Here is a 288,358-nt window from a genome sequence, read left to right on the forward strand (position 1 = left end):
ATTCATGGATTTTTTTTTCACATTCTGTCTCTCACAGTTGAAGTGTACCTCTGGTGCAAATTACTGACCTCTGTCATCATTTTAAGTGGGGGAACTTGCACAATCGGTGGCTGACTAAATACATTTTTGCCCCACTGTATGCTACATGTTGCATGCAAATAGAAAACATTGCCTGAAAAACTCTTAATTTGTCTGCTCCGAATCGCTCTGTTGTGACAGACCAGGTACACAAAGACAGAGCAACAGAAACAATAGGCCCAAAGGTCAGTGATAGCAGTTCTCCAAGAAACCAGTAAAGATTTGGGAATCTGACTTGTAGTGGTGGACAAGTCAGGACTACCAGGTCCCTATACTATGAAGCTCATGCAACACATCCAGGTTATCTTTCTGTTATCTGAATTTATTTCCCCTAACATTGCTGATTGGAATAAACGGTCACATGAAGCTGATTATCAAGTTGGTAAGTTAACCAAGGATTTTCCTGGCAAGTTCCCCAAACAAGGGTGGTGTTGGCAGCATCGGACCAATCTACAAGAGAGATATTTTATGAATTGTATGACTCTTCTTCCACAGGAAAGGACTGCTGCTACCTGTACGAGTGTGACTATTTAGACTTGAGTTTGTTTTAGAATTTAGATTTTATTATATTTATCCCCATTTATTGTTGTGATTTATTATTGCCTTTTTACTGCTCTTTTTAAACGTTTTCATTTGTACTGACTATTGCACTGTAGAGGCTGGTGAGAAACAGTATTTCATTTCAGTCTGTCATTTCGTATGGTATTACCCAAACTTCTTGAAGTTGAAGGAAATGGTTTCAGTGACACCTACAACAGAAACATTATCTAGACTGCATGAAAAGAAACACACCTACCTGTTCCTTAAGTTAGGGCAATGAGGGTCCTGGCAGTCCCTGCATCTGTCCTGGTCCCTAGGGTATCTAAGCCTGCACCTGTAGCCACTGACAGAGGGAGGGCAGATAGGGTCCCTATTCTCATGCCATTTCACTGGGAGGGGGTGACCAAGGTCTTTCTAGCTACTTGCATTCTAACATCATAGCTTTTTCCAAGATGAGGATGGCTAGGACCCAGCTTAGCCCCACTCCTGTACCTATTCCAAGGGCAAGGGTGGTTGAGTTCCAGCTCACTTTTGCCTTTTCCTAGAGTGAGGAGGGTTAAGACCCAGCTTAATCCCAAGCCCATACCAACTCCAAAGGTGGGCCAAGTAAGATCTGGCTTAAAGTTACCTGATTCCAGAGTGAGGACAGCTAAGATCCAGTCTTCCTCAGCACCCACATCTATTCAGTGAGGAAGACTAGCCCCTAACAACAGCCCCAACTGACAGAGGAAATGGATGGATATTCCCACAGTCCTAACCCAGCCTCTAGAGTCAGCTATGAGCCCAGCAGAGCTCCAGCCTCCCCCAGATCTTCCTGAGTCTTCTCCAGAAGACTACTTCTTCCAGAGAATCCTCCAAAGTGCCCTCCAGCTCCTCCAGTGTCTCCAAAGAACCTCAAGCCAAAGCCTAAACTGGAATCCAAGGGTTCTGAGCCTCTGGCCAAAGCCCTTGTTTTTCTTTCCCTCCTTTCCGGCCCCTTTCACCCTCCTGGATCAATGGGACTGTCCTGCTCCTTGTTTTGTATATCTCTGTCTCAGTGTTTGTTTTCTGTGTTATTTTGATGGTTAGGTTTAGGATTGGAGGTGAGGGAGAACCCAACTATGCTCCACCATCTCTGGCTTTATAACAGTGTGGTGAGGCTTCTGCAGCCAATCAGCACTAAAAATAAATCAGAAAAGGAGAGAGCACATTAATAAGAAAGATTAAGAACTTTTGTTTGACTAGAATTTAATAATAATGGATTGGATTTATATAGCGCTTTTCAAGGCACCCAAAGCGCTTAACAATGCCATTATTCATTCACTCTCACATTCACACACTGGTGGAGGCAGCTACAGTTGTAGCCACAGCTGCCCTGGGGCAGACTGACAGAAGCGAGGCTGCCATATCGCGCCATCGGCCCCTCTGGCCAACACCAGTAGGCAGTAAGGTAAAGTGTCTTGCCCAAGAACACAACGACCAGGACAGAGAGCCCGGGGATCGAACCGGCTACCTTCCGGTTACAGATACACTTCCCAACCCCCTGAGCCACGGTCGCCCGGGGGATGACACAATAACAAGGACTGACATGACGTGGCATGAGATAACTTGGTGTGGGGATGTGGCAACCAAGGCGTGGACCAAGAGGGGGATAATTGAACCAGAGGTGGGGGACTGGAGCGTGGCAGGTAATGTCTAGTGATCACACTGAGGAGAGAGAAGAAGGAAGAAAGGGGTTAGAGTGGCAATGGCTACTGAGTGCAGGAGATGGTGACTATAACTAAACTGACTGCTTACTTGCAGGTGGAGAGAGATGAGCTTTGAGGGGATGTGATATTAGTTCGGGTGAGCTGAATGGTACGAGAGGGCTGACCTCAGTTCCAAAGGTTCTGATAAGTGGTGGTGGCAGGAGGGCAGGCAGGTGAAGCACTGAGAGATTTCCAAGCGAGGCAGTCAATTATCTAGGAGTGCGGGAGGTGGGCTAGAGCCAGAGAAACAAGTCGAGTGAATTTCCAGGGAGCTACAGCACAAGAGAAGAAGGTTAGTAAACTTCATAACGACAAAAGCATAGGTCATAAGAGCCGGATACCAACATTGGATAGTTGACAAACTAGCCGTGAGGGGATGTCAACGTGGTATTTAAGTCTCCCGACCTGATTGTCTCAAAACCAACTCCATTTGTGGAGAACAGGTGAGGGGATGGTGGCCCTGCCCAGGAGCGGATACCAGGTGACTCAGGAGAAAAGTGGAATTTTCCAGCTACTCACCCAGACTGTGACACATAGAGGGTTTGTTTAACAGAGGAAGATTAGATGGACAGTTAAACATACGTGGTAAATAAAACTCGACATAATCTGTATAGCAATGAAAATGAAAGCCTTGCTTTCAAGAATTTTAACATAGTAGGAGCAGTTTTAGAGAGAAATTAACCCAGTGTTTTATGTCCTCATGAAATGAAGAAGGCAATATAAACCAATTCTATAGGAGGCAGCTCTGCTTATTGGTCCCCATTAAAACAGCAAAGCAGATGCCTCTAATCCAGGGGTCGGCAACCCTAGGCACAAAGGGTTAACTAATGGCACAGCCATAGCTGGACTGGCCATCGGGCATACATGGCCCGATGATTTTTTTTTTTTTTTGTAACGGTTTAGACAATGAAAAGTGGTGGATTGGCCAGATGCTGGCTGGTGTGTAAAAATAACTCAGTTGTTTGGTGGTGGCATCGCGGAGCTTCCACAGATTCAGTAACATTAACAAGTGGTGGAGGCCAGCAGGTGGATGAGGGAGATCGGAGGAAGGACGAGGAGAGAGCCGAGGGGGCCGCCGGTCAGAGCGTCAGGTGAACTGAACTTCAGGTAAGAAGTTATGACCTGCAGTCTATCTGGGTCAGATATAAACCAAGTTTAGGTGGAGTTTATTTTCGTTGTGCTGACCTTTTACAGTCAGTTACATTAACTCTACTGCGTACTAGCTAGCATGACCGAGTTTCTATACAGCTGGGTGGGTGCTATGATGTTACTAATGTTGAACTTTATTTAATTCATAAGGTTAGTTAGTAGAGTTGCCAACCGTCCAGTAAAAAGATGGAATCCTCCTGCATTCAGAGAAATTATTACGCGTTTCGTGTTGAGCTGAGAGGGGACGCAGTTGGTCCCGGACTTTAGCTAGAATGAAAAAGGCACAAAGGTTGAGTTATTCTTTGTCTTTGCTGCACAGCTGCCTCTTCTTCTCTCATCCTCTCACCCGCTCCCTCTCCTGTTGCTACTTTAATCATGAAACTGATCAATGATCAGCTGATCGGCTTTTCTCTCTTGTTCGTTTATCGCCCACTTTGCGCCAGAAAGAGGAAACCAGCGGATGTCGCGGTAAACAACAGCAGCACGTTTAAGCTTGATCAGCTGTTGTTAGAATTTATTTAATATTAATTTCTAGTACAGCTGATGTTTGCTGGAGCCACAGCTGTAAACCTGCTGGTCATGATATCGGTTTGGTTATGTGATGAGAGGGAAACATGAAGATGAAACCAGGAGATGTCCTTACTGAATCATCAGAGCTGAACAGGTGATGGAGAAACGGGTTTACCTTTTAGGTGACATGAATGAGTTGAAGGGAAGTTATGAACTGTTTCTGAGAGACAAATAACACCAGGATCCTTTTCTAAGTAGCTGACAGCTGGTAACTGTGCAGGGGCGGGTCTAGCAAAGTTTTGCCAGGTGGGCAGGTAGGGCATTAACAGGGAAAGGGGGGCACAAAGAAATACTTTCTTATTTTCATTTAAAAATGTCTGGCTGTTATTAAATAATTATCTGAAGCTTACAACCAAAGTTTTTATCTGATGTAAAATGTATAGAAATCATACATATACCAACAACATTGTACATCACTGTCACAAAATCGTTTGTTTTCATTCAAAGGCTTTATGGCTTTAATGCCTGGTGGGCCGGTCTCTAGTCAAAATGCCCGGGCTGTTTTTTTGTCCCAGTCCAGCCCTGGGCACGACACACAGTGAATTAATCTGAGAAGGTGCATCAAAAGATAAATGGCCGCGCCAGCGGTGCACATCGCAAATCAGCTCGCATAGACACATTAGTTGTGCCGCTTCTTAATGACAGTATCTTAACTAACAACCCCAAGTACCAGATTCAACTTGTAATTGGCTAAAAATAACTTAGCCTACTGGTGAGAGGGACGTTGTTAGCTTTCGACATTCCGACACTTCAAAAGCTTGAGGAGCTTTCCGCTCAGCGCAGCATCAGCACCACGGAAATACACGGATACATCCGTAGACTCGAGACACAATGCATTTTCGGAACTTTCCGGTGTTTGGACCAATGTTTTATTTTTTGATCAAACCAGAAATCTTTAATGAGTAGCTGGATTTGTCTCGCATTAACTGGCTGAGTTAATGCCAGTTAATGCAACATCGAAGCAGCTGTAATCCATAGCTGTGCGTGTTCATGCAGCTTGCATTTTCACCTGCTGGACATCACTACCTGACAAGTTTAACTGTCCTCAGAACATTGCAGAGGCCTTATTGACAGTATTTGGCTCTACATATCTGTGTGAGCAGATTTTCTCTCACATGAGTGTCCTCAGGTAGCCGTCTGAATGCTGGACACTCGGAGACCTGTGTCTCTGAGTGGGAGACCAGAGATCATATTAACATGTGTGTCTCTGTATTAACAGACATGCCATATTGGCTTAGTTCATTTTTCTTATCATCCTTGTGAGGAGAACTTAAATAGCATTTGTATTTTCTGTTGTACAGTTCATTTGCTGTTATGGAGTTTTTGTTATGGATAAAAAGTGTCTTTTTTTTTGTTTCAAAATAGCTGATAACTATTCGCTGATAGCTGCCAACATCTGCAAACAAATATAATTCTAGAAAGTTGTTCTATACAGTGTGTAACTGTTAATATAGAGCGTTATTAAATTTATTGTTAATGCAATCATATGGCACACTGACCTCTGAGGAAATTTTAAATGGCACTCGCCATCAGAAAGGTTGCCTACCCCTACTCTAATCTTATTGGGTGTGCACTCGTTCAAACACACACACAAACACATACACACACTCGAGTCACATGTAATAGTCAATACTTAGATCATCTGTACATTCATTTACAGTCTGGTTGGGTGTAGTTGCAGCATTTTCCTTGACAGGCTCTATAGAGAATAGGACTGAAAAATTTTGGCATCTTGTAGTTTGTTACTCTTCCTTACAAAAGGCAATATAAATTTCTCTTCACGGGCAATCTCAGATTCAGCTTCTGTCACATCAGGTAAGAGAACATTAAAACACCATCTTTATCTAGATGGTTTTCATATTTGTCAGTGTATTTTGCTATTAAATTGATATTTTGATATTTACCTCTTTAGAATAATAAAACATTTTATATTCCATCTTAAGTAGCTTGAACATAAATTACAAATCATTTAGGGTTTAGTAGACAGCTGTCAGTTTTAAGAAGAAAGCGAAAGAATTATTGTGAATGCTTATTTGTTTTTTCTACTGCTTAGCCTTTTTTTTTAGATGATTACTTAGTTAAACTTTAAAGAAATTCAACAGAAAAAAGGAGTTAAACGGGTTGTAGAGCTTTTCTCTGTAACCTTTAAAGCTCAGTGAACATTTTAGCTATTAGCTCTAGGCTATACAGAAGTGTTTTGCTTTTGGCTCTAAGCTACCAGTAGCAAATTTCTCCTGCATCTATACAGCTGAATAAATGGATTGCATTGAAAAACAATGCATGCCAGGTTTTTGAGCATTGAAATGATAGCTCTGGTTCTGCTACATCTGCAGCAAAAGAACAAAAAAACAAATAAATCTATATGTGTTAAATCTAACGCTACAAATGCAGATTCTGTGGAAAACTGTTTTAAATTAACTCAGTCCCATATAAATCCTGTGACAAGTTGCATGTTGTCTCTGTCTATAGAATCATAAGTTTGTTATTGTACTACATAATTTGTTAAGTTAAGACTTGTAATGAGTAACTGGAAAACTCGTAAAAATCATAAAATTTGGTACTTTATTTTGCACAGCAAAAAAACATTTATTTACCTTTTACCAGTTGCTTCCCAATGGAAATTACAGTGTGAGGGTACAAACTAAAAGATTGATGGTAAGTGCAGGTTGCTTAGGATAAGTTCAACCATTGGCAACCACTGGCATGGTTGAGCTTATCTCAACCCAATGGTTCTCTCAACCATGAGCTTATCTCAAGAAAATAATGCACAGTTTTGCATTTTCAATTCATAACTGTACCCATGACTAGACAAAAGCATCAGTGAAATTAATTTGATGTAATACTGTGCAAAATAAAAAGCCTGTGTAAGAAAAATGGAATTAGAGGCTGCATGTATGAGCTGTACATGACGTCAAGGATGCAGCAGTAGAACTTGGGGTGCCTACTTTAAATCTGGCAGAAAATATCTTAATCGGTGGCTTAACTGGAATTTCTGTGGTTATTGGTGTTCATGTATATTAAGAGTATGTGGAAACACATTTTCATTGAAATAGCCTAAATGTGTTAACATACGATCTTACCCCCAGCCGGTCACAGCAGATGGTTGCCCGTCCCTGAGCCTGGTTTTGCCAGAAATGTCTTCTTTTTAAAAGGGAGTTTCTCCTTCCCAAGTTTGCTAAAGTGCTTGCTTATAGGGGGTTGTCTGTTTGTTGGGGTTTCTCAGTATTATTGTGGGTCCTTTACCTTATAATATTAAGCACCTTGAGGCAACTGTTGTTGTGACACTATATAAATAAAATTAATTTGAACTGAATAGAGTACATGTAATTTTTGAAGACAAGCCTCTTTGAACCACACCCTAGCATTGCTATTTTCAGGGATTCTAGTCTAATCAAACCTTCAAATGTCTCTAATCAAAGCATCCCAACATGAACACAAAGTGATATTACCTTTATGAAGTAATAAAGTCAAAGTTTTTTACAACTGTTTCGTTTTTCCCAAACATGTAATCTGCTAAACAGATTCATAGTTTGGTTTAAAATTGATTCAAGGAGTAAACTCTGGCAACCATTAGCTGCTTTAAAATAATTTTGAAAGGTAGGCAAATTTGAAGCGGCAAGAACATTTCAACTCATGTTTGGCTAACGGGTGAGTGGCTTCACTACAGGAACATAACCAGGATCTCTGACAGGGAAGTGAGATAGTGTTGACAGAGGTCAAGATGAGGTTATTGTAGATCAAGTCTTGGTGTCACAAAGTAAGCTCAGGAGGAGCACTTGGTCCTCCTGGCAAACACTCAACAAAAACATATGGGTGGAGAATGGGCGAAAAGGTTGTGAACAGATAAGTCCTTTCATCTGCAAGTAACAGGGAAGATAGACTGGAGCTCAAAAGTGGCTGAAGGAGTTCACAGTCACCTAGTAAACTGAGCTCCAGAGAAAATGGTTTCTAGAACTCTGAAGAAATAACTGGAGAGATGACCAAGAATCTGGGTTAAACAAAGAAGAGCACAAATTCAAACAGGTAACAAAGAAGGCCTGGCAATCACAATGTTGGCACAATCTGGCAGAGAACTGTGACTCAGCCCAGCCTTAAAATATGCAACACTTGACTCTTCAAATCAGGACAGATGCCAAAAGGACAGCTCAAGTAGGATGACTCCAACCTGACATTTGTGTTTTAATTTGATTATGTGACAGTGATAATGCACAGATAACACAATTCAGCTATTTACTGTAACCTAATTGCGGTGTTCACCGTATGCACATATTACTAACAAGCTTGTGTGTGTGTGCATGAATCCACTCATGTGACTGTCCTTCACAGTCAGTGGTCAGGCTTCAGTAAGTAGTAAGTAATCACAAATGACATGTATTGATCAGCCTAGAAAACAGCCTAAAGCAATAGCTTTAGAAAGACAAACTTATGTCATCAGTGGAAAGAGACACCCAGTGATAGCTTCACCATGTACTAAAAGCAATGATATGTCTGGGCATCTAGGATTTTTATTTTTTATGTTTTTGTATTTTTTGCAATAATAAACTGACAGAACATTGTCAATGCACATAATGCTGAAATAATGATTAATACTTGTATGGGTTAAGTGTTTTTATATATGTAATAGGAAATGTTTTTATTAAACATTGTAATATTGTACATTGTAAATATTTTAATATGTAAGCACTTCATAGAAAACTCAATTTTGTAACATTGCAACCAAAATAGCTCATATAAATAGTTTATAAAGCTGGTAAACCAAATGTTTATTTGCCACTGATATCTGTTGTCCCACCTTTAGAGGGTAGGTGACTTATGATGATATTGTAAATAACTTGCAATCGAGAATTATTTGCAAAAAAAGTTGGGATCTTTTGCAGAGGAAATGATGAAGAGATTCATTCATAAGTTCCTACCGATCATAGCACAGAAAAGGCAATGAAGTTCAGACAATGGACTCATCTGCTAGATCTCAGTACAGAATTTGTTACTGCCTTTTACAAGATCTTACTGCAGTGACAAGTGTAGTCTGGACTGGTAGGGCTGCAGTTCTGATCCTGTGGTGTCCTCGGGATTCCCATATGCTTGTTTGCCATTCACCTTGGGACCATTTTTGATCCGAGGACACCACAAGGGTTACGCAAGGTTGGCTTTTAACCTGAAGAGCTTTGAATGGTGCGCAAAACTAGCAGCCATCTGGCATTGATGGCCTGATTCTACTGGGAATTTTTCCTTCCTACTGTCGCAAAGTGCTCATAGGGGTTCACTTGTCATTTCCTCTCTAACGTTTTGCCAACAGCACCTTGAGTCCTGTGTGACCAAGCCCATTACATCTTAAAGACCTCATAGTACCACAGCATCCCAATAGAGCACTTCTCTGTAAGAGTGCAAGATTGTTGTGATTCTTGGACGTTCCAAAAGGACCATGGAAGCAGAACTTACAGGTACCAGGCCCCTCCCCACTGGATCCAGTTTCAAGTTTGGCTTTGGGAAGCAGACATGTTCTTTATAACTTCAAACTTTCAGTTTGAATAAAACGTTGATGGAAAAAAAAAACCACATAGGGAATTGCCACCTGGTGCTTTTTCTCGTGCTTCAGTATTCGTATTTCCAAGGTAATCTTCTGTCATCTTGTTTCTGTTCCAGGATGGATCACCATGAATGGCAACAGGGAAGAAGTAGGGGTCATAGGCACTATGATGATGATGATGGTGAGTAAGAAAAAACACTAACTGAAAAAAAGTTTTGCCATGCGAGAGAAAACTGAGGAAGTGCCCTGATTTTTTTTAAACTCTGAGGTCTAAGTCATCTTCAGTGATGATCCCAACCCTTGCCCTGAACTATAAACCTTTGCTTTGGAGAAACACAAAAGGTACATGCTTCCTCACCCTCTTCCTGCCACTATCCCCTGTTTCTTCTGTCACTCCAGTTACTGCTAAATGTTTCTCCAGTGTCTTCAGAAATTTGTCAAGCATAGGTGACATCCTTACCTTCTACAATTACGTTGAACATTTTATTACTTTCTAACAGATTTTGCTCTATTATCCTTGACAACATAGCTCCACTTAATTAAAAAACCCAGAAAAAACTAATTTAGGTGGTATTCCCAGACTAAATACATCTACTTGTGAACTGTGTTTCTAGGAGGGCAGAGCACAAATTGAAAAACATATACATTTCATGTATGACATCTGATTTTTAAAACCTGTTAGATGCTGCATAATGCTGAAACCAGTCAGAAGTTTTTAGAATACGTTCCCATTTTCAGAGCACCCCTCAAGCTCTGACTGCATTGATCAGATCCAAATGAAATGTTTCTCTCTCCATCTCAGAGGCCCAGCCATTCTACATCGGTGTTCCAGTTTCCCACCGGCGGAAAAGGCGCAGACATCACTCCTATGCCAGCGATGCCAACCGTGATTCAAGACATACACACTATGATCACCATAACCAGCGAGAACACTCACATCGCGGATATTATAACAAAGACGAGCACTATAATAATGAAGAGGATGGCGAAGAGTGTCGTGAGCATGCCGATCCTACAGGTTAGAAATCAAAAGTTTTTCATAAAAGTATCCATAAGTGTTAAATAAAAGTGACTGTTTGCCTTTTTACCTTGTGATTTTTTAAGATTGACATACTTAATTTACTCTGTCATCCAGTAATTATATAATAATTACAATTATTGTATAACTAATAATAACAGTAATTAAACTGCAACATATAACCACTATGCACAAAAGATCAGAAAACAAGTTCATGCAAAAGTATCACTAGGCAAGATACTGAACCCTGAGTTGCTCCACTGCATTCATCAGAGTGTGAGTGTGTGTGACTGTTGGACAGAAATTACTTTGACATAGAAATAAGTGAATGGGTGAAAGAGTCTTGTGTTTCACAGTCTGTTCATCATATCCACCAGTGTGTGAATGCGAGAGTGAATGAATAGTGGCATTGTAAAGCGCTTTGGGTGCCTTGAAAAGCGCTATATAAATCCAATCCATCATTATTATTATTATTATTATACATTCATCATATATACAGTGTGTAAAACTGAACATGTCACCATGTCTCCATTCCTGAAGAAAAACTATATTGAAGCATTTAGACAAGCCTGTGAAATACTAGGAAAATCAAACTCTTTGGATGCCAAAATACACACCAAGTTTGAAGGTCAAAACGCACTGAACATCACCCCGGAAATATTATAGTGTTCTCCTGTGAAGTCTGGAGGTTGGAAAATCATGGTAGGTATAGGGGATAACATCTCTTTCATTTGGTAAGTTTTCCTGAAGTATTTGTTAACCACTGTGTTTATTGGATGGTACAACATCATTTTCACAAATGTAATGAGATTGATTGTTTTTCTGCCTATCAAGCTGGATGGATATGCTGGCTTGCTGTAAAGGCTGAAATTCATTAGCTGTGAGCTGATACTGGGCGATCGTGGCTCAAGAGTTGGGAGTTCGCCTTGTAATCGGAAGGTTGCCGGTTCGAGCCCCAGCTTGGACAGTCTCGGTCGTTGTGTCCTTGGGCAAGACACTTCACCCGTTGCCTACTGGTGGTGGTCAGAGGGCCTGGTGGCGCCAGTGTCCGGCAGCCTCGCCTCTGTCAGTGCGCCCCAGGGTGGCTGTGGCTACAATGTAGCTTACCATCACCAGTGTGTGAATGTGTGCGTGAATGGGTGGATGACTGGATATGTAAAGCGCTTTGGGGTCCTTAGGGACTAGAAAAGCGCTATATAAATACAGGCCATTTACCATTAACATTAGAAATCATTGCACTTGGCGTTCATACATTCATTATACTGCAGTTTGTGATGTCTTTTCAACCAGTTGAGTAAGTTAGTGTAGCTTTCCGGTGCAGACAACTCTTCAGCATGCATATGATTTATTTTGGTTATTATTAATGCTAAATATGAAGTATTTTGAAGTATGGTGATCTGCTTTAAGGGGCAGGCTCTTCACCTTCGGCTATGCCAGACTTTGATTTGTCACTAATCCAGACCAGAGATGAAAAGATCAACAGGTAATGAAATCACCACCTCTTGATCAATCAGTTCTCCAGAAAATAGACCCATCTTCTGTACTACAAGAACAATGGGGCTACATGGACACTGTGTGACTCTAACTCCCATGTTCAGCATTTCTACTAATTCCTTCTGAACAAATTTTCTTTTGTGTTTAGTTTATGCCAGGATGTGTTACAAAATGTTGCTCTCTGACATTGGTATAAGGGGGAGAACACATCTGCAAAACGCTGCAGCAACATCCGCTCTCTAGGCCTGTGTGAGATTGCCATTACAATGGAGGGAGGCAAGAATGGTTTCCTCTGTGGATAGTAGAAACTGGTTTGAACAGATTTATTACAGAGTAATTTACACAGTTCTTTTAGTGTGTGAGACATGAATAATGAGCTCTGGTCAGTCAGTATCTCTTTCAAGATGCCGACTCGGGAGATTTCCTGAAACAGTGCCTGTGCCACACTCTTTACAGAAATGGTGTGCAGCGGCACTGTTTCGGGATAGCCTTCATAATATTGTTGTGATTTGGCGCTACATAAATAAAACTGAATTGAACTGAATTGATATTGCATTCCATAATCTACCAGAAAGAAGATATATCCCTATGCACCTCGGTTAAATGACATATGAGGTCCAAGCTGATGCCCTCAAACAGAACCTCAATTAATAGTTAAGCACAAAGACACTTTTAGAATTCCCCAAATGGCTGGCCAATAAAATTGGACCATTATTTGCTCCAAAGTTTTGTCATAACCCATATGACCTCTTATCCCATATTCATAGAATAACGTCAGTGTACTTTTGATCCGTGTGTGATCAGTTTTTATCACTTAGTCAAATGATAACTATAGAAGTGTCGTCACCAAACTACTTTAGTGGGAATCTCCTGTGGACAAGATAGCTGGAGCTGACAGAGCTTCCAGAGAAGGCCCTTCTGTCTCCTCCTCCTCGGAGAACTGGGCGGCTTCCAGCCGATGTTGTGACTCCCACCACCTCCCTCAGCTGTGCTGAAAGGTGATCCTTGGGCAGGGTCACAACAACATCTAGCCTGCCCAGTCAGTGGCAGTGGACCCACTATCAGTATCTGCGAGGAGCCCCACTCGCTGATTTGGTGGTGCGAGGCCTAATTGGTCCACTACCAGCCAACGGCCATCTTCTCTAAGTTGAGAGTCACCGCCTGGGCACCGGGAGTAGTCTCAGCCTTTACTTTTTCTCAGGTCTTTCTGCTGTGGCCTGAAAGAAATCTGAGAAAGCCTGAAGATCATCTCCTTTCCCCATCAACTCTAGTGGTGTCATTGAGGAACAAGCAGAGCAACCACTCTCCAACTCCTTTATGTGGCTCTTTGACTGGACTTGTAGCTGTTCTAATTGCCAATGATGCACCACCACCTGCTCCCAATGCATGGCCACCAGCTCAACCACCATCAGGGCCAGCACCTCAATTGGCTGGGCCAGTCACAGGTCCACCATACCACAGCCCAGGTTTTGGCACCACTGTTATAAAAAGACCCACTATACACAGTTTTGAAAGGTAAGTATGTGTTTATTCATGATGCTTTTCACTTTTGTGACCTCTCTGCAGCTTCCAGCCACTTCCTTCACCTCCAAACACCAGCTCTCCCACAGGGCCCTGGCAGCTGCTGAAATAGGGAAGGCATGGTTAAAGTGATGGCTATCAGCAGTCCTGGCCAGCATTCCCTGGCACTGTCCCCTGAACCCACCGCTCCACCCCTCCACTGCAGCTGAGCCTAGTTGCTTTTACTTTGCATTTTAAAGAGAGTGTATTTTCATTTATTTTACATATCGCTCACTCATTTAATTTTGGGAAGGCTAAATTTTATTAATTTAATTAATTGGGTCGCCCTACAGCCTAGTGTGGTTGTTTTTCCACATAGTTTTCTCTCATAGTCTGTTAGTAGCAATAGGAAAAGGGTGCTTTTTCTGCATTGCGTTGTGGATTACTGCCTCAAGTGAAGGGCTTCACGGATCTCAAGGGGCTGGACAGACTGGATGCTTTAGTAGTTTTTAGCGGTAAAGAAAGTGAAGCTTGAAGCATGAAGCTTTAAATTAAATGTCAATCTAGATGATCTTCACACATCACTCTAAAGTTAGGATAATTACTGAAAAACATTGATTTGTGTCCTGGTTACCTCCTGGTGGAGATATGTACATGCATGTTTATTATCTGATTATCAGGCTTGGATAATTTGTAGAAAGTAGATGGAACTTATATGAATGCATTGAAAAAAATCATTTTGCCCTTCAAACTGTGCTGGTTTTTTTCTTTCCCCTTTTCGGCAACAAGGTATGGGGCGATCGTGGCTCAAGAGTTAGGAGTTCGCCTTGTAATCGGAAGGTTGCCGGTTCGAGCCCCGGCTCGGACAGTCTCGGTCGTTGTGTCCTTGGGCAAGACACTTCACCCGTTGCCTACTGGTGGTGGTCAGAGGGCCCGGTGGCGCCAGTGTTCGGCAGCCTCGCCTCTGTCAGTGCGCCCCAGGGTGGCTGTGGCTACAATGTAGCTTGCCATCACCTGTGTGTGAATGGGTGGATGACTGGATATGTAAAGCGCTTTGGGGTCCTTACAGACTAGTAAAAGCGCTATATAAATACAGGCCATTTACCATTTAAGGTATTTTTTCTGCTGCAGTACCATTAGTGGCCACTGTGTGCCACAAATTAACAACAAGACTCACTGGCAAACATCCACAACTTTTTTTTTTTTTGATTTTTTTACTTTTTTTGCATGTCCACATAAACAACAGAAAAACCTCAAGACCAAATTGCATGTATGAAATTGAATTTGAAAAATAACTTCTAATTTGACATTTTCACATTCATACAAACACTTTTTTCTATGCCTAATTGCTTTCTTAGTGTGTTGTTACAGTCTGCAGATAATGCAGACTAAGTTTATTGTAAAGCTGAGGACCCAAAAAAAAGCAGATGGAGTTCATCAAATGGCAAAGCATTCTGCAGCCTAACATAGCATAAAAGGTTATGTTAATTCAGGGTCACCTGATCAGCCCTAACTAAGTTTTGTCAAAAAAGAAAGTCTTAAGACAGGCTGTTTCTATTTTAAGAGTATGCGAATATGGAAGAAAGCCACCCTACATATATTTTTAACAGGCACATTGAAGGACATATCTTGGTCAAAAAATGGCTTCAAGATTCCCCACAGTGTTACTGGAGGCCTAGGTAATCCCATCCAGATCAAGCATCTGGTTAGACACCATATTTCTAAGATTTTTAGGGCCCAATACAATAAACTTAGTTTTATCTGAACTTAGAAGCAGAAAATTAGATGTCATCCACGTCTACAGGAACCCTGTAGAACTCCATAATTAATTTTAGTGTGTGAAAAGGACACTTCATTTACATGAAGAAATTGGAGTCTATTGGAAGTACATATGATTCAAACCACTGCAGCGCAGTAGCTTTAATATCTACAACAAGCTCTAATTGTTGCAATAAAATATCATGGTCAACAATGAGGTATATCAGCTCAAGCACAGAGATGAGTCCACTGTCAGAGGCCTTAATCATTTGTAACCTTATATCATATTTACGATTGAAGCATTAATTAAATTACATAGAGCTATTTTGCTTTACCTAGGCACTCAAATACATTCCATACAACGTGTCTCATTGAAACCATTCACACCCATTCAAAAAAAAACACTTTTTCTATGCTTAAGTGCTTTCTGTCTAAAATTCACACTCTGATAAACACATTGGAGAGCAACTTGGGGTTGGTATCTTGCCCGGGGAAACACAGCACTATAAATACACACAGAAGAGCAATTAGTCACAGAATCAGATGACAGAACCAATCAGCAGCTGCCAGCTCTCCAATCAGGAAGGACCTGCAGAGACTCCAAAAGGCAGAGGACACACACAGAACAAAATCTAGCCACCGTGATCCAAAATATGGCCAGGGCTGTACCATCAAGTAAAACCTTATTCTCCCACAGCGGCGCAGCAATAGCACGCAGTGGCCACTCCGGACCAAAATGGTGTTGTTTTAGTGCTTTCTATGGCTTTTTCATTGGGACTTCTGAGCCACATGGACACCATAACAAGTGGTCTTCATGTTTACTAACGGCAAATACTCCTAAATTACAAGCATCATATTCAGTTACATGGACTCACCTTATTTCGTGCCAATAGAAATGCAGCTCTGTTCAGTAAGAATCCCTGTGGTGGCTTCTGTGTCTACATCAACATGAAATGGCGCAAGAACTCTGTACTAGTTTCCAATTACTGCTCATCGCTGGTAGAGTTTATCACTGTTAGATGCAGGCCTTTTTATTTACCTTGGGAATTCACTACTGTGCTCATTACAGCAGTATACATCCCACCCAGCGCTAACACTAAAGAGGCGCTCTGCGAGCTGTATAGGGTGATCAGCAAGCTGCAGAACTCCAGCCCCAATGGACCGCTTATTATCGCTGGAGATTTCAACCATGCAAATCTCAAGTCAGTGCTTCCGAAATTTCATCATTATGTAGACTTTGTGACGAGAAAGGCAAACGCACTGGATCATGTTTACACAAATATTCCCAGTGCGTACCAAGCGAAGCCCTGCCCCCACATTGGTTACTCAGACCCCTTGTCTGTCATGCTAATTCTGGCTTACAGATTGCCCATCAAACGCTGCAAACCGGTTCTGAGACAAGTGAGAACCTGGCCTGCAGGAGCTCTCTCTGCTCTTCAGGACTGTTTTGAACACACTGACTGTGACATGTTCAGGGAGGCTGCAACACCACATCAACACATCTGTGACCAGCTACATCAGTAAGTGCATTGATGATGTCACTGTCTCCAAGACTATCCTAATATTCTCCAACCAGAAACTGTGGATGACTTCAGAGGTGCGTGAACTGCTAAATTCTTGAGACTCCGCCTTCAGAGCAGACGGCAAGGGGGTCCTAGAAACAGTGAGGGCCACACTGAGCACTGGAGCCCCTCAGGGATGTGTGCTCAGCCCACTCCTGTTCACTCTGCAGACTCACGACTGTGCAGCAAAGCACAGCTCGAACCACATCATCAAGTTCGACAAGACTGTTTTGGGTCTCATCAACAAGAATGGTGAGTCAGCATACAGAGAGGAGGTACAACAGCTAAAGGACTGATGCAGAGTCAACAACCTGTGTCTGAACATGGACAAAACAAAACAGATGATTGCTAACTTCAGTAGAGCACGGAGAGATCACTGACCACTTAACATTAATGGATCCTCTGTGGAGGTCGCAAGAGCACCAAATTCCTTGGTGTTCACCTGACGGAGAACCTCTCCTGGTCCCTAAACACCAGCTCCATAACTAAGAAGGGCCAACAGCGTTTCTACTTCCTGTGGAAGCTGAGAAAAGACTATCGAGAGTTTCCTAAGCAGCTTCATCACTGTGTGGTATGGTAACTCCACCGTATTGGATCACAAGACGGATGGTGAAAGTGAGAACAGCTGAGAAGATCATTGGAACCACTCTTCCCTCCATCACAGACACCTATTGCATCCACTGCATCTGCAAAGCCACCAGCGATGTGGAGGACCCCACACATCCCTCACACACTTTTTTACCTTGCTGCCTTCTCGCAAGTGGTACCGGAGCATTCGGGCCCTCACTGCCAGACTGCGAAACAGTTTCTTCCCCCAAGCCGCCAGACTACATCAGTGACTGGTCTGACACACACACACACACACACACACACGCAAACACAAACACACACACACACACACCTCACTACCTCAAGCACTTATCTGGACATTTTCATGCACACACGCACGCACGCAAACCTTCAAACATCACGTTATGTGTTGCACAATGCTCAGTCTTTTGCACAACACACTGTAATTGTTGCACTTCTCTAATTCACTGTTGTGTCTGCAGTGTCTTATGTCTGCACTGTCTTGTGTCTGTATCATTCTGTTCTGTCTGGTGTTGCCGTGTATTTGTTTAGGTTTTTTTTAAATTTAATTTAATTTAATTTTTTTTTACAATTTTTGCACACGTGCACTTTATGTAGCCCTGTGTTGATTGTCTGTTATATGTAATATGTAGCACTATGGTCTTTAAGGAATGTTGTCTCGCTTCACTGTGTACTGTACCACTGCACATGGTTGAAATGACAGTAAAGCCACATGACTTGACTTGTCTAAAGCAAGGCACAAGGGATGAAACTAGCAGAAAATACAGAAAAAGAAAATACATAAATACATGAAAGAAACATACACACCAAATACAGACTAAACAAACCAAGAAACAACATAAGATATTTAAATTAACAAAACCTGAGAGTACATTAACTTAAAGACCCAGGAGCATGACATGTGTAGTTGAAAAAAAATGCCCTAAAATAAAAAAATCCTCAGTTCCAACCTTAAGTGGGTTATAGCAATCTGGCTAGTATTTAGAAAATAAGTAACACAGAAACATATTAGACTTTGCTGGTATTTTAACAACACAGCTAAATATATACACAGCAGTGGTGGAGGCACAAGATCTGGCCTTATCTATGCTATTAGCTAGATAATCCAAAGTTTCACCTGCATGAACAGAATTTAATTACGTAGTTGGAGTATATATGCCACAGTATGTGATGAATGTTTTTGCAGCATGGTCCTGATCCCAAGCGGCCATGAAGTCTGAAGCCTGTAAGCTGATTAGAGCTGAGGAACTTAAAACTGTGTGCGCATGCATGCATGCGTGTATTATTTGGTGTGACTGTAAGTGTGTGTGGTATGCAGATCACCTGCTCCTATCAGGATTCATAATAATGTAGAGCAAACGCAAGGTCTGAGATAGATAGGTTAAGGCACTGATGCAGTAATCGGAGACAAAAAGAAGAAGTTACGTTGGGGGCAATGTCCTTGTTTTTCTTGCATCTGAGTGTGTTTGTATTTGTGTTCAGGAGCAGAGTACTAGAAGGCTCTCTGGTGTGTATCAGCCCTCTTAAAGCCTCTGGCTCTTTGCTGATTTGGGGATTTTAGTGGAATTCTATCACAGCTTACAGAAACCTTTTTGTAGCTGCTTGACTGGTGCAGGTCTGCTCACCAAAACATTTGCAGCTAACTGAAATACCAAAAGACAAGCTGAAAAGACATATGAAAAAAGTGTGAATGTATGTCACTTGTCTCCACTCAAACAGTGTTGAGCCAAGGACAGTCAACTTAAACAAGAATAAGTTGGAGGGCTACATTTTTTTTCTGAGCGCAAAGTTTAAGGATATCTTACCCGTTACTTTTGGGATTTTGGCGTCTCTGGATTTAGTGAGCATGGAAAACTCTGGGCTCTTTTCCCCATCAATTACAACCTCCCAGTGGACATTGCCAGGCTCCCAAATAGGTAAAGTTGAATAAATGAATAAAAAAGTAATACTAAAAAAAATACCGTATTAACCTGAAATAAATAAGCACAAGCTGCAAGCTAACTACTTTTATCTTTAGTATAATAGCATTCCCTTACATTTTATATTGCTTAGATAGTGTGCACTTTCTTAGCTTTGGAGATAATACAAAGATTTTGATTATTCTGAAAGGGCATTAATGGCTGATAACATCATTGAATCAATAAAGTAGCCCATCACAACCACAAGTATGCCCCATTATTTTAAATTAAGCACAAATCATGGCAACTGAAGGAACAAGATTCTATTTTAAGATTTTAACAAATTCAGAATTCTGAGTAGATTTATTACAACCTCATTATGTAGTATTTAGAACTAAAAGAAAACATTTACACCTATTCAACTATGTTCATGAAGACTATGATACAAAGAGCTAATGTTTATCTAAAGTTTTAGTTATTTGTTTTGTGATTTATGAATCGAAATTTTCTTTATCTATGATTTTTGTCTGTTAAGTCAGCTTCTGGCTTGAGGGTATTTGTCCTTTTGTCCAGTGGTCCAAATTGATCTTTAACATTGCAATCATAATTCACCATGACCAACCTCTGTGGAGTTATACTGGCTGTTAGAGATTAACATAATCAAATCTCTAATGTGGCCCGACCAATAGTGATAGAACTCAGTAATGGAAACTTCTGTTGGTTGCACCGTGGAACATTTTATTGTATTTTCATTATACACCACACTGTAACACAGATTACATAATTTTAATAAAAAGATAACTGAAATGATCAACATCACTGTCGCAAAAGATCTGTGAAACTTGTGCTTATAATAGGAACTTCTCAGATTTATCACTTTGTATGAGTTATTGATTTTTGACTATTTTTTTACTTCTTTGTAAGGAGGAATAAACGAAGACCAGTGCCCCCACCCCCACCACGCACCGCCCACACACCCACACACCCACACACAAACGGTGGGATGCAAATGAGTAGTGCCTCTAGGCTAAGGATGTTAATAGAGATTGATCTGTTCAGGGTAAAATTAGAAAATAGTGCACATTACTCTCAAATAGTCATTAGAGAACTGACTCATGTGTTTTGCTTTTTGAGATAACTGATGGGGATTGTTTATATAACATATAATTATTTACAGTTAAAAGAAAAGAAAAAAGGAAGTGCTATAAGAATCTAAAGTCCTCATCAGAATCTAGCAAACCTACAGCCAATTCAGATTGAATACCAGCCCTAGTATGTTTATTTTATATTATATATATATATATATATATATATATATATATTCTATTCTCTGTGGCAGTGAACCAACACCTGAAGCAAGATATTTAACCCCTGGATGGTGTTGTAATCAATTGGGAGCTTCCAATACTCAGGAAAATACTGGATTTAAATCCTCCAGAAGCAGAAAAAAACTCCCTTAAAACTCCTTTAAAAACATGATGACAACAGAAAAAAATGAGAATTTAATGAAAATATTGTTCCCAATTCTGTTCATCTGGATGTAGCGTTTTCAGTGGGAGAAATGTTTCATCACTCATCCAAGTGACTTCTTCACTCCCTGAAGTCGCATGAAAATATTGTTGTTATGTATTTATGTAATGTTATGTAATTTGCCTAGACACACCCTTCAATGGAAATTTTATATAATTTCTGTATATGATGAACATAAATCCATCTTAAACTGGCTGACTGGGATATACTGGATATCTGAAGCTAACTTTGTCTCTTGTTTGACCTCTGTTTGTAGTGTCCCCTGCTGCTGAAAGGCTGCGCCACATACTGGGAGAGGATGATAGCACTCCAACACCAACAATATTCACTGAGATGGATACATTACAGCAGGAGGGTGGTGAATTAGAGTGGAAAGAGTCTGCAAGGTACACACACACACAGTAAGGTAACAATTTCTTGAATTCGGGAATTAAAACTTAATTTTCCCTCCTTGTTTTAGATGGGTGAAGTTTGAGGAGAAGGTGGAGGAGGGAGGAGAAAGATGGAGCAAGCCTCATGTTTCCACACTCACCCTCCATAGTCTGTTTGAGCTGAGAACCTGCCTGCAGACAGGAAGTATTCTGCTCGACCTAGAAGGCTACTCACTGCCACAGATCGTGGGTGAGTCATACAGAATATAAAAATCTATATAGATATATAGATTTAATTTGTTGATATTCTAAAAATATTCTTATTTTATTCTTGATAATCCCATATTGTTTAACTAATCTGTCAGAAAACTCTTTTCCTTCGATTATATGTTCCAAGTATTTCATTCGTTTCTCAGAATCAGCACCAGAATACTTGATTAATCCCTAAGGAAATTTACAACTCCAAACTGGGAAGTTTATCATATTATTGTTCTGTAGTATATCAGGATTGTTCCAAATATGTGTACGTTCCCATGGTATTAGTGAAGACTCATTTAATTTAATTCACTCTAGAAAGATTGGCACCTAGTTCAGTCTTTTATTCCGTGATTGCAGATGCCGTGCAGCGCGTCAGCCTCCGCTGCAGCAGCTCTGCAGACCTTGCCCCGACACATACCCCTATGCCCGACTGAGGCCGGGTAGCCATCTGCCCAAACGCGCAGAACCCCACCACAAGCTGGCGTCTGGTGGAGATGGGTGACATTCTCAGAGATTTGACCGACTGAGTCCCATAGCGAGGCTTTTACTGCAGCAAGTGATTCCACTTCCTGATGGCTGAATTTCAGAGATTCCCTCAGGGATTTAAATTCTCGGTGTAAAATCTCCATTAAGGACAACCTTGCGTTGAAGCGGGACAATCGCTTATCGATTTAATTCAGGATGTTGGCAAAGTCTTTGCCGGCCAGCGATGTTGTACCAGGGGGTCAGCTGGGTGACTTGGAGGATGGCATCTCATTCTTGGTTAGGGAAGATGTGCTCTGGGCCTTGGAGATCTTGGAGAGTGTTCAAATTCTCATTGACGTCCTCCAGCGTATTGGAAATAATTAAGCAGATATGGATAGTTATTTGTCAAAGGTTTGGTATACTTTGGTATAAATGAAGGTTAAAAAATGCTTGTTTAATTCTGAGCTACCACTCAGTTCTGACCTACCATTCTATTTTTTCTGCCAAGTCTCTGGAAGTCTCACTTACAGTATTTCCTTTCTGTCACTTACTTTTACGTCACTTCTGTCACTTACCTCTCCTTCCGTCACTCCATTTTTTGTCTTCATCCATTTGATGGACAAGGATGTTTTTCTTATATGTTTTCTTTCTTATCTTATCCTGGCTTAATTCCAGTTTCTTCAAGGCTCTGCCTGTTCAGAGCCTAACCACAGTTCAGAAGTCTGGTGTATTCCTTGGCCATTTGGGCTCCTGGTAGCTAAAATTAGAAGGGACGCAACTTCTTGATTCCCCTTTTCATTTTCATGAAAATGCCCTATACTGCTGGGGCACTGACAATACAAAATACCAGTCGGCTGTACTGATATAGGCCTTGGTGAGTGTTTATCACCAGATATTTCCTGGATGTCTCTTCTATTTCCATCTGAAGGTAAGTCTGGGTGAGATCAATTTTTTGTGTTTGCCACCTGCCACCGCTGTGAATATGACTTCTATCCGCTGAAGTGGGTACTTACAGCACAAGGTACAGGACATGCCTTGTGAAATCTTGGTTATGCGTTGTCCTCCAGTATATAATATTTTTCAGAGTGCCAATTCCTTCTTTGAACATCTGAGCGTGTTTTATTAAGTATCTGTTTCAGTCTTTGAGCCACAGAATGTACACTGCCAATCTCATTGACTTAATTTATTTCAAGTTGAGTTGGATGTGTTTCAACCAGTCACGCCCAAATAATGGCACACCTCATTGCCAGTTTGTTATGTTCTCTTATATAACTTAACAATGTAGTTTGCCATCACCAGTGTGTGAATGTGTGTGTGAATGGGTGGATGACTGAACGTGTAAAGCGCTTTGGGGTCCTTAGGGACTAAATAAAGCGCTATACAAATACAGGCCATTTACCATTTTACCATTTAACTACTTAGACACATTGCAAACCTTTTAGGCAAATGTGACTTACTTTATTAAACATGTTGTGGAATTGCATAAGCAGATCATCTGCACATGCACCACATTTGGTATTGTTCTGCGAAGAACAATGTGTTGCTATTGCTAAATACATAACACACTGTATTCCTCCTTTTGAAGGCTGATGTGCAGATATCCTCTCTGACCCACAGACATCATGACCCATGCCTCTGAAGCCATTATTTCACAACCCCTGAGGTGGCAGCCTGGCGGGCCTCTAGGATGACCTTCTGCTGCTCCTACATCAGTTTCCGATGCACCCCCGTGTTTATATATCCCAATTTCTTGGCTGGTGCCTCCCTTGATGTGGGTTTGGAAGGCTTTGCTTCTTTATCTCGAGGTTTTGTCTCTGTAGCAGTGATTTCCCCAGCTGGATTTTTGGGTTGACATCCGGTTGGCTGCATACCTTCTCTTGGCTGTAGCTGTTGTCTACCACATTTCTGGGACATAATGTTGAAGGGTCTCTGATCTGGATCTGGGTAATGGCACCAAATGTTGAATTTTTGACCAGGCACCCCGAATACAGGGAAGTCTGGAACTGACTCCCTGTTTAAAGAGTCTCTGATTCTTTGAGTATTACCCACTAGGCAAACAGTGCTTAGATGGAGCCAGGGATGAGACTTGCCAAGCTCTAACTGCTTCTCAGCCTTTAAGATATTGATATTGATCCCATGTTTGGCCGGGTGGCCTTGTGGTCAAACCCGAGCCCCCTCAGTCACACTAGTTATCAGATTTATCTTCTCTATTTATGTACATTTGATAACTAAGTAAGTTAGAATTCAGTGGTCTTGAAAAATACTGTCTTACAAGGGGTTAAAAGGGAATGTCCACAATCGCCACGCTTCATGTATTTGTATATACATTTCACCTCTTAACATTCACCAGGTAACTGGCAGACAGTTAAATGGTTTCAATTTGTCACACACTAAAAAGTATGGATTCAGAAAGTGGATTATGTTGAATTTTAAATAAGTTATAAGAGTGATAAGCAGTGATAAGGCTTCCATTTGGATATACCAAATTGATGAGAAGATGTGAGTATAATGTTAACATATTAACTGGGCTGGAATCTTTCTGTTTCAGAGGAGATTGTGGAACAACAGATAACTGATGGTCTCATTCCTCCTGATCTTAAGGAGAAGATTATATTTGTGTTGCTCAGGAAGCATCGTCATCAGACCAAGAAGCCAATCCACCGCTCTCTGGCAGACATGGGAAAATCATCCAATACTGCGTCTAGTAAGCATGTGTATTCTGTGTGTATGCCTTTTTATGTACCAATTAGTAGTTATGAAAGAAAGTAATCTAACCTTCTAATCAACTCCTGACAACCTTTGTTTTCTCCACCATGTTGCTCACTACCTGTTTCACCTTCCCTCACAAAATCACTGCTGTTGCTGCTGCTCTGTCAGGCCGTAGTCCTCAGGTTAATCTGAGTCGTAGCACTAGTTCAGCTTCTGGGATCCACCACTCCACAGAAGACCTACGTTCTCGGCAGTCAAGCAGCCTTGGCCGCCTGCGTGAGTCACACAAACACACACATGTAATACATGCACCACTACACAAGGATACATGAGTTTACAAGATTGACTTTTACTTCTAAATAGGTTCTCATTGGTGTATTAGTACACCATGACATTCAAGTACTGAGAACTTGTTAGTATTTCCAGTTGGTGGCCAGATTTTAAATTCTTAGCTCTTCCTTTCTTAATATCTATGCTTTTAATCTTTTTTTTGATGAGAAAAATTATCCCAGCCAACTCCCAGCTGTTGCATGATTTCAACACCTGTGATGGCTTTGTGTGTGTGTACATATGTGAAATGTGTTAAGCATAAAGTGTGTTTACTTGAGAGATTATTGGTCCTATTGTGTGCACCTTTGCTGATTTCTTATGTGCAGCCATCTGCGTGAAAGGGATTAGTAAAGGATTTGTGTAGTATGTTCTTATTATTTTGCTTTGATTGTATTTGTTCCCAAATCTCCTTCGGGAAAAAAGAGAAGCAAATAATTAAAATATAATCCCCAACAGAAAAGGCTGTTCATGATTAAGTTCATGCTCTTTCTGTTGCTCAAAGGACCATTTATTGGGGTTTATTTACAATTTTCACTAAATGAAACAAAATGTTCTTGATGGGAACATCACTCAAGCATTAAAACCTATTTTCCTTTTATTTTTATCTAATCCAAAAGGTCTCATTTGCTCCATTTACAGATCATGCTCAGAGTAGAAGCATGAATGATATTTCAGACACACCAAGCACTGATCAGGTAACTTATTTTTCAATATTTTACATGTGTGCTACTCTCTATTTTTTATCTACATGTGTCTCTTACATCAGCGGTCCCCAACCCCCGGGCCTCGCACCGGTACCGGTCCGTGAGTCGTTTGGTACCGGGCCGCGAGAGTTGAGGCTCAGATGTGAAATGTATGGTTTTCAGGGTTTTTATCGGTTTTCAGCGTTATTTTGTTATCGTTTTTATCGTTAACTCGGTTCTCCTGGGTCTTTTCAGTGTGTTATGAATAAATCTTCTTTTTTTCAGTACCGGTACTAGTTTTATTTTGTTGTATTTATCTGCGACACCTTAAAGGCCGGTCCATGAAAATATTGTTGGGCATGAACCGGTCCGTGGCGCAAAAAAAGGTTGGGGACTGCTGTCTTACATGTTTGTTCATGCTATACATCAGGGTCATTCTATATAAAATCATTCAAATACGGAAACAATCTGAAAAAGCTTTTTGACCCACTGTTGTACTTTAAGGAGCCTATAACTCCAAGTTTTGGATACTTTCGTTAAATAAAGCCATTGCATAATAAATGACTGTTTTTAAGGAGGTCAGGTGGGAGGAGCGGATTATATGCAAAGTATGGCAGAACAGAGAAGGCATTGGTGATAAGAATACGATATTAAATCTGAAATAGGAGAGCTAAGGAGGAGGTGCTTGCAAGGGTACAGCAATTGTAGGCATGCTACAGCCAAATGGATGCCAGCCGGGATTGTGGAAACTTGGCATTATGTCCTTCTGAACTAACACTAAGCTCATATAATTTGCTCATTTACAAATTCAAAATTCGTGAACCTGCATGAGGTTTATAAAGAGTTGTAGAGTGCCATTTAGCTTTAACCCATCCTTGGTGTGTTGTTGAGTTACAGCAGGCAACTTTTTTTCTTTTCAATTGAAAAGCTTGAAAACAAAGGCTATTTTACACTCTGCTTAGCTGAAACCAACATTACCCAGAGCAGCTGGTGATCATAGGCATTTAAATCTAATGAGTTCCAACATGATAGGTGTTATATTGAGAAATAAGGCTGCCATAGAGCTAAGAAAGAGAGGTAGCATTTTTATTAGCAAAGAAAAGTATTAAACTAGGAGGACTGGAGTTGGAGATACCTGATCTACACAGACAGGAACCCAACACAAAGCTACTCAAGAACCCAAATCAACAAGTAACAAACTGATGGACATTTAGGCTTGAAACCTGTTGTCACGGGTGGGGTGCCAAGAGTGAGAGGACCCTAATGCAGAGATAGTTTAACAAAAAGTGAGCTGTTAATTTGGCCGACAACATGGTATAAAATACAAAACACGAAGAACAGAAGAAATATATAACGTCAAATTACAAAACTGGGTGTGAACCAGGAGACACCAGGGAAAAAGTGAGCTGACACTCTGATCAGGGACAATTAGAGACTCAGACAACAGATACACATAGCAGGGTGATTAGGAAAGTGGAGACGGCAGGGGAAAATTAGGAGTAACAAGTGAGGCATAACTGCATATAATGGACAGGACACACTGGCCCCCAAAATAAAACAGAAGCGTAACCACTGAAACAGAGACAAAAACACACAAACTTGACATAGACGAAAGGTAAAGAGAGACACCACTGGCTGCACAAGGAGACATAAAAAGCCGAAAGACAGGAAATAGTCAAAGGAAGTGGAAAGGGAAATAAAAGAGAACATATTAACATGAATAGACTAAACAGAAGGGAACTCGCAAAGGAGGAAGGGAACATAGAAAGTAACAGATTTTAACCGAACACAAGGTACACAAAACAAGGCACTGGCAAAATAAGACTGGAAGTATAGAATGCAGAGAGGCAACCTTGACACACAGAAAGGGAAACAACCACAGAGACAAGACTGACTACACAAGAAGGCACAGGCAACACAGGGGAGCATGATAGAAAAAAATTAAAGAACAAAACCAATCTGAAAACTATATAACCAAACTAAGAGCCTAAAATATAAATACTAAGTGTGAATGCAAGACCCATACACAACAATATTTTATTTACTGCTTCAGTCCATGCATGTTATCTAGGGGTAGCTTTTCAGCTGCTCAGAAGCCGTGATGCCTCACTTGTGCTCTGTACTCTGTATCCTCCACACATGCCTCCTCAGTACCTGACATATTACTGAAATAGGGAGAAAAAATAGAAACAGCTGTGGCGTCCAGCCTCCTGTAATCACTTATCACTCATGACCGGGTTCAGAGACAAACAGGAAGACTCCGCTCAGGTGGGTCTGCTGGCCCAGACAGGATGAGTCCCCACAATAGCGGTCATTAGTGAGGGTGGTGAGATGGAATACCGAGCTGTGATTGACTGCTAAGTGACAAAGACCAAAGAATTGATTGTGGACTTTAGGAGGACAAGGAAACCCTTGACCTCTGTTTCAATCTAGGGGGTCGATGTGGACATTGTACACGACTATAAATACCTCGGAGTACACATAGAAAATAAAATGGACTGGGGTAAAAACACATATGCACTCTACAGGAAGGGCCAAAGGCATCAACATCTGTCGGACAATGCTCAGGATTGTTTAAGAGTCTGTTGTGGACAGTGCCATCCTCTATGCTATTGCATGATGGAGCAGCAAGTTACGGGTCGCAGATGGCAACACACTCAATAAACTGATTCGCAAGGCCAGTAATGTTGTGGGGACAGAGCTGTACTCCCTTAGGGTGGTGTTGGAGAGGCGGCTGTTGTCCAATCCATGATGTTGTTCAATAAGGACAATGCTGGATAATACCTCCCACCTACTCCATGACGTGCTGGCCAGTCACAGGAGCACATTCGGTGAGAAACTGAGATTACCCAAATGCACCACTGAATGACACAGGAAGTCATTCCTGCCTGTGGCTATCTCCCTGCACATCTCCGCCATCTAATGCACAGCACGCACTGCAGTAGTTACACCCTTTTGCAGATGCGCTACAGTAAAATGAAACAGGTTAGAGTTAAATGTCAATAATATATATTTCACCTCTGTAATATTCTTGATATTTAAATTGAGCTGCTTGTATATACAGGGAGTGCAGAATTATTAGGCAAGTTGTATTTTTGAGGAATAATTTTATTATTGAACAACAACCATGTTCTCAATGAACCCAAAAAACTCATTAATATCAAAGCTGAATGTTTTTGGAAGTAGTTTTTAGTTTGTTTTTAGTTTCAGCTATTTTAGGGGGATATCTGTGTGTGCAGGTGACTATTACTGTGCATAATTATTAGGCAGCTTAACAAAAAACAAATATATACCCATTTCAATTATTTATTTTTACCAGTGAAACCAATATAACATCTCCACATTCACAAATATACATTTCTGACATTCAAAAACAAAACAAAAACAAATCAGCGACCAATATAGCCACCTTTCTTTGCAAGGACACTCAAAAGCCTGCCATCCATGGATTCTGTCAGTGTTTTGATCTGTTCACCATCAACATTGCGTGCAGCAGCAACCACAGCCTCCCAGACACTGTTCAGAGAGGTGTACTGTTTTCCCTCCTTGTAAATCTCACATTTGATGATGGACCACAGGTTCTCAATGGGGTTCAGATCAGGTGAACAAGGAGGCCATGTCATTAGTTTTTCTTCTTTTATACCCTTTCTTGCCAGCCACACTGTGGAGTACTTGGACGCGTGTGATGGAGCATTGTCCTGCATGAAAATCATGTTTTTCTTGAAGTGTGCACTTCTTCCTGTACCACTGCTTGAAGAAGGTGTCTTCCAGAAACTGGCAGTAGGACTGGGAGTTGAGCTTGACTCCATCCTCAACCCGAAAAGGCCCCACAAGCTCATCTTTGATGATACCAGCCCAAACCAGTACTCCACCTCCACCTTGCTGGCGTCTGAGTCGGACTGGAGCTCTCTGCCCTTTACCAATCCAGCCACGGGCCCATCCATCTGGCCCATCAAGACTCACTCTCATTTCATCAGTCCATAAAACCTTAGAAAAACCAGTCTTGAGATATTTCTTGGCCCAGTCTTGACATTTCAGCTTGTGTGTCTTGTTCAGTGGTGGTCGTCTTTCAGCCTTTCTTACCTTGGCCATGTCTCTGAGTATTGCACACCTTGTGCTTTTGGGCACTCCAGTGATGTTGCAGCTCTGAAATATGGCCAAACTGGTGGCAAGTGGCATCTTGGCAGCTGCACGCTTGACTTTTCTCAGTTCATGGGCAGTTATTTGGCGCCTTGGTTTTTCCACACGCTTCTTGCAACCCTGTTGACTATTTTGAATGAAACGCTTGATTGTTTGATGATCACGCTTCAGAAGCTTTGCAATTTTGAGACTGCTGCATCCCTCTGCAAGATATCTCACTATTTTTGACTTTTCTGAGCCTGTCAAGTCCTTCTTTTTACCCATTTTGCCAAAGGAAAGGACGTTGCCTAATAATTATGCACACCTGATATAGGGTGTGATGTCATTAGACCACACCCCTTCTCATTACAGAGATGCACATCACCTAATATGCTTAATTGGTAGTAGGCTTTCGACCCTATACAGCTTGGAGTAAGACAACATGCATGAAGAGGATGATGTGGACAAAATACTCATTTGCCTAATAATTCTGCACTCCCTGTATATTAGAGCTATCTCTTATATTTTGTAAACTTTGTAATATATTGTATTATTTAATCAATTTAGTCTGTTACTGTTATTGTCTTGGAGCAACTGTAACCCACATAATTCATGATTCATGATTTTGATTCTGAACCCTGACAAGGCAACCCTGTAAAATGAAAACCATTTCAGGTGACTACATCATGAAGCTCATTGAGAGAAGGCAAAGGGTTTGTAGCACTGTCAACAAAGCAAAGTGTGGCTACTTAATATAAGAGATATTTCCACATGTCAGCACTGGTACAGATGTGTCTGCTGGGCATGCTTTCTGTTTAGGACAAAGCAGAGTGTACTCAAGAATTGTCAGAGATAACATAGTTATTGAAACAACAAGAAAATAAGGCAGGCTATGCAAGTTTTAAGACACCCAGCCTGTAGAAGCTCAGGTAAAGTAACTACAAGTTTAACTTGGCTGTTTTGCTCAGATGAAGAAGACAAGTCATGTTTTTGCTACCTTTCTGTGTGTCTTTCTTAAGGCTGTGCATTCCAGTACACTACTGCACAATTAGAGCGTGATTAGGCCAGACAAACCACATGTACTAACTAGACTCCCTTTCTCTGACCTTTTCCCTGAATGACTCAAACTAATATTACCTCCTGCAGCTGAGCTTAACCAAACCCCTCTACAACACCATAACAACTGAAAGAAGGAGAATAATAAGTGAACTGTGTACAGTATGACTGCCAAAGGCAACTAAAACTCTGGAATGTGTGACGTGGCTTTGAAATGTGTCGTTTATAGTTTCTTAGTGTCAAGAAGTTAGGAGCAGCATTAGCAGATTATGAAGAGATTTTAGTTTAAGCAACATCATTCCAAGACCAAGTGTTTCTGCTTTAGAATAAACTACTGTAATCACAGAGAAAGAAGAGTAAACAACAGGGTTTCAGTGCTTGAGCTGTTCCAGCGATCATCATAGGGAATGTGAGGCACTCGAACAGTAATACGCTAATTAGGACCACGGTGAGTTTAATTTTATGCGCTTGCTATAGAAATGTGAAGGGGTTATACCAATCTAAATCTGGTCTAGTTCAGGACACGTTACTCTGAAGGAAAACTTCTCTTAATTTTAACTATTAGCCATGGCAATGCATCTATGTTACTTCCCAAGAAACTTTTCAATGCTGCTGCTGGTGGAATTTAGTTTAAGCCAACACACAGTTTAGAATTCCTTCATCAGCTGATGCAGAAGTAATCCAAATGAGTGTGGCTGTGGTGAATGGCTGTGGATGATTTTATCAGTGGATTCTGACTATCCTCTGTATCCATATAAAGTCCAAATTTTATGTATCCACAATGCTGTCACAAGGCCAGATAGAAAAGGTTTTACAATCTCATACCAAAATTTCTGCATTTATTTTAAGCTCCTTATTGTATTATATTTAGATTTTGATTTAATGCTTCACTTTTTTGTATTTTGTTCAGTTGAGCTCCTTCTGTAGTGTTTTTTCTACCTCCCTGAGCTATTTTTATTTTGTGATATTATTAATTTTTTTGAGCTAAGTTGTTTTTTGATATTTTTTTTTGGTGCTGTAACATTGTTATTTTCCAACATTTGGGACAGATAAAGTACTTTTCATTCTCCATCATCATCTTCTTATTGGTGTTGTCTCAAGTGAAAATGGTAAATGCTCAAGGGGATAGAGGAAACTCTAGGACTCAGCCTCTATAGATCCTGAATGTTTACATCTGTGTACCATATTATCATATTACTTGTTCAAATCTGTCCCAAGAAATATCATTGCAGGAGGACCACAGGACACTATCTGCCAAAATGTTTTACTGAGGAGTTCCCTCAATAAAAAAGAAGTCAATAAGAACGTTTTTTGAGCTTTGTTGTTGTCCAGCTGCTGTTGCATTTTGTTTAACTTAGCTCATGCGACCTGATTAGCTACTGACAGACATGATTAAGCAAGCTGATTATGATATGCATAAGCAACTATAAAATGTCAGCTATGTTGAAACACAAATTACACTCCTGCATTTATCCCAAAGGTTTCATTTCTTTGCATTAATCTTTTGTTTGACAGCTTAAGAATAAGTTCATGAAGAAGATACCTCGTGATGCTGAAGCATCCAATGTCCTGATTGGTGAAGTTGATTTTCTGGATAAACCCTTTGTCTCCTTTGTACGCTTGGCTCAAGCTACAACTCTGGGGGGGCTTACTGAAGTTCCTGTACCAACCAGGTAGGTCCTTTCAGCTTCACTGTCAGCTGGGTGTGTCTTTGAATTGATCAATTTATCAACATTTCCCCCCTCTGTTCCCCCTCTGGCAGATTTCTCTTCATTCTTCTGGGTCCTCATGGCAAAACCAAATCCTACAACGAGATTGGCAGAGCTATTGCTACACTCATGGTGGATGATGTAAGTGACTAGCACTAACCCAACAGGATATGCATGCATCAAATATATTTTATGAGTTATCTCTTTTTCTTTTTTTCAGTTGTTTAGCGATGTTGCCTATAAGGCAAGGGACCGTGAAGACTTGATTGCAGGTGTTGATGAGTTTCTGGATGAAGTGATTGTCCTTCCTCCAGGAGAATGGGACCCCAAGATCCGTATTGAACCACCCAAAAAGGTTCCATCTGCAGAAACGAGGCATGTGCTTTTAATAACGTTTTAATTTTGATCTCAGATATATTACTGTTGGGTTATATTTTAGCTAAATGCCAAATAGGACGGTTGCTAACCAGTCCAAACAATACCCCTAATCCTAGATTGGGTGCCAGTGATCTGGTGCATGTTAGGAATGTCCACTTCTTCATGTTCTCTCAAAGCTCTTTATTTAGATAAAGCAGCTTTATTATTTGTACATTAAAAACCATAATGGACTTTAAAAAAATAATATGTATAATGACAGTATGTCAAAACTGGAGATTTAACATTCCAGAGTTGAATTAAAACCTGCTTCCTCTATCGCATTTATCCCAGAAAGTCAGTGCTGAACTTGAATGAGCTGGGTCAGGTGAATGGTTTAGCTGGCGGAGCAGCTGGAGGTGAAGATGAGGAGCTTCCAGCCCCACATGAGTTGGGAGAGGAGCTGAAATTCACTGGGAGGTATATAACTGAAAAGGATTATACCACTCCAGTTACAGTATGTTTAATTCTGCATTTCTAAATGAGCACCCTACTCTGTTTAAACAGGATTGGTGGTGGATTATGGCTGGATATCAAAAGGAAGATCCCATGGTATTGCAGTGATATTTATGATGGTTTCCATATCCAGTCCATCTCTGCTGTGCTATTCATCTACCTAGGCTGCATTACCAATGCTATCACCTTTGGAGGACTACTAGGGGATGCTACTGACAATTACCAGGTCAGAGAGGTCCAAAGTAATACATAGCACATAGCACAAAACATGACATATTATTATCTGTTCCCTATTTTTCTCATAGGGAGTGATGGAGAGTTTTCTTGGCACTGCTTTAGCAGGAAGTGTCTTTTGCTTATTTGGAGGACAGCCTCTCATCATTTTGAGTTCAACTGGGCCCATTCTCATCTTTGAAAAACTGCTTTATGAGTTCAGCAAGTAAGATGCACTAGAACACAGTTGAATTCTATATTAAAAAAAACAAACGTAAACATAAACATCTCTACCTTATATCATTGTCAATACAGAAACAATGATGTGGACTATATGGAGCTTCGTCTGTGGATTGGCCTTCACTCGTGTCTGCAGTGTTTTTTACTGGTTTTTTCAGATGCTAGCTACATCATCAAATATATGACCCGATTCACAGAGGAGGGTTTCTCCAGCCTCATTTCTTTTATATTCATTTCTGATGCAATCAAGAAGATGGTAGGTAATATTTTTTAATCTAATATGGTTAAGCATCCAATGTTTTTTGCTTTTATCCTTACATCTCCTTTTATCGTACACTCTGCAAACATTTCACACAACAGAGACACAACACTTATGATGCACCATAGTACACTGCCCATAAAGTCCAGTAAGCTGACATTGAAAAAAAAAAATCTGGCACACACTAGATAATTATCTTGTAGGAAAAAAAAATCTCACAAGATAAGTTTCTTACAGGAAAACAGATGATCTTGTGCATAAAAATTATTATTTTATGCATACAAGTTATAATCCAATCTTCTGTGTAGAAGAATATACATTTGTGCAAAAATATCTTGTGCAAGGAAAAAAATGGCGATGGGAATTTAGGTGTTACACAAAGAGAAAAATGGTTTGTTCTTCGCAGGTCGGAGCCTTTAAATATTACCCAATCAACCGTGGCTTCAAACCTGATTACATTACAGCTTATAAGTGTGAATGCATCGCTCCAGACCAGGGTGAGTCTTCAAACTATTTTTTTTTAATTATTTTATGTTAATATTTTATTTAATTTTATTTTCTGTTATTGTTGGGGTGGGGTGGACATGGCAATGACCAGGTTCAGATTACAGAAATGAGCTTGTTAATACATGAGCATCAGCGGATTTGATTGGTGTGTCTTTGAACTCCGGAAATATAGAGGGTTACCTGTTTCTTCCTGCTTCCACTCCATTTGCAATTCTGAGCTCCTTTTATTGTATGTTGATATATCTAATTATATCATAAATCCCCAGGAGATTGATATTGGTCTTTCCATGTCAGTATGGAAAAGGGGCGAGCAATGAGATGATGTCGTACAAAACATAGAAGATGATGTCTTCTATGCTTTGTATGGTGGCCCACAAATAAAATTTATTATTATTACTATGTGACACACACTTAATGGCCACAAGTATCAGATCACATCCCTTAGTTTTTGAATCCAGTTGTTTTTGGTCCCATTGCCACAGGTGTATAAAATCAGGGACCTAGCCATGCAGTCTGCCTGGCTCTGGGTTGTTCTAATGAGTTCACTGAATTTGGGGATAGTACCAGAGGTGGGACCAAGTCATTGTTTTGCAAGTCTCAAGTAAGTCTCAAGTCTTTATCCTCAAGTCTCAAGTCAAGTCTCAAGTAATGTCAGGCAAGTCAGAGTCGAGTCTCAAGTCACTGGTGTAAAAGTCCGAGTCAAGTCACAAGTCTGAAATTTTGAATTTCAAGTCCTTTCGAGTCTTTAAAAAAAAAACGAAAAAAAGCATGTTGCAGTTATGCTAAATGTAAATATTAGACCATGTAATTTTTAAATCTGTGTTTTTCTCAACACATGACAAAATAGTGAACGTAGAAAATATACACAAATTGTGAAATTGCACCTCTTTAAAATGCAGCTCAATTAAACCTAGCTCCAAGAATAATTTTCACCGACAGTTCTGAGATAAGCTGCATGTTATTCTTGGATGCGGTTGTAGGACCGGCTTTAAAATCGCATGACAAAAATATCATACATAAATAAATGATATTTTTTTTAAAATATCATTTAAAAAAAAAAACTGCATCACCAACGTAGCCTGGAAAACATTTGCTAGTTAGATGAAGTCAGCTATCTCATATTTATATGCATATTTATAAGCATACGGCTCTTGGAGTGAGTGCATACACTCATGAAGTTTAGTAACTTCCGGTCACTGCAACAAGCCCAGGTACAGTTTACCGACGGATGGGTGCAGGACCTTGAAATGCACCGTGTAGAAAGTAAAGACCATCGTACGTATCATAAGTTTACCAGTCTCACAAATCGTCGTCATAAATACACATTCGTTAACCGTTTATTAATAGGACCTTTGAGCTCAACGGTAATTAATTAGTAGTGGAAATCATTTCTGGTAGCATCACAGAAATGTAGCAGTGACAATAATACTGTATGCTGTAATCGTACTGGGCAATTAGTGATACAAAACAACTGTTTTATCCTGTGAATAAAAGTATATGTTTTTGTTAATGTACCATAATAACAGAAGCGAAACGCAATATTGTGTCAGGACAATTTACTATTTATGCACAATAAACAAAGGAGCATAGCGCGACAATTTCTGTTCAGCGCCAGACTTGCTTGTAACCTATATCACCAATTATGTTAAGAAAAATGACGCATTAACTACAACAGCAGACTGACCTTCGTGTAAATGCTTGGAGCAGACTAACCTGTGAGCTGGAGTGTTCTGGGACGTTATATTTGATCTTTGAATGGCTGCAATCCAGGCCACCCGTCGCGTCTTTGTCACTTCGGAAACATGGCTCGAACAATTTCTCTTCAACGACGTAATCCGATAACAACCGATCTCTTTACCCGTCGGCTTCCCGTGGCTGTCATGCGACCGGCTATTGCAGTTAATAATACAACAGCTTCTTGACATTTTTGTGTTTCTTTTTATCGCTGTATAACTGATTTCAATTGAAAGCCTGCATGCGCTAGTACCGCTTGCCACGAGTTCCCAGAATCCTTTGCGGTTCTACCCGTGAATGACATCACATTTTCAATCTCTATATAATATGCATGTTAAATTTTATATTTGGGGTAAAATATCAAGTCTTTTCAAGTAAACCGGTTCAAGTCCAAGTCAAGTCCCAAGTCATTGGTGTAAAAGTCCAAGTCAAGTCACAAGTCTTAGAACATTTTTTCAAGTCAAGTCTAAAGTCATAAAATTAATGACTCGAGTCTGACTCGAGTCCAAGTCATGTGACTCGAGTCCACACCTCTGGATAGTACTATAACAGGATGCCACTGGCACAACAATTCAGCCTGTGAAATTTCATCCTTTCCAAGAATAAATTTCATAATCATTTATAGATGATCGTGAAATATCCAATATCATCTATAAATTATATTTATTGCAAAGTGGAAGCATTTAGAAACCACAGCAAATCTGACATAAAGTGACAAACCATGTACATTTACAGAGTGTGGTCATAGGTGCAGTTCACATTAAATAATAGTTCCCAGCACTGACTGCAGCGTCCTAAACTCCTTCCTTCTCCTTCAGTTAACATCAGCACAGTGCACCAAGAGCTTTGTTGTATGGGTTTTCGAGCAGCCCCTGTAGGCAATGTGTATTTTTGTCCATGTATTTATACAGTGTGTATGTAAGGTGTTTGGAATCAATTTTGGATACATTTAATTAAGTTACTTTTTAGCATCATTAATAGACTTAGTCCCTCTACCTTTTTAAATACATTGCAAAGAAAATATTAGGATACTGTGAAAAACTATTTGCTCCCTTCCTGATTTCATTTGTACTTTTTTCCCCTATTTGTCACTGTTGCATGTTTCAGATCATCAAACAAATTTTAACATTAGACAAAGATAACCTGAGTAAATGCAGTTCTTAAATGATTATTTCACATGCTAAGGCAAAAAAGATTAATCAATATCATCCGTGAAAAAGTAATTGCCCCCTCATAACTGGTTGTGCTACCTTGGCAGCAAGAAGTGCCATCAAGCATTTGCAATAACTGCCAGAGAATCTTTCTTATGGCTCTGGATCTGAATCCAAAGCATCTAAATCAGATTTAAGTTCACATTGTATCAGGTAGGTTTGGATATTTTTTTCCTTAAGGAATGAAATCATCATTTTAAAAACTGTATTTGTATTTATTTATTTTATCTTTGTCTAATATTAAAACATGTTTGGTTGTCTGTGTTCCTGATGGACATATTTGATTGCATAAGAAGCATGTGTTTAGTTTGTACTCTGTCATGATTTTGTGTACTTTTGTTTCTGCTTCATATTTGAATGCTCACTAAAAAAGTGAGTACACATCTAAATATCTCTTGTAAACATTCCAATATAATGAAAAAATTGTGATTGAACTGGGATATAGAAAGTTATATTGCATTATTAACACTATTACGTAAAGCTTTACATTTTATATTATCCATCATTCATTCTTTTTTTCTTTCTCTTCTTCAACTTGTGCCTTTTCCTCTTCAGCACCTGCACTGGGCTTGAATGCTTCAGCTCCACTTGCAGATGATAATATGACTCTGCTGGTAAGTGACAGAAGACCACAAAGAGTTACATTAGCGTCACTTTCATGAATTTTCATTATTCCCATTGGTGAAAATAATTTGTATCTCAGTTTATTTGGCTGTTTTGATCTGCACATGGTATGATATGAACAAATTTGAACTAAAGACTAAGTGAAGTAATTGAGGCCCCTATTTATCAAGCATTTTAGTGAAGGAAGTTAGCCTGGGACAATAATTCTTTAGCTGCGCCAACTTTAAACACTTTTTCAGCTTTCTTAAATTATGTAATGAATCCTAATTTAATTTAATTTTAATCATAATTAATTTTCATTTATCTTTTCTTGTCATTTACTAAACAAAACTGAACCCTTTTGATTTAGAAAAAATGGCTGTCATCCATTTTTAACAAATTGCTTTGGCTTTTTTTCAGACAAAATGGTTTATATTTAATGCATTTAGAATTATGATGTTGTGTGCATAAACTCTATGTTGTTACTAAAATATCTCACATTGATTTGCAAAGCCAAGTTTTAATTAAATGTTGTTTGTGTTGCAATCTTTGCTCTTCACTGGAGTGAGGGGAGGCTCTGGACAGTGCATGCTCAATCAGTAGCAACCTGTCACTAACTGTCAAGGAAGGCCCACCCATTTCACCATCCTTCTGGACACTCCTAAGGATCATAATTTTAAAAATGAATATCACATTGTATTCAAAACAACTTGAAATGGAGTCCATTAACTCACTCTAAAGTGTTTACTGACATTAGAGAATTAAGGAAACCAAAATCTGTTTTTTTCATTGACTCCTCACCTGGCTATTAGAAAGAACTGCTGAGGCTTAAGACACTTCAACTTTGGCTTTAATTTTTAGACTTTAGAAGCTACACCTACATGTCTCTTTTTTTTCCAGCCACAAAATGCTATGCTGGCCAGTATAACTCTATTTTACCAGATCTAAAATTGTACCTCCTTTTATACTACATGTCATAGTCATACAGGAATTTTATGGCTGAGACTAAACAACTTTTCATCATAAGTATATTACACAGAGAGATTGCGATGTAGACAGGAACAGCCACAGTTTTAATGACAATCTTAGATAGTGGACAACCTCCTGAATGACACTCATAGCATTCATTAGTGTTAAAAGGCAAAAACATGAACTGTTATATTTTGCTCTATATTCACAAGAGAAAAAAAATATGACCAGTAAAGTTCCCCTACAGATGGCAGATACTACTACTAAAGAGTTTTGGGGTTGTTACTGTAAGAGTGATACATACATATATACAGACTGATGAATTTTGATTGATCAGTCCATAATACCTTCTTCCAGTCTTCAGTAGTCCAATGGCGATGTTTCATGTCCCAGGAAAGCCTCTTTGTCTTATTCTGACTTTTTACCAATGGCTTTCTTGCTGCAGCTCATCCTGTCAAACCTGAGCTCGAAGTCTACTCTTCACAGTTGAAACTGAGGCTTGCTTGATGACCACTGTTAAGCTGTGCTTCAAGCTGTTGTCCTGCAAGCTGCCTATCACGCAAGCTGTTAACTCCCAGAAACTTGTCCTCTGATTCGGTTTTGGCTCGCATCAACATCTCCAGCATGGTCAGTGGCATGGTCAGAGACAACATGAAATAGAGCCGGTTTGCAGATTTGCAATCCTCTGAGTGAAGAGATTGCTGCACTTCACAGGATTATATATGGCTGTTAGCACACGCCATGTAGCGTACGCACTCTCCCCCTGGGCCCAGCTACTCATAAACTTGTGCAGAGAGCTGGACATCCTGTATTGAACAATGATAGTGTGTGATTAGATCCTCAAAGCTTCACAATTCTTGGATGAATGATGATGAAATTTTGCTCTGTTATTAACCTACATCAAATGAATAGCTTTAGCTGACTTGTGTTTAAAGATGGTTATTTTAGAGTGTTTAAATACTCAGATTCAGTGTACTGATACTGACTGCAGGTGACCTCGGCTGGCTGGAAGTCAAGCATTGTTTTTCAAGCAGATTTTTCTGATGGCTACTCTGATTATTATACAGCTTTTAAAAAACTGTATAATGCCATTAAGCGTTATTTAAAAGTGTTAGTCTATTCCTCAGAAAGCAGCAGGAAAAGCATACAAATTCCATCCTGATTTTTAATTTGCAACTCTAAATTTCATAAAGCTGGGATACAATGCTTTCTCCTATGTGGAAACATTTTAAAAAAATAATGTAAAGGTCCAAAATGAAGTTCAGTGTGATTCCTATAATTGAGTCCACTTGCTTGATAAATATGGGCCAAGACAGCGGCGTTAATCCAGCCATCAGAAAGCACTGTGGCTTTCAGTTATATGTGTTGTGTTTTTTTCTTTTGTTATTGCTTGGTTTTTTTTCTCTTTCTTGTGTCTGCTTTTTCTCCACTCCGCTACCTATCCATCAATTTTCCCTTCTCTGCTATGCTTCTTCCTTCCTCATCCCTTCGATTCTCTACTTTTGCTTCTCCTTCTGCCGTTGTCGTTTTTAGTTTAACTTAACAGATCTGGACTGGAGTCAGCTGAGTAAGAAAGAATGTGTCAAGTATGGTGGTATGCTGGTGGGGAACTCCTGTAAGTATGTTCCTGACCTGGCCCTCATGTCCTTCATCCTCTTCTTTGGCACCTACTCCATGACAGTGTCTCTTAAGAAGTTCAAGTTTAGCCGCTACTTCCCAACAAAGGTAAGCAAATCCTTATACTCAATAACTGCAGGAAGAAAACTCTCCCAGGCTGCCTTTAATTCCTGCATGTGAAATGCTGGTTTCCTTTAATTTGATGTTATGCCTATAATTACAGCATCAAAGTAGTGGCATTTAAAGAACAACGCTGGTGATGTTCCTTTTAAGGTCAAAAAGATCTACCAAGTAGGCTATTGTAAAACTCATTTTTACAATAATAGTCACTTAGACTAAAAGGCTAGTTTTAGAGCCTCTTTAAGTGGGATGATCTGCTTGTTTAGCTATTTTAGCATCTGAATGGTTCAGTTTTCATGCAAGCACTTAGGCTTCACAGAGGACTGAAAACATCCAAACTTGTATACTTCTGTAATGTTGCATGATGAAAATGAAGAGCAACACCTAAATACCAATGAGACTATGGAACAGATGAGAAATAATGATTTGAACACATAAAGCTAGCTTTAAGGTATTGTTTGGCTACTATAAACAGAAGCACTTTCAATTTCTCACAAGATTTAGAGTGAGTGTTAAATTGTTCTCAATAAAATGACACATCAAGGGAAGTGCCTAATAGGCAAAGACAAATGCCATCATAGAAGAAGACATCCAAACGTCTGCCAAGAGATTTCTGGCATGGCATAATTATATGTACTTTGTCTACTTACTTACGTAGTCCATCTAAATATACTCATTAGAAATGTAGAATATTGCCAGTGTTTTACTTTAAAACTTCACCTACACAGTATGTGCTCGTTATCCAGACAACCAACCTTACACTTCCATATGTTTACCAGAATGTTCTCTCCATGTTGTTCCCCCCCCCCCTCCACTGCTTTCCACGTATGTGCTCCAGCTTCGCACACTGATCAGTGATTTTGCCATCATCATTTCTATCCTGGTCTTCTGTGGGTTGGATTGTCTGTTGGCGCTGGACACACCCAAACTGCACGTACCCACTGAACTCAAGGTCCACCCTTTCCTAAATACCTCTCTCATCTTGTCAGACCTTGTTCTTAGGACACTGCTGGCCACTCAATTCTTTCCTCAGCAATGTAGTTGTTTACGCATCTAAACAGGATTTGGAGTGTGTGGATTGATCAATTTTACACTTTAACTGAGTAAATAATCTCTTTTCTCTTTTCACTGTCTTGCTTTCCTCATGTATCTACCACTTTCTTATACTTAAACGTATGTCTCCCGTCATCACTTTTACTGTGCACATTTGTCTTTGCCCTTCTTTTGTCCTGTGTAATTGTATATGGGCTGACCTATAGCTGAGGAAGCTAATCAGTGACTTTGCCATCTTCATGTCAATCATGTCCTTTGTGGGTCTCGATATGCTGATGGGGTTAGACACACCCAAACTTATCGTGCCAACAGAGTTCAAGGTATTTGATTTTTCACAAAATTTTTAAAAAATATATATATATATTCTGTCACTTCAAAGAATAATTATACTTCTAACAAGAGCACTCAATGAGCCCAACTCTCCCCAAGCAGCAAGAGCTATACTAAAACTTATATTGATGTCAGCATTGGTAATGTGGAAATCCCCAATTATGACATTGCTTTCGTAGATCATTTTTGCTGATGTCAGAACAATATGGAAATCTTTTGCAGTATATTCATCTCTTTGTGTCATTATGAAGTCATAATGTTGTATTGGAAAAGAAAAAAGTTTTTGAAGAGCTCAAAAAGAAAATGTTTATGTTTATCTTTAAAGTTTGGAAGTGATTCAATGGAAACTTAGGCTTTTCCCCTAATTTGTGGGACCCTGACTTTATATTTTGTTATCTTTACCTATATGTTTGGACCAGAATTGGCTAAAATCGTTGGCTTCTACAAGCTGTAAAAAATTGATATTTTAATATATACTGAAAGCAGTCTAAAGTACATTGTTGTATAAAGCACTTTGAATGCTCAGGTAGAGTAAAAAAGTACAAGATAAGAACCAGTCTATTTACCATTTACCATGCAGTGTGTGATTTTTGCAAAACTTCATGGCATTATTCTGATGTCATAGGTCATCGCATAGAAAAAATAGAAATACATCGCTCTCCATGCCGTTTCATATAAAAAATTACTCAGTGTTTCCTTGAATTTTTTTTCTCCCAGTATCAACTTCGATCTTGAGCCTTAACTGTGAAGATCAAATAGTGCTCTGCATCAAATGGTACTCATGTCCACTGAGGCCTAGTATATTAATGTGAATTTTAAAAACCAGAAAATAGAGGTTTATATAACATTTTTACTGATTTCCACATGTGCTGTGTCCTTGACCCAATTTTCACCTAAGTTAAATCAGCTCAAACTGTTACTGGTATTGACCATTACACAAAGTCTGAAAATGATATCTTGAATACTGTCCCTAAGACATATATATGTGTTTAATTTCAGGTTTTTTCCCTCCTTAATTCTGGGTGCATGCTAGCAATGGTTAGAAAATAACTTTTAATGTAGTTGCTGTTATATTGTTGTTATCATATTGGAAGTTTTTATACTTCTAACATGATATGAATTATGCTTCCAATATCGCCACCTATGTATAGCTCTTTAAAGGGAACTATTTCAGGTTTACATTCACTGGACACTTTATTAGATATGCCTTGCAATGTAAACCCCATTTTAGCTTTAGTCTTAATGCTTTGTAGGATAGATTGAACAAGTTGGTGGAAAATATGTTTATGTAGGTTCTCATTCATCCAACTCATGGTAGGCTAAGAAAATTGGACTTTAAGCTTTTGGAATATGTTTCAACTCACAGGCTTCTTCAGTTTTAAAACTGAAAGGTGACGAGTTCCAGGTATTTAAGCCATACTGGAGGCTGTCTCTTAGAAGGTAGTCATTGGCCCACTATTAATGATGTGCAGACACACTTTCTGCTTTTAAGTTTAGGCTTAAAACTTTTCTTTTTGACAAAGCTTATTATTAGCAGGGGATCAGGTGACCCCGAATCCTTCCTTTGTTATGCTGCAATTAGGTTAAGCTGCTGGGGGCTTCACATAATGCGCTGAACGTTTCTCCTTCTCTCACCTCTTTTCACTCACTGTTATACACCACTCTGCATTTACTCATGAGTTATTAATCTCTGGCTCTCATCCACAGTGCGTCTTTTGCCCTGTCTTCTTCCCATCAACCAGTCGTGGCAGATGGCTGTCCCTCCTTGAGCCTTGTTTTGCCGGAGGTTTCTTCCTGTTAAAAGGGAGTTTTTCCTTCCCACTCTTACTAAGTCGTTGCTCAAACGAGATCATTTAATTGTGGGATTTTTTCTGTATTGTTGTAGAGTCCTTGCAATATAAAGCGTCTTGAGGTGATTATATAAATAAAATTGAATTGAAGATGTCTGACATTTTGTGTCGTAAGCCAATAAGTGATGAATGATGGTCATTTGAAGTGGATATAGATTGCTTCTTTTATTCCTGTTTCAAACCATCCATTTTTTTAGTCCAAAATGTGGACATTAGCCATGTAGACCAACCTACAACCACCACCTTTACCCCGGGGGATGCTATACCCTGTATATGTGCCCTCAAAAGATCTACAAAGGAGTCCCAGTTAGACCTATTATTATCAGTATGAAATCAGCCACCTACAGAATTTACAAGCACCTAAGCGGCAGTAGCACCTAGCTACTGGATGGCATCAGGTAGAGCGGGTAACCTACTAATCGGAAGGCTGGTAGTTTGATCCCTGGCTCCTCCAGTCTGCATGTCAAGTATGCAAGTTATGCATCCATCAGAGTGTGAATGTGTGTGAATGTAGTTAGAAAGCACTCAGTTTAGAGAAAGTGCTTGTGAGAATGGGTGTGATTGGGTGAATGTGGCATATTGTATAGAACCCTTTGAGTACTCCAGGAGAGTAGAAAAGTGCTACAGTGGCTTGCAAAAGTATTCGGCCCCCTTGAACTTTTCCACATTTTGTCACATTACAGCAACAAACATGAATCAATTTTATTGGAATTCCACGTGAAAGACCAACACAAAGTGGTGCACACGTGAGAAGTGGAACGAAAATCATACATGATTCCAAATATTTTTTACAAATAAATAACTGAAAAGTGAGGAGTGCATAATTATTCGGCCCCCGGAGTCAATACTTTGTAGAACCACCTTTTGCTGCAATTACAGCTGCCAGTCTTTTAGGGTCAGTCTCTACCAGCTTTGCACATCTAGAGACTGAAATCTTTGCCCATTCTTCTTTGCAAAACAGCTCCAGCTCAGTCAGATCAGATGGGCAGCGTTTGTGAACAGCAGTTTCAGATCTTGCCACAGATTCTCGATTGGACTTAGATCTGGACTTTGACTGGGCCATTCTAACACATGGATATGTTTTCTTTTAAACCATAATATTCCCTTTCCCAGGAGGAAAGATCAATAATGGGTCAACAGCCACCTTTAAAGGGAACAACCCCTAAAAGGGTTTAAATACCTGGGACTTTACATATTTTGGTTTTAGAACTAAAGAAGGCATTTGGATGAAAACTGAAACATCTTAAGAAAATTAAAAATGGCCAGTAGCCTTCTTTTTAGACAAGGTGTTAGAAGCATTCAGAGATTTTAATCCATATTAACATGATGGCATCACACAGTTGTTGAAGATTTATAGACTACACATTGGAATATCCCATCCCATTTCAGCACATCTGAAAGGTGCTCTATTGGATTGACATGCGATGCTGGAGGCCATTTGAGTCCAGTGAACACACTGTCACAAAGAAACTAGTTTGACATGAGCTGGGTTTTATGACATGGAGAGTTATCATGCTGGTAGCAGGTGCTACCAGCTCATACTACTAGGATACAGTACACTGTAGTCCTAAAGGGATGGACAAGGTCAGCAATAATACTCAGGTAGGCTGTCAGGTAGTGCCCAAAATGTGCCAGGAAGCGATCACCAGCAGCAACCTGAACCACTGATGCAAGGCAAGAGTGAATCATGCTTTCATGTTGTTTGGGCCAAATTCTGATCAAAGGAGAATAATCACTCATCATACCAGGGAACATTTTCCAATCTCACTTTGAACATCAGCAGGTCTTTTTGACTAAGTCTATAATCTTAACTCAACTGAGTTATGGCATAGTCAGAAGTAATTTGTGCTTGTATCTGTCACATTTTCACACAAATTGCATTTTCAAATGCTTATACTATAGAGCTTGTTCTACACTCAAATCATTTGTTATTTTCTGGAAGAAAATTTGATTAGATATTTGTGCTAGATATGTGTGCATTTTAACAGGTATACCTAAACAACCAATGAGTGTGTATGGCAACTGTAGTTACTTTTTAAAATAATTTAATATCAAAAAGAAAAGACTTAAATAGTCCAGTTCAATTAAGGCAGGGGTGTCAAACTCAAATACACAGTGGGCCAAAATTCAAAACTGGAACAAAGTCGCGGGCTAACGTTAATATTTATTGAAATATTCCTCCAGATATAAGAATGAATCTTTTCTTATGGACTCAAACACATTTTGCTGAAAAACTGAATATAGAACAAGCAAAGCTTAATACTAAACAATATATATATTAGCTGTATAATACCAGTAGGCCAGCTCCAATAGTAATTTGGTATGGCTTCGCGGGCCAAATGTAATTAGGCTGCGGGCCAAATTTGGCCCGCGGGCCAGAGTTTGACACCTATACACCTATGAATTAAGGTAAGGCACTCGCCCACTTAGAATGGAATTTTACAAACCCATAGAAATTATCCAAGCTATATAAATATGCTATCGTTGTGCAGCTCAACATGTACATGTTTATAAAACGTTCAGAGATAAAATGTGCAATTCTTTTTTAGTGTCTAAAATAACAATTTGGCCGATAGCCAATTTTGTTGCTTTTTTTTTTCCCATGTTCCCCTTTTTGTGTCCAGAAAACATATCTCTTTATTATTAAAAACTGATTATTTAAAAATCTCTGTTCTTTAATGCAAAAGTAATATGGCATACTAGACAAATATCATTCATTCAGTAAATGGCATCTTAATTGCTATCATCAGGTCAACATCTGATAAAAGGTGAATCCTCACTGTTCTACCCCTGAAAAAGTAAAATGGCCAAATGGCAGATTAATGGGTTTAAAATGGTAGTGTAGAAAGAAATGGACATAATCACAGTGGCTGAGACGAGCGTTTTCTAGCATATGCATTACTTTTACTTAATAAATGATCTGCACAATTTTTATTTTGCCATTGCAACCTAACACAATTCTCTGATTTCCTCTTTCACTATTTTCTGCTAGTATGGTAGTTTCACTGTATTTATATAGGTTTGAAATATAAAATATTTAACAGATGATTACCTAATGCTTAATAGTGTGCACTTATTATAAAGTGTTACCAATATTTCTTCTTTGTTGTTATACAGCCTACACGTAGTGACCGCGGCTGGCTGGTGATGCCCTTTGGTAAGAACCCCTGGTGGTGGTGTGTGGCCAGTTTCGTTCCTGCTCTTCTGGTCACCATCCTCATCTTCATGGACCAGCAGATTAGTGCTGTCATTGTCAACCGCAAGGAAAACAAATTAAAGGTCTGCAAACACCGAAGATGAAATGGTCACAGAACAGATAAATATATAGAGTATATTAGAAAGTATTCTGCCTAAATGTTAACAGTTATACAGGGAGTGCAGAATTATTAGGCAAGTTGTATTTTTGAGGAATAATTTTATTATTGAACAACAACCATGAACCCAAAAAACTCATTAATATCAAAGCTGAATGTTTTTGGAAGTAGTTTTTAGTTTGTTTTTAGTTTTAGCTATTTTAGGGGGATATCTGTGTGTGCAGGTGACTATTACTGTGCATAATTATTAGGCAACTTAACAAAAAACAAATATATACCCATTTCAATTATTTATTTTCACCAGTGAAACATCTCCACATTCACAAATATACGTTTCTGACATTCAAAAACAAAACAAAAACAAATCAGCGACCAATATAGCCACCTTTCTTTGCAAGGACACTCAAAAGCCTGCCATCCATGGATTCTGTCAGTGTTTTGATCTGTTCACCATCAACATTGCGTGCAGCAGCAACCACAGCCTCCCAGACACTGTTCAGAGAGGTGTACTGTTTTCCCTCCTTGTAAATCTCACATTTGATGATGGACCACAGGTTCTCAATGGGGTTCAGATCAGGTGAACAAGGTGGCCATGTCATTAGTTTTTCTTCTTTTATACCCTTTCTTGCCAGCCACGCTGTGGAGTACTTGGACGCGTGTGATGGAGCATTGTCCTGCATGAAAATCATGTTTTTCTTGAAGGATGCAGACTTCTTCCTGTACCACTGCTTGAAGAAGGTGTCTTCCAGAAACTGGCAGTAGGACTGGGAGTTGAGCTTGACTCCATCCTCAACCCGAAAAGGCCCCACAAGCTCATCTTTGATGATACCAGCCCAAACCAGTACTCCACCTCCACCTTGCTGGCGTCTGAGTCGGACTGGAGCTCTCTGCCCTTTACCAATCCAGCCACGGGCCCATCCATCTGGCCCATCAAGACTCACTCTCATTTCATCAGTCCATAAAACCTTAGAAAAACCAGTCTTGAGATATTTCTTGGCCCAGTCTTGACGTTTCAGCTTGTGTGTCTTGTTCAGTGGTGGTCGTCTTTCAGCCTTTCTTACCTTGGCCATGTCTCTGAGTATTGCACACCTTGTGCTTTTGGGCACTCCAGTGATGTTGCAGCTCTGAAATATGGCCAAACTGGTGGCAAGTGGCATCTTGGCAGCTGCACGCTTGACTTTTCTCAGTTCATGGGCAGTTATTTTGCACCTTGGTTTTTCCACACGCTTCTTGCGACCCTGTTGACTATTTTGAATGAAACGCTTGATTGTTTGATGATCACGCTTCAGAAGCTTTGCAATTTTGAGACTGCTGCATCCCTCTGCAAGATATCTCACTATTTTTGACTTTTCTGAGCCTGTCAAGTCCTTCTTTTGACCCATTTTGCCAAAGGAAAGGACGTTGCCTAATAATTATGCACACTTGATATAGGGTGTTGATGTCATTAGACCACACCCCTTCTCATTACAGAGATGCACATCACCTAATATGCTTAATTGATAGTAGGCTTTCGACCCTATACAGCTTGGAGTAAGACAACATGCATGAAGAGGATGATGTGGACAAAATACTCATTTGCCTAATACTTCTGCACTCCCTGTAGTTATAGATATTATCTGGGAAAGGTAATGAGAAGAAAAAATACCATGTTTACAACTTGAACAATTGTAGCTTGAATTGTAACAGTACTGCACTACTGCTTCAATACATTACTATACTAAAGCAATGAAAGTGCCATGATGCTTTGTGATACTCAAATTTAAAGCAAATGTATTTTTTGTGTTTTTGGTAATTTTTGAACTGTTTACACAGTTCAGGATTACATGGGGAGTGGATCTTCTGGGTAATTTCCCGTTATTGCACCCAATTTCAGAAAAGCTGTGGCTACCACTTGGACCTGTTCTGGGTAGGTGTGCTGATGGCTGTGTGTTCTTTCATGGGCATGCCATGGTATGTAGCAGCCACTGTCATCTCCATTGCTCATATCGACTCACTGAAGATGGAGAGTGAATCTAGTGCCCCTGGAGAGCAACCACAGTTCCTTGGAGTCAGGTGGGACCCCCCCCCCCAGAAAAAAAAAGCTAACCATCATACCATCATCAGCTTGGTGTTCTGAACCGTTGCATGCTCATAGGCTGGTAATATATCAATTGGGGGACAAAGTGGGGGGAATAAATTCTATAAAACGTATTTTTGGAACCAGAGGAGTGTCCCCTGCTGGCGTAAGGAAGGCTTAAGATGGTGAAAAGTGAAAATGCTTACTTCACTTTTGAGATCTTAAAGATAGACTGCATAGAAAAGAGAGTCCTTATTTCAGATTAAGGTCTGTTTGTTTTCTGATTGCCTAAATCATCTTTTTGTGTGGACCTAGAATAAAGTTTTATGCTATGCTTTTGATTCTTCACTTCCAGAGAGCAGAGGTTGACAGGCATTTTGGTGTTTGTCCTAACAGGACTCTCAGTCTTTCTTGCCCCTATACTTCAGGTAAGTTCGTAGATGAGACTGATGTGGTGTCAGTAGAAAGTTTATATTGGTTTTATTTTAAAATGTATGTTCTGTTCAATTCAGTACATCCCCATGCCTGTCCTTTATGGAGTCTTCCTCTACATGGGAGTGGCTTCACTGAGTGGCATCCAGGTATACTACAAAAAAATACATATATATTTTTTTTTCTCCATATTTTTCTTCATGGAAACTATAATCTATATGCCAATATATATGAAAAGAAAATGGTGCATAGATGAAAAATCAGACACAAGCAGAAAACAGGAATAACAAAAATCCAGTCTTTTTCAGTGTAAACATATTCATTTTCAAACACCATGTGTTTTTTCTCAGAGGGCCAGATTGTACAAGCTTAAGGAAATGAATGAGTTTATAATAACATATAATATAATATAATTGACAGATCAATTAAAGCACTTAAACTCAATTCAGTTTTATTTATATAGCACCAAATCACAACAAGAGTTGCTTCAAGGTTCTTTATATTATAAGGTAAAGACCCTACAATATTAGAGAGAAAACAGAAAGAATGGATAGGATTGGATCCATCAAGACTAAGTATCTGGTTATACAGTATGTTTCTAAGATTTTTAGGGCTGAGTAAAATTACCTCAGTTTTATCTGAATTTTGAAGTAAAAAATTAGATCATCATCAATGAGTCTTTATATTTTTAAGATATTTCTGCAGGTTAACCATTTGGTGTGTTTCATCTGGCTTTATGTATAGACAATGCTATGGTATCATCTGTGTAGCAGTGAAATTGTATGTTATGCCTTCTAATGATACTGCCTAGGGGAAGCATATATAATGTGCACATGATATGCAGTCCTTGCACTGAACCCTGTGGAACATATGGCATAGAAATAGAATATTTAACAGTATTCTCTGAAATTCCTCATTTCTCTTATCACTTCCTAATAACATTTAAATTTACTCTATTAGTTCTCTGTTCTCTATTAATCAGCTATGTGCGACAGGCCTTCAAAGACGGCAGTAATTAAACCGTTACTTGAAAGGCCATTATCACTTGACACAGATGTCTAAGCTAATTAAAGGTCAATCTCAAATCTCTGAAAAAATCTTCAACTGCAGAGTAATGGTTTATTTAAAGAGTTTCAGTCAAGTTTAGGAGTTCATCAAATTAAATTAACAGTGTTAGTGAAGGTTAGAAGTGATCTGATGGCCTTTGATGGTGGAATCATCTCTACTTGTCCTGCCACACCTCAGCACAGTGTTCGATGCAGTTGACCTTAATATTTTATTAAAGCAATTAGAGCATGTTGTAGGCATTAAAGATAGCGGTTTGAATCATATCAAATTAGAATCTGCAAATTGAAATGTAATAGATTCCAATGTGTTCATGTAAATGGAGAGTCCTCTTTACACACTGAGGTTAATTGTGGAGTTCCACAGGGTTCCTTGCTAGGACCAATTCTGTTTACATTATACAAGTTTAACTTAGGCAGCAACATTAGAAGATATAGGAATGGAATATATGGAATAATTGGAATTTTTCATTTCTGGTAATTTCCTGGATGACACAATGTTCTGCTTCATCTCTAAAACACTAAATAAAAGAATACCTTAAAATATTTTCTCGATTTCTTTGTTCCAGTTCTGGGAGCGCATCAAGCTGTATCTAATGCCGCCCAAACACCAGCCAGACTTCTCCTTCCTGCGTCATGTCCCTATGAGACGCGTCCACCTTTTCACCCTAGTCCAGATTGTGTGTCTGGCTGTTCTCTGGATCCTTAAGTCTACATTTCTGGCCATCATCTTCCCAGTAATGGTGAGGGTGTTCTGTGTTCTTCTGTTTAGGTAAATGAACTGATTCTTACATAGCATCATTCTATGCTCCCAGAACATTCAAAGCACTGTATACAACTCCTCATTCACCCATTCACACAAGCACTTCTTCTATGCTTACATGCTTTCCATCTACTAATCACGCACATTCATACTCTGATGGAATCGTCAAAGAGCAACTTGGGGTTTGTATCTTGTCCGAGGATATGTGGGATTCAGACTGGAACAGCCACGGATGGAACCATCAGCCTTCCGATCAGTAGATGATCTGCTATACTTACTGAGCTACAGGAACAATTTATCAAACTAAACTACCAAGAAGGGTCATTGTATAGCTATTAAACTAAAAATTATTCCGGCTAAATGTAAAACTACACGGATTAAACTGTCTGGCACGTCGTCTGACGTGAACGAAAAAATATGTCAAAACAGATGCTTTTCTATCATCATTTACTCAAAAAGCAGAAAGCAGGAATTACAGTTGTACTGAAAAAAGGTTACATTCCGGTTATGATGCAGCTAATAACTTTAGCTTGATTTAAATAATATTCAATGACCTTTAAGAATGTCCTATTGACTTATTTTATTGGTCCTGTTTGGAACCTTTTGTAAATTTCCATGTTTTACCCTCCAAAATAACTAAAGTTATCAACAGGTTACAAAGAAGCAAAAGCTTTGACATTTTCCTATAAAGTATCTATGCAGAAGTGAGAAAAGTGCATGCTTTTGTCACATAAGTACAAATAAAGCTTTATGAACACTCATTAGTCACCTTTTTTCACTCACTACGTGTTTTATTCACCACTCTCCATCTTTAGCTAGACTGGTTGCCATAGTGTTTCTTTTTGTACTGGCTTCCTCCCCTCACCCCTGGAAATGTGACAAGCATATTTGTTATGTGCTTGTTCAAACAGTATCACACATTCAAAAACATTAAAATGCTGCTTCTAGTGATGAAACTTTTTGTTAAATTTTGAAGAGGACAGCTAGAAAAACTGCCTTATTTTCTACTCTAAAGCTTTGTAGTTTTTTCTTTTCATTTCTTTTTTCAGATTTTCTGTCTACTCTGATATGGCAAAGAGTAGACAGGAAACCTGACAGAGATATTGATTTGATTTTAAAACACATTTATTCACTTAATAGTGATCCATATAAACATTCAGCTCAAATCGACACATTCCTAAATAAAAGTTCAGAATTATTTAATGTAAACAGACTACCTTTATAGTCCCAAAAATTTTGAAAAACCTCCAGCTCATCCATTTTGAAATAATACTTATATTCCAACATCACTCTTGAAAAGCTGCACACAGTCAGAATTTCTGTTAAGTCTAATTGTTGAATGTTGCCATTGTGTTTCTTAAATTTGTAAAGTCGTAGTTTAAGCAGTAGGATCAAAGCCATTCCTTTGATCCTGACCACCTCTCCAACCACTCTGTGCTGGGGAGGTTTTATTGTAGATACATCCTATCTGAAAGATCTGTTTCTTTTGATGTAAGCTTCCTGGGTTTACGACCCTTTGGTCATCAGGAGGTCTGACACACACACACACACACACACACACACACACACACACACACACACACACACACACACACACACACACACACTCTCTTACAGAAGTTAGGACCAAGGGGGCGTGGCTTTGTTCTGACGTGTTTTGTGTGAACTGTCCCTCAATAAAAGGTAGCAGGAGGAGGTCAGATCTGGGGGTCATTTTCATGGTGGACACAGACGAGGCCTCCCTTGCGCAAATAATCGATCGATTGACTGTCTTGTTTTCTTCATGATGAATAAGTCTCTAGAATTAGCGGGGCTTGTGGAAACACAGACCCAACAATTTCGTCCATTATCAATCTAATATTTTCTACTCAAGTAAATTGCCAAATTGTATTGACCCTGGAAAAAATTAATCAGTCGTCCTTTTTTTCTTCTTTCTTTTGTCATATGAAAGCCTGAAGATAAAACACTGTTTTGTAAAATATTCTCCAAATGATTCCCAAATACAACTAAGCACTGAAAATAAATCCATTAAACATTGTACAAAACAATGAAAAATGTAATGTTGCTTGTAGAAGTTGGTTTTTGTCACATCAAAACCAACTTTAAAAGGATCTCTCCAAGGCGTATCATTTTTACTTGTTAACTTGCTTTATTAAGAAATGTTCTAGAGCAGACTCGAACCCAGGCCCCTCTATTTCAGAAAGTCTGCTACTGAGCCACTGGGCCTCATTCACTGATATGGTAATAATAATTGTATTAGTAGTAGTACAACTCTCTTCAATTATGTATTATTTATATAGCGGCGATTTACAACAATGACAAGATAATGTTAATCTACCTGGTTTTGTAGATTCTCGGTCTCATGGTTGTACGGAAGCTGCTGGATTTGATGTTCTCGCAACATGATTTGGCCTGGCTGGATGACATCCTGCCAGACAAAGACAAGAAGAAGAAGGAAGATGAGAAGAAGAAGAAGAAAGACAAGAAAGCACCAGAGCCTGAGAGTGATGAGGAGGTGAGGAAATGCACTATTTGTCAAGTGTGGATCTGTCTTTCTTAGTATTAACTGTGTATTTAAGTGTGTGTCACTCCATTGCTGTGGTTGTGTCGATCCTGGGTTTATTTTCTCTAACTAATACTGTATGTTTCTCCTCTCCCACAGTGTTGCTGAAAGGCACTTCATTCCCTCTTACTACAGTCTTCCTGTCTGTCCATCATCTTCTCAGTACATCTTTCACCTCTCCCACTTTGTTCCAACCTTTAGAAACAGCGTGTGTGCTTATGTGTACCCTTTGTATTTATGCTTCATCCAAGTCTTTGTCCATACTAAAAGGGTTGCTTGACAGCTGTGTAGAAGCACAAGTGATGCCCACTGATGGCTTTAAAGGATAAGCTTGGTGTTATTGATCAAATTTTTATTAGTAATTATAGCTTGGTCACTATCAGCAGTATTAACTTTGCCCAGTTCACTGAAACACTGACATTCTTGTCTCATAAGCCTCTGCTATTCACGCGTGGGGGAGATGTTTTCCTGAATTGTGCAACACAGTTAATAAATTACACTCTTCAGTTCAGTCAGAAACCCAGCACAGACCAAAGTGATCATCCATGAAAATAGACATGAAAGGAAGTGGAGGAGCAGGAGTGGATGTGGGTTGCAAAGCAGCTTGTTGCGGCTGAAGGAACTGAAATGGCCCCATCTGAGATTTGAAAATCTGTGGAAGGGTATATGCTCAACCATCAGCTGATGTGGGCTGGAGTTGAGATCCAATTATGGCCGAGTTAGAATACAAATAGAATAGAAATATCCTTTATTGTCGCTCATTAGGGAAATTCAGGTGTTCAGCAGCAAAGTAACAGGCAGATGGAGCATGCAGATTCAAAAAGAATTTACAACATGAAAACATGAATTTAAAAAATGTAATCTCTAGCGATGAGAGCCGTTCCTTCTTCTGAATGTTGGAACACTGTGCCTCTGTAAGTTCACCATATATATATGCATATATATACATATACATATATATTTCTCATCAGTGTGTCCTGGTTTTCCAACACCTAACACCTTGGCGCCTCTGCTGGAATCTCCAACAATTAACTTATGGAATCCAACCTTTCGAACTACTCATCTTGCAGAGTGCTGGAGACTGACCCAGATTGCCTCCAGGCATCCCAATTAAGTGCCCACTCCCCACCTCTCTCTCTCTCCCACTCTCTCTCTCTTAATATCTAGTCAACTAAGTGCATGTTTACATGAGATTCACTGATCTTCAACCCCACCTTATTCCCTCTTTCTATTTCTCTCTTTTAACATGGAAAATTTCATTACATTTGAACATTCAGTCACATGTGAATAGGCTTCAGTTAAGATTTCATTAGCACATTCACTTTAGCATAGTCCCTTTTAATTCAAATATGTTTCTCTTTAAAACTCTGTGTTTGTCAGTCACAGTTTACTCTATAGAATAAATACAATCCCCTTTCTCACTAAATAGAACACTTTATAAGTCAGGCATTAAGAGTGTTGTGTCTTGTGTGTGCTCTCATTTACTCACACACGGACTCACTCTCATATTTCTCAAGGCCATTTCTATACAGGCTTTCAGCTAAGCCCCAAGTTGCGCCTGTCTCTAAACTCATTATTTTCCTTTTTTTTTTTTTTTTTTAACTTTCTATTCCTATTAATCATCTTTAGGCAAACTCAATTGTCTTTATATTTACTGATTGTGTTCTGATCATTATTGTGCATAATTAACTATCAGCAAATTCACATACGAATCATAATTCTGTGTTTACCCCTCACAACATTTAAAACTATGTTCTTGATGAAAAATATAATGATGGGTTGATGACATAGTGGTTATCTTCTCAAACTCAAACTTGAATAAAAAAGTTGATGATGGATCATGTCTACACACACAAAATCTAGACACCAGATTCAGTTCAATAATTAGACATCTCTCTACTAAGATACTGATCAGACTTATTGCTTTGATTTAGCTTTGATTAACAATAAAACTGATCTATTTACTAGCAGATAAGGAAAAGTTCTGTTTTAGGAGTTTGGCCATTTTCAACACCGTTTTAACACATAAGGCTGGGTGTCAAATCCTTTTATCCCCGGCTACTACTCCACATTATGTGGATTGTGCGTGCGTGCAAAAGAACCCCCCCCCCCCCCCCCCCCGTCCCTGCGGGCAGTCTATCCTTCAAGCTCGGCAATACCTCCTACGACCATATTGAGACTAACCAGCTGATCTGCTCCACAGCAGCAGTGATCAGTGAGGTGCTTGGCTGCAAGATAAACAGCCACAAAGAGCAGTAGAAGGAGACCAAAGGCCATGGAGGGAAGTTAGCTAACTATCAGAGTAGCAGAAAGGTGCCTAAGAAGTACAGCAAGCTCGCCATACCTCAGGCCTTGGAAACTTCAATCCCATAGCACAAGTTACCATCAAGTGCGGGATCTACCAAGGACATACTCTGTCCCCACTGCTGTTCTGCATAGGCCGGAACCCCCTCAGTGAGATCACTGACAAGACTGGCTACAGGTACCAACTACGGAATGGAGCAGTGATCTACATGGAAGACAAAACGCTATATGCCCAGAGTGAATGTGACTTCGATTCACTGATCCACACCACCAGGATGCAAAGAGGTCAGAAAGTCAGTCAGACTGGAGAAGTGAAATCAGATGGTAAAGAAGAGAGGGAAGGTAGTCAGAACTGAGGCGACTGTACTACCAGAAGGCAACATTGCAGACATCGAGGACAGCTACAACTACCTGGGTCTCCCACAGGCAAATTGGAACCACGAAGAGGCTGCTAGGAAAGCTGCAACCACTAAGTACCTGCAGATGGTCAGGCAAGATCTGAGGAGTCAGCTGAATGGTAAGAATAAGATCTGGGCTATCAACACCTACGACCTGATCAGGTACCCTGCTGGGAAGGAGGAGATGGAAGCCACTGACATCAAGACCAGGAAGGTCCTGACCATGCATTGAGGGTTTCAAGTCCAGCATACTGAGATTGTACACTAAGTGGAAGCAAGGAGGCCAGGGACTAGTGAGTATCAGAACCACAGTCCAGGATGAGACAATGAACATTCACAAGTATTTCAGGAAGATGGCCTTGACTAACCATGTTCTCAGTCTGCCGCCTCAGACAGCAGAAACCCAAGAAAGAGGAGCAAGAGAGGAAACCATCATGGAAGGAGAGGCCCCTTCGCAGTGTGTACCACCGACAGATAGAGGAACTGGCTGACATCCAGAAAACCTACCAGTGGTTGGACAAAGCTGGACAAAAGACAGCATAGACACACCGATCATGATAGCACAAGCTCTAAGTACAAGCTCCATAGAGTCTGGGGTCTATCACGCAAGGCAAGACCTTAGGTGCAGGTTCTGTAAAGACGGACAAAATGGTGATGGCTAACCAACCGGACATAGCAGTGGTGGACAGCAGAGGAAGATGGCCATAGTGATAGACTTAGTGATACCAAATGACAGCAACAGCAGGGAGAAGGAACATGAGGCTGGAGAGGTACCAAGGGCTCAGAGAAGAGCTCAAGAAGATGTGGAGGGTGAAAGTAACAGTGGTCCCAGTGGTAATCGGAGAACTCGGGGGAGTGACCCTCAGGCTAGGTGAGTCGCTCCATCAGATCCCAGGAACAACATCCTGTCCAGAAGATCGCAGTCCCAGGGACATCAAAGATACTGCACAGGACCCTCAAGCTCCTAGGCTGCTCCTAAGCTGCTAGAGTACCTAATCTTGAAGGATATAACATCCAATTTTTCCTGTTTTTTACAGAATATTATGTACTTTAATATCTCACTGCACTCAGAAATGAAAGCTTAATACAAATAAGCAATTGCGATTTAAAAAAGAAATGATGGAATAAATTATCAGACCAAAATGTATTCTAAACTTTGGACTCAGTAGTAGTAGCCACCTTTGCCAGATATAACAGCTGAACACATCTGTGGCATTCTTCCTACAATAGAAATCAAATATTCTTCAGAAAGTTCTACACATATCTGTTGCACAAGTTCCTTTTGCAACCTTCATGTGTGGCACATGAAGGTTGCTTTGCTTTCACTCTACTGTCCAGTTCATCCCAAACCAACTCAATGGGGTTTACGTATGGAGTCTGTGCTGTTCACTCCATGTTTGTGAACTTACAATCTTCTTCTTTTTTTGCGGTTCTGTTCAGTTCTGGCATAGCTTAGACTTGTGTTTTGGGTCATTATCTTGTTGTCCAACTAGGCGTATACCAGAGGGTATTGCATTACGCTGCAGAATGCTGTGGTAGCTGTTTTGGTTCAGGGTGCCCCTCAACAACCCTAGATCCAGTAAAACAGCTCCAGACCATCACACTTCCTCCTCCATGTTTTAAAGTTGAGTTCGCACACTGTGGAACCATCCTTTTGGCTACTTAATGGATGTATCGGAGAGCAGCTTGGGGTTAGTACCTTGCCCAAGGATACTTGGCATGCAGACTGGAGCAGCCATGTCCCAGCCTGATGACAGTCTTGGGTGGAGAGTCCCTCATTCAGGCACAGGTGGAGGGAGGTAAACTGATGTTAATCAGGTTGTCAACCAGGATTCCAAGAATAATAACGGTAGTAACCACTGAACTGTATTCTATCAACAGAATTCTGACATAGTTTCCTGGTTGCTCTAGGTGGCAGATTTCTGTGTGTCGAGGGCTGTGGCAATGGCGTTCTCTGTCGATCTGTTTGTGCTGTAGGCAAACTGATGACAGTCTAGGTTTTGTGGGAGGGAGGCCTTTATTTGTTGCAGGATCAGCCTCTCGAAGCATTTAGTGACTGCAGACATTAAGGTGATAGGTCTGAGACACTTTAAGGTAGATGACTTGTTAACAGGAGTGATGGTTGCTGCTTGCTGCTGTATGCTGGTGTACCTGGGTTTTAAGGTCTCTAATAAAAACATCAAGTCTTATCCTTTAAGATTCTAATTTCTCCTGCATGCCAACTGCTTCCTCTTTTTGTCACTTAGCCTGACAGCTCTGCAAACCCTCCAGTGAAGATTCACATGGAGACCACAAAGCCCCACTCAAAGTCAGACCTTTCCCAAAATAACTCTCCCACCCAAAGCCTATCCTCAGATTGTGAGTACACTAATCATTTCTATTACCTATGTGTCAGCATAATTTATGTTGTAAATATTCAGTGTTATTAACTAACACAGATGAGGTGCAAACAGCATTCGATCTTGTTTGTGACATTGGATCTTTTGTAGATTTCACTTTGACTGTTGAAGTAATGCACAGTATCTGCCAGTTTTCAGTGAATGTACTTAATAATTTCTCGTGTTTCTGTGTTTGTATTTATGTTATGTGTTTACATGCCTGTGTATGCTTGTTTGGTGTTGTTTTGTGCATATGTTCTCTGTCCATATGTGTGCATGTGGCTTCTTACAGGAGACGAACCCTTACTCAACAGTCACATCTGATCAAAATGAGCTAGACCACAGGTACTGTGTGCTGAAATTGCACGTGCCCTACAGTGATCTGATATATTCACCTGACAGGAACATTGGGGACAAAACTGTTATTTCCAGACCACAAAACACAGTTATAAATAAGAAACACACATTTCATTGAATTATCAGCTTCTGTATTGTATTTCTATCCCTAGTATGTAGGGTGATGATTTAGATGATCATAGACTTAGACATTTTTATTTGTAGAGCTTATGTTTGAAAGCTTGTGATGTCTCTGTATTGGAAAGATATAGAGTATACAGACAATGGAGTATATAGATAATGGAGATGTAATCCAGTGCACTTTCATAGAAACTGTATAGTGCAGTGTATGAAACTGTTATGTTAATTGTTATTATTATTATTTTTATTTCTATGTAGATCTGTATGTTTGGTATTTGACAGCTATCTCCATTACTGTAAGTTTGTCATTTTGTTAACAGCAAGAAGTTATAAGCAAAACGTGTGTTGTCAACTGTGACATTTTGATACCAATAGGAGTGAAATCGGAGCCATTGGTACTATGTGACAATTGTTTTATAGCTTTGTTCTGATTCCTGCTATAAATACTGTTCGTAACTTTGTGACTGCAAAAATTATTATTATTTTTTATTTTACTATTTTCATTGAATTTTAGCCCAGTTTTCCCAAAGTTGTATAACACTTAAAAGAAATCAGTCTTCAAAAACAAAATAAGTTAAAGTTACTTGTTGTACAATGGTGCATTGAAATTATTTTAAACTCTTCAAAACTAATTAAGACCAGAAGATGAAGAAATGACCATTATGACTTTATTCCCCCCCCCCAAAAAAAATCTATCTACTGTAATGTGAAAAATCTCGAGCCACCCCTCATTTCTTTACATTTTGTTAGAAAACTGGGAAAGGGGTGCAGTGCTTTATTCAAACTTGTGCAAACATGAATGGAAATTAAAGCCACCGAGGCAGCTTTCAGTTATTTAGTTAAGTGTCATAGAGAAAACTTCTAAAGGCATCTTGAAGGACATTCAAAGGTCTTCTTTGGACCTTTCTGCCTTTTGTTCTATTCTCAAGACTATCCCACGCTGCTTCAATCATGTTACACAGATTTTATGCCAGATACACCTTCTGGTACAATCCTGCCATTTATCGGGGATTGTGACCCCCAGAGACTGTGTTTGTGTCTCTTTCCAAAATCACTCCAAGGATCCTGTAAGGCCACAAAAACTATTTCAAGATACCATGTAGTAAACTGATAATCCTTGGTGGTGAGATTTCTTCTTTAATCCTGCAAACCATAGCTATAAAAATTCAATTTAGTATGTTTTAATCTGAATCCGTAAATACCCCAAACATTTGAAGCCAATTTGAGAATGGACCTCCATCTTAACATGTTTTTCCTTTAAGTATGATCTTAACAGGTGTATCTGAATCATGTTGAAGTCTGGGATAAAAAAATGTAACTTAAAAAAAAACAACACACACTTCACCTTCACTAATGCAAAACCGATTACATTTTTAAATAGATGCAACTCAAAGGTTCAGTTATACATCTTGTTTATGTGCACATGACACTCCGTTTAGCTCAAACTAGTAGTCTGATACAACAGTCCTGCAATCTTTTCTCAGAGTTTTGTGATGAAGTGAAGCTTTTGACTGAATATGCATCCACACAGCTCAGTCCACTTGGCCTGATGTCATTAGCCATTTCAAATATGTTAAAAACGGTCCACTTTAGCTCCAATAACATGATCCCCCAGCTGTCACAATAAACATTTAGGAAGCATTTAGGAATCTGTGAGGATTTACGAGATCCAGCTGATTAGAAGTTAGCAGAAAATTAGTTATACAGTTGGTATTTATATATATAATTTTGCGACTGAAATCTTTTTTGAAAAAAGTATGTGCAACATGCTGTACTGTAACTTTGGATTCAAATGTAAGAAATAAACAACAAAAACTAAACTAAAAAACAGCAGTGATGTTTTGAGGGTTAGTGACATTTAGACTATTAGACTTTAGAAACCAATGGAGGATGTCACAATAGCTATATCCATCTTTTATAATGAAAGAACAGAAAGACAGACAAGCTTTTTTTCCCTGTTTTTAAAAAAATAAAATTATTATCATCATTCATGCCTTAGCAATGGCTTTCTTGCTGCAACTCATTGTTATGTGTGGCTGTGTGCAGACAGGAATAGGACCCAAGGTGCAGACTCCGGAGACAGTCGTGAACTCAAAACAGCTTTAATGTAAAACTCAAAATATAACATAACTGGAAAAAATCAAAATAAACTTAAACCAGAGGACTGACAGAACACACAGCTAGGTAAACGGTAGATCACGACACAGACACAAAGAAACACAGGGCTCAAATACACAGAGGGAGCAATCAGGGAATGGGTAACAGGAGGGAAACACAGCTGGGGCAAATCAGGCCTAACGAGACAAGGGGAAGCAAAACCAGACACATTAACATCAGACATGAACTTTCAAAGTAAAACAGGAAACATAACACAGACTCACAGGCAGGCACTATAACAAAGGGAACAGAGACATGGGACCAGGGCAGACACAGACACTGACTGGACGTGGGAATACAGCAGACAGGGGAGACAGCAACTAAGGAACACAGACAGAAAACCAGAACACTAAAACTCTAATCAAACCCCACCCAGAGAACCTTAACTAAGAATAATCCTAAAACCCGTAAAGCAAAGCTAGAATATAATGAAATAACAAAATCAAAGAACCAAAAAACACAAAACACTGGGTCAACGACCCAGGGACCCTAACACTCATCCTGTCAAATCTGCAGCTCAAAGTCTTCTCTTCACAGTTGAAACAGACTTGCTTAATACAACCAATACTAAGCTGTGCTTTGAAGCTGTTGTCATGTGAGCTGCCTATCAGGCAAGCCGTTAACTCTCAGAAACTTGTCCTCTGATTCAGTTATGTCTTCGGGTCTGCAAGACCTCTTCCTGTTTGAGTTTGCCCCAGTTCCTGAGTGCCTTTTGATGGTGAAGGAAACTGTACTCACTGACACCTTAACTTTCTTTGCAATTTCTCTGTAGGAAAGACCTACATTTTTAACTGTTAGTGTTTAAGTGATGGTCTGTCTCGCTTCCATTGTTTATGGCCTTTTTCTCGCAATTTTTGTAGCAACACACTACTTTCTGAAGTAGAATACTGTTCTACTGATGCTCATGAGGGTACGGTACCACAGTGTGTTTCAACACTGCTTTTATGCAGACAGAGAGAGTTGTAAGTATTCCAGAAAAGTGGAACACCAAATTTCAAAGTTTGATCAACCTCCATTGCTGCAGAACAGCTTTAAATTGTTAACCCATTTTGCGTTCCCTGAACACATATGGAATTATGCAGTAAACAAAAAAATGTAAAATAACTCAAAACATGTTTAATATTTTAGATTCTTCAAAATAGCCACCATTTCCTGGGGCTGGTGACTTGGATGAATTCATCCTCAAAAGCAAAGAGGACTCTTAGATTTCCTTTCCTGGAGCAGTCCGCATGTGAGCCAGTTTCATCATAGTGCTTGATGGTTTTCACCACTCTTTAAAATAACTAGGGCTGTCAAATGATTAAAATTTTTAATCAGATTAATCACAGCCTAAAAATTTATTAATCATGATTAATCGCACTCGAAATATGACCAAAATGCGTGCAAACATACGGACAGATAGCGGATTTTTACACACTTGTTAGTGTTATTTAATGCTAAGACCACGCTGAGTGGCCTGCGTTCACTCAGCGTGGTCTGACGTAGGCTGGGTGTTGTGCTGGAAGCGAATTAATCACAGCCTAAAAATTTATTAATCGCAACTCGAAATATATGTGTATATGTGTATATATATATGTAAAAATCGGGACAGATAGTGGTTTTTAACACACTTGTTTGTTTTATTTATTATTAATTGTGAGTACAAGCAGTACAAGCAGAACAGGGCTTCAAATAATTGTGAGGGATTTTTACTGAATGTTTTCCACCCGTTTAAATCTAGCACATTGTTTTATCCATATACATCTTCAAGTTCACAGAACATAGGCCTAATTCAACAGGCAAAATAGAAAAAAATCTCCAATCATCCTTTTGGGTAAGGTAGATTAGTGCAAAAAAATATGAACAACAGTGAAAAGTATTGTTTAAATCACATTCAACCATAGAACAAGCTCTAAACACACGGTCCTCTGGTCTACTCATCCTTCAGCCAGTTGCTGAGACAAACCAACTTGTCCACGTTCTCTGAGTGCAGAGCAGACCTCTTCTTGTTCACAATGTGCCCTGCTACAGAGAACAGCCTCTCACAGGGCACTGTGGAGGCAGGAGTGGCCAGGTATCTGCGAGCAAGGCGGGCCAGCTGGCTGTGGGCTCCTGCATGAGCTGCCCACCACTGTAAGGGACAGTCCTCTAAGGCAGTGCAGGGCTCTGCTCTGTAGCGCTGTATGGCTCTGTCCTGCTGTACCTCCTCCTCTGACTCAGAGTCAGAGTCCATCTGCAGCAGGCTCAGCCTCTTCTTGGCTGGACCTTCTTCTGCAGTGTGTGATCTTCTAGGAGAGTCTTCATGCAGCATGCCTGCCAGTGTGGTCCACACTGCTTCTCTGTCAGTCTTGGGCACACTGCGTAGGTCTTTAAAACGTGGGTCCAGTGCAGTTGCGATCTGGAGCCATGCATAGTTGGTATGTTCCTGGCGGGAAGCAAGGTCTTCCTTAAACTTCTCTTTAAACCTCACCACATATGCAGGGTCCTCATCAGTTACTTCCATGACACGGCGCAGGTGGCAGAAGGCTGGTAGAACTACAGAGCAGGAGACGTAGGCCTCTCCTCCCAGCAGTTCAGTCACATATCTGCAGTGGAATACACACACACACACACACACACACACACACACACACACACACACACACACACACACACAGATAAGACAGCAAATTAAAAAAAGCTTTTTAATACTAGGTAATATTAATAAAATATTTGATTTCATTTATTTTTTAAATAAGACATTTTCATAATAACAAAACTGATTTAAGATGTATGTTTGATACATTTAATCTAAACCTACAATTATGGTCACAATGACAGGCTCACCTGCAGGGCTCTAGAAGTGTCTCCAGTCTCTGGAGTTTGTCCCACTCTGGAGGCGTCAGGAGGACAAGTTTATGCTTTTGTTTATCCAGAGTCGCGGTTACTGCAGTTTGGTTGTGGATCAAGCGCTTCACCATCTCCAGCGTGGAGTTCCAGCGCATAGGCACGTCCTGGGCCAACGGCTCCTGCTTGCGCCCCAGTGACACCTGCTCTGCGTTCAGCTCTGCTGTGTTTGCTGGGCTGTGCTTAAAATGGCCAACAATTTTGCGGCATTTGGCCAGCGCAGTGACAAAGCCACTGTCTGCGAGACTCACTGTGATGCATCTCTGTAGAATGTGCGCGGTACACGGCATGTGATTGAATGGCATGATGCGAGCCGCGGCGATCATATTGCGCGCACTGTCCGTGCCTACTGTTGTCACCTTCTCCTCAATTCTCCACCTGCGAGCAACAGTCTGGAACTGCTCTGCACAAGCCTCCGCAAAGTGCCGCTCTTCCGTTTTCATTATAGTCAGCGCAAAGGATGTCAGACCCCAGGCTTCAGTGATTAAATGCGCAGTAACTCCCAGGTAATTGTCATTACTCAATGATGTCCAGTGGTCTCCTGTCAGAGCCACGCATTCTGTGTGAACTAAAGCCTCTTCTTTTTTCTTTTTCTCCGTTTCATACAGTTCGTGGATTCGAATTGTTATTGTGCTTCTCGCTGGGGGTTTGTAGGGGTTTGTAGGGGGGTTTGATCAGTTTCAAGTTGACAGCTAATGAGCCTGAGTCCTGAGTTTCACTGTCAGATCTACCCATTGCTCTTTGTTTCCAGCTTCAAAACACCAGATGGTTATGCCAAAAACACTCACATTCAAGTTTTCTGGCAGGATGTAGCCGCTGTGGCACAGAGTAATCACCAGTTGTTGACACAGTGGCTATGACCTGTGGAAAGCAAAGCCTCTTGAGGACATGGAGCAAAACAGAAATATCAAAAGTGAAAAGAGCAACAGCACATGAAAACCCTCAACACTCCAACTTATTAAACACTGCCTCTCAGTGGTTAAACCTTTGGTTACATTTTGCAGAGGGTAACTGCCAACCACTGTAGAGAAATATATTTAAAGCTTTGTTTTCTGGTACTAATAAAAATATGTTTTAGCCAGAAATTATAAAATGAATGATACCCTTAAAGACAATATAATGAAATACATAACAGAAGGATGATTTGTTGCAGGACTGCTGGTTCAGTTTGAGGTCTGATTTCCTAATAAATTGAAAAATTGGAAACTGTGAAAGTCATGGAGAGTAAAAGTGTTCCATCACCACTGTTCCTCAGCATCACTCTGCACCTGAAGATCTCCTGTCCCCCCTCACGTGCCGACTCTGAACTCAGCCTCAGCCCTCCTCTGCAACACCCACAACACCAGCCTGTGCCCAGGGTCAGCATCCGTGTGGAGTCCGATTGCGAGGAGTCTGGCTTCCACTTCAGACAGCAGCAGCACAACTTCTACCCGTCTGATGACTGGCCACTGCCTAAAATGGAGAAAGAATCTTGCAAGAAAAAGCAAGATCACTTTCACAACTCCTGTGCTGAAACCATTTTGTAAAAACAAACAATGTTGAAAGGTGCAAAGTGTTGCTTACTGATCACAGATCATGTCTAACATCGTTTAAGTGGGTTTTTTTGTAATTATCAGCTCTCAGGTCTGCTTTGGAAACCAGCTTCTTGTAGTTCCAACGAGAAAAACCAAAGCATATTAATGAATGCACAATCCCTCTCTGAAGCAATTAGATAACTGATAAATGAGGCAGTTTAATAGGTCAGTGTATTTGATGAGTGGTCATGATCTACATGTTTATGCGCATTTCTGATGTAAAACCCTGATCTAAAAAATTAAAAAAGAAACATCCATTTAAAAGCTTTTGGTTTGTTTTTGTCATAACAGCGTTCATGCAATTCATTTTCTTGTCAGGAAATGCTTTCCCCGGAGTTTCCCTACTTGTATTTAGAATAAATGATACTTAATGTACTGTATTAATGCTTTCTGTAATATAAATATGAAATCTCAATTTTTAAAGCAAATGATAGCATACGGCGGAGTGTTCATTAAATTTGAAAATACATCTTGGCCTTCTAATCACAGCTAATGAAAGAGTCAGTTCAATGCAATGGCATGCTATCTACAACACCAGTAGATGCCTTATTTGACCCATTACATTTTCTGAAGCAGTTTTAGCTCATGTATGAATCTGATGTACCTTCCTGAACCTTCCAGTTCAGTGGTACAAAAAAAAATCCCAGTGGAAGGTTCAGAAGTGACAGAATCTAAATTTTAGACAACCAAACCTGTGAACTTTCAGTTTTAGTTAACGTAAAATTTACAAATGGTAAACTTTATTGGAATTTTATTTTTAATGAATTGAGACATAGAATGAGGAGTACTTTGGACTAGAGATGGCACGATACCACTTTTTTAATGTCTGATGCCGATACCGATATCATAAATTTGGATATCTGCCGATACTGATATGAATCCGATATAGTGTGTTTTTTAATCAATAAAACAGTTTTTTAATATCTTGCAGCATTTTGTATAAGTTCATACTCAAGTTTAAATAAACAACAACACTAAAGCTATTCTGTTATACCTGTGTGTAAAAAGTACACTGCACCCAAAATACTTCATAGTTCAGCAATACTGATCAATCTAATAAACTTAAACCTACACCATCCTTCCTATTCTGGTATTTTAAAAAGTACTTAGCAGAAATATTAAGCAACCTAACTAATAGGGTTGCAAACTCCCAGCAAAGAAAAATAGGGAACCACCCCCCACCCTCCACCTCATGATGCTTAATCGACATAGTCAACTTTAATTTGATGCAGTGTGGGAAAAAAATGCACAGAATTAAATTATTTTTCAAGAATAATTTAATAGATTCAACATCTTTCTTCAACAGAATTGCAGACTGCACAGATGGTACCTTCCCAAAGGAAAAAGTACTATAGCTTATTAGGGTATATTAGACTTAACCCTTTAAGACCTACCATAGAACCGTCCGCCAGAGCTTACTTTATATTTTTACATGCTGTAGTGCCATTTTTGGGAGCATTTCAAGTTGCTATACATCAATACAACTGTTATAGCCCATATTTTAATAATATGTATGCATTAAGTCCATTGTAAATACATTAATTGCAAAACAGTGCAATAAACTACAAAAAAAAAATCGTTTTTGGTTTTTTTTGCATATATTTCTACTTGGAGAAATTTAAGAGGTTTATCCCTCAAAACTTAAAATACAAAAAAGTTGCAAAAAATAGTTTACAACAACAGGAAATTTATTTTGAGTGTCTTCATAGTTTTATTTTTGAGATACACCATTTTTTTATATACTGCAGGAAAAACGAAAAACAATCCTATGATTGAAAACAGCATGTGCATCAAAATAAACCATTTTAAGCAGTGCAATTTGAGTTCTAAGCATCCCAGCAACTATTCAGAAAAACATAAAGTCAAACATATAACTTATAAAAACACCAGTATAGGCTTTTAAGGCCTACAAATAAAAAACTACATTTTCCGCGAAAATGACGTCACTTCCGGTTTCGGGCAGGAAATGGCGGACATGCTATCGTTCATGCTGACGTCTGTTTCAATGTGAGAAGTGTTACGAACAGTTGATCGGATCGGCAAAGCCTGTTTCTATCTAATTAATTAATTAATTAATTAAGTTAATGCCCTGGCTAAACTTTGCTAGATCCGCCCCTGCACAGTTACCAGCCGTCAGCTACGTAGAAAAAGATCCTGGTGTAGAGAGTAATATTAATATAAATTCTAACAACAGCTTATCAAGCTTAAACGTGCTGCTGTTATTCAGCAGTTGGTTTCCTCTTTCTGAGGTGCTTTTTTGATATTTAATGGATCGGATTACATGTTTTATTTCTCTCCGATATCCGATCCAGTAATTTACGTCAGTATCAGACCGATACCAATACGTAATATCGGATCGGTCCATTTCTACTTTGGACACTGGAATAGGCACACATCTCTTTCTCTAGGTAGAGGCTGGACTCCTTCTGCATGTTGTAGTCAGAAAGGGTTCAGGAATGCAAAGATGATGCTGTGCTGGTCAGGATCTTAGCCTTCAAGTTCTCAACATTCCAGGGTGACTGTTTTGCCAGTCTTTACAAAGATCTGCATCTTTTTCACTGATAACACTCAAACTTGCTCTCAGTCTGTCCTTTCTACACTGATTATTTTACATTTTATCAAAATCACTTTAACCAAAACCATTAAAACCACAAAACTGCAATTTTGAGTGCATTTACACGGTTTGCAGTTTTTAATGCAGTTTTGGAAAAAGAAATACAGTTTCGTGAAAGAAATTAGTCGGTGAGGAAACTGCCAGACAGTTTTCAGGAAAGATAAAAAAAATATTATCAAGAATGTAGTCAATGATGAAACCGAAATCTGCATTATTAATTTGAAATGCAAGCTTGTCTTGACCCGTAAAAAACAAATACACATTTCTACTCAGAAATTATTTTACTAGCATTTTATAATGTGACTGCAAGAGGCCCTGCAAAAAGTAAGACCTGCATTAACTTCAGTCACATTGCCTACCTGCCTTGCATTATTTGGTAAAGTGGTTTAGTAGAAGTTAAGGGCATGACTAAAGTAATGTTCAATTACTGTATATTTGAACATTAGATGGGTTTAGCTCTGGTGAATAAAAAGTTTTGCTGTTTACTCTTGCAGGGTCATGTCCTATGTTCCCAGCCGTCTTTAGCGGCACATATAGTCATTTTTTTTATTCATTTTCAACAAGTTAGGTAGAAATCGACCTGATTTGTTACCATGTTCAAAATATTGCAAGCAGGTCTTTGTAATAAGAATTGAAGATTTTTTATTAATAATTTCATTTATTTCTAGTTTTGCTTTACATATTTTGTTCAGCATTTTCTGTTCCAGGGAGGACACATTCATCTAAAGATTTGATTGATTGATTGATTTCTTCTAACTCCTGAATATATTTATTTTCTCTTTTGTTTTTATGTGATGAGAATTAAAAATTTTTTTTACCTCTTATCACAGCTTTCCCTGCTTCTCAAAGAACAGATGCTAATGTTCCAGACAGGTCATTGTAGTCTAAATATAAAACTCACTCTTTTTTAAATTTTTAATAAATATCTTTAAGCAATGGTGTATTAAATCTCCAATTTTTACTTGGCAGAATGTTCTTCTTACATATTAGAATTAAAGATACAGGAGCATGATCGCTGACAGCTGTAGGGTGTATCTCAGTGTATAAAATATCTCTCAACAGTGAGCTGCTGACTAGGAAATAATCCAGATGAGAGTAAGAGTGATGCACATGTGAGTAGAAAGTATATTCCCAACGAATGGGGTGAAGAGAGCGCCATGCATTGCAAAGTCCGAAATGGCTCATGTACTGTTTAACTATATTTGTGTACTGCCAATTGCGCTGTACTAAGCCTGTCTATTTCTTCATTTATTCCAAAGAGTGTAGGTCACCCCCAAGAACAAGTGAGCAATGTAGGTGTTAACAGAGTGCAGTAACAAAAAAAAAGTGTGGAACATTGAGGGGTTATGTTTTTGATAACAATTTATGGGTGCTGAAATATGAAAACTCTGCTACACAAGTAGGTATTTGTAATTTAAATTCACTGAGATAAAATTTCTTGTGTGTTATGGATTATAGCTGTTGATATTCCAGACACCTATTGCTGTTGATTCCATATTTTTGATATGAGTTCCTGAAATGAAATAAAGTTTCCATCTTGAATAACATTTTCATGATTTTTTCATTCCCTTTTGTTGCCATGATGGAAAATATAGTAATTGTTTTTTTCTTGGCAGATATCTGGATTGTTCCAAATATGCATTAGTTTACACTGAGCAAATTGAGATTTAGTTATTTGAGTCTCCCACAAGACTGTCAGGAAAGTATTTATGTTAAGGTTTTTAAAGCAGTTATGATGCTGAACGTTGAAGCTTATGAAAGGCAGATTCAAGATTTTTACTTTATCACAGAATGCTTGGTCTACCCTTGGGCTCTATAGTGAGCTTGGTTTGATGCATTTTGAAACATATAGCAATCTATTGGAGAAGAAATAATAATAACATTTTGGTAGTTCTAGACCACCATTGTGTTCATGATGATTTGTTTTTCCATAAAAAAAATTCAAGATGCATGAGACTTTTTAGTTTATTTTAGATGGAAACATCATTTTAATTGTGGTGACTCAACCCTTGAGTGATACAGGTAAAGTATTCCAATGTGTGAGATCATCTTCTACCATTGATAGTAGAGGAATATGATTGAATTGAGCCAAGTCTGAGAGCTTGGTGGAAAAATGTATACCCTAAGCTATCTAGCTAATGCTACCAGACTGCAGTGGAGTGGTGGAAGTTTTTTGAAATTTACAATTCAGGGCCAGAGCTGTTGATTTACTCCAGTTCGCAGAGTAGTTCGGATGGATGAGAACTTATCTATATATCTACGTAAGAGAGGTTTATGTGTTCCAAAGGAAAAGTAATACATTGTCAGCATATAGTCTTATCTTACAACCTTTTGTCGGAATTCTGTTGCTAGTGGCTCAATAAAAATAACAAAAAGCAAAAGGGAAAGCAGGTAGCCGTGTCTGGTTCCCTCTTTAGATTTAAGCCTTGGGGAGTAAGGTCATTTGTCCTAAGACATGTATTTGGAAAGATGTATAGTGTTTTGATCCAATTTATGAGGAATACCCCAAATCCAATTTTGTGCAGAACTGCTAATAAGAATTTCCAGTTTACCAGGTCAAATGCTTTTTCTGTATCTAAAGAGACAACTGTGGTTTCAAAATTTTTGATGGAGCAATAATATATTACATTAATTAGTCTGCACATTTTATTATTTGAGTGTCTGCCTTTGATAAAACCTGTCTGATCAGGATGTATCTTGAATGAGTGATTTTTTTTTCTAAATTTCTGGTAAGGGCTTTGCAGGTCTACGTTTAAGAGTGTGATTGGGTAGTAAGTGGATTGGAGTGTGGGATCTTTGGCTGGTATAAGAAGTAGGTTAATGATAGCAGAGTTCATGTTTGGAGGTAAGGACATAATGAATTAATAGTTAGCAAACTCCCCCGAGTTATTAGTCATGCCCTGACTCAGTGTTTATGCATTTTGTTCCCTACAGGAGGGACACTTTTTATTTTAGGTTACTCTTCATTACTACTCAGCTATTAGGGAATATAGCACCTTTTGAAAGACTACTGACTAACTACATATGATTAGGCTCTGGGAGAAGGGTACATTGTATTACATGCACAATGGCTTCTAATTACATTCTGATTTCAGACAATCACTAACACAAGATTTTGTCTCAAGTTCATCTTGTCATGCAGGCCGGCAGGATGAGGACCCAAACGCAAGCTCGCAGAGGCAGGATTGAACTCAAAACACAGCTTTATTGCTGGACAGAAAAACCATACAAACTAAACTGGAAACTATAACATATTGCACGGAGAAACACACAGCAATGAATGAGGGAGAACGCGACACAGAACTGAGGGAGACGCAGACATAAATACACAGAGAGTTAATGAGGGAAGTGGGAGCACACGGGGAACACATGTGACACTGATAATCATGACAAGACACGGCAGGAGTAACACAACACTGACGAGAGACTGTCAAAGTAAAACAGGAAGTACACAGAGGTTCAGACAGGAGGAGAGAGCGCACGGGGAGAACACAGACATAACGGACTGGGGAAAACATGGAATAAAACACAAGGAGGGGAAACGAGGGCTCACAGATACACAGAGGGTAATCAAATAAGGAACATCTTAACAGAACCTAGGAACCACGGCATAATTAAAGAACAAAATACAAAACACACGAAAACTAAGAATACTGGGCCAACATGGCCCAGGACCATGACACATCTACTGCCTCGAGCTCAGGATTTGTGAAAATAAGCTGCCAAAGAAAAAAACCTAATTGCGAGCTTTAAGTTGAGCCCTAAAGAGTCACATTTTGTATTCATATTATACACAACAACAGATACACATCGAAAACTTCATGGTAAATGGACAGGCTCTTATATAGCTCTTTTCTACTCTATCTGAGCACTCAAAGCGCTTTATACAACTAATTCATTCACCCAATCACACAAGCACATTTTTTTTCTTACTATCTAACATTCATACACATTCACACTCCGATGGATGCATCGGAGAGCAACATGGGTTTAGTATCGTGCCCAAGGATATTTGGATCGAACCACCAACATTCCGGTTAGTAGCTGACCTGCTTTACTACCTGAGCTACAGCCACCCCATTCATAAGAGTAGTTAAACAATGGGACTACATGGGAGACAGGGGGTCATTTGGAAATGACCCTCTGCATTTGGAACCTTCTTATCTAGAGCTTCAGTTTGACATAACTGTTTTCTAACTGCTTGCTTATTGGAAAGTCAAGCAAACAGTAACAAAACAGTGACTAAAAAATGGATGGAACACAACCACATAAATGAATGTAACACCAAGCATGTGGCAAAATTACTCCAAAGAAATTTAAATAGGATTGTAAAGAGAATAAAAAGAAATGCTACTAGATTTAATATGGTGCAGAGAGAAACAACACTAATGGTAATCAAAAGAGATGCAAATTATTCAGTTCAATTTTATTTATTTATTTATTTTTTCCCTTCTTTCACCCCCAACCAGTTTCCTCCCTGGTTCTTCCAGAGGTTTCTTTCTGTTAAAAGGGAAGCTTTTTTCTAACTGTCACCAAGCGTTTGATCAAAGAGATTTGTTTGATTATTGGGGTTTTTTATATACTATTGTAGGGTCTACCCTACAATATAAAGCACCTTGGGGCAACTGTTTGAGTTATATAAATGAAACTGAATTGGATTAAACTGAATTAGATTTCTATAGTCAGTTCACAACAACAGCTGACTTTCACCACTTCTTCCAGTTGGTCAGGAAGGGCTGGTCATCTGCCATAACCAGGTTGGTGAGGAGGGGGAAGAGGAACATAGAAAGACCAAAAATAACAAGCAGGACAAAAAACTAACTATAGAAAAAGGTTAAGGACTTGCAATTCTCACATATAAACACACATATATTTAAATGTATCTCAAGTATTCTATATATTTGATGGAATTCACAAGTTTTACTTGAACACAGTGTTTGTTCCATTTTCTGCCTCGGTGAACTGACCCATGCTGTTAGCTGGTTGTAATAATAATCATTTCATTCTATTACTGGTCTCATTATGAGTTTCTCTGCATAATGAGGCCAACTAAATCCCTTAAAATTGCACATTAAAGTAATTTACTTCACTCTCTGTGAATGTCTTTTGCATCATTAAACTTGTGTTCCTAGCACTTGGTTTATTCAGAGCATCTGCAGTTGTCAAGCATCTGGTTAAAACCTTCTCATCAGTAGAATTACACTCAGCAGGAAGGCCTGTGGAAATTGTTATTATGCCAAGAATTATCCTCTTATTTTACCATTCATAGATAAAATCGATGAAATAATTGAGACATAAAACTGTGTTGGAGGCTGGGAAAATGCTGCAAGGCAGGATTTGTCTCCAACCCTTTGGTGTATATTTGCAGGACAACAGCTATCTGTTCAAAGAAATGTTCCTTGTCAAATAGAAAGCTAGTCAAAACTGTATGGAGTAGGGGAAGTGAGTTTATATCTCACTTTCCCACCAGGTTATAACATCCACCAGGTTACTACTGTGTGTTAGCAGATGTGTAAGAGTTAGGTTCACATCCACACTTTTTATGGATTTGTTTTCTGTTTCTGACACCCAAATAGAAATCTTAGAAGAACTGTGATGCCAACATGCATGTAATGAGATTGCATTTTCATTTCATTCTTCTGAAGCTATTTTTTTAAGCAAATCTGACCTAACCCTCATCATACTTCTCAGAAGTGACCTGTTACATGCAAATGGTTAAGTTCGCAAGGTTAGAATTTCGCTTTGCTCTAAAACAGTCTGTGTCTTTGGGAATTTCGTTCCAAATTCAGTTCAGTTCAGTTCAGCTGTATTTATATAGCACCAATTCACAACAACAGTTGCCTCAAGGTTAACCTTAAAAGAGATGGCTGTCTCCCAAATTCAAACTGGAAGCTGGTTCCACAGAAGAGGGGTTTGAAAGCTGAAGGTGTCGTGAGCGGTGCAAGAATAGACCCAAAAGCAGACACAAAAGTCAAATTTTCAAAGTCCTTAACTGATTTTTTTGTCAGACAGGCAAAACCAGACACTAGGAGAGTTTGCCAGGGGAAGGTTATTCTGTAACGGAAGAGAACAGAGATAGTCGCTGTACTTATCTTATGATAAGGTATGTGTATTCGTAGATAGAGGTTTGTGTTACTTGGGTTCCAGGTGTGTGAAGCAGTGGAGGTGAGGGAAAGCTCTGTGGGAGTCGGTGGGCAGGCAGTCAGCGGAGAGGAGTAATCTGGTGAGTCTTCCAGAGGTGCAGCAGACAGCAGCAGTCAACTGGAGGGCAGGCAGGTGAGTTCCATTCTTTTCCTTAGAAAGAGTCACGGGTGTGAAGTCCAAGAGTTAGGGCAGCAGCACATGAAAAGGGGCCGGTAACAGAGATGGTCCAGGTAGGTATGGAGATGGAGTGAAGAGTGACCCAAAGGTGCTGATCACTGAATAGATGAGATTACAAGATTACACAAAGAAATCACTGGAGAAAATAAAGTTAGGAAGTTATGAAGCCAATTTACCGGGGTTGATCAGCAGACGATCTGGCGAAGAATGATGATCCGCTGCTGCACTTGATTAACAGATATAAACTTGCAGGCTGACAGAAGGCTCTGCCCCCCGTTCTACTTTCAAATGACCTAGGAACCACAAGTAACCCAACAGTCTGTGAGTGGCGTGCTCTACTGGGGTGATATGGTACTGTGAGGTCTGTAAAATAACATGGGTCTGAATATTCAAGAATTTGTATGGGTGGGAGAAGGACTTTGAATTCAAGGGTTCAATGAAGAGTAGTCATTAAAGTATGGACAAAATGCTCTCTCTTTCTAGTCCCTTTGAGTACTTTTGCTTCAGCCTTTTGGATGAACTGAAGGTTTTTCAGGGGGGTTTCAGAATATCCTGATATAATGAATTCTAGCAGTCCAGTCTAGAAGAGATAAATGCATGAACTAGTATTTCAGCATCACTGTGGGACAGGATATTTGTAATTTTAAGCTATTGCACAAATTGTAGAAATATCTTAAAATTACAAACAGCCAAGTGCAAAAACCTCAGCAGGAAATTAGAGGTCATTCGGTCCTGTAGTTAAACTACTTGGTGTGTGCTACCTGGCTTCATGGATAGATAAAGTTATCTATCCATGATATCATCTGCATAGCAATAAAATTGCCTGCTATGCCTTCATACTGCCTTGGTGAAACAAGACCATACAATAATACAAAGAAAACAGAGAAACCCCCAACAATCATATGACACACTCTGAGCAAGTACTTTGGTGAGAGTGAGAAGGAAAAACTTCCTTTTAACAGGAGGGTGTCTTTCTCAAGCTTAGAGCACGTGGTATTCCCAGGCAGTCTCCAATCCAAGTGCTAATCAGGCCAGTGTTGCCAACTCCTCAGTAAGGAAAATCGCTATTGGCTGTCCTAAAAGTCGCTAGAAGTCGCTAAATGACGTCATCGCCTAATTTGCATAATTGGTCATGCTAATCTAATTGTAACCTACGTTGTTGGAGAGAGAAATAACATCGTGGAAGAGACATAAAGTGAGTAAAAAACGTCCTAAATGCATGTAGAGTTCATTTAGAACTACAAATTAAATTTCTTTTAGCAATTATTGTTTTTTTTAATGTCACAATTCCAACCCTGCTCCTTTACCCGGGCTTGGACTGGCAAAAGTGACCCGAAATAAGCACTCTGGTGGAGTTACTTTGTGTGTGTGTTTATAAGTAGTTTTAAACCTTGTGATCCACAAAACAGCATAAGAGTAAAAGAAGAACTGACTGCGTTACAGCACCCGCTGCTTGTTGAGAGTAAAAGCGATACGCGCTTTCACGTCGCTAAGGGGTCTGAAAACTCGCTAAATATAGTGGCAAAGTTGCTAAGTTGGCAACACTGAATCAGGCCGACGATGCTTAGCTTCCCCATTTTCATGAATAAATGAGAGTTTATTAGATAGACATGATGCAATCTATTGTAGCGCAGTACCTTTAAGACCTACAAGATGCTCTAGTCATTGTAATAAAATATTATGGTTAGCAGTATTGAATGCTGCTCTAAGGTCCAGCAAGACAAGCTGACAAGACGACAGTCCACCGTCAGACGCCATAAGAAGATCATTTTAAACCCTCACTGAAGGAGTTTCTGTACTGTGAACAGCTCTGAAACCTGACTGAAACTCTTCAAATAATAACAATTGCTTGTTACAATTGTTACAAAATAAATGAGAAGTAGGGGAGACCGGGGATAGTTGTAACGTGGGTCAGTTGTAACACTTCCAATTTCTCCAATCAGGGCTAAGTTTCAAATGATGTGACTCATCCTGTGCATGCCCAATTCAGTTCTGCTATCACATGTGAAAAATCAGCACATTTTGTCAAACACAGACAATTTAACACGAAAAAAAGTAATTTGTATGCCAAAAAGTAAGTTTTTCTACTTTATTTCAATTTGTAATAGCATTATCTGCTTTGCAGTTAAACTCATCAAACTTAAATTATGTTATTTGTATGTCTATGGGGATATATTCTGTGTAGGTCTTTAGTGCTAATGTTTTAGCCGTTGGCTATAATGTTAGCTAGTTCATGGCTATAGGAGTCTGGGTCAGTTGTAACAGCAACAGTCTGGGTTAGTTGTAACAATAATGCAGATGTTACAACTTACCGCACTATTACTTTAACTTATATTAAACAAGTTGGGGCAACGACATCAGCAGAGAGAGGTTCACTGGTCGCTTTTGTATATGCGGTTAATGCCATTGGCAACACAATTCCTCCACTGTTTGTGTTCCCACACATACATTATGCAGACCTCTGTGTCAGAGATGGACCAGTAGGAAGTACTGGTAGTGGAAATAAATCAGGATGGATGCAAGAAACAGATTCCCTCATCTTTCTGAAGCACTTTGCAAACCACACCAAGGTAAGCCATGATAAAAAGTAATGGAATTGCGATGCTGGTGAACAACTACATTTTTTCAGCTTCATTGTTATGTTCAAAATTGGTGCAAGAGTTGTAGGTTCTAATGCCCACTGAGCCAATGAGGCCAAACTCAAGGAAGACCAACCAAAATTAATGAAATATTCAGTTGCAGAAATTTCCATAATTTGTCTTTTTTGGGGGGTTGGAATATGTTCAAAAGCTAGATTTCTGCATTCTGTCACACACACACACAGCTACATAAATGGCTCTAAGTGCATTCATGTGTTGAATAAACAAAGATTACATGTTAATGTTTTGTTAGTACCCTTATTTCATTGTGTTACATTTTACCCCAGGATATGTTACAACTAACCCAGACTATGGGGTTAATTGTAACATTTCACTCTTTGTGTTTGAGGCCATACCATGCAATGGGTAATTGTGCTGCAGAGAAAATAGCTGCACTATTTAATAGCAGAGACATGAAAATACTTTGCATTACATTTTGAATCCACTACCTTAAAAGAGCTCCAATTTACAGACAGAAATGTCAAAAATGTTACAACTATCCCCGGTCTCCCCTAATTAATGGAAAACTCTTGTGTGGTGTGTGTTTTATAATATATTAAGCATAATTTACCTACATTTAATTGAGGTTGTTAATGTTAATACACTTAGAGCAGGGTTAGGGAACTCCAGGCCTCGAGAGCCGGTGTCCTGCAGGTTTTAGATCTCACCCTGGATCAACACACCTGAATCAAATGATTAGTTCATTACCAGGCCTCTAGGGAACTTTAAATCAGAACCATATAAATCAGCTGTGTTGGATCAAGGACACCTCTAAAACCTGCAGGACACCGGCTCTCGAGGCCTGGAGTTCCTTACCCCTGACTTAGAGGTAGGTAGTCATACCTCACCTCTAATGGGTGCCCTGGGGGACACCCATTAGAGGTGGGACATCATAAGGTGTATACCGTATACCGCTGCTTCGTTTATGGGTGTCAGGCATATTTATGTGTTTTTGCGATGCACTCGCACAGTCCTCCTCAATGCTGTCTACTGTCTCACTCACTTACAGAGAGGACAGACGCATGCTCCACTTGACTGTCGCGTCTCTCACCCTCTCTGTTTTTTACATAATGATATTATCCTATATCCTCGCATGTGATTGACCACAATATGGAGCGATTGGAGCATAGCTGAGCCACTGTGTGAGAGCTGAGCAGCAAAAGGAAATTAAGTGAGGAGCCGGCTCTCGCTCAATGGGAGTCGACTCTTCTGATTCACTACAAAGCACTCTCTAAGCACGGCTCTTAGAGCTGATGCTTTTGCGCATGACACATCATCGAACGTTACGTTGTGTGTCATGGATACTGTTGACTCCAGAGGCGGAGCTAGACATTTTATACACCCAGGGCTTAGCCCTAAAGGGTAGTATGCATGTACTACCCAGGGGGGCTGAAAGATTTATTAGGCTGTGTTTTGAGTTTTGTAAAAAAAAGAATGACTTCATATAGGAAAAAAATATATATCACATATGCAGAATACCTTAAACTACTTTTTTAATGCAGAACAAAATGAGGGCTGTATCAAGACACAGGGACTAAACCCCAATTCAACCAGACCCAGAACTGATCCAGAATTAAAACAGGACTACAACAGTTCAAAATCAGGACTACTTGGGATTTAACCAAGAGAGAACCAGAATCAGAACTAGATGATAGTAGCACTAAAAATCATCATAGACCTGCACTACACTTATTTTTTAATTCTACCAAAGTAGACTATTTAGATTCAGAAAAGTTTATATAATTATTTAGCCTTGTTGTGCAAACAAGCCTGCATAACTTAACAAATATAGAATTTGAAAAGTAACAAATGGTATCTAAAAAGATACACTAGGTACTAGATACATGTTCTGATGAGTTTTGGCAAACAACCATTTGACTAACATGTCTATCTCACCTGGCTCCTGTTCCATCTCTGTTCTGTCCTCATTCTCCATCTCCCTCTCTGTGCTGACAATCAATCCAAACACCAACATCATCATATATACAGTTGAAACCAGATATTTACATACTCTTCAGATAAAAACACTTTTTTAATTGTAACATCAAATCAGACTAAATGTTTATTTTTTTAGATTGCTAAATATTAAAAACGTATTTGTTAAATTTAAGAGTAAAGAGAGAAATTTTATGTATTTCTTAATTGCAAATGGCACCAAATTGTATTCAAAATTGAGCCACAATTATGGAGGTCCACAATTCTTTTCCTGGTGTTTTGGTTGATATCTCTTGATTTTCCCATTTCAAAGAAACAGGCTCTGTGTTTTGCCTTATATGCATCCACAGCTGTGCCACCAGTTTACTCAAATGGACTCTACTAACCTATCAGAAGCTTCTTCAGCTGGAATGGAATCGTCTGGAGTTTTCTTATTAATTAACAGTAAACTTAGTGTATATGTACTCCTAAATTTGATGAAAGTGATAAAAAAATAGACAGCTCTGTCTCTCTTTATTCTGACATTTAACTAATTCAAAAGATATTTGAATATTTATTTATCTAAAACAAAAAAAAAATTTACTCTAAATTGATGTTTAACAGTAAAAAAAATTTTTTTTATGTTTTTTCCCTAAAGTGTATGTAAATATCTGGTTTCAACTGTACTGCTGTGTATTGAAATTCCTGTTGTTTTGCATAGAAATATACTGAACAACATACAAAGCATAATATATAAAATAACATCTACCTGAGTTATTTCTTTGAAAGAAGCCCCTTATGTCCATTGTTGTGTTCATCACTACATAACTGAAACTGATTTAGAGTGCTTTATTTAGCCGTGGAGGGTAACAACTGAAAATATGAAATAAACACACATGTAAGTCCGTCGACACCAAGACAAGACCAAGATCACGTAAAAGTGGCCTCGAGAAGACCGGTCTCGAGACATCCAACTCTAAAAGAGGGTAGAACACCATTCCCACAGAAACAGCTGCCAGGGAAGCAGAAGAACATCACATCAAGAAGGCCCTAAGTGAATATGGTTATCCAAGCCGGACATTTGTCAAACCTGCACCTAAAGAATGCCCCAGACAATCCAGGAGAGAAGAAGGACAACTGCTGCCTAAGCAAAAACCCTCAGTGATCCCTTATGTGTCAGGATTATTGGAACAGCTGAGATACATTTTCTCCCAAAATGGTAAATGGACTGGTTCTTGTATAGCACTTTTCTACTCTGAGCATTCAAAGGGCTTCACACAACTTGTGCATTCACAAAGCATTTTTTAATGCTGTTTCTAAGTGCTTCCTATCTAACATTCACACTCTGATGGATGCATCAGAGAGTAACATGGGGTTAGTATCTTGCCCAAGGATACTTGACATGCAGACTGGAGCACACTGAGACCGCACCACCAACCTTCCGGGTTAGTAGGTGACCTGCGGTACCACCTGAGCAACAGCCAGCCGACTGTGTCTCTGTGGCTTTCAAGCTCTAAAATACACTGCGCCAAAAATTGGTCCACTCCAAGGATCCATTCCCTGGCACAAACAGAGTAAGAGTCAATACTTATACAATGAGAGTCAATACATATGTGTTGATTTACAGTATACCTCTTAAATGTCCCCCCTAACTGGCACAAACTGAGTAATGGTAAATGGTCTGTATTTGTATAGCGCTTTACTTGGTCGTAAGGACCCTAAAGCGCTTTACACTATACACAATCATCCACACATTCACACACTGGTGATGGCAAGCTACATTGTAGCCACAGCCGCCCTGGGGCGCACTGACAGAGGTGAGGCTGCCTGACACTGGCGCCACTGGGCCCTCTGACCACCACCAGTAGGCAACGGGTGAAGTGTCTTGCCCAAGGACACAACGACTGAGACTGTCGGAGCCGGGGCTTGAACCGGCAACCTTCCGATTACAAGAGGAATGCCCAACTCTTGAGCCACGATTGCCCACACTAATGTGGTGTATGCTGTTAAGTGCCAGGAGGATAGCCATGATTTATACATCAGGAAAACCAAGCAACCTCCGGCTAAGTGGATAGCACAAAAGAGCTAACTCGTCAGGCCAGGACTCCGCAGTCTATTCACACCTACAGGCCAGTAACCACTCTTTCAATGATAAGGAAGTCACATCCTGTACAAGGAGGGACGCTGACTTATGAAGTAACTTGGATGAGTGATGAAATGTTTCTTCCACTGAAATCGCTACGTCCAGATGAACAAAATCAACTTTTTGGGAGTATCAGATGTCTTGTCTGGCTAGACATTGGATTAAAAAAAAAGGTGTAATCATTTTTCCATTGGTTTCCTTTAGCAAAATAAGACAAAACAAAATACCTCAGTGTTTGAAAAGAATCCTTTGAAGTTTTTAAGGTTTTACCATTTATTTAGGGAAACTGTTAACATTTGTATTCTCATAATGAAAATGTACATTTATCTATCTGCATAAAACATCACATGTACAGTACATCAAAATAAATACATCATCTGGTTGGTTTGCTGAGCTTGTACCAGAAGACCAATAAGTTAACTACAGCTACACTATTTACGCTGCTAGTCCAGACCCAGCAATACTGAGGCCAGTCTGTTACAGTCCATCAATTGAACTACATGTGAGAGAAATATAACAACAGTACTGCAAATCCTGTGTCAGACTGGGTAACAAATAAAAGAAAGCACTGACCTTTACTTTTTTCTAAATATTGATTTCCAGTTTACGAAAAGACAGGACTTTTCATGACTCATGAATGTGAATATGAAATGGATATGTGAAATAAACCCACCTTTAGCATTCTATATGACATTTTAGAAGTTGTAATCCTTAAGATTTCAGTCCTGGGTAAGAACACTTGTGTTTACCATAGTAATAACAAATGGCGCTTTTACCAGACCATAGATGTATTAAGTAAGATCAGTGTTGCCATAAAATAATTTTTAATGCTAGTGAGCATCCTTAGCATGTTGTTTTCCTAAAGTGTATATGTACAACACAAAGACACAAATATCAGCTAACTAGCGTTAAGTAATAGACTGATTATATAGTATAACCTTACTGAAAATATCCACACTTATCAGATGAGCTGTACCATACAGCTCCATTGGGCACTGGGCACCAACATCTGAGGTACATCTGAAACAGGTTGTCACTATAAATTCTGTTTGAAAATGTTCATATTATTGTTTCTTATTCTGCAGAAGTTCTGTATCCATTAAGCTGGTGTGCTAGCATGATGTGATAAAAATGGATGCTAAAGTAAAGTGAAATTTTACCGTACTGTTAGCATACTTTTGGAGACCACTGTATACGAAGTCCTGAATCATAAACATACAAAGATGAAAAGAAAAAAGCAGAGAGACTTTATGGAAATAACATAAAAAATGCTTCTTGGAGTTTCTGCAGAATTCAGTCAAAGGCTGAATTTAACAGGAACTTACTAGAAAGCTAGCTTACAACTACACAACAGGTAAAAAAAAAAAGTTTTTTGAAATGCTGTTTTTATCCAGTTTCTGAAACGGCCCGTGTCTATACAAACAAACCTGCATATCACAATGACCATTCATGTACACTGATCATACGTGCGCTGAGGTAAATTTTTACTGAAAATAGCACACAAGTGCTAATCAGTCAAAGTTGCTTAAACACAGATAGGAATTAATCGTAAAGTAAATGCAATGGTAATGTTAGAATTATCCATATCCTGAGGAAGCATGGCAATGGGAAAAGAGTACCAACAGAAGAAGAATGAAAGACATACTTGTGTGATTTCAAATATATAAGTAGTCTCTAGGTGGCAGCCATATGTGCTTCATTGTTTCACAGTCACAAGTCTCAGTTTTTAAAACTGGAGTCTTCAAACTGAAACTAGCTCAACAGTGTTTCAGAGTATAAACATTAAGCTTAATCTGGTACAGAAAAGGAACTTATAAATACATTAGAGATGTTTTTCACATTAACTGTTCTTCTGCAGTGAGAGGAACACAGAACAAAACTGCTAACCTCTATAAACCAGCTCTTTATATTTACATAACAAGGTGGATCCTTTGCAGATTTTCTGGAAATTTCTCAACATTTAAGTGGATATTTGATTAATGATACAGCACTCTGCTGTGCATACTTGTGAATCTTGATTTCTGTGAATATCTTCTTTGTGTAAAGACAATTTGAGTGCTGCCTGGAACTGGTAATTAATTTATAGAGATTACAGAATTTGAGACTATTCAAAGACTACTGCAGAAAAGAAAATCATGATAAATAGTTTCAAAAATCTGTTAAATCTTAAGGATTATAACTTCACCTCTTAAGACTTTTACAGTCAAGAAAAATATACTAAAAAGTGCTTTGATACCCACATTTCTCTCATTTCCTATCCCTCCCTCCTTCATTTCCCACAATAGCCATTTTCTCACATGAACTTCAGACAATTTCACAAGAACCTAACTGGAATATTTTCCATATTTTCCTTATATGTAATACACAACAAGAAATACTTCAGAGGAATTTGTTTTTCTGGAAAATGATTCATGTGTTTTAGGTGAGAAAGTTGCTTGTATAGAGTGTGCATTAGGCAGCACATATGACACACACTCATGCAATTACTTGCACTAGTGGGTGCACTAGCCCTGCTATCACACAGACTAGGCAGCTGGCAAGTTAATGGCTGCCTAATGTTCAATCCAATTCTCGGACCTCAGTTAGATATTATCTAGAAAAGTTAGGAACTGCAGTACATGTGTGAAAATGACCCATGTTTGATGTTCTCAGATGTTATTTGGGCCTTTTCCCCATTTCCTCTATCATTCAACCTCTCCCAGACTGGTAGACTGGTCAGTTGCTGACTATCAATTGTCTTTCTTCTTTTTGGTTCAAGTAACCTCTCATAATTCCCATAATGTCTACAAAAGCTGTCACATCAGAGAAGGAGAGAACAGGATCCATCAATGCAGAAGGGGCTGGACATCATTATTTGTATTTACATCGCCTCCTCCTGGGTGGAGAAGCGAGAGAGGAGAGTGTGAAGAGTTAGGTCAGGGCGGTCAGTCTTGTCACGCTTCACAAATATCTTTTGAGAAGATTCTCATATCGATACTTCATACTCTCGAGTGTCCTGCTGTAATTGAAATGAGAATTATTAAATTAAAGGAATGGACACATTGAATGTACTCCTGCAGCTTTTACCCCACACTTGAGGTATTTGTTGTTGCAATTTTGGCAGTATCTAACTAAAATTCAATTAAATTCATTTGAACTTAACTGAATAGAACTTACTCCTCCTGTTTCATAGAGCGGGTTGTCAAACTCTGTCTCCACAGTGATTTGTCGGTAAGGGTGAGGGTAGATAAGAGGCAGCCTTAAGTTGGAGTTATATCTGCACCTAATATACATAATGAGGAAAAAACAGACACAAAAAAACACAAATTCAGAGTTTTAGTACCTGTTCCTTCACAATGGCTCAGCGCCAGTGTGCGACTGCCAAAGACTTTGCTTCTAGTTTTCTAAGAAACAAATATGTTGCATTACTTTTGAGGTCTAGATTATGTGAAAGACCCCTAACTTTTTGCTACAGTTATAGCAGTAAGTGAGTTAAAAGGTGACACCAATGGGGTTCTGACCAAGAGCCTGCATAGTATGAGCTGTGGCCCAGACTGTGCTAATCAAACAAATGTTATCAAGACAATAACAGTCAGAAACAATTAAGGTCTCACCCTTGTATATAAATCTCATGGTCTAGGATCTTACCGAGTGACATAGACGTACACTCCTCCCAGCAGCACAGACAGCAACAGAATGAGGATGAAAATGGCCAGTGCTATGTTTCCTCCATCCAAAGGGGAACCTGCAGTCGCTTCTGCAACTGACAGACAAAACATGAATAAAACAAGGTTTATTTAACCGCAGATCATTATCCAGAGAATACATAAATCTTCTAAAGGTTTCATTAGAGGTGGTTTAGCAAACATAGGTGGATGCTCTGTGAAATCACATGGATAAACACAGCTGGAGGTAGAAACAAAACATGGGAATGAAGTTGATGCAAATGCAGGGAGAGCACACAGACAGGTAAAGCTTTGTTGCCTGTGAGGTGGTTTGTTTTAGGGTTTTTTTTTGTAATTCTATAAAACAGACTGTGTAGGGTTTTAGCCCACAGCACATACTGTACACAGACACTCACCTTCCAAAGCATGGTTGCCAAAGCAGTCTTGGTTGGCTGCAAGACATCATTCTGTCAGTCAGTGCATATGAAAATTGACATAACTTTTTATGTTGAATTTGTTTACATAACGTTCTCTTGAATTGTATGTTTGCTAATGCCCACTCTTCCTATTGTTAAAATCGGTCAAGCTTTCTTTTCTTATGTATTCCAATTCAACCCTGTCTCACAGCAATTTGTGAAATAGGAGACTATGTAATATTTAATTGATCAGTTTTATTTAATCCATCAAAATTAATTCCATGGGATTATTTTTGTTTCAGTTTAGCAAAAGATTGAGGTTTGGGTTAAACAGAGCTATTAAGCAAGTAAGAGATGCTTGTTTTGTTTTTTTCAGAAAAGGTGACTCATGGAGCCTCAGTAATTTCCAGAATTTAGCAATACGCCCCAGCCAAACCATAATGCTGGTCCATTGTGAATATGGTATAACAAAATGATACTTGCACAATATTCAGTGACACAGCCAGCTATTTTTGTCATAAATGTCTATAAATAAAAATTCACAGAGCATATTAAAGATTTGTTTTTAGGCTTTGCAATTTTATGGAATGTTACCATTTATATTATGTGGCAGCTCAGGTGATGGTAAAAGCAGAGGGAAGGTGAAAGACCCAAAAGACGTTTTAAATATGCCTCCAGCTTTGAAAAATTGACCATATACAGTAAAAGAATCAAAAATAAATTATGAATTAAACTAAATATCACACTAATCAAATTAATCACTGTATTAGTACATATTAACTGCACAAATTCATAGTGACTAGTGACACTTTGTTTAACATGGACAACTAATTCATTACTCTAAAATAATCTGGGTAATAAAAAAAACACACACACACATTATCTCCTGCATTTACCTGTCCAAGCCTTTTTCTCTCTCCTAACTCTCTCTCTGAGCTTGGGAACCTTCAGGAGGATTCAGCCTGAAAATTCCCTGCAGTGAGACAGCACCCTGACCCTGACACTCATCTCCTTGAGTTTTCAGCACAACAGCAAAAACTATACAAGGATAACAGCATGGAAAAGACACGCAAAAACTTTGACATGGCCTTCATTTTCCTAGATTATTGGAGATTTACATAATGAATTAATAATAGTATATAGGCTATACACATAGATACCCTAAGAGTCTTCATCAAGAACGGGGATGGGAATGTGGGGTACAACACTAGATGCCAACTTCAAGCCCATAGCACAAGTCACCATCAAGTGCAGGATCTACCAAGGACATACTGGCCCCACTGCTGTTCTGCATAGGCCTGAACCCCCTCAGTGAGATCTTTAACAAGACTGGCTATGAATACTGACTACAGAATGGAGCAATTGTCAGCCGCCTCCTCCACATGGATGACATCAAGCTGTATGCCAAGAGTGAAGAAGACATAAATTCACTGATCCATACCACCAGGAAATAAAGCAATGACATCGGAATGACGTCCGGACTGGAGAAGTGTAGTTGGATGGTAACAAAGAGAAGGAAGGTAGTCAGAACTGAGGGGATCGAACTACCAGAAGGCAACATTGCAGACATAGAGGACAGCTACAAGTACCTTGGGATCCCACAGGCAAATGGGAACCATGAAGAGGCCGCTAGGAAAGCTGCAACCACCAAGTACCTGCAGAGGATCAGGGAAGTCCTGAGGAGTCAGCTGAAAGGTAAGAACAAGATCTGGGCTATCAACACCTACGCCCTGCCCATGATCAGGTACTCTGTTGGGATAATAAGCTGGCCAGAGGAGGAGATAGAAGCCACTGACATCAAGACCAGGAAGCTCCTGACCATGGATTGAGGGTTTCACCCCAAGTCCAGCACCCTTAACCTGTATGCTAAGCGGAAGGAAGGAGCCAGGGGAAATCAGGAATACATCAGGAAGATAGCCCCAATCGACCACGTGCTGAGTGAATACCTCAGGCAGCAATAAACCCGAGGAAGTGGAGGAACCATCATGGCAGGACAGGCCCCTGTATGGTATGTACCACCAGCAGATAGAGGAGGTAGCTGACAGAAATCCTACCAGTGGCTGAACAAAGCCGGACTGAAAGACAGCACAGAGGCACTACTCATGGTAGCACAGGAACAAGCTTTGAGTACAAGATCCATAGAGGCTGCAGTCTATCATACCAGACAACACCCCATGTGCAGGCTGTTTAAAGATGCCCTTGAGACAATCCAGATCATAACAGTAGGCTGCAAGATGCTAGCTGGCAGGGCATACGTGGAATGCTATGCAGGACAACACCATAACCAAGTGGCCAGCATAATATACAGAAACAGGTTCCGACGTTAAAATAGGAGACTTCCAGAAACAGACGGATAAAATGGTGATGGCTAACCAACCAGACATACTGGTGGTAGACAAGCAGAGAAAGATGGCCGCAGTGATAGATGTAGCGATTCTGAATGACATGAGAAGCTGGAGAAGTACCAAGGGCTCAGAGAAGAGCTCAAGAAGATGTGGAGGGTGAAGGTGAAGGTGGTCCCAGTGGTAATCGGAACACTAGGTGTGGTGACTCCCAAGCTAGGCGAGTGGCTCCATCAGAACCCAGGAACAACATCAGAGATCTCGGTCCAGAAGAGCGCAGTCCTTGGAACAGCTAAGATACTGCGCAGGACCCTCAAGCTCCCAGGCCTCTGGTAAAGGACCCGAACTTGAAGGATAGACCGCCCACAGGGGCGAGAGGGGAATTATTTATTATATATATCCAGAGTGGATGTGTATATACATATATATATATATATATATATATATATATATATATATATATATATTTTTTTTTTTTTTTTTTTTTTTTATTTAAGCTTGTATGTATACTTCTGACTTCTGACAGTTCAAAGACATCATTAGAAACCCCATATTTCCATTACATTCATGTGCATGATGGGTGGATATAAACGTCTGATTGCAACTTTACAGGAGTTAGTGTTCTTGTGAATCAGAATAATCCAAAGCCTCTAAAAAATTTCTATAATAACGTATATTAAAATAAAATGTCCTTCAAAAATCTCACCCCTGCAGAGTGGAAGTGGGCCGCTCCAAAAAGAAGGATTTCCAAGGATGCATTTAATTGCAACCTCTCCTATGAGCTCGTAACCTTGGTAACAGACAAAGGTTAGGGACTCGCCAGGCAGGTAAAGTCTCTTGGACAGGATCTGGTAGCCGTTGTCAGGGAGACCGGGGTTTTCACAGGAAACAGAATCCTCAGCTAGATAAAAAGAAGAAAGAAAAAGAAACTGCATGGAACTCATTGAGTTTCTCAGCACAAATCAGAGGTTTCTGCGTCATAGCTCGACTGACAGGTTTTGACAAACCCTGGCTGAGGTGACATGACTCACGGATAATCTCCGCCTCCACCTCCAGGTGGCTGAGGGTTGATTGCTATGGTGCATTAGCATCACATTTACATATCAAACACTTCACCCAAACATTAATAACCCTGAAAACACACACACACACACGCAAATATCATGACTGCTGAGATAAAATGTGAGTGATGAAGCATCGTCTCTGGCATGCAGAGACGCTGTGATCTTTGTCAGCAGAGAAAAGAGAGAGCCAGGCCTTTTTTGCAAGAAATCACACAAACCCACTCATTTTGGACTAAAAAAAAAAAGGAAAAGAGCCTCTTATCTTCAGTTAAGTGTCATATGTGACTCCCTATCCAGATGATAGGCTTGTGAAATTCTGATGCTAACATACTACTAGTAAACTACGGGACCCTTCAGCTCACCAGTTTGCTAAAATACATATCAGCAATTGCCAGTTGAGAACTGACTAACCTCCCATGTCTTCTTTTATGTCTGGAAACATTCTTTCAAATACCCACAGACACAGTGAGGCAGATGAGACGTCCACACAGGCGTTCCTGGCTCACGTCCATAGCATGTGATAGTGGCGCCGCCCTGTAGGATGAAGCCTGTGTTGCAGCTATACTGAATGGTTGTCCCCACTAGGAGTTTCGGGTCAGACAGGGTTCTGGTAGCATGCTCAACATGGCCAGGATCTGAACAGTACATGACTGAGAAAAAAGACAGCAGAGACTGTGATGAATGATAAGAGATATAATTTTATAAAAACAATAATACATTTTGATAAAAAATAAAATAAGCCCAGAGATGGACACTATTATATGCCCAAGAGCAGGTACAATCTACATGAATGTACTTGCTTTTTTTAATTCAAGGTAACTTGTTTGAGATCCAAAATGCACAAATATAGTTCCAAGCAGTAAAAGTTACATATTTAAAGTGGGGTTTTATCACTCTTAGGGTGTATATGTTCAAGCCTGAATCAAAAACAAATTCGTAAAGAATGGAAAATATTAATTTTACTCTTAAAATCTCAGGTTTTGCTGAAAGGATGGCAAAAATTCTGATAAGTCTATCCGTCTTGTATATCAGCACAGCAATGCAGAGGTCACCATAGTTGCAGCACAACAAGAAGTGTGTGAAGCTTGTTCTTACTGTGTGAGCTACATAAAGCTTTGATGGTCAGTAAAATTAAAAAGGTCCTTTACAAATACCAGCTCATTTGTAAGATTAAGAATGAACTAAGGGTATCCAGTAAATGTCCCCCCCCCCCCAAATTCCATACTGTGTCACTGAATTCCAAATTCCCCAAATTTTATACTGTTTAAAATGTCCTGTTAGAGCTAGAGCTCCTGGTATAGGCAAAAGCTGAAAAACAGAAGGGCCAATGTCATAGATGTTTGACACTACTGGGCCCTTTATTTGTATGGTCAGTTGATTCAAACACAGGACGTTCTTGCTGTGAGGCAGCAGTGCCAAGAAACGCATCACATTGTGCTAGTGCATCAGGTCCTGTGTCGCAATTGCAGAGCCTTCCACTATAGATGTTGCGGAGAGGGTGAATCATGTTGATTAAACCTTGGGTTCTTTGCAGAAATTAGTACTATAACAACTTCTGGTCCCATCCCACCACAAGACAATTTGACTTATAAAATCAGTCTGGCAAATTCCATCCATCCATCCATCTTCATCCGCTTTATCCGAGGCCGGGTCGCGGGGGCAGCAGCCTAAGCAAAGAGGCCCAGACCTCCCTCTCCCCAGCCACCTCCTCCAGCTTATCCGGGGGAATACCAAGGCGTTCCCAGGCCAGCCGAAAGATATAATCTCTCCAGTGTGTCCTGGGTCTGCCCCTGGGCCTCCTCCCGGTGGGACATGCCTGGAACACCTCACCCAGGAGGCGCCCAGGGGGCATCCTTGTCATATGCCCGAACCACCACAGCTGGCTCCTTTCGATGTGGAGCAGCAGCTGCTCTACTCTGAGCCCCTCCCGGATGGCCGAACTTCTCACCCTATCTCTAAGGGAGAGGCCAGCCACCCTTCGGAGGAAGCTCATTTCTGCCGCTTGTATCCGCGATCTCGTTCTTTCGGTCACTACCCACAGCTCGTGGCCATAGGTGAGGGTAGGGACGTAGATCGACCGGTAAATTGAGAGCTTCGCTTTTACACTCAGCTCCCTCTTCACCACGACGGACCGGTGCAGCGTCCGCATTACTGCAGCTGCAGCCCCAATCCGTCTGTCGATCTCCGGCTCCCTTCTCCGATCACTCGCGAACAAAACCCCGAGATACTTGAACTCCTCCACTTGGGGCAGGAACTCATCCCCGACCCGGAGTGGGCACTCCACCCTCTTCCGGCTGAGAACCATGGCCTTAGATTTGGAGGTGCTGATCCTCATTCCCGCTGCTTCACACTCGGCTGCGAACCGTTCCAGTGCGAGCTGGAGGCCCGTCTGGCAAATTATAGTACAAATTTATTTGTACTATAATACACACTATGTTACCAAATGTATTCACTCAGCCCTCCAAATCATTGAACACAGGTCTTCCAGTAACTTCCATTGCCACAGGTGTATAAAATGAGGCATCTAGACAAACAGACTGCTTCGACAAACATTTGTGAAAGACTGGGTCCCTCTCATGAGCTCAGTGAATTCCAGTGTGGTACCATGACAGGATTTCAGCTGTGAAATGAGTGCGGTCGTGAAATTTAATGCTACTAAATATTCCACAGTCAATTGTACCCATTCACAGAAGCACTTTTTCTAACTGTTAAGTGCTTACTGTCTAACATTCAAGCACATTCACACTCCGATGGATGCAACAGAGAGCAACAAGGTTAGTTAGTAGCTGACCTGCTCTACCACCTGAGCTACAGCCACCCCAATGGTGTTGGCGGTATTATAGCAAAGTGTAAGCAGTTAGGAATTACAACAACTCAACCATGAAGTGGTAGGTCACATAAAATTACAGTGCGGTAAGTGGATGCTGAAGTGCATAGTGTGCAGAGGTAACCAATTTTCTGCAGATTCAACATCTACAGACCTCCAAACTTCATGTGGTCTTCAGATAAGGTCAAGAACAGTGCTCAGAGAGCGTCACTGAATGGTCATGGTCAAGCAGCTGCATCCAAGCCTTACATCAAGTGGATTCAAGATTCAAGATTCTTTATTTGTCACATGCATAGTCATATGAGTACAACACACAGTGAAATGTGTCCTGAACTCCTCATTTGACTGTGCAAGACATTATAGACAATAAGTAAATTAAATAAATAAAAATATCTGGAAATTTTAAATTAAAAATCTTAAAATGTACATGCAACGGAATGTGCATGTACAAAGTGTTTTGTGCCATATTAGCACAGCAATGTATTGATAGCACGTAGAGTAAACAAGTGGCCGAAGTAATATAAACAGAGTAATTCAACAGAGTGACGAGCATGATCAGTGTAGAAGCCTGTGATGTAATAATGAATCAGATGTGATATGAAATATGACCGTGAAAATTCTGGCATGGGACAAGAACATGATGTATGGTCCTGTTTCATTCACTTAGGGATGCCATAAGGGTAGTGGGGGCATGTTCAGATTTAGGACTTGGACGACCTGAGGATAGAAGCTCCTCTTGAGTCTCTCTGTTGCCCCGATTGTGCGGAAACTTCTGCCTGATTGCAGAAGTTGAAACAGTTTGTTACTGGGATGGGACGAGTCCTTTAATATCTGCTGCTCTGGACCAACATCTCCTGGTGTAAATGTCCTGTAGGGAGGGAGAATAGACCTGCAGCAGTGTTCTGCTGCACCAATCACTCTCTGAAGAGCTTTTCAGTCCTGAACACAGCTATTCCTATACCAGGATGTGATGTTCTATGTGAGGATGCTCTCCACAGTGCCTGAATAGAAAGTCCTGAGGATCACTGGAGAGACCCCGACTTCCTCAGTTGTTGGAAATGGTACAGGCGCTGCCTAGCCTTTTTGGACTGGACCTTAACGTGAGCAGACCATGTCGGGTCTGAGGAGATGTGGACATTGAGATACTTGAAGGACAACACCCTCTCCACTAGAGCACCGTTAATGATAAGGGGCCTGTAGACTCGGTGTTTACTCCTTCCTAAGTCCACCACCAGCTCCTTGGTTTGCAAGACAAGAAGGTGGCTGTCCTGACACCACAATGCCAGGTTCGTCACCTTGTCCATGTAGGCCACCTCATCGTTGTTGGAGATGAGGCACAACACCACTGCGTCATCAGCGAACTTCACAATGGTATTGGAGCCATGAGTGGCCACACAGTCAGAAGTATAGAGGGAATACAGCAGCGGCGAGATGGTGGTGATGCTGTCAGAGACACACCTACCCTGTCTCACCGCATGAGATCTCATTGAGGAAGTCCAACACCCATGCAGATAGACGATTGTTGAGTTCTACATGCAAATGGAATGCAAAGTGTCAGTTGCAGTGGTGTAAGGCACACCGCTACTGGACCCTAGAGCAGTGGAAAGGCCTTCTCTGGAGCAACAACTTACACTTCTTCATCTGGCAATCTGATGGATGAGTATGGGTTTGGCAGTTGCCAGGAGAGGGGTACTTCTCTGGCTACACTGTGCAAAGTGTATAGTTTGGTAGAGGGGGACCATAGTGTGGAGTTGTTTTTAAGTAGTTGGGCTCAGCCCTTTAGTTCCAGCTTACCAAGACATTTTGGACAATTTCATGCGCATGCACATGATAATATTGATGAATCACACTGATAAATGAGGCCCATGGCAGTAGATGAATGGCCAATTTGTCAACAACTATATTAAAAATTCCTCCTGTAGGGACCAAGGAAATACCTAAAATTAATTAATTCCATGAAGAACAGATAAAGGTTATTGTACAAACAAATAAAACAAGCAGAACTCACTTTTTTCACAGAATGGGGGTTGTGAGCTCCAGGAAAGATCCAGAAGACAGGTGAGAGTCTCTCGCCCCACCAGGTCATAACCAGGATCGCACTGGTAGGTTATACAAGCCCCTCGCACAAGTGCAACATGGGATGTTGTCTTCCAGCCATTATGGATCTCAGGCAGATCTGGACAAGAGTCGTTTCGAGACACCTCTGACAAGAGTATGAAAGAAAAGACATTCTGATTAATGGCTTCATTATTACGATGCCAATATATATTGTTCAGGCTTAGTTCAGGTAGCTGCAAGTCAAAAAAAACAAGTCAAGACAACAGCACAGCTGATTTCCATGTAAATAGTGAATATTTTTGTATTACTATCTAAAATAATACACATTCGTACTCTGATGGATGCATTGGAGAGCGACTAATATCTTGCCCAAGGATATTTGGCATGCAGACTAGAGGGAGCCAGAGATCAAACCACCAACCTTCCGATCAGTAGATGATCTGCTCTACCTCCTGAGCTACAGCCACCCCAATATGATAGAATGTGATGGAAGTATGGATTTCCTCAGTGATGGACTGTCTTCAAATATCAACTCTCCAGTACATTCACTCTGGCACAGACACCTTGCTACTAAAGCTGCTGATGAAAAGACAGAGTTTAAATTCAGATTTCCACTGAAGGGGTCCTCAACAAAATTATTAAAAGCTCTCAGGTAATTGTCTTGGCTGTGTTGATGTACCATCAGTCATAATTTTGGGGGGCTGCTTCAAAGTAACAGAATGCATTTAAATTAACACATTCTCATGTGAATCTCTGCTGCTGGCTTACTCCAGCAGATTCTGGACACTTAAAGTCATACCTTTGAGTTAAAACAATACAAATGGCTGACTTTGTGCTCCCTCAAAGAGCTCTAATGAAACAAAAAACAAATACAACACTGTGCATAAAAGACGAACATAGCCAGCTTAGACAACACATCGTGAAGCCTCAATGTTTGCACTTTGCATTAGCATCGTGCAGCCCCGCGCACGGGGCGATCCGCGCTTACTCACTAATGGAGATTTGCTGCATTAATGCAGTTATTGTGTTAACATCATTTTAACGAGATTAACACTGACAGCACAAAGTTTAAGTAAAGTTTATTCCCGGACCACTTTGCCTGCCCCCCCCCCCCCAAAAAAAAGCTGTTCAAACTATTTTGCAATGACTCTCACTTTTGTTTTTTTTGGTGAAGAAGCAAACACATTTAGGGTATTTAGGTATTTGTTATGTTGTTATCTGATGCTAGCAAGATTGATTACCAAGTTGCGTTCAAAAACAGTGCAGATACAACATATCATCAAAGTAATAAAATGCAAGAACTTCTATCAATTGGCACTTCTCATTGATGTTGTTTTTTTGGTCTCAGGGTATGCCACTGTTTTGCTGTCTCACAATATTTCACTGCTTTCAAATTCATACATTACAGTAACTAATTTTCTCCTAATATTTTTACTTTCCTATATAAGATTTTTACTTTAATCAATCAAAAAATACTAAAATTCTTAACAAAATCGTTAATAATTAAATACTATCACACTATGTTAAGAAAATCCAAACATATGTGTTACGTATAGACATCTAATGAAGTTACTCAGGTGGGCCTTCACCCTTTTTTTCCACCTGAAGGTAGGGTAATGAGCCAAAGTAGTACTTAGTCTTCCCTCATTGAAGGACATGAAGAAGAAGAAGAAGAAAAATCCATAGAAATATCATATTTTTGATTTATTAGGTCAGTGAGCTTGTGACAGCGGTGTTAAAGGATAGTTGCTGACCAAGTGCAAACCATGAAGCCCTTGGGAAGTATTGAGTGTGTGTAGGATTAACACTAGAACAAGGGTTTAGTTTTAGCCTAGCACCTCTTCCTGCTTATAAAAATTAAATTCCTTTATTATAATAATAATGATAATAATGGATTGGATTTATATAGCGCTTTTCAAGGCACCCAAAGCACTTTACAATGCCACTATTCATTCACTCTCGCATTCACACACATATTATCACTATATTAGGCATTGTACAGCGAAATTGGAGCAGAGCTAGCATGCATACATTCTTACATGCTTTCACTCAGCATTCCACAGAATAAAATAACAATATAATAAAATTGAGAGTATAATAAAATAAAATAGTAAATGTAAAAGTATAAATACACACAAATACAGTTCTACGAAACACAATGAAAGGATATTGCACTTGTCAAAGAAGGATATTGCACTTATGTCTTTTTACGCATTGCATGTTCCCTATGACAACACCACCAAACACTTTTTTTGAAGTACTTTTTCAACACTATACTGAAAATTAAATATATTTATTAATATCTGTTAATATAATCTTATATGTGGAAAAGAAATGAATATACCTTAAACTTGGATTATGTCTAGACTATGTCTATGACTGATTCTATAGAAGTCTATGATCTGACTGACGATCTGTGTTTTGTGAGTTCACGTTCTTAGCCGATGTTTCACATCATCCCATAAAGAATGTGATGTTCATTTAATAAATTTTACCTTCATTTGGAATAAGAAAGACAATACACTAGAACCTTTTCTAGGCATTTTTTTTAAATGTTTACAATTTTTTAAAATTATTTTAGTATTAGAGTATTTTCCAGGTCATTGCTGATTGTTGACAGTATATAGCACTGATACCAACTGTTACTCCTACTTATTACCACTTAATATACTATCATTGTTCTGGATCGTCATACCAGTATTTTGAGTTTCCTGTGTTTTGTTGATTGTTTTTATTTTGACGATGATATTCAAGTCTCACTAGTCAATCGTGAGTTTATTCTTTCCAAGTTCTTGAGTTCCCTTGTATTCACAGTTTAGTTTCTTGTTAGGTTACTCTTGTGTCTTGGTCTCTCCCCTGTGTTGCCTGTATGTGACTGTCAAGTCATTGGTGTTTAAATCTTTTTCCGTCCATGTCCCTCGCACTCCTCCATGTTTCTCGTTCCCTCCTTCTGTGTTTCTCTCTTTCCCTGAGTCCCTCGCCCTCTCAATCCATGCCTTAGTCGTGTCTGCTTTCATCTCCCTTACTTGTTCCATGTTCCCCTCCTCGTGGTTCATCCATTGTCTCTCCAGTGTGTCATATGTTTTCCTGTCTGTCTTTCCTCTGTTCTTTTGTCAACTGTAAGTGTCCTTGTCTGGATCTCAGTCTGTGTGCCAGTTCCTGTTTTATTTTGATGGTCACTTGTATCATGTCCTTTGTGCTCAGTTTGCTTTCCCTGTTTTGTTATTTTTAATTTGTTCCTGCTGTGCTCCCATTTTCCTTGTCACCACTCTTTGTATATATTGTCTCAGTCATCCCTTGCCCCATTTGCAAGTCTCTGCTCAACTCAATAAATCAAAAACAATCAATAAAACATAATTGATTTGAATTGTTTAAGTCATTTGAAAAACTGCTCATATAAAAAATAGTGATTAGTGTAGCTTTAAAGAGGCTGCATTGAAAATTTGGCTATGGCACATCTGTAACATGGTGAGAAGCCCTCAGACATCATGAATTAATTACACAGAATGAGATTCAGCAAGATCAATGCATTCATCATCATTGAGTAGTTTTTGTTTTTTTTAAACAAATTGATTTGATCTTGGATTGGATCATCTGATCTTTCCAGCATTAAAGTGTGCAGTTCAAACCTTCCTGCTATGTTAAGTCTTGGGCAGATCTGCCTTAAGTAAAAAAAAAACAAGTAAAGATGAGAGGACAGAAAATAGAAGATGAAAAATAAAGTGGGCAGCTTGAGAATGGACAGAACGGAAATTAATTAGAAAAGTAAATTAAAGTTAAAAACTATTTAAATGATAATTCCAGTGTCTTTTTATTTTGTGTTCTGATTGTCAGTGATAACCAAAATTTAAAACAAGTATGCCTTAGCGCTTAATGCTTCTGACTTCCCTTCTGTGGGCTTAAGCTGACAACCCAGTGTTTTCTGCCACAACCTTTAAACTTTTAAAAGAATAACAGACAATAAATTATGCACAGTGTAAACTCTACAAATTCAATCCCTGCAGATCAGAAAACCAGTCCATATCAGCTGTTCCGTCAACTGATACCCTTCAGTGCACCTTGTTGACAGATATAATATCGGATACATGTTTGTTATCATTCATGCCTAGTTTATTCTCTGCCCAGAGCCATAATAACAAACCCTGACAAATAAAATTATCAATATCTTTATAATCTCCAAGCGGCAAATTGTTGGTGATTGATAGAGATATCTTGATGTATCCTCGATCATCCAGGTGAGGAAATCCAAAAAAGTTGATTCCATTCATCTGGACGTAGCATTTTCAGTGGGAGAAACGTTTCATCACTCATCCAAGTGACTTCTTCCGTCTCAGCTAACTGCAGGTTTCCCCGACCTTTTAAACAGTAAATTTGCACAATGACTGAAAGTTGCACAATGACTGAAAGTAGCACTGCTGGCGAATAATGGGCTGTGAGGTCAGTTTCTTCATTAATATGCAAATTGTCATGAACAATGATCAACAGCCAGTGATCAGTGATCAGAGATCATTGATCAATGACCATTGATCGGGCCTCTGGGCAGCAAAAATTCTCCAGAAGGCACAGAACCAGATCCTCAATGAATAGCTGAGACAAATACATTTTTACCATCGATGTGAAATCTAAAGAGAAGCGGATCTGATAGTGTCTTACAATGCTTCTAGAGAGTATTCTTCGAAAGGTGTTTAAATTAACTGAAAAGGCTCGTCTAGCACAGCATGAAAAGTCTAAGACCATGAAAAAAAACTGAGTTTGACTTATTTTTTGTGCGTCAGAAACCAAACAAAAACATGGAGAGTGCCCTCAGTAGCTAGAAGAAATGCCACTCCGAGGATGAGGACAAGTGGGTGTAAAATTTGTCTGACAGGCAATTCACCCAAACAGAGAAAAAGAAAAACATTATCATCCTTCCAGCAGACAAGGGTAGTTGTTTTGCTAAACCAGAAAGACTATCGTGAGACAATTTCACACAGCTCTGTGACAAAAATACTTAAAATGAAACCCAGGGGAAGCTACACCAAGTCTGTATGGTTTACCTAAGATACATAAACAGGGTGTACATTTAAGACCAATTGTCTGTATGATCAGCTCAGTCACCTATAATATCTCAAAGTTTCTGGCTTTGATCCTCAACCCATTGATAGGCAGCTCTGAACACCACATCCAGAACACCTTGGATTTTGTTGAGAAGGTGAGAGATGTCATTATGGAGGCAGATGAAAGTTCGTAAGAGATTGCAGGATGAACCCCAATCTCAGCAACACAACAAAACTTCCATACTTCCAAACTTCCATGTGTGTGTATATATACATATATACATATGTATATATATATAATTATATATATATATATATATTAAAAAAAAAACACCCAGCACGCCCCTGCGGGCGGTTTATCCTTCAAGCTCGGGTCCTCTACCAGAGGCCTGGGAGCTTGAGGGTCCTGCGCAGTATCTTAGCTGTTCCCAGGACTGCGCTCTTCTGGACAGAGATCTCCGATGTTATTCCCGGGATCTGCTGGAGCCACTCGCCTAGCTTGGGAGTCACCGCACCTAGTGCTCCGATTACCACGGGGACCACCGTTACCTTCACCCTCCACATCCTCTCGAGCTCTTCTCTGAGCCCTTGGTATTTCTCCAGCTTCTCGTGTTCCTTCTTCCTTCGAATGTTGGAACACTGAGCTACTAGTTGTTTCGCCGTCATTGTGGATGTTGGGTATCGAAGAATCCATAGGTCCCTCATCCTATTCATGTAGCCCCTTCCACCGGGGTTACTTGCGTAGTAGCATTCCAACAACGCCCTGTTTTCGTCCCTTGCCCACCGATGCCTTCTTGTTCCAGTAGCCCACTTTTCGTCAGGGTGCCCTGGTTCCTCAACACCTGACGCGGACCTTGTTGATCCGGGCGACGTCCGAGCCGGCATGCCTTCATATTTATCTGTCTCGCTCATGTCTGCGGTAGGCTTGCTTAGCATAGGGGGTCTAGCCTTAGGACCCTTACTGGATACAGACGCCCCAGGCAGGAATCGAACTTGCGATCCTCTGTTCCAAAGGCGTGTAGTTTAACCACTACGCTATCCAGCTGCTTATATATATATATATATATATATATATATATATATATAATTAGACTCTTGGGAATATACTTCCACCCCTCTTGTAAAGGGGGTATAATTTAGAATTTAAAATTAATATTAGCATTGTATTGTCTTGTTTATTTTTCTAACATGCTCACTATGACTAAGAGACCTCTGCACAAGAATTCCAATCTGCCTTGACTGCTGGTTTTATGGACAAATGGCAAATAAAGAACCTTGAACTCTCAGCACTGACCAAAGGTGTTTGCTCTTTAAACTGTTTTCATTCCCCATATTTCACATCCAAGAGTCAGTACTACAGGCAAAAACATAGGTATGCCATGCGTTTCCCAGTTTTACCCATTGTGGCCAACTTGTACATGGAAGAAGTGGAAAAGAAGGCTCTGTTATCCTTGCCGTGGAACACCACCAAGTCATTGGCTCAGGTATGTGGATGACACATGGGTAAGAATCAACTCTCCGGACATACCACAATTCACTGATCACATTAACTGAGTGGACCAACACATCAAGTTCACCAGGGAGGATATGAAAAACGACAACACATATGAATCACTATTTAAGGTTTAACTCTCATCATCCAGTGGAACACAAACTGGGTGTCATCAGGACACTACAGCAGAGAGCGAACACGATCCCCACAGATACAGCGGCCAGGGAAGCAGAAGAACATCATATTAAGAAGGCCCTGAGTAAATGTGGTTATTCAAACTGGGCATTAATCAAAGCTGAGAAGGTGCCTAAAGAAAGCTCCAGGCAATCCAGCAGAGAAGAAGGACAATTGCTACCTATGTGGTGAACTGTGTGGTAAGCTGTGTGGCAGGCTAAGTTAGGACCCAAACGCAGGACTCTCAGATGGAAAACTTAACTCAAAGCAGCAGCTTTATTTGCTAGGAAAAATTAACTAAAAAACAAAAAACATGAATACTAAAGAAAAAAAACAAACATAAACTAGAACTAAGACACTCCTGACTGGCCACTAATGACTGGACATACCACTAACGTGGAAAATGCGACAACAAATAGAGGTAGACTGAGGGATTAAATACACAGACAATGGGGAAGCAAAACTGAATACGTTTTACGCAGAACAAGGACCGTCAAAATAAAACTGGAAGCACGACAAATATGAAAAAGCAGACAAAGACACACAAGCTTAACTCCAAGAATGGGGTGTTGTGGAAGTTTTCCATTAAATAGAGCATGCAGACAAGTGGTGAGCGGTAGCTAACATTCTTTAATCACAAACAAAGAACAGAAAACCAAGCTTGGTGGAGAGCCTGCATGATCCTCCCACATCATGAAGACCCTGGAAAGGCTCATCCTGGACCAGCTGCGACCCATAGTAAGACCACATCTGGATCCCCTTCAGTTCGCTTATCAGCCTCGTCTCGGAACAGAGGACGCCATCATCTACCTGCTCAATCGTGTCTACACCCATCTGGACCAGCCGGCGAGCACTGTGAGGGTCATGTTTTTTGACTTTTCCAGTGCTTTCAACACCATCAGGCCGACCCTCCTGGGTGATAAGTTAGCAGCGATGCAGGTGGATGCTTCTCTGGTGTCCTGGATTGTTGATTACCTGACAGGAAGACCACAATATGTACGTCTCCCACAGTGTGTGTCTGACAAGGTGATCAGCAACACAGGGGCACCACAGGGGACTGTCCTCTCCCCCTTCCTCTTCACCCTCTACACCACAGACTTCAGCCACTGCACAGAGACCTGCCATCTTCAGAAGTTTTCTGATGACTCTGCGGTGGTTGGATGCATCAGCAGGGATGATGAGACAGAGTACCGGGCTGTGGTCGACTCCTTTGTCACGTGGTGTGAGCAGAATCATCTGCAGCTCAACGTGGCAAAGACCAAGGAACTGATCGTGGACTTCAGGAAGACCAGGAAACACTTGACCCCTGTTTCAATTCAGGGGGTCAGTGTTGACATTGTGGAGGACTATAAATACCTTGGAGTACACATTGACAATAAACTGGACTGGGCTAAAAACACCACAGCACTTTACAGGAAGGGCCAGAGTCGTCTCTATTTTTTGAGGCGACTGAGGTCCTTCAACATCTGCCAGAAAATGCTGAGGATTTTCTATGAGTCTGTGGTGGCCAGTGCGATCCTCTATGCTGTTGCATGCTGGGGGAGCAGGCTGAGGGTCGCAGATGCCAACAGACTTAATAAACTGATCCGTAAGGCCAGCAATGTTGTGGGGATGGAGCTGGACTCCCTCAAGGTGGTGTCGGAGAGGCGGATGCTGTCCAAGATAAAGACAATGTTGGATAACACCTCCCACCCACTCCATGACATGTTGGTCAGTCACAGGAGCTCGTTCAGTGAGAGACTGAGATTACCGAAAAGCACCACTGAACGACACAGGAAATCATTCCTGCCTGTGGCCATCTCCCTGTACAACGCATCCACTTAACACACTGTTTGCTGCTACAACTACACATGTTTCTTTTCCAAATATTTATTTATAAGTGACTTATGTATGTATATATGTATATATATGTATATATTGTACTATTCTTAGTTAGCGTATTGTCTGTCTTGTCTTAATGTTGGTTTAAAATGGAGCACTGTAACAAAAAATAATTTCCCCCAGGGATCAATAAAGTATTCTGATTCTGATTCTGATCATGGGGCAGACGGTCAGCAGAGTCTCACCCTGAGCCTAGCATGGCTCTCAGTTAAATATCTTCTTCAGGAACAAAAGGCAGTACACAGCTGTTTCACACCTTAAGGTTCACGCTCCCTTGCTACCTCCCAGAGTCCTCAAAGAGACAAAAGATTCTTCCTGTGGAGTTGTCTGCATCCCCCAACTTCCTTACCAGACCTCCACCATCTGTCTAACTGTATGAGTGTGAGACATGCTAAAATCCAGTGGCACCAAGGCATTATACAATAAAATAATGTCATTAATACATAAATAAAAGAAATTCCTATACAGGGGAGAGAAACAAACAGGGGGACATTCTAACTGGAGAGACGAGAGGGAACATGAAACACGGAGACACAGGGAAGACATCGAGACAGAACCCTAAAGACTATAAACTATAGATAAGCACAAAACCCATAAAGAGAACAAAAACCATGAATGACATTGAATATTAACAAAAACTCAAATACACATGAACTCTGGGTCACCAGACCCAGGACCATGACAGCCTAAGCGAAAACCCTTACTGATCCTGGACCTCTGGTATTCATGGCCATTGATCATTGTCATTGATTAATGATATTTGAGTACTGGTTGTTGATCAGTGGCCATAACAATTTGCATATTAATGAAGGAACTGACCTCACAGCCCATTGTTCACCGGAAGTACTAGTTCAAGTCATTGTGCAAATGTACTGTTTTAAAGGTTGGAGAAACCTGCAGTCAGCTGAGACTGAACCCACATAGCAAAATTGGTATGGCCCAGATCTGGCCCACACAGTGTGCTTACACATGGCCCACATACCAGAAAGAATGACGGCCCCTTGGTGGCCCAGATCTGGTTTGCCAAAGGTGGCCCACACATTGGCCAGCACAAGGCCAGTTGCAGACACACTGGTGGTCCTTTGCTGGCCCATGTGTGGATTACCTCTGGCAAACCTGGTCTGGGCCATCAAAGGGCCGTCATTCTTTCCGGTATGTGGGCCATGTATAAGTCGTGTGCAGCCACGGGCCAGTTGCAGACACAATGCTGGCCCAGAACAGTTTCAGCTCTGGCCCCAGATGTCAGCCTAATGTGTACCTTAATTAAACCATGTAATAATAACATGTGCATAGTAGTACAAAAGGAACATGACCAAACTCTGTTCAGCCAGTGAATGGACTGATTCTTACTGTATATAGCGTTTTTCAACTCTCCCAGATTACTCAAAGTGCTTCATACCAGCGGTCCCCAACCTTTTTTGTGCCACGGACCGGTTTATGCCCGACAATATTTTCACGGACCGGCCTTTAAGGTGTTGCGGATAAATACAACAAAATAAAACTCGTACCGGTACCGAAAAAAGGAAGATGTATTCATAACGCACGTGAAAAGACCCAGGAAAACAGAGTTAACGATCAAACTATAACAAAATAACACTGAAAACCAATAAAAACCATACATTTTACACCTGAACCTCAACTCGTGCGGCCCGGTACTGGTCCGAGGCCCGGGGGACCGCTGCTTTATACATCATGCCACATTCAACAAATCACACACTTTCTCTTAGCTGAGTGCTTCCTAACTACATTCATACACATTCTGCTCTACCGCCTGAGCTACAGCCACCCACTGGCAAAGGTGAGTAAACCCTCACTAGATTTGGATAAAGTGTACACTCACAAACCTGTCAAAATCTGCATTTGAAACGTTGGCTACCATAGCAGTATAGTATTGCAACATGGCATTTGGGTCTTCTAACTAAAATAGAAGACCCAAATGCAGAAGAGAATGGATGGATGGATGGATGGATGGATAAGTAGATTTTAAGATTCTTTTTCACTGCTTATACTCTTTTTTTAACACTTAAAGCAAAAATAGACCTTTAACGGTTATTGTCACCTATATAGTTGATAATAAAGCCTTCCCCCTTGCCGAAGACAAGCCCCGCCGGGTCAGAATGGAAGGTCACAGTCAGATCAGGGGTCGTTGAGGAAAGCTTGAAGGGGCTGCTGCCTCCAACATAGCGTCCCAGAATACGAGTTGTGACCTCATCTCCATCGGTGATCGTCAGCATGTCACTGTCACTGATGTTGAGTCTGCAGACAAGGAGGAAGGGAAAGAAATACTGCAGTACAGCTAATGATATCAGTTCAAGATGAGTTATAATGATTCAGAACACATTTGTATAAACAGCTGACTGTGTGGGAGACAAAATGACATCAAAGTCTAAATGCTGCATTCATTCACAGGAGTATGTAAGCATGACTGCAATGTTTTTGCCCAAGACACGTTTGATTGATCACACCACAGTGGCTTTGAAAAGATGTAGTTTGCAAGATTTTGAATACTGAAATATCTGAAAATATTATATGGCATACCAAAACAAGTGTAGCTGGAACAAAGCTGCCAGAGAGTTTAATTAAACTTGTCCATTCCCTTTTTATATAATTGAAAATTGTATAATAACTTAATTTAAATAAAACAATAGTAAAGCCTTACTTAAGGTGAGTTATTTACTTTAAAATTAATTTCACAATAGTGCTTTTGGACTGTTGGTGAGTTACAGATATTCCTTTTATTCGAGCAGGTATCAACTCATTGTTAATATCAATACTTATATACAAATTAAAAGGAGTAGTTTCTGGTTTTTGAGTGGATGTTTTTTTGTCAACAGTTACATGACCAAACTGAAACCGCTCACATTTCTGTGTGTTAGAACATGAAGTGAAAACTAAACATTGATTATCTTAAGCTGCATCCACCCTGGAAACAGTTCACTCACTGCACAGCACTTTGATGTTGATGGCTGCTCACTTGCATCCAGGCTTTAGTTGCCTAGGTGATTCACTAGTGTATTTACTACTAGGTCATATGTCAATCAACATTATTCTTCCCTCTCATAGAGGGAATCTTCGAAGTTGAGAAAAGTTAGCTTGGGTCTCTCCCACCTCATGTTGCCAGCAGTTATTTTGCCTGTAGTCGCTTGAAATCACTGAATGCTACTTTGTGCGGCCTGTGGTTAACACATCGCTGCAAATCACTTCCAATGTGCACACAGTTTCACCTTACACTGTAAAATCATGTACAATATATACTTTTTTACTTGTTTTTCCCAAGTTATTGTTAGCTGTAGGAAAAATCTTAATTTGGCCAAGCTTGTGCACACAAACAACGAATTTGTTTTGGTTCACTTTGCTGACTTCATGAAAAAAAAAGAAATGCTTTGTTGAATAGGCAGTATAAATAACAGTTTACTCTCTGTTTTAAGTGAAGTTAACTTAAAGCAATCAAGTAACAACAAAGAAAACATTTACATTAATTCACGAGTAGGAGGAAGCAGTACACTAAACTGTGATTGGTCTGCCAAAAAGAAGAGTTTCCACTTGGGTACAAGTATGCCCAGTAGCTCACTTCAAATCTAAACCACTGGCTTAACAGCATCAGAGAGCAGGATTATTACCATTTTGGAGGATCATGTTCTCTTTTGAAACAGTTAAAAAAAAAAACTTGTAATCAGTGTGTTTAAATTTGTTTCTCAGTGAAGCTGACAGTATTTAATGTTTGTTAAAGTTAACTTGCTGTTACTAAATTACTTAGTTAACAGTTGCTGCACAGTTAGACTGTTAACAGATTACTTTTCTGGGTAGATGTCATGGGGCTGGATTTGGCAGAAAAGACTAGCTGTTCTTACCACTGTCCATATTTGACCTATTTTTGCAGAAAATAGAAAGTCAGAAAGTTTAAAGCTTGCTTTCTGCTTCCCTGAAGTTGACAGAATTCGGTGTGGCAGAGGGTCTATACTACGAAGCAGGATTTTGGATTTAAAATGTTTTTTCTTTATTTTCATGACTAGTTACATTGTAGATTCTTACTGAAGGCATTGAAACTTTAATGAACATATGAAACTTTGTAGTGAACAAAAAACTGTGAAATAATTCCGCCTCCCTGGGAAGTCTATGCCAGGGTGCTGGAAAAAAGAGTTCGTCCGCTAGCCGAACCTCGGATACAGGAGGAACAATGCGGTTTTCGTCCTGGTCGCGGAACACTGGACCAGCTCTTTATCCTCTCCAGGATACTTGAGGGTGCATGGGAGTTTGCCCAACCAGTCTACATGTGTTTTGTGGACTTGGAGAAGGCATTCGACCGTGTCCCTCGGGGTGTCCTGTGGGAGGTGCTGCGGGAGTATGGGGTGTCTGGCCCATTTCTACAGGCCATTCGATCCCTATACAACCGTTGCAAGAGCTTGGTTCGCATTGCGGGAATAAGTCGGACTCGTTCCCGGTGGGTGATGGGCTCCGCCAGGGCTGCCCTTTGCCACCGATTCTGTTCATAAGGGCTTTCACTTCAGTGGCCTCAGAATCTCATCTCTGATTTTTGCAGATGATGTGGTTCTGTTGGCTTCATCGGGTGAGGGCCTCCAGCTCGCACTGGAACAGTTCGCAGCCGAGTGTGAAGCAGCGGGAATGAGGATCAGCACCTCCAAATCTGAGGCCATGGTTCTCAGCCGGAAAAGGGTGGAGTGCCCACTCCGGGTCGGGGATGAGTTCCTGCCCCAAGTGGAGGAGTTCAAGTACCTCGGGGTTTTGTTAGTGAGTGATGGGAGAAGGGAGCCGGAGATCGACAGACAGTTTGGTGCTGCGGCCGCAGTGATGCGGACGCTGCACTGGTCCGTCGTGGTGAAGAGGGAGCTGAGTGTAAAAGCGAAGCTCTCAATTTACCGGTCGATCTACGTCCCTACCCTCACCTATGGCCACGAGCTGTGGGTAGTGACCGAAAGAACGAGATCGCGGATACAAGCGGCAGAAATGAGCTTCCTCCGAAGGGTGGCTGGCCTCTCCCTTAGAGATAGGCTAAGGGCTCAGAGTAGAGCCGCTGCTCCTCCACATCGAAAGGAGCCAGCTGAGGTGGTTCGGGCATCTGACAAGGATGCCTCCTGGGCGCCTCCTGGGGTTGGTGTTCCAGGCATGTCCCACCGGGAGGAGGCCCCGGGGCAGACCCAGGACACGCTGGAGAGATTATATCTCTCGGCTGGCCTGGGAATGCCTTGGTGTTCCCCCGGATAAGCTGGAGGAGGTGGCTGGGGAGAGGGAGGCCTGGGCTTCTCTGCTTAGGCTGCTGCCCCCGCGACCAGGGGGGATGAAGATGGATGGATAATTCAAAACCTGTTTTATATTTTAGATTCTTCAAAATAGCCACCCTTTGCTTTGATTGCTGCTTTGTACACTCTTGGCATTCTCTCGATGGCCCGCATGAGGTATTCACCTGAAATCATTTTTCAAAAGTCAACAGTCTTGAAATAGTGCTGAGCACTTACTGGCCCCTTTGCCTTCACTCTGTGGTCCATCTCGTCCTAAACCATCTCGATTGGGTTTAGGTCAGGTGACTGTGGAGGCCAGGCCATCTGACGCAATCACTGTCCTTCTTGGTCAGTTAGCCCTTACACTGCCTGGAGGTGTATTTTGGGTCACTGTCTTGTTAAAATTAAATGACATTCCAACTAAATGCAAACCAGATGGGATGGCATGTTGCTGCAGGATGCTGTGGTAGACATCCTGTTTCAGTGTGCCTTCAATTTTGAATAAATCCTTCTCCATGCTTCACAGTGGGAACCATGCACATAGAGACAATCCATTCACCTTTTCTGCACTGCACAAAGACATCACGGGTGGAACCAAAGATCTCAAATCTGGACTCATTAGACTCTTCTAATGTCCATTCTTTGTGTTTCTATGAGCACATATATCTCTTCTGCTTTTTGCTTTTCCTTAGTAGTAGTTTCTTAGCAGCTGTTTGACCAAAAAGGCTGTTTTACACAGTCTCCTCTGAACAGTTGATGTAGAGATCTGTCTGCTGCTGGAACTCCCTGTTGCATTTATCTGGGCTCTAATCTGAGGTGCTGTTAACTTGCCTTTTCTGGGGTGATGACGCAGATAAATTTATGCTCAGCAGCAGAGGTGACCTCTCTTCACCATACCGTACCTGGCTTCCCACTGTGACAATTTCCTACTGATGTATACAGCTGGACAGTTGACACCCCTTTACCTGCTGGGACAAAATGGCCCCCGGCCCTCTGTTCAAAGTGTCCGTCTGCAGAATAAAAGGTAGGGAGAAGTTAGGAGTGTAGAGCAGGGGTTCCCCACAGACAGCTTTCTTTACCTGCACCCTTTCAGGTGAGATCAGTCAAGGGTTGGTCAGGCCCGCCAAGCCTGGCATGAACTGGAGGTAGTAACCAGCCAGCCCCAAGGATCCCCTCACCCCTTTTATGGTCTTGGGACAGAAATCGACAGCTGCTGTTTCATCCATCTGTGGATGCACCTGCCTTCATCCAAAGAAAACCTCAAATACTGTACCTCCCTTTGTCCAACCACACACTTCTTCGTGTTGGCCATGAGCCCTGCCCTGGAATGTGGCTGGGAACAAGCCAAACAGAAGTGGTAAAAACCATACAGAGTGGAGAAGGCCATTTTTTCTTTGAACTCTGCAGACAAGGGTATCTGCCAGAAGCCCTTGGTTAAACCTAGTGCTCACTCCACTGTTCATGGTCGAGGAGCTCATCGACCTGGGGCATTGGTTAGGCATCATCCTGTGACACCTCATTTACCTTTCAGTAGTCGGCACAGAACTGTACAGAGTAGTCCTGTATTGATTGTCTGTTATATGTAGCACCATGGTCTTGGAGGAACGCTGTCTTGTTTCACTGTGTACTCTACCACTGCACATGTTTAAAATGACAATAAAGCCACTTGACTTGACTTGAGAACCAATTTTTCTTCTCCACAAGAAGTAATTAACTTTGATATAGAAGAAGGAAGCAATACAAGTACTTTATCTCCTGGTGAAAGATGCCTGAGTTTGTCCCCTCTGTTGTACAGATGCTCCTAACATTCCTGGGCCTGGAGAAAATTTCCCCTGTATTTAACTTGCAGCAGATGTTCGTGGAGGTCCCCATGCACACACCTAACCTCCACCCTCTCTGCCTCCAAAAAAGTTAAAGAAAAAAGTTGGGTTTGGTTGCGTCAAACTTTGGAAGAGAGCAGAACTCCAAAAGTTGATTCTGTTCATCTGGACGTAGCGTTTTGTGGGAGTAACATTTCGTCACTCATCCAAGTGACTTCTTCAGTCTCAGCTGACTGCAGGTTTCCCCATCCTTATAAACAGTACATTTGCATTATTAAGATTAAGGAACTGACCTCCCAGCCCATTGTTCCTTCAGTGGGCTGGTTTCAGTCATTATGCACATGTACTGTATGCACAAAACGCTACGTCCAGATGAACAGAATCAACTTTTGGGGATTTACTTACCTGGATGATTGAGCATGTATCAAGACGAAGAGAGCAGAAGTTGTAATGTGCATGAGTGTGTATGTATGTGTGTTGGTGTTTTTCCTCACAGTTGTACATCAAGCAGCACCCGCTTGTCCTCGCCAACATGTATCCTCCAGCTGCAGTCCTCTCCTTCTCCATACCATTCTGGCCAGTTTGGAGACAAAATTAACCCTCCTGGACCCGACAAATCACCTCCACACTGTGCTGCAGAGGATAGGTGGAGGACATATGGCAGAAGAAAATGTGAGAGTTCCTGTTTTGAGAACTAGAATTACTAAACAACTGTCTTTTCTGTCTATGTATTTTTTAGTCATATATAATTCACGTCCAGGAATGAACACACACACACACACACACACACACACACACACACACACACACACACACACACACACACACACACACACACACAATTAAAATTGCTTAAAATCTAAAGATTACATTTTATAAGTTTTTCATGATCTGCTCCGAGACTAAGCTCATTATTTTAATGTTTTCTTTTGTAATTAGGTTCAGTGCAGTAAGTGGTCAAAGCAGATTTTGATTCAAGAATTGAAATCATATGTGGCAGAAAACAAAGTGTGTTAGCCTGGGTTACAAGTCAAATGGATAAAAAATACCACCTCTAGTTATTGTAATAATATCCGAATAACAAATTTATTATTTTTACACCTACTCATGAATAGGTGGATAAAACAGGTCGAAATAAGGTTATGTAGTTAAGGAATTCTGTTGAATCTGACGTGAAAGGTATTTTGACAGAACCCTCAAAAATAGAACATTTATGGTCTTATCCTAATCTGTCATGAAGCCTCCTCTCTTCACTTTCTGCCTTCATTTTTACCTTTGCACAGAGGCTCAGTGTCATTCCAGTATGGATCTCTGGCACTGATGCATTCAATCACAGGGGGACCTTGCTCTAAGGAGTGGCCTGGATCACAAGTAAACTGAACCACTGTTCCAACTCCATACAGAGGGTCGGAGGTGGTGAAGTTTCCATTCTGAAGATATGGCTCGTAACAGTGGCCGCGTTCAAAAGCTGAAAGAGAAAATAGAAAGCTCTGTAAAATGAATACCAAAATGTTTATGCTTTTTTGAATGTGATTTTTCCTAACACATCGCCTCCAATTTACAATAACTAAATGTCAAATGATGTATAGTTTTTGCATTTATTATCTGTTAAACCACACATTTATAATAAATTGTATAGAGATTATTCTTTGGTTGTTTTCTTCTCTTCATTGATACTGACAAACATTTTGAAGGGTATTTTTTCCATCCTCTGGCTATTTGAGACTGCCAAAAACAACTAACATGCTGGCTAATATAATGATTAAGAACCTGCTTGCTTCCTGGCAATCTATTAAAAATCTGATTAACAGTCCATCTGCAAAAATAAACACTGGTCTTTTTACCAGTGGTCTTCTGTTTGCTTACATAATTATGCATTAATTACAAATATAATTGTTTGAACTGCTCTCCAAGAATGTAGTTCATGTTTAATTTTTGTGCCCAACTAGATCTACAGTGGCTTCTGCACCTTCATAGCGGATATTGAATCCTGTGTTGTGGTTGGGCTGATCCGTGATGAATTGGATTCTTACAGCTGGACCTTCGCTGATCACTCCTTCAAAGGGTATCTGACCCCCCCGACCTGAATCAAACAGCACCACAGAGCCAGCGTCCAGCCCACTCCACAACACCAACCTAAGGCGACACAGAGATGGTGTTAATGAATGGATTAGTGGTGTGTGATAATACAAAATTTAGTACCAATTGAATACAGTGCCAGTACTGCTGATATCAAGAACAGGTATCTGATCATTTTTATTGTTGTACATCTCTTTAAAGTAATTCCCTGTGTGTCTCTTTGTATCTTTTGTGGTAATTACTGATAATTACCAGCGGTAATTGTTTAGTTTGAGATCTTTCTGCAACTCTGTGCGGTCTTTTCTGGTTTTAGTCATTTTGCATCTGACCCTTAGGGCCTTTGGAGCTGTACCTGATATGCCTATTCAGATATTCATCCATACAATATGGTTGCTTTTACCTGTCAGTTGGTCCCAAGGCCAGTCTCTCCAGGTGGAGATGCAGCCTCTGGTCTTTGGGTGCTTCAAGGGACCAGGAGCAGGAGCGATCCAAGGTGGCATTAGGGCCATGGTGGGGAGATGGGGAGAGCACTCGTCCCACTGTAGCATTCTTCACTGTTCCCCCACAAAGAGCTGAAGAGCAGAACACTCAATTTGAATTTGTTAGTGGAGTATCTTTCACAAAAAGTGAAATGAAGTATCCTTTTTGCTACAGAATTTTAAGAAAAACTGTAAAGAAACCGTTCTATACACACTCACCCCTGCACACAGGTTCCTTATCACTCCAAACTGGCAAGGAGGCATTAAGGCAGGTAAGCACTGGTTCCCCACGCAAGTGGTAACCCATGTGGCAGTGAAAGCGCGCATTCCCTCCAGGGAGCAGGTCCAGTACAGATACATCTCCGAAATGAGGTCTCTTTGGCAGGGAGCAACTCAGCCTGAAGACTACACAAGGATAGAGGAATGTGAAGTAAGTGAGTACTATTACAATAACATTAGGTTAGTTTAGACCAGTACACAGCAAAATCTCCAGTGTTAAATTAACACTAGAGTGTCTATATGGGTCCACTCCTCTGAGTGTTAAATACAACACTGTTGAGTGTTAAATTAACACTTTTGACAGTGTTATATGTTTAAAAGTAACCTAGTCAGTTTTGAAGATTAACAATGGCTAACACTGAGCAGTGCTGATTTTGTAACGCTGGAAAATAACTCAAAATGTTAGAAATATTCCAGTGTTAGAAAATCAGCACTGCTCAGTGTTAGTCTTTGTTAGCGAGTCACAGCTTGAGGGCAGCAAAAAAAATTTTGTTTTGTACCTGCGGGCCGTGGGGCATCATAAGTTATTAATTGAAGACACCAGGGACTACTGTTATCCATGAAAATCTCAGTTACAATACAGCTTCCCATCGCTTGATGGGAGTTGTTTAATCAGCCTAAATAAGCAAGCAGAAGAAGACCCCGTTTGCAGTTAGCAAAAGATATGGAGAAGCTCTTAAAATGCAAAAATGAAGATGAAAGTGGCAAGCCCACCTCCCAAAAGGCAAAATGTTTGTACAAGTATAACTCTGACTTCCTGAAGTATGGGTTTGTGAATGGAGGAAACGAGGCAGACCCAATGTGTGGAGTGTGGACTAATGCTATCCAACGAAGCACTGAAGCCTTTGAAATTAAAATGCAATCTCGAAACCAAACATCCCACACTCGCAAGAAATATTAAAAGGAGCTGCTAATGCAGAAACGGTGTGTTGTGTCACTGACTGGTAACTCTAATTGTGTTTTAAAAGCTACCTCGTATCCAGACTTGTGGCACAGAGTAAAAATTCTTTCACTATAGCGGAGGAGTTGATTTTGCCTGCCGCTGTACATATGTGCCATGACATGATCAGAGAGGCTGCTGCAAAGAAGCTACTGACCCTCCTACTCTCAAACGACACTATGAGCCACCGTATCACAGACATAGACTTAGATACGGCATCAGCTTCTGGAAAGAATAAAAAGTAGTCCATTTTTCTCTTTGCAACTAGACGAGTCCACTGATGTCACGAATGGTGCATTGCTGCAGATTTTTGTTCGTTATCGCTGGGACAGCAGTTTGCATGAAGACATGCGGTTTTGTGGAGAGCTACCAGCACGAGCCATGGCTCAGGAATGTTTCCACTGCATTGACAACTATTTCACTGAGAACGACCTGGACTGGCAGAAATGTGTTGGGGTGTGCATTGATGGTGCAGCTTCAATGACTGGCAGGCATCATTAGGCAGATCTTTGATAGTGCACCAGAAGCTAAATGGACCCACTGTTTTCTCCACAGTGAAAGCCTTGCAGCAAAAAAGATGTCACCAGAGTTCCACGAGGTGATGGATGTAAGTCTAAAAACTATCGATTTCATTAAAAATAACTCCAGATGTTTTGCCAAGCTTTGTGAGGACATGGAAGCAGATCATGTCCATCTGCTGCTACCACAGTGAGGAGAGATGGCTTTCAAGAGGAAGTGTTTGTTTGAACTGAGGAATAAGGTCTCTTCTTTTCTCATGGGGAAAAAAATCTCCTCTTGCACATCATTAAGCTAAACTTGCTTATCTCTGTCACATTTTTTTCACTGCTGAACGAGTTGAACATCTCACTTGAAGAGAGAAACAGCAACATGTTTTTTGTTGCAGACAAAGTTGAAGCTTTACAAGAGGAAACAGGAAAAGAGAAGGACATGTTTCCACTTTTGTGACCCTGTCTGTCAGCACCTTTCACAACTGACAGAGATATTCGATGAATATTTCCCTGAGGATCCCAGAGAAGGACACATGTGGATTTTGGACCCATTTTCTGCGGATCCCGCTGAAAATGATGTTGCATTGCCCTCACATCTGCAGTCCCAGCTTCTGGAAGTTTCCACCGACAGCACTTTAAAGTTGGGGCAAACTGGACCTGGGCTTCTTCTGAATTGCTGTCTCAAAAGGAGTACCCATGTCTGGCACTGAGAGCTCTGAAACTCTTTCTCCCATTCACAACAACATATCTGTGTGAATCAGGATTTTCCATCGTGGCCTCAACCAAGACCATAGCCCGACTCTGAGAATGAGCCTTTCCCCCATTCCACCCAGACTGGACCTGGATTTGTGTCTCAGAGGCTCAAGTGTCTCATTAAGAGGTGAACATAAAAGGGGAGTTGCAGTTTACCAAAAAAATGTTGTGACTGTTGTTGTTCATTTGTCTCAAATATAAAGACTAACTTCTGGTTCTGCCAATGAAAAAAAGTTTACTGCTGAAGCAACTTTCATATTCACTCACAGATTATAAGGCTATATTTTCATTTGTAGTTTATTTAAATTTTATAAGCTTATTCATTTATTATTTAGAAAATATTTTGAGTATATTTATTTTATCACCACATTATTTATCCAATTTTTCCTTTTTTTCTTGTCTCTTTTGCTGTAGTAAAATTGAATTATTAATCATTTTTGTGTTATTAAGCCTGACTTGAGCCTTTCAATTTCTACTTGCAGTTTGATTTGTTCCATGAATAGTTAACCTTTTTGGCATTTTGTTGTATCTGCAGGTTCAGATTTGATTTAGTTATTAAATATAAATCAAACAAAAAGAAACTTTAATCTTTTCAATACATTGTTAATATCTGAATGGGCCCTGGGTTTTTTTTGTAGCGGAAAAGTTGGGCCCAGAGGTAAAAAAGGTTAAGAACCCCTGGACTACACTATGCAATCACTTAAACACTGGAATCCAAAGTATAATCAAATAAACATAATATAGATATATAAATAATATATAAATATCTTATTTGAATTATTAATGGAGAAAAAGCAAGAAACAGAGACTGGTGGGTGAGCTCCAATCACTCCTATCAGCAGAGAGAGAGCAGGTCACTGTGCTGTAAAATCATTTAAATATCTCAATAAAACACCACCTCTGCTTTCAAGGAGAAAATAAAACAAGCAGGAGTTTTCAGTTCTGACATCGTCTGTTTTAAAAAAAAATTTTTTTTACTTTCAACAGAGAATGTAATTTGCAGCATTTCGTGACTTAATCCTCAATTCAATCCATTACTCGCATACTGGGTTGCCATAAAGAATACATTAATACCATGAAAACACATTCATTAATCACAGGCAATCTATTTCTTAACAATTTTAATGACAGATGTATTTTTCCTTTCCTATTTTTATTCCCACTGACACTCCTCTTGTGAATATCTAAACAACAACAGGAGTTATGCAGGTTCACTATGACCACATCACCACAGTAAAACGCCATGCCAGTGTTACAAGATAAAAATTCAGGAAAGTTTTGCCATAGTTCAGAGGCTCCTCAGCAGAGGATGATTTAAAGATGTGCACGTCAGGTCATCTACTGATTGGAAGGTTAGTGGTTCAATTCCTGGCTCCCCTAGTCTGCATGCCAAGTATCCTTGGGCAAGATACTAACCCCAAGTTGCTCTCTGATGCAGCCACCAGAGTGTGAATGTTAACTAGGAAGCAGTGAAAAGCATAGAACAAAGTGCTTGTGTGAATAGCCACGTGTGGCATGCTGTATAAAGCGCTTTGAGTGCTCTGGGGGAGTAGAAAAGTGTTATATAAGAATCTATTTAAATATATGTTTTTCAGTCAATTTAAAATCAAACCTAATACTATGCCAGCTTTTAGTATTTTCATGACATGAATGCCCAAAAAATTTAAAAGCCATCCAAACACATCCAGAGTTTCAAGGCTGCGAGCAAAAACAGCCAGAAAAACCCCAGCTGCAAATCAGTGTGGTTATTATAGTAAACCCTGCAATCTTTTCTTTGCATATATTTTACTTTAGAAATTGATTGATTGTGACCAACACAAATATTACCAGATGTAGAATTTTGTTGAAGCACACTCACTGATCACTACTGTCTTTTACAGTCTCATTATTTTTCTTTCCTTGTTTGTGAGAGGATTTCTTCAAAACATCTGCTGATTACAATTACTGACAGTCCGGTATAATAACTAGCTTTGTTTGGAACTGTGCATGGCTCTTCTGGATCATTGTTTCACAGAAGAGCATTATCAAGATGTGGTGATAGCCAAATTGGCCAGAAGATATCACTGTGGAGATGGATGTTAGATTGTTTCGAAGCCTTGAAAAGAAAACATTGCTAGAGAGGAAACAATGACGACATTAAAGAGAACACAGGGAGACACAGATAAGATATACACAGGAGATTAGGGTTGCTTAGAAACACTTCGGTGACACAGCTGAACACAGTCTGACTGAGGAGACAGTGGAAGCAAAATCAAACATAATACACATAACACAGGAGCCTATCAAAATAAAACGCTTGACACTTGTACTGGGGAGAAACAGACATAGAGACATGACAGACAAGGAAGACAAAGGAGATAGGAGATGAACATAGGAACATGAAGGGAGAAAACACAGGGACAGGACTACAAGCACAGACAGCCATGAAGACGGAACACAGAGAGAAAAGACAGGCATGGGAGTGAACAAACGTAACAAAGCAAGAACCAGAAACTAGGACAAGGAAGCTCAGATGCACTAGAAAATACAAAACGTAAGACTAATGAATACAGAAAACAAAACCAGTATATGAAAATCTCTTAAATTCAAAAGACACAGCAAGCAAACTCGTTGACTAGCTTAAGTGAACATTACTGTTTGCTAAAGGTACGCAGCCCATGGCCACAGTATTTTTTCAGCCTCTCATACATCCCAGACTGATAACATCTCAATTTTTACCAGGAAAAAGTAAAACGAATAAAATTAAATAAATATTTTCTTCATACATGCTGTCCTACACGGCTACTATCATGGTTGCTAGGCTACAGAAGCAGCGCTACAGACTCCACCATCCAATTTACCAGGTCCTCACTTCCAGTCATCGCAGCCTTCGACGGTCAATGCAATCCCATCAAATCAGCTGACCTCAATGCCAGCTTGAATCAGCATATGATCGGCTGATATCCTTCTAAACATCACATTGTCAAATCTCATACAAGAAGTGCCATTTAGGTGCCTTTATGCTCCTCCCAGTAGCTGCACATCTACAAAATACTTTGAAACCCACCTGACCCACAGCTCCTCCTTTTATGATGTTTCTGACTTCATCTGAACCAATCTGTTGTCACTTGTTCTATGCTGGGGTCTTGCTGGTGGTTTCCACCTCTAGCTTTCAATGAATGAACCTTAAAGATTAGGAAGGTCACAGAAGCCGGCAGTCTATGCCATAGAGAACATAGAGAAAGGGGCCCGTCAGCTTGAACAGTGGGAGGGATCGCTGAAGTCCCAGTGGTAGAGTATAGTCCACTTCAAGGTGACCAGCCACTAATACACTACATGTAGACTGGGAGTCCCGCCTGAAGGCCCACCACCCAAAGGAGGCACCCTAGGGATCAGGTGTATTATGTTTCTTGTGGCATATTATGGTGATCCAGGGTACGGGCCCTGGCAGTCAAATCCCCGGCTACTGAGGCTGACTTATTAGGATATAGACATCGCCTCTGGTGTGGAAGGAGCCTGAGGTAGTGTGTGAGGTTGAAAGACACTGACTTGATAACTGGGGGAATAAACAGCTGTTCTCTATAATTGAGGGACTGGTGAAAACATTTAAAACAATTTCTAGATATTTGTTTCCTGTATTTGCAGAGGTATCTCCAACATATACTACAAAACAGCTGCATACAGGGAACCACTCACTGATGTTCTGCAGGACACGACCTAACGGGTAAAGGCAGAAAAATAAATGGAACCATGGACAACTTTAATAATGCAGCTTATTTAAATAAAAGGTTTGAAGAACTAAGAAAAGTTATATATTCATAACGTGTGTAAAGTATTTTATAAGGATGTCATGTTTCTGTATCATTTCTTTCCTGTTAGACTCACTTAACCTAACATCAGCCCGTTTAGTCCTCTGATATCTTCAACATGTTAAGTAAATTATACTGCACAGTTTTCTCATTCAATAAAGGAATATTTACTGCATCAGTAAAATTTTTCCATTTTATCGGAAACATCCATCCATCCATTCGCTTCCGCTTATCCTTTTCAGGGTCGCGGAGCAGACCACAGCTGGGATAGGCTCCAGCGCCCCGCTGGAGCCTATCCCAGCTGTCATAGGGCGAAAGGCGGGGTACACCCTGGACAGGTCGCCAGTCTGTCGCAGGGCTAACACACAGGGACAGACAATCATTCACACTCACATTCACACCTAGTGGCAATTTGGATTATCCAATTAACCTATCCCCACAAGCTGCATGTCTTTGGACGGTGGGAGGAAGCCGGAGTACCCGGAGAGAACCCACGCAAACACGGGGAGAACATGCAAACTCCACACAGAAAGACCCCGGCCTGATGGTGGAATTGAACTCAGGACCTTCTTGCTGTGAGGCAACAGTGCTAACCACCGTGCCACCGTGTTGGTGGAAAGCATATATAGTAAAATATCAACTATGTAAATCCTGCTACGTTTGTGCCATCAAAATGAAATGAGATTAGTCTCATGAGCTACAGTAGCAAACTAGCTAGCAAAACTTAGCATCATTGTTGGCTAAAGGGACTCATGGCTGTGGTGTTTTCACAAATACATTGCACCCAAATGAAACAACGCATTTTTCTCTGATAAAAGTTAAATAACATTAAATACAAATTTTCTGTATTTCTGTCAAACATGCTGTCAAATCATAGCCGTAGCTGCTCATGGTGTGATTGCTAGGCAACAGAAACCGCATGTCGTAGGCTAGACCTTCCAATGTAGGCCAGTCTATAGGCCTATGGTCTGTAGTCCAATCCTTTGAAGGATGCAGCCATCATGTTCTCTGTATTTGTTGTTTAGTTATGTCCATGTCTCATCTCTAGTTCCCTATCACCATGTCAAGTCCATGTGTCTTAGTCTGCCTATTTCCTATTTTATTTTGACAGTCTTGTGGTCCATGTTCAGTGTGTTTAGTTTCACTTCCCCTGTGGCGTCATGTCATTGAACAAAGTGCACTTTAACATTGAAACATTGCCCCCATTAAAATAAATAAATAAAATAAAAAAAATTTCTGAGGCTTGAATTCTGAAAGACATCCTTCCCAGTCTCTATAGTTAGTTTTAAATAAACATAACACACTTGTCGGTCTTCTTTAAGATACCAGCTGGCTAGCACCTCACGTAATACATGGGCTATATTTTCACTAGTGTGAAAATACAGTCTCTAGACTGAAGACTTTCAGTTCAAAGTCTTCGGTGAGGAAGTGCAATGTGAAACTCATATATGGTTCCGTTGTACGACTTGACCATAGGTCTGTAGTGCTTGCGTAGTTTTCAGCTTGGCTCAGTTCAAACATGACGGTCTTGCGCCATGTTTCGTACATTTGTAGAATGGCGACATGAGAAAAGTAGTTTCGTGAGGGGATCTCCGGTCTGTCATGGTCCTGGGCCATGTGGGCCCAGTATTCTCAGTTCCTTGTATTTTTGTATTTCGTTCCTTATTTAGGTCATGTTTCCTGAGTTGTCCTGTTATGTTGTTCCTTATTTGACTTCCCCTTGTGACTCTTATCCCCTGTGTGCCCCTCTATGTATCTGTGAGCCCTCATCTCCCCTCGTGTTTCATTTCCATGTTTCCCCAGCCCACTATGCCCGTGCTCTCTCTCTCCTCCTGTTTGCACCTCTGTGTACTTCCTGTTTTACTTTGACAGTCTCCCGTCAGTGTTGTTTACTCCTGCCATGTCTTGTTATGTTTATCTGTGTCAGCTGTGTTCCCATGTGTGGCCACTTCCCCTGATCATCCCTCTTGTGTATTTAGTCTCTGTGTTTCATGTAGTCTGTGTCGCGTCGTCTGTGTTTCCACCCTCTATGTTTCCATGCCCGGTCTATTGCATTCTTAGTCATAGCTTTACCTTAGTTATTCCCAGTTTAGGTTTCTGTTTAGCCACGCTATCCCTGCTGTATTTGTATACCTTGTCATCAGCCACAATAAAAGGCTCGCTTTTGTTTAAAGTTCACTCCCGTCTGCTCACCTGTGTTCGCACCTGGGTCCACCATACACACCACCGCACGGTCTGTCACAGCGGACCGTGACAGTACGACGCGACCATGCCGGACCCAGCGACACAAAGACTGGAGATTGTCCGGACAGTGGAGTCGCTATGCGACAAGTGGCTGCACTGTTCCAGTGAGGAGGAACGGGAGGAGTTCGCCCGCCAGGTAGGGGTGTGCGTGTCTGTGTTCCCCTGGTTATGGGAGACGCTGCACCCCCTCGTCAGCGACCTTCTCGTCTCCGCTCTCCGACTCCGTCCGCAGCAGCAGCGGCCCGGTGGGCGTGCACCTTCACCAGAGCCGTGCCATTGCACCGTTGCCCCGCCGCCTCATGAGCCAGTGGCGGTCAGAGTCGGAACGGTGAGGCTCACCACGGACACACCATTGGCTCACACTTCATCAGCTTCCGCATCTTCGCCACCGCCTGCCTGCACGGAGATGCCCGAGGCTGTTGACTTCGGTGAGGAGGAGCGGCAGCAGGTGTTGCGAGCGTATCGGGAGGATGAGCTACGCTGGAAGCCCTGGCTTATCTCCGAGGAGGAGCTTCCGCCAGCCGCCCCGCCTCGGACCGGCCGCCCGTCCTCGCTGCCTCGATCGGACTACTCTTCTCCCGCTTCCTTTCTGGCGCGGATGTGGTCGGAAGACGAGGAGCCAGTCGCCACAGAAAACCAAGTTCCATCCGCGTCCACTTCAAGACGGAAGTGGCGTTCACGTCGCCGTCGCTCATCGCTACGGCATGTCTTGCCCTCCACTGAGCGACACGAGGAGGCTGTGGAGGTAATGGATTTCGACCTCGAGGAGCGGCAGAGCGCCGCATGCGCGCAACTGGAGGAGGAGCTACGGGGGAAGCCAGGGCTCGCTCCTCACTACGGTGAGATTTTCCGCGGGACACGCCTGGCCTTTGGGGGCCCCCGGAGTTGCCAGGAGCTCCCGCCTGACGCTCCGCCAACACTCGCCTCCTCAGCCTCTGCGTCACCGCAGGAGGCTCCACTTTCCACGTTAACGGGGCCCACGGCCAAGAAAAAACGGCGTTCGCGTCGTCACCGCATCACCCGATGCTCGGAGGTGAGTGAACCTGTTCTGTCAAGCCAAGTTTCCTCTGAGCGGGCGGCATGTGAAGTAACTACAGACTTAGCCGGTGATATGGCTAGCAATGAGCTATTCACCAAGCCACAGGCTAGGGACAGTCCTTCTCAGCCGATCATGACTGCTTCACTCAATCCTGCAGGGACCACAAAATCTACACATAGACTGAAAGAGACTTCCACTGATTCTCAGGGTAATAGTGTGAGTAGTGGGGTGAAGGTGTTTCCTTTTGTGTCTTTTACCATGTCTGAGGTTCCATCCAAGTCTGAGCTATCTGTTTCTGAGCCTGACCTCAAGAACTGTGTTTTCTCAACTCCGGGGCCCTCTGAAGCCACAGTAAGCAAGGATATTGCAGAGTTGGCAAATCATGGATTAAAGTGTAACATGACTAGTGATCCTGTTTTCCCTGCTACTCTTGTGTTTAATGAACTGAAAACGGTGAACGCCGATCATGAACTCACTCTAACCTGTCAAGATGAAAACATAAATGCTGATCATGGTAACCTGGACTGTGTAACGTCACAATATGAATTCTGTCTTCCTGAAGGTCATACACAGGGTGATTCTGAACTGTTTTGCTCCAGCACCAGTACCTCCACTCAGGAGATGGAGGCTGAGATCAGGGTTAATGTGACACCGTTTTCTCCTGTCTCTGTGAACTCATCACTGGATAAGATTTTAGCCTCGAACAATGTTGTAACCACTCACTCTCAGCCTGAAGTGTCACCTGCTTCAGTTAATGGTTTACGTACCGTTTTGCCTGTATCTGTCTCTCCACTCAATATAGTCATCACTCTGACGCCACAGATCACTGCGGGTGCAGGTTCCAACAAACACATCCATCCAACACACCACAGTCATGCTACCACGGTGACATTGGTTAGGTCCATACCTGTGTATTTACTGTTTTTTCAGGAGTTAGCTCCTGATGATCTAAGCCTTGTTTTTGTGGATCGAGTGGCAATTCTTGTTTTCCGTATGGTTGAACCAGCTCCTCTGAGCCGCACACTACCATCGGTTAAGTCCAACCAGCTTATGTTGGCCTCTCCTAGGATTACTGAGACTGGGCCAGTAACCTGCGAGCCACCTTGGACTGATGCAGACTCTGGGAACCTAATGATTGCTGGCTCTGAACTGGTGGTCCCTACCACTGTTCACTTCACGGTTTTTCATGCCAAGATGTTAAGCCCTATAGACTGTTTTCTACCTGTTTTCTCTCTCTCTGGGTTTGTGCCTCAGCAGCCTGTGTTTCCTCAGCTCCTAGTCCAGCCAGGGGCCTACATAACTGTTTGTCCTGCATCTGCTGTTGGACTCCCAGGTGTGCCTATCCGGCACCCTGCGGCGACACCACCGCTTCACGTCACGTTAGCTGGAGGGTCCGAGGGGCCCGTCCAGCCACCCGTCTCCGCTGGAGGGTCCGAGGGGCCCGTTCAGCCACCCGTCTCCGCTGGGGGGTCCGAGGGGCCCGTTCAGCCACCCGTATCCGCTGGAGGGTCCGAGGGGCCCGTTCAGCCTCCTGTCTCCGCTGGAGGGTCCGACGGGCCCGTTCAGCCTCATGCCTCGTCAGCTGGAGGGCCCGAGGAGCCCATCCAGCCTCCTGTCTCCGCTGGAGGGTCCGAGGGGCCCGTTCAGCCTCCTGTCTCCGCTGGAGGGTCCGAGGGGCCCGTTCAGCCTCCTGTCTCCGCTGGAGGGTCCGAGGGGCCCGTTCAGCCTCATGCCTCGTCAGCTGGAGGGCCCGAGGAGCCTGTCCAGCCGCCACCTGCGGCCGCCTCGTCGTCGCCTGGTCCTGCTTCAGCCTGTGCTTCGTCTGGTCCAGCTTCATCCGAGTCTTCGTCCTCGCCTGGTCCAGCCTCCGCCTGTGCTTCTGCTACGCCTGGTCCGGCCTGTGCTTCTGCTACGCCTGGGCCAGCCTCCGCTTCAGCGTCGCCTGGGCCAGCCTCTGCTTCAGCGTCGCCTGGTCCTGTGCCCTCCAAGCCTCGGCCGGTACGCCTGACACTTGGGAGCCGCCGCTGCCTTCCGCGCGGCCGGCCCCCTGAACTGCTCCGTCTCCTTCGTCGCCGCCGCTGCCTTCCGCGCGGTCGGCCCCCTGAACTGCTCCGTCGTCTCCTTCGCCGCCGCCGCTGCCTTCCGCACGGCCGGCCTCCGGACCGGCTCTGTCACCTGTGCCACCCGCCTGGTCGGCCCCCCGACCGTGTGACCCGTGAACTCTTGTGCCTGTGGGCTCTGGGTCGGCCCCCTGAACTGTATTTGGACTGTGGTCATGTGCTCCTGTGTTTTCTATTGTTTGTTTTGTTTCCCGTTCTGGTCCCTCCGTCCTGGTCCCCCGCCTCCCGCCCTGGGTGGGTTGTTTTCTGTTTTTGTTTTGTTTCTCGCGTTTGGGCTGTCGGGAGCCAGCCCTTTAGGGGGGGGGTGATGTCATGGTCCTGGGCCATGTGGGCCCAGTATTCTCAGTTCCTTGTATTTTTGTATTTCGTTCCTTATTTAGGTCATGTTTCCTGAGTTGTCCTGTTATGTTGTTCCTTATTTGACTTCCCCTTGTGACTCTTATCCCCTGTGTGCCCCTCTATGTATCTGTGAGCCCTCATCTCCCCTCGTGTTTCATTTCCATGTTTCCCCAGCCCACTATGCCCGTGCTCTCTCTCTCCTCCTGTTTGCACCTCTGTGTACTTCCTGTTTTACTTTGACAGTCTCCCGTCAGTGTTGTTTACTCCTGCCATGTCTTGTTATGTTTATCTGTGTCAGCTGTGTTCCCATGTGTGGCCACTTCCCCTGATCATCCCTCTTGTGTATTTAGTCTCTGTGTTTCATGTAGTCTGTGTCGCGTCGTCTGTGTTTCCACCCTCTATGTTTCCATGCCCGGTCTATTGCATTCTTAGTCATAGCTTTACCTTAGTTATTCCCAGTTTAGGTTTCTGTTTAGCCACGCTATCCCTGCTGTATTTGTATACCTTGTCATCAGCCACAATAAAAGGCTCGCTTTTGTTTAAAGTTCACTCCCGTCTGCTCACCTGTGTTCGCACCTGGGTCCACCATACACACCACCGCACGGTCTGTCACAGCGGACCGTGACACGGTCCACTTTATGTATCAAACTGGTGAAGCCCTCTCTGCTAACCGTATTTACAGGCATCATGTCTTTAGCCAAAAAATGTGTAATGGCCTCTGTTATTTCCTTGTACCGCTTCGACGTTTTCTCATAAGCAGTTCCACTTCAAAAACTCTGATACAGAGACAGCTATTGGACTGCTGTGCTCTTTGTCTTAACATTAGAAACCTTTGTTTGGCTAGCCCTATCTTTCTGAAACTCTTCAAACAGTTCTCTGTGGTTGTATTGAAGATGATGGTGGAGATTAGTCGTGTTTCCTCTGGTGGTTGCCACGAGTGTTCGGCAAGTTTTGCAGAGTACCTGTGTTTGGAGAACGTCGTCTTTATCAAATCCAAAGTACCTCCAAACAAGCGAGGTACTATTTTTTTTTTTTTTTAGCCACAAGTTCATAGTAGCATTCTCGTCATGCGTCTCGCTCTCAGCCGTTACAACTCTGACTCGTTGCTGCAGCGTTGTTCGCTCACCACCTACGTAGGAGGCGGGCCTCTAATCCATTTGATTGGTTAATGCCGTGAAGGGCTCTATTCGACTGGTCAAACGTGTAAAGGGGTTTCTTTGATTGGTAAATTCTTTAAAGCGCGTGTGTAAACATTTTAAGGTACCCAATTATCGCAGTTTACACCATCTTTTGCGATGGGCCCATCGCACAGGCTGATATCGTGATGACAATAAATTTTAGGTCAGATCTTGTTCTAATGGTCTTGCCTTAATCATTCATAACTCTGGTTTTGCGCATTATAGTAACATGACTGTCTAACTGATACTTGAAAACTATTACTGAACATCACTAACAGTTGCTATTGCAGTCTTGCTGAGAGAAAATTTAATGTTTAAAGAATCAAAAGGTACACTGTATGATTACTTTGCATATGACTATTTCCACAGGCACTATTCACTTCAAGGATTTTCATGTTAATTCTGAGAATAATTTTTCCCCTCTGCTCCTGCCAAAGGAGGGTAATTGCACATGTCTAATTCATATAATTAAATTAGAAATGTGCATTAGACGATAGTTTCTGGTGTCTTTAGCTTCATGTCTCAGAACAGAATCACTAGTAACCAGAGTTTGATCCCTGGTGGGTGTGTTGCAGAGTGGGGAAAAACTGCACCGGTTACAGTGGGCTGGCAAGCTACGAGTATTTATGAATGCAAAGCCGGGTCTCCAATTTAGTGATCCTAGCCTCCAAAGCTGCCAATAGGCTACATTTATTACCAGTAACATTATTGCTAAAGAAGGCTGAGGATTAATTAAACATCTGACACAATGAGCAGGAAAGTTCAGGAGGGACAGGTGAAGAATCCATGCTGGTAGCAAGTCAGCTATAAGCTAAGCTAGCGAATCCCTAAAGACACAGTGACGGAATACTGTAAATATAATTAGAGAGCGAATCAACAGAGTGTGCTTTTGATGAAGCACATATACATTAGGTTATAAAATAAGAGGTTATATATACGTTTTTAATTAAAGTGGCTATACCGACAAGCTACACATAAAAACCACTGTGTGCTGGAACAGAAACAGGAAATAATACTCTACTGCAGCGACAGCAAACACCAAATAACAGTACCACCCATGAATCTCAGGTTGTAGTTTATAATATAACTCATATCTCAGTGTTTCTCTACTGAATGAAGAGAAGGATTCTGCTGATGCAGAAAAATATCAGTGAGCAACATGATCTGGACTATAAACAAGGTAACAAACAAACTCAAACCTTAAGGTAACAAACACAGTGTGTGACACACTGAAAGGAACAGCTCAGCTGCATCTGTAAAAAGCAGCTGCATCAGTCAACTGGAACTGAAAACATTTAACTATGTGGATCAAAATACACAGGACTTGGAATATTAAATAAATCCAGACAACATCCTCTTCTCGTCTATCAATAACAACTGCTGCTACTATACAAATGAAGAGTATAATCCGAGGATTAAAACTGAGAATAAATTAACAATTATCCACATTAACTGTAGAAGTCTATATGCTAATTTTAATCATATCAAAGAATACCTTAACCAGTTTGCCCATGCATTCAGTGTCATTGCCTGATCGGAAACTTGGATTAACATGGAAAACGGAAAAGACTTTGAACTGGAAGGTTATGAAGTCACATTTATAACTCTGTGAAACAAAGGTGGGGGAGAAGAGGCCTTGTATGTGGGAAAATCCTTGAAATTTAATGTGGTGGATTGTATAACAGTTGAAATTTTTAAAGAAAAAAGAAAAAATGTAATCATTAGCTGTATATACAGAGCTCCAGGTAGTAGTATTGAGACCTTTAAAGACTTGATAGAAGAAACATCTACCGAAATAGCTCACAATAAACTTTTCATTTGTGGAGATCTCAATATTGATTTGCTAAACCCAAATAAACAAAATCACAGAGGAATTTATTAACACGATGTCCTATATGAACCTATTCCCCAAAATTACTAGACCTACCAGGATCACATCACATTATGCAACTCTGATAGGAAACATTTTAACAAATGACATTGAAAATAAGACGGTGATCATCTTCCAATTTTTACAGTCCACGATAGGAATTACAAGATTCATAAAGTGGACAGATAAAAAGAGTACAGACGAGTAAGAACAGAAGAAAGAATAAATGCATTTAAAAAAGCTTTAATGAAACAGGGTGAAATATATCAGAAACAAGACGTTAATGGTGCGTATGATGAATTCCTTAGAATATTTACATTATTGTATAATAATTGTTATTGTATAAAACTGTCCAATAAAGCAATATGGTAGGAAACATAAATTATATACTGTCCATGGATAACAAAAGGTCTGCAACATGCATGGAGAAAGAAGAATGCACTATACAGAGATTTCTTAAAAAAAGAGAAATGAAGATGCTGAAATTAGAAAGATAAGATAAAAGATATTAAAATAAGTTAATCAATATACTAGGGATGTAAGAAAATATCGATACAACGAAATATCGCGATATTTCACGCAATGATACTGAATCGATATTTAAAATCAGTGTTATCGATTTTTTTAATTGAAAAATGACATGCATTTACTGTTTATTTCTTTTGTATGTTGGAATTCAAACTCCGGCCACTGGTTTGCAGTTTTCACCGCCTTTACTATGACGTAAAAACGAGGTCTCGCGATAACTGTAGAAGCGTCTAGTTTGCCAAAAGAACGAAGTAGAACAGTCAGTGGACGTGTGTGATGCTAGCTAACTGATGACTGAAGAGGAGAGGATACAGCCGGCCCCCGCAGCTTTCAAAGCTGATGTGTGGACTCATTTTGGATTTAGGACAAAAGAAGGAAGTAAAGACTATGACAAGAGCTATGCAGTCTGTAAAATCTGCACCGCCAGAGTCAAATATTCGGGTAACACCACAAATTTACGAACACACGTGTCTAGACACCATAGCGACGTAGCGTCAAATGCTAATTTTAAAACGAAACGAGGCGATCCCTCTCAACGGACAATTGAAGAAGTTAACTTTTCGAAACTACCAGCAACTTCAACTCGTGCAACAAAAATAACGCAGTCAGTACTTGTTTTTATTTGCAAAGACATGCGCCCTCTGAGTGTTGTGGAGAATAAAGGATTTCGTAATATGATTAAAACGCTGGAGCCCCGTTACACCGTTCCTTCTCGACAACACATCACGGACATCGCTCTGCCAAAGCTGTACCAAGAAGTCAAAGCGACAGTGCTGGACTCTCTCAGCTCGGCTGAGACAGTTGCTCTGACATGCGACGCTTGGACTTCGAGAGCCACTGAATCGTACGTAACTGTTACAGCACATCACATAACGGACCAGTGGAACCTTCAGTCTCATGTACTACAAACCCGAGCCATGCATGACAGTCACACAGGTGAGCACATTGCAGCGTTACTAACTGACGCTGTGGCTGAATGGGGATTGAACGCAAAGGACCTTGTTGTTGTTACCGATAATGCACCAAACATGGCTCTCGCGGCTAGACTTGCAGGCATAACGCACATACAATGTTTTGCACACAGTCTGAATCTCGCCTCACAGAAAGCACTGAAAATACAATCCGTGGTGCGACTTCTCGGGAGGATCCGACGTGTAACAGCCTTTTTCAGGCGCAGCACCACAGCCAGCAACCAGTTGAAGCAGAAACAGCGCCTCCTTCAGCTACCAGCTCACAGATTGATCACGGACATAATTACGAGATGGAACAGCTCCTATGATATGATAGAACGATTTTTAGAACAGCAACCAGCCATCTGTGCAGCTCTGCTTTCTGCAGAAGTTAGGAAGAGTGAAAAAGAAATTTTCACATTAAGTGAGTCTGACATCACATGTGCAGAAGAAGTTGTCAGGGCACTCAAGCCTATGAAGGACGCCACCCTGGTGATGTCAGAGGAGAGTATGCCAACCCTGTCCATCATTGCTCCTCTTCATGCCAAGCTTGTGATGGGTGCACAAGAAAGTGTTGATGATACACCGACAGTAAGGGACATTAAGACTGCCATAGCAGAAGATCTGGGAAAGAGATATGTAAATGAGAGGGAGACACTATGGATGGCATCAACTGTTGATCCTCGGTTTAAGGACCTGCCCTTCCTGTCTGAAGCAGAGACCAGTGAGACCTATTCCAGACTGTTGGACACTGTGGTGACTGTGATAAAGAAGGAAGAAAATGTAAGTAAATAAATTAATTTATTTGGAAAAATTCAACTGAAGTTATAAGCAAGTGAATAAAGTAAAAAGCAAAAAAAAATGCATATTGATGACATTTGTCATCAAATATTAGTGAAAAACAGGGTGAATCTTGGATTTGAATTTTGACTTTCTGACATTAATACTATTTGAATTTAATGTTTTTCAGCAGCAAAAGAATGAGGAGACTGACAAACAGGTGGAGGAAGAGAATGCCACAGAGGAGGCTCATCACCCACATATCAAAGACAACTTTGACTCCATCCCTCGGCCACCCCTAAAAAGACAGAGGACCTCATGTGCATTGGTGGACTTGCTCGGAGCTACGTTTGCCTCTACTAGTGACAATACTGCACCAAAATCAGAACATGATGTTGCTGCAGCTGAGATCAAGAGGTATAGAGATGAGACCCCTTTGCCTCTCACAGGAAATCCTCTCAGTTGGTGGAAGGACCATGAACAGGAATACCCTCAGCTATCCAAAGTAGCAAGGAGTTTCCTATGCATTCCTGGAACAAGTGTCTCTGCAGAGAGAGTTTTCTCCTCTGCAGGAGACATAGTAAATGCACAGAGAAGTGTCCTGAGAGCTGACCATGTCGATCAGCTTGTATTCCTGCACAAAAATCTGGAAATTGAAAAATAAACACTGAGAAAACACTACACATGTAAAATCTCTGATATGAGAATGTTTGACATTTTGGTTGAGTCTCATAAGCACTTTTATTTAGATGAGTAAATTCCTTTTTTCAGGTTGTACTAAAAGTGTTCCATTGATGGACACTGCAGAGCTGTACTTTATTTTATTAACACTTAATTGTAATAGCACTTTACATTTTTTGTTAATGTTTACTTGGATGGATTCTTCAAGCAATTTCATTTTTGATTTATATTTGTTTATGTTAAGGACACATAAAAAGTACTTTGTTTTGATGCTCCATAGAGCAGTTTTTGGATAAGTATTTTACAATCATAGTACTTAGAAAGACTTCAGTGTTACATGTTTACGTTTTTCATGTTAAATACTTGATATTTCAGTAAAGTAGTTTTTGTTTGTTTATTTGACATGACTTCTAATAAGGCAGATGTTAATTTCTCCATTCATTTTGAACTTAGAGAGTGTTTTTGTTTCAGATGTTTCATGTCAAGCATTAAACAGTTTGGACTGTTTACTGTGAGTTTTCCTAATTAAATTGAGTCCTACTAAACACAAATATCTGTCTGGCTTTCAGTATTTCAATATATCGTATCGTCTACCCTGTATTATGATACATATTGTATCGCCAGATTCTTGCCAATACACACCCCTACAATATACTAAGATATAGTAAAAAGAAATACTATAAGAGGCAATTAGATGGATAATATTAAAAGATTATGGGAAATACTGAACAGTGTTATAAAATGTAGGGCTAGACTACAGTACATAGTGTAACTTATCAGTACAGATGTATGTAAATGGTGCATGACATTCACATATCTAGCTGCAGAGCCATAACAGATGGTGCCAAGAACCAGCTAATTAAAACATCCAAGGGTGCAACATAGTTTCTCATACTGAGAACCCAATGACTTAAGAAATCAAGTAGTCATGGGCATTTGAAAAATCCTAATTATAACAAGCCATGTAAGCTGTGTGAGACAATATTCCTTGTCTCTTTATGTTGTGTGTGTGTTTTTTTAACCTTGATAACACTTCAGCACTATTCTTCTGTCTAGCGGTAATATAAAAAGAGTAAATGGCTGTAATTAATGGAGAAAGTGGATCGTAGTACTTGGATGCTTCTTCCTTTGGAATAATTACCATATTTATTAATGGATGACACAGCACACATATACACACAGAAACATACACAACAAGGGGACTCTTTATACAAACTCCCATATCCCATATAGTGTCATAATGAGATGAGAGCCAATTAATCAGGGCTCTAATCAGCGAATTAACATGACAGATTCAATCACCATGCAAACTGATTAGGTGAGATGGTTTATGATTCTGTAATTAGCATGTGTATAAAGTGTAAACAGCCCCTTAGGCCCTAATGAAAGTACTATTTATTGAATTTCTATAACCTGTTAATATAAATGAATATTCATGTTTTAGTCATGGCATAAACTGAGTTTTGTACACTCTTTTCAGTAAGTGTGTAAATGAGTGGTGTGTAGACTTACTTTGATAGTGCAGCTGGAAGATACCCATGCTTCCCTCCAGTCCAGAGCAGTAGTAGACAGAGAGAGTGTTAGTGGGACTGCGGATCACCTGACCTTCAACAAGCAGTGTATGGTTGGCCAAGACCAGCAAAGAACCGTGTTCATCAACACCTGTGATAGACAGTTGTTCTCCATCTGAAAGGTTCACGCTCTTCACCTGGAAACAAACACATTAAAAAAATGCATGTTTAACACATCTTGTAGGAAAACTTGAATACATACAGTATTAATGTTTAGATTGCACTCCATCAGGAAGTACTTGGTCATCTGAAGTAAAACAGAGCTCCCTTCAAGTCTCTCACAGTCTGAGGAAACTGTTTTTTCTAACACCAGCAGTGAAGGAGTGCATCAAGATAGACAGCAGTCCCACAGCAAGAGAAAGAGGAATGTGTAATTAATGTGATAATAAAGAGAGATGGCGGGATGTTATTAGGAAGGGAGAGAATTAAGGATTCAAATGACTACTTGTATCTGACTACTTCTATCCTTCAAGCTCAGGTCCTCTACCAGAGGCCTGGGAGCTTGAGGAGAAGATACTGCACAGAGATGTCAGATGTTGTTCCTGCTGGAGCCACTTGCCTAGCTTGGGACTCACTGCACCAAGTGCACCACTGGGACCATCGTTACCTTCACCCTCCACATCTTCTCAAGGTCTTCTCTGAGCCCTTGGTACTTCTCTAGCTTCTCCTGTTCCTTCTTCTAGATGTTGCTGTGGTTCAGTATTGCTACGTCTACCACAGTCATCTTCCTCTGCTTGTCTACCACTACTATGTCCGGTTGGTTAGCCACCTCCATTTTGTCAGTCTGAATCTGGAAATCCCACAGGATCTTACCTCAGTCATTCTCGACCACCCTGGGGACATCTCCCATTTTGACCTTAGGACTTCCAGTCCATACTCAGCACAGATGTTTCTGTATACTATGCCAGACACTTTGTTGTACCGTTCCATGTGTGCCTTGCCTGCTAGCATCTAGTCTTGCAGTCTGAGACAGAGCAGTCAGCCGAGTAGCTGGTGTTTTGCACCTCTGGTATTCTTGCCTATTCCGTTATGTGCCCTGCTCATGTATTGAGCCATGTGCCTGTTCATCTTGGCCACTATGATGGCTGAGAGGAGCTTCCATTTGGTACTGAGGCAGGTGTTTGGCCGGTAGTTGGATGGGACTGGTCCCTTATGGGGGTCCTTGGGGATTAGGACACTCCAGCCATTCTGGGTGTCTCTCATCAACTAGCAGCGGGTTTGTTTGTGCTGCCAGATGCTCGTGGAATACATTCAGCTTCTTCAGCCAGTAGGCATGAATCATGTCGGGGCCTGGTGCTCTCCAACTCTTCATACTGGAGACCCTTTCTTGGATGTCTCCCACTGCTATTTAAAATGGACCTGTTCAGGGAGGTTGCTGTGGTCTGTTCTTAGACCCAGCATTGCTGTTATGGATTGCGTCCTTCTGCCACACGCTCTTCCAGTATTGCTCCGTCTCCAACCTTGGTGGTGTTGTGCTCATATTGTTCCCCTGCCACTGAGAGTACACGTTTGCTGGTTCTTTGGAGAACAGCTGGCTTATTTCCTGCCTTTTATCTCTCTGGTGTATCTCTTCAAGCGGCTGTCCAAGGCTGTGAGTGTTTGCTTGGCAGTTTCCAAGACCTCAGGTATGGACAGCTTGTTATACTTCTTAGGCACCTTCATCACTGAACCTTTCTGTACTGATCACTGAGGGTACTTCACGTAGTCTTGGTATCCGGCTATATATCTTTCAGGTCAGTTCTTCTCGCACTCATCGACCCTTCTTTCATCACACTTGGGGCTTGGTAACCTATCTCAGGTGGGGGTGTTATATCTTCAACCAGGATGACAGGTCAGAGTGGTTGGATATGTGTTGTACCTCGTCAATCTCTACACATGAGTGGAATCCCTTCTTCCGAATGTTGAAACACTGAGCTACTAGTTGTTTAACTAACTTTGAACATAGCAATAAATTCGAAAATTCCTTGCTAACCACAGTTAAAACTAAATAAAGAAAAAACAACAACTTATTCTATAAAGGATTCAACTGGGAACATTATTCATGATCCACAACAAATAAATAAATCTTTTAAATACTTTTACAAAGCTTTATACTCGTCACAGATTAATCCATATTGAAGACATTGAAGAGTTGATCTAAATCTAAATGTATCTAAATCTAAATCTATCAAAACTAAAGGACAAACAGATTGTCTCTTGATTCATCTCTTTCAATATCTAAATTTCACAAAACCCTACAACATCTCTCAAACAATAAAGCCCTAGGGCTAGATGGTGGTCTATGCTAGCAACCACTTTTTTCAGAATGGTAACTCAAATCCAGAATGTTTACAGATCATCTCCAAACAATAACACTGCCATCATTAGTCCATTTCTTAAACCAAGGATCCCATACTCCCATCCAGATACCACCCAATCGCAGTCATAAATGTAGGGATTAGAAAAAAATCACCCTATTCATAATACATCCTGATCAAACAGGTTTAATCAAGAGTAGATGCATATACTTAGGCAAGATATTAACCCCATTCGCTCTCCGATGCATCCATCTGAGTATTAATGTGTTTGAATGTTAGTTAGGAAGCACTAAAAAGCTTAGCAGAAAGTTTTTGTGTGAATGGGTGTGATTGGGTGAATGTGGCATGTTGTATAGCGCACTTTGAGTAGTCCGGAAGAGTAGAAAAAGACTATATAAGAATCAGTCCATTTACCATTTAGACCACAGGTGTCGAACTCCAGGCCTCGAGGGCCGGTGTCCTGCAGGTTTTAGATGTGTCCTTGATCCAACACAGCTGATTTAAATGGTTAAAAACCTCCTCAACATTCTTTTGAAGTTCTCCAGAGGCCTGGTAATGAACTAATCATTTGATTCAGGTGTGTTGACCCAGGGTGATATCGAAAACCTGAAGGACACCGGCCCTTGAGGCCTGGAGTTCAACACCCCTGATTTAACCTTTGTTCCTACGGTCTACCATGATTTGGCAAAAATTTTTAGCAAGGATTTAGCTCTCTTTATCCCACCTCATCATCCTTACAACTGCGGGATAGATTTGCTCCCAGGTGTTCCACTTCCCACTAGTCCGTTATACAGTCTCTCTCCAGCCTTCAGCCTTTGGTTCAGCCTAATCTCTCAAAGTCTTTCATGGTAGGAGTGGATGCTTTGGATTCAGGGGTTGGGGCTGTTATTGCAGACCTCTGAGGGTAAGCTTCGTCCCTGTGCATTCTTTTCTCAGTGCCTCTTTCAGATTGAAAGAAACTCTGAGTGACCGTGAACTGCTAGTCAACAAACGCATTACACTGGCTGGATGGAACATCCATTGGTCGTTTGGACCGACCACAAGAACCTGACGTACCTGCACGCAGCCAAGAGCCTAAACTCTTGCGAGGTCAGGTGGGTTCTGTTTTTCATACGATTTAATCCGACTATCACATAAAAGCCCGGGTCCTGAAAAGTGACTCCATTAACTCTAGCTCACCAGGTGAATCCGTCTTTGTCAGTCATTGTATACGATAAGTGTACTTACCTTTGTGTCATGTTTTGTTAGGAAACCCAAGAGAGCTGAGCTCTTTTTGTAAATTGAACTGAGATGAGTTTGTGTTTGTTGCCACCGACCACAGGAAGGATTCAGTACATGGGAACTGGGAGGTCATCACGGAAGAAATCACACACTATGGATTGTTTGCAATACATGGTTTTTATTTGTTTATTTGTTTTGTAAATGTAAATAAACACACTGTCGCCAACTCTAAAGTTCCTGTGTTTGGGTCCTGCTTTCTGAAACCCAACATTTTACTTCCTACAAACCATCAATGTGTCTTTTAGACCCCATCCCTATAAGACTCCTCAAAGAAGTCAACGTTAAATATGATCAACCAATCTCTAATAATTGGCTGCGTATCTGACTTCAACCTGGCAGTAGTTAAACTGTTACTTACCATCTCTTGCCCAATTGTCCTAGCTAATTATAGGCCAATCTCCAACCTTCCTTTCATCTCAAAAAAAGTTGAAAGCATTGTCAAACAGCTAACCGATTATCTGCAGAGGAAGGGCTTATTTGAAGAGTATCAGTCAGGTTTTAGAGTTCATCACAGTACAGAAGCAGCTTTGGTGAAGGTTACAAATGATCTTATGGCCTCTGACATTAGACCAGCGGTCGGCAACCCTGGGCACTCGTGCCAGCTGTGGCATGTGAAGGGTTAACTGATGGCACGCCCATAGCTGGACTGGCTATGGTCGTCCAGCTATGGTGATTTTTTGTTTTTACCGGCCAATGGTTTTTGTTGCTGTTGTTGTTGTTTTTGTAATGGTATAAACAATGAGAGGTGGTGGATTGGCCAGATGCTGGCCGATGTGTAAAAATAACTCAGTTGTTTGGTGGTGGCTATTGCGGAGCTTCCACAGAGGCCAGCAGGTGGATGAGGCGTACTAGCTAGCATGACGGAGTTTCTAAACAGCTGGGTGGGTGCTATGATGTTACTGATAGTGAACTTTATTTTATTCATAAGGTTAGTTAGTAAGCTTAGTTGCCAACCGTCCCGTAAAAAACGTAATCGTCTCGTATTCAGAGAAAATATTACGCGTTTCATATTAATAATAATAATGATAATGGATTGCATTTATATAGCGCTTTTCGAGACCCTCAAAGAGCTTTACAATTCCACTATTCATTCACTCTCACATTTACACACTGGTGGAGGCAAGCTACAGTTGTAGCCACAGCTGTCCTGGGGCAGACTGATAGCAGACTGATATTGAGCTGAAAAGGAACGCAGTTTGTCCCGGACTTCATCTACAATGGAAAAAGACACAAGCTGGATTTATTCTGTGTCTTTATGCTGTCAGCTGCCTCTTCTCTCATTCTCTCTCCCGCTCCCTCTCCTGTTGCTACTTTAATCATGAAACTGATCAATGATCAGCTGATCGGCTTTTCTCTCTTGCTTGTTTATTGCTCACTTTCCGCCAGAAAGAGGAAACCAGCGGATGTCACGCTAAACAACAGCAATATATTTAAGACTGATCAGCTGTTGTTAGAATTTATTTAATATTAAGTTCTAGTATCAGCTGATGTTTGCTGGAGCCACAGTCGTAAAAGCTGCTGGTCATGATATCGGTTTGGTTATGTGGTGAGAGGGAAACATGAAGATGAAACGAGGAGATGTCCTTACTGAATCATCAGAGCTGAACAGGTGATGGAGAAACGGGTTTACCTTTTAGGTGACATGAATGAGTTGAAGGGAAGTTATGAACTGTTTCTGAGAGACAAATAACACCAGGATCCTTTGTAGCTGACAGCTGGTAACTGTGCAGGGGCGGGTCTGGCAAAGTTTTGCCAGGGGGCCAGGTAGGGCATTAACAGGGAAAGGGGGACACAAAGATATACTTTTCTTTCTTATTCTCATTTAAAATGTCTAGCTTTTAATAAATATCTGAATCGTACAACCAAAGTTTTCATCTGATGTAAAATGTATAGAAATCATACATATACCAACAAGACAGTGTACATCACTGTCACAACAGCGTTTGTTTTCATTGTTGTGAGGAGACCATAAATAGCATTTGCATTTTTGTTGTACAGTTCATTTGCTGTTATGGATAAAAAGTGTATTTTTTTGTTTCAAAATAGCTGATAACTATTCGCTGATAGCTGCCAACATCTGCGAACAAATATAATTCTGTAAAGTTCTTCTATATAGTGTGTAACTGTTCATATAGAGCGTTATTAAATTTATTGCTAATGCAATCATATGGCACATTGACTTCTGAGGAAATTTTAGACGGCACTCATCATCAAAAAGGTTGCCGACCCCTGCATTAGACTCATCTCTGTGCTTGTCCTGCGAGACGTCAGTGCAGAGTTCAATACTGTTGGCCATAATATTCTATTAGAGCAATTACAGCATGCTGTAGGTATTACAGATACTGCACTGCAGTGCTTTGAATCATATCTATCTAATAGACTCATGTAAATGCAGAGTCCTCTTCACACACTAAGGTTAATTATGGAGTTCTACAGGGTTCCATGTTTGGACCAGTTATGTTTACATTATACTTGCTTCCGTTAGGCAGTCTCAACAGAAGACATAGCATACATTTTCAGTGTTATGCAGATGACACCCAACTTTATCCATCCTTGAAGATAAAGTTGGAAAAGTGTCAGAGTGACACTGAAAAACTAGTTCAAGCATTTATTACTTTTAGGCTGGACTACTGTAATTCGATATTATCAGGATGTCCTAAAAACTCCTGAAAAGGCGTTTCCCTAAAAACCGTGTGACAAATAGCCAGCCAGTCCAAAATGCTGCAGCAAGAGTACTGACATAGACTATAAAGAGAACATATTTCTTCTATATTGGGTTTCCTTCATTGGCTCCCCATTAAATCCAAAATTGAATTCAAAATCCTGCTCCTCACATACAAGGTCTTGAACAATCAGGCCCCATCTTATATTAAGATGAGAGGCTGGATCCAGGGGTTGATTTGGGAGACAGATCTCTACAGGTATCTACTTTTAACTTTAGGCTTAAAACTGTCCTTCTTGCAAAGCATATAGTTAGCAGTGAATCCTCCCTTAGTTATGTTGCAATAGGTCTAGGCTGCTGGGGGATTCCCATGATGTACTTCTTCTTCAGTCACCTTTCTCACTCAGTATGTGTTTTTACACCTCTCTGCCTTGAATCATTATTTATTATTAATCTGTGACTCTCTCCCACAGCATGTCTTTTGTCCTGTCTTCCTCCCCTCACCACATTGGGATATCTGGTTTGAGCCTCTGGGGCTTTCCAAGCTCCCCTCACCCCAGCCCCAACCCCCTCAGCGCCTGGTCTTTCTGGAGTGCCTGAGTGGGCATTTTTTGTGTGCTTGCTGGCCTGCTCTCTTGGGAGTTGCGGTCTGGGCTGGCTTGGGCTTCTACATCATGTCGTGGGGGTTCCGCCAGGGTACGGGTGGTTCTCAGGGTCGGTTGGCCACTGCCTCTGGTCCCTCGACTCCCCCACCATTGGCTGTTGGAGCTCCGTCCAGGGCCTCCCTCATCCCCCAGGGCATGGTTGCCATTGGGACATATGGCCTCAGATTTTCAGCTCTTTTGGATGCAGTGTTTGGTTGGGGTCCCCTGGGTCTTTGCCTATCTGCCTCTGACACTAACTTTTGTGCATACTAACATAAAGCATCTTTGAGTTCTGGACTAAAGAAGTGACATAATATATAAAGAAAACATTTAACACATTTAAAAGCATAAAAATATTTGAGGATCATACAGAAATGAACAGCATTACCATTAGCTGTTACAAGGAGGCAGAGTTTAACTTGGGTTAAGCCACAACTACAAAACACAGCAGCATGCCTTTACAAAATACTGTTCAGTAAGATAACCAGCAACCCAGCAAAGAGTCATTATGCTATAAATGCAGTTGGGCTGTGTGTGATGTCATTGACATGTTGCTGATGTGTACCTGCAGCTCGACTCCATAGCCAGTGTACACAGTCACAGTGTAGGTACAGCGTAGGAAGGTACCGTCTGGAAGAGGAGGGTCATCAGAGGAGTCAATGTATCCTTCTGGATCAGTAAAAATCACCATGCAGCTGGATGCAGCTGGAGGGAAAACACAGGAATTTATATTGCATTGGCCTTTATTTATTTTTTGTTCTATCCTGCCCTGTAATCCGTTTATTGTGAGCCTGATTGGAAAGTCACTGGAAGCCCTACTGCATATAATTAATGATGGAAGTTACAAGGATCTAAACTGCTACACTGAAGAAAAAGTGGGCAGTGAAGACTCTTAAGCTGTGACTTGATATAAATAATCATGTTCTCTATTCCTCTAAAGATTTTAAAAGGCCTGTGGTGTTACTGATTAAATATCCTGGTTTAAAAGGCATAATGTGACTAATTAACTGATTAACTACAATTTTGTTATTTTGCAGAATAATATTTACAGAAAAACATCGACAGTTATTAAAATACCAACAATATAAATTGTATGAAGCTGAATTAACATCAAAATAAAAGCTTATAATAATCTTTGTACATTCACTTTAGAAACAAGCGCATATGCGCAGAAATCTCAGTTGAGTTTATCAGTACCCTGCTACTTGTTAGCAGGGTACGGAAGCTGATTGGAATACAAATGGTGATTTTTTTCACAAACTCATTTTTTAAATTTCACAGGTGAATTAATTCTGATCTGATGACAGGCCCAATTTAGAAGTTGTTATATTTCATCGCATGAAAAATATGAATGGTTATGAAAAGGTAGTTTTAGCAAAACATTCTTGAGGTATTAAAATACAAGTTCTTTATTTAAAATTTTGATATGGCAGCTATAATTAAAAGAAATGAAACTGGTTAAACCAACAATATGTGAGGTAGAAATTTTTTGCAGAGTGGAGATGAACAGTAGCTGCTGACAGACTAAAGCGTGTTGTTCCTAGAGTATTTAAAAGTAGAATGGGAAACAGAGCCTTCAGCTTCAAGCCCCTCTTCTGTATAACCAGCTTCTAATTTGGATTCGCCAGACAGATACTGTCTCTACTTAAAAGTTTAGGCTTAAAACTTTCCTTCTTGCTAAAGCATATAGTTAGTGCTGGATCAGGTGAGCTTGAAGTTATTGATTTTGAAGCAGGAGCTTCATTCCTGGTCATCACACTCTTAGTGTGTGGCAATTTAAAACTCATTTCACTCTCTACATTGACATTGGTATTCCAGCAGTTTCCAGTTCATGGCAGGCTTGAGCCTTGGTGGTTCCTGGGTTGTTCCTTAATATCCTAACCAGTTTCTTCCAGACCTTGGCAAAAAGGGTAATAGTCCTGGCTTTGTCAAGGTGAAATACATTTTAGACCCCAACTCAATGATTTAAGTCAATGTATTTATATATTTGAACCTGTATGTATAAACTTTTGACCCTGTGTAGATTAGAGAAAAATAAAAACTAAATTCAAACTTGTGTAGCGGAATCTTGTTTTTTAAGTAATTTAATGTGTATGTTGAACAATTATTCTGGTATAGAGAAAGAATCTTTCAAACAACTTATTAAATGCCCCAAATTATCATGGTATTCATGATATGATTAGTAGATATAAACCTCTGACCATTGCTGTATGCTGCTTTTTGAGCTAATACTAGGCTGGATTAGTCCAAAGTAGAGAACCACAAAAAGATACTTCCTGGGGGAACATAAAAAAAAAAGAAATTTTACATGAAAACATTTGATTGCTATTTGTTTGACTTAATTATGGCAGCATACTAAAGCCTTTGATAAAGTTGTCATGTACACTGTGTTGCAGGCAGAGGTAGGACCCAAATGCAGGACTCAGACATGAAACGGATAAACTAAGGTAGGCAGCTTTATTAGCTGTAACAAAAATACGCAAAAAAACAAGAATGCAGAATCTAGAAACTGGGAACTGGGAACTAAGTTACAAACAACTAGGAATTAACCAGGAAGTTATGGGAAATTAGGGAAACATGGCACACAAGGAAATACTCATCAAATCGGAACAACATGACAACGAGCAGTGAAAGACTGAGTACTTAAATACACACACAGGATAACAAGAGGATGGGCAACAGTTGGGAACACAGGAGAAACAGATCAGACAGGAGAAGCAAAACTGAACACAGAATGAGAGAATGTCAAAATTAAACAGGAAGTACGAAAACCAAGGAGACCAAGACTAAGACACATGGGCTTGATACTGAGACTGGGAAGAAGCAGACATGGGAACATAACTGACTGGGGAGACAAAAAGGGAACACTGAACACGGAGACAAGAGTTAAACAAATATGAAGACAAGGCTGAAAAACATGGAACGTGGAACATAGGGGAGGAGATCTTAGTACTGACTTTTAAAGCTTTGAATCATGACGCTCCTGCCTATATTTCTGATCTCTTAGAACGTCACACTCCCTCTTGCAGCCTGAGATCGTCTAATCAAAGGCTGTTGGTAGCTCCCCGAACACGTTTTAAAACCAGAGGTGATAGATCTTTTAGAGAGGTGGCCCACAGGTAGTGGGATTCTCTCCCTCCATCTCTACATTGCCTGGATTTTATTTATTCATTTAAACATCATCTTAAGACTCATTTATTTAGACTAGCTTTTAATTAGATTTGTGCTGTATGTTTGATTGTACTGTTTTATGTTTATCTGTTTTATGTTATTGTGAAGCACTTTGTGGTTTTTATCATGTGAAGAGTGCTATATAAATCAAGTAAAGTAAAGTAAAGTAAGGGAGGCATGGAAACAGAACTGAAAGACAAGAAATTATATAACACAAAGCAGAAAACAACGAAAAGAACCAGAACAAATAGTGAATTATATAGTGCTTTTCTACTCTATCTGAGCACTCTAAGTGCTTTAGACAACTTACCTAATTCACCCATTTGCACAAGCACTTTATTTCTGTGCTCTTTCTCTCTAACATTCACACGCAACATGGGGTTATTATCTTGTCCAAAGGGTACTTGGCATGCAGACTGAAGCAGAAGGGGATTGAATAACCAACCTTCCAATTATTTTGTGACCTGTTTTCCCAGCTGAGCCACAGCCACCCCAATCTTACAGCACCTGGTATTCCCAGGCGATCTCCCATCCAAGTACTATCCATGCCCGATTTTGCTTAGCTTTCAAGATCAGACGAGATCGGACATGCTCAGGGTGGTATGGCCGTAAGCTGTGTCTAATAAACACTAAATCTTAGAATATTACTTAAACCAGAATCAAAATGTACAAATAAACACTGGGTTACAGACCCAGGACCATGACAAAAAGTACTTTCCTGTAACTGATTTGCTCATGCATTAGAGGTGCTTTTGGAATTTCCAGGATACAGCGGGAAGAATAACTACAGCAAAGTAAATCTGGTGTCTCGCTGTCTTTTTTTATTGAAAAAAAAAACTAGCCTAACAAATATTTCGTTTAGTTAAACAAAGTTGTAACTATTTTTAAATACCTGCTGAAGTTGATTCTATCTCTGCGTCAAGGTCTGGCCTCATGCTCACAGTGGTGATCTCAGCCTCCTGCTCAGGGGTGTGCCTCTCTGTATGAGGCATCCGAGAATGTGCGTCTGTAGGAATTGGCTGAGTTGGACTGCTGCCTTGCCCTGATGCTGCAGTTGATGCGGGGGACTTTACCCGCCTCGGTAATCCTCTGCTTTGATGCTCCGGGGTATGATTGATGGAAAGTCCTCTGCCCAAAAGAGGGAGCAGGTTCTGTGGCAGAGCAGAAGGGAGGATGCCCCCTTTCTGGGAAACCAGTTGTCCTTTTTGAGCCAGCACTGATTGTTGCAAACCACCAGTCACGGCACTAGAGTTTTTTTCTTTGGGGCTGCCTTGCTTTGTGCTCCTTGATGGCAATACTGGAGACCTGGCAGACGGCATTATTGTGGAGACTTCTTTATCTGAAAAGCATGGAAAATAGGGGATTAATCATTTGAACTGGCAAAGCAGTTGAGAAAATTTTTTTATAAAGTGTTGGGAGTATGGTTCTTGGTGGTTCTGTCACTGTTCTGCTGGTCTTATCAGGAGTGGAGTTATCTGGTCGGCACAGCTAGTCCCAGTTAAGCTGTTGCATTCACAACATAATGAGCATGCACACATACACACATGTACACTCTCTCTCTCTCTCTCTCATTTTCACATCTCAGTGATGACATCAAATTCACATAAGGCTTTTCTTAGCCACTTATCCTAATCCCAACCATTAGAAATTAATGCCTCATCCTAACCCTTACCCCTAATCTAACCACAACCATATTTTGAGCCTAGAGTAGTATAGAGGCATGTCAATTTTGGGTCCTCACAAAGATGTTTAAACAAGTACACACACATGTATACATTGTAGTAGACAAGGCAGTTAAGCATGACAGGAGAGAAGGATTAAAATACCATCTCCAGCAGCTTAGTTCAAAAACAGCAAACACCAGCATTTACACCTACATCCTCCAGCTCCTGCCACTAACACTCTGCAGTCACCCTCAATAAGCAGCCATACAGTCCGGCCTAAAAAGTGCTCATGATGCAGCCTCAACATGATTTAATAATTTATAGTCATTTACATACTCCTCAAGCAGGAGAAGAACTAAGAGAGCACAGCTGCTCTCATTTTTATCACAAGGAAATAAATCAGTGAAAATATCCTCTCTGTGTTGTCAACACTCTGAGAGCTTTCTTCTCATTTTGCCGTTTTCCATCTTGAGACAGAAAATAAATAGTCTTTTTGTAAGAGAAAATTTTTTTTCTAGATGTACCTGCATTATGCTCAACTTGTCACACCATCATCAAGAAATTCATTTAAACTTTCACAGCTTGTGATTACTTAGGCAGCTACACAGCAGTAGTTGTCAATACAAGCACTCATACACACACACACAACCTCGTATTCATATCTTACTGAGGACATCTTACTGATTTAATGCTTTCTCTAGCCGTCATCAAAAATGAATGCCTTTATCCTAAACCTCACCATAACCTAATTGTAACCCTGACACTAAAACCACATTTTTAGCCTCAAAAATGCCTTGAAATTTGCGGGGACGGGCATTTTGTACCCATAGGTGACTGTTAATCCCCACAAGTATAGTAGCATGCCAATTTTCTGTCCTCACAAAGATGTGTAAACATGTACACAGACATTTAGCTGAATTCTTTGCAGGCAACATTAGTTTTCTAAAGATGCTGAAAACTTTTGCTCCTGATACAGATCTGCTGTATTAGTGTGCTTTTGTTTTGTTTTTTTCAAGTTCTTTAAGTGATATTTTTAGACAAAATTATGCTTATTATACTGATCCAGAAGCCAAACATATACAAAAATAGTATCACTTCGTTCTGGATTAAGTCATATTAGACTGCTGTATATACCTGGATCTGGGTCACCTGGGTTGTCAAAAATTAGTGGAAATTACCTGTTACCCCCTAAATTTTAACCTATCCCTTCTTAGGTTTTCTGCATCCTTTCATAATCTTATAGTTAGTTAGTGACAAAGTATTGTCACTTTATAATCTCAGAATTTATAATCAATATCATCATTATGTCCAGAGATGCATCTTTTCACCAACTGCAGGATCCCTGTAGGAAGAATATAGACATATTTATTAGATATAATTTTGAACCACCACAGGAGCTCAACCTGTCAAGTCCCATCAGAAGCTGTAATTCACTTAATGATGCAGTGACAAAAAATAACAAGCTTCATCCAGCAGTTTTTAAACACCACAGACCCATAGAAATAGGTTCAATCTTTTCCTATTAATTGGGGAGGAGGAGGCGCCGTTGGGGACGGGTGCAGTGTGTGCTGGGCGGCTGCCAGGGGTGGAGAGCCTGGTGGCCCAATCCCCGCTACCAACACTAGTGACTAGTGATGGGATTTCCGGCTCTTTTTAGAGATCCGGCTCTTTCGGTTCGACTCACTAAAAAGAGCCGGCTCTTTCGGCTCCGAACCGGCGCTTTAGGTTGTTTTGTTGCTTTAATTAATTTATTATTAACAATAATGTAAAATTATGCACAAAAGGAATTACTAACGTAAAAAAAGTGGTTTTATTTGTATATGTTTATATATAAATATATGCGGTGGCCCCTAGAGACAAAACACGTACAAACTCCAAAACACATTTCTAGCATGAACTGAACTTCCAAAGCAGAGCTACTAGATCACTTAAATTACACAATTGAAAGCATGTGTGTATTGTTTGTGTATTTATACACAGGCACTCATATATATTCAAATAATTTAAAAAAAAAGTTCATTTACCTGTTACTACCACACACCAAATCTGGTTGTTGGTACTTGCTGGCTTGTGTAGCCACAAGATAACAAAGGCTCAACACTGCGCCCAGCATCCTGGAGCACTTCTGTTGTCTTTTGTACGTGTTTTGGAGTTTTTACGTGTTTTGGAGTTTGTACGTGTTTTTACGTGTTTTGGAGTTTTACATGCTTCAGAGTTCGTACGTGATTTGAAGTTTGTATGTGCTTTGTCTGTAGGGGCCACTGTAAATATACTTTTATTTTTTCACTCCACATAAAATGTAATAAATAAATCATATAATACAAAAATCAACTATTCACATTTCAACTTTTAACTATTTAAATTTTCATCTGTTTCCTTTTACAAATTTAAAGTGAAAACAACACAAAACACTGCAAACCACAACACAATTAAATATAAATTATAATATGAAAACAAAAAGAAGATGCACATTCTCTGTCATATGGACCCGCATGAATAAACTTTCTGAATCCTTTATCATCTGCAACCGAAAATAGTTGTGGATGATTACTATACCTTTCTAATGTGACGCTGTTGTCCCTGCCTCTCTTTCTCTCCCTCTGGCTCTGTTCCTGTGCTACTGAGTGTAACTACCGCCCCTCCCTCCTCTGCCCAGCGTAAAGCACGAGGCTCAGGTGCGAAGTGAAGCGGAAAAAAAGTGCGAGAGAGAGAGAGAGAGTGAGAGAAAAAAACCCCAAAAAAAACCCAAAACACGTGACGGCTCGCGATAAGGAGCCGGCTCGCGTCGTTCACGTCAAAGAGTCGGCTCTAAGAGCCATTTCGTTCGCGAACGACCCATCACTACTAGTGACTGGGACATGGAACGTCACCTCTCTGGTGGGGAAGGAGCCTGAGGTAGTGCATGAGGTCAAGAGGTACCAGCTAGATACAGTTGGGCGGCTTGGGTTCTGGAACTAGTTTCCTGGAGAGGGGCTGGGCTCTGTCTAAGTCTGGTGACTGCCCTCAGTGACAGACGGCAGGTTGAAGTGGGTATTTTAGTATCCCCTCAGATTGCTGTCTGTGCATTGGGGTTTTCCTCGGTGGACGAGAGGGTTTTCCCCTGTGCCTTTGGGTCAGAGAACAGGTCCTGACTGTTGTCTGCGCCTAAGTGCCAAACATCAGTTCAGAGTACCTAGTCTTCTCGGGGTGCTTAAAGGGGCTCCACCTGGGGACTCTGTCATCTTATAGGTCCAAATGGAACATGTTCAGCACTTCCGCTGCAGTTTTCATGCTGCACTGAACTGGGGCAGAGAGATGGTTGATGCCTGTCGTGGTGGTAACCCCCGAACTAGATGGTAGATCCCAGAGGTGAAGGTTAAGTTAGAACCATTAGGTTAAAGATGGTCTCCTGTTGGGCTTGATTAGCCTGCGGGACTCCAGAGGTAGCTGATAGGTAATGACAGGCCAAAGGGAATGCGGCTGGAGCAGTGGCTAATGCAAAAACTCAGGTGTGGTAGGAGTTCGGAGAGGCCGTGGAAAAAGACTTTAGGACTGCCTCGAAGAGATTCTGGCAAACCATCATGTGAGTCAGGAGGGGAAAGCGGTGCTCTACATGCACTGTGTATAGTGTGAGTGGAGTGCTGCTGACTTCAACTGAACAAATACTTTGAGGACCTCCTTAATCCCACCCACTGACACATGTTCTATAGAGGAAGCAGAGTCTGGGGACTGGGGTCTATACCTGGGGGTGAGGCAGTGAAACAATTCCTTGGTGGCAGGGCCCCTGGGGTGGATGAGGTTCACCCTGAGTTTCTGAAGGCTCTGGATGTTTTAGGACTGTCTTGGTTGACATGCCTCTGCAATGTTGAGTGGCGATCAGGGGCAATACCTCATTGATTGGCACACTGGAGTGGAGACTGCAGGGTGTGCTCCAACTATAGAGGGATCACACTCCTCAGCCTCCTCATTTCGTCCAAGTGGGAGGAATTTACTGCCTCAAGTGGAGGAATTTAAGTATCTCTTGGTCTCATTCACGAGTGAAGGGAGAGGGAGATAGGCAGACAGATTGGTGTTGTTGCTGGAGTAATGTGGACCCTGCACCAGCCCGTTTTGGTGAAGGGAGCTGAGTGTAAAAGCAAAGCTCTCGATTTACCAGTTGATCTATGTCCTCAATAGGGATGAGAATCCCAGTAGTCCAATACCTTGGAATCGTTAGTCTGCCTGCCTATCGATCTCACTTACTGGTTCTTACCCTCTCGCTATGATCAACTGATTTCAGTTTGTGTGTCAGAGGAGGAAAATAGTGGTGTGTAGTCCAGCACTGTAATAAAGTAAGCCATCATTTGTGGTGAAGCCACCCGCTGCTCCAGCTCAACAGGTAACAAACTGATGAACAGTCAGGTTGCAGCCTCCGTTTCTACCTGTTCATATTTCTAAAGTAGAATCGTTTTGGTGATCACTTTAAAGTCTCTTTGTGCTGGTTTTCATCTTTGATTTGTGTTTTCAGCTTCGTGTTCAGACCCAAATACTAAGAGAAAGATCACTTGTGTCCTCACTAGGATAGGGATTTGTGTTGGTGTGTAGGGCTGTAGCCTGTAGGTTTATATTGTTAATTGGTAATTATGAGGCAGTGTGTATCAGATAATCAGTAACATGCAAATAACGTAATGAGTAGTATAATAATTGTCTTTCTCCTGGATGTAATTAAGTAATGTACTGCATTAATTTTAAGAATTTTTTTGTGTAATATGTGTAATAACTTTTTTACTTTAGTTTTTTGGAGTTATGCCACTGATCATAACAAAGAGGGGAAATACCTCCAACATGCACAAACATTTGACCACTAAGCATGTAATTATTTTGCATGAATGTAATATGTTTGATATGCTGTTTAGAGATGACTCTCAAAGTGGAGCCATTGAGAATCAATAAGGGAATCAATAAGGAATCGAATATGTAAGTTATATCAATAATGGAATTGGAATCTCACTAGATTACAGCAGCAGATCTGAATTCTCTGATTGATATTTTACTTGCACCTGATTGTTCATCACTACACACTTTCTTTTGGTTCTATCATTTGGACATGACTGCCATTTCGGCAGCTCATTTTGACCTTCCTGCTGGGTCTATCATGCACTAGATTTCTGGTGGTTCTACTCCAGTTTAGTGGATGGTCTGCAGGGTGTGTTTACTGTGCAGGAAGTAATTATTTGATCTTCCACTGCATTTGTAAGTTTGCTCATTACAGAGAAATTAATAGTCTCTAATTTTATGATAATTTTATTTTAATGGAGAGAGATCAAAGATACAGAAAAAATGATAGATTAAGATACATATTTGATCTACTTCAACACAGCCAAAATTGTGGTTCCCACAGATTGGCGGTGTGCCCATGTGGCACACATATTATAGCCAATTAATACATTTCAGATACTCCTGAATTCAACTGATTATGTGCATAAAGGACACCTGTCCATAGAATAATTTTTCCATTCCATGTTTTCTATCACCATGGATAAGACCAAAGGGGAGATCAAAGGTCAAAGATGTCAAAGGACATTGGAGACAAGAGACAGCACAAGACTAGAATGGGTTATAAGACCATCAGTAATAAGCATGGTGAAAAGGTGACAACTGTTGGCGGAATCATTTGGAAATAGAAGAAATGTAAAATGAACATCAACTGTTCTTGGTCCAGAGCTCCATGCAAGATTTTTCGTGATATGGTGTAACTGGTCATGAAGACATCGGTATATCAAAATAAAACTACATGGGAGGAACCTGTTAATGACCTGAAGGCAGATGGGACCACAGCCACAAGGCAAGGCAAGGCAAATTTATTTGTATAGCACAATTCAACAACAAGGTGATTCAAAGTGCTTTACAGAGACATTAGAAACAAAAACAAATAAAAAGCATGATTTAAAATTGATTAAAACAAGCAAACAAACTAACTAACTAAACACACACATTTCACACCTGTTCGCGCGATCTGAACCCTTATCGTAAGGGGAGCTACCAGTCCTCTTACGATAAGGGAATACAATTGGTAACACACTGTCTATAAAGTCCCCTGCTCAAGAAGACAAATGTACAGGTAGGGATGGGTACCGGTATCCGGTGCCACGATGGCACCGGTTCTGACATAAACAGTAGTAACCAGGCCGAAAAGCAGCGCACATTTCAGTGCTTTATTTCGGTGCTTTTTTTTTCCTGAGCTGTGATACACTTTAGATTCTAGCCAATCATTTTACGTTTCCGAGGATAGTAGGCGGGTCCAGGTACGTACGTTCTTTTAGAGCAGAGCTACAGATTAAAAATGCCCAAGGCGAAGCAGTCAAAAGTCTGGCTGTACTTCACAGCAAAAGATGCAAACTCAGCAGCAACAAGTGCTTTAAGCTGATACTGTGATATTGTCAAAGGAGGTAACACCTCAAATCCGATGAAACACCTGGCGACGCATAGCGTTTTTTTTTTTAAAGCCGAGAAATGCGCCGTATTTGATAGCTTGCTGCGATACCTCACACCGTGCACATCTACTGCGGGTGGGTTGCCAATTATCGGACCCGGAGCAACATCCCCCAAAAACCCAAAGAATAGAGTCCTGGCCCCTAGCCCTGCCAGTGTAGCAGAAATGATGACGGATGATGATGGCAGCAGCCGCCGTTATTCTCTGCGTGAGTAGCTTAATGTTGTTCGTGTGTAATTCACGTTGAGTAGGCTAACCACGTTATTACATTAATGCATGTAAGGTGAACTAGCAAACACCGTCGTAGCTACATGCGGCTGTCTTCTTGTTTGATGGCAGATACTCCCTTCACCCTGGCCAAAAAGGCTAAAATGACCAAAGAAAAAGTGGAAAACAGTTAAACATGAGAGGTTTTTGGACAAAGTTTGTGTTTTTTCCATTGTTTAAGCACTGCTTCCAGCCAAGAGTGATACCATATATGCCCCATAGCTGCAGAAAAGGCTAACATTGTTTTCCTTTTACAAAAAAACAGCTGAACATGAGAGGTTTTTGGACCAATTTTGTGTTCTCCATTCTTTAAGCACCGGTTTGAGCACCGTTTAAGCACCGGCACCGTTTCAAAAGTACCGGTTTGGCACCGGTATCGGATAAAACCTAAACGATACCCATCCCTATGTACAGGCCCATCTCAAGTTTGCCAGTGAATATCTAAATGATTCTGTGCTGTGGTCAGACGAAACCAAAATTGAGCTCTTTGGCATCAACTTGATCTGCTGAGTTGTTTATGAAGAGAGTGCATTTCATAAAACAGAGTGCATTTCATGAAACAAAACTTCAGTAATTCTCTCTCAGCTATCATTAACTTTAGGGGCCACACACTCACACATGAACAATAATGGCTGAAAGAATTGTTTCAAGGTACTTTTTAGTTTACCATTCAATAAATATAAAAAAAATATATTAAAGATTTATCTACTATATCTGTCACAAAAATGTAGCTAATAATTAATTTTTAAACATGGGAAGAAACACTTTTGTTTATTGTGCCATGGTTCTGTGTCATTTGAACCAGCTTTAAGTTTATTGTCTTTTTGTAAATCTCTCTCTCATGCTTCCTCCTCTTTCTCTCTCTCGTGCTTCCTCCCTCTCGTTCTCCCTTGCTCCCTCTCTCTGTCTCTCATATCTGCTTTCCCTCGACCCTTCTGTCAAGCTTGCGTGTCCCATCTTACGTCCCTCAACGTTTCCTGTTTTATTTTGACAGTCTTGTGTTCAATGTTCAGTGTGATTAGTTTTGCTTCCTGAGCGGCATCATGTTCATTTGTGTCAGCTGTGTTCCCCATGTGTTTCTACTTCCCTCATTACCCTTCTGTATATTTAAGTCCTCTTTCTCCCTTTATTCATTGTCGGGTCGTCTGTCTTCCTCGCATCATGTTCCTGGAATCAATGTTTTCTCAAGTCTTGGTTTTCTCGGGTTCATGTTAATGTTCACGTTTATATTTAGAGGTTTACTATGTCTGGAAAGAAAGAAGAAACTGCCAGGCTGAATAAATAATACTAATAAAACTGTATGACTTGGCCCGTCAGTAGCGGTGGGGTTACTGATGGGTGCGACGGGAGATGTGTTACCCCACCTCAGCTGCCCCGCCAAACTTATCTTTCAGTCCATAACTCATTCCTGCAATGCACTAGTGGATTTAGGCGCGGAACAAAGCTTTATGGATGAGACTTTAGCCAGGAGATTGGGGGTCCCGCTTGTTTCCCTGCATATTCCTTTACATGTTGGCCTTGGAAGAATGGCGCCACTGGCTGGAGGGGAGTGTGCATCCGGTGCTGGTCTGGACGGACAATAAGAATCTGTCGTACCTGCAGACAGCCAAACGCCTCAACGCCCAGCAAGCCAGGTGGGCCTTGTTTTTTACTCGTTTTGATCTTGTCATCACTTACAGGCCAGGGTCGCGTAACACCAAGCCAGATGCCCTCTCGCGCCAGTTTGCTCCCATTGGGGAGGGGGAGGAGGAGGAGGTGAGGACTATCATCCCGGCCAGCTGTGTGGTGGGTGCGGTGACGTAGGAGATTGAGAAGTTGATCAGGGAGGAAACTGGAACCTGGTCCCAGTTCGGGCCCAGTGGGCCGACAGTATGTTCCCACAGCTGTCCGTGGCAAGGTCACTCATTGGGTACACACAGCTAAGTTCTCCTGCCACCCAGATAAGAACCGTACCATCAAGTTCTTACGATGCTTGTTCTGGTGGCCTGCTCTGGTGAAAGACGTCCAAGAGTATGTCACTGCGTGTACCATCTGCGCTCAGAACAAAGTTCATAGCTCTCCACTCTCGGGTCAGTTACGGCCAGTTGCTGTCGCCAGCCGTCCATGGTCTCTACCGGTGGACTTTGTCACCGGGTTTCCACCATCTTCAGGTAATACTGTTATACTTACCATTGTTGACTGCTTTTCCAAGGCAGCCCATTTTGTGGCCCTGGCTAAACTCCCATCTGCCTTGGAAACTACTAAACTCCTCGCCCAGCATGTTTTCCGTTTACATGGCATTCCCCAGGACATTGTGTCGGACCGAGGGCCCCAGTTCACTTCCTGGGTATGGAAGGAGTTTTGTGCTGTACTGGGGGCCCGGGTCAGTTTGTCTTCTGGCTTTCATCATCAGACGAATGGCCAAGCAGAGAGGGCGAATCAAGAACTGGAGGCCATGCCTGTGTCGTCTCATCTAACCAGTCCACTTGGAGCGAGCAGTTGGCCTGGATTGAATATGCCCACAACGCCAGTACGTCGACTGCAACGGGTGTGTCACCTTTTGAAGCCTCCCTAGGTTACCTACCTCCGCTCCTGTCCATCATGGAGGGTGAGCTTGCCATACCATCTGTCCAACATCATATTCGTCGATGTCGGCGCGCCTGGAAGGCAACTAGGGCGGCCTTGCTTAGGACGGCGGAACGGAACAAGAGCTTGGCAGACCGTCGCCGCACCCCAGCGCCCGCTTACCGGGTTGGCCAGAAGGTATGGCTCTCAACCAGGTACATTCCCCTTCGGACTGAGTCCAAAAAGCTGGGCCCCCACTTCATTGGGCCTTTCCCTGTTCATTCGGTCCTCAATCCAGTGATGTTGAAGTTGTCTCTGCCCCGCAATATGCGGATTCATAATGTGTTTCGTGTTTCTCAGGTGAAACCAGTCCAGACCAGCCCGTTGTGCCCACCTGCTGGGTCCCCACCACCTGCCCGGATTATTGACGGCGCACCTGCATATTCCATAACACTGATTATGGACCCTAGGCGACGCGGTAGGGACTTCCAATATTTGGTGGACTGGGAGGGGTATGGTCTGGAAGAGCGTTGCTGGGTGCCACGATCCGCTATTCTTGATGACAATATGGTGAGAGAATTCCGCAGGAAGCACCCAGACAAGTTTGGTCAGTCGCCGGGAGGCTCCCGTTAAAGGGAGGGTACTGTCATGGTCCGACAGCCCTCGCCAGGCTGCCTGCCCGTGTGTTATTGTGTGCGTGTTGCTCCCTCCCCCTCTCTTCCACTCTCTCTCTCGTAAAGGGATTGTTTACCTCCGAGCGGTGACGAGCATTCCCGAGAGTGTTCCCACACTGAGGCTGGCCGCACCTGTTGCAGATCGGAGCCGGCCAGCTGTAGCCAATTATCCGCAATCTCCAGCGCTGCCTTCTTAACAGGGCGATCAAGCTTCAGTCAGCACTGGATCATTGTGTGAAGCACGGTAGAGCAGCGCAGACGTTTTTTTGTGGCAGTTTACGTTGAGCTGAGGATTGTTTAATTACTCTGCGTGTGTTTGCCACTAGCAGGGAAACGGAGAGAGATCACAGGAGCTGGACAGCCACTTGGGATTACTGTTTTGGAAGGAGTCACTACGTGTGTTTTCACTTCACGGTCACGAGCACTGCTAAGAGGAGAAGGAGGAGACCACACCTGGGCACCCATCACTTTATATACATATATGTTGAACTGTTGCACCTTTACCACACTGTAAATAAATCCACTGCCTTCTCCAAAAGGAGCCGTGCTGTTTTCCACACCTACCCTGACAGAATATTTCACAGCTTCACCTCCATGTACGTCTTATCCTGAAAAACAAGCTTCAAGGACAACTAACCTCTCTCTAATGACAAAATACAGTTCCAGAGCAAGTTGATGTTGTGTTACATTTTGTTCATGTTGAATATCAGCTTCCACTTAACTATAAATCTTAACTACAAGTCAATTTTTTGTTTGTTTTTTTTACTTTAGACTATTGTTCCATTGTATTAACAATACAATAATGTAAAATGATATTGAAAGCTGAGGTTATTCTGAAAAAAACAGGCAAAAACATTCACTTAATTTCTGGCCCTTTTACAGACAAAATTACCAAATAGGTCCAGGCGGCCTGTATGATACTTAGTCAATAAAGGGTTGGGAGACCAGCAGCATATACAAACACCATCATGGATGGTGACATGCTCTCCCAATCACAAGATGGGAATTGGAAGGTTCACCCGCAATATCACTGTGTGTGAATGGAGCTGGAATTTTAGATTTGCCACACATGGAGTAAAAGTTTCAATGGAAGGAACTGAGAAAAACAAGACAAAGTTGAAGAAAAACTGCCCATATGACTGCTGATAATGCACACAACTATGAACTGCTGCAGGATGTGGGAGAGACAGACAGCAGTGGTGGGAAGGAGGAACAATATAACAAGGAGGGAGAAGAGAACATGGAGGATCAATGAAACTGTTTTTAGTGTGGGGACGCATGAAAATCGGGTTAAGGAAAAACGAAAACCTGAGGCCGACTGACTTGAAGCGGAGGTTGAGAAAGGTACCTAAGCATCGCAACAAAAGTGAAAAAAGATGAAAATAAAACAGAATGCATTACCCGCCTACTAACACACACACACACACACACAATGAAGACCAGCTTACACTCACAAACATGCCCACATCTCTCATTACTGTTAAAACTGGAAAACTTGACACTGGCTACAAAATTCTGAGTTCATCCACTGCTGACAGACACCAGTTAACCTGTTGTCCTGCAGCCTGGAGAATTAGCTTTTTAATAGAGTGGTGCTATACCAACCAATGATCAGTTAATAAATTTAGTGGTAATATATTAAAATCATAAGATGACTGAACTGAACAACACAGTCTGACAAATGATTGAACAACACAACAGTTCAGTCTGATCCTTCATACTTCATACAATATGAAGGCACAAATGAGATGGTTTCACCTCTCTTCGCTCTCAACTCGCGAGTTTGTTTGTTGTTCAAGAGAACAGTGTCCAGTATGTTGGCTGTTATACTTTTTTGCATTTGAAAATAAAAGTTGGGCTGATTTTAACATCATTACAAAAAGTGTTGTTAATTATTTTTTATCATATTCATTGTTGTGATATTTTGATACCATGGTAGCATTTACAGGATATTGTTTTATAGTGATATTATACAGGAAAACTGTTACTCAATAAGGCCCATTTACTAGTTGTTTTTCTCTTTCTCTGTGACCCAAGAATTAATGTGTAAGAATCACAGGCTGGTACCAAGGTCGAAAATACCACAGAGATCACTTCCTTATTCCCATCCTCCCGTCTTTATCTCCTAGAAAAGAGCTTGTTAAAGGCCAGGTGGTTTGTTTCAGAATTCACTAATGAAAGAACTCTGTATTCTATGTCTAGGAGTGTATTTTGCTGGGATAATCATAAATTGTAGCTGAACTGATAAACTACACAAAGGATACTTCTTTGCTCAGAGGGCAGGAAGACGCTTCCTTATTTGGTCTGTACCGGTTTGAACTGAGAATCTGCTGACACACGAACCTTTTTCCTCTATATAAACTGTTGTATGATGAATAAACCTTTGAGTTGATTTTGGGAAAGCAACCTGAAGCAGTCTGTGTTTCCTTGTTCTCCCAAGCTACTCCCGGCGCTGTAACTAACCTGCTGAACGGCATACCTGAGTGTTACTTTGAATAATTTTGAATCTTATAGGGTAAAGACAAAACTCTGCTTATAGGTGCCCACCCCTCGGAGGAAACCCGATCCACGGAGAAACCCGGGATGGAGATTTCTTTCATTCATGGTACCACAAATTGTTTTTTCATTTAGTTGAACTTGAAATGTTTGTCAGTAGGTAAACAATTAGTATTGTACAGTCAGAAATATCAAGTTATTCTTAATACTGCAGACTTGCAATGAACAAGTTGTCCTAACAGTCATCTTAAGTAAGCTTTACTTACTTACTTTGCTTTTTTGAGGCAACGAGTTTCCTTAGTTTTTTTGAGTTCTAGGAACTAATGAGGTTGTACGGTGTACTCGAAATTAATAAGTTGCCCTAACTTGGTCATCTTAAGTAAACTTGATCCAATTTTTTTGAGTTCTGGGAGCAAATGGGCTTGTACAGAGTACTCAAAATAAATAAGTTGTCCTAATTTAGTCATTTTTAGCTAAGCTTTACTCAATTTTTTTGAGGCAATGAGTTTCCTTCGTTTTTTTGAGTTCTGGGAACTAATTAGATTTTACAGTATACTTCTTCAGAAACCTATTGAATGAAAGGAGAAACACCTTCAAAAAAGTTAAGTCCAGCCCTTCTTTCCTTCTTAAACAAACGTGAACACTCCATTTGGTTTGTTCTTCAAACAAAGACCTTAAAAAAGAAGGCATGAATTCATAGAACATCTTTGATATGCGCTTGACCCTGCAAAATATGAAACAACACACTAGAATCAATGGGAAATGTTACAGCATAGAATAAATGAGTCTCTAAGTGGGGAAAGTAAGAATTACTGGATGTATATTTTGAGTGAAGAGACTGTGTACCTTCTGTCTGACTTGTCTTCACAGCTTGAGATGAAAAACAGATTAAATACCACACTGAGACAAATAAAGGAAACAAGCCTAACAACAGATCTTTTTGGTGTGACTGGGCTGCATGGCAAAATAAGAGCTGCCATACAATCACAATGGAAATGCACTATAATGGTCTGTGAGAGTGTGTTTCTAAATCACATTTATGATATGATTAAAAGAAAATAAAAGCAGAAAACAGAATTGTGGTAAAATATCAGTAAAGCAATTTGTTACCTGAACACCATGTGTTGTTAAGTTAGCTTTATAGTGTGGATAGACTTTTCTAGGAAGTGTTTGGGCCATGGATGACTGTTGCTTTGTCCTTAACTGTCCTCCAGTGAATGCTTCAAACCTTTATTTTGTTGTTCTACTCATTCCAGTTACCCTCTTTCTGGGAAGAATGGCATCATCTGACTTTGAACTATGTAAGCAATGATTTCTAATGAGAAAGACATGTTCCTTTACCAGTGTTGGGGAATAACGAAATACATGTACCGCCGTTACGTATTTAAAATACAAAATATGAGTAACTGTATTCCGTTACAGTTACCGTTTAAAAAGGTGGTATTCAGAATACAGTTACTTTGTTGAAATGAATGGATTACACAGTGGTATTTTCCTGTTCCATTAGGCTATGCTCTCTCTATTTTTGGTGGAAACCCAAACAAAACACGCATTAAGAGGCTCTAATGTATGTGTCTCAATCTCGCGGCCCATGTCACCTCTACTTAATGACGTGAAGAAATATTTTTAAAAAATTATTCAAAAAAATTTATTGATATGAAGGCAATAGGCAGAGTGTTACAGGCATAGCCCTAAAGAATGTAGCCTCATGGGCAGTGTAGTCCGTGCTGCAGGGAGAATGGACTGCCATTCCCGTTATGTGTCTGTAAGCGAGGGAGGGAGAAAAAAGGAGGGAGTCACAAAGTACGAGTTGTCACCGAGAAGAAACAGGAGCTGGAAGCATGTAAATATAATAATAACCTCTGCAACCAAAAAGAGTGCCTGACAAGCCCAGTTGTAAGTAAGCTATTAAGACTCGACTGTACACTGTGTTTGTGTTTTCCTCCGAAACAATAAGTTCAGTTGGAGCAGCCTTTCAATGCCTCTCTCTGTCTCTCACCTCTCTCTGTCTCTAGCTAGCAAAGTTGACCCAGAGAACAAAGTAAAGCTAGTTTTCTGCTACAAGCCCGACACAGAACCTGATGTTTTAGCCAGAGGTCACTTTACGGTTATGTCTTTACGGTTCTGAGCCGCAGACCTGTTTCATATACCCGCGGAATAGTTTTGTATACAAGATCGCTGCTAAAAGTGCAGCCTTACCTAATGTCCACCCTACTGTTACTCATTTTATATTAAGATTTAAAAATCTAGTTGGTATTGGTATGGCGAATAACCTTCAGTAAAAGTAATAAATCACACAGCAATAGTACATTCATGTAGTTATAAAAAGTATGATAATATAAGTAATCCAAAGTATTCAGAATACGTTACTCTCATTGACTAACGTAACGGAATACGTTACAAAATACATTTTGGGGCATGTATTCTGTAATCTGTAGTGGGATACACTTTAAGAGTAACCTTCCCAACACTGTCCTTTACAGACAGAGCAAATGGAAACGCTCCTAAACAGAATCATGAGAAGCTCAACATGTATCCTTGAGTTTGGTTTAAAACTCAAAGTCTGCTGAAGATATAATATAATTAATTTCCTGTCATATTCTCAAGTAATGTGCCGACAGCTTCCATAGCTACTCTGCAACTTAATTCATTTCATTCGGTCACTGGGCAAATAACAAAAACCAGACCTGACCATTAAAGCACAGGTTGTGTTACTGTTGTTACCCAGTAAACATGATGATGGCTGGCAGACTTGTAGCATTTTTTGAGGTTTGTTTGAGGGAAATGTGCTGTGACATTTACTATTTGACAGCTATTATTTGATGGGGCTGTCTTGAGCTGTCTGAAGAGATTGTCAGCCAAGAGACTTCTTACTCACTGCACAGACTAAAACTCACTGATTTAATCGAAATAAGGTCTTATTTTAAGACCTTTACATTTCATTTAAATCGTTATCAAATGCGTTTGCAAATTTTTATCCCACTCCAAGCAACTAGAGCAGCACATTTCAGTGATCAGCACCTTCAGTCAAAATGCAGGAAATAATTACCCTGCTTGCTTTCCACCAAAACTGCTGGAACTGCAGTATCAATACTATCTTTAGAAAAGCAACAACAAATAGTAACAGCAACTGAGCAGCAGTGCATTACCCTCTGAACACTGAGCAGAAAAGGTTAGAGGACATTGCTGGGGCAAGAAAATAACCACTCAGCAGATTAAACACTTTAAACCTAGTAAGGTGGGATTGCCGCCATGGCTGGGATGGCAAAGTTCCTGCCAGAATCTCTGCTCTTCACACATTCACAAGTTAGTTAAAGACAATAGCTGGTATTTGATTCTGGCTTTACTAATATCTCCTAGTTTACCAATATTTACCACTAATGAAATCAGAGTGGGTGGTGTCCTCTCAAGAAATAAAGTAAATTGTGCTAAAATACTTTGGAATCAATATTATACCTGGCCGCACCTATGACTGTGCATTCAAAACACCAACTGAACCGCCATCACCTTTTATGTTCTTATGGTTGATGAATCCAAGTCAATTTCTTTAGCTCTCTGTGCAAATAATATAAACATAATCAAATTAATGGCATGAGTGTGCTCATCACATCATTAGAATAGTTTACCCAACACTGAAGGGTTTCTAGTTTTCTTTTAAATTAAAAGAGGGATTAGTATTGTCATAACCAATGTGCAGGCCAGACTTGAACGCAAGACTTAGAAGATCAGATTCAGTGAGTATGTTTACAGTGATCAAGGGAAGATCCACAATCTCTATTTACACAAAGGTCAACAAAGCAAGTTTGTCTGATCGTGAAAATCCAATGTGTCTGATCACTCTTGGCGCAGGAACAGTCTCTTCTCCATAAATCTCTTGCACACAATTTCCTCTCCTCCAGAGATACATGCTGGGGCTTCTGTGCAGACTAGAAGACAGGCAAGTAATCAGAGAAACAACAGGGAAGCAGACTTACAGATCAGAAGAAGTTTCACTACCACAGTTTGTTCAATGCTCAGTTGAAGACTGAAGGTTTGCTCTCACTATAAATAGAAGTCAGATGATTAACAGATCATGAAAAGGTTGGCTTGATTGTTTCACGTGTGCGCTGGAGGAGGACAGATCCAAGAAGGAGCCTCCTGGCGCTCACTGGGCTTATTAGGATGTTTGCAACTGAAGTCTGAGCATAATTTTGTTCATAACCACCGTATGTCTCAAGTGGATGACTCAGGACTGTTACCTGGGTAGGTTTCGTCCCGCTGGGCATTTCGGACCAATGACTCGATTTCTCAGGACAGAACCAATGATGCAGGACGGTGGCAGAATGGTAATCTCCTCCACAGTAGTGTCAGCAGTTGAAAATTGTCAGGATAAGGCATCTGGTTTGACATTCCAGGAGCCAGGTTGGTAAGTGTTTACAAAATTCAAACAAGCAAAGAAGAGGGCCCACCTGGCTCGTCTTGAATTCAGTCACTTGGCCGCTTCAGGTATGCAAGGTTTTTGTGGTCAGTCCAAATTAATTAATGGATCCACTCAGCTCAAGCCAGCAGCATCACTCCTCTAAGTCCATCTTGACTGCCAGCACTTCTGCTCACCACATCATAGTTGTATTACGTAATAAGAGAAAAGGCACAAGGGTGCATTTTGCCTTCTTTGCAGAGGAATAAGATGTCTTCAAACCGCGAAATCAGAAGCGTCTACTTCCATGATTAACTGTTGGGTGGTAACGAGCTGGATGAGGATGGGTGCAGAAATGATGAGATCCTCGAAAGGAGAAAGGGCCTTTTCTGCCACCTTGATCTTCACTGGGTCAGCTCTGATCAACCCCTTCTCTACAATGTAGCCTAGGTAGGAAACTGAGTCAATGTGAAACTCACATTTTTCACCCTTGACGATCAGCTTGTTTTCCAGCTGGTGTTACAGCACCAGAAAAACATCAATTCATCTCTTCATCTGAGGATTGTTTTACGCTCAGGCGAAAACTGAAGGTTTGCTGTCAGTATAAGTAGAAGCCAGCTGATTAGCCGATGACAAACAAGTGGGCTTGATTGCGTTAGGTGTACGCTGGAGGACGGCAGAGATCCCAGAAGGATCCCTCCCCTGCAAAATAAGGCATGGTTAGACACAAACACACCACACATTCATGATGAGAGGGAGAGAGAGAGAAAACCAAAATGAAGAAAGGAAAAGAGAAATGACAGAGATGCACAGGAGGACTGAAGGACCATGACAAGTACACTCATAAATAACAGTATCCTAGTCATTCTCTTAGAGTTAAATGTGTTTTTTCATATTAGCATTATGTCCAATGTATTATGAAGGAGTCTGTGAAGGTTCTCAGTCATGCAGGTCATCGTAGTCAAAGGAGCTTGCAAAGAAAAGCGTCTGGACTTCTTTAAGTTGCTTGAAGACATTTCACCTCTCATCCGAGAAGCTTCTTCAGTTCTTCTTCAGCTTTTCTTTGCAAGCTCCTTTGACCATTATGAAGGAGATAAGAGCTAGGATGTCCATCAAATAAAAGCTCAGATCTGTTATATTAGTAAACTTAAAGTTTCATGGATATTGATATTAGTAATTTTATTGTTAATATTAATAATTAACTACCTAACCCTACCTAACACCACCTATACTGTTGTTACTTGCAGCAAAAGTGGTAAACTGACTCTTAACCTGGTGGTTAGGAATCATTTTTCCTTACAACTGATTAACTGGCTCGAATGTATCTGCTGTGAAAGGTCACATGTGCAATAGCATGAAAGGTCATGAGGCAGCATGCGTGTGCCTTTTGTCTGGGAAAGCTTTGATGTTTCAAAGGCTATAGCTGTAGCATAAGTTGTTTTGGGAGCTCGCCAGGGTACAGTGATACCTGGGTGACCTCTCGATCACAATGATCAGATGAAAAGGACCTCTTGCTGGTCCTTGACAAAAGTTTAGTTGAAAATGAGAACACTGACTATAGCTCAGAGTGATCAGGATAGCTGCATCTATTTCAAGAGACAGTTTTATTGATTTTGAGTCTTTGAGTAGCCTGATCCATTATGGCCATCACAACAACAAATGTTTGTGCTTTCCTGTCTAGACTGAAGATGGGAGTGTTTAGCTCAGTGTTACAGTGAGTACTTTCTGTTTTAAATGTAATGTTGTTAATTTTTAACTGAGAGGCAACACGGTTCCCACTGTTGCCTCACAGCAAGAAGGTCCTGAGTTCAATTCCACCAGCAGGCCAGGATCTTTCTTTGTGGAGTTTGCATGTTCTCCCCATGTTTGGGTGGGTTCTCTCAGGGTACGGGATTTTTTTTAAATGTTTAGAACAATATTAGAACAGGTCATGCACATCCTAGGTGTATTCTATGGCTTTATCAGTATATATTTACATGAAAAATACTAGATTCAGATCGACCTTTATCTGAAACAGGCTCTCTCTCTAGCTCTGTAATATTTTGTTCTACAGCCTCAAGCTTTACAGTTTCAATTTATTCTTTAGATTTACCTAGTAGGCACAAAGCCACTGTAAATAAATAAAAATGTTTTTTTGGTTAATGTTGCCAATGTTGATCAATATGTTCACCATATTCAATTCAGTTTTATTTACACAGTGCCAAATCACAACAACAGTTACCTCAAGGCACTTTATATTGTAAGGTAGACCCTACAATAACACATACAGAGAAAAACCCAACAATCATATGACCCCCTAATGAGCAGCACTTTGGTGAGAGTGGGAAAGAAAAACTCCCTTTTAACAGGAAGAAACCTCCAGCAGAGGTGAGAGAATGAAGGCAACACAAAAGACATGCTGTGGAAGAGAGCCACGGATTAATAACAAGTATGATTTAATGCAGAGAGGTCTCAGCTTCATATAAGTTTATTCATCATGTATATGACACAGTCATTTTTCTCTGTTTAGCTTCTTTTTTTTTTTTTTGCCTGTCCCATTTGGCTCTTTTGCCATCAGAATTGTTGTCTAAAGGCGAAGAAAGATGCCCAACGGATTTACTTTACCAAATTGACCATCCCAGCCTTGCCGTAATGGTCCATTTGAGTCACCTTTTATTGTTTATTTATTTATTTATTTATTTTTTTTTTTCACTTGCTAGATACGGGGACAGACTTGAATGAGGAAAAGAAAAGGGAGAAAGGAAGAGGGGGAAAAACAGCGGAGAAGAGGGATGGAGATAAAGGGCAAAAAAACAAAAACCAACTAAATAAGCAGACAAAAAAAAATACATACCGTAAATGTCGGGCTATAAGCCGCTACTTTTTGCACAAGCTTTGAACCCTGCGGCTTTTAGTCAGGTGCGGCTTTTCTATGGATTTTCCATGATTTTTGTCATATCGTAAGACGATTTGTTTTGTGTGTTCCGCTGTTGTACGGCACTACGTTGCCTGGCGGAAGGATCGGGGTTCAAGAGTGGTATGTTAGTCACATGTCCGTCCGCCAGGCAACGTAGTGCCGTACGAAGTAGCGCGAAAAACAAACTTCAAAGTAGCGCTACGCGTTCAGCGGGAGTCGTGGATGATGAGCGGCGATAAACTTGCAAGTTATGCCCAAAAAGCAAGTTATGCCCAACTCCACCGGTGGATTCTGACAGCGTGGAAAAGTGTGAAAACATCCACGATCACCAACGGATTTTGAAGGGCTGGACTGCTGCATGTTGGAGAGGAGGACACCGCCACGGCCCTTCTGAGGGTGTTCGACTCTGACACTGACAATGAGGATTTCTTTGGTTTTGAAAGTGACAACGAAGGAGAGAAGAAGAGTGGATGACGAAGCCATCCTGAGCCTGTTTGTATCCGACACTGGAGAAGAGGACTTTGGTGGTTTTAGTGCGCAGGAAGAAGAGAAAGATGGTGAATGACTGACTTTTCTTCTTGTTAAAGCTGTGTCACTGCACCTGAGCCTAAAAGGTAGGCCGAATCTATTGTTCTGGTGTGCTGTAGGTTATTGTTATGTACTACATGTGCAAATATGTACCCATAACTTGTTTTTCAAAATATTAATAAAAGTGATGTCTCCAAACAGCCATCTCTTTCCTGACAATTCCCTTTGTGCATATTCTCTTACATATGATAAGTCAACATTGAAACACCTGCGGCTTTTGGTCAGGTGCGGCTAATGTATGTACAAAACAGGATTTTCCCCTGATTTTAGCTTGTGCGGCTAATATTTAGGTGCGCTTTGTAGTCCGGGAAATACGGTATATCAATCACCTGGATCACCTGTTGAGAAAGAAAAAAGAAAGCAAGCAGAAGAAAACGAGAGCAATACAATACACAACATCACAATGATCTATGGGAATATAACAGTAAATAATAAATATTAAACATTATTGTGCAGCACGTAAGATCGACAGCGCAGTGTGCTTTGAGGTAGGAGCCAAAAAGGGTGTAGTTTGTGTGTGTGAGCACCCGTGTGTACACTTGTGAGCATGGACGCGCTTGTTTTTAAAAGGTTCCTTCATGTAATGATCTGCTAGAGGGTGTGGGGAGCCACAGTCCCGTCCACCAGGGCATGAAGCAGGTATGGAAGAGATCAAAACTCCAGACATCCAGAGGCCCCCAGAATACAAGAGACCAAGGAAGACCAACAGAGGGGCAGCCGCGCCACTGTCCCAGAAAGAGCTGAGGAGAGTCCCAGATGAGGGCTCACTCAGCAGCCGCGGAGCAGAAGCCAGAGCTCCGCCGGCAGCCAGCTGCGCCAGAGTGACCGAAGGTGTTACCCTTTTCCCTGCGGTGGGGAGAAGCAGACCGCCCCGACTCCGCAGCAGCAGGGAGGCCCCACACTCCAGACCCCAGTCGGACGGCCAACTCCTCCTCCTGGCCCCCCGCTCCAGCAGGCCGCAGAGAACGGGGGTGAGAGAAGACTCCAAAACCTCCCTCCGCCCACTCATATGTAGTGTTTATGCATGTGTGTTCTAAGGTGCATTTAAAACCCAGGAGGGCGTGGAGCTACCTGCCAGAGAGCAGCAGCAGCACAGCCCCTCCTGATACCCCTCAGTGTCTACGTGTATTTAAAATTGAGAGGTGGGCAACAACGCCAGAGGTGAGGTGTACACCCTGATGGTCTTTTGGAGTCCGTGTAGCGTGCCCACCCCCAAGATCCTATATGTATGCAGGTGGTCTCCTCTCTACAGGAGCTCACTCTGCATGTGGAGGAGAGATATAGGAGAGGTAGAGAATGAACTCAACCTGGGTGTCTATTGTCTTGTGTAGTTTGGGAGATGATTGGATGATGTGGTGGGTGCAGTTTTCTCTGGGGTGGAGTCGGGTGGGCTGCCCCGGACTCTGTGGGGCTGGGCAGTGCTGCGGGGCCCCCTTGCCCTGGTGGGTTCCAGAGTGTGGGGGTGCCTACTGGGGGTCAGCGGGGGAGCTGGCCCCAGGGAGGGGCCGCTTGCCCTTCCCTTTCTTCCCTCCCCATCCTCAGCTGCCTCCCTATTCCCGCTCTACCACAACCACCCACACACGCAGGGCTTGGGGTGCAGGTATGTCACCAGGGTGCAGGGGAGGCACTCCCCCTCTGTCCCCTTCTGGCCGCCTGTGCCTCAATTTTATTCTGCAACCTAGACATCCACATTACTCACACTCTCACATAACACATACATATAGGGCCTTGGGGGTGGGCACGTTTTACAGCATCCAGAGGATGGTTGGTGTATTCCAACCCACCTCTGGCGCTGGTGCCCTACCCTCAATTTTAAATGCATATAGACACTGGGGGTTTTCGGGAGGAGCCATGCGCTCTCTGATAGGAAGCAGGAACCATGCTCTCCTGAGTTTTAAATGCACTTTAGAACAGCACACAGCAACACTACATATGAGCGGGCGGAGGGATGTTTGGGGTCTTCACTCACCTCGGTTCTGTTAGCCGTCAGGGCTGGGGGGCTGGGAGGAGGTGCTGGTCGTCAGATTGGGGTCTGGGATGCGGGGCCTCCCTGCTACTGCAGATAAGGAGGTGGTCCGCTTGCCTCCACCCCAGAGAGAAGGGTTACATCTCCAGGGTCTAGGTGCAGCTTGCCCCTCTGGGGGCGGGGGTACCTGGACCTGGGATATAGAGTATGTTTGGGGAGTGCGACTGTGTGTGCAGTGTCTATTTGTGTCTGTCTACACGTTGGGTGAGTGCCAAGTATTTGGTTGTGTATATGGGGGTGGGAATGCACGTTTGTGTCCGCGTGCACCTGTTCGTCTGTGTCTATATGTCATGCCCTGGTGGACGGGGCTATGGCTCCCCACACTCCCTAGCAGATCGTTACATGGAGAAACCTTTGGAATACAAGCGTGCTGATCCACACAGGTATGCACACAGGTGTACACATGGGTGTTCACAGACGCGGACTACACCTTTCTTGGCTGCTGCCTCAAAGCACATTGTGAGCTGTCTATCTTGCGTGCTGCACAATAGCGTTTAATATTTAGTATCTACTGTTATCTACTGCTAGCTAGTTTATTGTGATGGTGCTGCTTTTATTATGTTGCTCTTTTTTGTTTGTTTTCTCTTCTGGTTTTTTTCCTCCATACAGGTGATCCAGGTGTTTTGTTTGTTTTTCTTTCTTTCTTCCCCCCTTTCTCACCGTCTCTTCTCCCCTCTGTTTTTCTTTCTCTCCCTCTCTTTCTTTCATTCTTTCTTCCTGTCCTATCCCCCAGTAATGTCTGTCCCGTTTGTAGCAATCAAAAATAAAATAAAATAAATACATAATTATAATAAAGGTCAATCAAATGGACCAATATGGCAAGGCCATGATGATCCACTTGGTAAAATAAATCCGCTTGGCATCTTTCTTGGCCTCATGACAACAATTCTGATGGCTAAAGATCCAAACGGGACAAAAAAAAAAAAATGCAGGTCGAGTTATAATATCAGACAAAAAATATGTTTTCTAAGTACACGGTGTGTGTCAAGTGATAGTTGCATAAATCAAACTAAGGATATTTCCAGGTAATCCTGGAGGTGTAATCACATTCAATTTTCCGTAGTGTTATAATATAAAAGTGTTATAAGATAAAATTATGCTGATACGTGCATTACAAAGGTTCTTCAGTTATGTACACATCAAGTGAATATAATGAAAAAAAAAATTTAATTTCAATTTCAAAAAAACTTTTTTTTCTGTGCAATTTCAGTTTGTGTGGAGAAGGGGTTAAATGATGGAGCGCTACAGAGATGGACGTAACTTTTATTTTTATAGCACAAAGTGTCAAGAGTGCAATGGTAAAGTGGAAAATGCCTCTAGGACAATAACAGCAGCATTATACTGCTAACAGAACTTCATCTCTTTGCAAAAAGTCTGCAAAGAAAGAAAGCTATTGAAGACTTGAGAATGACGATAAAACTGAGTGCATGCCAACCCTAGCCCAGCAGCCCAGAGCCTGGTCTTCAACACCTAACAAACTGATCAACAGTCAGGCTACAGTCTGTGTTTCTACTGGTTCATGTTTCTACAGTAGACTCACTGTGATGATCGCTTTAAAGTCTCTTTGACCTGGTTTTCATCTTTGCTTTTTGCTGTTAGTTTTGTGTTCATTTATAAAAACTAAAAGATCATATGTGTGTCTTCATTTGGATAGGCATTTTTCATAGTGTTTGGGGCATTGTGTTTCAGATCATTTTAGGGAGTACAGAGAAAGCAATGTAAAGAGTAGCCTAGTGTAAAGGCCATTTCAGACAGAATGCGGCAGATGCTGCGCTGCACTATAAACCCATTTTTTTCTATTGCTTGCAGTAGAAAAGAATGTTTCTCATTGTACTGTCAAAAGCGCAGTGCAAGCGCACTGGCATACTGTCCTCGTGCATATTGCAGGTGGAACTTTGACTGCGGTGTGCTGTAACATATTTCGGCATGACCAATAGGAACAAAACCTACAGCTGTGCTAAGGTAAACAACACCGTTGACGAAAACATGGAAAAAAACAGTTAATTCTGTTTGTATCCGAAACTTTATGACAACTTTATGAAAGCAGTGTTGTGAAAACAACACATTCTTCACTAACAGGTATAGTGCCAAATAATTCTTCTTTAAGGATGAGAGATACATGTTTTGAAACGGCAGGGAGCAGTTAATCTAGTATATGTAGAGCAGGTGCAAAGAAATTATGAACAGGCAGAGCACCATGGACAACCTAACATAAATTTTGCGCTAGTCACTCCAGCTAGCGTATGCCCAGTATATGCCACATCCTATGTAAAACCATGAAAAACTTACTTTCTCCAGCAAGTAATTAAATTACATTCAAAATTACTTTTAAGGAAATTCATGAGTAATGTGAAATACATTATTTTTCCTGAGTAATAACCCCAAAACTAGTACTTACACATCATTAGAGTTGATGCTGACAAAGTCTTTTACACTAAATATGCCAGGAGTGCTGGCATATTTAGTGCTTTTTATAGCTTCACTGTGACTGAAGCTACAAGAACATCATAATAACAGCTGAATGACATCAAGGACCATGTCAACAGCCTGTAAGAAAAAATACAAAATTAAATTTAACAAATATTTTTATTTTTAAAGTGCAACCACTTAAAAATAAAAACATTGTCTGTTAATATAGCTGAGTGTGTGAAAACGACTGCTTGAAGTTCATCTTTTGTATGTCTTTGTAAGATTATGTGGTACTAGTTAGTAAATTACAGTACCTCACAAGCTATTATGGGCTTTGTTTTCTTGTTAGCTTAGCTTCTGGAGTGACACTGAGTTATAGTCTTTTTGAGACATTTGGGCTTTCAGCTCAAACTTTGGAAAAGGTTCAGTTGCACACTGAGAGTGCCTGATAAGATATGAATCTGGAGAGGCTACATCAACACCTTGAACTCTTGATCATGTTCTTGAAAAAATGACAGGATAATTAAAAAAAGTTGAGCTAGTAAGCCAAGTCTAAAGTAGTTCGCCCAGAAGTTTGTTTGGCGATCATGCGCAGAAAGCAGGCGGCAGCCCAGTGGGACCAGCTGGACAGGCTTCAGGACCTGGCCGAGCAGCAAACGCAGGTGCTAGAGAGGCTGGTTCTCATGAGGCCCCGCCGACTCTGGTGATTCACCCCACAGAAGATTATATATAATAACACTATACACACACACTGCACACACCTGAACTGAAAAGACCCTAACTTTCTCTACATTCTGTAGTGATTAAGTATACTGTGTTACAAGTACATTTGCATAATGACTGACACTAACACCATTGACGATAAACATTGGGCAGTGAGGTCAGTTTCTTTATCGTTAATATGCAAACTGTCATGACCATTGATCAACAGCCACTGATCAAAGACCATTGATCAATGACAACTGATCAATGGCCATGAGTACCACTCACAGAGTTGGGGAATGCCTGCATGCACAGCATTGTAAGATGGTGAAAGATGTACCCTTAGGCCTCCTCCCCGATTCAGACATGGTCTCTTCCTTTTCACATAAATGGCCTCCTTGACTCCAAGCACAAACCAGTGATCCTCCCTGTATAGGATGTTTACATTGTCATTATTGAAGGAGTGGCAACTGGCCTGAAAGTGTCCATAGACTGCGGGGTCCTGCCCTGATGAGTTAGCTCTTCTGTGTTGTGCCATCCGCTTAGCCAGAGGTTGTTTGGTTTCTCCGATGTATAAATCATGGCAATCCTCCTGGCCCTTAACAGCGTACACTATGTCACTCTGTTTGTTCTGGGGGGACTGGATTCTTGGGGTGGACAATTTTTTGGTGCAGCATGTTTTGGGGTTTGAAAATCACAGTGACACGCTGTTTAGAGAAGCGTCAGCTATTTTGATGCTCGTGATACATAAGGCATCACGCAGCAATTATCCTTCTCTCCTGGATCGCCTGGAGCATTCTTTAGGTGTCTTCCCAGCTTTGGCTAATGTCCAGCTGGGATAACCACATTTACTCGGGGCCTTCTTGATATGATGTTCTTCTGCTTCCCTGGCCGCTGAGTCTGTCTGGACAGAGTTCAATCTGTGTTGCAGCGTCCTGATGACACTAAGTTTGTGTTACAAAGGATGATGAGAGTCAAGCCTTAAATATTGATTCGTATGCATTGGTTTATGGTACACATCAATTTTTGAATGTCCCCCATTACTGATGGGAATTCGCAGTCTAAGAGGGTGTAATGATAGTTGCATTTAAAGAAGCTACCCACAGGGGGCACCCAGGAATGGATACGGCAAGAGAAAAAGACAGGGAGGTCTAGAAATAAACAGCTAGCTGAAGCTAGCACAAGGAACAATTCTTGATGTTTTATTCTTAGATGAATAAAAACATTACATGGCACCAAGAGTGGGGTCAAGAGTAAAAAACAACACAACAAGATGGATGCAATAAAACCACCAAGTCAGTTGAAACTGACTGGAAACGTAGGATTTTCAAACAGCAGTTCAAGCTGTATATTGGGGCTGTCGGAGTGGATCGACAACCAGATAAAAGAAAAATAGCCATGCTGCTCACCACTGCCGGCGCAGAAGCAATAGAGGTCTTCAATACTTTTGTGTTTGCCCACCTCGAGGGCAAAGACAAGTTTGATGAAGTCATGAAGAAATTTGACAAGCACTGTCTGCCAAAGAAAAATGAAACATACGAGAGATATGTATTTCACTCATACTTACAGCACCAAGGCAAGTCATTTGATACTTTTCTCACAGACCTCAAGATTAAAGCTCAGTCTTGTAATTTTGGTGATCTCAGAGACTCCATGATAAGAGATCAAATAGTGTTTGGAACTAATGAGAAAAAACTCTGGGAGAAACTGTTTAGGGAAACAGAAATGACGTTGGAAAGTCAAGCCAGTGAGCTAGCATGACAACCTGTACTGACTTTTACAGGGCCTGCTCAACGACCAGCGCATTAAGAAAATGAGACAGTGAATGCTGTGTTAATTAAAAGAAAGCCATGGAGTAAATTCAAAAACAATGACAACAAAAACAAAACGTATGATAAAGAAATGTTCACTTGCAAAAGATGTGGTGAGAAACACAGACCAAGACATATGGAAAAAATGTAAGGACAAAACCATTATGCAAAAATGTGTCTCTCCAAGAAGAAAGGACAAGAAGTACACACTGTGCAGGAAGATACAGATGACAGCAATAAACTAAGTGAAACCTTTATTCATTAAGATGGTGTCACATGGCAAAGATGTCAGTGCACAGTCTTCAAGAATTAACACTGGTCAAATTGTTAGTTCAGTCACAGATGATAAATGGACTGCTCCACTGCTAGTAAATGGGACAACTGTAACATTTAAAATTGACACAGGGGCCAAAGCTAACTTGATCAGTGAGAAGGATTTCAAGGCACTGACTGAGAAGCCTAAAAGATTTATCGAAAAAGTCCCATCTCTGAGGGCTTACAATAACCAGCGAATACAAACAAAAGGTGGATGCAGACTTAAATTGGCTTCATAAGGCAAACAGCATAACGTTTTGTTCACCATTGTGCCTAATGGACAAAGTAAATTTTAGAAGATTAAACATCTGAGGACCTAGGACTAGTAAAGAGGATCTATCAGAGTAATACTGACAACACGAAAGTTGTCAAACAAGGCAAAACACTGGAACACCAACAGTATGAAAGAAGTTCAGACATTATCAATAAATTTCCTTCAGTCTTCAAAGGACATGGAACATTGCCTTACACCTACAAAATCCAGCTCAAGGATGATGCCGTGCCTGTGCTGCATGCTGTTGGATATGAACAAAATCTCATATCCTGATATAAGACATTTATCATCCCGACAACAATATAAATCACAAAAATTGTACATTTTCTCTAAATTCTGTGAATCTCGGGTAACTCGACTTGCGTGAATTGTTTTCAGCTGGGCGTCGTGTACCTGGAGTTGAGAGTTACATAAGTTGAAACGAGTATTTATTACAGGGCGTGTTGTGGGGAAAAGCCTGTTCCAAGGTTTATTTTTTAGCGCCTGTCGGCTCTTTTTTTGCTTCTCGTCCGTAAACACTCTGCATACTCTTTCACGTGATTCCGTTTATTTTGAAAAATCTCAACAGGATCTTCAGCTTTATTGTGAAAGGTTTATGTGGAAAACAAACAGCGGCCGGCAGAGCCACGGGATGGTTTTACCGTCGTTGTTGCTAACGACAATGCATAAAAACAGTCACTTGTTCGTCCGTAGTGTGGTTATATTAAATATAAGAGCAAGAGAGGACTTTAAGAAAATCTACAGTGACCATCAAAAAGATGAAAAAAAGAGTTTCTTTTGCAGCACCATCAAACAAACAATAGCGTAATATGAAACGATAGACGTTTTCATATCGTCATCCGATATATATCGTTATATCGAACAGCCCTGAGGAGAGTGCCTGCTCCACCCAGGGCTAGTTTGAAAAAAAGAGCTTGAAAGAATGACTTAGATGGGTGTCATTGAACGAGTGGAAGAGCCCACAGACTGGGTGAACTCTATCACGTGTGTCAAGAAAAAAAATACATATACTTTAAGAGTCTGCCTTGAGCCCAAAGATCTAAATGAAAATATTAAAAGAGAGCATTATTAGATCCCTAAGAGAGAGGAAATAATGAGTGAAATGACAGGGGTTACGTTTTTTTGGAAACTGGATGCTTCACGTGGATTTTGGCAGCTGAGGCAAGACCCAGAAAGCAGCAGGTACACTACCTTCAACACACCATTTCGGTGTTACTGTTTCTTAAGGCTCCCATTAGGCATTAAATCAGCACCAGAGATCTTCCACAGAGCAATGGAGTCCTTAATAGAAGGGCTGGAAGGCACCAGAGTCTACATAGATGACCTCATCGTCTGAGGAAATACAAGACAACAACACGATGAAAGGCTGAAGAAACTTTAACGGAGAGTTAAAAAGAACGGACTAAAACTGAATAGAGACAAGTGCCTCTTTGGTGTTACAGAGATGACCTTTTTTGGCAGACAAGGTCACAAGTGATGCTGGACCTGACAGATCATCATGTGACAGTCATCCAGAATTTCTAGAAAAAGAGAAACCAGTGTGCTGTAGAAGAAACATAAATTAATCTTTAATCTTGAAAACCCAGATAGCCAGATTTTTGCTTCTTGTGGTTTCTGCTATGATGCAGTCTTGGCGTTTTTAAAAGTTCATGGCAGTTTGTACATAGCGCACTGTGTCACAGCTCACAGGTGGACATCAATGAGAAAGAGAAGACTATCAAGGACTTCTATGATGGCTGAGCCTCACATTTCACATCAGCGATTACATTTTATAAATATGTTTTTCATAGCATGGGCATTAGAAGCACTAGTGCCGAGAATCCCTTGATAAATAATCTAGTCAATGAGGTGGAGGTGGAGTGCTACAGTATGTGAAAAATGAAGTAGCTGCAGTAAAATGAACATGCTGAAAAGTCAAAACATTTTAAAGTAGTGTGTTCTTTGCTGCCACAGTTTTGGAACTCTACACGTCTTCCTATTTAATCCCCACAAGGATTAAATGTCCTCAAAAAGAAAGGAGGAAGAAGAAAATATTCCAGTCAGAAAATTTTTACTTCTTTTCAGGGCTGCTGCAGAGTAAGATTTGGGTTTAGAAGCTTAGATTAGGATAGGATTAAATGGAAATGTCACAGGGGGAATGGGAATGAATACAGTCAATGAAGTTTCTAACAAGTATGCAACAGCAATACAAATCTGTGTGTGCGTGCTAAAGACTACATGTTTGTTAGCTACTCAACTAAGCAGAAACATTGGAATGAGAGTGCACTTGCAGACATCAAGTCATTGAAACTCTCCTCACACTCCTGCCTGCCTCCATTTAGCAGTAGGGAGGGCTGGAGGGGAAAGGAAGGGAAAGAGAGGGATGTAAGAGAGTGATGCCAAAGAAAAGAGACAGCTCCAACTCTCCTCGGACTAAAAATCTTGATACACTTTGACTGCTTTAGACAATCATGACCATTAATGACTTCCCATGTTCTTAGTTGTTTTTGCAAGTTATGCTGTTCACTCTAGTGTGCGTGCATGTTTTAGCCCAGTCTATACATATCTGTGTTTTCATGTTACCAGCTATGTTAAAAAATGTCCAGAGACCAGAAATGCCCCATTAGTCTCTCATGTTCCATTACAACCTGGTCTGTTTCATGCATGCACAGCACCACAAATAGTTGCATGCACACTCACAGTCATTCACTAAGATGTGGATAGTACGGAAACTGTAACCGAAGACACAAACTAAAACATCAAAGCCTTTGTTGAAAAAACCTGATCAGACACTTAAATCACGTACACCCAGCTGAACAAGGACAAGAAACAAATGCAAACTGGCTTAAGGTAACGCTATTCGCACAGCAGCCTTGGTATAAGCAAAGAATCAAAGCAGTTATGAGCAAAGTTATGAAGACAAGGAAAAAGAGAAAAGGGTTGTGTCCCGTTTCCTGTTAAATTATAAACATAGTAGGAAATTATGTAAGTAACGTTTGCTATATAAATCTGTTGAACTTGATGCAAAGACACCATCTCCTTGTCATTTGAACCAATTGTAGAAAGGTCTGTGTTAGGGTGGACTACATTACCCAGATGCCTTAGTGCAGTCATGGGATTAGCTCCTGACCTGGACAGCCTGACTTAGTTTCTGGGCTGAGGATGCAGGATAGAGCTGCTGGGAACCAAAGCAAATAGCCCATTCTGTGTTTGTTATGAATAAACATGAGTTCAATGCTTCAACCTACTACTTTTGTGCATATTGGTTCTAACTATCTTTGGCATATATGCTAATTAGCAAAAGCTGTGTGGCCCAGTAATTTGATAGTTTCTGGCCTTGTTCCAGCTTTATTTGTTCCTTTTACCAATTCATGTGACTTTGAATGCCGTAATATGGGTGTATTATGTAGTGGCTAACTAGATGGGTTGACTCCTGACCACCTGCCTCAATATAAATAGTTCATCCCTTGTGTTGAAGTTACAGCTTGTGGCCTATTTGAATAGTGCTTAACTAAATGTGAACGCTCCTAAGGAGCGGTATTAGATCGATCCATTTCCTTAGCATATTTGTTGTGGTGGAATTCGTGGGCAGCTGTATTACCCTTTAATCCTTATTCAAGTTCTAATGTATCTCATGTTCTTGATCGCAGAAACCATGCAACATGGCCAACATGACACATCCTCCTACACTATGCCATACGTCCTTGTACCATCCATCTGCATGTAAATAAACTCCACCTCATACAATCTACTCCCTGGATGTCAGCCTCTCCTTCTGACCAAGATAACTGTCATAGCACAACCCAGCACTGAACTGACGTACACCATTCTGGTCAAAGTAGTCCCTCGAACCAGATGTGCTGCACCTACATGACATGGCTACATCCAGAGATCGGGATGATGCACTAAGTCCCGTCCTAGCAGGATCCATAGAATCCCTGAACATCTGCAGGACTATGAGTTCTCCTATCATACCCGGGAACCAAGGCTTCTTCTTTCTAATATTTATTCATGTTCTAATGTATTTCCTGCTCTTGATTACAAAAACCACACCACATCACCCCGCACCCTGAAAACGTACATGTATGTTTGCACCAGGCACATCAGTCGTGAGGGGGACAGGGAGCAGAGCTGAAGAGCCAGAGAAGAAGAGACAAATGCTTCAAGCTTGAACTTTGAGTGGCCATGACCCAGATGTCAACATGGAGAGCATTTAGTAATAAATAATGAAATGAAAAGAAAGCAATACATGTGATGTCTTCTTTATTTCTCTGTTGTTTTTCAGAAATATAAAACAACAGCAGCAATTCATTTTTTTTTCTTCATTCGTTTCATTCATTGCACTTCTAAGCTGCTAAAAAAACTGCAAACTAGGAGCACCACTAAGATCTTTGACAGTATAGAACTGTAAATGCGAACTAACTGGAGAGGATTAGAAAAAGCTGAATCTCTGTCTCAAGTGTCTAGTATAGCTTATTTTATATGAGGGGGTTCTAGTGAGGAGCTGTACATCAAAACATCTAAATTGAGTATAAATTTTAGAACAGCAGATTGGTTTTGAGCAGCAACATGATAGGACGATTCAGTATCCAATCACAGATGTCTTACCACAAGCAGGTTTTAAAATAAACCCCAGTGGCATGGCTCTAAAATTCTGGGTCCTTTCAATTCATTTTCTTTTATATTTTACAGCAACAGTTGTGTCAAGCTAAGTGTGTCTCCATAAGGTTTTCTTTGTGCATTTCTACAGTAGGTACTGTAAGACTTTGCAGGGTATACATTAAGAAAATTAAAAGTGGCTCTAAAAATATCAACAGCTGGTTTTTATAAGTGGAGCTGCATCGAGGCCTGTCTTGAGAACTATACCTAAATGACCCAGTGACATCAAAATTACATGTACATTGTCACAAAGCCATCAGTTGAATCCAATAAAAACTGTTTGGCAACCTGCATTTACAATGAATTTAAAAGAAAAACGCAGCCCTTGGGTTTGCATCTGGCACGAAACTGAAAACAAAGGAATCAGCCAACAGGAGTTTAGCTCTGCCTGATTTTTGGTAAGTACATTCGTTTATCTAAGACAAGAGGCTATTGACTTTTGTTAAAACCATCCCTCTCCTCAACTGCATTACCATCTAGTTACAATGTGTCATTGTAACTGTAAAAATTTTGAAAAATACAGTGATTGGATTAGCTATTACAACTAAATCTCAAGGCTCTGGAAGCTGATTTGTGTTGTACACAGAAAATAATGGAAAGCAATGATTGCCTCGAGGGTGGGAAATTAATTTAAATATATATGAAGCTAAATAAAAAATTGAAACCCATAAAGCTTCCAAAATAATCCTTTCAAACTGTACTTTCTGTCTTTCTAAGTTGAACCACCCAGAAATGTTTTTAGAATGAAAACGCTGCAGCAAGCAGCAGCATTTCACACATTTTCATTTTTTTTAGACTTTTGTTAAGACTTCTTTGTGATTCTGCTCAACAAAAACAACTGTCCTGCATGGGCAGTCATCATCTTGCAGGAAGCTCAGTTCTGCTTAGACCAGGCTGAAGGCTTAGCGCGTCTCTCTCAGCCTTTAAATACATTCTTAACTTTTTGGAGACTAAATCTCTCAAAAGCTCAGACAAGGGTTTGCTGGTCTGTAAGTCTCTGCACCACATGACATGAATAAATCAATCAATCAGTCCTTTGAGGGGCAACAAAACAGAGAAGAGCTGATGCATTGAACCTTACAGCCCACATGGGAGTATATCATGGATTAATAAAAAACAAACAGCAATAACATACATACTCTCAATCACAAAATACTTAGCCAGCTCTTTCCAAGCTATTCGAGTGGAGACAAACACATCGACTCGACAGCATGACAGGCGCAGTTATCAGCAGAATGGATTATAACACATAGGCTAGGTTTGCCGATTGCATCAAAAGACCTTCTTCAGTGGGATTCCCGTATCAAAGGCACATAGATAAGGGAGCAGAGCGGTGACATGGGTTATTAGCTTTGAGGCAAATAGGAATGGGAATATTAACTTTTTAAAGGCTTGGTTGCAAACACACTTGATTTTGCCAGTCTGCTCGGAGTGACTTTGACAGGGCAAAGTGTCAGGGTGCGTTTGTGTGGGTGTAACTCACTCAGACTGAAACTCCAAAATGTCACTTTAATCCCAGACAACCATATCAAATCTCTTTCTGGATCACAATTCATCATTTGCTGTGGAGCAAAAATGAACAACATTTTCAATGCCTTTTCTGACTGCGACTGTGGGTAGCAGGCGTTAAATATAGATTTTGTGAGGGGAGGAAACAGTTTTCTTCCTTCCAAGAATTCTGTCATTTGCCTTTTCTATCTTGAAGCTCAAAGGTTCTGAACAAATTCAGCAACCATATCCAACCAGGAGCTCTGAGTATGCGTAGCCTTCTGCTTAAAAGGGACAGCATGACATTTTTGGGAAGCAGGCTTACTTCCTTTCGTGGTTTCTTTTTTTGAGTTTTAGGAGACAGGTTTGCACCACTTGCCTTTCTTTTTATGTTATAGCCATTCAGTCTTCCACTGCTTCTATGGTCAGTGTACCCTATATGTCCTATATATTAAAGGTCTACTGCTGAAAAAAAACCTTTTTTTGTCTTTTCTTGATGTAAATATCTATCTGTCGAAATTGACCTGTAACACCATAGATGTCATTTTAGTTATTAATATTAAAATGAAAAAATCAATAAAACAGATTTATTTAAGAGATGTGTCCCATACCCCTCAATAATAGTCAGGTAACACAAAAACCTTTTATTTATTAACATGATTCTCTTGAGGTTAATTTTACTATTTTTATTTATTTTTTATTTTTTTGTTGAAATCGACTAACCAAAAAGTATTAAAACCAACATTTGCATGTGTAAGGAAGCCTAACAAGGTAACCAAGAGATGAGAAACAAATTGGATGATAACTTATTGTTTTTTGTGTATTTTTAGGTTCACCGCATGGATTGTGGTGGTGATGTACCCTGGTAAGATGTGATCCAACTTTGTAGTTCAAAAAACAGTTACCTGTTTACCTGGTTAATACAAAATCCTGCTTTGTAGTGTAGGCCTCTGGTTTTCCCCAGCCTAACTTTCCAGGGTTGTTTTCTCTCTTGGGCAAATTTCCTCAGTTTAGTTTTTGCTCTTGTTCCTGGCAGCCTTAAGCTGTTGATTCTGTTCTTACTTCTTGCCAGTAATTCATTTTTGCATCCAGAGCCCACAATCTTAAATGTGCCTTTCTCACAGCATTACTTAACACTAACACTTTTTGTTTTGTCATCTGAAGCACTTTTAACTGCAGGTTCATGTGAAAGGTGTCAGATTCCCGCTCCAATCTCCTGAATGGAAATGTATTTATGACAACACCATCCTTCCAATGTGGATGTGCTTTATTGGAGAACTTGTTGATTCAAGTAATGGACACAGCAATTTGTATTTGACCAGAAAGAAAAAAGAAATTCTGAGCTTTTTCTGCCTGCCTGTCTGTGTGCGTGCGTAGTGTATTCTCTGTGCTTGGGTTGAGTTAAGCAACAATGAATCATGCTATCCTCTTAGTGCTCTGCAGCTAATGATGAATGAAAACAGGGGAAATGCAGAACACGGTGTAAGGTACAGTAACAACATTAAAATGCAGGAACGCATAAACGAGAGTTATGCCTTATCCTAGATCTTAAAGTATCAAACAGCAACTGACTCTACATTAAAGGCTTAAAAATATTACTTTTTATAACTGTGACAGAACTTCAGTTAATTCTATTGCTACGATTAGTGTTTCCACAAAGTATTCAACGTTTATGAACTTTTAAGTGCCCATTTGAACAAGTGACACTGGCCATCTTGAGAGTACTGACCTTTGAGAGGAAACTATCAAACTGAAATAACCTGACCACAGTTACATTTCCTTAAAAAATGCTAATCTATAACTTCATTATGTTTACATTTGTGTGCCTTTCAACCATTCATAAATAGTTTAATACACATTTTTGTAAAGAAGAGGGAAAAGGAGAAGGGAGAGGGAGAGAAGGAAGAGGGGGGTCCTTTTCCATCGGGTAGAGAGCAGCGAAAAAAATAAAAGGAAGTGATAGCCAAGGAGAAAAAACTCAAGTGTAGCAGTTAACAATTTATTTACAATAAAACAAACCAAGGGCATTAAAAAAAACTAAGACAAAACCAAGCTAGAAGTCCATCCTATACATATATGTACAGGTGCAACAGTCTTGAAATAGATGCTCTAGCACCAACCATCACAGAAATCACTCTTTTCACCGGTTATGTCTTGCTTGGAAAGGCCTTCCTACTGGGTCCAACTCCTCCATCATATTCAACCACAGTTCCACAAACAGTTTCAAGGCCAATCTTCTTGGCATCATTCTGCCTATTCATCCTGCTGCTGCTCAAGCTGAAGTGCTGCTGCCTTCATGCATGTGCCACTTTTGTACTGTGAATGCTCCCTGTCTGCCCTAATTTCCCATCTTTCATGCAGAGTGAGCAGGTGTGGATATTTTCTTTGATTAAGATTAAAAACTTCAAAATAAAAGCATGCAAACTGTACACAGACATGCGTAAAACCACAACTTAAAACCAAACCATTAAAACACACAGAATACAACATTAAAACTACTTCCACCCCATAACAGTTTTAAAGAGGAAAGCTCTAAAAAGAAGAAGCCTCAAGCAGAACCAACCCAAAACAGTTTAGTTCAACTGCAAACACAGCATGGATTACAACAGATGCACACAAAGTTAAGCTTCGCTTAATTGCTTCTATTGTAGGGATGTGTCAGCAGCATCTGTGCAATCCTGAAGCCATCCTAGAGAGGATAATCATGGATGCTGAGACAGAATAAATCACACTGAACAGCAAACACACACACTTTCAGACCCCTTCATAAAAGTTGTGTCATAAAGATCTTAGAAGATGTGCCAAGCTGAAGAGATGACTGCAGCTAAGACCTGGTACTTCTTTGGGCATCTTCCTTACATGTGAACACTGCCTGGGTTAGAAGCAGAAGGGCAGCACAGGAGGTACATAACGTCCCCCCAAATCTTAATAATTCACTAAGATGTTGTTATAAGATGTTGTAAGTTTGCGCAGAAGCCCAGACTATATTTTAGAGACTTTGGGACTAATGAGCAAATGGACTCACTGAAAAGACAGTTTGTGAGGGATTTATACTCCAGATGCAGCAAACACCAACAGGGATATAGATACACTCCCAACTGAAAAGATAATACTTAAAATACAACATTTTCTCTACAGGGGTTGCCACAGGATATGTACTGTTAATTCCCATAAAATGAAACTATTATAAAATGATTGGTTAGTTAATACTAATATCAATGTGTTAACCTATTTTATTTGTACAGTGGTCCCTTGCTATAACGCGGTTCACCTTTCGCAGCCTCGCTGTTTCGCTGATTTTCTTTTTTGTGCAATTTTGCATGTTTTTTTTCTTTTTTTACAGAACAGAACACGTTCAGCTTGAAAAATTTACATAAATCTTCGATCGCTGGCAGTGTGACTCTAAAGTGCTTTACTGTATGTTTGTAAGTTTTCTCCCCAACAAGCACAACAATGTTGATGAAATGTTTTGCATCGTCAGAGGCTCCTGCGGTAGCACCCAGAGGCAGGGGAAGGTGCTAACCATTGCACAAAAAGTTGGACTTCTGCACATGCTAAAGGAAGGTAGAAGTTACCGTATTTTTTGAATTATTAGGCACATTAAGCGAACTTTACTCAACTCATTCTTCTTGCTTCCTCTACTTCCGTACCATTGATTCATTAATGTTGAATTCTCTCACAGCTGCTCTGTGACCATGTTCTGGACCTGAAAACAGGGTTTGATCTTTGGTTTCATTCTATAATACTGGACTTGTTTTTCTACAAAGGTTTGAACTTTGAGGGTGTTTAAACAAGAGAGGGAATTGTGAAAATGTTCATGCCTGTCTGAGAAATGTGTATAAAGTATGTAGTGAGGGGTTTTTACAGACTTAAAACATCTACAATAATTGTAAAAAATAAAGCTGGCTACTTCGCGGATTTCATCTATCGTGGGTTATTTAGAATGAAACTCCCGCGATAAACGAGTGACCACTGTACTTTAAAAGAACTTAACCTTTTTTGGCTTTGTCCCAAAAAGGGTGGACAACCACAGACCTCTGCAGCTATGTAGTTCATAAGAAAACACAGCATCAGCACAATGATCTGTATAATCATGGGAATCAGAGACTCATATTCTGAGGAGCTCTTCTAGAAATGAAAGGCCAAACCCTTTAAGCCCACCTGTGCTCTGCCTGTTCTGCAGTTGTTTCCTGCCTGTCTCTGTCTTAAAAGAACCTCCTTTTTCTTACCTGCTGTGTGTATGGCGACTTTTTTATGATGGGCACACACATGCAAAGACTGACTAGGATCATAGCATTATGCAAAAAAAGGAAGGGGGACAGAAGTTTCAAAGACAGCAAGTGTAGTGGTACACGCCAGGTACACACAGAGACGGGAGATGGATTTAAATGCAAGGATGTCAGGGAAAAGTAAAAAAAACAAGAGAAAATATGAAATGAGCAGCATCTGGCTGCATTTCAATTATTTTGGAGACTACAAAGCTGAGTGCAGAATTTATAAAATTGGGAGCTGACTAAAGTGATACCCACTTTTATTTTCAGCAATTTCCACTGTGGAGGACAAAAACTTTTAAACTTGTCCAGGCCTTAAACCTCGTGTGTGTTGTTACCAGTAGTAGTAAATGCATGAAAAAAAGGCTTTTATGAAAACACTGATTGCAAAATTGCGGCACGGTGGTTAGCACTGTTGCCGCACAGCAAGAAGGCTTAAAAAGGTTCAATTCCACCATCAGGCTGGTGTCTTTCTGTGTGGAGTTTGCATTTTCTCCCTGTGTTTGCGTGTGTTCCCTCCGGGTACTCCGGCTTCCTCCCACCGTCCAAAGACATGCAGTTTGTGGGGATAGGTTAATTGATTAATCCAAATTGCCCATAGGTGTGAGTGTAAGCGTGAATGGTTTTCTGTCTCTATGTGTTAGCCCTTTGACAGACTGGCGACAGACAAAATTGCACCCTTGAAAAAGACTGCTTTAACAGTTGAGTAATGCATATTACACAAAGTAAACTATACATAAAATGCCATGGTAATTTGGGGCTTTTAATTATTAAATTACATTGTACAGCATACAGTTTTATTGACTTTAAAAACAAGAATTGGGTGCACAAGTTTTGAATCAAAAATACAGTTTTGAATAATATATTTAAATAATATATTTAAATCTATTAATACGTGGTGCTAAAGGCTCTACAATGTCTTATAATTTGACAAGTCCACAGCCTGATAACTTCTTGTTATTGATTATGATTGACTTGGTAGTTTCTCTTTGCAACATAAAGTTAAGATTGCAAGATTTATAGATAAACTACACAGTCTATCTTTTAAGTATACAAACACAAAAACACACACAAACAAACTGAGAGTGTGAACATTTTCTGTAAAGCTGCTTTTCCCACCACTAATGCTGTAATTCTTCTCTGAATCAAATACAGCACAAAAACGCTTGAAATGAGCTCTGCTAAAATTAGTAAAGCTCAATATTTACAGCCAACATCAAACTCTGCAACTATGAAAGTGTTTCACACTGCAACAATATAAACAGTGACTGATGTTCCACAGGTATCATCACAAAAGCTTTACTGGCGTAACACTGTCACCAAATCTGAATTACATTACTGTTATGTTACATATTATGTTACATTATTGTTACATGATCTTAATTTCATGCCACTTTGATAACAGAGTCTCAAAAACAGCTTTTATTATATTTTTTGATTAAAGATAAAAAGAAAAAAAACATTTCTCTTGAAAATCCTCATATTATACATGAAAGGTTTCCAAAGTCATTATCCCCCTTACTGGCACGTTCTCCTTTTCAGTTTTTACACTTCAGAGTGTTTGATAGCATTTGCTCCACTCTGAATCCAGCTGCTGATTATTTTACTCTTTAGTCCAGGTTTTTTCAGGTATTTAGATGAAAAAATATTGAAAAATATTTTTGTTTCACTCATACCATAACCAAACTACTCAAAATCCTGAATTCTAACCTAATTCTAATCTAATCAGTTTTATAACATTAATGTTTTCAGTTTTTTGGTCTAAACTGATGTGAGATCTTTTCTTCTTTTTTCAGCTGCCGCATTTAGGAGTCACCACAGTGGATCTCCTGCTTCTATCTCACCCTGTCCCTGTCCCTCCTCTGTCCCACCAACTAATTTCACTCATGTTTAGTGGTATAAAAATTTGTAATTAAAGTACAGCTTGTAGGATCAATGTGATGTTAGGTTACGCAGGTGTGTGTAAGTGTGTAAAATAACCATTTTAATGTCTGTAAGTATACATGTGGTGTGGACATATACAGAAATCGAGATATTACTTTTCTACTAGTTAATATTCTCTGCTGCTCTTATTTCTCAACTTGGTTCATTACTCTTTAGCCTTACTTCCTCTCATTTGGTTTCTTTTTGTGATGCTAACTTGGCACAATATTTTCTAAAGTTTGGTGCCTGAGGATCTTGTTGCATAATAAGCCTGGGTGTATTCAACCAGAAGAAACAATTTCCTCTGTCTGCCTCCTGGTTCCATTTTTTTTCTTCTTCACTCAAGTAATGGGAAAAGAAAAAAGAAGAGAAAGAAGCCAAGTGAACGAAGACTGGGGAAAGGAAGTTGGAGAGGCGCTGTGATGAGAGTAGAGGAGAAAAGCGGCTTACAAGATGGATGCTCTTTTGAGGAGAGAAGATCTATATTTTTTAAATGAAGCGGGTATGCCTCATTGATATTTTTACAAGAAAAACACTGTCAGTGTGGGTCAATAAAAATCTCTGTTTTGCACTCTGGATTCAAGCTGCAATTGGTTTTGCTTCCCAGCTGGAGCTCTGGAATCTCTACTCAGTTGTCAAGCTTTCTTTCTAGCAGATTATCACTCTTACCCTGAGAAATGAGACCACGCAATGATCCAGTCTATCTTCATTTGCAGGCACAATCCGCATTAAAAAACACTAGTACGTACACTAACACATAACCGCACAATCACGAGCCGGCTCTGTAACACTACATCTCTGCTGGGGAAGCTCATTAAACACATACACCAACAGTGAGAAAAACCAATGATGCAGTGCATGATACGTGTGTGTGTGTGTGTGTGTGTGTGTGTGTGTGTGTGTGTGTGTGTGTGTGTGTGTGTCGGGGTGGTGGGGCACGCTCACAAATTGAACAAATGTACAAGAATACAGGGGAAGAAAAGACAGACAAGGATTAGCAAGATGATTGAAGCGTGCTGAGAAATCACTGAAGAAGTCAAAACCATCTGCCTGCAGGTTTTTATAAGGGATCCAGTCTCTACAACTCCAATGGATGGTTGCTGAGTTTAGGGCTAAAAGCAACATTGCTTCTATCCTCCTCTGCATGCAAGAAGAAAGACTCTAATGTTAATGTTTGTGAATTCAAGAACTGCACCACAGATGGTATATAAAAGATGGGTGTTGCTATTTGTGTGAGAATTCGACATTAGCTTAGGGGCTGACTAGGGCTGGGCGATATGGCCTAAAATTCATATCACGATATAATTTAAAGCATGTGCGGTAACGATATATATTGCGATATATTCTTTTCTTCTGTATAACGTATTTTCCACACTATAAGGCACACTTAAAATCCTTTAATTTTCTCAAAAATCGAGAGTGTGCCTTATGTATGAATTTTGGTTGTCCTTACTGACCTCGAACCGATTTTGGCGTGCAGAAATCTGTTAAAAAATGTTTTAGTACAACTTTGGTAAGCTGCACTGCTTGATGGATTGTCAGAGCATTACGGCTGCCGTAGTGAGGAGCTTCGCAGAGTAATCTGGGTCCAAAACTCCATCCCCAAAGTCAAACGAACACTGAGAGTTAAAGACGGTTTAAATTCTTTAATATTTAATAAAATCATCAGCGTTGCTGCTTTACCAGGTGTAACAATTAAGTTTAACATCCAGGCATCCATGAAAACAGAAGTTATTAAATTTAACGGAGTTAGAAGTTAACAGGAAGTTAGCTCGCTAGTTTCCACCTAAACATCACATACCATGTTCTGACTGAGAGATTTTTGAAACTAATTAAAACGTACAGCTCTGCTACCACTTCCAAAATAATGAAGACAGAAAACTAAACAGCAGTGGCATTTGCAGGGTCACTGAAGTTGGACTACCTGGTATATAATGTTGTATTACGTGATTGCTAGCTACACAGCTATGTTAGCATAACATTAGCACAGTGAAGCTGGAGGATGAACAACAACTTTTTTTCCCACTCAATAAAAGTTAACGTGAGGGTTTCTGGTGGTCAGGGACAAATGCAATCGCATAGCAGGATGCCAAACTTCAGTCAGGAGAACAACTGAGATCATTCGTCCACAATACAAGGTTAGTTATTAATATACTGCAACATAGAGCAGCTGTGAGAGAATTCAACATTAATGAATCAATGTTACGGAAGTGGAGGAACCGCAGTTTTTGGCTTTCCCCATATTTCAAAAGTGCTTCATCTCTTTGCTATGACTCTCAGCATAATTTGCAGATGATAATTGTTGTAGCCAATGCATGCTTTCGACCAAAACAGGCGCAGCTTGATGACATCATCAACATGCGCTATCGCGATGGAGCGGTATAGTCAAAATCTCTATCGTTGGCCAATTTTATATAGTTTCTATCGTATATCGTTTATATCGCCCACCCCTAGGGCTGACCCAATCTAGACTCTAAAGAAGTGATCTATTTAGAGCACAGGGTGGAACACTGAACGGTTCAAATAATAAAGGTTGGCAAGCTACCTCCAAACACATGTATAAGCTAACTCAAGACTAAGACTAATAAAATAGCAACGTTTCACTCATTTAAGCTGAAGCACAAAGCTCTTGGGTGGTCTCTACCACACAGCCAGTGATATGATTTTCAGATCATTGAAATACTCCAAAAGCAGCGACAGTCAAACGCTCCATATGGGAGACACAAATTAGCAAAGCTGAAGCTTCTACTGTCTGGTCAGCTATCAACACCGCTATTAAGCCTGAACGACTTGAACTCAATTCCACTCACACCTGTCATCACTAAGCACCTGGAACATTTCATTCAAAGCCATTCCACCATGAATAACCTTCCCTATGGAGACCCCCACCAGTTTGCCTATACAGCAAATAGGTCAAGTGAGGACAAAATAGCTACAGCTCAACCTTTAACACAATCATCCCCAACATCCTGGTGAGGAAACTGTCTGACCTGTCCCGGCTCTCACTTACTCCTTGATCCTCAACTTCCTCACCAACTGCCCACAGACTGTCAAACTCGTTCCTCACCTCTCCTTTACTTGAACACTCAAAACTGGCTCCCCACAAATGTGTGTTTTGAGCTCACTGTTCTACACTACCCTAACCCTAATCTGCATACAGGGATTCAATTCAATTCGATTTTATGTATACAGCGCCAAATGTCAACAACAGTCGCCTCAAGGGACTTTATATTGTAAGGTAGACCCTACAATAGTACATACAGAGAAAAACCCAACAATCATATGACCCCCTATGAGCAAGCCATTTGGCGACAGTGGGAAGGAAAAAACTCCCTTTTAACAGGAAGAAATCTTTGGCAGAACCAGGCTCAGGGAGGGGCGGCCATCTGCTGCGACTGGTTGGGGTGAGAGAAGGAAGCAGGATAAAAGACATGTTGTGAAAGAGAGCAAGGGATTAATAACAAGTATGATTCAGTGCAGAGAGGTCTATTAACACACAGTGAGTGAGAAAGGAGACTGAAGAAAAAATACTGAGTGCATCATAGGATGGGAATCCCTCAGCAGCCTACACCTATTGGAGCATAACTAAGGGGGCATTCAGGGTCACGTGATCCAGCCCTAACTACATGCTTTAGCAAAAAGGAAAGTTTTAAGCCTAATCTTAAAAGTAGAGATGATGTCTGTCTCCCGAATCCAAACTGGAAGCTGGTTCCATAGAAGAGGGGCCTGAAAACTGAAGGCTCTCCCTCCAATTCTACTTTTAAATACTCTTGGAACAACAAGTAAGCCCGCAGTTCGAGAGCAAAGTGCTCTAATGGAGTGATATGGTACTACAAGGTCATTAAGATAAGATGGGCCCTGATTAGTCAAGACCTTGCATGTGAGGAGCAGGATTTTGATTCAATTCTGCATTTAACAGGAAGCCGATGAAGGGAAGCCAAGATTAGAGAAATATGCTCTCTCTTTCTAGTCCCTGTCAGGACTCTTGCTGCAGCATTTTGGTTTAACTGAAGGCTTTTCAGGGAGTTTTTAAGACATCCTGATAATAATGAATTACAATAGTCCAGCCTGGAAGTAATAAAGGTATGAACTAGTTTTTCAGCGTCACTCTGAGACAGGATATTTCTAACTTTAGAGATGTTGCACAAATGGAAGAAAGCAGTCATATTTGTTTAATATGAGCATTGAAGGACATATCCTGATCAGAATTACTCCAAGGTTCCTCACAGTATTACTGGAGGCCAAGGTAATGCCATCCAGAGTAGGAATCTAGAGTAACAATCAGGATGGCAGAGTATATTTCTAAAATTTCCAGGGCCAAGTACAATAACGTCAGTTTGATCTGAATTTAGAAGCAGAAAATTAGATGTCATTCAGTTCTTCATGTCTTTATAAAGACCTGGATGCAGTTAAACCAATTGCTGTGTGTTATTTGGCTTCATGATAGATAAAGTTGTGTGTCATCTGCATAGCAGAGACTGTGATGGGCTCTGAAACCCCATCACAGTACAGGATATGAGGTGCTGAATATGTCTGTGTGGTGTTCAGTAAACAATCTGGCTGTAAACAACACAAGGCCAAAGGAGATGATCCTGGACTGTAGGAGGCACAGAGTAGACCTGCCTCCACGCTACATAAGCTGACCTCTCCTGGAATGCAAACACCTCCACCATCATCAGGAAGTCACAGCAGCATCTGCACTATGGTAAATGGTAAATGGCCTGTATTTATATAGCGCTTTACTAGTCCCTAAAGACCCCAAAGCGCACTACCCGAGAGTGCTCAGAAGGAACAACATCTGTGAGAAGCTGCTGACCTTCTACCACTCGCTATAGTGTATCACAGTGTGGTTCACACATTGCACCCAGGCTGAGCGGAAGACGCTCCAGAGAGTAGTCAATACTGCACAGAAGATCATCGGCTACGCACTCCCCTCTGTTGCAGACATCTACACATCCCACTGCCTGAACAGAGCTGAGAGACTCCACCCATCCTACATCTTGCATCCCACCTGTTCGACCTGTAGGCCTTTAGGAGATTCTACAGGTTAATCCAAACCAGGACCATGAACACACGCCCCACTTAAAGTCACACATCAGTACCTCTCACACATACAACACACACACACATATGCACACATACAGTAACACACACTCACACATAAACATACACATCACTACCACACAAGACAAGTGCAATACTTGAGACCAACCTTGCACATTTGTATATACCTTGTACATTTGCACAGTTTTATAGCTGGTATTTTTAGATTTGTTTTTGTTAGCTATTTCTTTGTTTTTATTATTTTTTTATTCTAAATGCTGCTACCAGGTAGCTGCTTCTATATTTCGTTGAACGTCTGATGTTTAATGACAGTTAAAGGATTATCATTCTGATTTTATTTGAACCCAGTGCAGGAATAACAGACTCCACCACTTGCAACAGAGGGCACAATAAAGAGAGATAAATGCTGAATCTGAATACATTTAAAAGCTACCGTTTTAACCCAAATGACCACATACACAGAAAAATGAAAGGAAAATGCAACATAAACATGTTCAAACACGTTAGACAACCACATGCTGTCACAACAGCTTCAGTGCCCTTTGCAGTTGATGAGGCTGCAACAAATGCTGTTTAACACAAAATCTCCTTTAGGTGTTCAGCAAGTAAAGATGAAATGACTGTAAAGCAAATAGCACAGGTTTCTCACTTTTTTGTCCTCTAAATGTTCAGTAAGCTCTCCTTCTCTACAGATCAGGTTATTGTCATCACTGTAGAAAACAGTCTCATCTGAAGATGATCATTCACAACAATTTGATTTACAGTGACCCTTTCCCAAAGGGACAAATGTTCTGGATCATTTCACTGAAGGAGTGGAATGATTCAGGTAATTCCTATTCATTTAAGAATTTTCTTTTTCCTTGCAACCCACCTATTGTTACCTTCGTCCATAAAGATTTCACTGAATGTCACCTAAATTAGAAGCAGGAAACATGGCATGAGCATTTTCCATGCTGTTGGTTTTAGGAACAACAACATCTTTAGGCCAGGATAAGAGGTTTAGCTAAACATGGGGCTTTCACCGATGGTGCCACCATTTCAATGGTCTGAAATGATGGTAGTTAAAAGGTCAAAATGGGAAGCTATGAGCTGCCAGCTAGTTTCAACCAAGGCAAACCATCCATTCACCACCATTTTCTTTTCTTTGAGTATTTTTTTTTCTTCATAAGGTCACCACTATGGTGAAAAATAAGAAGTGGCCTACACAGAAGACTTATTTCTAAGTGAAAGAAGGGTCCCAAAAAATATCAGGGATTAGAACGCTAACTTTTCGATAGATAGATAGATAGATAGATAGATAGATAGATAGATAGATAGATAGATAGATAGATAGATAGATAGATAGATAGATAGATAGATAGATAGTGTTGAGACATCAACTTTGTTCCTCACTTAGTGTCAGCCTGCTTTCTAATTTGCATGCTGATGCTCAGACTCGAGGAATCCCCTCTCCCAATTAACTGCGGAGCTGGCTGACTGGTGATTTCTCTATTTTTCTTTGTCTCTGCATCCACTCGTGCCTGATCGTGGCTCCCACGCACACGAATGGACTCGTGTCCACACGGAGGATTTGAGGCTGCATGTGCAGCCCGTACTGCTGTGCCAAAGTGGTTGGAGCTGCTGGCGCAGTAAACAGCGAGACGCTGCTTCAGACTCGCTCCTCTCCCTGCCCTACTGCGAGTCGCGCGAGAGGAGGTGTCTGAGAGGAGCAGAGGGATGCCCGGAGACGAGGTGTTTTTGCGGTGCATAAAAACTCAACTGGCGCCTCTGTCATTCCACTTGGATGCGAACCAAGACGCAGAAGGACAGAGAGCGCAGAAACGCGCAGAATCAGACATCACTCTGGTTTCGCACGAGAAATCAAACGCATACCTGCTGTTGAGACGCTGCTCCACAGCAGCCCGATCCACAGCACCGCGGGCAACATGCAGCGGAGTCGGTAATCGACCGAGCAGGCGGCCGGCGGCATGGCAACAAACCCAGTGCAGAGAAGAGAGACTCAAGAGAAGAAAAGAGTGTCAGCTGGTTTATCTGTGGTCAGGCGGGCACGTAGAAGCGTAGTGTCGCGGTCAAGATCGTTGGGGGTCCGCATGTCAGAGCAGCATCTTTCTGACTGGCTGCAAGCAGCGCCTCCTGCTTTCTGCCTGAGATCTGCCTCTCCACCCTCCCGGCCGCTTCTCCACGGACTCCTCAGTCCTCTCTCTCTCCCTCTCACCCGCCCACCTCCTCCACACACGCAGCCCGACCTTAATGATAATGAAACTTTTGCTCAGAGAGTGACGGTCTGTATTTGTGTCAAGCTGACAGTAGGCTGCAGCAAGATAAGGGCACACTTACATAACGGAGGGAGAGAGAGAGAGAGAGAGAGAGAGGCAAAATAACGTTGTTCCAGGTAGCGCAAATTTTCTGGATGAATTGGAAAATTGGTGGGGTGAATGGAGGAGTCATGGAGGTGGAAGGCCCACTGAGGATTCATTTCACCTCAGGTTGGCACTAATGTTGTAGCCACTGCAATCCAACGCTTTAGAGGGAGCTCTAGGACAGAAGGAAGGCTGGAAAATAATATTGATTTTATATACTCCCAGGTTGGGTCCTTCAGGGTATTATATGCATCAAATATTATAATATATTCTGAGCACATTGGCTCTGAAATAAAATACAGAAAGTTTCAAGTCGTAAAAGCAAGAAAGCATAGAAATCCACAATACCAAGAGCCATCAGGGAAAAAAGTAACGTGTGAGACCTAGAACAGGAAAGTGGACCTGGTACAGAAAACAGATTTAACAAACTCTGAGTTGAGATTGGAAAGTTAGTTCAATCGACCTGGAGTAATAAGAGTAATGCCTGGTAATGGAAAAAATGAATGATATAACATCTGATAATTAGCTGTGACCTGAAAGACAGGAAACTCGGACAGCTGAAGATAAATAATATGGATCAAACTAATGGTGATTAGAGGGTTTAATTAGGAACGTGTGATATTAGTCAGACCCAGAAAGACTGAGTTTGGTGATTTGCAATGAAAAAGATGTAAAGGTTAAATATTTACATTTTAAACATGTATTACACATTTCAAAATGTTGCCTCCCTTTTAACACTCATCATCCTTTAGATATTTAGATCATCTTCAACACGACATGAAATACATTTTTGTCGATCTGTGCAACTGATAAATGATTGTTTACTGATAAGTGTGTTTTATGTCTAAAGTGACGTACAGATTAATTTAATTTCAACTGTTTTTGCTACTGTAATGTACCATAAATATTTCAGTGAAGATGAACTAGTTAACAATTTGCAGCTCCCTTACTTTCCACAGGGGGACTGTTATAAAGGCTCAGCTGTACATTTTGTTATAAACTGATAATAACTCTACAATATCAAGGTATACAGCATTCTGGTATGTGTTTTGTTATCAAATGTATGAATGGGGAAATTAAACAGATAATCAGACAGACAGCAGTCAGCTTGTTGAAGAAAAGCTCCCAGTGAATAGGTTAAATTCAAAGAGTCTTTTTAGAGTCTTTACACAACAAGTCCCCAAAACACTGAGAACAGGCAGACTAAAGACAATCAACACTTAACAGGAAGAAGAACAAAGTAAAGAAAAAATAAGACAGCCAATGAGGACCAAAGTTTCAAATTAACAGAGGAACGAACTGAACAGATTCGCACAGATAGTAAGACGCAGTCAGAGAAAACACAGGAGGAAAATATGGAAAATACATGGAAACTTCTCCTTTTAGCTTCATTTTTCCATATGTTGGCTATGGAGACCGCTCAATGTTTTCCAAGCCAATCATCTGCCTCTTTCACTCCAGCTCAGCCTCCTGTCTTTTCATCAGTGCCACTGTTTCTAAACCTTATGTAGCCGGATGGGCTACTCGCCTTTCTCCTTTTCTCTCTCCCTCGCTCGCTCTACCGCCCTCGCTCTCTCCTGCGCTCGCTCTGGGCTACGCAACTAGGTTAATTGTGAATCCACCTGTGTATCCATTTGCCACTTAACTTTGCCCATCAGAATATGTTTGTAGCTCATAATTATAAAGCCAGGACGGTTTGCCACTTCATTTTACCCGTTAGAGTATTTTTCTGGCTAATATTCACAAAGGCAGTACGGTTCGCCACTTGATCTCGTGTTGTGCGCATGCGCAGAAACAACGGGTAGTATGGTTTGTCAGGTAGGATGGATTCCCAGAACACCGTTTCTGTTTCACTCCAGCGTTGCGGAGAGAGGTGCCCGAGTTCTCTGGTAGTGCAGGATAGCGCCTCCGGTCCTGGGTTAAGCTGCTCAAACTATAAGCATTCACAATTACAGGAGGCTAAAGTTACATTTATCCTTTGTTTTAGGGTTTGATTGCTGCCTTGACCTCTCCGTGGCGAACCGCCCGACCTTAATTGGAAGCCGCTGTTGTGAGGGCTCCTCCTCGGTGGAGCTGCTGTCTTGTCTGGTGTCGTCTTTTATTTTCGTGGAACTGTTTTTATTAAGTGGGCTTACTTTTTCTTTTCTTTTTTTGGTTCGCCTGATTTTATTAAATTTTATTCTGACCTGCTGCTTGCACCCACCCCTCTGTGATCGGGGTAGAGCGATCCTCTGCCCGAGTGTCGTGCTGAGAACTTTAATCCACCTCAGTTGCCGATTCCAGTCTGTGGGGAGCCAGACCGGCCTGTGATCGAGGCTTGGACAATTACAACCAGCACACGCTGTGGCTTGACTCGTGGGGTGTAAGCCTACCAGTTGGGGTGTGTGTGTGCGCGCGCGCGTTTATATTAGGCTATTAAAGATTGAAGTTTTAGTTTTAGGACATGCCAGTGGCCCTGGGACCTTAGGTGGTGGTTTCACACTTTGTACAGCACTGGGTGCCGGCTGTAGTGATTTTCTTTTCGTGCGGTTTTCGTTTGGGTCCACGGCTGCTGTCAAGTCCCGGTTCCATGGTTGTTTTATTGTACTTTTAGGACACTGTCAACTACGACGCTACATTCAGTATTTTCTTAATGTTTTATTTTTATCAGCATAAATAAAACTGTATTAATATTGGAGCCAACCTGCCTCGGTGTGCATCCTTGAATCTGTGTGGCCTTTTATTTGTTTTTATCTATTTTTCTTAAATGTATATTTCCACTAGTTGACATTGTTGTTTTTATCTAACCCCACCGACCACTTGGTCACACTTGCATCATAGCAGATCTCACTACCATCTTGTAAACCTTTTTCGCCCTTGCTGCTACCCTTCTGTCACAAATACACTCTTCTCCATCCACTGCACCTGGCCTGCATTCTCTTCTTCACCTTTCTTGTGCATTGTCTGTGGGTGGTTATCCCAAAGTATTTAAACTTGTCCATCTTCACCATCTCTACTTGCATCTTTATGGAAAAACAAAATGTATCAATTGTCAGGACCAATCAGTCTGGCCGGACTCAAATGCAAGCCTTGGAGGGCTAATTCTGTGGTTTCATTTACAATGCAGGTAAAAGTAGTACTATTTTAAAGAGTCTTCAAGCAGAGCTTGATACAAAGTCTCTGTAAAATCCAAGGAAAGGTAAGTCCAACAATGTCTCCAGAGCTTTAGACCACAAGTGACTGTCTTGCATGGAAAAGCCAGAACATCTGAACCAAGGAGAAGATGAGTTACTAATCTTTCATGGCATAACAGGAAGCAGATTTCCACATTGGAGCAGGAATCACTAATTTGGTTTAAATAATGCTCAGGCAAATATCCCAGCTTAAAAGGCAGGCAACATGCGTCAATAAAGGAGACCGGACTCCTCAGGCAGTCTTCTAGGTGACCCACTATTATGGAAGAGTATCACTCAGGAGCAGGCAGAGCAGGACCCTCGGGCTCCACCTGTTGCCTGCCTCCTGAGCAGTTCCATCCTCAATTTTCAGCTTCAGCCCTCAAGTTTAGCTCATAGGCTTGGTCAACATCGGTGTATTGTCTAGTTTTGCTTCTCCCTGTCTTGTTAGTCTTATTTCATTCAGCTGCATTCCCTGGTGTTTCCCAGCTTCCTAAATACCTGGTGTGTATATATTGTCTGCATGTCCCTTTGTTTAAGGATGTGTTGTTCACTCACGCCGTGTTCCTGCATTTCTTGTGAGTCCTGTCTTTCGTGTGTTCCTAGTCTTTCCTTTAGTTTTCTAGTTTCCAAGATTTGCAGTTCCCTAGTTCATAGCTTTTCTTTTAGTTTTCTAAGTTACAGCAACAAAGCTGCCTCTTTTTTTTGCTCTTGTTTCAAAGTCCTGGAGCTGGGCCTCCCTTGCCTGCTACACAGCTGGACAGACAGTCTGCTGGGGGGGGAACACAATAACTAACTATAGATAATTACAGACTGAGGCCAAAATCTTCTCTCAGTCCCTCTTTCACATTGTCATGCATGAGAAAATGTGAGTAATAATTTGGTGATAAAAACTTTTAAAATGATCCCTTCAAACAGACAGGTGTGTCCATCTGAGTTTCAGGGTTGGTTTCTAGTATCATGGAAGATTTAACAGAAGCACCTAATGATTTTTTTGCTTGTTACTTTGAGCTTCTGACACTTCAAGATGCAGTTACCACAAAGTCAAAAGTTAATTGATGTTTTCTGTGGTGCCTCCTTCCTGTGAACAGGAAGAAACAAACCTGCACTTTTGCAGCAGTCTACAGTACTTGGGCTCTTGAAACGTCCTCATGCTGTCAGCTTTGCACAGATCCACAAATGTAGCCTGCATTCAAGTGCTAGGGAAAGTGCAAGATACCGTGCTTCCTTGCACTCACATTCCCACCTATTGAATAATAATTGATTCATAATTGATCAATAAACTGATTTACTTTGCTTTACAGAAACCTAGTTACATCAGGATAAATATGTTAGTTTAAATTAATCAAAAGCCCCAGTCACACTAATTCTCAGAATTCTCGAAGCACAGGCCGAGAAGGGGGAGCGACAGCAATATCCCATTCCAGCTCCAACCAAAGACCCAGACAGAGTTTTAATTCATTTGAAAGCTTGATGCTTAGCTTGTTTTCCCTAGCAGGAGAACTTGGAAATTCAAAACCTAGTTTTATTTGTTGTTATCTGTTGTCTACTTGGGCCTTACTTAGACTTTCTATCTAATCTCTCAGACTTTTTATCTGATTTAGTACTCAGCTCAAAAAAAGTAACTTTTATTTGACTGAAGGACAAGAGGTGGTTGTCACGGCAACAGGAGTGTTGCCTGCAAAAGGGTCATCTCTAAATAATATTGGGAAATATTTGAAAATTCAAAGTATTTTTTAGAGAAAATGGTTGAAATGCTGGGTTAAGAGCCCTGTGAGTGTTTAAAAGGAACAGGATCTGATGAACTGTACCTTGTATTTGAAATCATGCGGGAAATTTTGAGGACGTAATAATAATAAGTACTCATTGTAATGAAACTGTCTTAATCAAAGAAGACTGTACAAAACAACATAGTGACAATTCTGTGGTACCACATGTGTTTTAATGTTGTTTAGGATATCATACTTTTTATAAAGCAGCAAAGTGGGATAAATGTATGTCTTTTGTTAATCGTTGATCTTTGTTCTGTTTGTCTAAAGAAACCACACAACCTCCGGTAAATTTAAAATAAGTGGTAGCGTGCTGAAGACAAGAGAAGAAGGGTCTATTCCACCGTGTGTGCAAAAGAGAGGTATTATAACCATCGCGTTTCGGTGTCGAACATGACCATACCACCTGTCTATGTGCCAAAGGAGGGTAATTGCACATGTCTAATTCATAAAATGCCACAGAGGTAGATGACGTGCAGCCCACATGGTAACAAAATAATAAACATTATAAACTGGTATAAAACCTCTCGGACTGAGTCATCTCCAAGGAGATGCCCAGAAAGTTGCAGAAGAAGAAACATGAGATCAGACCTAAGGCCACCCTAAACTGTTTCGATTGATGTTAATATTATGTTTCTGCAACATGTCCAAAATTACACTGAATTACAGGGTACTTACACCTTAGTCGCAAGTCTTACAGTCTAATTATTTCATTGTTTCCTGTAAAAACCTGACTTGTAATTATGGGGTACTTACACCTTGCGGGTCTTACATGGTAATTATTTCATTACGCATCTCACAACTGTGTTGCTGAGAAGATATCTCCATGATAGTTCATGTGTTATTGATAGTGAACTATTTGTACAACCCAGCTCCAGTGAGATGATTACTTGAGCAATACTTGTGAGAGTACTTGCACATACTTGCTTTTCAATAAAAGCAAGCTTCATGAAACTCCCCACCTGATTATTATGTGTCACAGTTCTGAGTTGTCACAACAATTCTGCATCAGGTCTTCAGGGGCAGGTTTAAGATGAAAACAGTGTCCACAATGTCTGGTAAAACGATGTACTGCTTGAAATTGGAATGATTGTTACATACGTGCTGTTATATACCTGCTGTTAATCAAATGCACTTGGTTAACTGGCCATCAGCAAACATGAAAACCTCTATAAAAGCTGAAGTTTTTGCAGTTTGGAGGACCGAAACAATCAGGTGTGTGTTAGCATAATGCCACAATCTTCCAGGGGATGAATATTCCAGCAAAGTAACCCCTAAGTCATGTTGTACAACACAGAAAAAAACCAACAGCTACATCTGAGACTCTACAGGCTTCGGTTAGCGTGCTATAGCTGGATCTTTAGCCTTTAACTTACAATTGCATGCCTTGAAGTCGATAAGCTGTAAGCGTTGCAAAATGGCATTGCAAAAATGAGAGCTAGTCATATCCAAAAGTTGATTCTGTTCATCTGGACGTAGCGTTTTCAGTGGGAGAAACGTTTCATCACTCATCCAAGTAACTTTTTCAGTCTTAGCTGACTGCAGGTTTCCCCGATCTTATAAACAGTACATTTGCATAATGACTGAAACCAGCCCACTGAAGGAAGAAAGGGCTGTGAGGTCAGTTCCTTAATCATAATTATGCAAATTCTCATGACCATTGATCAACAACCACTGATCAAGGCCCACAGATCAATGGCCATGAGTACCATTCACAGAGAGTTGGGGAATGTCTGCAATCACAGCATTGTAAGATGGTGAAAGATGGACCCTTAGGCCCCCTCCTCGATTCAGAGATGGTCTTTCTCTTTTCACGTAAATGGCCTCCTTGACTCCGCGCTCAAACCACCGTTCCTCCCTGTCCAGGATGTGTACATCCTCATCATTGAACAAGTGTCCACAGGCCTGTAGGTGTAAATAGACTGCGGAGTCCTGGCCTGGCAAGGTAGCTCTTCTGTGTTGTGCCATCTGCTTAGCCAGAGGTTGTTTGGTTTCCCCGATGTATAAATCCTGGCAATCCTCCTGGCACTTAACAGCGTACACTATGTTACTCTGTTTGTGTTGGGGGACCCGATTCTTGGGGTGGACCAATTTTTGGTGCAGCGTGTTTTGAGGTTTGAAAGCCACAGAGACACGGTGAAAAAAATGCGTCTCAACTGTTCCAATACTCCTGACACGTATGGGTGTCAGGGGTTGCTGAGTGGATGTGGAGAAAAGGACTCAAACGCAGGACTCACGGTGAAGATGCAGGGTGAGGGACGAATGACGAAAACAGGAGATGGCTGGCTGACTGACTGAATAACTGAATGAACAGCTGACTGATCTGAACTTGGGAGGCAAACATGGGGCATAGACAGCAGTGACAACATTAATGACGCGACGCTGACCAGGAGAGAACTGAGGACTTAAATACACTGGCTGAACAATGACTGATAGGTGACAGGTGAGTGAGCAGCTGAACACAATTGAACTAACGATGCATGGAATAAGAACGAGAACATAATGCACACAGAGTAACGTAACACAAAACAGGAAGTGGAACGTACAGAGGATAAACAGTGAACATGAACTGAAAATGACATCTCTCACCTTCTCAACAAAATCCAACATGTTCTGGATGTGGTGTTCAGAGCTGCCTACCAGCGGGTTGAGGATCAAAGCCAGAACTTTGAGATGTTATAGGTGACTGAGTTGATCATACAGACAATCGGTCTTAAAGATGCACCCTGTTTATGTATCTTCAGTAAACCACACAGACTTGGTGTAGAATCACCTGGGCATAGCCTACGGTTCTGGTCAATAGCCTTGTCTTGTTCTAACTGCTTCAGACAATCTATCTATCCTCTTCCTGTAGATGGTAAATGGACTGATTCTTATATCTATATCTATCTTATATCTATAGCTTTTCTAATCTCCTGGAGTACTCAAAGCGCTCTATACTGCATTCACCCATACACATTCACACAAGCACTGTATGCCTTGTCAGTGATTTTAACTAACATACACTCATACTCATATATTCATACATAGAGCAAGTGGGGGCTAGGGGCTTTGCATTGCTGAGACTGTCATGGTCTGTGGAATGCATGATGCTCGGGTAGCCACACCCCCGGGCTGGGCCATCACTAGCACACCTGCTCTCCATCCCGGTGATTACACGGAGATCCACTTAATCCGGCGCTGACGGATGCTCCACGCCAGTCCGTAGTCATCCCCACAGTGGTAACCAGACTTCCACGAAAAGTGTGCATTCTCTTCTGCTTGGAACTTTGTTTAACCTGCCTACTTCTGTCCAGATTTCTACTCGGCGTCTGCTACCTGCCTGTCCTCCGGCTCAACTGGATCTCGCGGCGCTCACCTGGCCCACTCGCCATTCCACGGACTTCCTGCCCCCACGGACTGCCACACTTCCCTCCCGAGCTCCCACGGTTCCGTTCTATCGTAAGCCCCTACTCTAACTCAGTCCTGATATGTTCTCCCCGCTTCCTGGCTCCCTAGTAATCATCTCCCCTTTCTATTGCAGCCCCCCGCCGTCCCGATCCCGGCTTCCTCGTGTCATTGTTTCCCCGGATTTTTAGTTTCTGTTTTGCTCTCTACTTTCCCCGGGTCGCCTTTCGTTGTTTTAATAAAGTGTCTTTTGTTAGCTCGGAGTCTGCGCCTGGATCCTTTCGTGCCTGCGCACCACGGCGCATGACAGTACGGACTGGCCAAGATGGATCCAGCAGACCCGATACGTTCAGCTATTAATAAGCAGGGTGCCATGCTCGGCCGACACGATCAGTTACTTTCTTCGCTTCAGGATCAGTATCAGGAGCTGAGCGAGAAACAGGGAGAGATGTGCGCTAAACAGCCCGACTCGGCGTACCGCTATGTGACGTCTCCGCCGCCGGAACCCTTCCACGGCGAATTGGACCAGTGTGGGGGGTTCCTTTTTCAGTGTACTCTTTTCTTCAGTCGCTCGCCACTCGCCTTCCCCACTGACGCGGCCAAGATTTCCCACTTTGTGGGACTACTGAGGGGAAGGGCGTTGGCGTGGGCTGAAGCCTATTTATCTGCTAACCCGATACAGCGCTGCGACTTCGATGACTTCCTCGACGAGTTTAAAGCAACCTTCTCTCCGTCAGTTTCCGAGGATGATGCCGCTCAAAAGCTACTGGTGCTCCGCCAGGGTCGGCGTAGCGTTGCGGAGTATTTAGTGGAGTTTCGCACCGTGGCAGCCGCTGTTGGCTGGCCCGATTCGGCCCTAAGGGGAATTTTTTTACGCTCCCTGAACGATCAGATGAAGGATCAGCTCGCGTTTCACGAGGCGGCTAAAACGTTCGAGGATTTGGTGTCACTCGCCCGTAGGATCGATAAGCGTCTACGGGAGAGGGAGGCCGAACGGCGGTCCAAGCCACCGAAACCCGTGTTGCACCCAGACTTTCGCGTGTCACTGCCCCTGTCCCCTTTTAGCTCTCCAGCGGCGTGCGCTCGCTCACAGTCTCCTCCTCCGCCGGAGCCGATGCAGATCGGGCGCTCTCGGCTCTCGCCGGAGGAGAGGGAACGCCGTTTTCGGGCCGGGGACTGCTTATACTGTGGGAAGCCGGGACACCGCATCGCCAGCTGCCCGGTTCGCCCAAACGGACCAGCTCACCGGTAGGTTCGGGGATACGGGTGGGCTGCACATTGAATACTATTAGACCCCGATTGATTGTGTCCGTTGCCATAATAACTAATAAAAAGACTGTCACATGCAGCGCATTAGTGGATTCTGGGGCGGAGCAGAATCTCATGGATGAAAGACTGGCTAAAGAGCTGGAAATTCCACTCACTCTGTTGGAACCTCCCCTCCCTGCGTCAGCGCTGAATAAACAAGTGTTTGCTTACATCACTCATCACACCGCGCCCGTGACATTAGTCACTTCCGGGAACCACAACGAATCGCTTTCGTTCTTTACCTTCCCGTCTCCCGACACCCCGCTCGTGTTAGGCTACCCGTGGCTGCAAAGACATAATCCCCACATCGATTGGGCAGGAAGCAAGATCGCCAGTTGGAGTTTGTTCTGCCTTGCGAATTGTCTGAGATCAGCAGTTCTCGCTCCACCCACTAACCCGACCCCACCTGTTACACAAGCACCTGACCTCTCCTCCATCCCACCCGAATACCACGACTTACAGGAAGTGTTTAACAAAGACAAGGCTTGCTCTCTGCCACCACACCGCCCCTATGACTGCGCCATCGACCTGCTACCTGGTGCCCCGCTGCCCTCCGGCCGGTTGTACAACCTGTCTCGCCCCGAGAGGGAGTCTATGGAAAACTACATCCGAGAATCACTCGCGGCCGGTATCATTCGACCCTCTTCTTCCCCAGTCGCTGCGGGCTTCTTCTTCGTGGGGAAAAAGGACGGTTCGCTGCGGCCGTGCATTGACTACCGGGGCTTAAATGACATCACCGTAAAGAACAAGTACCCTCTTCCGTTGATTAACTCTGTTTTTGGCTCTCTCCAGGAAGCCACCGTTTTCACAAAACTGGACCTGCGAAACGCATACCATCTGGTCCGAATAAGGGAGGGGGACGAGTGGAAAACCGCTTTTAACACGCCGCTGGGCCACTTCGAGTATTTGGTTATGCCATTCGGCTTAACTAACGCCCCTGCGGTTTTTCAGACGCTAGTGAATGATGTGCTCCGAGACTTCCTGAACGTGTTTGTTTTTGTATACTTGGATGACATCCTCGTTTTTTCCAGGACCATGGAGGAGCATCACGTTCACGTCCGGAGCGTCCTGCAACGGTTACTGGAAAACAGACTGTTTGTCAAAGCAGAAAAATGCGAGTTTCACGCCTCATCGGTTTCCTTTTTGGGCTATGTCTTAGCAGGAGGACAGGTGAAGACGGACCCAGCTAAGATCAAGGCGGTTCTGGAGTGGCCAGTCCCGGATTCGCGGAAGAAGCTCCAATGCTTTCTCGGGTTCGCGAACTTCTACCGACGTTTCATTCGAAACTACAGCCACGTCGCCGCGCCTCTCACTCGCCTCACTTCTCCTAAGGTACCTTTCACCTGGCCCCTGGAGGCCCACACAGCGTTCACCAAATTGAAGGCATTGTTCACTACGGCGCCCATTCTGCTCCACCCCGACACCACCAAACAATTCATCGTCGAGGTGGACGCGTCCGACACTGGAGTCGGGGCTGTTCTCTCTCAGCGGTCTGGACCTCAAGGTAAGCTCCAGCCGTGCGCCTACTTCTCTCGCCGGCTCACCCCTACTGAAAGAAATTATGACGTAGGCGATAAGGAGCTCTTGGCCATAAAACTCGCCTTGGAGGAGTGGCGCCACTGGCTGGAGGGAGCCGAGCAGCCTTTTCTCATATGGACGGACCATAAGAATCTAATTTATCTTAGGACTGCTAAAAGGTTAAACTCTCGCCAAGCCCGCTGGTCCCTGTTTTTTACACGCTTTAACTTCACTCTCTCGTATCGCCCAGGTTCACGGAATGCCAAGCCAGATGCGCTCTCCCGCCAGTACTCCCCAGACACGGAGACATCGTCACCAACCACCATTCTCCCCCCAACCTGTGTGGTGGGCGCCCTCTCCTGGGATGTTGAGGAGGTTATCCGCCAGGCCCTCCCGGGAGACCCTGACCCGGGTACCGGACCCCCCGGACGGCGTTTTGTCCCCGCTGCTGCCCGCGGAGCGGTAATCCATTGGGTCCACACTGCACGTTTTTCGTGTCACCCTGGCGTGAGCAGAACCATTGGTCTTCTCAAACGGCATTTCTGGTGGAAGACTTTACGACAAGATGCGAGGGAGTACGTGGCTGCCTGCACTGTCTGCGCCCGCAACAAATTGTCCACTAAGCACCCAGCGGGCCTGCTCCATCCGCTCAGCACGCCTCACCGGCCTTGGTCTCATATCTCATTAGATTTCATTACCGGTCTTCCTTGTTCCTCGGGAAAGAGCGTCATCCTCACCATCATCGACCGGTTCTCTAAAGCCGCCCACTTCGTCCCGCTACCGAAACTACCCTCCGCCCCTGACACAGCCCTAGCCCTAATTGAAAACGTGTTCCGGCTCCATGGTATTCCCCTTGACATCGTCTCAGACCGAGGCCCACAGTTCACTTCACAAGTGTGGAGGACCTTTTGTTCCATTTTGGGCGCGAGAGTTAGTTTAAGCTCGGGTTTCCATCCGCAATCTAACGGCCAGACCGAGCGGCTTAACCAGGAGCTAGAGGCTGCGCTACGGTGCATGGCGTCCCAAAACCCCACTTCCTGGGTCACCTTTCTGCCCTGGGTTGAATATGCACATAACTCACTTACCTCGTCTGCCACGGGTTTGTCCCCGTTCGAGGCATCCCTCGGTTATCAGCCTCCTCTTTTCCCTGAAGACGAACTCGGTCTCGCAGTCCCCTCCGCTCGGCACCATCTCCGGCGCTGCCAGCGGGTCTGGCTCAGGGCCCGCCAAGCTCTCCTGCGGACGAAGGAACAGCACACACGCCATGCCAACCGCCGTCGCACCCCCGCCCCCGACTATCAGCCGGGGCAGAAGGTCTGGCTGGCCGCCAAGGACATTCCGCTGCGTGTGTCCTCCCGGAAGCTGGCCCCCCGCTTCATTGGCCCGTATGAAGTTGATGCGGTTGTTAACCCGGCGGCAGTTCGGCTCAAGCTCCCTACTTCCTGGCGCATACATCCCACGTTCCACGTTTCCCAGGTCAAACCCGTCCGCCGCAGCCCATTGTGCCCTCCGTCCGAGCCCCCTCCTCCCGCCCGGCTTGTCGCCGGTCACCCGGCCTATGCGGTCCGGCGCATCGTGGCTGAGCGCCGGCGTGGGCGTGGGTGGCAGTTCCTGGTGGACTGGGTGGGGTACGGTCCCGAGGACCGCCTCTGGGTTCCGCGTTCCTTCATTCTGGACCCGTCCCTCGTCGCTGATTTCCGCGCTTCTCTCCGCAGGCCGCAGTCCGGTCGGTCGCCTGGGGGCGACCCTTGAGGGGGGGGCACTGTCATGGTCTGTGGAATGCATGATGCTCGGGTAGCCACACCCCCGGGCTGGGCCATCACTAGCACACCTGCTCTCCATCCCGGTGATTACACGGAGATCCACTTAATCCGGCGCTGACGGATGCTCCACGCCAGTCCGTAGTCATCCCCACAGTGGTAACCAGACTTCCACGAAAAGTGTGCATTCTCTTCTGCTTGGAACTTTGTTTAACCTGCCTACTTCTGTCCAGATTTCTACTCGGCGTCTGCTACCTGCCTGTCCTCCGGCTCAACTGGATCTCGCGGCGCTCACCTGGCCCACTCGCCATTCCACGGACTTCCTGCCCCCACGGACTGCCACACTTCCCTCCCGAGCTCCCACGGTTCCGTTCTATCGTAAGCCCCTACTCTAACTCAGTCCTGATATGTTCTCCCCGCTTCCTGGCTCCCTAGTAATCATCTCCCCTTTCTATTGCAGCCCCCCGCCGTCCCGATCCCGGCTTCCTCGTGTCATTGTTTCCCCGGATTTTTAGTTTCTGTTTTGCTCTCTACTTTCCCCGGGTCGCCTTTCGTTGTTTTAATAAAGTGTCTTTTGTTAGCTCGGAGTCTGCGCCTGGATCCTTTCGTGCCCGCGCACCACGGCGCATGACAGAGACAGGCCGAAACTTTCGTCTGTAGTTGCTCTGCTTCCACTTCTGCAATATTGTTGTATTTCAAATTGCTGTTTCTGTGGCTGTGATCAGTTCCACTAGTGGGGTTTGTCTCGGTGTGACAGCAATATCCAACCCTTTAGCAAGGATGTTTTTCTCTGTTTGGCTGAGCTGTCTGTCAGACAAATTCTTCAACCACTTGTCCACATCCTCGGTGTCGCATCCTTCTCTCTTCTGGCCACTTAGGACACTCTCCGTATTTTGCTGTGGTTTCCAACGTACAACAAGTAAGTCAAACGTCTTTTGTTGTCTTGTCTAAGACTTCTTGTGCCGTGCTAGATGTGCCTTCTCAGTGAAGTCAAACACCTTTTTAAGAGAATTCTCATCTAAAAGCATCGTAAGTCTCTGTTGGATCCGCTCCTCTTGAGATTTTAGCACGTCGATGGTAAAATTTGTTTGCCTCACCCAATCATTAAGCAGCTGGTGCTGTGCCTTCTGGAGGATTTTTGTTGCCTGGAAGCCTTTAACTGAAGAGCTCATTTGCAGACTTTTAGGAGTAATCCTGTTTTGTCGGCATCTGAGGCCGAATCTCAGGTGGTTCCTGTAATCCGCCATCTTACGTGCTGTTTGCTCATACTGATGTACGTGCTTTAGGCAGTTCTTTCCAAAGTGGGTTAAAACATCTTGATGCATGCTCAATCATCCAGGTAAGTAAATCTCCAAAAGTTGATTATGTTCATCGGGACGTAGCGTTTTCAGTGGGACAAACATTTCGTCACTCATCCAAGTGACTTCTTCAGTCACTAGTCACCACTGATTGAGGAAAACAGAAAAAACAGAAATCAATCTATCTATCTATCTATCTATCTATCTATCTATCTATCTATCTATCTAAATGGCTACACCAAGCTACAAAAAAGATATAGGAATATATGTTGCAATAGCTGTGCAAGTATTAGTTTAGCCCCCTAACCACAATACAATAAATAGCTGTGGAGCAGTGAAGTAAGTAAATGTAGTTCAGTGACAATCTAACCACCACACCTTTAAGACCATCAAAAAACAGTCCTTGGAGTGTGTATGGGCAAAGTTGTGAAGGTTCATAGTTATACACATCAGTTCTCCTTACCCTGCATCTAAGTGTTGCAGAACAAATGACTTCCTTAGCCTGTCCAAAGAGCATGTCAGTGACAAGAGTCTGCCACTGAACTGGGTTGCAGTGGGTGTTGGTCATTGTCCATGTTGGATAGCAGTTTGCTCAGGGTCCCTTTTCTCTGCATGCAGTGGATCAGATGTGGTAGGTCCAAATCTTTTACAACAGGGTGTACTAGCAGGCCACAGAGTCAGGCTCAGTTACGGTCTGGCACATCAGGTTAATTCCTTTTACCCTCCTACACATGTAATTGTCTTTCTTGTGTAGGCTATGCTATTTAAGCTGCTGTAGCCAGCCCAAAGTTCCTGTGCATTTGCAAACCTGTTTTCAATCCTCATCCACCAGTACCTCCATTCCTGTTGTATCTGACTTAACGTCTTGATGTTTTTATTGTTACAGTAAATCCAACTTTTACTGTAATGTTGCTTGAAGTTCCTCTCCACAGAATGTGCTCAGAAAACCATCACCATAATGTCAGTATGTAGTGTTAACCCTTGGATAATGTTCTGTCATGTTTATTATCCCAAGTCTCTCAATAGGACAAGTGTCCACAATATTAAACTCCTGGATCTTTTGCTTTTGTGTGCTGAAGCAGGTAGGGCTGTGTGCAAGCATGGTAGAGCACTGTCTGCTCCATCTCTGATAAGCAAACAATAAATGATTAGACAACAAACTCTAAAGAAGAAGAGATAACATTATTTCTGTGAAAGCTAGTCCCCCCCCCCCCCCCCCGACAGCCTGCTTGCTGTGTCATCCGTTCTCATCCCATCTCTCTCTGTCTATAATCCCTGCTTCCTTTTCCATTTTAGCCCCAATCTCATCTCTTTTATCTCTCTTCGTTCCTGAGATCCCTTCTGCTTCTCATGCTGCTGTTATGTGTTTTCTTCACAGATAAATTTGAAGGGATTGGGTTGAAGGGTTGGTGTGCTGGGGGGTAAGCCTCTGCAGTGACAATCTGCTCTGTGCTTCCAAAGTAGGAGGAGACAGGATTTGCAGGCAATGATCAACAATGGGAAATAACCATCAATGACGAAGAAAAGACCAATATGTTTTTTGTTTGGAAGCAAACTTGTCTGAAATTCTGAAAATACTACAAAGAGGAATGTGACACAATTCAGCATATTTGCCATCAACCAAAGAACAATCATGAAGATCACTGTCAAAGATTATTAAACTTTTTGTTTAATGTTTAATTTACATTCTTATTCATCACGTTACCAGGAGGAACAAAGAATGCAAAGACTTCTGTTTTGTAAGGGGCCTTGGATTCATTATTTAAGCTACATGTTAGACGCCCATTTTGAAGAAGGAAAAATATTGTTAGATTTAGTTTTTACAGGTTTCAATTATCCTGTAGCAAAATACCTTTTATGTGCATGAGTCCTCTTATGTGTCTGCCAGTTTGATTCAAGACATGAAATAACTGCAACACAGATGCAATTTCTAGCAGAAATCTCCAGATAGCATCACCTTCATCCATCACAAGCATCTGCTTCTTATACATAGAGGTTTCTGATGTGATGTAACTGGATCTTTCAAGATGCCTCTAGTTACTGTCTTTAAATGGTTGCCATTAAGAGTCGGTGTCCTGTTGCAACTCCTTAATCCAATTAGTCAGTATGTATTGGTGGCTTGGTAGCTAGAAATTGCTAACTATGTAAGAAAAAAACAAAAGGACAGTAAAGAAATGCTTTCTAACATTTCAGTTAGTACAGCGCAAAGGTCTTGAGCCACCTATTATTTCTTCATATTTTGTTTCCAAGCCAGACTTTTAAAGTAATTCAACAATAGTTCTTTCTGAAAAGCTTTCTGAAGGTCTTTTAATTTTTTTTATTTGGCTGCTTGTTCACTCATTGTCAGTCCAGTTCTTGTACCTAATCATGTTCACATAAATGATTTTTGTTTGTTTGCTTTTTGTTAAGCTCTTTAACTCCGACTTACTCCTGAAAGCTCCTGTTTGAATAATGTTTAATGAACCCTACACTGGAGCTGTTCGCCAAAATTACTAGTGAATTTTAAAGTTGAAATTATTTCTGAGCACTTGTGAGCCCATATGGGTATCAACAGAGAGGTACAAGCTCTACCAACACATAACTGATTCCAATATCTTTGCTGTATAACCCTAATTTCTTGGGTGACTTTGGTCCTGAAGAAGCAGTGCATATCTGACAAGCACAAGCAGAATAACTGCTGAGAAGCACAAAAACACAACAAGACCCAACAACAAAAGGAAAAGATAAACAACCTCATGCTCCCATTATTTGTGGAGCTCATACTTCATACATCACTCAGACTACAGTATGTGCTGTCCACAAAATCAATCTTTTAGGTCACTGAGCAGGACAAGTTACACACTGAGCACTGCACTTCCACTCCAAGGCTTTGCAGCAAACATAATGAGCCCTCATATTTGCTCCACAACACCCAAAACATTCCCTTACCATATATATATAGATATATCTATATATCTATATCTATATCTATATCTATATATATATATATATAGATGGGGGCGGAAACACCACAGCAGTGATCAGTGAGATGCTTGGCTACAAGTTGAACAGCCACAAGGGGCAGTACCCTCCATGGAGAAGGAGGCTAGAGGGCAAGATCAAAGTAGCACGGAGGGAGGTTAGCCAACTAACGGAGTTGCAGAAAGGTGCGACAAAGAAGGTGCATAAGAAATACAGCAAGCTGTCCATACCTGAGGCCTTGGAAACTGCCAAGCAAAGACTCACAGCCTTGGCCAGCCGCTTGAGGAGGTACACCAGAGAGAAAGAAGGCAGGAGAATAAACCAGCTGTTCTCCACAGAACCAGCAAAGGTGTACTCTCAGTGGCAAGGGAACAATAATAAAAGAACAGCACCACCAAGGCTGGAGACGGAGCAATACTGGAAGAGCATATGGGAGAAGGACGCAACCCATAACGGCAATGCTCAGTGGCTAGTGGATCTGAGGGCAGACCACAGCGACCTCCCTGAACAGGGTCCAGTAACCATCACAGTGGCAGATATCCAAGAAAGGGTCTCCAGTATGAAGAGTTGGACAGCACCAGGGCCCGACATGGTTCACGCCTACTGGCTAAAGAAGCTGACTGCACTCCACGAGCGTCTGGCAGCACAAATGAACCAGCTGCTAGTTAACGAGAGACACCCGGAATGGCTAACCGAAGGTCGGACGGTCCTGATCCCCAAGGACCCCAAGAAGGGACCGGTCCCCTCCAACTACCGACCAATAACCTGCCTCAGTACTACATGGAAGCTCCTGTCAGGCATCATATCGGCTAAGATGAACAGGCACATGGGTCAATACATGAGTGGGACACAGAAAGGAATTGGCAAGAATACCAGAGGCGCAAAACACCAGCTACTGGTAGACAGAACAGTCAGCCGAGACTGCAAGACCAGACTGACCAACCTGTGCACTGCCTGGATTGATTACAAGAAGGCCTATGACTCAATGCCCCACAGCTGGATACTGGAATGCCTAGAATTGTACAAGATCAATGGGACCCTAAGAGCCTTCTTCAGGAACTCAATGGGGATGTGGCGTACAACACTAGAGGCCAACTCCAAGCCCATAGCACAAGTCACCATCAAGTGCGGGATCTACCAAGGAGATGCTCTGTCCCCACTGCTGTTCTGCATAGGCCTGAACCCCCTCAGTGAGATCATTAACAAGGCTGGCTACGGATACCGACTACGGAACGGAGCAGTTGTCAGCCACCTCCTGTACATGGATGACATCAAGCTGTATGCCAAGAGTGAACGAGACATCGATTCACTGATCCACACTACCAGGCTATACAGCAATGACATTGGAATGTCGTTCGGACTGGAGAAGTGTAGTCGGATGGTAACAAAGAGAGGGAAGGTAGTCAGAACTGAGGGGATTGAACTACCAGAAGGCAACATTGCAGACATAGAGGACAGTTACAAGTACCTGGGGATCCCGCAGGCAAATGGGAACCATGAAGAGGCCGCTAGAAAGGCTGCAACCACCAAGTACCTGCAGAGGGTCAGGCAAGTCCTGAGGAGTCAGCTGAATGGTAAGAACAAGATCCGGGCCATCAACACGTACGCCCTGCCCGTGATCAGGTACCCTGCTGGCCAAAGGAGGAGATAGAAGCCACTGACATAAAGACAAGAAAGCTCCTTACCATGCATGGAGGGTTTCACCCCAAGTCCAGCACCCTGAGGCTGTACGCTAAGCGGAAGGAAGGGGGCCGGGGACTGGTGAGTGTCAGCACCACAGTCCAGGATGAGACAACGAACATCCAAGAATACATTGGGAAGATGGCCCCAACTGACCGAGTGCTCAGTGAATACCTCAGGCAGCAGAAACCCAAGAAAGAGGAGGGAGACGAGGAACCATCATGGAAGGACAGGCCCCTGCACGGTATGTACCACCGGCAGATAGAGGAGGTGGCTGATATCCAGAAATCCTACCAGTGGCTGGACAAAGCTGGACTGAAAGACAGCACAGAGGCACTAATCATGGCAGCACAAGAACAAGCTCTGAGTACAAGATCCATAGAGGCTGGGGTCTATCACACCAGGCAAGACCCCAGGTGCAGGCTGTGTAAAGATGCCCCAGAGACAATCCAGCACATAACAGCAGGGTGCAAGATGCTAGCAGGCAAGGCATACATGGAACGCCATAACCAAGTGGCCAGCATAGTGTACAGGAACATCTGTGCCGAGTATAACCTGGAAGTCCCGAGGTCAAAATGGGAGATGCCCCCAAGGGTGGTGGAGAATGACCGAGCTAAGATCCTGTGGGACTTCCAGATACAGACGGACAAAATGGTGGTGGCTAACCAACCGGACATAGTGGTGGTAGACAAACAGAAGAAGACGGCCGTAGTGATCGATGTAGCGGTTCCGAATGACAGCAATATCAGGAAGAAGGAACACGAGAAGCTGGAGAAATACCAAGGGCTCAGAGAAGAGCTCGAGAGGATGTGGAAGGTGAAGGTAATGGTGGTCCCCGTGGTAATCAGAGCACTAGGTGCGGTGACTCCCAAGCTAGGCGAGTGGCTCCAGCATATCCCGGGAATAACATCGGAGATCTCTGTCCAGAAGAGCGCAGTCCTGGGAACAGCTAAGATACTGCGCAGGACCCTCAAGCTCCCAGGCCTCTGGTAGAGGACCCGAGCTTGAAGGATAAACCGCCCGCAGGGGCGTGCTGGGTGTTTTTTTAGATGTATATACATATATATACATATATATACATACATATATATATATATATATACAGTGTTGGGGAGTAACGGAATACATGTACCGGCGTTACGTATTTAGAATACAAAATATGAGTAACTGTATTCCGTTACAGTTACCGTTTAAAAAGGTGGTATTCAGAATACAGTTACTTTGTTGAAATAAATGGATTACACTGCGGTACTTTCCTGTTTCATTTTGTCGCGGGTCAGGACTGTTTGGGTTTTGTTTGACAGCTACGTTCTTTCGTTCCAGGTGGCAGCGTTACGGTTGCCATGGTTACAGGGCGACGCTCTCTCTCTCTGTCTGCGACTGTGTGTTTCCTGGGTGAGAGAGCGCCTTTTCGTTGTTGTTGTTGTGCTAAGCTAACAGGCAGAATGCTACAAGCATAGCTCTAAAGAATGTAGCATCATGGGCAGTATAGTTCGTGTTGCAGGGAGAATGGACTGCCATACACGTTATGTGTCTGTGAGCGCGAGGAGGGAGAAAAAGGCGAGTGGAAAGGTACGAGTTGTCGTCGAGGAAAAACGGGAGCTGGAAACATGTAAATATAATAATAACCACTGCAGCCAAGAAGAGTGCCTGACGAGCCCAGTTGTAAGTAAGCTATAAAGACTCGACTGTACGTGTTTTCCTCCGAAAACAATAAGTTCCGTTGGAGCAGTCTTTCAACGTCTTTCAACGCCTCTCTCTGTCTCTCGCAAGAAAAGTTGACCCACACAACAAAGTAAAGCTATTTTTGGCTACGAGCCGACAGGGACCCCGCCGTATTAGTCAGAGGTCCCTTTACTACAGTTCGGAGTCGCGGACCTTCAGTAACAGTAATAAATCACACAGCAATAGTACATTCACGTTGTTGTAAAAAGCACGATAATATATTAAGTAATCCAAAGTATTCAGAATACGTTACTCTCATTGAGTAACGTAACGGAATACGTTACAGAATACATTTTGGGGCATGTATTCTGTATTCTGTAACGGAATACATTTTAAAAGTAACCTTCCCAACACTGTATATATATATATATATATATATATATATATATATATATATATATATATATATATATATATATATATATATATATATATATGGGAAATAATAATATGGGAAATAAGGGAATATACTCAGGTGTGTTCTTCATTTTCTAATTTCCTAGCAGTCATAACGGACTGCCACTGTGTATGAATCTGAGCACTCTGCTGATAGTGAACAAAAAAGCTGATGTAAGTGGTCACACACTGCAGCAAAAATAATAAAGTGCAGCTGAAACACATTGTCAGCGCAACATTTATGTATTACCTTTTCGGTCAGTTTCAGTTTCGAATCTGTCAGTTATGGGAGAAATCAAAGTGAACCAAACTACTATATTTACAGGCAATTAAACCACCAAATGTTCAACAGAAGTGCGGGAAGAGCAGAGTTGGTGATAATTCTCTGTAAATCTTTTTTTGGTTTTTTTGCCTGTCCCTTTTGACACTGTAGCAATCAGAATTATTGTCTGAAGGCCAAGGAAAATGCCAAACAGATTTATTATCCCAAGTGGATCATTACGGATGCCAGGAAATGATTTTCCAGGCGACTCAATAATAATAATAATAATAATAATAATAATAATAACAACATATATATATCAGACACAAACATCCTCCACTGGAACCACTAAGCATCCAAGGTATGGACATTGATGCTGTGGATAGCTACAGGTATCTTGGTGTTCATCTGAACAATAAAGTTGATTGGACTCACAATTCAGATACCCTCTACAGGAAAGGGCAGAGTAGGCTGTACCTGCTGCAGAGGTTCAGGTCACTTAGAGTGAAGGGCCCACTCCTGAAGACCTACTATAACGCTGTGGTGGCCTCGGCCATTTTTTACGGTGTGGTCTGCTGGGGTGGCAGCATCTTTGCTGGAGACAGGAGAAGACTGAACAGGCTGATCTGCAGCGCCAGCTCTGTTCTAGGATGCCCTCTGGACCCAATGGAGGTGGTGAGTGACAGGAGAATGGTGGCTGTCATCCCTGTTGGAAAAGATCTCCCACCCCATGCAGGAGACTCTGACAGCACTGAGCAGCTCCTTCAGTGGCAGGCTGTGGATCTGGGACAGAGAGATTTTGCATGTCTTTCCTCCCTGCTGCTGTCAGACTCTACAACATGGTCTCTACTAGAGCAGGGCGATATGGCCAAAAATATTTATCACGATATATATTTGAAAATTTGCGATAACGATATAACCGACGATATAATTGATGCGAGACAAAATACAACTCCACAACATTACTAGCGCAAAAAAACAATCTTCCATTTATTTTCACTTAAACAAGAAGCTGGTTTTTATGTACATTAAAGCTTTATAAAAATGTAACAGTGCAAATGCAAATTCCTTGCTGAAAGTTTAACCAAAAGGCATTTCCAGTAGAAATGGGCTGACACATCCTGAGCATAACCATGTATAATATCCACTGAAGTTAAAAAGAGGTGCTTTGCAACATTAAACTGCAGTGTGCAGTACGTATTTTTCGGACCATAAGGTGCACAGGATTATAAGGCACATTAAGCGAAACAAAGCAGTCAGATAAATCAAATTTTATTAAACTCATTCTTCTTGCTTCCTCCACTTCTGTACCATTGATTCATTAATGTTGAATTCTCTGGCAGCTGCTCTATTCCCATGTTGTTGCAGTATATTAATGACTAACCTCGTATTGTGGATGGATTATCTCAGTTGTTCTCCTGACTGAAGTTTGGTCCGTTTACAGCATCCTGCCATGCCATTGCATTTGTCTCTAACTATCAGGAACTTTAACGTTAACTTTTATAAGTGGAAAAGTGTTAGTGTTCGTCCTCCAGCTTCACTGTTTATGTTATGCTAACATAGCTGTGTCGCTAGCGATCACGTAGCACATCATTATATACCAGCTAGCCCAACTTCAGTAACCCTACAAACGTCACTGCTGTTTAGTTTCCTGTCTTCATTTATGTTGGAAGTGATAGCAGAGCTGTACGTTTGATTTTTTTCAGAAATCTCTCAGTCAGAACATGCAATAGCATGCTTAGGTAACTAGCGAAACTAGCGAGCTAACTTCCGCTAGCTTCCTGCTAACTTCTAACTCCGTTAAATGTAATAACTTTTGTTTTCATGGATGCCTGGAAGTTAAACTTTATAGTTACACCTGGTAAAGCAGCAATGCTGATCGTTTTATTAAAGATGAAAGAATTTAGACAGTTTTTAACTCTAAGTGATGCTGCAGTGTTGTTTGACCTGAAGCATACGGAGTTTAGGACCCAGATTACTCCCAGATTTAAGAGCATCTTAGTCCGACAAATATGACAATGACAACGGCCGCTTGCATGTTCTGCAAAAAAATGTGCTTTGTTGTGTATCTGACGGACAAACACCAAACCAGTTCCACATCACGGAAGTTGCACCATTTTTACAAACCAATTCTGGTTCATCTGTTTCACTCAACAATCGGCCATGTGCGTATGAAAACAAAAGCACTGCGCATGCGCGTTTTACTCCCATTCTATCGCGATATTTCATTTTCCTATCGTTGCCTAACATTATACTGGTATTACCGTGAACGGTATAATATGGCCCAGCCCTAGTCTCTACAGATGACCACACACGTGCAGACAGACACACATACACATCCAATACACAATAGTAACTTTTGCCCTGTCCTCCTGATGTGCAATAGTACCAAGTGCAATTTTCCCAATATAACAAAGTATTTTGTTCAATTTGTATAGTACTGATTCTATTACATATAGTATTTTATTCTATTTTGTATAGTATATTATTTTATTTTATCTTATTCTACTGTATTTTTTTCTATTCTATTTTTTACTGCTCTTAACTTGTACTTTTTGCTGTGACCAAAACATTTCCCACACGTGGAACTAATAAAGGTTTATCTTATCTTATCTTATCTTATAACCCTATGGCAGTGCATATGGGAAATGACAACTCTGGAGTGAATAATGGCCCAATTTTATTGGCCAGGCATCTGCGCCGATATGCTCCGGTGGTGAGTGTCCTGCCCGGAGTGTCAGCTGGTTAACCAGCCATTCCAAAAGTGCCTTTATGCCTTTTACCATTAATGGATGTCCGGTTTTAGTGCATTGGCATGGACCTCATTGTGCCATTTCACCGGCGAGCACGTGGAAATCACTTTGTATTAGTTCTGATGGATTATGGCTGTTTCAGGTCATCTCGTGAGTCGGCATCCCAAAAGAGATAATGCCTGACCAGAGCACATCGTTCATGCCGTGCACACTTAAACAGCTGTACGAATTATTGGGCATTAGATTTGTCGTACCAGCATCTGCCACCCTCAGACTGACTGGCTGGTGGAGGAGCTGAATCAGACATAATGTGTAAGTTCATTCACAAGGATGAACGCAATTGGGATCACTGGTTACACCCTCTGTTGTTTGCTGCGCGAGGTGCCCCAGCCCATCACATGATTTTCTCCCTTTAAATCCCTTAGTCCCACACTTCGGAGATTTTGTAGTCCTCTGCATTTAACCCATCCACTTAGTGAAGCAGTGGGCAGCTACCAATCCAGCACCTGGGGGAAAAAAAATTGGGCTCATCTGGGATTTGAACCCAGGTCCTCTCACACCCAAGGCGACAATCATACCCCTAGACCAGCGAGCCAAGCTGCCATCTGGTTAACTTGTTGTTCAGCAGGAAGCCACAGTGGGTGTTGGACTCGAAAACTAGGCAGAAATTCTAAGCCCAGCTAAAACAAGAGAATCAATATGTTCTGGACCTGAAAGCAAAGCTGCACACTTTGGGGAGGTTGTAAAGAGAAAAGACAGGTGTGGCAACATAAGCATTTGTTCAATACGTGTCTTTGTGTCTCTGGTCCATGTCTGTGAAGGTTCAGAATCAGAAAGACTTTATTTATCCTCAAGTGGCAATTAACATACAACAGAGCAGCAGGACAGGGTATAAACAGGCAATAAGAATGAGATAATAAATACACAGAATATACAGTATATACACAGTTTTAAAATTACACAGTTTTAAAATTAAAGTGACTCAAAGGTGAATAAATAACTGTAAGTGAGTAAAAGTGAGTCGGCAAAAGTGTCGGCAGTATAAAAAGAGTGTAGAGTAGTTTATGTGGTTAGCACTGTTGCCGCACAGCAAGAAGGTCCTGAGTTCAATTCCACCATCAGGCCGGGGTCTTTCTGTGTGGAGTTTGCATGTTCTCCCCGTGTTTGCGTGGGTTCTCTCCGGGTACTCCGGCTTCCTCCCACTGTCCAAAGACATGCACTTAGTGGGGATAGGTTAATTGGTTAATCCAAATTGCCCATAGGTGTGAATATGTGAGTGCGAATGGTTGTCTGTCTCTGTGTGTTAGCCCTGCGACAGACTGGCGACCTGTCCAGGGTGTACCCCGCCTCTCGCCCTATGACAGCTGGGATAGGCTCCAGCGCCCCCCGCGACCCTGAAAAGGATAAGCGGACGCGAATGGATGGATGGATGGATGGATGGTATGGGAAATGTTCTTATCGGCTGGAGTTAAAAAGCAGAGTGGCTTTGGGGACAAAGGTGGCTCTCCTCTTCTCAGTCCTGCAGAAAATGCAGCAGAGGCGTAGCCCAGAGGGGAGCCATTGAAATGCGGGGTGAAAAATGTGAGAGGGGTCACTGATGATTTTGGCTGCCTGTCTAAGGCCCTGTTGGCTGAAAACCTGTGCCATAGTTCTGACAGGCAGTCCAATGATTTTAGAGCGCACTGATGCAGTGTGCTGCAGTCTGTTCCTGTTCTGAAGGCTGAGGGAGTGGAACCAGCAGGTGAGAGAGAAGGTCATGATGCTTTCCAGGAAGGCATAGTAAAAAGTCATCATGATGGGTGTGCTGACTCCAAAGGAGTTGAGTTTCCTACGGAGGTATAGTCGTTGGTGGCACCTCCTGACAAGGCTGGACTGGGACAAAAAATCGGCCCGGGCATTTTGACTAGAGACCGGCCCACCAGGATAAAGATTGAAAATGTGACGTCATTCAGGGGTAAAACCGCAAAGGATTCTGGGAACTTGTGGCAAGAGGTACTAGCGAACTCCGTTACACAGCGATAAAAAGAAACCCAAAAAATGGCAAGAAGCTGTTGTATTATTAACTGCCGGTCGCATGACAGCCACGGGAAGCCGACGGGTAAAGAGATCGTTTTTTTTAATCGGATTACGTCGTTGAAGAGAAATTTAAGCCATGTTTCCGAAGTAAGAGCCGACGGATGGTCTGGATATACCAAATATAACGTCCCAGAACACTCCAGCTCACAGGTTAGTCTGCTCCAAGCATTCCCACAAAGGTCAGAGTTTTGTAGTAGTTAATACGTCATTTTTCTTAACATAATTGGTGATATAGTTTACAAGCAAGTCTGGCGCTGAACAGAAATTGTCGCGCTATGCTCCTTTGTTTATTGTGCATAAATAGTGAATTGTCCTGACACAGTATTGCGTTTCGCTTCTGTTATTATGGTACATTGACAAAAACATATACTTTTATTCACAGGATAAAACAGTTGCTTTGTATCACTAATTGTCCAGTGCGATTACAACATACAATATTATTGTCACTGCTACATTTCTGTAATGAACCAGAAATTATTTCCACTACTAATTAATTACCGTTGAGCTCAAAGGTTATATTAATAAACTGTTAACGAATGTGTATTTATGACGACGATTTGTGAGACTGGTAAACTTACCTTTGTTCGTACGATGGTCTTTCGTTCTACATCTAGATTCACTCTTCCCAGTCTGGTGCAGGTCTACAATACTTTTCCTGGTGTCCTTCGAAAGCTCTTTGGTCTTGGCCATGGCGGAGTTTGGAGTCTGACTGTTTGAGGCTGTGGACAGGTGTCTTTTATACAGATGATGAGTTCAAACAGGTGCCATTCATACAGGTAACGAGTGGGGGACAGAAAAGCTTCTTACAGAAGACGTTACAGGTCTGTGAGAGCCAGAGATTTTCCTTGTTTGAGGTGACCAAATACTTATTTTCCACCCTAATTTACGAATAAATTCTTTACAAATCCTACCATGTGAATTCATGGATTTTTTTTTTCACATTCTGTCTCTCACAGTTGAAGTGTACCTCTGGTGCAAATTACTGACCTCTGTCATCATTTTAAGTGGGGGAACTTGCACAATCGGTGGCTGACTAAATACTTTTTTGCCCCACTGTATGTCCAAGTTACCATGTTTCTGAGTTTTCAGATCATGCCAAGGTGTTAAGTTTGGGAGTTTCAACTGTCAATAACGATGCCGTTTAAGTTTAGCAGCTGAGCAGCAGATTACGTTTAATTATGCCATCACTCTTTTTTCCTGCCCTGGACCTGGAAATCACAGGGACACATCGCACATCAATGCCTGTCTGTTGTGGCACCTCAAGTATTTCTTGCACAATTTCCTTTAAGCCTTTAGTCTAATAAGTTTCTATATTTATTTACAAAGCTTAATAGTGTTTGCAAAAAGACTAGCAAGAACAATGGCAGGTGGTTAGATCTATGGTTATTAGTAAAATAACTATTCAATGTTTCAATAAAGAAAAACTTGAATAAAATAGTGTGAGTCATCATGAAAATTCAGAGCCAACACGGTGCGTCTCTGAACAAATGCATTTTTTATAACTCATCTGTTTTGATGAAAAAATACAAAACTTTATCCTTGCAAGAATTAATCGATAACACTCCACCCAAGAAAGCAATGGGGATTGTCAAGGGGGTTATCGCAATTTTTATATAGGGTCTATGGTATTCACACAGCATCAAATCCAAGTAAACGAAAAGCTACCACTACACACAGCATCATACTGGTTATATGTGTCTGAGGTGGGAGCAAGAAAGTAAAAACAGGAAGAAAACACTTTGCAATCTAAGAGTGGAGTGACAGGAAACATGCTGCATTGCTTTACACTGAGCGAAGAAAAAATTCTAAGCAGAGCACAGGGTTAATACCAAGCATGGACTTAAAAGGTAGCGTGTGTCAGAAGGTCAATTGTCTTCCCGATACAGCACTTGTTTTGGTTTCAGTGGTTCTGGACCACACCACAGTGAAATTACAATTCCACTGCAACTTGTTGTGCAGCACCAAACTCTCCTTTTTTTTGAAAGATTTTCAAAGCACCACATCCACATCTGTGATAGAATTTTTCAACACAAGACCAAAACAATATAATTTAATAATTTTAAAAAAGGAATCTCTTGGAGAAATGACTCACAAAGAGTAAAGTTACAAAGCAAACTGTTCATTTTATTGTCTTTATTCATATATAAACTGCTTACTTTAAATACAGACTGAGTGATCAAAAATCGAACAAATGTATTTTTGGTGACTTGTGAATTTCCATATGAAGAGTCAAAAAGCTTCTGTGTTGCCGTGGGAGGAACACTCGCCATCTCCAAAGGTCTCTGCTGGATGTGGATGTGGATGGATGACAGGACAATAGAAAAAAAATCAAAGACAAGATGGTCAGAATAGCAAAGATGATGTGAAACAAAGAGTAACATGTAACACATACACTATCTGGGCCTGTAGTTATCAACCACCTCTGAAGTTGAAATGGGACTAAAAATACTATAAGCTCAGATATTTATGAGTCATGCTACGCCCACTCCCCACAGGGAGCTCTCATTTGAAAGAAAATGATGTTACTGTTTTACAATTTTCAGAGCAATAAGATGAAATTAATGACAATGTCTAGTAGGTTTTCCTCTGTGGTGCCAGTATGAAATCACATCTGAAATAATGGAGGCCCCGTTCCCTGATAATGACCTTGGAAGTTAAGAGCATATTTTATTCTTGGGCACTTCTATGAAAACTCATAAAAACCTGCATGTTTCTCAAGGCAGCAATTACATGCAAGTGCATAGAAATGCTAGAGGCATCTTAATGTTGGATCTGCAAAAAGAAATGTCATGTGTCATTTGACATGATCACAAGATGGCGGGCGTGATCACAGCAGGATTGGCGTCCTCGCGGTGGTGCGTTGATGTTTGGTGTTAAAACTCCAAACAATTTCAATTATAGACCTTGTTTGGGCAAATAAATAAACTAAGGTTGACATTTATAAGAGACGAAATGGCAAAGATGAAGAAAGTTGAAGAAGATCTGGAGGAGATTAAACATTCACTTAACTCGCTGACGTCGGAAATTGAAAAAGTAAATAAGCAACAAGGAATATTAATGTCGATGATGGACCAAATCAAAGAACTAAAAAACCTGATTAAGGAGAAAGACAAGACAATCCAGTTTTTGGAAAGGAAGGTGGACGATCTAGAACAGCAGGCTCGACTTGAGGAAGTGATTATTACGGGTCTGGAAACTAAACACAGGAGTTATGCGAGAGTCACCGAGTCTGGGACCGGCGTAAAAAGAGGAGAAGACGAGCCCCCGATGGAGGAGCTACAGTCGTTGGAACGGCAGGTTGTGGAATTCTTTTCGAATAAAAAACTTCCCCTGCATAGTAATAATATATCTGCATGCTATACCCTTCCTATAAGGCACACTAATGCTCCTCCAGCAATTGTAGTGAGATTTGTAAACCGTAAACACAAAGTTGATTTGCTGAGGCGGTCCAGCCTTTTGAGAGGAAGCGGAGTATATTTGAATGAACATCTTACAAAAAGAAATGCAGATATTGCTAGACAAGCTCGCATTTTACGGAAGGAGCAAAAGATTCAAGCAACCTGGACCAGGAACTGTAAGGTGATGATCAAACTGAATGGAACGCCAGAAGAAGCCAAGGTTATAACGATTAAGGATCTTGAGGAATTGGACATTTATACGAGATGACATTATCAAGATAGGCAAACGGCTACGACCAATCATGGCTATGAGCCTAAAAACAATTAGTTCATCCTTTACAAGAACAGATGCTACTTCGGGTGGAAAAGGACAAAAGGAAATTGTAAATTGTACATAGAGATCAACGGACTTTAAAATTTGTCGATAAATGAATGTGCGATTGCTAAGGATCCCTTTCTTTTTTTCTTTTTTTTTGAGGGTAATATGTAGCCCAGCTAGAAAAAAAGAGCAGTGGAAAGTAGTTTTTTTTCGTGTATAATGTAAACAATTTAGTCATTTCTTTTTTCTTTTATGTTTAAAGGAAGATGTGGACAAATAAGATTATCTGTTGTCATTTAACTTGGCCAATCAGCAATGAGCTCCCAGTGACCCTTGCTGTTGACCTTGATCACATGATTTCCTGTGTTGCCATTTTGTTCCTGTTCATACAATGCCATGTGCCAGAGAAACTAATGTTCCCGAAGTCGAATCGCTAGGAGTTAAAAGCAAGTCTGCTGCAGTTGATTTTGGTTGTTCAGAGTTTCACCCTGTCAACGGTCAGGTTTTTTTGTTATCTGGTAAAAGGATGACTCGACAGATGGACCCAGTCTGAAGCAAGCCCCGTCGAGGAGCAGTGATTCCACAGTTCCAGTTAACTGGATGGCGAGCCAACCCGAAATTGAATAGGATTTGCCAAGGTTTTATTGAAGCCAAAGTTTCGTTCCCATTGAAGCTTCAGATACCTGCAGGACTACAAACTTTCTTCCTTCATCGGAGTGTGGTAGGACAAACATTAAACAAACTGAACGGGCCCCAACGATCCATCAGTGACCAGACATTATCCACTCATACAATTGACTCAGAGAAAGCTGTATGCGCGCACTTTTATTTAGTTTGTTATTTTGGGGGAAATATTTTGTATTTTATTTTATTGCTTTCATTACATTGTTGCAGCTGCTGTGTGTCAAATATAACAAATTTGTGAACAGTCTATTGTGATGTGGTCTCTCCTTATTGGTGTTTATACCTTGGGCTCCTGCCGATCCTAGATCTTCTGCTACTGGCTAGTGGAGTTCGGTCATTCTTAATGATAAGTCGTAAGTCCGGTTACAAATAGATAGTTTTAGAATAATTATGCATAAAGCTTGACGACTCAGATCATAAATCATATGATTTTTAAGTAGGTATTGACCCTGAAAGGAATGTGCTTAATACAATTAATGTCACATGTGACTATTATACAGAGGAGCAATTCAAGGATACGGTTGAAATAGTTAATACATTTTCTTTAACTCATATTAATTGCAGAAGTCTTTATAGAAGTTTTGCTTCGATTAAAGATTTCCTGTATAGTCTGAGAGGCAGGTTTCAAATAATTGCTCTGTCTGAAACATGGTTAGATGAGAAGAGGGGTTGTCATTTCTGTATCGAAGGGTACGATTTATACTTTGTAAATAGAATTAAGAAAAAGGCAGGAAGAATGGCACTTTTTCTTAATTGTGATTTGAAATGTAAAAAAGTTGAATGTGTGTCTGTGGCTATAGACGATTTAATGGAATCTGTGACAGTGGAATTGGATATAGAAAGAAGTAGTAATATAATTGTAACGTGTATATATAGGAAACCGGGGTCACAGATTGAGTTATTTACAGAGGCAGTAGAAGACTAATTGAGTAAAGCTAAGGGAAATAAGACTATGTTTGTGTGGTGATTAGAATATTGATCTTTGTAAAGAGGCAAATGATAAGGCTGCGTTAGATTTTTTTGAATTATTACTTGGTAAAGGATTTTATCCTTTAATTATAAAGCCGAGTAGAATAACAGATAAATCAGAAACACTAATTGATCATATTTTCATTAATAGCTTGGAGAGTAATATTATGAGTGGCCTCATCATAAATGATATAAGTGATCATCTACCAGTCTTTTTTACTTTTGATTTAAATATGAAAAGAAAGGAAGAAGTTGGTTTCGTGAGTCATAGAAGGTTAAGAAATAACGAGGCAATCAACAAGTTTAGACAAGATCTCATGGAAGTGGACTGGAAGGAAGTTTATGTTAATGAGGTCAACGTTGCATATGGAGCTTTTTTAAATACTTACTTGGCCTTGTATGATAAACATTGTCCATTGGTATCATTTAAGTATAAGAAAAAGAATAAGAATTTGAAACCTTGGATAACTAAGGGTCTTGCAAATGCATGTAAAAAGAAAAATAATTTATATAGGGATTATATAACACAGAGAACTAAGAATGCGGAAATTAAATGTAAAGTTTATAAAAATAAGTTGGTATTAATATTGAGGAAAGCTAAGAAAGACTACTATAATAAACTTTTTCAGGAAAACAAGAATAATATTAAGGGCATTTGGAATATTTTTAATGAAGTATTGGGTAACAAGAACACACCCTTAGATCGACCTAATTATTTCATTAAGAATAATCAAGTTGTCGAAGAGTTGTCTAATTCAATTCCATCCATCCATCCATTCGCTTCCACTTATCCTTTTCAGGGTCGCAGGGGGCGCTGGAGCCTATCCCAGCTGTCATAGGGCGAGAGGCGGGGTACACCCTGGACAGGTCGCCAGTCTGTCGCAGGGCCAACACACAGGGACAGACAACCATTTGCACTCACATTCATTCGCACATTCACACCTAGTGACAATTTGGATTATCCAATTAACCTATCCCCACAATTCAATTCTTTTTTTGTAAATGTTGGACCCACTTTAGCAAATTTAATTAGAAAAAATGACGATCCAGAATATGAGGAAGCCTGGAAAGGAGAAAGTAGAGTGTTTAATTCTATATTCTTGGCTGATACTTCCATAAAAGAAATAGTAGCAATTGTAGAAAATTGTAAAACTAAAAAAAAATCTACTGACTGTGATGGTATAGACATGGTTGTAATTAAAAAGACTTTAGATTGTATAAGTATTCCTCTTTGCTATATTTTTAATCTTTCGTTACAATCAGGAGTATTTCCTGATCGAATGAAAGTGGCAAAAGTGATACCCTTATATAAATCAGGAGATAAGCATAGTTTTAACAATTATAGGCCAGTGTCTCTTTTTTCAGTTTTCAAAAGTGCTTGAAAAACTTTTTGCGCAAAGACTTGATAGTTTTATTGAAAAATATCAACTAATAAATGAAAATCAATTTGGATTTCGTAAAAATAGATCAACGGCATTAGCATTGTTGACTTTCATTGACGATTCATCTGCAACCAATAATAATAAATATAAAGTGGGGGTATTTGTTGATTTAAAAAAAGCTTTTGATACATTACAACATTCTATTTTGATTTCTAAAGTGTATAATTATGGTGTGAGAGGAGTGGCATTGAATTGGTTAAGGAGTTATTTAGAAAATAGGTCGCAATATGTACATTATCTCGGTAACACCTCTGAAAGATTGAAGATTGTATGTGGCGTTCCTCAAGGTTCTATTTTGGGACCTAAACTTTTTAATTTATATATTAATGATATCTGTGACGTATCAAAAAGGTTAAATTTTATTTTATTTGCAGTTGACACAAATTTTTATTGCTCTGGAGAGAATTTGAAAGATTTGGTTGAAATTATGATTTCTGAGATGTTAAGATTAAAAATATGGTTTGATGTAAATAAATTATCTTTGAATCTGACAAAAACGAAATTCATGATATTCGGCGGAAGAAGTTATTATGTCCATTGATTAGAGCAGGGCGATATGGCCAAAAATATTTATCACGATATATATTTGAAAATTTGCGATAACGATATAACCGACGATATAATTGATGCGAGACAAAATACAACTCCACAACATTACTAGCGCAAAAAGACAACCTTCCATTTATTTTCACTTAAACAAGAAGCTGGTTTTTATGTACATTAAAGCTTTATAAAAATGTAACAGTGCAAATGCAAATTCCTTGCTGAAAGTTTAACCAAAAGGCATTTCCAGTAGAAATGGGCTGACATATCCTGAGCATAACCATATATAATATCCACTGAAGTTAAAAATAGGTGCTTTGCAACATTAAACTGCAGTGTGCAGTACGTATTTTTCGGACCATAAGGTGCACGGGATTATAAGGCACATTAAGCGAAACAAAGCAGTCAGATAAATCAAACTTTATTAAACTCATTCTTCTTGCTTCCTCCACTTCTGTACCATTGATTCATTAATGTTGAATTCTCTGGCAGCTGTTCTATTCCCATGTTGTTGCAGTATATTAATGACTAACCTCGTATTGTGGATGGATTATCTCAGTTGTTCTCCTGACTGAAGTTTGGTCCGTTTACAGCATCCTGCCATGCCATTGCATTTGTCTCTAACCATGAAGAACCTTCACGTTAACTTTTATAAGTGGAAAAGTGTTAGTGTTCGTCCTCCAGCTTCACTGTTTATGTTATGCTAACATAGCTGTATCGCTAGTGATCACGTAGCACATCATTATATACCAGCTAGCCCAACTTCAGTAACCCTACAAACGTCACTGCTGTTTAGTTTCCTGTCTTCATTTATGTTGGAAGTGATAGCAGAGCTGTACGTTTGATTTTTTTCAGAAATCTCTCGGTCAGAACATGCAATATCATGCTTAGGTAACTAGCGAAACTAGCGAGCTAACTTCCGCTAGCTTCCTGCTAACTTCTAACTCCGTTAAATGTAATAACTTTTGTTTTCATGGATGCCTGGAAGTTAAACTTTATAGTTACACCTGGTAAAGCAGCAATGCTGATCGTTTTATTAAAGATGAAAGAATTGAGACAGTTTTTAACTCTCAGTGATGCTGCAGTGTTGTTTGACCTGAAGCATACGGAGTTTAGGACCCAGATTACTCCCAGATTTAAGAGCATCTTAGTCCGACAAATATGACAATGACAACGGCCGCTTGCATGTTCTGCAAAAAAATGTGCTTTGTTGTGTATCTGACGGACAAACACCAAACCAGTTCCACATCACGGAAGTTGCACCATTTTTACAAACCAATTCTGGTTCATCTGTTTCACTCAACAATCGGCCATGTGCGTATGAAAACAAAGGCACTGCGCATGCGCGTTTTACTCCCATTCTATCGCGATATTTCATTTTCCTATCGTTGCCTAACATTATACCGGTATTACCGTGAACGGTATAATATGGCCCAGCCCTACCATTGATGGAGAATTGATTGAAAGAGTTACTGATTTTCGCTTTTTGGGTGTAATAGTACATGAAAATTTGACGTGGAAATCGCATATTGAGTATATTAGAAAGAAGATGGTTAAAAACATTTATATTCTGGGAAATGTAAGAGATTTATTAGACTATAAAACAATGCGCATTTTATATTTTTCATTGTTTTTCTCACATTTTAGTTACTGTATTGAAGTCTGGGGGAATACATATGAGAATACTATAAAACCTCTAAACTTATTACAGAAGAAAGTGATACGAATGATTCATAATGTTAATTATAGAGAACATACAAATAAATTATTTAAAAATCGAAATTATTAAAATTAGGAGATTTAGTGAAATTACGGACACTATTAATTATGTTTAAGGCTAAAAATAATATTTTGCCCTTTAAGTTACAAAGAGTATTTTTATTGTGTTCAGGGGGAGAAGATAGCAGAAGGAAATTTTATTTTAAGCATCAGTTAGCTAGGACTACAAAGATTAATGAGTCCAACGGTTAGGGGTATACGACTGTGGAACTCTCTTCATTATAATTTAAAGAATTGTATAAATTTACATTGTTTTAAAAAGTGTTACATGCTTAAAACGATAACTCAATATGAAGAATGTGAATGAAATTGGAGTTCATTGAAAAAGGATCCATTATAATTTTTTGTTTTATTTATTTTAATTTTATTTTTCTCCTTGTTACTATGTGGAGTGGTATATTCTGATTGTAAATTTGTTGTTTGGTTTGAGTTAGGACTGGAGATAAATGTTAATCTTAGTTTGTTCCCTGATTTTTGGTGCCCACTTGTAATATAAGTTGGATTGTAGATAGGGGGCAGGGTTTAATAAGAGTATTTTCTTCTTCCTGCTCCTTTTCACACATGGTTGTAGTGCTTTATTGATAGAAAGTGTGGTTGGTTTGTTTGAACTGTTGTACCAAGTGTGAAATAAATAAATAAATGAAAAAAATGAAATGAAATGTAAAGCGCTTTGAGGGCCCCGAAAAGCGCTATATAAATGCAATCCCTTATGTTTGTCATCTTGGCCCCTGACACAGTTGCACACTGACACCTACTAAAAAGGTATTTAGCAGCTGTCAGCAGGTGTAATGGTTGCCACATTTACCATTTTAGGGCTAGATTTACTAACCAACTGCGGCACCACAAACGGGTCTAAAAGAAGTATTGACAGTATTTACAAAGATAGCACAGTGACAAGATTTTGTGAAAGAGGTGTTTGTAACTGACCCTGCTTTAGATCTATTTCTGGGAGTTCCTCTCAAAACATACAAAATATAGCAGTAAACTATTTAAATAAAACACACAAACGGATTTACTAACATTGATACATACAACACAGCACAAAATGTACTGCTAGTTACGCTATTATTGCTCAGTGGTGCATTTTCAATAAAAAATGTGACCTGCTGTTTCGTTAAAAACCTTCCTTGAAAAAAATTGGTCTTGAGGTTTGCTGGTAAACATTGTAGCATTTTCTTAATTAGCAGAAGTTGAAGAAGTTAGAAGTTGTCTGTGTTTGTGCATGTAGCAATACAGTTTATGCACGCAGCATTCACTATTATACAAATTTGGCAACTTGTGGCTCCATAAATCAAGATCATGAGCACCAACCACTGTTAAGAAGGCTTTGCTTTGACCAAGTCCATCTTGTATTTACAGTCTGTGTTGTTAAAAAGTAAGGTTTTGTTACATATGCATTGCTCAGAAGCTCCACCTGCTTGCTGTTCAAATCTTTTGGTTGTAAGGTGTTTACAGTCGGCTGTCTGTAAGAAAAACTAACTCAGCTTCTTAACTGAAGGGTTGCACCAAGTCCAAGTATGAGACTAAAAACAGGATTATTTTGAACTGTGAATCACAAAAAACTACTTTCAGAAAATAAAATATAAGAAAATAAAATGACATTTCAAATAAGCATAACAGAACCGCTTTAAAAAGGTTTCTACGATGGATTTGACTAACATGCATGTGGAAAAAAATGGCTCTGATATCAAAACAATGTGATGCAACTACTGTTTACTATTTCAAATGTTCCCCCAGTTCCTACATGTAGCTGTCCATCTACACACCTGAGACTGCCGCACATCTGCTTCAGTCAGTCTCCTTTTTCAGGTATTTCTTCATGAGTGAAGCCACGTCTCCCCCCTCGCTGCCCTCTGCTTCCAATCTCTCACCCTGCGGCCTCTCAAACCTGCGTCTTGGCCCACCACCCTGGGAGCTTCGTCCTGATCCACCTGAGCTAGAGGACTCCGATTCAGAGCTTTTCCTGCTGTGGCTCGAGGGAGGCAGCTCTCCAAAGTGGACGCTTAGTGCTCTCCTACCTCCTCTGACTGAGCTGGCCAGGCTGCTGGTTGACTGAGCTCTCCTGATTGCAGGCAAGATGTCTGAGGCCGCGTCGTCACGGTCCAAAGGCAGACGCCGATTTTGGAAGACCATGGGTTCTGAACCTAGGGATCCTTCACCTACGTCCTCTGGAATGAGGCTCCCCACCATGCACTGCCGTGCTGCCAGAGGGGAGCGCTGGATGGGAGTTGTGACAGAGTGCAGCGACTTCTCTTCCTCTGGGATGGAGACGGAAGGAGCATGATGACGAGCAGCAAGTGAGGAGAGGTGCGGCAATGAGGGAAGCGATGAGAGAGAATCACCTGAGTTAAAGCGAGAGACTTTGCCTCCAGCTGCAGAGAGAGTTTTGGTAGAACGTGGCAGGAGTGGGGAGGATGGTTTCAGGATGCTGGGACCAGGTCTGGGCTCCTGGACATCTTCTGGACTGAGAGAGAGGGCCGAGGCTCTCCGTCTGAGAGTCGATGCTCCGGTTGTTTGATAAATCGCCAAAGAGACGGTACTGCCAGTTTCATCTCCTGCATCACCGCCAGCTCTGCGTTTACGAAGTCCTTCCAACAATTCAGACAGAGCTGTGGAGGATGGGGCTCGACCAAGAGATCTGCTAGCAACGCCTCCAGCCTCAGAGCCCTCATCATCAGGATTCACACAAGAACTAGAGAGTGATAAAAGAAGCAGTTTAAACCACAAACCAGCCCATATGTTTGGCTAACATACACAGACATCTAGGGCTAGAACTAAATATTGTCTCATTTCATCTATTGGGTGTTTATTATCAAAAACATTCTCTGTCCAACTAAACAGCCTAAACAGGGCTGAGCATTATATCAAATCAATTTGATCCATTCAACATTTTTGCTTTTTGAAAAACTCTGAGCACAACATGAAAGCATTAAGCTGAATGTCCACACATCATCTTTGTGATTCTGAAGAATTCAAATATTTTCTGTGGTAGAGCACAAATCAGGAGATTTCAAAGGTACTTTTTGTAATTGACCAAAACTGTAAGAAACAATATATTTGATTGAAATGTTACTTCATAAGACGTGCAGTTAGTGGGGATAGGTTAATTGGAAACCCTAAATTGCTCATAGGTGTGAATGAGAGTGCGAATGGTTGTCTATGTCCAGGGTGTACCCTGCCTCTCGCCTTAAGACAGCTGGGATAGGCTCCAGACAACCACCAGCACTCTTCAGTGGGAGAAACATTTCCTCATTCATCCAAGTGACTTCAACTTTTTGGGATTTACTTACTTGAATGATGGAGCATGCATCAAGACAGTAGTTAATAGTAGTGTCACACAGTACTTGAAACACTTATCATAGCTAGTTAGCTCATCAAAATCAAGCTAAGTGAGTTATCATTGCAGCTTGAAGTACCTTGTGTTAGCAGACTTACTGTAAGCTGTAGGTGCTGATGGTGTCAGCAACAGACTGACGGCCCCCCTGGCTGCTGTGAAGTGAGCTTCCACCGCGGGAGCCTCCTCTAGACACTCCTGACCATGTGTGAATGCCTTCTCCCCCAACAGAGCCGACACTGGACACAGAGTCACTGCAGGACCAAAGCAAACCTCAGAAATCTGCTACAGCCAAATTGAATGAAATTAGATCTTTACCTTTTCAGCTGCTATAAACATGCAAGCACAATAAAAAAGGAAATATGCGACTGCAGCTCCATAAACAGCTGATGATTCCACTGTAAGCCAAGATAGCATTACAGCAGGGGTGGAGCAGCAAGTAATGACTCATAAGATTGGCACACTGCAAACTTTCATGGCGCACTTTATCACAGGACTGTTTTTTGCTTACATGCTTACAAAAGGAAATGAAAAATACTTATTGGTCTATGGTAAAAACATGCTCTAAGGCATGCCATCAGTTAAGTTAGTGTCCTGTGGATTTTGGATGTTAGTAGTCATGTACAAAACCCTTCTGTCATGGCCTTGAGTCAGAGACCCAAAGTTTATGTTTTGGACATTCAGCAATATTCTCAAGTTAACTCCCTGGTTTTGGTTCGTATTGTTGTGATCCTTTCCTGTGTGGTATTTGTCATGGTCTTGGGTCAGTGACCCAGTGTTTTTTTTTTCTTGTTTTTATTTATATTTTTTTATTTAGTATTATTCATGGTTCTGTTTTTGCTTCCCCTGTGCCCTTGTTCCTTGGATAGTCTGTCATGTCTCTCGTGCATGTTAAGTTCTGTCTCCGTGTTTATTAATTTGTTCCCCTGTCGTGTCTCACGCGCCGTCTTGCTCCTCCTGTGTTCCTTGTCTTCAGTCAGGCCACATCTTAGTATGTGTCTCTTGCTTCCTGTTTTAGTTTGATAGTCCGTTGTCCTGTGTTCAGTGTATTCAGTTTTGATTCCTCTCTGTCTGATTAGTCCCAGCTGTCTTCTCACCCGTTTCCCATCCCGTGGTTATCCTGTGTGTGTGTATTTAAGTCTTCAGTTTTGCCTTGTTTATTCTGGTGTTCTCCACCTTGGCTGTGTTTTTCTCGTGTGTTTTCCATGTTCCCTAGTTATGTCTAGTTGTGAGTTTCCAGTGAGTTGCCAGTTTCTTAGTACTAGTTTATCTTTTGTTTCTTTTTGTGTTTCTTTGTACTTTGATTTTTAGTTCGCTTTCTCAGCTAAATAAAAAAAAGTCCGTTTTGGAGTCCTGTGTTTCAGTCCTACCGTTGCCTGCCAATGAGCCCAACATGACACTTTCATATCTCAATCACCTTGAAGGATAACTAAATACTTTTGACTATTATAAGTATCAATAACAATAATATACTCACCAAATGTAACGTACGGTTACATTGTAACCTTGGTTCTCTGAGTGAGAGACTATCTCTCCACTCCATTACATATTCCATATGTATGGGGTATGATACATAGAAGTATGGATACTTCTTGAAGACACTCCGGCTAGCCGGGCCACGCCCCACAGATTACATGTAAAGCAAGCTGTGCAGGCGTGAAACCAGTGATAGTTTGATAAGATAAGATAACCTTTATTAGTCCCACACGTGGGAAATTTGTCAGAATGCTTCTCCGAGCGGCCTACAAAAATAGAAGAATCTGAAGAAAGCGTGTTGCTAGGACTGATCGGAGGCAAATTTAATTTCAAAAGACTACCCAACCCTTCATAAAAGTGTGATTTTGTGCAAACTGTGCAAAAAGGAGTTTGCATACCACCAAAGCACCTCAACCTTACCATCTAAATGCAAAACATGTTGCAGCGAGCACGGAAACTGTGGGAGCTGTTAGCACTAGCAGTCCCAGTTCGAGTACCAACAAAAGGTGTCGGCCCAACCTAAGTTTAGACTGAAGACCAGAGGCGATTGTGCCTTTGCTTCAGCTGCACCCAACCTTTGGAATAGCCTTCCTGCTTCTATTCGTGCCACAGACTCTATCCAATCCTTTAAATCAAGATTGAAAGCATACTTATTTAACCTGGCTTTTCTGACCAGTTAATACCCTTTTTAAACTTTTTATTAAATGTATTATTTTATTATTAATTTTACTGCTGTTTTTATCTTCTTAGTAGATATTTTGTATTCACGATCTGACCTTCCTCCTGTATTGAGGTTTGATACCTATTCTACTTAACTCTTCCGGTCTATTAGTGCCTCCATTCTGCCTGTGCTAGTGCCCGATCTGTACTCTGTTATTGACTTATGTTGTTTCTCCATATTACTGTGAAGCACTTTGGTGTGCCTTCGGGTTTTAAAATGTGCTATATAAATAAAACTATATTGGATTGGATTCTGTTAGTAATTCTAATTATCTCGGAGTCACTGCACATATTCTTGATGTCACTGATGGGACATGGAATCTACAGGCTTTTGCCCTGACTGTGCAGAAGACAAACATCAGAAACTATTCCAAAAACTGCGCTGAGTAGTTTCTCTCTTTTGCAAAAGAATGGGGAATTCAACAAAAGGTAACCACAATTGGGACAGACAGTGCACGAACCATGGTGGCTGCAGCACCTCCCATTCCATCACATGCTTTGTGTTGCTCACATATTGCAAACAACCCTCACTGTTAGCCCTGCTGATAGTGGTTTTAGTGATGCATTAGCAAAATGTTGCAAGATAGTGGGTCACTTTAAAGACAGCCCTGCTGATACAGAGGAATTACACCAGGAGGAAACAAGACTTGGGCAACAGAAAGAACCACTCATACAACATGTTTCCACAGGGTGGAATTAAATGCTGGATATGTTTTTTCATCTACTAAAGAATCAAGAGGCTGTTTTTGCTGCTTTAGACAAACAAAAGCACAAGCTAGTCATTTTAACTCCATCAGAGCTGGTAAAACTCCAAAAGCTGGTGACTATCCTTGAGCCATGCAGGTAAATAAAACTATTTTTTAACTTATTGTTACTGTTTCTTCAAAAAGCTCTATAGTTGACAGTTATTGTGTAGATTAAAAAATACTTTCTTGAACTGTCTACTACAGGTTTGTGACTCAGCTTCTTGGAGATGAGACATATGTCTCATATTCAATTGTTTTAACTTCTTTCTGCCACCTGCATCACACCATGGAGGTCTCTGATGATGACTCAAACTACATGGTGACTGCCTTCACAAAGGACCTATCCCAACGTGTAGCTACACTCAACCACCAGTGGCTCAAGACAGCTACTGTGCTTGACCCACGCTTTAAGAATTTAAAGTGTCTTGCGAGGGGCGAGCGAGAAGAGGTTTGGACCAGCCTTGAGGCCCTGTTGCAGGAACAGTGTAAAGATGCCACCACAAAGGTGCCAGTAAAGACAAAGAGCCTCCTCTTGTCTTCATTGGCTTCAGATTCTGATTCAGATGAGGAATCCCGGTGTAACAGGGGCCCTGAGTTTGTACAGAGCAGAACCCACCATCAGCGAGCAAACTGCAGTTGTGGTCCAGCCGAGCAGGCACCCACCCACAACTGTCTGTCCTGGCCCGCAAGTATTAAACTAGTCCTGCCACTTCTGTCCCATGTGACAGACTGTTATCACTTGCAGGTCACATAGTAACAAAAAAAGAGAGCTGCCTTGAGCTCTGAAAATGTGAACAGGCTAAGTAACTGGCTGAAAGAGATGGACAATAAATAAGCATGGAGGTATTGTGAGTCCAATGGGTTTGTTATTTTTTGCACTAAAATGTTCCATGATCACATTGTTTTAGCCTAATGTACAAAATAATTTTGGCTAAGGTTACTCAGAGTTTAAAGGTGAAGCTGGTCAAATGACCTTTTATCTTTCTGCCTTATTTTTCTAACAAGAAAAACTGCACTTTATGTAGACTTTTTATTATTTTTATTTAAAGACAATACCATTCTGAAAATGTACTTAAAGTACTTAAAATAGCACTTTATTTTTAAGTCTTCCCAGTTTTGGCCAGGGATAATATTTTTGTTTCTCTGTCTTGAATTGAAATGCAGTTTAAATGCTTCCCCCCCCCAGAATGATGGCTACTGCTGATGGGCACCCAGAACCTGCTCCGCGAAAGAGGGGCTGGCTGCCATGTTCAAGCGGGAAAACCACATAAAGGTGGCAGTTGGGGACCATGTCACTGCCGCACAAATGGCAGAGAGGGAGGCACCCCTCCACCCTCACTGGTTGAGTGGGCCCGCACACCTGAGGGGAGAGGAGCTTCTACTGAGGCACAAGTCTGCTGGATTGCCTGTACCTCACAGTGGGACAACCGGGACTTGGACAGGGGCCTGCCCGAGATCCCGGGATGCAAAGAAATGAACAGTTGGTCCGTTGGCCGAATCGGCCGGGTACATGTGATGTACAGCGCCAGAGTTCAAATCATTTTAGAGCCAGCAGATGCTGAGCTGCCTCTCGGTCCAAGCCTTCCATCGGAACTGAGTGCAGCTTAACCGACTGGGAGAGGTGGAAGTCCATTTTCCAGTCATGGATTGGCCTTCCCAGAACACAGATCTCAACATTATTAAAGCAACGTAGGATTATCTCAACAGAGAATGGACAAAAGGAAGCCAAAATCCAAACAACCACTTTAAATATCCTTCAAGATGTCTGGAAAACTATTCCTCAAGATATCTTAAACAAAGTAGTGAAAGCTGCCTAAGAGAGTTGTACAATTGTTCAAACTCTGTCTTTTCCTTACATGCTTTACTTTCACGTCTCTTTCAATACACAGCTAATACACAGCTTTTGTAAACTAGGGGACAGGTCCTTGAGCTCGAGTCCTCTATCAGAGCCTATGACTCAATGCCTTGCACAAGGATTCGGGAATGTTGTATGATATTAACAGGACCCTAAGAGCCTCGTTTAGGAATCCAATGGAGGTGAAGGAAAACACAAGAGGCAAACTTCAAGCCAAATGCACAAGTCATAATCAAGTGAGGGGTTCACCAAGGAGATGCTCTGTCCCCATCGCAACCCCCTCAGCCAGATCATTAACAAGACTGGCTATGTATACTGACTATGAAATACAGCAATCATTAGCCTACTTTAGTAATCTCAGAGGGAAAATTCGTTGTCATAGAAGCATATATACAAGACACAACAAAGAAATCGCATAAAATGAAGGTTCCCCTGGGGGACTTGTGTTTTGTTATTGTACTTCTGTACTAACCACAGTTTGTCAATGACAAACATCATGTTAGAGCATAAAGGTGTTTATAAGCACATAAGGCATCTGAGGTTGCAGGTTGATGATTGATTTTATAATTGTAACATCAGATCTGCAGCCATCTGTCTTGGGCACTTGGGTGAAGAGAGGTGCTGAGCTGACAACTGATTCTGGTGGTAATGCCAGAACCAGATGGTGGACACCACAGATGAAGAGAGGTTTCAGGCTAAAGGAGTCACCACGAGTAGGAAGGGAATTCCACACACACCGTCTACAGCTTTGGTGGAACACTGCTTACCTCAACTGAGGCTATATTCAGGCAGTGAAAAGTACACACAAAGTGAGGAGGATCTCCTCAATACCATAGTTGTGCCTTCTATTGTGGAAGCAGAGTAGTCCGCAGTGATGCAAATGCACCAATCTGTTGGGGTGAAGAGAGAGCTGAGCATAAAAGCAAAGTTGTCAATTAAAGAGTTAATTAACATCCCTACGCTCACCTATAGTCATGACCTTTGGGCAGTGAGCGAAAGAATGAAGTCACAGACACAAGTAGCCTTCGAAGAGTGGCTGGACTGTCCCTTAGAGAGAGGGTGAGGAGCTTGGTCATACGAGAGGGACTCGGAGTAGAGCCGCTGCTCCTTCATATCAAAAGGAGTAAGATGAGGTATTTTGGGCATCTGACTAAGATAGACGCCTCATAGGTGAGTTATTCTGAGCATGTCCGGTAGTGGGCCCCTGGGGGAAACCAGAATTTGCACGAGAGAGATTATATCTCATAGCTGGCTTGGGAACTTCTTGGTGTCCCCATAGATGAGCAGGAGAAGGTAGCTGGGGTGAGGGAAGTCTGGGCTTCTCTGCTTAGACTGCTTCCCCCCACCATCCAGATAAGCAGCAGAAAATGGATGGACACACACACACACACACACACACACACACACACACACACACACACACACAAACAGCTAAAACAAAACTCAACCCTAACCTTGGTGACCTGATGGTCGTTAGTAAATTAATATCCAATTTACACATCTATGTAATGACTTTCATCATTTGGGTTAAGGTGTAGCTGACTTAATTGTGCATTGACTTTGGTAATATGCATGGATATGATGGAAATCAAGGCCAAAGCTAGTTGAAGTCTATGTCTTTTTTATCCTGTTATTTATTATCACAACAATATGCATAATAAGAACACTTCAAGCTCGGATATTTTTAGGTCATACACATATACACAGCCACACACACAGCCAAGAGTTTCTTACAGGTCTTTCTTTTGAGTAAAGGACTCCACAGCAGTGTGAACACTGGATTGAAGGGCAGATTGGTGAAAGTTGAGTTCAGACATACAAATATCATCACTGAACCTGAGAGGAGCTACCTCAGTGAGGGCAAATTACCTTTCAGTGTCGCTGTCATCACTCGATTCTACTTCCTCTAGGGCAGCCTGAAGATCAACGATGCGCCGGATGGACGTCTCCAGGTCCGCCTGTAATGCCTGTCTGACAGTGCTGAGCTCTTCAACCTTCATTTCCTGTACAGAAAAAGAGGAAGATGCAGGGATGAATAAGATGGTCATCTTCTAACAGACCTGTTTGCTGTGCCCCAGCACACATCAGCAGTATTTATTAGCAAACTATTACATATGCAAGCTGACATCCAGAGAAAAAAAGTGATTTCTTAAATCGTTCCATCATTTTCTTACTGACTCTGTCTCTCATATCCTGTCACATATGTATGCACCTACACACAACCAAAAGCTTTCAGGCTTTTGCCTTTGTTGGTTTTGAGCCACAACTGTCATAGAAACACATAAGCATGTACGAGTGTGTGTATGTGTGCACCCCCATAACCTTGAAGAGACAATGAGGATTAATCACAGTCAGAGAGAGGAAGCCGAATGAGGGAGAGATGACGTTGGGTATGGTAATGGAGAAGTGTGTGTCTGTCTGTGTACATGCACATGTGTGTGTGCCTGTGTGCATGCTGTTGTGTGTATGATTAAATCCATTTATATGGGGCTGTGTCTAAGTCTCCATTGCTGGTTGGTAGGTTGTTTAAGGGCATTCTTGTGTCTGTCTGTGTGTGTGTGAATGTGTTGCTTTGTGCGAATAACTTAAGTCCTGGAGCTCCTTCTCATTTTCTTGGCTCAGCTCAGAGGTCACAAAGAAATGTGCAGTTAGTGAGAACAAGAACATGACTGAATGTGTAACTGTAAGTAGCAGCTTTAAAGTCTGCTCGGCTGCTCAGATCTTCATCTAACTCAATTGTGCATTCACACTAGAGTAGAAATAGGAAAGCTCCTCCCTTCCCCCCCCCCCCCCCCCCATGTAAAGCTTTTATTAGTTCTTTAACATTTTTAGTTTTTTCAGTCATCTGTGACACCGACTCCGCCGTGACATACGTCATATTCTGAGTTGAGGGTCCATTTGCTTGTCATTGCTCCTCGGAGTCGCTGAGTGGCAAGAGTTCTCCTATGGGTGACTGAGGATGAAATTGTGAAATTTCCAGTGCCATTACTAAAAACTAATGTCTTCCTAGTTCCTTTCTCTCTGTTTGAGGCATTGGCTGAGTCCATCTCATTTGCAATGAATGGGTTGCTTATTAAGTCCGCCTTGCACGCATTTAGAGATGGAGACATCAGCTCCAATTTTAATACTTTGTTCACTGTCGCTACCAAGTTCTCCAATTTTGCCATCATTTTCTCCAATTTTGTTTTTCCAGCTGGACTTTGTGGAGCTGCTATGGAGTTTGTTTCTGCGAAGGCTTCAGTTTTCAGACCTGGAGGCTATATCTGTCATGGTCCTGAGTCTATGACCCAGCATTTTGAGTCTCTGTTAGATTTAAGAGATATTTATGTTTAAGTTTGAGTTTAGTACTTCCTAGTGCCTCTGAGTTTTATTATCTATATTTTTGGTTCTTGGTTACTGTTTGATTTCGTTCATGTCCTAGTGTTGTTTCTGTGTCTTGCTGTCTGGGTCTCCAGTGCCAGTCAGTCTTGTCTCCATGTTTGTTTACCTTTTTGTCTACATTCAGCTCGTATGTCTCAGTCCTGAGCTGTGTCCCAATTCAGGGTCTGCACGCTTGAAGTACGCACACTACGCGTACTACGTACGGTGCGTACTATAAGTACGAGAAGTGCGGAAGTGAGAGGCTTGTGAAATGGGACGGTATACGCTTCGTCGCGCTGATGATACTAACTGCGAGACACGTTACATACAGCTTTGTTTGACAGAAATGAAGGAGAAAAATGTTTTGTTGGTCATTCATTTTTGTCATGACATCACTTTGATTAGTTGAGTATCTGAGGCTGAGACCAGAGGACTGTAAAACATGATTGTTGGGCTTCATTTCTGTGCTGAACAGTCATTTAAGATTAGTTAGTAAATAAGAATTAGTTAATGTTGTTCATGAGACTAAAGTCATCTCACTGTGGTAATGTAAATATAATATGGCCAATATTATAGTATTGTCAGATTATTATGATATATATGTATATATATATATATATATACACACACACACACACACACACACACACACATATATCACTGACTTTCAGCTTGTTGTGTTTGTGGATATATGACTGACTTTAATTATTAAACATTCGCACATAAATAAGTGACATCATATTCAGTACTTTTGACAGTTCACTCTTCGGCCGCTCCATCTTATTAGGGAAATTCCATATACATAAATGTAAATTTCAAAACTCGACCCCATCATTTAATTTGTTTTTGATTGAAATTGAATATTACTTAAACTCTCTTAAATTAACTTCCAATAAAAAAGGTTTATCATTGATTGAAATTCATTCAGAAATGTTTAACGAATGAGCTGTCACAACTTTCAAGTACAAAGTTGTTATGAAGTCTGTCACATTCCCCCCCTTTTTTTCTTTTCTATCCTTTATTTATTTATCCTTCTTATTTCATTGTACTGTATATTGTTACTCTTATTTGCCTTGTATGTCTACTGTACAAACTGAACTGGAATGACTGACTGTTCGCTTTATAAGTTCAAGTTTTATATACTATATTAGTGTTTCTAATTTCCTCAGGTACTTTACTTTTCACCATAATGTATTTTGCTCATCAGCCTAATTAAACATTTTTCCTTTTGTTTACCACAATCCACATCTGTGTGTCTGCATTTGGGTCCTCATGCTCCTATTCACTACACATGATAATGTCCCCCTTTCATACAGACAGTGAAAAGGCTATTGAGAAATCACCAGCCTTTGACGTGATAATCATTCAGCCTTTTGAACAGACTAATTCTGTTGCTTGCTTTGTTATTTTCTTCAGTGGTTTGAGGGTCTGATCCTATCTAAGCTGTCTAAGAACTCTGAATCAAGAAAATGCAAATCGAATTCCAAGTTGTTACATTATTTCAAGCCCACAGAGCCCAAAAGCCTGAGAACAAAGTTCAATGTAATCAACAAACTCTGATTACATTGATTTAATTAATTTGATGTGTCCATAACCTAAAATATATTTTTGTTTGTTTGCTTTGGCCCCTTTTTCTGTTCAGTTTTTCTTCCCACCTCTGTATCTAGATGTGGACAGTAACAAAGTACAAATACCTTGTTACTGTACTTAAGTACAATTTTTAGGAATCTTTACTTTCCTTGAGTAGTTATTTTTTGTATACTTTTTACTTTTACTCCCTACATTTTTAAACAAATATCTGTACTTTCTACTTCTTACATTTTCAAAACAGGCTCATTACTTCTGGTTAAATGCATTTGGGTTGAATTATTATTTCGTCACTGTGACGAGACATCAAACCCATGTAAGCTCAAACAGTAACACAGGAAAGGGATTCCTGTTTGTTTATTAATCACCAGGATGATGCATAAAAAGAGATTACATGTGCCAAAGGGGTTAAAAGTGGGACAGTGTTTTGTTTTTGTTTTGTTTTTTTGTTTATTTACTGACACAACACTGGAATGACTGCAAGTTTCCATAAGTTGCGGTTGCGGTACCTTGGCAACTAGCTCGCCCTACTGAAGAGAAGAGAGCATAAAGGGAGTGACTTTTTTTTAAGTGGCATGTTTGTTTAAATAAATTGTTTCTATCTGTTCAACAAACATCAGCAAACACACAAACTGTGTGCAGTTTGTCAAAGAGTGTGTTGCTAGCTAAAGCTTCAGAGCTAACTTCGCTCAGAGATGGAGTGTACATTTGTACATGTGACATTATGTTCTTTCATATTGTGAAATATGCTGCAAAACAAAATGAGGTAGACTAACTGCTATGTAAAGGCTGCATAAGAATACTCTGGAGTTTAGTGCAGCATAAACAGGTTAGTTTACTGTACTGTGATGGATTTAAAGTAAAGAACAGTGTGACTGGTGCACAGTGGCTATGGTTTCATGGTCAGAGTGTAGCAGAGATAGGATGGGGCCTAATTATTTAAGACCTTGTATGTGACAAGCAGGATTTTGACTTCAATACTGAATTTAACATAGTGCCAATGAAGGAAAGTCAACATAGAAGAAATATGCTCTCTCTTTCTAGTCCCTGTCAGTACTCTTGCTGGAGCATTTTGTATTAACTGAAGGCCTTTCAGGGAGTTTTTAGGACATCCTGATAATAACAAATTACTGTAGTCTAAAGTAGAAGCAATAAATGCATATTGAGTAACTCCAGTTAGTATTGCCCGGCTCTGTAGAATTCTGTTGTTTTCCAGCCTTGCTTTGGAGTAACCCTCGTCTCTGTGATTAGGTTTTCTGGATCTGCCTGTATCGTGACCCCTGAATTAAGAAGCAGAAGGTTAGAGGCTATCAAGGTCTTTATGTCTTTAAGACATTCCTGCAGTTTAACTAATTGGTGTGTTTTATCTGGCTTCATGGATAGATAAAGTTGTGTCATTTGCATAGCAATAAAAAATTATGCTATGTCTTCTAATGATGCTGCCTAAGGGAAGCATGTATAGTGTAAATAGAATTGGTCCTAGCACTGAACCCTGTGGAACTCCATAATTAACCTCAGTGTGTGAAGAGGACTCTCCATTTACATGAACAAATTGGAGTCTATTAGATAGATATGATACAAACCACTGCAGTGCAGTACCTGTAATACCTACAGCATGTTCTAATCGCTCTAATAGGATATTATGGTCAACAGTATCGAACGCTGCACTGAGGTCTAGCAGGACAAGCACAGAGATGAGTCCACTGTCAGAGGCCATAAGAAGATCATTTGTAACCTTCACTAAAGCGGTTTCTGTGCTGTGATGAGCTCTGAAACCTGACTGAAACTCTTCAAATAAACCATTCCTCTGCAGATGATCTGTTAGCTGTGTGACAACTACTCTTTCAAGGATTTTTGATATGAAAGGAAGGTTGGAGATTGGCCTATAATTAGAGATAGGTTGATCATTTTCAAGATTCAAGCATTAATTAATAGTAGGACTTTTTTGAGCAGTCTTGTAGGAATGGGTCCAAAAAGACATGTCGATGGTTTGGAGGAAAAAGACTAAATGAATATCCATGGTACTGAAAGTAGCTCAGAATCAGAATCAGAATCAGATTCTGTAGATAATGTTAATATTAAATCTGTGAGATAATTATGAGTGATTTTTTCTCTAATGGCTAAAATTTTATTTCGCAAGGTCATTACTAGTTAAGGTTCAAGAAATAGTTGGCTCAACAGAGCTTTGACTTTTTGTCAGCCTGGCTACAGTGCTAAAGAGAAACCTAAAGTTGTTCTCATTTCTTCAATCAGTGATGAAAAGTAAGAGGTTCTGGCTTTACGGAGGGCTTTCTTATAAAGCAACACGCTGTTTTTTTTGTGGTTGTGGTGTTTGCTCACACTTTTATTCCACAGCATTGTGCCGAAATCCCAGTGCTGTCCAAACCGTGCTGCTATGATTGCACTCTGTAGTAATGACACTGTATGTCAATGTTGTAGCCTGGAGGAAGTGTTTCCTGCCAGGACTTTAAAATCATGTGTCACAGCCTGTGTTGTGAAACTCCTGTTGAGGTTTATATTTAGCAGCCTACGTGCTGTCCATGTAGTCGTGATCTATCTGCAAGCAGCAGGGATACCAGAGAAATCTATGGAAATATGCTTTTATTAGCTATTCTTTTATCTTCCTTTGTTTTAATGAAACAGAGTTCACATTAACACAATCTGAAAGAATACGATACATAGAATCAGACCAGGAGTGACATGTTTAGCCGCATGTTCTCCTTAAATTGCTGGCTGTCTGAGTGGTGTCCCAGAAACGATGTGGGCTTCATAGATAATTGGCAAACCTTCTGGAGGAAACCTGGTCTTGTTAGGAGAGACGGCATCCATCCCACTTTGGATGGAGCGGCTCTCATTTCTCGAAATATGGACAAATTTATTAAACCCCCCAAAATATGACTATCCAGAGTTGGGACCAGGAAGCAGAGTTGCAGTCTTACACGCCTCTCTGCAGCTTCTCTCCTCCTGCTACCCCCCCAAAAACCCATCTCCATAGAGACTGTGTCAGCTTCCAAAAAGACAAAAAACAAACTAAAAACCAGCAACAAAAATCACAAAGAAAGAACAATACAGTATCCACATGTGAACCAAAGAGTAAAACAGTGAAATGTGGATTATTAAATATTAGGTCTCTCTCCTCCAAGTCTCTGTTAGTACATGACTTAATAATTGATCAACAAATCAATTTACTCTGCCTTACAGAAACCTGGTTGCAGCAGGATGATTATGTTAGTTTAAATGAATCAACACCCCCGAGTCATTCTAACTACCAGAAATCTCGAAGTACAGGCCGAGGGGGCGGTGTGGCAGCAATTTTTCACACCAGCCTATTAATTAACGAAAGACCAAGACAGACTTTTAATTCATTTGAAAGCCTGATGCTTAGCCTCGTCCACCCCAGCTGTAAAACTCAGAAGCCAGTCTTACTTGTTATCATCTATCGTCCACCTGGGCCTTACACAGAGTTTGTCTGATTTCTCAGACTTTATATCTAATTTAGTGCTCAGCTCAGATAAAATAATTATTGTGGGTGATTTTAACATCCATGTAGATGCTAAAAATGACAGCCTCAATATGGCATTTAATCTGTTATTAGACTCAATTGGCTTCTCTCAAAATGCAAAAGAACCCACCCACCACTTTAATCACTCTCTAGATCTTGTTTTAACATATGGCATAGAAACTGAACATTTAACAGTGTTTCCTGAAAACCCTCTCCTGTCTGATCATTTCCTGATAACATTTACATTTACAGTAATTGATTACACAGCAGTGGAGAGTAGACTTTATCACAGTAGATGTCTTTCTGAAAGCACTGTAACTAAGTTTAAGAATATAATCCACCCACTGTTATCATCTTCAATGCCCTGTACCAACATAGAGCAGAGCAGCTATCTGAACGCTACTCCAACAGAGGTCGATTATCTTGTTAATAATTTCACCTCCTCACTGCGTACGACTCTGGATACTGTAGCTCCTGTGAAAACTAAGGTCTCTAATCAGAAGTACCTGACTCCATGGTATAATTCTCAAACACGTAGCCTAAAGCAGATGACTCGTAAGCTGGAGAGGAAATGGCGTGTCACAAATTTAGAGGATCATCATTTAGCCTGGAGAAATAGTTTGTTGCTTTATAAGAAAGCCCTCCACAAAGCCAGAACATCTTACTATTCATCACTGATTGAAGAAAATAAGAACAACCCCAGGTTTCTCTTCAGCACTGTAGCCAGGCTGACAAAAAGTCAGAGCTCTTTTGAGCCAACCATCCCTCTAACGTTAACTAGTAATGACTTCATGAACTTCTTCACAAATAAAATTTTTATCATTAGAGAAAAAATTACCAATAATCATCCCACAGATGTAATACTATCTACAGCTACTCTTAGTACCATCGATGTTAAGTTAGACTCTTTTTCTCTAATTGATCTTTCTGAGTTAACTTCAATAATTACTTCCTCCAAACCATCAACGTGTCTTTTAGACCCCATTCCTACAAAACTGCTCAAAGAAGTCCTGCCATTAATTAATTCTTCGATCTTAAATATGATCAACCTATCTCTAATGATCGGCTATGTACCACAGGCCTTCAAGCTGGCTGTAGTTAAACCTTTACTCAAAAAGCCATCTCTAGACCCAGCAGTCTCAGCTAATTATAGGCCAATCTCCAACCTTCCTTTCATATCAAAAATCCTTGAAAGAGTAGTTGTCAAACAGCTAACAGATCATCTGCAGAGGAATGGTTTATTTGAAGAGTTTCAGTCAGGTTTCAGAGCTCATCACAGCACAGAAACAGCTTTAGTGAAGGTTACAAATGATCTTCTTATGGCCTCTGACAGTGGACTCATCTCTGTGCTTGTCCTGCTAGACCTTAGTGCAGCATTCGATACTGTTGACCATAATATTCTATTAGAGCGATTAGAACATGCTGTAGGTATTACAGGTACTGCACTGCAGTGGTTTGTATCATATCTATCTAATAGACTCCAATTTGTGCATGTAAATGGAGAGTCCTCTTCACACACTGAGGTTAATTATGGAGTTCCACAGGGTTCAGTGCTAGGACCAATTCTGTTTACATTATACATGCTTCCCTTAGGCAGCATCATTAGAAGACATAGAATAAATTTTCACTGCTATGCAGATGACACCCAGCTCTATCTGTCCATGAAGCCAGATAACACACACCAATTAGTTAAAGTGCAGGAATGTCTTAAAGACATAAAGACCTGGATGGCCACTAACTTTCTGCTTCTTAATTCAGATAAAACTGAGGTTATTGTACTCGGCCCAGATTCTTACTCTGGATGGCATTGCCTTGGCCTCCAGTCAGTGTTGCCAACTCCTCAGTAAGGAAAATCGCTATTGGCTGTCCTAGAAGTCGCTAAATGACGTCATCGCCTAATTTGCATAATTGGTCATGCTAATCTAATTGTAACCTATGTTGTTGGAGAGAGAAATAACATCGTGGAAGAGACATAAAGTGAGTAAAAAACGTCCTAAATGCATTTAGAGTTTATTTAGAACTACAAATTAAATTTCTTTTAGCAATTATTGTTTTTTTTTAATGTCATAATTCCAACCCTGCTCCTTTACCCGGGCTTGGACCGGCACTCTGGTGGAGTTACTTTGTGTGTGTGTGTTTATAAGTAGTTTTAAACCTTGTGATCCACAAAACAGCATAAGAGAAAAAGAGTAAAAGAAGAACTGACTGCGTTACAGCACCCGCTGCTTGTTGAGAGTAAAAGCGATACGTGTTTTAGCGACTTTTTTCCCATCCATCCATCCATCCATCCATCCATCCAAATCGCTAAGGGGTCTGAAAACTCGCTAAATATAGCGACAAAGTCGCTAAGTTGGCAACACTGCCTCCAGTAACTCTGTGAGGAACCTTGGAGTCATTTGTGACCAGGACATGTCCTTCAACACACATATTAAACAAATATGTAAGACTGCGTTCTTCCATTTGCGCAACATCTCTAAAGTTAGAAATATCCTGTCTCAGAGTGACGCTGAAAAACTAGTTCATGCATTTATTACTTCCAGGCTGGACTACTGTAATTCATTATTATCAGGATGTCCTAAAAACTCGCTGAAAAGCCTTCAGCTAATCCAAAATGCTGCAGCAAGAGTCCTGACAGGGACTAGAAAGAGAGAGCATATTTCTCCTGTTTTGGCTTCCCTTCATTGGCTTCCTGTTAAATCCAGAATTGAATTCAAAATCCTGCTCCTCACATACAAGGTCTTAAATAATCAGGCCCCATCTTATCTTAATGACCTTGTAGTACCATATCACCCTATTAGAGCACTTCGCTCTCGCTCTGCAGGCCTACTTGTTGTTCCTAGAGTATTTAAAAGTAGAATGGGAGGGAGAACCTTCAGTTTTCAGGCCCCTCTTCTGTGGAACCAGCTTCCAGTTTGGATTCGGGAGACAGACACTATCTCTACTTTCAAGATTAGGCTTAAAACTTTCCTTTTTGCTAAAGCATGTAGTTAGGGCTGGACCAGGTGACCCTGAATCCTCTCTTAGTTATGCTGCAATAGACATAGGCTGCCGGGGATTCCCATGATGCATTGAGTTTTTCCTTTCCAGTCACCTTTCTCACTCACTATGTGTTAATAGACCTCTCTGCATTGAATCATATCTGTTATTAACCTCTGTGTCTCTTCCACAGCATGTCTTTCATCCTGTCTTCCTTCTCTCACCCGCAGCAGATGGCCGCCCCTCCCTGAGCCTGGTTCTGCCGGGGGTTTCTTCCTTTTAAAAGGGAGTTTTTCCTTCCCACTGTCGCCAAAGTGCTTGCTCATAGGGGGTCACATGATTGTTGGGTTTTTCTCTGAATCTATGAAGCGCCTTGAGGCAACTTTTGTTGTGATTTGGCGCTATATAAATAAAATTGAATTGAATAGAATAGGATACGTGTTTAAATGTGCTATATGAATAAAATCACTAGACCTGCACATTTAACTCTGCCAAGAAGGGTATGCTTTTGGTAGCATTTTGTCCACCAGTGTCATTCTGTCTGTAAACACAACAGCTCGAAAAGTTCCATTAAAATTTTCTTCCATACACCGATGACTTCAAGGTCAACATGATTTATTCATGGAAAACTGTCAAAAAGCCTTTTAAGTTAGAATCTACAATTCTTACAAGTGTGATGTGTATTCTCAATGTATAGAAAATACCCTATAAAGTTTAAATTTCATGTCACGTTTGACTTTTGACCTCACTTTTACATTTCAACACTTTTCTTTGAAGCTGACCCCAAAATGTGTTATATCTCTAAAGAAAGTATTGTCCACACTGACAATGAGCTGCGTAGTTAGTTAGAAATACACTACAGCATAATATTATATAATAAGCTAAGTTATTCATGTCTGTTTATTTACATATCCATACATTTTATCCATTACCTGCTCCTACATAATGTTTCTGTACACAAACCTCTGTCATGCTATCCTTATCTGATTTTTACAGCAATACAAACTTCTTGAAGTACATTTAAAAATAACAGAGAAGCCTAAATGAATAAATGCAAAATGCAATACTGTTCCTTTAACCGGGGATGCTGCTCAGAGAATGAGCTGCCCTAGTGGAGGTTTGCACTTTGGTGGTGCTTCTTGTTTATTTTTATTTTCAGGTTAGTTACACCAAAATTTCAGACTTGGCATTAATAACACGTCCTTCACAGTCCCAAACAAACACAGTCTTTGCCCCAGATTTAGTTTGCTGCAAAAATTGCTCACTCAATTTCTGATACAGGATTAGTCAGCAGACAATACAAGGAAACTTTTTATGATAACTGATATGGTGACATGTTGTAATAACCATTGCTAATAAACAGAAAACTGAATATGTTGTGAACTAATAATATGTTGGCACTCACTAATGATTATTGTACATTAATGTGTTTAAATGCAGTGGTCAAACACATGTAGATATACATGGTGAGTGTTAAAACTGAAATGAATTATTTCATTAAAGTGAAAAAGAGTCTTACTAAAATCAGCTTCGACTTTACATACTACTGGACCGATTATTATTTTATTGCTTGCCAACAGTAAAATAACCATCGCTCATGATATCGGTTATTACAAGGTGTGATTACCAGCTCCATGCGTCTGCGGCTGCTCTCCTGCTCTGCCTGGCTCAGCTCCTCCATCTCCAGTCTCATGTCCTGCACACGCTGCTGGTAATAGCGGGCATTCTCTCTCTCCCGAGCCTCGGCCTGTGCGCTCTGCTCCAGCTCCTCTCCCAGACGAACCACGCTGTCCCTCAACCGCAGCACCAGCACCTAAGGGAGACGTAGGAGCTGCAGGCATGTTCTCGCATGGTAACAAGTGTAGATGAATCATCCGAGCTTACCTCAAACCTCTTCACTTGCCCTCTCTGAAACTCTAATTTATTTTCCAGGTCACGTACACGTGCCTCTTGTTTACTGACAATGCTGCGCCCCACAGTGGACGATTCCAGGAACTGCACCCTCGATACACACTGCTGGAGCTGAGTTGCAAGCCAAAAACATTTAGAGGATCAACGTGCAGATATATCAGAAAGCGTGAACGTGCTCCACCTGAAGCTGGCATGTGTATTCAGACTTGCAACAAGCAGGTTAAATGTTCCATGAATCCATCACAACCTCATCCCAGCTAATTTCAAAAGCACAATTGGTTCATAAACCCCCGAGTAATCCTTTTCATTTCTGACTGTCAAAGCAAAGATACCTCTTCTTGGAGAGACTGTTTCTGTTTCTTCACCTCCTCCAGTTCAGCTTGCAGTTCTCTGATCTGAGCAATATCACTGGAGGACTGAAGGGGACAAAGCAAGAGGAAGTCACCTGAAGTGAATCATGACTTAGGTCATCAACAGGATTTGAAAGATTTCAGCTAAAAAGCAGTACCTGCGCAATGAGCGCTTTGTGTTTCTTCATAAGTTCATTTAGGTCTTCCTGATCCTCTTCGAGCCTCTTCAACAGGTCCACCTTCTCCTGCTGCAGCAGAGCTAAGTTTTCATCCACCTGCACTCAGGAAGACAAAAACATAAGTGGAAGACTACTCCACACTCTTCATTTTTACTATTTAATCTAAAGAGTGTTTTCTGTACCCAAAATAAGAAGACAGAAAGTGATGAAATCACAAGTGACCCTGTCAAGTTTGCTTAGAATTAGTTATGTTTTTATTTAATTTCAAGTAATGTGCAGTTTTAGTATTATGTAAACGAAGTTAAGACAAGAAGACAAACAGTCTGTGTCTAAAGTTATGATGTCTGATTAAATATGCAATATTTACATTCAGGACCGTAAGTATCAAGCACATCAGAACACACTCACATCACCATGTTTTATTTTCCAGTTGCAAACACACACAGAGTGTGCAAAGCAAGTGAGATCACTAGAGTTGTACATTGTTTTTTCAGAGCTTAACAAGTCAGTAGACACAACAAAGAGTGCTTTCGCTTCTTTACCTTCCATGGGTCGCATGCCTGCCAATGCACAATAAAATAAAACTCTCACCACACTCTTCTGCTTGCAGATGTTTTCTAGCTCAGCCTGATTGTTGTCCAGCTCCTGGGAGAGAGTCGCCTGAATGCTCTCAGCCTCAAGTCGCCTTGCTTCGCTCTCCTCAAGCTAAATGGAGACATGGGAAGTGTTTCTCCAGCAGAGCAGCAGGTGACACTAGAGGTTTGTCAAGGTAAAGGTGAATGTAAAAGTGGATGTACCTGGAAGTGCAGATGCTCTATCTCGTCTTTACTGCTGTTGGGTAGGTTCTGCCCTGAGCTCTCCATAGTAGCAAGAAGAAGCTGGGCATCAGCCAGGAGGGCGTGAGTTCTCTTCAGATCTCTCCTTAGCTTCTTCTCTACATCAAAGTCTCTGTGCCCCACCTGTAAAGTGTGACACCTTAGAATAAAGCTCTTCTAAATGAATAACTGAATTAGTAAAAGTAACTCTATCCTATCTTTGATAGGTTCCAGGCACACATTCATTGAAGTCACAGGACATCACCGTGAACTCAAAATTAGAAGTGACATTCAGATTATTCAAATAGGGTGATTTTTACTAGTTTTGCACACTCACAAGTAGTTTTCATTGGGCATCATTCATATTCTATGTGTGTTTTTGTGCTTCTCTTTCAATCAGGGTCACTGCGAGTTGATCCTTCGGTTTCCTCTGTTTTAATTCAAATCTGCTTAATGTCTTAATACTACTATGCTGGTGATGCACTGTTTAACTTTTCATTTAACAACCTTAAATAACCTTAGAAAGTATCAAGTACAACTGCAATTGTAAGAATGTTCCAATGTTCCCTCTAAGCTGCGCGTGCAATTGCGCACTGCTGGCACGTCTCTGTGCACAGAAAATCTGTGTTGTGCACACACACACACAAAAAAAATCTAACCTGAATTGAAATTAAAATTAATACGTTAACAATTCTGTTTTGCAGTGTTAGTCAGTAAGTGACTGGCTGCTCCAGTATGGGATTAGAACGATGCCACCTAATCCCATAGTCCAGCCAATGATGCGATTCACACTCGTATATACGCAGCTAATCAACGTGGTTGACAGGCTATGACAGCATCCTTATGTGCCGACACCGGTGTTTTAGCGAGCAAAGCGGCTGATGTGGAGTGAAGCCACTTAATGACAACGTGTACAACCACTGGAGATGTGAGCAGGACAGACGGAACAATTGACGGGAAAAGTGTGGACTTTATACCAGTTTTTAAATTGTGTTGATAGGCCACGTAAAACCAGAGTTGTCAAATCTTGTGTAGTTAGTGTGTAGCGTAGTCAATAGTTTTGTTGTGTGTGTCAGAACAATGAGGCGACTGCTGAATGTTACAGGTGTTACAGCAGTGATACATCTCCTGTTGTCAGGCCTGCAGGTACCAGGCTGTTGTTCTCCTTCATCTCATAGTGGACAGAAATTATTTTTTTGAGTGGCACAAATAATTTGTGTGGCATCAAATTTGATGCAGAACAGCTGATTGTTCTGTAAATAGTTTGAAATATTTAATTTAAAAAAACGCCTTGGCTGCATTTTTAGGTAAACAGCTGCAAAAAACTTTGTTGTTTGCATAACTCAGTTACTTTTTTGAAGAAGTAACTATATAATTAATTGCCCAACATTGGTGATTATATACTGTATTTTGCATGCAGAGAGTTACAGGACTCTCTCCCAGACCACAGACTCATACACATAATACAAGTCAGAGCAAAAAATAAATAAATACTACACAGGTCATGAACAAGATTTTTTTTACATTTTCATTGTAAGTGGGTTAAAGAATTTAATTAAAAGTAGTCTAACATAAATGTAAATGCTGTAATTTGATTATTTTAATAAACCATGTAACTTGGATGAATTCGATGCTGGCGTGACCACAGTGCACACGTCTGCTGTTGCTCACAGTGGTCCAAGTGTCCGCTCAGGGAGTTTGTGTGTTCGCTCAGACACATGAAAAATTAGAGGGAACATTGATTGGGACACTGTAAAATATAAATATTGCAATGCAATGTCTTGATGCATGCTCAATCATCCAGGTAAAGAAATCCCAAAAATGATTCTGTTCATCTCGACATTATGTTTTCAATGGGAGAAATCTTTAGTCACATTTTACATATATGTTAAAAGGTAGATTTTCTCAAACTGAGAAAATTTAAGAAAAATGTAAGAAAAATATGAACTCCTTATGAAGTTGATGGCAGTAACACATCTCAAAAAAGTTTGGAAAGGAAATGGATGTGGTACTAAAGCAAAACAGCTGGAGGACGATTTTGCAACTAATCGGGTTGACTGGCAGCAGCTCAGTAACATGACTGGGTATAAAAAGAACATCTTAGTGAGGCAGAGTTACTTAGAAGTAAGCTTGGGAAGAGGCTCACCAGTCTGCAAAAAAAGTGCACACACAGTGCATACAAACAGTGGAACAAACAACCTGTGGCTTCTTCTCTGCATTTGGACAGCACAGTGAGCTATGTTCACAGACAGTGATTTCTCCAAGTCTTCCTGAGCTATGCACTATTTTCTATCACAGAATTGTGCCGCTTTTGTGATGGAAAGTAGTGCATGGCTCAGGCCTCAGCGCCATCTCCCATTAAGAATGACTGAAGTTGGGTAACCTAAGAGGCTAGCAACTTTTTTCTTTTTTCTCGTGGTTTGGGCATGCGCATCATGTATAAACCACCTTGGCCAAAATGTGTGATGTAGAGAAGATGGAGTGTAAAAAAGGTGTAACTCATTTAGTACATTAGCAAGGAAAAATGTAACCATGATGATCTCAATTTGTCTGCTCTAATAAAAGAGGCAACTGGACCAGATGCAGGCTCAGCAGCACTTTCAGATTCACACATTCTATGAGACACTCATTCCCACATTCAGAGACCAATTCCACTGTAGATATTAACAGTAAGCCATGTCGCACACTGCTCAAGTCTTTCGATTCAGCTAGTTATTTTTTATGGATATTTTTAATATACTTTAAAAAAAAAATCAAGATTTAGGCCTGTGTTTCTGAGGTCATGAACAATTGTTTATTTTAGGTTTTTTTTCCAGAGATATATGGTCCTCACACGACAGCCAGTGCAAACATATGACTTTTAAAATACAATGCTGGACATTAAACAGAATACAAAGTATTCCAAATAAGCTCAACCTTAAACATATGCAGCAGTAATATTAATCATTTCACACTGATGGGTAACATTATTATTTTTACTTTTGATCTCTGCACAATTTTCCAGTAATAGAGCTGTATGTGTACATGTAGTTGTTACCATGATGTCTGTAAATTTATTTTTTTTTTGGAATGTATTAGATATTTGTTTAACCATAGTAGTAATAATATTTTACAATTCTTCAGCCAGGAAGGAATGCAGAAAGGTGAAGATGTCAATGTAGAGTGCAGACAAGCAGTGTGTGTGTGTGTGTGTGTGTGTGTGTGTGTGTGTGTGTGTGTGTGTGTGTGTGTGTGTGTGTGTGTGTGTGTGTGTGTGCGTGTGTTTTACCTGGTCACACAGAGTTGCAATGAGTCCTTCCAAGTCGTGCTTCTCATGAATCACCATCTGTTTCTCCTCATACTCCTGCTCCAGTTGCATTTCCAGCTGCCTCAGCTACACACACAGACACACGATGAATTTGTAAGTGTCAGGCGGTTCTGATTCAGTTTGTGATATTCATGGGGAGCTTGTTGGGATTAAGTAGCATCCCTGCTTTTTGTAGATGATTTGTTGGCTTCATCAGAGCATGGCCTTAGGCATACAGTGGTGCAGTTTATAGCCAAGTGTGATGTTTTGCGACTTTAGTATACCTTACAGTTTCCAGGAGCAACTAGTGATCCTGTAATAAAGGGTATCTATGATAAATGTTTAGCCACTAAGAGCTTTGTTTACTCGCTTTTAAAGCTAATGCTGCTGGAATAGGGCTTACAAAAATTTCAGAAGCTTCTTCTGCCCTGCCTATAGGAGCTGAGTTTAGTTTGTGTGGAAGAAGTTTTTATCATCTCTCCCAAAAGTCTTAATATGATGCTGAGGATAAGGCTTTTCTTACCAGGAATGATGATGTCAGCGCCTAAAGCAGAATTACTGCTCTGTAATATTTATGTGATAATCTTTCCCATGTGACTTGACTAATACTATACCGGCTGCCACAGAAACTGTGGCATCTGTTGGGATTTTCCCACACAAACATCTTTAGGGTTTACAGAGAATTTGTAAAAAAAAAAAAAAAAAATCCCGTGAGCAGCAGTTCTCTATATGAAAATGTCTTGATGATGTCAGAAATCAGAGGAGAATGGTCAGACATTTTAACTACTTCACTTTGCACAGCATGATCAGTAATCAGGGAATGTCACAGTCCCGCGTTAGCGAGGAGGGAAAACCACTGGTGTCTGCAGTGCATTATAACTGCTGTTGTACAACTCTAGTGATCTCACTGAAAGAGCCTGTTTCTGTGGAAAACGTTCATTTTAAAGAATCTCTCATTTTAAGATCTGCTGGCAAAACTTCAACAAACTGTCTTGTATGTGATGAGCTTTATCCAACCTTAAAGTCATGTGGTTTTGCTGTTATTAAAAAATAAAACAAATAAAAAAATATGTGTTTTTTAAGCATGTACTGTATGTTAAAATGATTGGTTGTGAAACAGTCAGTTTGTAAGTGTATTTGTTAAACCCACTCGTCTCTGAGAGGACTTGTGGACATCCTCTAACTCCTCGTCTTTATCTTCCAACTCCTTTTGATGGATCTGCTTCATCCTTTCCACCTCTATCTCAAACCGCATGTGGATCTAAAGGACACGGACAAAGACAATGGTGAGGGAAGAAGCAGCAGGGACAGCAATATATTCTGTGTGTGCTGTATCACCTGTTGCTGCTGCTGTATTTTGGCAGTGAGCTTGGTGATTTCCTCTGCTTTCTCATTGACCTGGCTCTCCAGGAGGCGAAGCTGCTTCTTGAGGGCAGGCAGTGACTCTGAGGCAAGGTCAACAGGTAGGCTGAGGTCACGGATCTGAGCACACAGGTCCTCCTTCTGCTTCTGCAGACGGCTAACCTCTGCCTGGCTTTCCTGCACACATCCACACAACACTGGAGTTTCTCACTTTAAGACATTTCATTCTCATGCTCCTTTACAGATTTCATCTTTGTCCACTGGTCAGTGCAGCATCTTGGAAGTTGGCACAGGTTAGTCAGCATGAGCTAGCTCAAGGAGGTTTGGTAGGTTTTGCAATTTGGGATATGATCCAGAACACAATATCATGTAGGAACACAAACACGAAAAATCAAAATGCTGCTAAACCAACTAAACTAAACTATTTCTAACCTTTGGGACCGATGTAACTTTTCTTTGCCACAGCATAGTGATATCACCCTGAAAGTGAGAGTCAGATGCTTTGTAACTTTATCCTTAATCATTTGTTCTTTACTTTTATTTACATGTTCATAATGAAGACAGACATATACATGACAAGCTAATTGTTTCCTCAGCAGCAGGTCAGCCTTCATTCTGTACACATGTAGTGTCCAGGATCAACATTTGGGTCAGATGTGACGTTAACTCCACACAGTTCCTGTAACATAGCTGTCTCAGAGTCATCAACCTACAGTATGGTCTGTTTGATTTGATCAGAGCAACAGCCTATCATGAATTACATGTGACAGCTGTCATTTCCACATTACATTTGAGACTCTGTTCCAGGTTAACCTGTTGAATCAGTCTGTTTTTCTGTTGCACACTTTTGGATACTACTCCATAAAATCACATGTAAATCCACTAAATAATTCTGAAGACTATTTAATATTACATAGAGTCTACAGGTGTATGCAACAAAAGTGGCATCACCATCTGTTTGTGTATTTTGAATCTTCAGTGTAAGCACAGCTGATGCCATTATTTTTTAATGTTGCTTTGTGTTGTTTGTTAAGTCACAAACAACACAGTCCAGAGGTCGGTTTTAGAGGCTATCCAGTCAGGTGAGTTATTAAAAAGCTTAATTGGATTTTAGAGCTGTATAAAAGGGGCGACAAAGACCAAATCAGGATGATTTTTAATGTTGTTAAGCTTTTTAATATGGTACATTTGAGGTTTGATGCTTTTGGCATCTGCACAATTACTGAAGTAACCACAAACACATCATTACATGACATTACTGTGAAATAGCAGAAATCTTTTAATCAGTTCATATAAAAATCTACACACAGTCAACACAGAAGCCAACCCACCTGTTGGCTGCAGCGCAATTTGTATATTTCAGCTCCCAGCGCTGTGTTTTCCTGAAAGGCTTTGTCCTTCTGCTCTCGCTCACACTCAGCTTCCTCCAGAGCCTGAGTCAGCTTGTTATCAAACCTGTATGAACGCATACAAACAGCAGGAGGATTTTGTATTCACTATGATTACACATCATATTTGTAAAGAAGTATATATCGACAATTTTTGGCAGTGTATCACTTTTTGACACATCTCATTTGTTTGATGGCGGGAAAAGTGAAATTAACTTTATTAATTGAACAGGGGGATGTTCTGTGTTCTAGTAGTTGCAATTTCAGCAGAAAAGAAAAGAGACAAAGTCTTGATTCATAGTTAAATCTCCCTAGAATATTAAAGAAAAAGGGGGGAAAGCTAGAAGTTTTTTCCAACAGAAGAAAATAAAACAATAACAATAATATCAGAGGGTCAGAGGAAAATATTTTCTTGGAAGATATAATTATTATTAGTAATAGTAGTAGTAGTAAATAAACTCAGACAAATAATTCCACACAGGCACTCGAAGGAACCGACATTCAGAAACACACGACACAAGATAAAACTAAGGATTATACCAGAAATGCAGAAAAATACAAAGATACACAGCTGCATATTGATATGACAAATCATAATCTTAGCTGATATGAAAGAAAGTTATACAGCGTGGGGTTAAAACAAACCTTCTCTGCTTGCGGTCCAGTTCATGTATGCGGCTCTGCAGACTGTCGGTAAGGACCCGGGCATCCTGAAGGTCAGAGGTCAAATGACGACAGTGACGTTTCACCTCTGTCACACTCCTCCTGGACTGCTCCAGCTGGGCCTGCAATGTCGCCACCTTCACAAAAACAGAGTAACATTACAAATCATAACTTTAGTAATAATAAGTAACTTCAGAAACTAATCACCCATCAGTGCTCTGTTCACCTTTCAGCATCCTGTCTCACCTTGGCATCGAGCTCTTGTCGAGTTTGTCTTTCTGTCTCAAGTTTTTCCTCTGTCTGCTTCAGTCGTCTGCAAACAAATTCCATCTCTGTCTGGCAGCACTCCAGCTGCATGACCAGTTCAGTTTCTGCAAGATGTGGAGGAATGGATATGACTTTGTTGGAGTCACTTTATACGTTGTGACATTTCTCTATTTTAACACTAGATTTCATGTGTGATAAAATAAGATATTTATGAATAATTTGATTCATTTTTTGAGTTTTGCAGATTGTTCTTTTGGTGAGTTCAAATCAAATGGTAAATGGAATGGTACTTATATAACACCTGTTAGTCAATATGAACACTCAAACTCCTTTCTACTATACAGTGGGGCAAAAAAGTATTTAGTCAGCCACCGATTGTGCAAATTCCCCCACTTAAAATGATGACAGAGGTCAGTAATTTGCACCAGAGGTACACTTCAACTGTGAGAGACAGAATGTGAAAAAAAAATCCATGAATTCACATGGTAGGATTTGTAAAGAATTTACAAATCCTACCATGGACAACTCTTTACCTGTCACTGCTCCTCTCTGACTCTCCTTAGCCTGAGCTTTCTGCTTCTCCTCCTCCAGCTGCTTCTCCAGGGTCTCCATGGTCACTTTACACTGATCTAGGCGAGCCTATAGTTAAAAAAGTACCGAGGTAAGTAACAGGACTTGTAAACTGAGTAACAAGTAACAGGATTTTTTTGTCTTACCTGCAGGTCTTTGTTCTCCCTGCTGAGTCGAAGTCTCTCTGCCCTCTCCACATCCAGAGCCTGGCCCACGGCATCGCCGCGGAAACGCTCATCACTCAGTTCAGATGTCACAGCTGTAACCTGCACATAGATCACAACATGAGTTTGTTTGTGTGCATGTGTGTGTGTGTGTGTGTGTGTGTGTGTGTGTGTGTGTGTATAGGTGTGTCTGTGTGAGAATACAAACCTTGGTTTCCAGGCTGTCTGCAGTCTGCCTCAGCTCATTTCTCTCCTTCTCTGATTTCTCTAGGCGTCGTCTCAGAACTGATATTTCATCCTGACAAAAATGGCAAAATAGAAAACTCACTGTGACTGAAACATCATTGTGATTATTATCACTGTACACTCGTTCACTGAAACCAAAATCCACCTATTAGATGCTGGCACTGCTACAGCTCACTGAACTTCCATTATGAACACTACGCAGCCTTATAATTGTTCTTCTTGTCTCGAGTGCACAAAAATATAGCTTCAAAAACAATTCAGACAGCGTTGGTACTTTGTCATTTAAGATGGACTGCTTAATTACTTTGCATGAAATTAAAACCACAGGCATGTACGTTTAAGTCAACGATTATAGCAATAGAAGCTCGAGTTATAAATTGTTGCGTCTATTCTAACTAAGAGAGAACCCACAGCAACTTTTGCTCACAACGAAAAGATGTAATTATGTTTACTGAGCCTTGAGGCACGGCTAGGCAGTTTTCATATGTAAAATTGATAAATGTACACATTTATAAGACTGGAATAATCAACCAGCCTATGAGTGTTGCAGTTTCTCAATCATAACCACCACTTGCTTCATAAGAGGACTTCACTAACCAGCAGTGTTGGGACTAACGCGTTATTAAGTAACGCGTTACAGTAACTACGTTATTATTGTGGTAACGAGCACGGTAACTAGTTATTATGCCAAAATCAGGAACGCGTTAGTCGTTACTGGGATTTAGATAGGGTCGTTACTCGTTACTTCGTGTGGTGGCTATCGCGGAGCTTCCACAGATTCAGTAACATTAGTGGTGGAGGCCAGCAGGTGGATGAAGGAAAGGGGACGCAGAAGGAAAAGAGACCCGAGGCGTGGTCCAAGTGTGAACTGAACTTCAGGTAAGAAGTTATGACCTGCAGTCTCTCTGGGTCAGATATAAACCAAGTTTAGGTGGAGTTTATTTTCGTTATTCTGACTTTTTCCGTACTGCGTGCTAGCTAGCATGACGGAGTTTCTATACAGCTGGGTGGGTGCTATGATGTTAATGATGTTTAACTTTATTTTGTTCATAAGTTATTAGAGTTGCCAACCGTTTGGTATTCAGAGAAAATATTACGCGTTTCTTATTGAAGTGAAAAGGAACAGTTTGTCCCGTAATTCAGCTACAATGGAAAAGACACAAAGCTGGAGTTATTCTGTGTTTACGCTGCACAGCTGCCTCTTCTTCTCTCATCCTCTCACCCTCTCTCTCTCCTGTTTCTACTTCAATCATGAAACTGATCAATGATCAGCTGATCGGCTCTCTTGTTTGTTTATCGCTCACTTTGCGCCAGAAAGAGGAAACCAGCGGATGTCGCGCTAAACAACAGCAGCACGTTTAAGCTTGATCAGCTGTTGTTAGAATTTATTTAATATTAATTTCTAGTATCAGCTGATGTTTGCTGGAGCCACAGCTGTAAACCTGCTGGTGAGGATGTCGGTTTGGATATGTGGTGAGAGGGAAACATGAAGATGAAACCAGGAGATGTCCTTACTGGATCATCAGAGCTGAACAGGTGATGGAGAAACAGGTTTACCTTTTAGGTGACATGAATGAGTTGAAGGGAAGTTATGAACTGTTTCTGAGAGACAAATAACACCAGGATCCTTTTTTAGGTAGCTGACAGCTGGTAACTGTGCAGGTGCGGATCTAGCAAAGTTTTGCCAGGGGCCAGGTAGGGCATTAACAGGGAAAGGGGGGCACAAAGAAATACTTTTCTTTCTTATTCTCATTTAAAATGTCTAGCTTTTAAAAAATAATTATCTGAATCTTACAACAAACGATTGATGCATATATACCATCAAAACAGTGTACATCACTGTCACAATAGTGTTTATTTTCATTCAAAGGCTTTATGATTTTTCCTATAATGGTGGGCTAGTCAAAATGCCCGGGCCAATTTTCTGTCCCAGTCCAGCTCTGTGTGCAGCTCATCTGCAGTCTGGTGTTGCCTACATCTTCCTATTCAGAAGGCAGAATTTCCGAGTTCTGAGTACAATCGAAAGCACCACGACTGCAGTTTTTGTGTTGGATGTAAAAGGCGCACATGACGCTGTGACGTAGGCTAGAATCATGGAAGCAGTCAATGACGGTCCAGGCGTGGGATTTCTCTTGTGGAAATATGCACATTATCGTTTCCTTTCTATTGGTAGGTGGCACAGTGCACTGTGGCAAGTAAGCAAGCTAGAAGACTGCAAAGTTATGGAAGAAACACATTAACAAGAGAATTCTGAGTAAAACCAAAGTTACTTTCCCTAGTAACTAGTTACTTTGAAAGTAACGAGTAACTTGAAGTAACTGAGTTACTTTTGAGAGAAGTAACTAGTAATGTAACTAAGTTACTATTTTAAAGTAACTTACCCAACACTGCTAACCAGTGACTCCAAAGTGGCAATGTTCATCATTACATACAGTCTGTACAGACCCTGGATATTTCACTTTACTCTCACAGTGGTGTGTACCTTTTACTAGGCCAAATGGTCATGGCACTTTATGCTGAAAATGTAATCTGCTCCTGGGCAGTGACGATGAAGACAAAAGTCCGACATGGCAAAAAGCACCACCTACTGATCAGTCCTGGAAATTGCTGGGAAAAGTCGATTCACCCACACAGAGCAGGACATGACTTTACCTTGTGTAATCTTCTCTTAATGTTCTCAAAAACATTGTTTTGGTCTCATATACTATATTTCAATGTATGTTTGCACATGTTTCAATACATTGGTGCACTCCTTCCCCTTTTTTTCCTATCAAAATATAAAATAATTAATAGTGAGGCAAGATTTTTGCAAGTACTTTCTGCTCACTTGCCATTTCATTGCATTACAGTTAAATAAGACTAACATATAAGAAAAAATACAATAACACATTAACACAGCTCTAAGCAAATCCACAGTGGTGTTAAGGACATCGCCTTGTAAGAGTCCCACATAGTTTCCACCTTGTGGTATTCTGCGAACATTTAGTGAAGCACCGATACAGTGTATAGGATATTCCATCCAGGACGCTACAATACATGAAGACATTTGTCACTTTGTGCATTACAGTGTCATCTGAATGTTGCCAAAAAATGCTTTGCTACCTTCCAACAAACGCATTATCTAACCCTCTGTCTTTCCCTGATAAGAATGAGCTAGAAAGTTTACAGCAGAAACTATTGTACTTTGCAATGTTAATAAGTTGATATTCTAAGATTTGTAAGCTATTTACCAGATTAAGATGCTTTTATATTTGTCCATTTAACTCCTAAAGCTAAAAGATTAATGCTAATACATATATATACATTTAAGAAACATATTACTAAAATACACATGTATACGTTTGCCTTAATTTGGAAAGATTGAGCAAGAAAATCAATCACTCAGTCTTCATTTGTTTCATCTAAATCTCTGCAAAAAAGCAAATACATTTTTTCACAAAGTGTTTGAACACCTTCTGATAATTGTGATCATGTACCTCTTTGGCCCTGAGCCTCTCATTATCCATGTTGACATCAAGGAGAGGACGCACACTGCAGAAAAGTTTCCACCAACTCCACTTGGACACGACCCTGAGAGCCCGAAGGTTCCTCTGCAGACAACTCACTGCCATCTGCTGCACCTGGAGACAGACGGGCACATGCACACGCACACACACACACACAAACACACACACACACACACACACACACACACACACACACACACACACACACACACACACACACAATGTGTGAGTTTAACCTACAGCTGAGCTCAGTCTCCTTTTAAAGCGACAGATAAAACCATTAAATGCCATTGCAACAAAATGTAAAAAAATATAAATAAAAAAGTTTCATTGAGACCTGAATCAACACATTCATTTTAAAGTGATATTACCTTAAACTGAAATACTATTATACTAGTACAATAATTTATGCAATAACTAGTGAAAATGTATGATTACTTGCTAAGGTCAAAGGTCAAGGAGTGCAAAGCATCCATAAAAAAAGAAACACATAAAAACTGTAAAAGATAAAGCAGACACAAAGAGACTCAAAGTGATCACAAGGAGATGCAAAACAACCACACAAATCATAAAACACTTCCATTAATGCAAAATGACCGACAAGACACACAAACAGCTACTAAAAAAGGAAAAAACACCAAGAGAGATAAAAAAAAAAAATTAAAACACATGAAGAGCAAAGAAAACAAATAAACAACTCCCATCTAAAACCACCATGTAAAGCATAACACCGCTACATAAATGCAAAATGACCACAAAGAAGTACAACCTATTAAAAGAAAAAACACAAAAAGAAAGTGCAAAAAAAGGCACCACAAAAAGTTTGAAAACAACAACTCTCAAAAAGAAACAAAAGTTGTAAAGTTAAAGGAAATGCTAACAGCTGCATTTAAAATACATGATGTACAATTTTTTCTACTGGTAAAGTCAAAGCTCCTGTTTGTGTTCATGTATATATTAAAAATATCTCACTGGGCACTTATGGCTACCAATTGGAAATTTGGCGGTTCGATTAGTCAGTAGTAGGAATCGAGAACCTGTTCTTATAGAGAACAGTAGTCCAGTTCTTTGGAATTGTTAGTCAGCTTACTTATTGATGACACTTATTGGTTCTTGCGCTCGCACTACAATCAGTTGATTTAAGTTCATGAGTCGGAGGAAGAAAATAGTGCCGCAGTCTACACCGTAGATAAGGACATTACTTTTATTTATATTGCACAAAAGGACAAGCGTGCAATGTTCAAACTGCATCCAGGACAGAAACAGACACATTATGTTTGCGCTATAAGCGCTTTGGGGTCCTTGGGGACTGAGTAAAGCGCTATACAAATGCAGGCCAGGCCATGTTGCTAAGTGCTAACATGCGCAGACAGCATACTAACACTAAGCTAGCCAAGAGCCCAGAATGATATTAAAGCTGAGTGAATGCCAACCCAAGCCCAGCACCCAGTCCTGTTGGCTTTGTGTTCTACTCAGAGAGGTTTTGTGTAATTTCTTTGATATGCTCTTTAGCGATGGTGGTGACACTCAAAGGGGAGCCAATGAGAAATTCGTATCAATTCCATCAATTCCCAGTCAGCAGTGCAGAAGGCAAGCTCACAGAGACATAAGTACCTTGAGTTTGCGATATTTCTGACGGGCAAGATGTCCCAAACAGGCAGCCTGTAGGTGGACCAGCCAACCAGTGACCTGCTTCTCCCTCTGCTGCTCCAGATAGCACAACACACCTCGCTTCATAAACACCTAATGCACAACGGGGGGAAAAAATGTATGAGCCATATCAGCACGAAATAAATTCAGCTGTTCGAGTACAAACATGTTCTTACCCGGCTGGCACCCACGAGGATGCTCTTTTTATCCACATCCAATTCAACCAGCAGCTCTTCCACTGCCTGACACATAAGCAAACACAAAAAAGATGTTTACATGACATGATGCTGAACAAGAAAGGGAGCTGCTGCCATGTGCCATCTGACCTTTCTCTCATCGTGGCTGACAAACACTGAAGCGTAACGTTTCATGACTGAAGGAGCGAGAGCCTGGAAATGACACCTGAAATCCCCCAGAGTCATGTGCTCTGAATAACCTGCAGACAGACATGGCCACAGATTGATTTTTTAATTTGCATCAGGAATATTTGGAAAAAGGGCGAGAACATATATATATATATATATATATATATATATATATATATATATATATATATATATATATATATATATATATATATATATATATATATATATACAGGTATGTGTGTGTGTCTCTGTGTGTGAAAAAAAACCCACTCGGGGGGTCTTGATCCTTCAAGTTTTACTCTCTCTCTCAGCTATGATCCTATCTCTCAGGTCAGTCACTCTCGCACTCAACACCTTCAACGCACCTGTTGTTCTTGGGTACCAAGCCCCAAGAACAACAGTTGTGTGGGGATAATGACTTCTCCCCCCTGACGTGATGTCAGGTTTTGTGTTCACCTTGTCAGTCTCTAGTTGTGATAGGAGTTGTTTCTTCCAGATATCGGAATACCAAGCTGCTAGTTGTTTTGCCATTAATGTATATGTTGGGTGTCATAGATTCCAAATAATAGATGTGATTTACTCTGAAAGATAACATATTTTACTTGCAGAATATTTGCCTTTTAAACATGTACAACAGAACAATAACCCTAACCCTAGAATGGTCACTAATAGCTTTGTACTTGGTTTACACACAGTGTTACAGCTTGAAATATTAATGCATGAGCATGCATACCTATGCGGTATAGCTGCAGAGCTGACAGGATCTGTGTGGAGTGCAGTTGCACCCTGAGGGCTGGGATGTCAAAACTTCCATTGTCAGTCTTTGCACTGACACACTGCAGAAACACTGGCCTGGCTCGACGGATCAGATTGATAAGAGCATCCTGCATGGTGGGAAAAGCAGCAAAGAGGGAAGGAATCCAGTTACACTACAGAAATAGATGAGGATTTGATAGTGAATGCTCTGGAAACTTACTGCCTGGAGTTTTACTGCAATACACTGGGAGTGTCTGCGTATCGCTGCCATTCCCCCACTGAATGTCTTCCTGATGGTGCCATTCCTCTGCAAAGAGCGCTGGCTGCCACCCTCTAGTCCCCCCAGAGCCCGACACAGGGGGGGCAGAGAAATTCTTGGGGTGAACATGGCTTTCACAACCCCTCTGGGGAGGGCAGAGACACACTATCACAGGATGTCAAAAACATGTTTTTAACATCACTACAAGTGTGTAGCTGGTATGTGCTGTGAGTAAATGAATCATGCATGGATGAACCACACTTGTTCATACCTACTAATTAACAGTTGTTAATTACTTCATCAATGGTATATGGGCAGTCTGTTCCATGAAGTCATATAAAAACTTTCTGGGCAAGGAATTCCCAAAGTCCTGGAGCAGTGCTTCATGCTTCCTGAGATGAATATCTGTGCTCACTGCTACTTTTTAAAATGGTTTCTTAGCAAGAAAGTGTCCAGATGGAGAAGTTATTAAAAACATTCCCCTTCTCTAGATTTTCTTTCTTCTGTGCTGCCAAAACACCTGAATTTGTTTCCCTAAGGTTAATAAAAACTTTTCTTATCTCAGTTTAATCTAATTTAAACACAGTACAACTATGTGCATATGTTCAGTTTAAACACCAATATTAAAAGGAGACAGTAGCTTCTGAAAGAGGAAAGGAAACCTGTTCCTTTTACAGGGTCACAATAATTAGTTTTAGTTGGATATACAGACTTTTGACCATTTAATGACATCTAACACACCCTTTAACTGTTTGAAAGGCTTTCACCACTCTTTTAGTAAAATATTTTCCCAGGGCCATTTGCCAACTGGAGCCTACTAGAAGATATTCATTTAGACACGGCATCCTTGTGGGGCAGCCCCCAGGCCTCTGACTTACACAGTGGAGTTTTGGAGCAGACAGATGGTGTTCAGAGCAGATGGGTTGTTCTGGATGAGGCTGAACCATCCAGCCAGATCGTATCGGACAGGATCAGACCCCATCAGGTGCTTCACCTCACACTGCAGCAGCTGCTCACACTGTCGCACTGCAAGGACAAACAAACACAATTAATTCATCTTCTTTAAGTTATATGGCGCTCAAGTTTTCACTAGCAGTGTATTTTTTTACCCATGTTGCTGTAATACTGGCACACTCTTTCCACGGCCCTGTTTTCACAAGAGGCTGGCGTCACCATCTCCTCATCCAGAACCCATAAAAGACCTCTGCGGTCTTCATCTGCTGCGCGGACCTGAAACAAACACACACACACACGTACGTTTCAAGCATACATTGGGTTAAAGCATGATGATTTTCTATTGGTCAGATGGAGGATACAATGAAAAGTGAAGTAGAAAAACATTTTTATGCTAAAAGTCACAGTACATGTCATTTCTTGAACAAGATAAATGCTGGCAAACGAGCACTGTTCTTCTGGCTTCTTTTAAGGGGAGTAGTAAGGACAGACTGTAATAATAATGACAAGGAGGAAAAGTATTGGTGCGCCTCTCAGGCTACATAACCTCCAGTTGTAGGTGCTGCTGGTGAAACTATTCCCTCTGTTAATAATCGAACCCAACTCAGACAAGTTTGTCAACTTTTGATAAACTGTTATTTGGGTTGTTGCAGCAGGGCAGGGGATGATTTTAAGTAAAACTAGAAGTCTCACAAGCCTCGTAGTCTCATGCGTTCAAGACAGAAGTTATTTCTGGAGTCTCTAGAGCTGTTATCATATAACATTATACGTCAGAAATTTAAATGAGACAACTTTAAGATTCCTGCGTAAAGTTGGAAACATCAAACTCCTGGTAAGATGTCATGGCTGTTATCCTCATGCTCACATTTACGTCTTTTTACGTCACATTGCTGCGTACCTGTGGAGGTGGCTGGTCAATGGCAGAGACCACCTCAGCCGGGCTGGTCTCTGGACATTCAAACTCCACGTGGATCTTCTCCTGCAGCAGACAAAACATAAAGTCGTTCCGGCAAATGTATTTTTCTCACCTATGTACTTTTCTCACTCAGTAATAATCGGTTTAACTCATTTTTGTGTGTCATTTTCATCAAATCGGAACATATTTGTTGTAGATCTAACAATTGTATTGGTTTAATCTCAGTGAAATTGCCTCTTTTGTTAATCTTTCATCTTTGACAGACATGCATCACGACTGTGAAGATATCCCAAAGATATTAGCATACTCAGTGAAAACCAGTTAGGGCTTAAGTTCAGGGGGTAAAACTGGTACTCTTTTGTTAAAGCTGGTGTTAGTAAAGGCTGAGCAGAAAGGATCCTGGACACATTCCAGTGTGGCTGACATTTTAAAATTGCTGTGTGTGAATCCCATTCTGGCCACTTGCACATGTGAGAAACAGATCTCTTCTGGTCTGCAATTCTGTTTTTTAATGTGTGTAATTGTTATACAGATTGTTATTTTATTGATTTTCTTGTGTTTTAAAGCTCCAAAGAGGGATTGGCTATGAAAACTCTCACTCGGACCGTAAGTGCTGTTGCCTGTAAGCTGAACATGAACCAGTGCTGTATACTGGTACACAAGAGAGGGCAGCAAAACAGAGGCAAAAGTTATGGCATCAGGTTCTCAAACACAATAATTGGGTCACAAGATATCAGACTAAAACATAAACAAGTAAAACAAAGATGACAGAGTCTGTTAAAGGCAGAGAGTCTGTTCCAGTTAAGGATGGGAATCGTAGTAAGTTTGCCTGCCTGTCGATACATCTTATCGGTTCTTGCACTCTTGGTACAATCAGCTGATTTCAGCTTGTGTGTCGGAGTAGGAAAATAGTGGTGCACTTTTATTTTTAAATACGGTGCTGTTTGGTCTGTGTAGAATAATAACTTGGTAATCAATGCCTGTATTTACAGTATTTTATCTGAAAATTTTTTTTTTTTTTGCGAATTTTTCAAAGGAAAGGCCCATGTGATTTCTGTCATCATTTGCTGTATTTTCCTTTATTGTTTTAGATGAGTTATTGATTAAACTGAATCTCTTTAAGGTTTTGTCAATAGAATGATTCATTGAAAAACTTGAAACTTGAAAAACAGTGCATGTGATTCAACGTTCTGATCGGTGTCTCAATGTTAGAGTCAAAACCAGCAATTCCAACCTCATGACCTCAATAAAGAAGTCAGAGGGATATTATAAGCAATTAGGATCTTCCTGGGATCATGAATGTCTACATAAAACTTTATTTATCCTGTATGTACTCATTATTTTTACAGCATCGATCTTCTTTCAAGTCCTTCCTTTTGGGAAGCACCTTCAGCAGATCATCTGCCTCCATCTCACCCTGTCCCAGCGTCCTCTATCACACCGAACCTCTGTATGTCCTCTTTCACTACGTCCATGGATCTTCTCTGTCATCTTCCTCTTTTGCTCCTGCCTAGCAGCTCCATCTTCATCATCCTTTGTCTAATATATCCACTATCTCTCATCAGCATATGCTCCATTCATCTCAGCCTCACCTCTCTGAATCTGAACTCCTGATTTTTAGTCCTGTCCATCTCACTCCCTTCCAATGAACTGAACATCTTCAGCTCTGCCACCTCATTTGCAAACCATACATCACAGCAGGTCTCACTACCATCTACCATCTCACTACTACAAACTTTCCATTTAGCTCTTGCTGCTATCCTTCTGTCACAAATCATCCCTGACACTTGCCTTCACCCATTCCACCCTGCTTGGGCTCTTCACCTTTCTTGTGCACTGTTTGTTGCTTTGGGTGGTTGATCTCACATATTTAAACTCATCTGCCTTCAGTATCTCTGCTTCTTGCATTTTCACCTGTCCGTCTGTCTCCCTCTCATTCACACACACATATTCTGTCTTCCTTTAACTGACTTTCATTACTCTTCTCTCCAGAGCATACCTCCACCTCTTCAGGCTCTCTTCCACCTGCTCCTTACTCTTGCTGGAGATGCTAATGTCATCTGCAGACATTATAGGTCACAGATACCTATCGCCACCTTGAACCCATCTGTCACTTGTACCAGGCACCTCATCACTGCCTCTCCATCCTCATACATGTCCTGGACCACCCTCATATACTTGTCTGTACCTCCTGACTTCCTCACATTGTCACAGTTCCTCTATCATGTCTGATATCCTCTGTACTTCATCAATGCTCTCAAAGCAAACATCACATCTGTAGTGTTTTTTCTCAGCATGAGGTCATACTGCTGCTCACTGACCATCACCTCTCTTGTTGACCTAGCTTAAACAAGTCTTTACTACATCTTCATGGTATGGCTCATCAACTTTATCCCTCTGCAGTTACTACAACTCTGCACACTAGTCTTGTTCTTCACAATCTGTACTAGTACACCTCTTCTCCACTCCCCAGGCATCCCCTCACTCTTCACGATTTTGTTAAACAGACTAGTCAAAATGTCCACTGCCCTCTCTCCCAGACATCCCTATACCTGCATAGGTATGTCATTTGGACCAACATATTCTCTTCACATTTTCCCAAACGTCCTTCTTACTAATCGTCTGCACTTCCTGATTCACTAACTGTCCCCATCAATCCTCCTGTCTCGTTTTCTACATTCATCAGCACCTAAAAGTGCTCCGTCCATCTTCTCAATACTCTTTTCAGGCTTTAGAAACTGAGTTTTTATGTGTAAGTGTGCATTACTCACAGAAGATGATCACTCAGCTTGAAAGATGTAACTGTACACTGAGTTACCTGAGCGTATCTCTCGAGTGTATGTGTGAACGTATGTGAGTGGTAATGCTCCAGCAGCCTCTCTTGTAGGTAATTGTGGCAGAACTCGGACCAGCTGGCTCCTCTCTCCTCTGCTGAGTGTCGTGGGTTCCTCAGGCCTGGCGTGTCCACCACCATCACAGAGGCTAGCATCAGCTGCTGACTGCTCAGCGCCCTGCCCACAAAACACAGCCTGATTGAGTTTTACAGTTCTTTATATGTTTGTTCTTCATTCACATATCTGATGCATGAATATACAGTAGAGGGAAGGATGATCATGTGATAAGGCCCCCCTCAGTAGCGTGGTAATTACACAAAACAACAGGCGGCTGCTATAAGCACATGAAGCTGGAAACAGAAGTACAGATCAATGCGTCAGACTGTCTGCAAACTTTGTAAATGGTACACACAGATGTAGCTTGAGAAAAAGAAAGCAACATTAGCTCCTCTTATTTATTTCCCCTCATTTTCAACTCCAGGTGTTCAAACATTTGGACTTCTGTGTTCGAAGCCTTCCTTATAATCTCATATCGAGCCATTAGGCAACCCCTCAATGAAACGAGCAGTCAGTTTTAATGTTCTTTAAAAGCCAGCTGTCTTCTTACTGGCTGCTCTCAAAAATAGAAGGTTTTGAACAGTGGGCATTAGTGGTCCTGAGCCTGAAATCATCATATTAGGGATATCCCTTCGTTGTCACATCATACAGAGTAGAAGAGTAGAAAAGTGATCAGAAATTGAGTTTTCAGACTCAGATTGATTGCAGGGTAATTTGGGCCATGTTTAATATAGTCTTCAATCACTGTAGCAGAAAATATATTAAAGATAATAAGAAAAAGCACAGTAAGCCATCGTAAAGCAAAGTCTAAAGTCATGAAGCCTTGTTAGGCAGCAGTTATGAAGGCAGACTGAGAGCTTGTGATGAGGCTGTGGATCGTGTATTTAATGAGATGCATCCAGACCTGTTGATGAGTGACACGATGGCAGTGAAGAGCTCTTCATAAAGTCCAGCAGCCATTCCATTGAGGCACTGAGCAGCTGTTAGCCTCGGACCTGCGCACAACAAAGTGAATAAGGACACACTTTTCTACTCGCGTTGTTTAATGTTCTCCTTTATCCTTAAAGGCTTTATCAGGATAAATCCACTCCTACAGCACGTTGTCCTTTCTCTAAAAATGCAACTCAAAGAAAATCTGGAACCTCTGAGAGGTTAAAGCAGGTATCTTTTATCCCTGCTTTTTGGGGCCTCTGAGCTTTTTTTTAGAAGTTAAGCAGGGCTATGATAGCCCTTTGGCTAAGTCTTGAGAGGCTTCGTGTCAGCTCTCACACTAGAAAGTCAACAAATGCTACAAGTAAAATATAGGTAGGCACCCATTCAAAATTCAGAGCAACTGAATGTGACTTCAGCTCTGTGCGTCTCCAATATCACAGGTCACCACTTCATTTAATTTTATTTGTCACTGATGACCTTTTGGTGACATTTGTCACAGTCTGAGCAACAAACTGCTCCTGTGTTGTTGGGTAGATTATTCACGGACTAATCAGCTCTGCTGATCGTATCTTTTGGCTGAAGGAAAGATGTTTGGGTGGTGGAAAGGCTATGAGGCCTACATGAGTAGCTTTAATTCTGTGAATTCTTTGCAGTGCTGATGTGTTATATTGTACTGACCACCAAAGATCCCATTCTATAAACACCAGTTCATATGCCAGATGGTGCCACACATTAGCTCTTGTAACAAGATGCTTGAAGTTGTCACTGGATCAGAAAATGGTAAAGTTCCCTCTAAACAATCAAAACTGTTGGAGAATAGTGAGCTGTGTTTAGTTGGAGTCCGCACTGATGGCCTTTATTGTTCAACATAGCAGTAAGCTGAATAATGAAATATCAAACAAATTATAAATGAAAAATTGTAACCACTAAAATATATTAATGAAGCAATCTCCCTATTCACTTCCATGAGCTTTGTTTTGTTTTTTTTGTAATGATCAGCAGAGATTGAAAGCACTGATAGTGTGCAACAGGATCCTCAAACACTCTCTAAACTTTCCGCTGCTGTTTTTCACATGCTGGCTTTAGTGTGTGCGCATCTCACCTTCCTCCGATTCTGCGGCACCGCTCCTCTCTCTGCTGCCCCCGGTGGCCCTCTGCAGAAGCTGTTGAAGGTGATGTTTGAATACTGCTGTGTGCAGATCATCACCTTCACATCCAAGCACACTGCTTGCCCTCTCAGCACTGTCAAAGTTCATAAACTGTCTCCTGCCCACTGCACAACCAAAGGGAAAACTCAAAGAGGATGTGATTATGACAGCATGCACTGAACATTAGTGATGGTCGGCTCAGCAATGAGTGACAAATTTAAAGTAACTGGATCGGAGGTGGAGTGTTAGCTCGACACTATCAGGCTTTCCTAAAGAGAATCACTCTGTGTCTTGGGGTCAGTGTCTTGTCCAAGCCAGGGATCGAACGAGCAACCTTCCCATGGTTCTACCTCCTGAGCTACAGACAGGAGGTGTGTGTGTATGAGAGTGTGTAGTAACACTGTGTGACTCACAGTGAATCACTATGTTACCTTTACAGGCCCCAGCAGCTCCCAGATGGTAAATACCAGCCAGAACATGCCATATCGCCTTCTGCTCGCCGGGTGAGAAGCCCAGTGTTTCCATGGCACTCAGCAGCTTTGTGAAAGCAATGGATGCACGCTGTTTCTCCTCCACCTAAGAACAGTAAGAAAGGGAGAGGGGACAGTCTGTCTTTTCTGTTTTTGACAGCCAGATAATTAAATGAGGTGAGGGAACAGCTGAGTCACATCTTTCCATCTTATCTCCAATCACAGTCTAACTCTTTTCCCATGTGGTTTGACCACTTCACTTTCTATGTTTTGGCTCATTTTTCCATTTATATTACCTCAGAGCCTCATACTCACACAAGCATGCTGGGCAAAGGGACACCCAGAACTTTGAACTGAAGCAGAAGTGTTGGTCAATCTTCTAAATTAGAATTGTTCATTCACTGACTTCTGTCATTGTGTCAAATGCAGCGACCCCATCCAAATACGGTTAGTGAATGCTTGTGTCCCTATTTAGTTTTTCTCAGCTACCACACAAAGTACAGATTTATGATCTACAGGGATACAAAAGGGTTAGTTTTGTTGACTACCTTTGTGTTCCTCAGCAGCATTATCATATAGTACGAGTAGACATGAGCAGCCACATTGTGAGTGGGTGAAACCCCCAGCTGGGGCTATTCGCCAGCACTCATTTCAACTAGAATGATTATTAATAGAACCACGGTTCTCTCAGGAGAGCTATTTCTCACTCTGTGCAGTCTACGCAAGCACAACACCGCCCAGAGCCGGTGAGTTCCAAGCTGCAAGCTCAGCCTCAGGATATTTGTGGAGAAATAAAATTAATATTATTTATTATAATTATTGGTTTGATTTACTTTACTTGTTTTCCCATCTAGACAGTGCTGCACTTTATTTATTTGTTTTCTGTAGGAGGGGAAGGAATATTTATGATTTCTTATTTCATGTTGAAGAACTTTGTTTCAGAAATTTAAACCTTTTTGAGGAAAATGCTGCATCTGCATCTCTTTGCCTTCTATTAACATTTCCTGTAGGTTTAAATATCTTGGGTAAATTCAGTACTTTCTCTTTCCTTTAATATCCACAGAGCAGTTCTTTACAGTTTATTAAACAGGGACTGGACCAGCACGCTAATGGTTCCCAATGCAAAGCAACACAAAGTAGTTCCATACATCAGAACACTTTCTGAACAGTAGCTGTCTCTGAGGCTGTGACCACAGCTGCAGCTGTGCTGTGACTATTCTGGCTCTGGCTGTTACACAGTGTACAGAACAGGTCACAGAAAAGCCCCCAAAAAGTGCAAAATATACAACATTTAAATTAGTTACTCGCTCTGCTGTAAAGACTTGATGGCATTAATGAAAAACACATGTTTGAAGCAGCATTCACGCAGCAGTGCCATCAGTTGTCATATATTACAGCGGTTCCAGAAAAATTCGGTCTAAAGTCTGAAAGTGATTTCCATTTTAGAGGAAAAGGGAAAAACACAACTTTCTCCTGACTTCCTTTGTTTCTTCTTCTGATAATCAGCAAATATGCAAGGTCACTGTGAACGCTCCTCTTCCACAGAACATCGTAAAATGTGAAGCTTAGGGAAGAAAACCTTACCCACGTTATTCATTTTCATTGAGTTTTCCTAGCCAGATATTACAAATGAATATTTCCCAGTTGCCACTGAATATAGCATTACACCTGTGTTCATGCAAAACAGAACTGCCCTGTGCTGGACTTCTCCACTTACGGTTATGTTGCCTGTTATACCATGACGTGTGATATAGTGGTAAAAAGAGACCCTTCTGATGCACTTACTGTACCTTGGCGGGATGAACAATACCAAAGGAGTTGAATTCAGAGAGCTGGTGTAGCTGCAGTTCGATCCTAATATAGAATCAGAAATGGGAAAATAGGTTGTTATGTGGCAAATCAGTAGCTCTATAAAGGAAGAATCTGCAACAAACACCTTCAGCTGCTGCTGCTTCAGCAGGACCACAACTAGAACATAAGAAGTTATGAGGGCTTAAAGATTTGGGGAAAATGTGGACAAATTAAAAAAGTGACAGATTTGAGTCCAACCCTACGATATCTACTTTGAGGGCCAGTAACGTTTCATAATGTGAAGGTAAATTTCCTGTTGCGTCATTAAATATGTTGAATAAATAGTGCATTTCTTAAACAAATCTGCCTATTAACCTTTACTGGAGATTACCTCATCTCTGCGCTGAGTCCTGCCAGCATCTGAGAGAAGACCAGGAAGTTACTTTCTCCCTGAATTTTCTGGCACACTTTCCATTTGTCCAACATCAAGGTCTGAATGATGGAGAAGCAGGACAAAAAGGAGGAAAAGGAACAGAAGTCACGAATCCCAATTTACACAGCCATGTTTGACTAACTTACATGGGTTTGTGTCTGGGCTACATGCCTGTAGGTGTCCAGCGGCGGCTTGTCCAGCATGGTTAAAATCCAATGAGAAAACCATAGCAAATCGAGACGACGCATCACTGTGCTTAGAGCTCACACAGCCAAAAGACCTCAGGATAGTGAACATAGCCTGAACACGCTCCACTAGTGAAAGAAATAGCAATAATCACAGTAGGGAAGTGGAGGAAAACAAGCTGAAGCAAACATTTCAGCAAAATAAACCTACAGGCTCGCTAAAAACAGGACACCCTCTATTACATCGAAGGTTTTACCTCTCAGGACAGACTAAAAATAATCCTTCCTCGGCAGATTTTAAAATTACTTGAATGAGAGTAACACATGACATATCGCACATAGTTATAGTCATAGTTTATTTAACAAAACACTACTTGCACCTCACAATTTAATAGCTTACATTAGCCGTATTAACTTGAAGTAATCTTTATTGTGTGATACCGTCAGTCTCTCACAGAGAAATTTTGATCCACAAACTCCCTGAAAGGTTATTTTTCATCATTTTTCTTACATGTTGATGTGTATAACGTTCATTGAATATAGTTTTGGGATTCATTTAAGATTCATAGTTGTAGCGACTCACTCACAGTCACTGAAATGACAGACTAGTACCAGTTTCAAGTTTTAGTGCTGATCATTAACACTTTAAAAACCTAAACAGTTTTCATTTTTACAACGCACGCTCACCACTCATGTTCTCTCCTGCTGTGCCAGCTTGTTTGATAAGAGCATGTGTGAAGGTCTGACATGCCGTGGTCTTGCCCGTCCCGCTGCGTCCCAATGCACACACACTGTGATCCCTTCTGGTGCCAACCATAGACATGTAGACCCGTTTGACCAGGGCAGCCAGGGCAGGAGGAGCATCCCACACAGACTCCCCTCGCCGTGACTTTGGGGTCTAATAGAGAAAAAAAGAAGATAAACATAAAATGTTGCACATACTTAATAAGCTTTGTAGTTTCATAGGGTTACTGATCTGTAAATGTGTGTAAATTTTACCTTGCTGTGGGTCTGTAACGGGGGCCAGAAGTTGACCAGGTTTGGTCCTGCATGTGTCAGTGGAAGATTTGCTTTAGCTCGACTGGTCAGAGTGTGCAGAGCTCCACATTCATTCACGCTCTGCAGGTCACTCAGATCCTCACACAGGTCGAGCTCTGGTGGATTACACTGTGGAGGAACAGCATCTCCATTAATTGGTTCAAATGTGAAAGAGTTAGTCTCAGATTTCACACAGATTACACCCTGGGAAAACTGTTTTCTTCTGTCTTAGTGGAGATGCTTTATAGAGTTATTAAAAAATGCTGCCTTTTTAAAACTTTGATATCACTAATGTTATTGTTCTGGATTAAGATAAGATGACAAACCAAAATATGTTTATGTCTATACAAATTCCCAAACTATTTCAATTCAGCATCCTGAATGAAACAAAATGCTAATTAACCAAAAACTAAGATCATTTCAGTTTTTCAGTTTTGTTTATATAAATTAAATTATTATTTGAAATTATTCTTTCTTTCTCAGGATGTACCAAACTGTAGATTTTGCCGCTCCTAACATTGTAGCAGTTTCTTGGATGGGTTTTTTTTTGTTTTTCGGTTTTCACCTGCATGGAGAGCTCCTTTTGTGCTGGTCCTGAGTCCTGTGACTCAGTGGTTTTGGTTTTTAATATTCTTTGATTCAGTTAGTGTCTGGTTGTATTTTAGTGATTTTTAGATCTTGGATTTTGTTTCTTTGCCTCCCCTGTGTTACATGTTTTCTTGTCTAGTCTCCCCGGTCTCTATGTCGTGCATCTCCTGGTCAAGTCTACATCTCCATGCCAGTCTTGTGTCTCATGTCCTGTGTTCAGTGTTTTGAGTTTTGCTTCCCCTTTGTCTCGTCATGTTTGGTTGCTCTCCTGCTGTTTCTCATTTCCTCGTTTGTTTTTCATAAATTTAGTTTATGGATTATTTCCCAGCAACTAAAGCTGCCACTTTAAGTATAAAGTGTCACACAGCCACACATGACAACTTTGGACACATGTTGTCTGTTTCACAGCAAAATCTTCCAAATGCAAGCACCACACCTCAAATCAACCCCAGCACTATTATCTGTTTAATTAAAAATGACATAACAAAGGAATTGCCCACACCTGCCCATGAAATAGGCTTTGACTCAATTGTCCAATTTTGGTCCTTTTCAAAAGTGGCACATGTTAAGGAGCTGAAACTCCAAAACTCTTCATCCAATTTGAATAAATTGTAATCTTATGTCCCTTGAGACCTCCAGTAATTCTCCAGAACCACAAACTTCACTTGGTTCTTTTCAGGAACACCGTCTGAACCTCATCATGCTGAACGTATTCTACTTCTCATTGGATTTGTGTTTTGGCTGCGGGAAATTGTTTCTTTACTGATCTTTTCCTGCCTTATGTCACTAGACTTGATATGACTGCGCTATGCTGTTGCTGCTGACTCCAGTAAATTCCACAAGACATGCTGTGTAAGTAAATACAAACAACAACAGTTTAGATGCACCTCTGCAAAGCACAGATGTGCTCTCTTATGTATATGTATTTAGGGAGAAGAGGTTTTTTTAACCTCTTACCTTAACATTCAAGACTGGTGAATGTCTTGAATGTTTTCCACTAGTTTTCCATTTGTGAGTAACATAAAATTATTTTTGTCAATGTAGAATGATGGACACCAGACTGTTTGGATATGACCTTATAACCCTTCCAAGAAGCCTTTTCTGTCTTACCACAAATGTGAGTAGCAAACTGTTAAATGAATGATGACAAGGTCCTGTCATATGTCATATGTCCTGTGTTTTAGTTCATCTGAGGTTGCATGTACCCCAATTTAAAACCTACTGAGGACCAGATGATTTTGTATTCTTCCTGATATAATAATAATGGATTGCATTTATGTAGCACTTTTCTAGACACTCAAAGCACATTATAATTCCACTCTCACATTCACACACTGGTAGAGGCAAGCTCCAGTTGTAGCCACAGCTGCCATATCGCAGGTGAAGTGTCTTGCCCAAGGACACAACGACCAGGACGGACAAAGCTGGGGATCGAGCCGGCAACCTTCCGGTTACAAGATGAGCTTCCCAAACCAAAAAAAGGGCACAATGAAAAGTGCTTCATATAATGTTTGCAGTTTTTTTTTTAAATCATATCCCTAAAAGACCTTATCCTTAAATTTCACATCACTGTAACATCACTGTAACAGGACTGGTATAAAAAGCTTTAACTTTAAGAAAATGTGTGCTAAATCTCCAAAATTTAATGGAGATTTATGCATTACTCTGTGCTGATACGTTTAAATGTTGACCTTTTTGTCATATGAAATTCTCATCTGGTTTGTTTCTTAAAGAAAGGGTTGTTGAAAGGTTTGCATTAGAAACAAAGGACAAGTTGATGTGCAAACTCTTACATGATTTGGACAGTAATAGAACCAGAAGGACACTTCTAGTCTGATCTACCTTCTCAACTTCATACTCGGAGACATCATGCACTGAGCCGTCCGTCTCAAGCCGGACCCTCACCCGGCCCTCGGACAGCTCTGGTGTGCCTTCATCTGGCTTCAGCTGAGTAGCTGAAAAGAGGAGAAATGAAGTTATGTCTTTGAAAGCACACATACAGACACCCTGTGAACTGAGGTGTGGAAATATCAAGGATCTTCAAGGCTACAATCAAGACTTGTTTTTTGTGTGAATGAGTCAGCAGTTATAGATCCATCCATGTGTAACTGTGGTTTCTGTTAGGGGTTAAATGTTCTTCAAAATGTACTTATAGCTAGCATGCATACTGTAGTGTGTGCGTGTGTGTTGTTTTCAATGCATACCACGGATGAAATCATCCTTGTCGACGTACCACACAGTTCCAGCTTCATACCACACATCCCTAACCTGAGAGAAAGCAGCATGAGAGGAACAAAGAGAAGAACAGTAACTACTTTTTGGCTGCACAGTTTCTATAATGCATGATCATTTAGTGTGCCACAGCATTGAATACCATTGTTTTCAGAGTTTACTTCTAGTGAAGTCACATTTAAAGTGTAGTGTTTTTCTTTATTTTCTGCTACATTTTCAAATAATCCCTGTGAGCTCAAAGCTCAGCTTTCAGACATAGAAACAGAAGACTATAGAATAAATGAGGACAACAATAAAACATATAAGTGTAAATAAGGAAAATTATCCATCCGTCTTCTTCCACTTATCTGGGGCCGGGTCCCAGGGGCAGCAGACTAAGCAGAGAAACCCAGATCTCCCTCTCCCTGGCCACCTCATCCAGCATGTCCAGGGGAAAACCAAGGGGTTCCCAGGCCAGCCAAGAGATATAATCTCTCCAGCGTGTCCTGAGTCTGCCCCGGGTCCTCACACAGGAGGTGCCCAGGAGGCATCCCTGTCAGAAGCCCGAACCACCTCAACCTGCTCCTTTCAATGTGGAGGAGCAGCGGCTCTACTCTGAGCCCCTCTCAGATGGCCGAATTCCTCACCATATCTCCTGGGAGAAGCCAGCAACCTTTCTGAGGAAGTTTATTTCATCCATTTGTATCCGCGATCTCGTTCTTTCCGTCACTACCATAGTTTGTAACCATAGTTAAAGTAGATCACCTGGTAAATTGAGAGCTTTGCTTTTCCATTCAGCTCTCTTCATCACGACGGATCAACCATATGTACATTTTTTATAATTACTTATATAACTGTCACACTAGTTTCTTTCCTTTTGTTTAGGCTTTTCATCATATGTTGGACAGAATGACAGTGGATTAGGTAGTGAATTGTATTGTCTGAGATTTAAAGATCTTAAAATGACTTAAATGTAACTTTTGTTTGTCTCCGTAAACATTTTGATTCCCACTATGCACATAGGTCAAACTACTGAAGTATGCAAATACAAAAAACCCCTAAAAGAACCTTTAGTTTTGGATTACTTTGTTGTTTCTCTATTGAATGGAATGGTAATATTTAATATCTACATAAATGGGTACTGTCACACCAGACAGTACGAAAGGTGGACGTAGCTACCACGACGTCACCTGTTGGTTTCAAATACTGTTCTGAAGATTTAAGATGAATGTTTATGCTGTTGCCATCATGGTTGCAAGAATCCAGTGGTGAGCTCCAATGATCCATTTTGCTTTTAATGGTTCTTAGCTGAGAGACGTGACCCAGAAATATCCATGTGGCAGCCATAAGAAGATCTAATCAAATTCTCTGAATACTAAGGAAAGGAGCTTCAATGCTTCCTTTATTGCTTCCTTTAGCTAAGGAGGACCATTCGTTATGAAAGGAGATTAAAAATCACCGCCTCATAATTCATTGTGATGGATCATCCCACAATTCACAAAAACCATCGAAATAATGACCAAAATGTTAATTGTAACTGCATTTTCCATTTTATGCCATAACTGATGTAGTTTGAGTTTTTAACAACAGTTTGTTACACTCACATCTGAAATCTGATCATCACACTGCTGGAATAAAAACTACTTCTTGTTGAGTCTTTGTTTTGCATGAACAATATATTATATAATAATTATTATTATGGAGGGCATATTATTTTGTTCATAGAAATAAACAGTTTGAAGGAAAGCAGCTGCACTGGATCACAGCAGGTAAATATAAGAAAATCTGATCTTTTCATTTCATATGCTACTAGATATTATTGTGATTATTGCGATAGCAGGGTGATCTGCAAACAATGTGCTGTATGTCAATAGGGGAGCACTGCAGGATTACTAAGGAAAAATAATGCAGCATTAACTCAGGTTTCTCTTTAAAAACACCACAACAATTCAGATAAATTTGAGGAGACTAGCGCTTTTGTAGAGATGTGGCAAAGAAAAGTCACTCGCTGTGTGCACACTGCTGAGAAAAAGATGCTTGCAACTGACAAGTCATTAGCCATTGAGCAAACTGAAAACATCACAGCTAATCCTCCTGTGTCAAATACAGTATCATCAAAAACATATAAACTAAAACCCTACAAATTAGGTTTATTTTTATTCAGTATGATCCACAACGAGTAGAACAATGAACTAATCGCCATAGGTGTCGCCATCTAATGGCCTCCAGACAGAATGCAAGTTTAAGGCACTTCCCCGCTGGCTTTACTTTTCCAACCACAAAGCTACATCCACTTTTTTCACTGTCTATGTCTCGTGAATGTCTCAACTAAGGCAGATGAGGGATCTGAATGCAGGGCATAAAGTAGATACATTTTTATTGGAATTTAAATGTTAGTTTTAAAAGGAAACGGTGTCACAAAAAGGGGAAAAAATCCATTAAAAATATTATTTTAATGTAGAAGAGTTTCCAAGTATTCTGCAGGCCTCAGACTATCTGTAAGACCGGATGACAAAAGCATACATACCTCCTTCCTGGCATTCTCTGTCACAGTTGTCTCTGTTTGCATTCCCTCTGGCTCCTGCCTCTCCTCCATCCCCTTCTCTTTCTCCTTCCCTTGCCCAAATTCCTCTATCCTCTCCTTCTTTGTATGCTCCTCCATATTTTTGCTCTTCTTTTCAGTCCTTCTGTCCCACTGTTGCAGCTTCTGCTTTGGGGGCTCTGGTGTTACGTCTGGTCTGGTTTCAGGTTTACCCCTGGAGTCAGGAGTCACTATGTGGCACTGAGATGAGGACCTGCCATCTGGCTGTGCTGAGTTGCGTCCTTGAGGTTGGCTGTTGTCGCTGTTGTCGCTGAATTGCTCTGTCCGCAGGGACATTTCTGCCTCGAGGATTGGAGGAGTCTGATCTGGGAGTAGAAACTGTTGCACCAGGTTGTCACTCAGTTTGTTTGGCTGTAGTGGGAAGAAAAAAGTAACAGGCCTCCTTTGACTGTTAACTGAAGGTTATGCATGCATTGTACTTGTGTGTAGTAGTGCTACTGGAAATAGTGGGTGATGTGTCACAGTCTGCTGGTGCTTTTGTTGTGTCTTCTGCTTATGTTGTTACTTTCTTTTATTTCTTCTGTTAGACTGTTCCATAATTTCACTCCCGCTATTGAGATAGACATACTTTTTAAAGTTGTTCTAGCACTTTGTATTTTAAAAGTATAATGTGTGGTTTCCAACAGACCTTTTGGTCAATGATCACACCAAGAATTTTTTTTTTGATACTTTTCTTTTGGTTTCCAAATAACATAAATTTGGTTTTATCTAGATTCAATGATAACTTATTTATATCAAACCACTTTAATATCGTTAATTCCTGTGTGATCATCTCCAAAACCTGTGGCAACTTCACTCCTGAACAAAATATATTTGTGTCATCTGCAAATATTACAAACTTTAGAATCTGCGATACTCTGCAAATATCATTTATGTACATAATAAACATTTTTGGAGCCAATACTGAACCTTGATGTACTCCACAAGCAATATCCATCAAATTAGATTTATATTCATTTATTTGTACATATTGTTGCCTATTCCCTACATAGCTTTTTAACTAGTCCAAACCACTCCCCTAAACCTGTACCTTTCCAGTTTTTTTAATCATGAAATTTTTAATAGAATTTCATGATTAACAGTATCAAATGCCTTCTTTAGATCTAAGAAAACTCCAAGTGTGTACCTCTTATTATCCATACATTCTGTTATCTCTTCCATTAAATCTCTCAATGCCAAAGCTAGCAATAGATAGAGAAAATCAGTTTTATCCAAAGAAGCCCATCTGGCCCTTCTCTGGCTGTCATTACATTACTGACATTGTTTTCTCCAGCCTAGAGAAGGCCATTCCAGAGGCATCTGAGTGAGAGGGTGCCACTTTATTAGGCACACCTGTGGCCTAATTAAATGACTAGTCACGTTTTTAGTTGCAGACCAACTCTGGTATTGGCAACACTAAGATCTTTAAGATTCAATAAGATATTGAGAGATGGAAATGAATGACTTACTGGCCTTTCTTCTTTGACCTCTGGCTCTTTATGTTTGGTCTCTTTCTCTGAATCTCTGACGAGCTGCTTGAGGAAACCACCTGGCAGAACTGACAGAGGCGGATGTGGTACCGTTGTGACAATTGGCTTGTTTTCCTCCTTTATCTGTAGTTTGGTCCATTGATGATTCAGGCAGAACAAACAAAATAGAAAGTCATTGTATGGTTTGGATGCAGTGTGCAGTCCATTGGGCATGCACATCAGGCATGCACTGCATGCTCAGCGGAGAGTTAAACAAGTCAGATGCATACGTTGACAATGTATGACAAATGTGTTGGAAAGCGAAAGAGATTTCTTACAGTTCTTATCAAACACTTTATTTTGACCAACACTCAAACATGAGTTCATCAAAACTGCTCCACAGGGTTTAGAATAAGTCCAAAAAGGGGAGGCAGTGTGTGGCACAGTGGACATAAATGAATGTGAGTCCTTTAAAGGCCTTTTTGTAATTAGCTTCCTTCAGCACTTTTAGCACCATGCAGGGTCATAAACAGCTATGAGGTACCAGAGGCGTTGGAGGGTTTTTCAAATAAGAGAATGTGTGACAATCTAAACGGCTGTTAATTTGAGTAGGATAGAATGGAATAGGCCTTTATTGTCATTGTACATGTACGACAAAATTGTGGGTGCTCCGCACCAACTGTATGGAATGAAAATAGAAATAGTAAGACAGCAGGAATAAATAACAGACAAGAGGAGTATATACAAAAAGAGGAATAAAAACAAAACTGGAGGAAAACACACAATAGGAAGGTACACATCAGAGGACAGGTGCTTGAAAGTAGTGAAAAGACTGGAATTCTAAAAAAGTTATGGCCTACTGGACTTGTGATTGGGATTTGTTTACAGAGTTAGATTGATGCCTGAGATGTGAGGATTTGGAATTGGTGTAGAGATGAGGAGTGAACCCGAGGCACAGAGAGGCAGGGCCTTCGAGTACGCTGTTTTTTCCCTCGTGCTATTTTCATGTAGGTGAAGCAATCATTCTGTAATTTATAGACAGGTGCTCTGCAAAAGAGGGAAGCTGTATGTCTGGTCTCACACCAAAGGCATTTTGGTAAACGTGGTGCCACTATGCTGAATTGTTAAACTCCACAAATCTGTCAAAAACATATTAATTGCAAAATTTAGACTGGGATACACATTAGTGTGCTTGACAAAGCTTTTTATGAGATTCAAAATTGGACGACTAACCAGTGAAAATGTGCCAGCTTTGTAAAACCCTGCAGTTGGCATGAACTTGTGACTGCATTAGAATAGATTTGAGCAGAGGTTCCATGGATGGTTTAAACCTAAATCTTCTCTTTAAAGATAAGAAACCCTCTAGTTCTACTTCTAAACTAAATAAAACTCAATATTAGCTTCATGTCAAGCTAATCCAAGAGTAAAACCCCCCAGACAGTTACAGTAAGTTCAGAAGATGTCACAACTGTTTCTCTGTCTGAAATAATACAGCTACATTCAGCTACAATAATAGAGGTACAGTTTATGAGCTTCAACAGAAAAGCCGAGCATCAGCTGCTCAGGCATTAGAGTGATTTTGTACACTTGTTCCTGTTTTGGGGGTTTATTTGACACAGAAGCATGGACAAGTAAATGGTCATTTCTTTATTAAACCTTTAAGAAATTAAGCAGGTAAAAGGCCTCAAGTTGATTTCAAATGCAGCTTTTAAAAGTTTTTCCTGCATGGAGCAAGAACATTAGGAGGGACAGAATCTGAGAAAAAATTTATTTTGATGTTGCCCAGTATTCAATATCATTTGCAAACTTGCACAGTAATTAAGGGACTGTGCTTAAAATGACAGCGATTCTTAATCTAATTATGTATACTGTAATAACATATCAGTCACATGAAACATGTTACTGTGTAAGAATATTTGCTTTGGTTAAAACCCTTGTGTATGCAATGCAGTGTCAGTTAACCAATACTGTAATCAGTTTGAAATCTGATGCTTTCCATTTGTGTTGCTGTGCTCCACAATGTAGCTACATTAAAAGTATTTTCCCAGTGACAGTCTGAAAATCCACTAGCATGTATGAATCTCTTCAGAGATTTGACATCCTATGAGATGGTATCATGTGTATGACCAGGTGTACGAGGGGCCACATCAAAAGGACAGCATGTATTTTCTTTACCCAGCAGAAGAATACTCTGCTTCTGTGTTTTTGCCAGGATAGTGTAACACATTTAAAATCCAGTCTGAAAAACAGTTTCCAGTTATCACTGTCTCCTACTTTCCTTTTGTATGAACTGTGGGGAAAGACTTTGTAGCTTGTCGGTCAGCTGGGACATACAATTTCGTTTTTTTCTGTAAGGATTTCCACTAATGGTGTTGTAAGCTGGAGTCACTGAGCATAAAAATATCTTTACAATCAACCTGAAAAAGGCTGAAAAATGGAGGCTAATCTCGAGGCTTCAAAATGGATAAAAAAAAAACAACCCCAAAAAACCTAAACGTAAGCATGACCATCTTTTCGGTAGCGTGTGATAAGCAGAATGAACTGAGTGATGAAACTGCCATATAAGGCTGGGTGTTCTGCTCCCATTTGTGGAAAACTTCAATATTTTGTATCTCAACAGAAATATCAGTATCAGCAGATTCAGATCGCAAATGTCAAGTGACAGCATGGGGCTGTAAAAAGCTCAAACACTGAACATGCAAGATGATTAATACACCAACCACAGCAGTGGCATGCTACGATGACTCAGGGTTAGAACAGAGGAGCACTCACTATGTGATCAGTGCACCACACACACCCACACACACATATGTGTGTGCAGTCACAACCAGCTATTAGAGTTAATGCAGCACACAGCATTTCTGCACCTCCCTTCTTCTCCCAGAGTTTTAAGCGTGAGGACAGTGCCATGGTTTCACAGTAGGGAGAGGGTTAAGGGGAGTGAGGTGGAGGTGGAGGGTCACGCGTCTGTCAGCAAGATGTGATGGTGGCAATGTGCGTGTGCACAGAGGGAGAAGAACAATCTGACAAGAAAGAAAGAAAACTGAGGTAAATTAGATAATCTTCAGTAAAAGACAGTTATCACACACACACACCATCATGATCCACTTTTCCATTATTGACATACTTCACTGCCACTTTGTGTCTATTGAGACGTCATTATTTTTTAAGAAACTGTCTCGTCGTGCTCCTGCTCAGAGGTTCTGTTGTCAGTCAGCTCACACCGACTCTGTATGATGTGTTGGCGTTAATCAATCTTGTCATTATCCACCTTTTTTTACAACACTGCATTGAAGGCAAGGGTCTGCTGTGATTAATAGGGTCATAAACACACATATTGTTAAAGCGTAAATCTGTGTGAAAAGTTTTACTAATCAGTAGCTACACTGTGAAAAAAGTTGTGCCTTCCCATTGCCCTTGGCCTCAAACACTCCTGATGTCTTTTTGCGGTTCTGTTTTGTCATGACCCCATTTCCATCAGGTTGAAGTCTGGACTTTGACTGGGCCACAGCACTGATTCTTTCCTTTTTCAGCAGCTGTGCTCGGGATTATTGTTCTGTTGATGACCCAGTTTCATTCAGGCTTTAACTGTCAGACAGACGGCTTCACATTTGACTCTAGAACACTTTGGTATACAGAGCAGTTCATGTTCTGCTCAGTGACTGTAAGGTGCCCAAATCTTCATCGCTCCACCACCATGCTGGCAGTTGGTCTGAGATGTTTGCTATGAACTTGTAGAGTCTGCGGTGGAGTTCTTGAGTTTTTTGCAGTTTCTCAGAGCATGGATGGCCTAAGCTTGGGGTAAATTTGCTGGGGCGCCCACTCCTGGGAAGACTTTGGTATACAACATACATTCGAGTGCGCCACAGAAACAAACTGTCAAAACCTCAGTTTTTACAAAAGTGCTCACACTTACTGCTGATCAGATAATCAAGTGTATTTGATTAGCACAGGGGTGGGCAACTCCAGGCCTCGAGGGCCGGTGTCCTGCAGGTTTTAGATGTGTCCTTGATCCAACACAGCTGATATAAATGGCTAAACGATCTCCTCAACGTGTCTTGAAGTTCTCCAGAGGCCTGGTAATGAACTAATCCTTTGATTCAGGTGTGTTGACCCAGGGTGAGATCTAAAACCTGTAGGATATCGGCCCTCAAGGCCTGGAGTTGCCCACCCCTGGATTAGCAGGACCTGGACGCTAGCTACACTCTTCATTCCTACAGCGGTAAAGGTGTATTTAGTTTCTTACAGGACTGCATTGATTGTGCACTTCTCACTGCTGATGATTAGAACTTTGTGTCAGTGTGGTCATCAGATTGTTCAAGGACCCAGATGCGTGTTTGTCTGAGGTGCCAGCACTCTGTACAAAACTAAAAATCATCAGTCCAACTGATTTTCAACCTGTTGACTTCTTAAAAAGGTTTCAAAGGGAGGAGGTTGAGAAGAGCGAAGCTAGATCACAACTAATCACCAATCCAGACTACCAACACAAGCTAACCCAAACATAACCCAAAATGTGGTCTAATTCCAAAGAGTAGTGGATGAAAATCATCCTGTCAAACATGGTTTCATCTGAAAGCAAAATCAAACAAGTGTCAGAGGTCTCATGTTTGTTTTTTTTCTCCGAACTTCCCCTCTAAGGAAGATCCAGCCTCAGAGGCAAGATAGAAAATCAGAAACATGTCTGTCATTATGTGCCATGTACCTCGCTCCAGTAGCCTTGTGGTGTGGATCATACAGTATGAGATCCTGCTCTCTGCCTGTAAGCAGCATACTAGGGGCAGGTTTAGTCAGTCCCTGTAAACAACTCAACAGCTAGTTTTAGAAGGACCAGGCATTGTGCCAATCACATAAAAACTACCAACCAACTTTCTAAATGATTTTAAAACTGTCCTAAAAGTCTGTTTTGACATAGAAATGCATCCAACAGGTTCTCGGGTGGCATGCTAAACCTTCTTTTCAACTGTAGGACCCTTGCTTGACAAGACGAGTTTATGACCTCAACAGAAAACTTCTCCTAGCAAGACACCAGAGACAGAAACATGCTTGACAATAAAAATCGAGCCAACAGTAAAAACCAGTCCTCTGGTGAAGTAGACAGCGGCGTCTGAACCAGTGTTATCTAAATGTAACAATGTCAAATCTCAGCCCGGCTGTATTACAGAATGTAGGCCCCTGAAGCCCCGCTCTCTCTAACCCAGCTCCAATCTATGAATAAAACCCATGACAGGAACTTTATAAGTGGACAGCGAATAGGATAGAACAAAACGCAGCCATACCTTCCAAAACTGTAGAGAAGCAGCTAAAGGCTCCAGATTTTTAATGGCAAATCCAGCGAGCCAAAATGCGAGTCCCCCTGTCACACACTCACAGTCGCACAGACTGGGCAAGACTGACTGAGGGGGTATGCAGCAATAGTCAGAAATAGAGCGACACACAGACCAGCAGCATGGCTTCACTGACAGACGACTCCTCTATAAATATCTGGAGTCACAGGGTGGAGGAAGGGTCTCTAAACGACCCTGTTTGGAGACCTGCATGAGACACAAAGAAGCTTGTTGTCAGGTGAAGCCACTGCTTGTAACATGATCCGCTTTTCCTTTTCTTTTTAGCCATTCACCTGTCCTTCACCAGACGCCACAAGTACAGTAATCTGGATCTACAGCACTGGGAAACATTATCATCCTCTGTAAACATAGTAACAGCATGAAAACGTGTTTTTTTTTTTTTTTTTAAAGCTGCGTGAACACCAGGGGGAGGGGTATAATGAGTGCAGGCCGCAAATGCACATGTTCAGAGCTGCAGTGCATCAGCTGCTTGAGTTGATTGACAACTACAGCTGAAGAAGACTGAGCAGTGAGGAGAAGGCGCCTCCTGATGACTTTGGGGACGGTGTGGTACGAGCAACCCTCCTCTTAGACATGTTGTATGATTCTTTGCTAATAAAGCACATCGTGCTGTGGTGACCAAAGATCACTCATTCCTCCACATGTACCCCTTTCTAATCACGGTGCCCATAATAAATCCTGAACATCACGGATTCTGTGTTTTAAGTTTTGCATTTTTACTTGTTATCTATGGTGTATATTTCTCTATCCATTCACACTCACCACCATACCAACACCAGGTTGGACCTCTTACTGTCAACACTGCCTTATCCTTCCGTGGTACAGATTCAACAAGTGGCTCGAAACATTCCTATGGGATTTGGGTCCACACTAACATGACATCACACAGAGGCTTGTCAGCTATGACAGGTTTCTCCCATTCAAACCATTCCTAGCAGTGCTTTGTTGGACTGAGCTGGTGACTTCAGAGGAAATAGAGTACAGTGAACTCATCTCAAGTTTTGAGATGATCTGGTGCTCAATGAGTTCTGCTCCATTTCTAAAGTTACGCTCGAAGTAATTGTCAATCTGTAGGTAGCTGAGACTCATATATATATATATATATATATATATATATATATATATATATATATATATATATATATATATATATATATATATATATATACACACACACATATATATTAGGGGTGCAACGATACACAAAATTCACGGTTCGGTTCGGTTCGATACTTTGGTGTCACGGTTCGATATTTTTTCGATACAAAAAAAGTTCATGCCTTTTTAATTTGTCATTTATTAAAAT

At 41.2% G+C, this 288,358-nt stretch overlaps 4 protein-coding genes, 3 long non-coding RNA genes and 1 pseudogene across 9 annotated transcripts; 4 read left to right on the forward strand and 4 right to left on the reverse strand.

The window, feature by feature from the left end:
* Nucleotides 1–5,214: 5,214 nt before the first annotated feature.
* On the forward strand, nt 5,215–66,827 carry slc4a5b (solute carrier family 4 member 5b). Its single transcript, XM_080303408.1, has 28 exons — nt 5,215–5,879; nt 9,708–9,772; nt 10,394–10,609; nt 21,199–21,328; nt 21,403–21,563; nt 24,585–24,740; nt 24,914–25,021; nt 25,715–25,770; nt 32,449–32,606; nt 32,696–32,783; nt 32,863–33,017; nt 33,351–33,476; nt 33,564–33,738; nt 33,818–33,951; nt 34,041–34,221; nt 34,631–34,721; nt 38,232–38,290; nt 40,782–40,973; nt 41,824–41,937; nt 42,245–42,358; nt 47,336–47,497; nt 49,406–49,584; nt 49,944–50,016; nt 50,101–50,169; nt 51,654–51,827; nt 54,198–54,362; nt 59,783–59,835; nt 66,245–66,827. The coding sequence occupies exons 2-28, from the start codon at nt 9,709–9,711 to the stop codon at nt 66,513–66,515; spliced, it is 3,624 nt and encodes a 1,207-aa protein (XP_080159534.1). The 5' UTR covers nt 5,215–5,879; nt 9,708; the 3' UTR covers nt 66,516–66,827.
* On the reverse strand, nt 63,720–65,577 carry LOC113025264 (E3 SUMO-protein ligase ZBED1-like). The gene is made up of 2 exons (XM_026172824.2): nt 64,930–65,577; nt 63,720–64,688 (listed from the first exon to the last, which is right to left on the reverse strand). Exons 1-2 carry the CDS (start codon nt 65,430–65,432, stop codon nt 64,037–64,039), a joined length of 1,155 nt encoding a protein of 384 aa, XP_026028609.2. The 5' UTR covers nt 65,433–65,577; the 3' UTR covers nt 63,720–64,036.
* A 15,622-nt stretch (nt 66,828–82,449) lies between the features above and the next one.
* On the reverse strand, nt 82,450–191,499 carry sez6l (seizure related 6 homolog (mouse)-like). Of its 3 annotated transcripts, none has more exons than XM_026172826.2 (17): nt 191,137–191,499; nt 143,260–143,706; nt 139,762–139,901; nt 132,254–132,449; nt 112,963–113,148; nt 112,665–112,836; nt 112,155–112,321; nt 111,459–111,653; nt 110,680–110,818; nt 105,188–105,384; nt 94,496–94,690; nt 90,119–90,310; nt 89,303–89,497; nt 86,255–86,290; nt 85,822–85,930; nt 85,351–85,456; nt 82,450–85,192 (listed from the first exon to the last, which is right to left on the reverse strand). In XM_026172826.2, exons 1-17 carry the CDS (start codon nt 191,231–191,233, stop codon nt 85,160–85,162), a joined length of 2,802 nt encoding a protein of 933 aa, XP_026028611.1. In that variant the 5' UTR covers nt 191,234–191,499; the 3' UTR covers nt 82,450–85,159. The 3 variants fall into 3 exon arrangements, with proteins under 3 accessions (XP_026028611.1, XP_026028612.1, XP_026028610.1); XM_026172827.2 differs by having other exon boundaries at nt 82,450–85,069; nt 85,822–85,936; XM_026172825.2 differs by having other exon boundaries at nt 85,822–85,936; nt 191,137–191,497.
* LOC113012343 (uncharacterized) lies at nt 128,801–131,248 on the forward strand. Its single transcript, XR_013909930.1, has 2 exons — nt 128,801–130,063; nt 130,251–131,248. It is a non-coding gene; the product is annotated as an uncharacterized LOC113012343 (long non-coding RNA).
* LOC113027519 (5S ribosomal RNA) lies at nt 142,863–142,981 on the reverse strand (annotated as a pseudogene).
* Nucleotides 191,500–199,610: 8,111 nt separating the features above from the next.
* LOC145429851 (uncharacterized) lies at nt 199,611–200,188 on the forward strand. The gene is made up of 3 exons (XR_013910182.1): nt 199,611–199,767; nt 199,842–199,986; nt 200,069–200,188. It is a non-coding gene; the product is annotated as an uncharacterized LOC145429851 (long non-coding RNA).
* Nucleotides 200,189–204,548: 4,360 nt separating this feature from the next.
* On the forward strand, nt 204,549–205,098 carry LOC113024444 (uncharacterized). Its single transcript, XR_013910183.1, has 3 exons — nt 204,549–204,677; nt 204,752–204,896; nt 204,979–205,098. It is a non-coding gene; the product is annotated as an uncharacterized LOC113024444 (long non-coding RNA).
* Nucleotides 205,099–219,787: 14,689 nt separating this feature from the next.
* On the reverse strand, nt 219,788–281,947 carry myo18b (myosin XVIIIB). Its single transcript, XM_080304516.1, has 42 exons — nt 281,708–281,947; nt 280,185–280,610; nt 277,651–277,714; nt 277,289–277,401; nt 274,820–274,987; nt 274,508–274,718; nt 273,807–273,949; nt 273,594–273,694; nt 273,202–273,265; nt 271,373–271,517; nt 270,896–271,066; nt 269,765–269,855; nt 268,788–268,980; nt 265,952–266,032; nt 265,209–265,329; nt 264,978–265,125; nt 264,061–264,244; nt 263,818–263,968; nt 263,043–263,152; nt 262,893–262,958; nt 262,681–262,809; nt 261,037–261,180; nt 257,523–257,612; nt 257,297–257,416; nt 257,114–257,219; nt 256,560–256,684; nt 256,296–256,450; nt 255,594–255,717; nt 254,239–254,439; nt 254,051–254,161; nt 252,883–252,987; nt 249,597–249,758; nt 249,391–249,504; nt 248,779–248,895; nt 248,603–248,686; nt 248,244–248,381; nt 247,987–248,172; nt 236,804–236,937; nt 236,669–236,710; nt 230,239–230,391; nt 228,570–229,495; nt 219,788–219,954 (listed from the first exon to the last, which is right to left on the reverse strand). Exons 1-41 carry the CDS (start codon nt 281,945–281,947, stop codon nt 228,592–228,594), a joined length of 6,435 nt encoding a protein of 2,144 aa, XP_080160642.1. The 3' UTR covers nt 219,788–219,954; nt 228,570–228,591.
* Between the last annotated feature and the right edge of the window lie 6,411 nt (nt 281,948–288,358).

Source organism: Astatotilapia calliptera, chromosome 7, assembly GCF_964374335.1.
Source record: "Astatotilapia calliptera chromosome 7, fAstCal68.1, whole genome shotgun sequence".
In the NCBI taxonomy this organism is placed as follows: Eukaryota; Metazoa; Chordata; class Actinopteri; order Cichliformes; family Cichlidae; genus Astatotilapia; species Astatotilapia calliptera.

Coding starts and splice junctions, on each gene's coding strand:
- myo18b (XM_080304516.1), bottom strand. CDS start 281,947: ATGTGCATGCCCAATGGACTGCACACTGCATCCAAACCATACAATGAC. Junction 263,153..263,817: donor TCTGCAGCTATACCGCATAG/GTATGCATGCTC, acceptor GTCTGTCTGCAG/GTTATTCAGAGCACATGACT. Junction 248,382..248,602: donor AACAGTCTCTCCAAGAAGAG/GTATCTTTGCTT, acceptor CTTGCAACTCAG/CTCCAGCAGTGTGTATCGAG.
- sez6l (XM_026172825.2), bottom strand. CDS start 191,233: ATGCCGCCGGCCGCCTGCTCGGTCGATTACCGACTCCGCTGCATGTTG. Junction 143,707..191,136: donor GAGCAGCGTCTCAACAGCAG/GTATGCGTTTGA, acceptor CATGCTTTTCAG/ATAAAGAAGTCTCCACAATA. Junction 112,322..112,664: donor GCCTTGGGACCAACTGACAG/GTAAAAGCAACC, acceptor GTGTCGCCTTAG/GTTGGTGTTGTGGAGTGGGC.
- LOC113025264 (XM_026172824.2), bottom strand. CDS start 65,432: ATGAAAACGGAAGAGCGGCACTTTGCGGAGGCTTGTGCAGAGCAGTTC. Junction 64,689..64,929: donor ACACTTCTAGAGCCCTGCAG/GTGAGCCTGTCA, acceptor ATTCCACTGCAG/ATATGTGACTGAACTGCTGG.
- slc4a5b (XM_080303408.1), top strand. CDS start 9,709: ATGGATCACCATGAATGGCAACAGGGAAGAAGTAGGGGTCATAGGCAC. Junction 24,741..24,913: donor ATCATCCAATACTGCGTCTA/GTAAGCATGTGT, acceptor CTGCTCTGTCAG/GCCGTAGTCCTCAGGTTAAT. Junction 50,017..50,100: donor TTCTTGCCCCTATACTTCAG/GTAAGTTCGTAG, acceptor TGTTCAATTCAG/TACATCCCCATGCCTGTCCT.